At 40.5% G+C, this 273,364-nt stretch overlaps 9 protein-coding genes across 21 annotated transcripts; 4 read left to right on the top strand and 5 right to left on the bottom strand.

Moving 5' to 3' along the window:
• Positions 1-4,141: 4,141 nt before the first annotated feature.
• LOC134868539 (calcium/calmodulin-dependent protein kinase kinase 2) lies at positions 4,142-23,060 on the bottom strand. 5 transcript variants are annotated; one of them, XM_063889755.1, is made up of 18 exons: positions 22,724-23,060; positions 18,444-18,764; positions 17,990-18,331; positions 15,797-15,844; positions 14,813-14,866; positions 13,225-13,276; positions 12,955-13,088; positions 12,505-12,541; positions 12,314-12,335; positions 12,129-12,217; positions 11,119-11,318; positions 10,882-10,935; positions 10,739-10,812; positions 10,403-10,490; positions 9,803-9,934; positions 8,806-8,909; positions 7,993-8,046; positions 4,142-6,589 (listed from the first exon to the last, which is right to left on the bottom strand). In XM_063889755.1, exons 2-18 carry the CDS (start codon positions 18,711-18,713, stop codon positions 6,517-6,519), a joined length of 1,827 nt encoding a protein of 608 aa, XP_063745825.1. In that variant the 5' UTR covers positions 18,714-18,764; positions 22,724-23,060; the 3' UTR covers positions 4,142-6,516. The 5 variants fall into 5 exon arrangements, with proteins under 5 accessions (XP_063745825.1, XP_063745826.1, XP_063745829.1 ...); XM_063889756.1 differs by having other exon boundaries at positions 18,495-18,764; positions 22,724-23,058; XM_063889759.1 differs by lacking the exon at positions 7,993-8,046 and having other exon boundaries at positions 4,142-6,631; positions 22,724-23,059.
• A 560-nt stretch (positions 23,061-23,620) lies between these two features.
• Positions 23,621-26,136, bottom strand: snrpd3l (small nuclear ribonucleoprotein D3 polypeptide, like). The gene is made up of 4 exons (XM_063889001.1): positions 25,961-26,136; positions 25,155-25,295; positions 24,254-24,446; positions 23,621-23,836 (listed from the first exon to the last, which is right to left on the bottom strand). The coding sequence occupies exons 2-4, from the start codon at positions 25,278-25,280 to the stop codon at positions 23,772-23,774; spliced, it is 384 nt and encodes a 127-aa protein (XP_063745071.1). The 5' UTR covers positions 25,281-25,295; positions 25,961-26,136; the 3' UTR covers positions 23,621-23,771.
• A 2,419-nt stretch (positions 26,137-28,555) lies between these two features.
• adora2ab (adenosine A2a receptor b) lies at positions 28,556-36,444 on the bottom strand. 2 transcript variants are annotated; one of them, XM_063890236.1, is made up of 5 exons: positions 36,107-36,444; positions 32,720-33,262; positions 32,494-32,625; positions 30,696-30,799; positions 28,556-30,224 (listed from the first exon to the last, which is right to left on the bottom strand). In XM_063890236.1, the coding sequence occupies exons 2-5, from the start codon at positions 32,917-32,919 to the stop codon at positions 29,254-29,256; spliced, it is 1,407 nt and encodes a 468-aa protein (XP_063746306.1). In that variant the 5' UTR covers positions 32,920-33,262; positions 36,107-36,444; the 3' UTR covers positions 28,556-29,253. The 2 variants fall into 2 exon arrangements, with proteins under 2 accessions (XP_063746306.1, XP_063746307.1); XM_063890237.1 differs by lacking the exon at positions 36,107-36,444 and adding an exon at positions 35,321-36,083.
• Positions 36,445-37,340: 896 nt separating this feature from the next.
• bcr (BCR activator of RhoGEF and GTPase) lies at positions 37,341-114,614 on the bottom strand. Its single transcript, XM_063889926.1, has 23 exons — positions 112,213-114,614; positions 71,874-72,058; positions 65,887-65,991; positions 65,162-65,347; positions 59,634-59,741; positions 57,883-57,943; positions 57,709-57,761; positions 57,086-57,226; positions 50,660-50,781; positions 50,127-50,292; positions 49,848-49,967; positions 49,307-49,382; positions 49,033-49,137; positions 48,658-48,732; positions 48,268-48,365; positions 46,769-46,900; positions 43,734-43,793; positions 43,374-43,483; positions 42,786-42,925; positions 42,025-42,159; positions 41,815-41,920; positions 41,171-41,333; positions 37,341-41,065 (listed from the first exon to the last, which is right to left on the bottom strand). The coding sequence occupies exons 1-23, from the start codon at positions 113,816-113,818 to the stop codon at positions 40,976-40,978; spliced, it is 4,143 nt and encodes a 1,380-aa protein (XP_063745996.1). The 5' UTR covers positions 113,819-114,614; the 3' UTR covers positions 37,341-40,975.
• Positions 114,615-116,383: 1,769 nt separating this feature from the next.
• Positions 116,384-139,111, bottom strand: atp2a2b (ATPase sarcoplasmic/endoplasmic reticulum Ca2+ transporting 2b). 3 transcript variants are annotated; one of them, XR_010166268.1, is made up of 24 exons: positions 138,465-139,110; positions 138,122-138,139; positions 137,938-138,020; positions 135,335-135,439; positions 133,149-133,287; positions 128,337-128,417; positions 127,457-127,542; positions 126,834-126,989; positions 126,577-126,718; positions 126,188-126,354; positions 123,296-123,384; positions 123,023-123,125; positions 122,777-122,908; positions 122,573-122,692; positions 122,073-122,291; positions 121,840-121,963; positions 121,539-121,750; positions 121,189-121,409; positions 120,892-121,094; positions 120,577-120,662; positions 120,336-120,469; positions 119,959-120,076; positions 117,812-119,851; positions 116,384-117,405 (listed from the first exon to the last, which is right to left on the bottom strand). XR_010166268.1 is itself a non-coding variant. In XM_063889255.1 (24 exons), the coding sequence occupies exons 1-24, from the start codon at positions 138,580-138,582 to the stop codon at positions 117,392-117,394; spliced, it is 2,991 nt and encodes a 996-aa protein (XP_063745325.1). In that variant the 5' UTR covers positions 138,583-139,111; the 3' UTR covers positions 116,384-117,391. The 3 variants fall into 3 exon arrangements, 2 of the variants coding, with proteins under 2 accessions (XP_063745325.1, XP_063745324.1); XM_063889255.1 differs by having other exon boundaries at positions 119,731-119,851; positions 138,465-139,111; XM_063889254.1 differs by having other exon boundaries at positions 116,384-119,851.
• A 3,905-nt stretch (positions 139,112-143,016) lies between these two features.
• Positions 143,017-145,562, top strand: pus1 (pseudouridine synthase 1). 2 transcript variants are annotated; one of them, XM_063888794.1, is made up of 6 exons: positions 143,017-143,115; positions 143,605-143,822; positions 143,912-144,049; positions 144,375-144,477; positions 144,570-145,276; positions 145,383-145,562. In XM_063888794.1, the coding sequence occupies exons 1-6, from the start codon at positions 143,067-143,069 to the stop codon at positions 145,413-145,415; spliced, it is 1,248 nt and encodes a 415-aa protein (XP_063744864.1). In that variant the 5' UTR covers positions 143,017-143,066; the 3' UTR covers positions 145,416-145,562. The 2 variants fall into 2 exon arrangements, with proteins under 2 accessions (XP_063744864.1, XP_063744863.1); XM_063888793.1 differs by having other exon boundaries at positions 143,028-143,364.
• A 3,974-nt stretch (positions 145,563-149,536) lies between these two features.
• Positions 149,537-153,839, top strand: noc4l (nucleolar complex associated 4 homolog). Its single transcript, XM_063888923.1, has 15 exons — positions 149,537-149,719; positions 149,859-149,979; positions 150,274-150,380; positions 150,878-150,985; positions 151,158-151,307; positions 151,428-151,530; positions 151,640-151,674; positions 151,762-151,812; positions 151,902-152,013; positions 152,114-152,174; positions 152,303-152,413; positions 152,619-152,782; positions 152,950-153,032; positions 153,234-153,347; positions 153,501-153,839. The coding sequence occupies exons 1-15, from the start codon at positions 149,567-149,569 to the stop codon at positions 153,618-153,620; spliced, it is 1,593 nt and encodes a 530-aa protein (XP_063744993.1). The 5' UTR covers positions 149,537-149,566; the 3' UTR covers positions 153,621-153,839.
• Positions 153,840-154,558: 719 nt separating this feature from the next.
• On the top strand, positions 154,559-209,815 carry rimbp2a (RIMS binding protein 2a). Of its 5 annotated transcripts, XM_063888913.1 has the most exons (24): positions 154,559-154,846; positions 156,548-156,691; positions 162,435-162,578; positions 181,822-181,911; positions 183,525-183,647; positions 186,646-186,750; positions 189,744-189,939; positions 191,121-191,278; positions 191,478-191,557; positions 191,703-191,812; positions 193,477-194,295; positions 194,545-194,568; positions 195,731-195,882; positions 196,406-197,176; positions 197,640-197,795; positions 198,112-198,258; positions 199,818-199,914; positions 200,319-200,438; positions 201,831-202,006; positions 202,777-202,945; positions 203,073-203,173; positions 203,325-203,396; positions 204,300-204,464; positions 206,621-209,815. In XM_063888913.1, exons 2-24 carry the CDS (start codon positions 156,554-156,556, stop codon positions 206,852-206,854), a joined length of 4,347 nt encoding a protein of 1,448 aa, XP_063744983.1. In that variant the 5' UTR covers positions 154,559-154,846; positions 156,548-156,553; the 3' UTR covers positions 206,855-209,815. The 5 variants fall into 5 exon arrangements, with proteins under 5 accessions (XP_063744983.1, XP_063744985.1, XP_063744984.1 ...); XM_063888915.1 differs by lacking the exon at positions 198,112-198,258; XM_063888914.1 differs by lacking the exon at positions 200,319-200,438.
• A 6,805-nt stretch (positions 209,816-216,620) lies between these two features.
• On the top strand, positions 216,621-248,352 carry LOC134868100 (transmembrane protein 132D-like). Its single transcript, XM_063888989.1, is given in 11 exon segments — positions 216,621-216,987; positions 220,992-221,913; positions 227,361-227,507; positions 231,383-231,554; positions 233,343-233,486; positions 238,779-238,987; positions 241,066-241,246; positions 241,796-241,909; positions 242,002-242,193; positions 245,987-246,278; positions 246,281-248,352. Coding segments are annotated over 11 exon segments (3,648 nt in total). The 5' UTR covers positions 216,621-216,917; the 3' UTR covers positions 247,486-248,352.
• The last annotated feature ends 25,012 nt before the right edge of the window (positions 248,353-273,364 follow it).

Raw genomic sequence — 273,364 nt, 5'->3', positions numbered from 1 at the left:
GATATGCAAAAACAGAGTTTCCAAAAATCAGAGACAGTTTGTTAATATTCAAGTGCAATTCTATCAGCCTCGTCAAAACTCCTGATTTTAAGCCCACCATACGCCAACACAACACTTTACCATCTTCCCTGTCACCTCTTTCTTGGATGGGGCAGAAACAAAAATGACAGAGAAAAACTGATGATTGATAATGAATATGTGTGAGTGTAAAGACAGTAAAACATTATGTTAATGCAAACATCATTGAAGCATGAATCCCACAAAGTATTCAACTTAAAGCCGGTGTTATCTTAAGCTGTTCTCCTGAGTCCTTCAAGGTCAAAAAGCATTGAACCCCCGGAGGATACAAACTGCAGAGTGCATGAAAAGGCAGAGCCTGGTTTAACGTTGATGTATGTGGTACATTTGGTAGTAGGACTTGTTTTATTTAACCAGTTTTTTACTCCAAAAATAATTATTGTAAAAGTTATTTAGCACGCATTTACTTCATTAATTAGAGGAATAAAAAAACAAGGAAAAGTTAAGATTTCAAGGATCTGAGTTGTCACATAATAGCTACAGGTGATATTTTCCTTCTTGAGCGCTACAATAATATACTTCTTTGCAAAGCCAGCAGATAACCCGACAGCAGTTTATAGACTTTACTGTATGAGAACTGGAGTAGCTGAAAATATATGCAGCGTGCTAAGAAACAGATAATAAGGAATTTAAACACATTAAAATGACATGGAGACAATCTCTACCCATAGGAAATGATATGTAGTGTGCTAAGCAAAAGGGGACTATCAGTAGATACAATGAACACAAACCAGGAGATCAGCTATTATGGTATTCAAAATGGTATTGTGAAATATTGCTCTAATCCTCAACTGAATGCATCTGATTGCCAAGAATGACCATTGTTGAGTTCCCCTATAGTCCTGTGTAGTGTGTAGGAGAACTTGATCCTTATAATCAAACAGCCATGGTTGCCATGAAACCAGTTCAGCTGCATAACACCTAAACAATAATGATACTCAACGTGAGTATTAGAATTTCCTTACAGGTAAATCAGCAGCATGATTGCATAATAAGCCAAACAACCACTTTAAAAATCACTGAGCTCAGCCACTGCAATAAAAGAATCATATACAAATGCAGGAGCAAATCTTAGAGATAGTTGAAAAGACCATAAGACACACAAACAACAGCTGACTAGAGACATCATCTCAGATGTTAGTAAGAGCCGTATTTACCTCCACGAAGTTAGTTGTGGTTGCTATAACTGCAGGGTTAGTTTTCTGGCAGGTTGGTTCCACAGCAGGACTGGTGAACGCAAGTGGCAGGGAACAGGCTTTTTTTTTTTCACAGATACCTCCAGCAGTAACACAGTGCCGGTGTTTAAGGATGACTTTTAACGCAGCGAACTACTGTCTACATTCTTTGGTCAGCACCAATGTTTCCGGCAGCGCCATATTATCTAACGGAGAGCAGGCGTGGTTACAGCAACAGCTGACACACGGAAGTGTGAGTACCACGCCTCATTATGAAAGGTGCGTTTGACGTGTCGGATACAACCTCCGGAGGACACACCTATAAAATTGCAACTCCACCTTACTATGTAACAAGTCACCAATTGTGTTAGTAACTAAGTACATTTACTCAAGTACTGTACTTGGTACAGTTTTTAGATACCTTACCTGAGTATTTCCATTGTATGCTACTTTGTACTTTTACTACTATCGAGGTACATTTACTCCACTACATGTATTTAATACCTTTAGGTACTTTAAAGCTTTGGATTAATAATGTGAAATATAATCAACACATAAATAAGACTTTAGTTAAACCTCGAGTAAATTCACAAGCTACCCTTCAGTATCCAAAGTGATTCAAACTGGCTACACCAGCTTTGATAACACTTTAATGCTTCAATAATTATAATCAGAACATAACATATTATTCTGAAATGGCACAATCTGCAGATGACTACTTTTACTTGTGGTACTTTAAGTACATTTTGATGCTGATATATTTGTACTTTTAATTGAGTAACATAGGGAATGCAGGACTTTCATAATATTCCTACACTCTGGTACTTTCACTGAAGCAAAAGATTTGAGTGCTTTTTCCACCTCATCAAATCACCAAATGATATGAACAGTGTAAATGTACATAGGGACGTTAGTAAATTCCCCAATAAATACTTTGTCCCAGAGTTCTTATTATACTTTATATGTTTAAACAAATGGTTGATTTGTGAAATGACTTAAATAAAGTTCACATGTTGATCTAAAAATGTATTTTTCCTACAGAACTTCTTAATTAACATTAATATTTTATTATTCAAATGTGAAGTGAACAAAGTCTGACTGAGATCAGGCTCATTTCTATTCAGCAGCTACATCCACACTGGAAAAAGCTATCTTTAGTTAAATGCTTAATGTCAAGTGTCTCAATTGAGTTCTTTCTATCTTTAAAGCCTTTTTGAAGCATAACTCAAAACTGCAGCAATAGCAGTAAGTTAATTTATTTCGCTCTGCTACTAATTGAAAGGGTTTTTTATTCTTTATTCCACTGTTGTGTTAAACTTCTGACGTTATGATCTTCCCTTTTTGAAGCAGTCTGTTTTAATTGGACAGGCAGTATACTGAAGCAGGGTAAAGGGGGAAGGGGGAGTGTACTGTACCACTAAACTTACCTGCAGAATTAGGTCTTTTTTTTAAAAAAGGTGCAGTTTTACAAAACGCTGAGCATTTTATTTTTTTGTTTTACTGAATTTTGTTCCTTTCCTACCTCTGCAGCCTGCAGCAGGTAAACAATTAAAGGAGCATGAGGAGTGAAGGCTCAGATTCTGTCACACTCAGCACTTCTTAGTGCTGATGTGGGGATTTAAGATGCTTATGAACCCCAGTGGGGGGCATAACTGCACAGCCTAGGACCCAAAGATGCATTTACACTGCATCTTATGTGACCAACATTACGTTGTTCGGTCCAGCTGTGTTTATAATGCCGCAGTGACTTGATCGATTTCAAATTTGGCCTTTGGATTCCTTGTTGATGTTTTCATGTTTAGGCCTATGGCTGTTTGCTATCGATGCTCTGTCTGTTTTGCGCAGTTCTTCACACTCATGAGATTTATAACTTAATCAGACAGCAGTCCTTTGTTGGATTTTAGTATGTTAAAAAAAAACATTCCCAGAAGTCAATTTGTCCTGTATTTGAAAAAATTGTTTGTGTGTTTCATTTATATTAACCTAATATTCGTATTCAACAGAAAAAAACGATCAAACTCAAACTATAGTCTACTTTCTGCATTTATTTTTCTTCAAATAGACAGTCAAACAACAACAAAACTATGAAATTAGCACAAGACGTCCCAAGATGTATAAAAAGCCCTGAGTGTGAAGAGTGAAGGTCATACTCCTGCACGTCGACACCTTTTCACACTTACAACTGACAAGTGTAGTGTGAAAATCAGGCAGCACATAGGGACAAATAAAATCAACATCATGGTAATCATCTTTAATGAAAATGTAGTGGCACGTTAATTCTTGCCACTACATCTGCATTTGTTAAGTCTTGAGTAAACAATCATTACATTGAATCATTTTCTAAATGGAAAAATGCCTTTTAATATTTCAAACTAATGTAGTATTTCTAATTGTAATACATATTATATATATAATATATACTATTTCTAATGTAAACAGTATTTCTCTTCTATAAGGGAGACCAATATATTAAACCAAGTCTGATTAAGATGAAACGGTCAAACTTTTTTTTAAATTTTTTTAGACAACTTGATTAACAATAGCATCTAGTGGCAACCAGAGGTACTACAGCTTGGGTCATTTTCTACATTTAAATGCACGTGTCCTCGAGCTATCTCACCTTTTTACTAACTAGGTAATCCTGTAACAAACGGCACATTAAGTACGTACAGTGTTAATGCAGCAGATGTTTAAATACATTACCTTTAAAGCAAAATATGGCACATGTATGTCCTGTCGTCATATGCAAGGAAGGAACAAAATGTGATATTCAGGCTCTCAGGAGTCTCCTTCAGCCTGTGAAATATTACGGTACACAGCACCCACTAGTGGTGTATTTCAGGAACTGCTAACACAAAGCTCAAAAACACTCAACACCAAAAACATCAGAAAGGCAATAATATTTTATTCAAAGATGAACAAGATACAGTATGTATAGAATAATTAGTTTACAGGTCCCGTTTATGTTTTATCAAGGACCTCTCATGCTATGACAATACAGTGGTATGTGTGCAGTATGTTGGCATGCATTTAGTGGAGTAGAGCCCCCAAAGCTCAAATAAATGTACACTCAGAATGCAAAACCATGTGATTAATAAAGGTGAATCACTTAGCCTGGCCCTCTGAAAGAAACACGAATTGAAACCAACTCGAAGTTAAAATATTATATATATTAATCTTACAGCTTTATGTCACACCCAAACCGCTCTTGATCCTCATGAAGGGCAAAATAACTTCAAAAGTGGAATTGCCCGTCTTATTTTTCCCAACGTAACTTCATTTTATTTAACAACAGCAACTAATTCAGAAAAATGTCTTTGAATTTTTAAAAGAGGTGACATTTACAGTACAACACAAATTGAGTCATTTCTGCACTTATCTGTCCAAATAAAGGGCATTAAAACATAATTGTCTATCATTACTGAGCTTTATCATTAAGTTAAATTATCATTAAGTAAAGAACAATCTAATCTGGATTTGCAGCACTTTACTGTAAGGAGCAAGACCTAATTGCATCTTTTTGGAAACACATGGATAAACAAAAACAAAGTGGAATCACACCCAGCCACTGTGTGTGACACCCTGCCAGAGAGAACACGTCATATGCATAGTGCTAGTCTTAGAAAACAGACAGACGAGAGTGACATGTCAGTAGTAAGTAACAAAAAAATGGAGTCCCTTTCTCATACATTCAACACAAGCGTGCTGAATAATTAAAATGTGGAAGCATTACATGGTATATTTAATATTGTGTCAATATTCTATGTTGGAGATGCATCAATTGCCTTTATCTGCATTTACACTAACAAAATGAGAAGGTGGAAGAAAAGTTGAAGATGAATTTTTACTGCTTAAAACATCAATAAGTAAAAAAGTAACTTACAACTCATTTGAAATATTTTCAGGCCGGCCTTGATCAGAGATGACTATGTTTTTTTTTCTACAGATACATCATGCATAGATTTGTACAAAGAGTCTGCAGCGGCACTATGCATCTTTCTCAAGATGTACATTAGTAGCCAGGTCTAAGAACAAAACAGTTTAAAGGTTTGTTTTCTTTACTGTACTCTATTTTACAAAGTTAGACATAATTTGATGTTTTTGGTGTCCTGAAAATACAAAACAAATAAAACAAGGACATTCAAAATTTCAACTTGAGGTTCAATAGTTATGATTTTCTGTTTTCAGTCTACATTAAAAAACACATGACACAGTTGAAACTCAGCATCACAACACACAACCAAATAACTGGAAAAGTAAAAAACAACAACATTTGAACCATTGCAGACAGAATGATTTTGTACCAACACATTCTGTTTTTTTCTCATATGCATTTGGTAGATCAGTACCATTGTTACTCAATTCGTTGAAGCTGTATCACTTTAAAAAATATACAGCAAACATCTAAGAATCATATCAAAAGAACTTGCTTTGCAAAAGAAAAACTCTTTTTTTTAAGCTATCTTATATGCAGTATGCTCACAAAGCACTAAATATCAACTATTTTAAAGCTTTCTATTGATTGTAATAAAGTCATAAAGAGACGGTGAAAATTGTGTCAAACGTGTGGCTATGAGCGTGCAAATGTTTCATACATAGCTTATAGGGTGTTTGCATTGGTAATGTAAACACATGCATTCAATGAAGTAAACATTTCTTCACTCCCCTTTTTTCATTTTGGGAAAAACTGTACAGATTCCTCACTTTAAAATATGTTACAAAACTGGGCCCTGCTCCTCTGAAGCAGAAAGAACCAGACAATCATTGTCAAGAAAACCTGCTCCACAACAGAGGAAGTCGAGTTGATGATGAAGACAACCATCCCTCCTCATAACACCCACCACCATCGCCTGTTCCCGTGCCCTGTATACCTGAAAGAATTGTCGAGTAAAGACAAGGAGAACACAAGTGGCAAGACTACAAGGAAACACTGTACAGTTGAAGCCTGAGACAATGCATGCTGGGACTATAAACGCATGCGGGATGAAGAGGAGCAGAGTGGGTCAGGCAATAAACGATGAAGAGGATCCTCTCATGGAATTCTCCCATAGGACAGTCCCACAACCTGCAAGCTGAGCCTTTTTAAGAGGAGAGAAAATCTTCAAAATTGTTCATAGATCCTTAACTTCTTTTTTTTTCTGCACCCACCGTACGTCCACCTTCCAGGAAATGTACACAGGTGTGAGCTGCCAGTATAAAACTGTGAGTAAAGGGTGGTGTTTGCAGGCAGGAAGATAACACTGAACATCAGGAACCCTCTGCATCAGGAGAGAGCCTCGTCCTCTCCCACGTAGGGCAGCTCCAAAGTCCTCATGCCATCCCCGCTCTCCTGTTTCCTAAGACACCAACCGGAGACACAGCATGGTTATAGCACAGCACTGAAGGAAAAGAGAGATGAGCTACTGTTAGCTTAGCTACGTTAAGGAACTGAAGCCGACCGTTTAATTGTTACATAATGCGAGGCAGCGAGCACTGAGGAAACGCTGTTGGGCAAGTTTACTCATCGTACACATGGGGAAACTGAGGAAAATAAAGAAAAGGGGGAAAAAAACAGAGAAGTAAGGGGGTTGGGGGGGTGTTCTATTAAAGAAGTTAATCATTCATGTCCAGGAGAGACACAACAGCTATTAGTTTACAGCTCCTTTGGATAAGGGCTCCATGCAAAGGAACAACTCATCAAGGTAAATGGAGGCTGTGGGCTTTTGATGAATGAGCGAAAGCTGCTTAAAAAAGCTACTTTGTGTTTTGAATGCATCTGCCAGGCATCGATTCAACTGTAATTTAATTGTTTGGTTTTTTTAAATGAACTTTAAGCGATCATTTTGATGTTTTGAAGCCTACAGTAGATGGCGCTCAGCACATCCCCAGTTTTGGGAAATGGACAGGAGTTAAGTCGCTGGAGTTGAGCAGTGTACCGCTGTGGACAGAGAGCAGCAGAAAAACAGATTTAAGGCACCTAAAAAAACGATTTCTGAAAAAAATCAATATCTGTTCTTCAAGTAAATAATATATTTATATACTTTCACAGCTTTGTCTGGTGTACCGCTGCCTTGACTCTTCATTTTGTTTGTGTTATTGTTTGTGGTGTTTAAAGGTTAAGTTTTTATTTACCAAAGTCACACAATAATATAACAGTGATTAATTCAGTATGGAGGCTTGGAATGGGCTGTCCAATATCTAGTGAAGACATAGAAATATAAAAAAATAAGCTTGAACTGATATTCATTTTTTTGGGCCTTTCTTATAGGTGGCTCAAAGTTTTGCTGCGACACCCGCCCACTGCAGGACATTGGTTTGCTCCCAGCCCTATAATATTACGCATAACTCCACAGAACAGGTGAATAAAGAATAAAAAAGATTGAGCCACTTGTCATGGCTGGGTTTGTACAAAAAACTCAAATTAAGCTCTCATTGTGTAAATGAATGTATTTATTTTAGTTTGTTATTAAGTCAAATGGGATTGTCTGCACCTCACAGCACATGCTTCACCCAAAGCGTCCTCAGAAATAAAATATGAAGCAAATCATAATACAGAAACTGCTTGCTCTGAAACACAGCGCAACCTTCCCAAACATGGCTTGTCCAAACACCCGTAAAGAGAACAGGCTAGTTTACAAACTCGATGCACGAGAGCATTTCACTATTAAAGCCATCTTGAGGAATATAGATGCTTGAATCATGCTTGGGGTCTTAAAGTAAACCATCTGCAGCAGGCAGCGGTTCTCCTCACATTATTTACCTTGTTTGGTTACAATGAATGTAGCAGTATCTCACATTGCCTGCTCTGCCTTTCCTGCAGGCCAGGAGGGGGGGGGGGGGAGACATAATAACAGGGTTCTTAACTTACATTAGCTGGCTTTAATATAACAGTACAACAGGACCCAGCAGCTCTAAGTGAGATCATGCTGGTGATAGCACAAGCTATTTACTCTTTATAATAGTGTTGCACGGTGCACCGGTACTAGAAAGGTATCGCGATACCCTGCCGTTAAAAACGCAACGATTCCACCTTTTCATTAGTATCGGTACTTTAAGAATGACATTTGTTTAATAAGAGTCGTATTTCCTGTGTGTGTTAAGCGCTCTGCTTCCACTCCCTGCAGCCGTGCCTGCAGTGCCTCCCCTTTCTCATGCACGCCCTAGCTGTCATATCATGTGACAAAACGAGAGCATGGCTGCAAGTGCGAGTGGTATTGCCGATGCGCCTCGGCTTGGTGAAAAAAAAATGCAAGAAACCAAATTTGGAAATATTTTGGTCACATCTCTGCTGATGGAGAACAGCTCTACATGATCACCGCCGCAGCTCCGCCCGTTATGACGGGACCCGGTTCAAGGAGCAAAACACGCACTTCAAGTTTTTTCCAGGTTTGAAATAAAGCACAATAAAGACATTTAAGACGGTTTCTCCTTTTTTAAGAAAAGTATCGAAATCCCAATTCTTGACTTGGTATCGGTATTGAAACAAAAATGTTGGTATCGCGACAACACTACTTTATAATACTGCTAGAGACAAGTGTTCAGCATCTGCTGCGTGTCTGTAAACAACCCTTACGTGAGAGTTTGCCCCGGGGCACCGAGACTGCTGCGGTCCTCTTTACGAGCCCAGTCAAAGGGGTTCCCAAAGGAGCGCTTCCTCAGCATGGTTCTCACCAGTATCTGGAAAAGGAAAGTGAATAATAACACACATATTTGAAAGTATGCTAAGAAATGCAAAGTAGAAGGAGCTTCACTCCTATTTTAAAATGAGTTATACACTTCATAAAGATAATTCATTACCACTAGTTAAGTTAAGTTATATATTTAACTAAAATTCAAAGAGGTCCAGTTATTCAGTCACTGGACCTCTTCCTCCCAGTAAAGGTATTAACCCGAAAAGTATCTACATTGCATCATAAAGTCTAGTAAAACACATTTCCATTTCATTTCAACAGTGTTTATTTTCACAGTATTGTACTTTTAATTGGACTGCTCATGTTAAAAAAAAAAATAGCTACCTTCAAGTGAAATAGAACAACACAATATCTTCTGAATAAAATAAATAAAAAGTGTCTTTAGGAAAGAATCAGAGAAAAAAATGTATTTGTATGTAATGCACATACGGAGCAGAGGTCACTGTGCTGTGACAATACGTGGCAGCATGACAGCAGGTGTGATGATCTGGGTCTAATGACTTTCTATTTTCACTTTGTTAGGTGGCGGCAAGGTGTGTGTATAGTTTAAGTCCTTACAACTTAACTGTAAGTTAGAGGAAATCACACACTAAACAGCACTGACAGGCTTTCAATCCATCTGAGAGAGTTAAGTGTTTCGCAGCATTTGGCAGTAGTAAAAATAAATCTGAGAACTAAATGAGTCATACATCTGCTCTAACACAGAGTGAAGGCAAACCAGTAGGTGGCAGAGGTGTAGTGGAGCTGTTGAAATGTGAAAAATAGTAAGAGAATAAATGATAAAATGCCCTTGAGAAGCATTGTTTCTCGGATCAGACCTTGTATGCATCTCTCCGGGTAGCAGAAGTGTGTTCTGTGTTCATTGATGAGTCTACTCACCACTGTGGCCAGGCTGGGGATGTGTTTCACAGAATTCTCCACCTCCTCCTCCGTCACCTCAATCAGCATACAACAGTTGTCGTCCTCCGGAGGAAGAGGCTCAGCTCCGTGCCTCGTCACCCACGGGTGTACCTGGACGCGCAAACACGAGGAGAACAATGGCGTACGTCGGGTATTACATTACAAACACAGAATCTCTGAACGGAGGCACATCGAGACACATGTGTCTGAAGGTACTGCAAGTGAAGCTTTGCCAGAAACAAGTTATTGAGAGCTTTCATAAATGTCGTATGTGAGTTTACATAGAAAAAGAACATACAAAATGATCTTATGACTGTATTGCCAAGGATCTGAAGCTGACACAAATTTCATTTTGACATTACGGAACATCTTTTCTCCAATTATAACAAAAAAGGTTTGTATAACACCAAAGCAAACATAACTGAGGAATCATTCTGCACTGGTCTCTATTCATTTAAAGCCATTAACACATTCGGTGATTCCCCATTTGCTACAAGTAGTTTGCAGTTCTCTCTGCAATGTAAATGTGCTTGAATGCAATATAATGTGAAAATGCAGTTTACAGGAACGAGTGGTTACCTTAATCTGAGGGATTGATATTCTGGTCTCTGGATTCTTGTCCAGCATTTTCAGCAACAAATCTTTGAGATCATCTGAGATGTCAGCACTGATGAGGTAGGCAGAAATGTGATCTCCAGATTATATAATGCACATTTCAATCATAGTTTTGTAAATTAAAAGATGTAAAACTGCAATTTAATCAAATAAACCAGAGATTCTCTGTAGGACCCAGTACATTAATTGCACTCCTTGTGTCCTAGTTAAACACCACAAAACAATGTTATATGTTGAGCTATAACATATAATAACCTTTATATTTCATGGTAATTTATTAGAATGAATCTTTTCACCCACTTTTCAGGTAACTCCACAGGTTGCGTCTTGATTTTCTGATGCAGACTAACAATGCGCTCGTCCATAAAAGGACACTGTGAATGAAAGCAGAATCAGCTGACTGTCTTTCATCCATAATCCATTTTACCAAAGCACACACTCACCACTCCAAAGACGAAGCAGTAAAGCGTCACTCCCATGGCCCAAACATCCAAAGCCTACACGTAGAAAAACATGATATAAATATTATGTCAAGAAATAGTTTCCTCAGTGTATGATAGTTGAACTACACCACTGTACAAGAAAGGAGAACTGTGACTATGCATTGAGCAAAAAACAAGGATATGTGCATTTCTCCACATCGTCCCCAGAGAGCAGTAGTTAGTCAAATGTTCATCCACCTTTCCGGAGAAGTTCTTCCTGGTTTCAGAGAGCGCTTCAGGGGCGAGGAAGGCAGGCGTTCCCACTGTGCTGGTTAGCAGAGCATCAGCGCCCTCAAACTGGTTACTGACTCCAAAGTCTGCGATCTTGATGTGTCCATCTTCTCCCACCAACAGGTTAGAGGGTTTCACGTCTCTGTGGATGATCCTCTGATAATGCACTGTTGGAACAGAAACATCACAGACACATTTTACAGCAACAAGAGGAACTCTGCTTAAAACATGGAGAGAGCAGGCCATAAAATAGCATCTTCACCTATTCTGTATGTTTCATTGTAAACACATCAGTTGTTGGCTGGCGGTGTAAAATGAATAATGGCTCATGTAGAAATCAGTGGAAGTTGTCAGGAAGCCGGATTACCATATGGGCAATTAAAGATAATACAATGTATTTTTTCAACCTAACCACTTAGCCTTGTTCAGTTTCATTATAATAAGAGAGAATTGAGGTCCAGGGTTCCTGCTGCAGAGCCCTGCCTGTCCTCTTAGTGTTAGTCTCCTAGACGACACATTGAGCAAAAGCTTTTCTGCTGTGTTGAGATACATTAAGAGCCACTGAGCTGAGGTGAAATGAGCCTTGTGGTTGGCTTGAATCAAGAACGGCAAAAGATATGTGTAAATGGCATGGAAGAACTGAAGCATCAGGGTAGACCGAGATACGGAAACCGTTCATCTTGATACCACGAGTACAGTTCATTTTGGGATACTATTGTGCCTAATTACCAGTATTTGTCATTTTTATTTCACAAAGGTTATGGTATTAAGAATCAAGCACATGTTCAGAATAAAGGTTGGACAATTTAAAACGTACTGACTTTCCTTGATATATTTTATAAAGCAGTATCTTAGAAAATACAGCAGCTGTAGTAGTATTGAATCCGCTTAAATCAAAGAGTTTTCTGGATGCATAACAGCTCATTATTATTGCTACCATGCAGTCACAGATTGACGGAAGTTTTGAAAGGACTCACGATACTCGATTCCCCGGAGCAGATCTTGGAAGTAAAAGCGTGACTGGTCCTCACTGAAAGGCTTATCTGTCGGCACCTCCATGACAGCCCTGAATACATAAACGAACACACAATTAGCAATCACAACTAATGAGATTGAGCTCATTCCAGTGACACATTCATTTCCACAAAGAGGCTTAGCTTACCCTTGCTTGACCAGCTCGAACACTGAGACAGAGACACAGACGAGTTAGAGATGAAAGCTTAAAATACCTTTTTAAATGGTTTCAAATACATTTATTTCATGCTTGCTTTATGCATGACTGTTGGTGTATGTGTGTGTGTGCGTGCGTGTGTGTGTGTTGTTCTGAAGGCTAACTGTCTGGCCACAACTTACCCATGTACAGATGGTCCTCGCTGGGGTCATCCAAAACCTGGCAACAAATCACAGAGACATGGAAATGAGCGTAAACTTGCACACACACATGGATCATCATTTGTATGCACGCACATACAGTTCTGTTGTACGTGATGCTCCTAAAAGGGGCTGGGAGGTAAAAAAAAATGGATTGTTGCTTTGTTCTCTATTTTTCCTCTTTCTGTGACACTGCTGAGGCATCTCTCCAAATTGTTCCATTAGAGAGTTGGCAACATACCTTTGTAGTGCTTTACAGAGAAAGGCTTCATTTAAAAGACATTAGCATTAACTAAAACAAATGTTGTCACTTAAATATCATGTTTTTATTTCCTTATAACACCTGCATATAAACTTCTTCCTGAAATGAAGCCACTATGGATTATAAAATGTTGAGTTAAGATACTGTGATACACAATTCACAGCCCCTACCTCTACTAGCTTCACCACATTGGAATGGTCTAGCTTTTTCAGGATGGCAATCTCTTGATAGACCCGCTCCAGGGGTCCTTTGAGCTGAGGGGGTCCCTCAGGGCCTGCTTTGGCTCCACGAGGAGGAGGTCTCCCTGACAGAAGAGAGAGACAGGATAGGAGGACAGACAGGGTTTGGGTATTAACGCGCTGTGTTCATGTACCACTGAAGCATTAACAGAGACTGTGCTCTCTGCTGTTTAAACCATCTGCCCCTGGCTCTGGACTTACGTGGGAAACCTGCCTGCCTCATCAGCCTCTTCTTGGACAACACCTTCATCGCCTACGGGAGGGAACGGGAGATGGATTTGGACAGAGGGGGAGGATAAGAGTAAGAGGCAGAGGCGGAGTGGGAGAGCAAAGTGGGCAAGAGAGCCAGAGAAAATATGAACAGAAAGGCAGACAAAGAAACCGAGTAAGACATCTGACTCCCACTCACACACCTACAAATGAGTATCTCTACATCCCTCTCCTCGCCTTGAACATCCTTTGTGTACTTTTTGTGAGTAAAGACTTGAAAGCATCATCAGCACACTAGCTTATAAAAGCTAAACTGAGAAGAATCCAGGGGCAAAATTTGCAAAATACACACCTGCCTCATTAATCCTTCTTTAAGAAATACTTCTAAAATAGTAGTCCTTATAGCAGTGTTTGTCAGCTTTAATTCATACAATGAGCTTTAATTCATATAATATACGTGAAGCTGCTGTCTCACAGAACATGGGTTTTAACTCATATTATGTATTTAACAGTTTTAATAGCAACATTTCCTTTACAGTTGGTCTTTGCATCTTTTAATCGTTTAACCTTTATTATAATTATGGAGTTTTTTACATATATCTTTACTTAGATTTTATAGGCTTTTATATTTCTGCATTGATTCACTTAGTCTTGTGTTTTATTTTCAGACAGGAGTCAATATTTATTTTATTATCATTCCTTTTACCTGAATGTGTTTCTTAACCTGTAAAAATGTGGTTGTTTTTTATTGCTATGCTGCACGTATCTGAAAAGGTCTCCATCTGATCGGAGGGGAATTTCTTGTTGTTTATTTTTAACCTGTGATGTGTGCCATTTTGTAAAGCACTTTGAGGGGCACATGTTGTATGAAAAGTGCTATATAAATAAAGTTGTATTATTATTATTATTATTATTATTATTATTATTATTATTATTATTATTATTATTATTATTATTATTATTATTATAACAGTAAACAACAAGTGGATATACGCAACACATGCATGGTAAACAGAATTCAGGATTTTTGCTCAGTTTCTGACAAGACTCCTACATTTCTAATTCAAGAGTTGCTAAAAATCACAGCATTTCTCAGTTTTTCCCTTTTCAAAGTTATTAAATTGGATAAGTTGGAAAATAGGCACAAATTAAAGGTTGCTTATAGTGTGTGACAGCAGATAATTTCCCTGTTCAGGGGAAATAAGCCTCAACGCCCCTCAGTTATTATGGCAATGATATAATCACTCAGTGAAAGCGACATGTGGGCTTTGTCACTTGGGAGGAATATTAAAATAATCCTCATGTCATTGCCAGTCAACATCATGCAGCTTAATGAGAAGTGCAGGAATAAACGGGAACAGCAGAGAGAGAATCTGAACCGACGTGTTATTTCAGCACGCAGCCAGGCACAATTAACATGTCCAGATGTGGAGGACGAAGTCACACCAGTTAATGTGGCGAGGGGATTGGATAATTATGAGCTATATCTCTGTCTGTGTGACGAGTGATTAGGAATGAGAGAAATGGAGACAGTGCTAATAGATGGGGGAGAAAGCACATCTCTGTGTGGAGGACTCACATAGTATGTGTTGTCATCCTCATTGTAGGCCAGCTTTACAACGCCATAGGAGCCCTGGAACAGGAATAAGTGAAAAAAAAAAAAGAAGAAAGGAACAGAAACCAAAAAATGTGAGAATAAGCAGCTGCCATTTTTGATGTGAAAGAAAAACACATCACAGTTAATAAATAGAGATACACAGGATACACAAACATACACACGGGGGAAGTGTGTGGGCTGACAGTGTACACTGAAAGAGTACCAGCTGCTTCAAAGTGAGAACAGAGAAAGTCGAATCATCTCTCCCTCTCTCTTTCATTTTGGATTTCAGGCTTATTAAGGAAACTGGATCTGGTTTATGCTATCAAGCTCCTCTGCCCACACATACACACACACACATACACACACACACACACACACACACACACACACACACACACACACACACACACACACACACACACACACACACACACACACACAAAGGAAATACAGGATATAAACTAGGCCCAATTAGCAGCCTGTGTGCACAAATTCACGCCCAAAAAACAAACAAGAGATAAGAGGCAGGAGCAGAATGGAGAGGCAGCAGAGTGTCCCAGAGACAATCTGATAACAACCGTCTTGAAAGGCTCTATTTGTCTCAGCAAAACCACACAAATTAACACGTCTGCCCTCATGCAGAAATTCACAGCAGCCGTGCACATTCTGTCTTATGAAACCCACAATCTACGTCCTGCACACACACATACTGAGCTTAGTCTTGTGCAACCCTTAGAGAGCGCTATTTATACCAGCAGCCTCTCGCCCAAACTCTGCCATGGCCTGGGAGTCTACTCAGAGTTTGGAAAATGAGGACAGCTGGAAGAGAGCGGAGAGCAGAGGCTGTTAATGTGTGTCCTCGATGATACGCGCTACTTGACAGACATGCAGTAGGCGGGAGGGAGAGAGAAAAATGGGAGAGTCAGTGAAAGGGAGCAATCAGGGAGTTGTCTCTGACGGTACCTTTCCAATCTCATCCTTCAGCTTGTACTGGTTGAGCTGAACGCAGTCCTTGAAGAGAGAAAGAAGAGAGGACAAAAACGGTTTCTTTACAGATGAAATCACATCAGGTATTTAAGATATAGCAAAGTAAATCAAAAGCATTCTTAGAAATCTGCTCTCCCTAAGTATGCCATACTAAATCCCGTCCATTACAATTTCCTTCCACACAATTTTCTTTTTTACCTTTTCAATTTTCCAAATGCAGCATTTTGCACATCAGTATTTCTAAGTGTCTCTAAATCCGACTCGTCTGCTGTGCTTGTCAACTTGAAAGCCGTCCCTGTCTTTAAAATATCTACAAATCCATATTTGAGACTTGACAGGTAGCTACCCAGCTATCACAGCGTTCCAGTTTATCTTGAAGTCTTCAGAGGCAGTCTATCAGAGGTGTATTCAAATCAAGTGTGGATTTAAGACAAAGTGTGATTAAACACATTCAGTGCAGAGAACAAGCTGCAGCCAGCCCACAGAGAATGACTCATACAAACACCTGGGGATACACCTACTAACCAGCCTTTCATTGAAATAATACTTTGAAATGTAATTAATTAATTTAATTAATTTCACTGGTCATTGAACCAGATAATAAAAAAATCTGAGTGCCAAGAAAAATAGTAAGATTATTTGAAAACATACATTTAGAGAAGTAACAATGAACCACAGCATGATATGACCCGTAACTGAGTCAGGTCATTTACAGGATATTAATTAAACACCATAACAGGATTATTCAAACCTATTTTTAAATGATTTCAACTCGTTCAAATTTGCACTGCAATTTATGATATACTTCACATTTTGTATTTGTCAGTCATATTTATATTTTTGGGTATTTCTAGATTAAACATTTTTTAAATGTATTTAAATGTTATATCAACATTTTTAAATTCATTTTTAAAAGAGTTCTATATTTACAGATTTTTATTATTTTTGGGGGGGCCTTCATTACAGTTATAGATATGAAATGGGGAGACAGAGGGGATGACACACGGCAAATGGTCCAGAGCCGATTGGGGACTAAACCCCAGTACATGGGCTGCCAGATCTACCAACTGAGCTTTATGGCAGCCCATATTTTCTGATGTTGACAACTTAATTTGTCATTGTTTTTGTATGAACCGGTTCTCATCTCCTTTATGGATATCATGTTCTAAATATAATCCAGGAGCCCCTCTGCAGCCCACTAAGGGGGGTTCTACTTACATGTACAGGTATCTGCATCTACGTGAACTACAGCTATGATCTACCGAGACAGTAACACCTTACCTTTGCTTCCACAAAGTTCTCTCTTTATCAGTGTGCTGCTGCTCTGAAGACAAATGCACATGCAGGTCTGCTTACTTTCAGACGAGTATGAAGCTGATGTTCTGATATCTAACAGATGTTCAATAGGAGCACAAGTTAGTTTGTTCATTCATGTGTAGCACCGTATGCAATGTAGTCCTCAAGGGAGTTAACTGTTCAGATGGTGCAGCAGTGCAAATTATATAATCCCAATTATTATTACAGAGGCTGGGAGTAGCATCATTTTGGATAATTTCTTGGGATTTGTTCATTAAAATATTAAGGTCAGCCAGCGGTATAACAGTAAGTATACAATGTTTTGTGTTAGCAGTAGAGTGGTGGAGGAATGAGTCATAAACCCAGAAATAAGTTATCATTTTAGTTGCTCGTTTTATTTAAAGTGATGTTAGTTAGATGCTTCAAATAAGGTCTGTGGTTGAACACAGGCCTAAAAGTTTAGCAGGTTTTGTTGTCTACTAACATGTGACCAAATTAAACTACTGAAGGTCATCACGCCCGCATAAGTACGCTTTTAGCTGAGCGTTTGTGAGGTGAACTAATGTGACCGTCATGAAGACCGTTTTTAACATAATGTTAGCTTTTTACTTCTGCATTTACTTTCCAACTATTATTAAAAAGTGGTGTCAGTATGTGGAAATGATTCTGCTGTGTGAACATATCATAAATGTGTGTTTCCTACAGGATTAACTTCTGCAAAATATTCAATTCCAATGGAAAAATCCAGTTGGCTTTTATTTATGAAACCCTTGCGATTCTAATTTCAGGCTCTGCCTTCAGATACACTGCATCAAACTATTGACTTTGTTCCGTAATGGTTTTGTTTTCCAAAACCCCAAGGCGGGACCCTACCTGGAGGTCTGTGATGGAAACACTGTGGGACTCCACAGTGGGCCGGCGGGGCAAGCGTGGAGAGGAGTGAGGCGACGTGATGGGAGAGTAGGGTAAAGACGGGTAAATATGGCGCCCGGTGAGTCCCGGTGAGCTGGAGGGTGATGATGCCGTATGCGAGCGCTCCTGCAGGGATAGTTTCCGGTCCGACATGCTTAATCTCCCCCTTTGCTCTTGGCTCCCGGGCAGCAGAGCCGCCGACCGGCCCACCGTGTGGGACAACAGGTCGCAGGAAGGGGTCCGGAAAGAAGCCTTCACAGAGGAAGCCGGCTCAGGCGTCTCCGAACTGTCCATGGCTTCTACCTGAGACATGACACATATAAATCATGAATGAAATGATGAAATGGGGTGTGGTAAAGAAAATAAATGGCCATGTATCATCATATGTCAAAGAATTCATTCAGTAGAAACCCACATTTCCAATTATGCTCCATCTCTGGTGCATGTAGTGCGTGTTTGATCCTACCTCCTCCTCTCCGGGCGGTCTGCTGGATTCGTATTCCGTGACCACGATGAGGGACTCCATGGGGTCTGGGGAGGGCGTCTCGGAGTGGCTGTTCAAAGATGGAGCGGGACAGCTGCACAGCAAATCAGGCAGAGGTTTTGAGGCCTGTGATGGGGGCGCATGACCGCAGGAGGCCGGCGGCTCAGCGGTGGGCCAGGGCGTTACGTGACAAGGAAACATGGTACCTCTTCTTAGCAAAGACAGACAACCACTGCTCCATCAGATGGGAGCCTGGGGGGCAATTGGAGACACAAGAGAAAATTACTTAATAATATAAACATATGGAGAACAACTGTTGGCCTTTTAGACATCTTGAGCAGGTGGAGCTATTATAAAGGCAAAGTGTGCTGGGACAGGGAAACAAAAAAAGGGACAGAAAGAGTACCATCTGCTTTATTTGGACAGCGTCTGTCGTTGCCCTGAAAAAAGAATACTAAACATAAACAATAACAAAAGTAAAATTACAACACTGTTGATCCTTCTCTCTTGACTGACGACTCAATGCACAGAACCCTCCAATCACGGTGTATGTTTGGATACATGGATTGTTTCACAAGTAGCAAGTTTACAAGCACATTTTAAGACTTAAAAAAGCAACGTTATTGTCAGACAATAACCAATGGTTTCCGAGGTTGCATCTAGGCCAATCGATCGGCCTCATTTGCTCTCCACACGTAATATTTAGCTGCACACAATCAAAGCCCGCTCAAATGTCCTCGATCTATACAACTCCGAGTACAAACGGACTGCAGGCACTTACGATACACACCTGGTCAGCTGACAGAGCATACCGTAGGGCACGGTCACTATGAGATGAAGTTTCTACTTTATTTTGGGATTTTTTTGCTGAACAGCTTTTACGGAGTCCTCCACAAACAGGATGCAAGTGGCCAGACTGAAAAACAAATATCAGTCAACAAAAAGCTGGTCTAATCATATTAATTTTCCTTAACTGTCGCAATGCCTGCATTGAATTTCCCTCTGTTTTCAACTGTGGCCATGCAGGAGCAAATTAAAAGGGATAAATTAGAGTTAATATTCACTAGCGGTGAAACATAAGGATATACAGCTCCTACCATATGAAACATCAGCAACGTCTGGATTTTTTCCCCAACACATTTTGTTCGGTGATAATTCATTCATGATTACACGTCTAGTGCCACAAACTTCAGCTCTAAGTAGACAGACTAGATGCGACTATAAAAGCAACAATTCAGTCTGCTTTTATTGTCACTTATAAAACACATTATTTTATGTATGCAGCATCCAACCAAAGCCTTTCTTCTGCATAATTTCAAGAGGGCCATTTCGATCTCTCTCTCTGAGTCCACTCAGCTTATTATCTGCTCATTATCTCTGAGAAGGATGGAGATGGAGAGAGAAGGAAAAGGACGGATAGAAAGAGAAAGACAGAGAGGATCTCTTGGTTTCCAGCATGGTTTTTACAGGATTGTGGTTTGTCAGTGTGTGGGAGCTAAGCAAATCTCACAGACACAGGAAAAGCGAGGGAAGCCACGAGGAAAACAAGACAGTGGGAGCTCCAGCCAAGTTCAGAGAGAGGACCCTGTGTGGGAAGAGACACCCAGGTGGCCTCACTACCTCCATTGCCAGCCTATATATAGTGATATAACTCAGAAAAGCGAAGAAAGAATTGCAGCACATTCACTGAAGAAACTCGTATTGAGCTGTTTCATACTGGAATATACTCCCTTGTCTTCCCGGTAGTCTGTGTCTCTAGCTGCAAAATTGAATTAAACGTGAAATAATTATCAGACATTTACTCCGACAAAACAAAAACAAGGCTACGTTAAGGAGTGTTGATTGTCTCTGGATGAGAGACCTTATATTCTCATCCTAAAAAATCTGTAAAAGTTATTTGCCCTGCATGACCTCTAAGCATTCCTGACTTGTCGCCTTAACCACTAATTTTATAAGATCCTACATTCAAGTACCAGAAAAAAAGGAGACCTGCAAAGCAAGTTAGACCTATAAATACAGTATCACTGCCATACAGAAAAGCAATGTGGAAATGTGCTCAGATTAGTGGACTTGGCCTCAATGGACTAGCGAAAAATAGAGACCCATGACCCTGGATGAAACTGGCAGAGAACCAGCTACAGTATATTTCTTATTTCCACAGAAAAGAGACAACTTACCGAGTTTGACCTACGTTGGTTTCAGATGAATAGTATTCTCACATTCAGGGCAGTTTGCGTTCATGTTCAGAGGTTTTTGTGCAGTTTCTATATTGGTGAAAGTAAAGGTTGTTTCCTCATGCTAATGTATAGCGGTAAACACATTATCACTGTATTTCAGTTCTCCGCCCAACATGGTTTTGATAGGAAATCATCCCTTCAGATCCCTCAGGAAGTGGGTTATTATGTCATTGGTGTCTTAATGTCCAGCAGGATTTGCTGTAGTATGTGACTTCAACAAAAGGAGAAGAGATGCAAGCTGAGTTTCTAAACATGTTCGAATGTCAACAGCCACTATTTAAGACATGGGTTACTCGTCAAACCAGCCTGACACTCTTGACAATCCTTTACGTGCTGAGAAACATACCTAGACATGTATTTGACACAAGCCATGTTTACCCAACACTTAGGCCTACCTCTTATACCAAATTAGAGGGTTGGGGGGCTGGACACACTTTATCCTTGAGCAGAAAATGTCAAATATATAAAGGCTCCCACTACTGTTAAAAGAAGCCTGTGGACTTGGTGGTCTGTAACAGCGTAGCGTTCAGAATATATGTTGTTCCTAGACAATGAAACTGTATATAATAGATGACAAAAACTTCCCTGATCCCTGGTAATCACAGCAGCTAGTCGAAGAATAAGAACTTAGATGCTGCTTACACCAACAGATAATGCCTAGCTCCAGATGCCGTTCTGGACCTCTTATCATACCAAAAGTCATATGACCTTCACTATCTAGGCTGTAGGGGAGGGGGAGAGAGGACTTATCAAAGCTTGTAGGGGGTCCGAGCTTTGTGCAACATTAATAACAACACAGACAAGGCCCCGCAGATATACAATTACAACACGGGGCCATCTGGAGCAGAGGAGGATCCCGAGCTTCATTAAAAGATCAACAGGGCAACCCTGTCAGTGATCTGCGGAGCCGGGCAAGAGATAAGCTCCTGTAAATGGAGGGATGAGCGTCCCCGGGCCAGCTAAACTGCAGTGTTATCACACAAACACAGCTAAATTTGACCGAGTTTCTGAAATTGGCCGTCAAAAAAACTAGAAAATATACCCCAATTTGTCATTGTTGTGACATGAAAATGGTGAGAAATGTGCAACAAAATTGGTTAAATCCCACACAATGAGTCAAAGATATTAATCAACATATCTATTCACCTCTGGTTGATCTTTTTTCATCACATGTCTAAAACTGTAACATGTGTTTTCCAATAGGTTCAATACAAAATAGTATGTAAATACAGACATATTTATGTACAAAACTTTAAAAAACATTAATAGTCCATTTGATCAGAAGCAGAAATATGACATGGTTAATTTCAAGTATGATATGAAGTTTGTCATCCTTTGTTTAACCGAACTGTGTCCTTATAATTGGGCATTCGTTTTAATCACGAATGTTAAGACCTTTACAGTTAAATTAAAGATACAATGAAACATTAGTAATGGTGAACAATAACATTAAAGGAACCACATATAAGATTATCTTCAATAAAAGTCATGTTAATATAACTTTGGTTTCTTAAAGTGCTACACACAACCACAAAGACATCCGTTTACTATGCACAGCCACATCAACTTACTTTTAGCATACCATAAACGCAAACAAACAATAATTCCAAGACTCATTATCTTTTGTTTACTCTTAATTGAATATACTAACAACGGTTTAGCTTTTCTGGTGCACTGATGTATTTCTTATACTCACAACAGAGAACACAAAACATTAATACGGCTAATTGCGTTTTTTTTAATCGATGTTGTCACAAATTCACAGGCTAAAATGAGGGTTAGCTTCGTCTTAGGTCCAAAAAAGCTAACTTTAGCTCAGCTAACGCTAGCAGCTGGCTCATCTGTCAAGATACAGATGTTGTTGGGCAGGAGTCAAGGATGCTAGTGCGACTCAGTATCCTCTATAATACGCCCCAAGACAACGCTACAGAGGACAACAAAAAGCAAAGACTATTTTTTTAAAGTAAGCCTTACCTTAACGTGTTATTTAGGCAACAAGTCTGAATTTTAGGGTGTATTCTCTTCCTTCAGCAGCGGTTCAAGTAGCGTCTGTACCACGACAGACAGACAGCTAGCTAGCAGTGTGAGAGCCCGAGAGCAGATACCCGATGTTGTGATGGACCAATCCCGCCGTGCGCACAGGGTCCCGTGCTTCCTATGGAGGAAGTGTCGGAAATGGGCAGTGTGGTCTTTTAACGTGAATAGTTTCAGCAATATGCTTCATAGAGACCCACACCCGTGGTGGATGTGTAGGCTATCCTTTGTTCTTCTTTCTGTTTAATTCACGACCTCATAATATGAAACACTTCATGGTTCTCGGGGATTTCTGCTACCAGCACTCAATGGTGGATTGGCTCCCTCTTGTGGTGTTTTGGAGAGTTGTACGTTTAAAGCAGCTGTGTATGTTTTACACGTTCTAGTTTAAAATGCATTATTTTAAGATTAAAATGAATATGCAGAAGATTGAAAATAGTGCTGTAGATAAATATTGAACCGGTTACATTCTCCACGTTCGTAGCTTCTTAAATAGCCTAGTTATGTCTAAGGTGCGTTGTGGCTTATTTAAGTATGTGGAGAAGTTTTTCCTTTCAAAATATGCATTGTTCTGTAATTTCACTGACAAACCTGAGCAAACATATTATCTTAAGCAACTTTCACATATTTTGCATGGTGTAACTGAACAATACATACTCTAAATTGTTTGCTTCATTGTTTATGCATGCAAATATAAGACAAAATCCAACTGGAGGGAGGTAGGATGCTGAAAACTATTCATTTGGAACAAAGTAAATCTTTCCTTCAGTGTGAGTTTAAAAAGGTGTTTATGTTGTTGGCATGGAATTAGTAGTCGAGTAAACCAGAGGACAAGAATTATCAAATTGAAAAATGTTTATTTTCATTAAAAAAAATGAACATAAAAAGCAATGAACTCCAAATTACAGGATTGCTTTCCATTCAAAAGAAAACAAAATGAAACAACAAAAGACTATACAATGCAACAATGTTATCCAAGCTGGAGCAGTTATCGCCTCTTCTGGAAGATGTTGCCTCTTCCCATTCCACCACGTCCCCGACCCCTTGCAGCCACTGCAAATAAATTAATAAATGAGAAAATACATATTTAAAAAAAAAAAAATCAAGAATACAAATCCTGTATGGTTCACTCATTTAGCAAAGATAATCTAGGATTGAATCCAAACATCCAAGAGGTTGATAATATACACGTGAACTGTACAATGCATTTAATGATAACTTTGTGGAGCAAATACATTTTTTCCATCAGAGTTGTTAATTCAAGTCAAATTTGTTATCATTTGGTTACAACTTAAATATCATTTAAGTACATTGACCTTAAAAATAAGGGGATTCAAAAGCATGTGTGGAAAGCATTTTGTATACCAAAATGTTTGAGTTCTGCAGCATTAAAATATGGTTAAATGTGTAAACTGCTGGGAAAAAAGAGGAAAAGGTCAGGAGATACATGTGCAAGAACTTTCCACTCACCCTGTGCTTTGAGAATAGCTGCCTTGCCCCGCCCTGCACCAGATCCTTGATTCTTGTTCTTCATGCTCTTTAACATAGGGGCATTTTTTAACATGTCCGGTAAGATCAGGAAGCGGATCTTGCTGCCACGGATGTAGACTTGCTCCAACTGTGCCACCCGGCCATCACGATAAGTGACTGTTATATTGGACATCTGTTGTGATAGAAACATGAATAAGTCCTTAGATTAGGATCAAAGACACAATTATAAATACAACTCCAGACTACAGCTAAATATGGCACAGCTGGCATACATCATGCGACCAGAGCTTAGGTTTGTTGAGTAACCAGCTAGCAGGATGGGCACCATCGCTCTAGTAAAGATGACAGCTTGCACATTTAGGATCAACTAAAAAGTAAAGACACTAGAGTGTAGGACTTCAAAGCCAAACGCTACATCTTTATATGTCTTGTTGACCAAAATTCAAAATATTTCAGTTTACAGTAAAATACGATAAAGAAAAGCATCTCGGCAAAATAGACATTACTGGTTCTGATTGAAAAGGTATGAAAAACATTGATCATATAGTTGTTTTCTTATATTATATCATCTCAACTCAATTAGACTTTAAGGCAACACAATTTTTATTTATAGTCATTTGTCAATATTAATCAAATGTATGGGCGTTTGCTAAGAATCACATAAAAGATGAGATTAATTAAATCCACATAGCTCACAATGCAAGTTGAGTTGTTCATATTAAGATCAGATAAGTAAGTTATAAGTCGACTGAATCTACACTTTCTTATTTGAATGATGCAACAACGAGTAAATAAAGAAAATGCCTCATAACACGGTGGGGATATTAGGCTGCAAGAATGACCATTTTTTATTACTCAGCATTTCGTATCAAGAACCAACCTGGCAGTTCATGTTGTCCTCAGCCTCGATCAGCTTGCCTCTGTACACTTCTCCTGTGTTGGTCTCACAGGTCACAATGTGTCCCTCTGCCTCATGCAGGACTTTGATTGGTACTCCGATGGACATTTTTCAACGGTCTTCCTAAAAGAAGGAGGAAATGTTACAATGGCATATAATGTGTCACTATCAATATTCCAAAAACTATCTTTACTCCCAGATATTTTGAAACTAGTTATACTAGATTTGATGCAACTATGATACTGTAAAACTATCATTTGGGCCAGCCATGGTTTTTTGTGTGAATCCATTATTTGCATTAGCACTCGCTTTGTTGCACTGGTTCTGTTTGTACGTAACATCACCATATCAGTCTAAACAATGCAAATACTGCTTAAGATATTACAGTGAAATACCCCATAGTTATCAAAGGATGCAATGTTAGCTGGCTACCATTCCGGGCTGTTAACTATGACCAGTTTATTAGCAGAATAGACACTAAGCTTCTAGCTAAATTAGCCACATTAGCTAACTTTAGTGCCCAATGAACTATACATCGCTAACGTAGCCACACAACAGTTTAGCCCTGAATATATATTTTTGACGTATTAAGTAAAAAACAAGCCAAATCCTTTTGCATTTAATTGCTCATTGTAACATTAACAGTTTATTATTTATGGACAAACACTTGGGTGGGGAAGCGATGTTAGCTACCTGAATGAATGAGCTATTCTGAACAACACGGATAAACACTATTGTTGTTAAACTAAGCGCTAACGATATTCAGTCTTAAATGTTTAGTTGCTTACCTGTTTTATTTCTTGAAATTGGATTTCTTTGTCGTAGCTGTTTCTTCTTGGAGGATACTGCAACGTGCGCTCGTCGCTTTTGCGTAGCTTTTGGAGCCTTTTCCGCCTACCCAGAATGCAACAGTGGGTCAATGAAGTGCTTCCGGTTGGATTTCGCGGTGCATTGTGGGATTGTGTTTTTTTGCCTTTCTTTTTTTTAAAACCTGATTTGCACGCTTTTATTTATATAGCACATTTTCAGACACATCAACATTAACACACAATAGTTAAGAGAGAAAAAAATAAACACAATGATGGGATAATGTTATTTATCAACGCAAGATAAAAAAAGAGGAAATAATCGTTCCTTATATTTAATATTTGCATCTTTAATGTGTGTATTTATGTGCATTCTTGTGTTATTTTGTCCATCATTTCCTCCACTTTGTACTGTACCTGTATAATATATGTATAAATACAATCTATGGTATGAGTGCTTATACTTTTATTGTATATTATTACATGTACAAATACTTTCTTTACCTTTACTGTGTTCTCACTTGAAAATTCCCACATTTAGAGTATCTAACATCACATCTCTCCCCCCTTATGATCACTTTTTAAGCTTTGTGTATCATATTATTATGTTGGTTGTTTTTTAAATTAAAATCAAAAAGATCTTGTCTCTCACTGAAACAAAGTCCTTACTATTTACAGTGCACGGTCTTTCCACTAGACATTATATAAATGTTTCCTGTATTTCCAAGTCTATGTCTTCCTTCTATCATATTGAGCGATAACTTAAAGGTAATCCTAAAAAGCAACTGCCTCAAAGAAACTGCATATTATGTTTTAAAATCAGCTTGCATAGATTTTGCATGCCAATGTGATGCTTATGATGTATTTGTTTATTACGCAACGGCATACTATAAAGACGCATACAAGATTGTTTCCAGTCCCACCATCATGCCATACTGAACAGGCTAGACTAAGGAGCCTTGTTTGTGGACAAAAGCAAATGATTGAGTCTATGAGGTAGCTTTGGTGGCTGTTACGGCAAGTGGTTTACTTTTAACTGTGGCTTGTATGTTTATTTTGTTTTTTATTGTGTTCACTCATCACCCATAACCACATCCTTTTATAACCCTTATCTCGTTTATCAAAATAGAAACACAACTTCATCCATTTTAATACCCCTGTGCATGACAACAAAGTATACAACTGATTTGCAAAGTTTTTAAATAAACACACAGTACATGATCTAGATACATACCCATATGTTTATTCCTGGAGACATGTCTCCGGGCATGCTTTAAGTCATGCAAATGTAGCCCTATCCCACAATGGCTTTGTAATGAGGACTGAGAAAGCATAATGGCATAATAAAAGACATCATCAAATGAACCTTCATTTGATTTCCATTGCATTAGGCCCATTGACTGGCGTCAGCCGCTGGGCTACTCTGTAAACACTTCTTGCTGATTCGTTGAGTCATCTGCGGTCATGTGTATGTACTTTAAGCTAGTGTGTGTGTGTGTGTGTGTGTGTGTGTGTGTGTGTGTGTGTGTGTGTGTGTGTGTGTGTGTGTGTGTGTGTGTGTGTGTGTGTGTGTGTGTGTGTGTGTGTGTGTGTGTGTGTGTGTGTGTGTAGCCAAACTGCTGGCATATGGAGTGATAATTGAATAGATCAAACATGCTCTATGTTTTGGGTGGTCAGTTTAGATTGGGTGCCTTTGACGCATACTCTATGTCAAGAAGTTGAAGCAGCAACTTGTTGCCTGGCAGTTATCAAATCACTGATCAAACTAGCAACACCAAATGTTCTGTAGCTATCCAGCACATTGAGGAATGACTTTTTAACAGATCGTTAAACAAGAGATGATGCACACTTTCAAACAACCTCATTGTTTACCCCATGTTGTCTATGAGGACATGTTTTATGGTTCATTCAGACCATTACTAAATGCTGTTAGAAGGACATAGTATAGTCTGAAAGTGCTTCATCTTTAACAGTCTGTGGAACACATAGCCGGTACATTCTAGGGAAGAAACAACCTCAGCTTGTCATGATCCTTGTTTTGTGTTTGTTGTTTCCTGTTTTTATTTTGAAATGTTTTCCCCTCGTGTCATGTTTAGTTTCACTTCCTGTCTGAGTTTCCCTCCTGTGCCTGATTGTGTCATTGTGTTGCCCCTGTTTCTCCTCCCCTCTCCAGCTGTGTCTTGTCTTGTGATTACCCTTGTGTATTTAGTCTTGGTTCCCCTTTTGTCTCTTGTCCGGTCGTCGTCTTTCCCGAGAATCTGTTCCCTGTGGCATGTCCTGTTCTCCCTCCCTTCTCCTTCTGCGTCCCTTGGTTTGTCACAGTTTATTTGCTACTTTTCTGTTTTTCGTACCCTGCCTTTTTGTGTTTGGTCAACAGCTTTTATTTAATAAAGCTGGCTTTAAGTTCAAACCCCCATACCTGCCTCCCCTTGTTTCGCTGCATTTTGGTCCTTTATTACAATCCTGACACAGCTGACGAAACTGTGTGCTAATTAGTATTTAAGAGTCAGCTTTTTATTTCATATGAGTCAAACAATACAGATGAACATTACAAAAGGGAAAAAATCAAAAAAGCAGTTCAAGGTTTCAAATATTTAATGTCTAATAAACATATAAATGCAAGATACAGTACAGGTGAAAAAGCATGTATGTTATATGTTATGTATGTTATTGTACTGCATGTCCATACAATGCAAGTATAAGCTTACTTTAAACATCCACCTGCTATTGTCTGCTGTGAGTTTTCAGATTTGATCCAACTCCAAATTGGTTGATAAGAAAAAGTAAGTTGGCAACAAAAAGAGAGTACCAGATACTTACAGGATACAGTGGATTTATCAAGGCTATATTAATCCTTTTTCATATTGTCATGTTTTAGACTGGTATACGTTTTCTGGCAATATACAAATATTTAAAAGAGGACATATCATTAAACCATGTGCACATATTGGTTCCTGAAATGAATACACTCAAAAACTGGGAAATAATAGACCGTAGCAGGTGGCTGCCTCGATCAGAAAACATAGGATTCAAGAAGCCATTCAGATTCACTCCCCTTGCCACTTTACCTGCAGGTCAGTCAGAGGAGATTGGGCTCTTTCGGTGAAACAGAGCATTTCAGACAAAGGTTGGAAACAAGTATATTCACAAAGATAGTTGGGGGTATATTATGTGTTTTTGAACATTTAGGCATGTAAACATGTTCTATTAGAAAACCCAAAACACAAGTATGACATGAGCATAATATGTCCCCTTCAAATACCTAAATATCTTTGTCATGAGACTTTCGTGAGCTCTGTTGAATGTTTGCAGTCAGTCTGTTTAAGAGAGAAAGCCTGAACATTTACAAATGCAATGCAATTTTCATTGTCTTTCACCTCCAAAACATCTGTTGCTCCCTTCAGATATGAGACCGACTGGACTCCATCACGAGCAGCCAAGCCAGTGCATGGTTGCTGCATTTGTTGAAGGTGGCTACCTTTCATCTGCTGTCCGTTGGGTATGTAGCTCCCTGGTGCAGTGTCTAAATTTGATGTCCAATGGCAAGAGGCTCCATGAGCAGCTTTTGGCGAAGATCGCTCAGGACTGGAGTCCAGGACGTAACTGTTCACTACTGTACCACTCGATGAACCCTCTTTGCTGATACGAGAGGAAGTCCGTATGAAACTGCTGATCCCAACACCTCTGCCATCACCACAATTATCCCCAAACCAACGACCATCCCTCTGCCCAAGGATTTGCTGGTACAGAATCCTTCGAAAGGTCTGCCTGAACTCCCGAATGCGATAAGTGTAGATGAAGGGATTCACCACAGAGTTAGCATGGGAGAGGATGATGGCAATGTTCATCCCCCAGATATGTACACGCCCACAGTCCTGACACAGGTGGTTGAAACAGTTAATGATGTGCAGCGGAAGCCAACACAATGCGAACAAACCGACAATGATGGCCAGCGATTTGGCTGCGTGAACTTCCTTCTGCAGGGTGGAACGAGATGAGCTCGTTGATGAGGTTATTACTCCAGGAGCAGGCGTGTGTGCGACTTTGAGACTCATCAGCCGGAGTTGGCGTCGAGCGGCCATGAAGATATTGGCATAGATAACCAGCATGACCAACAAAGGCACCAGCAAACAGCCGAAGAAATTGAAATAGACCATGTAGTTCAGGGTTACCACTCCTTCAAACAGGCACTCGGTCAAACCTTCAGGGCAGATTCTGCTGCTGGTTGGGGCGGTTGTGTTCCAACCTGTAAAACAAACAGCAAAGGGGGTTATATGTCAGTTTTATCTTAAATAATGTCAAACAAATGAGTAAAATTGCGTTCTTTAGGTTTTGGATGACAAAAATGCCAGATGCATTTCTATTAATTGTTAGTACTGAATTTGAGCACTATATCACGAAATACAATTCAAATGCATCCTTCCATTTTCATTTTAACGTCTTCAACCTCAATTGAAAATCGTTGGTCCAGTAATTGGAAGTTGATGCTAAAAGTGGGGATTGTTGGGATATGTGTTTACTTTGACAAACTGTTTCCCATAATTCAGATTTTCTGGCTTTAAACAACTGACAAAGAAACAAAACGTAAACCAACCACACCAAGAAACCATTACACCTACTCTGAAACCATTTAACAATGTAACAGATGCCACATTTATGTTTTTTCTACAGGCTTGAGTAAGTCACGTTTACATTTAGAGAAAGAATAAAATCACACCTCTGTTCCAGCCCATCATTGGTGTCAGGCCGATGCCCACTGAGAGAACCCAGCACAGGGCGATGATGCCCTTTGCCCTCTGCCCTGTCACCAGGCTGTTGTACCTAAATGGTTGAGCAGAGCACAGTGACACATTAGTTGTTTTATCTAATCGCTTTGTGATAGTATCCCTGTGTGGCAAAGTCAATATTTGGTGATTTGAATGACCAGTGGCATCACTGGCTTTTAAATACACTGTAACCACTTACAGCAATCTAGCCAGTTCCTCTCCAGTACTTTTGTCTGCAGATTAAAGACATATCAAATTACTAAATCCATTTTGATTGAGGCTTTAATGCCAGTATCCTCTTATATATTCTCATTTCTCTCCATGCTAAGATGTGGTGAAGCAAAACATTGCTGAGTGTTGCTGCATGACTTTTGACACTTACTTTAAATCTAAAGTTATTGTGTAATAAAGGGGATTTCCTTCCTCAAATATGATTTACCGGCAGAAGCATTTCTCACTTAAGTTCAGACGTAAACACAAAGATGTTTTTCTTCAGTTAAGTCATATTCTGAAGAATGCATTGAAATACAAACATGACATAAATTAATATCACATGATTTACGATACAAACATGGCGAAATACTCCAAACATTTACTTTACTATGACGTCGCTGATAAGATTATGTCAACAAAACATACAATATTTTCATGTGATAATAATTAAGTTAGCCTTTTTCTACATACAACATAAACAGAATTTCTGATAAATAATTCAGATCTATGACATTTAAGCAGGCCGTTTGAGCTATTAATACCCAGAAACTGGACCTGCTTTTAAGAAAATCCAGCTTTTAAATATTTAATTTACTTTTTAAATAATTTTTGCTTCATCTTCAGGGTATCAAGTACTTTTGAAGACTGTGTTGGCAGCATTGATTCATTCAGACACAAGCTATGTGCACATTTGACTGGAAGAATGACAATAGGGAATCAACACAAATAACCACAGTATTCTTGGTAACAACATCCCCTCACCTACAGCCATTTTCCCAAGTGACTGAGATTTTTCATGGCCAGGATGGCGGCCAGCAGACTATATTAAGCCTCTAAAAACTCTGATGAATTATTAGCTCTCTGGTCGTTGGTTTCAGCCAGGGGTTGGGGCACCAGCCTGAGCAAACAAACACGCACAGAAGCCATTATGCAACTTACTGCTTATGTAAATGTGTCACCTGCTGTGGCTTAAACCATGAAATATCCTCTCATGGCACGAGTAAAGAATGCAGCTATGGCAAAACAACAACTTAATGGTATGTCAAAAAGCCAGAAATGCGTGAACATGGTGCTTTGTTCAAATAAAATAGATCTTTTTGAACACATACAATTTAAATGGTGTTGATTTACATGCAGGTGATCAAGGTCTTTAGAAAATGTTATCCCTTGAACAGCACACAAATAGTAACCTAATAAAGCCTGTGGAGGCATACATCTATGTCTGCACACACCCGGTCAGATTAGCCGTAATTTAATAATATCTTTCTATAATTTAATGTGCTTTGCTACAGTGCATTTGTAATTTGGATGCTTATCAAGTTTAATGGTTTACCCACACTCCTCTGACTTGTGTGTGAAAAGGGCATTGTGTTCAAAATGAAAATGAATACAGCTAAATCCAATTTTTCTAAACAAAAATCAGCTCTATCATTAAGTCCCAGAGATCTGAACAGTCCAAAGAGAGTTTTTGGTGAAAGCGACATCTTGGGAAGCCGTATTTGTTTCAGTTAATGTGAACTTTTTGTTTCCTCTCACCTGAGTGGGTTCTTGATAGCGATGTAGCGGTCGACGGCGATGGCCAGCAGACTGAAGATGGAGCTCTGGGTGAGTATGAGGACGAAGCAAGCGATGAACAGGCAGCCAAAGAAGTTGGCACAGAAGCCGGTACTGTGGAATAGAAAAAAAACATGGTAAAAAATAGCAAATTGGCACAATCTGATTTATGTCACAACTGTTATTTAAATGACACAGCAAGCAGTACCTTATAGTGATAGCAAAGGGTATTGCCAGCAGTCCCACAGCAATATCAGCCACTGCCAGTGAAACCACAAAGAAGTTGGTGATGCTCTGCAGATTGGAGTTAAGGCAGACAGCCCAGCAGACCAGCACATTTCCCGCCACAGACAAGATGGCAATAACCAGCTCCAGGCAGATATAGACCAGCTGGTCATTCTTCGGCATGGTTGTTTTTTCTTATTATTTGCTTTCTTTGCGCTTTCATCCCACAAACTCAGCTGCTTTGACTTGTTTTTAGACAAAATACCATTTGCCAAACCCCATGGTACGACTTGAGGAAAGAGTGATATTGTCAATTGAAGACATCCAAGACAGGAAGTTGCCACCACAATCATGACACCTGACATAATGTTTTACTGTAACTTAGTCAGTCTTCCTCTTTCTCACAGCAGCCGCCTTCTCCTCATTTGTTTTCGGTTTGGTAAACTTTGCCTGAGACAGCGGCAGAATGTTGAAGAGGTAGGGTCTGGGAGGTTGGTCCGATGACTGCCAAGTTAAAAGCAGTGGTCTGAAGAGTGAAAGAGAGAGAACACAATCTCAGTCATCTGGCCTGTACAAACAGATTGCAGCTTACCACACAGGTTCGAAAAGCAATCTATCTCTGGAAGACAGGCGTGCAGTTTGTTTCCATACAGGGCCAAAGCAGACAGTCCAACAATGCACCTTTTATTTCAGGAAAAGTTTCCCGAAACCCTGCCACACACTGACCATTCCTGTCACTGACATGCTTTCCTCCAGAATCACTGATAATAACACAGATTTAACCAGCTATAAATTTCAAAGTCATTGTACCAACACTGGAACACTTTGTCGAACTATCATCACTGCATTTATGTCAACCTAAGGGAGTCTGAGCGAAATGAAGCCAAGTTATTCACTTTTGAATAATGGGGTATAGCTCAGGGGGGAAGACAGACGGGTTTCCAGTTCACTTCAGATAATAACCAAGGCTGCATTGATACTACACTAGTGCAGTATTATGGATTTTCCCTATAGCAAATAATATATATTTTACATTTTTATTTCACTAAATACAAACAGTACAGGTTAGACTATAATACAAATAACACCATGTATACAATATGCTGCTGTACGTCAGGTCACTCAAGATTAAATGGCACAAGTTCATCTTACTGTATATGGCACGAGTTTCCTCCTTCTATGAAAACGTATGTAAAACCTGTAACTTCTCTGAAATGAGGCACAGAGCACAAATCAGACATGGCACATCCTGGCACAGTGAGTAACATTAGATTAGATAAGGTTCAACAGGAATGAATGCAAGACAAACAAAGGATTTTCTAACAACGGACGGATATTTTGTCACTATAGGGGAGATGCTGGGACCTGTTTTTCAGGGCCTTAAATTTCCATCTCTCTGACATAAGGAACTTCAAATCCAAGCATTAGATAGATAGAATTAGAGGATGAAACCCTCTTTATTAGTCACATACATGCAGACAGCAGAGCACACACAGTGAAATTGGTCCTCTGCATTTAACCCATCCTAGTACTAGGAGCAGTGGGCAGCTATTGTGCAGCGCCCGGGGAGCAATGGGGAGGGGGGATTGTTGGTGTCCGGTGCCTTGCTCAAGGGCACCACAGCAGGGCCTAGGACCTCTCCAAGTAGCAGTCCACTTTCCATATTTCATGTCTGTTTGGGGACTTGAACCGGCGACCCTACGATTCCCAGTCCAAGCCCCTACTGACTGAGCCACTGCTGGCAATATGAATAACACTCTTTCCCATCCTAGTTTTTCTGCAACTGTGTCTGAATGATGACCGTAATCTCATAACAGAATTACCAATCAAACCGACCAGCTTTAACCGTACGGTACTGTGAGATATTCTTGGATCCGATGGAGTTGCTCACTGAGCTTCACCCTATTATTCAACATCTAGTGGGTGTCAAAAAATGTCATCCACATCTTGGGCAAAATGGGCGTAGCTGTGAACAGCTCAGTTCAATTCAGTTATTGGGGAATTCCCAAATGAGTAATATTAATCTACAATAATGTAATGTATGGAAACCCCCATTTACATCACTGTTCTGCCAAAATGTGTGGGTTATTTCTTTAGATTCCATATTTAATCATCAATCTTCCTGTCTGTGGTGGCAGGATTGAACCTGATTAGAAAGATTTGTATTTATTGAATAAACTGGCCTCTATTGAAATGTAGGACAAAATATTGGTAAAAGACCTCACATGACCTCATAGTCCTTACATGGAAATATCAAGAAACGCGGCCAAACGAGTTGAAAATATAAAGGAAATTGAAAACAGGTGGATTTGCTTTCCTTCCTCACATTGTGCTTTCCTTAATCTTGCTTTGTTGGTTTCACATAGCTATGTATTAGCTCTACAACTATGATCCTGATTGGCAGTATGTGGGAACAAAGTTCTCCTTTTCTCTACTGTTTAAACCTTCTCCCAAGCCAAAGGAATTCAAAAAACAAGATATATCTAGCATGTTTAGAAAGCGTCAAAACCCAACCATTTAATACCTCATGCTGCTGCAAAACTTGCATAATAAAAGAAAGTGGGAAAATAAAACAAGAACTTACATAGCTTTTTTCCAATGCTGAAGATTATAGGCTACATCATAACCATTCACACCCCCAGCATTTTTGCTTAACCTTCTTCCAGTTGTCTGCTTTAGCAAAAAAATACTCTCCTTTATCATGATCGTGGCTAATGTGCATTAAGGCTTGGAGGAAGTGATAAGAAAAAATGTACATCCTGCTGGAGGGATGTCTCCATGCCATGTCAATCAATGCACCAGCTCCACCAAAGTCATGGGAAAACAAAATTAAAAGCTGCTGTATTATTATTGACAAAGGTTCTGTGGTTTTAACTAATGAGGGAGGAAAATACATCATGTTGTGGACTCTTGATAGCAAGAACATATAGGACAACAGAAACATTAGCTGAGCCAATAATGCACAATCATTGCAGGGAATGTGGGATGTTATACAGATGATGGCAATGGGGAAAATGCTGCAGCACTGATCAGATGTTCGTTAATTTATCAGCTTGACAAAGTGAGAAAAATACACACACTTGCATGATTAAAGCTATTCAGAAACTATAGTGGGCTGATGCAATATCAGGTAGGCTACATTGATTTTACTCGAACCATCTAATTCGTTAATTAATTGCCACGAAAAATCCACAACCCTGCCAAAGTGAAAACGTCCACGTTAGAATATCCAATATATTATTTTCAATCAATAAACATATCCTTCGGGCATGGGTTACGGGAAAAAAAACACCTGTTACATTTGTCTTCATAGACATCATCTGACAACACATTTAAAACATAGCCTGAACAAGCAGAACAAATGTCTTACCTGTAAGTGTGGAAATAAGAAGTATTTCCTCCTAATCGACGTGATGCAGCGAAATAGAAAGTATAAGAACACAACAGGTGGATAAGTTTACCCCAGAAACCTAAATGTAAAGTGAAAGACACGGAATAAAATACGTTGTAAATCCTCTGATATGTCACCGCTGCTGATGATCGGTTGTTCAGGGGAAGTTTTGAAGGTAAGCTGCACACACTCTGCAATACAATAGAAGCGCCTCTGCCTCTTTCTTTGTCCTGTGTGCGTGTGTGTGTATCGACGTGTGTGAGTTTAGGGTGGTCTTGTGGTAAACAGTGACGTATGAACCACTGGAACAAACGATGACAATAGGTTTAAAAGTGAAAGAAGCCGAGAAAATACAATCAAAATTAAAATACTGTCAAAATATGTGGAATAAAAGTGCATACATAGTAAGACACGCTAAGTTTCACATTATACAACGCGAAATAACCCAGATGAAGCCAATTCGGAGTCCACGTGCACAACTTCCAAAACCACGCCCATCTTTGGTTTGGTGTAAATAATGCTGTGCGTAAAGGTCAAATACGCAGTCAAATGTGAGGACTGTCAACTGTTTCAAGATCATGTGCTTTTATGGTACAGTATTGTGTATCCAGAGACCTCAATTATACTTTATTTTTATTTACAATGTAAAATACCTCTGCCACGTTTGATGATATGAGTGGCCTGTTGGAACTAACAGCTATTGCGTTATTCAAGTTAAAATCACAATTGAACATCTCTCATCCTTATATCTCTGTATTAGTTGCTATATTTATTTGTCTTTCTCTCTCTCTGAAATATCTTTGCCATTAACACTATCAGTCTAATTTAAATCACATTTCAAATGGCACAGTCAACTCTTCAAATTCTTATTTATTTATATAACCCATTTTTTTAGAATTGCATTGTTATTACAACTAGTTTTCCTTCTCATCGGTCAGATCCATGATTCACTTCTAAATGAGACTCTCCAATGGCAAGCGCATATTTTTTAATGGGGATTTCAAAACCCAGAATAGGTTTCTTGCTGATACACATGGCTAATGGTAACATCAGGGAGAATTACACAAACCTGTTAACATTTTATTCTTTTACTGCTGTTTTTGTCTACCATGTCATAATCGTTCTCATGTTGTTTAGTGCAATCACTTCCCCCTGAAAAGCGACCAAGCTGGGGAATTATTCTGAAGTTTATAAAAAGGAAACCAGAAAATCATTCAATGTAGATACAAGGAGATTTTATTTAACATTTTTGTGTACAAACATAGGCTGCAAATGCCTTCCAAACATGTTTGCCCTCAGAACACAGTATTCCTTTTTACAGTTCTACAAGCAGAACACTGAATATTGAACAAGAAAAAGTATTTGTGGTTTGTCAGCAAGTCTCATTCTCAGCTTAATATTGTGTGCCAAATAAAACAAAAACTGGTATATTTCCAAAGAGTCAGGTAGTCTAACTTAATGTAAGTCTGGTGTCGTAGAAATGGCAGCAGAGGGTCATTTGACAGTATTATGGGAATGTGATAATTACCATGTAAAATAAATGCAGGAGAACTTTCATATAGAGCAATATGTTCCACATCTTCAGGCTATTCCACAGATAAATTAAACCTTTTTTGTTGTATTTACTTGTTCATGTACAGAGGGACTGAGGTTATGGAGGGTACATGCAGTTACACTGACAATCAACAGACCAAAAACAATGCAGATTTTAGAGCAATATAACACTCTTATCTCCTCTACCATACACTGACAGCTTGTCTTTTGAAAAAGACTGGAGGCGTACCGGCTCAACCCTTGACGATCACGTCAGGGGACGCCACAATAAATAAGAACAGAAACCAGATAATGTACTCTCTAGTATAATACATATTATACAACTTCGTGGAAAATGAGAGAAGTTTAAATTGTGTGAACTCACAAAATCTACCCTTTTCGATTGACAAGAACCTGCATCTGCTATTCAGTTACTCACTCAGATAGCTAAACACTCACAGTGGCCAGTCTGTACAACAAGTTGTACAACACATCAAACTACAGAGATGATAAATGGGCTTTTGTAGGTGTTTGGAGGGGTTGTGATTCTGGGACAAAATAGCAACAAACAAACTGTAAAATAAGACATACGTTTTCCCAAAGAAAGTACACCATACACATTAATATAGCTTCAGATGATATTATATCATAAATAAATAGAATTAAGAGACCTTCTTATACCAAACAGGGACAAAACATAAATAAATTAGAATAAAAGGAGCTGAAAGTTTAAGAGCCAAAACAAGGACAAAAATGTTTTAAGACTGACTTTTTAAATTACAGCATCACAGAACGATGACGGTGACAGTAGAGCATGTACAGTATGAGCTAAGACCGTGCTTAAGGTTAAGGTCCTGTCTTAGTCTTTAAGAGATGGAAGGTGTGTGGCTGTCCTCAGCAAAGGCAACAGGAGACTGAACAATGTTTCAGAGTACCACAGGCGCTTAACAAAAAAAAAAAAAAGTGTCGAGGCACGATAGGGTAGAGTAGTGTAGGCAATTGGGACTTGTTTTAAAGGGTGGCAGACGAATGAATGAGTGGTGGATTCATCCGGTGTCTCACATCCTTACTTATAGATGATGAAAATATGTGGGCATGCTACAGTAGGCCAAAACTTGTGGAAGTACATCAAAAGTGGGACAGAAGGCATGAAGACTTTAAGAATAAAAGCTCAAGATAATTTGGGCTGATGTAATGATGGTTTTGTGTATTTTATCATTAAGTTTAGAGAGTTGATATGCATCTAACTATGAATTCTCTTGCCTTAAAAAGTCCAAGACATTTATGTTAACAACTTAAAATGTGTTATTAATAACATTGACTCCCCTACGTCATCTTAAACATGGACACAAGCACACAAGCCCTTATCAGACCCACTTAACTGGTCAATTGGTTTTATATCTAAGATGTAGGGAAACAACTGTGATATTTACCCTTGGCATGAGAAGGATATGCTGCGATAATGTAAACCAGATACTCACGAGTTACAAACATCCCACATGATGACACAACTGTGAAAAAGACAGCAATAACATAAACATTTGAAAAACAATAAAACATGCCTGCATGTTAAATCTAGGAAACTGAACTTAAAATGAGAAATATGTACTTTTTAGAATAAAAAAAAACATCTTAAGAGCTTTCTTTTAAAATGGCCATTGTGTTGGACACCTCCATCATTAACCGTATGAAGAACATTTAAAAAGGGACAAAGAATTATAAGGACATTTCACTGTTCAGGAGAAGATGAAACAAAGTAATATTCCTTCATAAAAACCAACAGATATGCTCTTCATTGGACATAAATGCAGAGTGCTCAGGTCACTTAAATTGTAATACAGTAGTTCTAACATTGCGTGAGTGCACATCTGCAGCCAATGATTAAATGGTACAAAATGAGACAATGTCATATATGTGGGAGTGTGTGTGCTCTATTATGACATTGCATATTGTCTACACTAGACAGGCGACGGTCTCTGGATGTGAGACATTTCTTGCAGAGGAACACCCAGCAGTTAAAGAGCTTGTGCCTTTTCCACAGCAGCATACAGTATGTAACTACAATGTGTTTGTTACCTTCAATAATAATATCTAAATGAATAATCAAGAGGCTGGACAGAACAGCTGAGTAGTTTCTATAAGAACAAGGCAAGACTTAAAGTCAAGGCTAAGACCTACCACTTTCAGAATCAAAACAGAAAAAGAGCTCACATGGAAAAACAAACCAACCCCCCCCCCCATCCCAAAATAAATTACAATAATAGCATCAATGATTATACTGTTAAACAAAAAGAAAGAACTAAAATATTTAAGATTATGTACACACTGTATCTGTAAATACAACCGCCTCATATTTTTTCGTCAAACAATGAAACATATGACTTTTGGCAAGATGTCCTATGTTACAGTAGGAAGGACTTTTCATCCGCAATGATATGAACACAGACAATTCCTATGTTAGAAAATATATTGCTTCCTCGGTATTCAAGCTGAAGACTACCTTGAGACACAAACCACACAAATAGAGGACATTTGCTTTTATGGCCTTGAAAACCGCAGGCAGTCAGATTGCAGTGTATTACTAATCATCGGGTTCCTTTTTTTTTTGTTCTTCTTCAAGCTGTAGCGTTTGTCTCTGACTCCCATCAGGATTTGTTTACGTTGTAAACACTAAAACATAGAGTTGGCCTCCTCACCCAAAGAACAAAAGCCAGTATCCTGCCGATGTTCATTTATATCTCTCACAAATGTGTCCTCTTGTCTTCTCAGAAACAATGGGCTGAGATTATATAAAACACAGTTAAGATTTACCTCATCAGGACATGAAGCAATGTTTGAGATGGATAATGCAAAAGTCTTGAGTAGATGATTGTCCAAAATAAACACAGATAGAGAACAATGCGCAACACGCACTAACATGGAAATTCAGATTTGATGGCAAACTAATTCAAGGATCACGAAAGAGGTGTTTTGTTCTTGATTTTTGAACCACAGTTGCATTAAAGCTGTTAAGACCAACAAGAGCATGGTGGAGAAATGTAGATGGTGAATGTATTCAATGAAGGAATCTTACTAAATATCATGTAATGAGAGATATCAACACCAAGGCCCTTGCATCCTCAGAGCTTTGGAGGTCCAATGGCGCCCTCTTGTGTTTGAGGAGGGCAGGCAATCACCAGAGACAATCTTTTCCATCTGCAAGAGTCTGGTCAGTCAATTCAAAAACATCCTACTATAGGCTCACTTTGAGCCACGGTCCATCTCATTTCACTCCTCCATGGTCAAAGTGTCAGGGCGGAAGAGTCAATATTAGCTCTATACTTCAGTGGAGAAGAGGATGCTCTGTCTTTTACTGTCCGGGGTGGGGATCGTCTCCAGTTGGAGGAAGTACAGCAACACCTGGACCTGCGAGGCAATAAAAAACAGAAGAGAGACAAATAAGGTTATGGTTGGATGAGCTTTTAGTTAGAAGCCAATAGATTGAAGATGAAATGCCAGTACAAGACCAACCTGGGCCATGACTTCCAGGGACCAGCTGTCTCCCATGCTGATGGGCTGGGTGGGGTTCGCGGGGATCTTGCTGTCCTTCTCGGAAGGCCTCAGCAAAGTCGGCCCGAAAACTGTCGCCAGGTTGTGGAGAGACATCTTGTTGATGCTTTCCTTATCTGCCACCCTGGAGAAAAGAGGAATGAAGTCTGTTAGTGGCACAGAGAGATGACAAGAGACCATGCATGTGATGTGCTAGTATGTAAACATCAGAGAATTAAAAGTCACAAGGTTTTATATATGTGCATCATTATATCTGAATATTTATGAATACTTCTTCACTATTGTATATATTGTTTTACATATTTTGTTATATATTGTAGTACAATTTGCACTTTTTTACCTAACGTCTTATGTTAATACACATTTTTTTCTCCTCTTATTGCCCAATTTCAAATGAACTTGTGTTTAGATTCATATTTTATTTTATTTGTATTTTTGCAACTGTCAAAAAACCTGATTTCCACCAGGGGACAAATACATTATTCTGATGTACACTTGAGTCAGTGATCGCAGTTGAATGCACGACCTGTGTGGCTTGTTGTTTTTCTCTGCATATGTTAGCTTTCCTGTCTACATCATTATAAAGGATGTGTGTGTTTCCTCACCTCTTCATGTGATCCAACAGGAAAAGGAATGTGACCAGGTTGGGTTCCGGCAGTGACAGCAGTAAGTTCAACATGCAGCTCTCTTTGGCAACACTATCAGACAGGGCTGCACAGAAAGAAAGGGATTTTTATTTCTTTACATCCTGCCAATCAATTTGCAACTACCAATAATTACATATGTTAGAGAATGTCAATATCCCTGAGACTTACTGATGCCGCCTGCAAAGTTAGGGTAGAGATCATCAGTGAAGAGCGGCTCTGGCAACTCTCTGAAGTACAGCTTCAAGGTCCCAGCGATGGCGTTTACATCCATCTCACTCATCATCACTGACACGTCTTTATGATCTGCAGGAGAGATGTGAAACCACATGAAGAAAGGAGGGTCCAAAAGGGAGACGATAAGATTGGAAAACACCTCAAAACAAGCAGCAGTTGCAATCCGCCCATTCTGAAATCCCAATATACACACAATCCATGCAAGAGACAGATACGATTTGCTCCCACACAAATGCTGATTTAAGTTAATAAATCTGGTTAATCTTATCACATTAGAGAAACCACTTCCACATGTTAGCTCCTAGTTAGCCACACAGCTAGACTAATGATCACCTGATCAACAGAAATATAAATATTTACTCATATTTTCAGCGGTATTTCCTAGAAATGCAGGGGCGTTACAGGATTCATTTCACAAAAGGGGATTTAAAGACAATCTATATGTTTGGCATGGTTAATATTGTACATATTAAAATAAATTATAATCTTTGTGATCCAATTTATTTGACTTATATGAAGATGGGAGGAATATAATGCTTTGTTTAAGTCCTTTATCTTTCAATAATTCCACTCAACAACATTGGATTTGACCAGAAATATGGTCATATTGATTGGTGTCAACAGTACAAATTACACATTTTTACCTCATAATTTAAACAAAGCATACACTGTCTGTAGATGAAGGAAAAACTCACTGGTGTCAAATGCGGTCTTCAAGGCCTGAATGTCAGTGGCCACTCCTGATACTCGGTAGATGCCCACCTCCTCCATCCCCCTCCTCTCAATCTCCTCCAGACACTGCCGGACAATGTAGGGCACCTTGGAGCGCTCTCGCCTGGATGGAGAAAGACATTATTGATTAACAAGCAGTTTATATTGGTAAATCTCTTACCGGCAGGAATACAGAAAGCAATTTATGTTTTGTTTAATGAGACAAACGGAAATGAAGAAGGCTAAAAAACTGAAAGCTGTATTTTCCATTGTTAGAATTACTGCTTCTGGCTCTGCAGCAGTGATTTGTTTTTGCTGCTAAATCTAGTTAGCCACTCATTATCTCTAATCCTAATTTATGTCACCCATTAGGGACAACAATGGCCACAAACACACTAAGGCTTCCAGTACATGCTCTCTTCTCCTTTTCCTCTGAACTTCATTTTACCAAAGAAGTTATTTAGAAATTCATAGTTTTATATTTCGTATAATATGGCCCCCCAGAAAACAGGCAAGAAAAAGTAGAACTGGAGCCAAACAGTAGAGGCCTGTGTGTTGAAATGTGAACTCACTTGGTCACGGTGGAGATCTTGACTCCGAACACGCCCATTGGTTTCCGTGAGGGCATCCTCTGCAGGCTGAACTCTCGGGTGGTGAACTTTATTGAAAGTTTAACCTCGATCTGACACAGGAAAAAAGAGCTCAACGTTAAAACAGGTTGTTACGAGCCATCTGCAACGGCTTTCCATGATCTTGAGGAAATCCTGCCATGTTAAAAGCCAGATGTAGACTCAAATTAACTGCTGAGCCACGTCCTTAATGCTGTGTGCTACTATAACATAAATGTAAGGCTGTATTGGAGCTAGAGTTACACCTGAGTACAACTGATGTTTTAATACAGGAAAGCAATTACAACAATGTGACATACTCACCCCGTTCATTGGAATAACCGTTCTCTGCCAGTCTTTGCCTTGGAGAGATGCAGGGTCAAGCTAGAAGAGGCGACACAACAACAATACAAATAAGCATTAATGATATTTCATTTGAAGTTAGAAAATATTCAAGCAGATCCACACAATTGATTCTTTGAGATAATCATTACTAAGCTGTTATTGTATCATTTCAAATGGTCGGGGATCATGCTGGGTGATCAGTGTGGTTCACCTTCCATTTGTGGTGGTTAGAATAACCCATGTACCCAATCAGTATGTACACTTAATCCAGTGATGGCCTTAAGGAAAATATACAGTTCCTTCTTCTATTCAACTACATTTTAGAGGCAACATTCACTCCTTAAGTCCACTACACTTATCGACAGCTATAGTTAATACTTGATTCTAATATTGAGATGTACTACTTCTACTTGAAGTACATTAAATAATATGTGATATAAAGTATTCTCTTCCTCATCCGGTGGGAAATGCAAAATGGTTTAACATTTGGAGTTTGTGCTGTATCTATGTTTTGTAAGATAATGTACATTTTAACACTTATTTATTATGTATATGCAAGGTACCATTGTGAAAGAGAGTCTTGATCTCAATCAGTTTTCCCATGATTAAATAAAGGCTACCTAACTATCTGTTGTAATTTACTTTTAACTGTAGTTATTAAGCCAAAGAGGGTTAGAAAGAAATAACATACTGTACATATTTGTATAGGCAATGGATGACTATTTTCTCATGAACCACAGCTACATGCATTTTTTATGTTTACTTACTTTGTGAATATTATATTATCTTTACATACTGTTGTCCTACTTATGTACGGCTCAATTATGTCAACAGCAGTGCCTTAAGGTTTATTTACAACAGCAGTACAAATCTTCTCTCCAGTGGAATGTTTTCTAAGACGGTTTTGTTGTAACTCCCTTTACTGTGGTTTCATAAAGATGATAAATCTCTTTTGTGTGAACAGAGTATAAATTCCCATCCAAACACACATTGATTGTATGGAGACCATATGCCATGCCATATCTGAGTACTTAAACACACATCTGACACAACATACACACACACACACACACACACAGTATACAGTATGTTTACCTGGGCTAAGCCCCATCTGGTTGCGTGCGAGGCTGGATCATGTTTCTCATAACTCTCTCTCATTTGGTGAGAGCCGTTTACCGACACAGAATAACAGCAAAGCCCATTTTGCTTTCTGATAAAACGTTAAAAAACCTGAAGTTTTTGCCCCCCACAAATATGAATATATCTTTCATAGTCTTTATCAGTCGAAAGATTAGCAGACCCTGCGCTGTGTTAAGACATTTTTGGATAAATCACAGCTTTAAACATAAATGGTGCAACCGTAGTTAAGGAACGCTAAATAAAAAGTTAATTTCTACAGTAAATATAAATGGAAACATGTAAATATTTCCTGAATGTATAATATAATGTAGATTAAGATGTATTTGAATTTTGGAGAAAGGAAAGATTTGAACAAACATAAAATAATAAATGTATTTTCCGTTAGTAATTGGTAATAGTGAACAACTACATTAATGTTCCCCTTCTCTCTGTATTTGTGTAACTACGTACAAAATAGATACCAATTTTAAATTACCAGACAATATAAATCTTTATAACTATATAGGACTGAACATTTTTAGGTATGAAGGATGGATTTAAGTGTAATAACATGTTATTTGATTGCAAATGAGCTACCAAAAGGGTAAACAGAAATAGAGTCACAGATGCATAAGGCAATAAAGAGTACAAAAACATACGGATGAGAACAAAGAGAAATTACCATTCAAAATCTATTATCCTTACATGTGTGGGAAACGCATTTAGGGCAGGTGAATGATAGTTTAATATCACCTGGATATGCATGTGCTATGTGTTTATTATATTATGTTGTTCTACTGAAGACGTGAGCGGTATTTTTCCTGCCCTGGATTTATGAAAATCCTGCAGAGCAACTTTCTCACCACCCTGGGTGTTTTGTTTGGAATGACATCATCTGTCAGAAAGCAATCATGCCACAGGATTACCAGAGGAGCCACCAGGTGGAGCATGAGACTGTAACTGCAGAGAACTAGTGTAGTCGTAGTGAAGACGGCTACTGCAATTTAAACAAAGTGTTCAGGATACAGGCTGCTGTGATTATGACATTTCAATTGTCTCATAAAAAAGTTCGCTGAATGGTTTTGTATTTTACCATTATCCTAGATTTTTGTTTCAACGTTTGTTGACAAACAACACAAAACAAGTCATTACACCTCTTCCAGACACCGAAAGAGATCCTTTTGTGTGTGTCAGCAGTGTATGATCGCACACACTCGAACAAACCCACACACACCTATCATGCTGTTTGAGGGGGAGCAAGGGATGGATGTTTTTCCATGAAGTGCAACAAAGAACAGACTGTTTTTTACGACTAGATCTTTCTGTATCTTTGCTTTCTCTTTGTTGATCTCCTGAGTGACACTTGGCATTGTCCTGCAGACTGCCGTCGTCTTGGCAACACAATCACCTGCTATCTAGATGTTCTATCCGCCTGCGATCAGCCAGTCTGCAGAGGACAGCGTCTGGGTTTTCTTCACGGATTCATCAGGATTTTCGGACTTTACAGACAAAGCATCCTATAGTTTTGATACAATTTGTGCGGGATGGCATTGCTTACTCAATAATCAGTGTAAACCCTGGCCTGTGAGTGAGTCATATTTTAAACATCTAAACCTGGCAGCATGACAAAAAAAGCTTGTGTCATTGTACACATCCTAAGACATTTCTTTCAATTCAACCAATCACCACCCATCCATTACATTATGGGTTATTCATCTAATCAGCTGCTTTTTTAAACATCATGCTCAGTTTAAGTTGTTCATTGAGCAATAATATGGATTTCATGCTTTGTGGCAGCTGTGGTGACATAACAGCCTATCAGTAATGAGTCATGGTTGGTCTGCTGAAAGGATGGGGGTGAGGTGGTGAGGTGGGGGTTTGACGTCATGACATACTTGGATCTGTCCTTTCCCCATGATGCGGTCTGTGCTCTCTCCATCCTCTTTGTTCTGCTTGGTCTTGTTGTAACACTTCTCGTAGCAGAGCAGCCTCAGGGTCTGAGAGCCCTCCAGGTCGATCTCAAACTCCTTAGGGGAAGAAAAAAAAACATTTGTAAGAATATGCTACAAAAATGTTCAAGGATTAAGTACAATGACACCAATAGAGACAGGAATAACAACAAGAATGGCAATATACCTCAAAAAGAAAAATCCGCATACACCCTGCATTTTAGTTCATACATCCCACCACACAGCCGACCATAGTTCCCTGTAATTATGTTCGGGAGCGCTCTGCATATGTTTTGAACATCGTTCTGGGGCCCTAACTGTGTTGGTTCACTTAACATTTGGACAGATGTGAGTCATCACCAGCAGCCCCTCATTAGCTGATATTATTTCCACTTTGCTGAGCAAAGAATCTTTGGGTCCACGATGGAAAAAAAAAAAAACTGTGCCGAAGATGAACAGATTCACTGATTGTGTCTCAAAGCTCTCCTCTGTTAGGTTGACCTCTAACATGCAGCTGTGTCGTTAATGCATTCATGTGGGTGTATTTGTGCTTGCTTGCATACATCTGCAGTATACATACATGTATGTTTTTGCTATACGTTTGCAGGGGTTACTAAGAGATGTACAGCTAACTGATTACAAGACCAGATGTCTGATGCGTGACGAGCAGCAGATGTGCATATATATGTTTGTATGTATGTATGTATGTCTATGTTGGTTTGAACATGTTTTGAAATGTTTTTCCAATAAAAGATATATGACATTGAACCAATCTGTGTAGGAACCAATTACATTTTTATATCTAAAGGATTTGAAACTGACAAAAGGTAAAAAGGCAGTGGGCGGAAAATATTTGGACTAAACTGAAGTTGAAGATTTTTACAAAGAACTTAATACAACAGAGAGTTATTTTATCATTTGTGTGCTCAGTTAAGATCTGGTATTTGAACTGTGGAAACTAGACGGCATATTATTCTAGAAGAAGGAAAGCAGATCTGTCAGATGCATTGTCTAAAAAGTATAGATTTCACCTTTGTCTTCTACTGTCCTTTTTTGTGGCGACTACACAATGTAAGTAAGTTGTTTTTGTTAAAATGGATGCTCCACAAACACTGAGATGAGTGTGAAATATGAAAAAAGTCAATTATCTGAAAAAAACCCGCTCTTTACAAAGAACATTTGTAGCTATTATTTCATATTTATATTGTTTTTTTATGTGATCAACTCTTGGGGATACTGATTTCATAAATTATTTTTGTTTGCAATTGTATTACTTTGACCTTTTCCACATTCTTTGTATAATGCAGAGATCAAGATTGATTAATTAAGTTTTTCACCATTGACTTTGATAATTGATCCTTGTATCATCTAGAGAGACTCTGCCGTGACATTACAAACAGTAAATCTACAGAGTCACATATTTATAATGTGCTATTCTCTCATACCTCGTTCCATTTGGGTTCAGTAGTGTATCGATACACTCTCGTCTTGGCTTTATTTGAAAAGAAGCCAAAGGAATCCACCTCCATTGTGCAGTAGAGATCTGAAAGAGAGGGTTGAAAAGATAGGGACGCTATAGAAGTGTACTGTAGTTTGTGAATGTATTTCAGTAGCAGAACTGACTTAATGTTGGATGTTATCCCCAGAATGCCAAATAGGAATGAATCACATTGAAGTGTCACAATGTTTCATACAGATGTTAAAGCAGATGTACATTTCAAAAGATAAAACACTAACTCCCAAACATGTCCAGAAACTAAAAATAAAGCACTGTTCTCTAGTTTTCATTTTGTCTGATTATCTGTGTGCATGAATGCTAAAGGGGAGTGACTCACTCAAGCTCTGTTTGAGGCCGGAGGCCGAGTGGACGATTACATTCAGGAACCCGTGGAGACCGGGGGATTCATCCTCTGGAAAAACAGTCAGCGGGCAGAGAGAGAACGAAAAAAAAGTCAGCGAGAGGGGATTAGAAAAGCATGCAGATCCATGTTTGTTTTGGAACCAAATCATACACGGAAGGAAGGGATAAAAATGGCCCTGTACAGAAAAAAAAAAACACTGCCTAAACCTCTGCCTACTTTCTACCCTCATTTAAATCACAGTTATTAATCATAATCATTTTTATCAGGACATTAATAAGAAATACAGAATCATCTACTCTTTTTCAGTAAGCCACATTTGAGTGTTGAAAACAAATGTAAAAACCTTACCTTCTTTATTGATGCTAAGTGGGATGTGATGTACAGTCTGCAGTTTGACACAGGAGCTGGTCAGCATTTGCAGCTCCATGGAGGTCAAGGAGGACGTTTTCAAACCTTAAGGGAAGACAGTAAACGTTGCTTGTAAATGATACTGTGTGTCTGTCTTGCTTTCTTAATCTCAAGGCTCTCGGATTAGTAGTGGCCACATTTAGCTTTATAACTTTCAAGTGCCTAGGATGTTCTTAACAAACAAAATAAAAAATGACATTTCTAGGACACTTACATTTCTTCTGCTGTTCCTTCATTATCTCCCTCCACTCTGCGCGCTCATAGTCGGACGAAATCAGGAAACTGTAACTCTGAAAATAAACACGAACATACTGTTATTTCATCCTCAATTAATATGAGGAGAGGCAGGCATGCGTCATCTGTGCACATATACAATATAACAATTAAATGTCTGTACTCATGCATTCTTTTCCAGCTAACTTCCACATATATAACATTTCATACAGCACATTTCTCATACTAACAAAACAAATGGAAATCATACACACATCTTATTTTTCCTTTATATTAAATTATATTGCATGATATTAGAATAGCAGAAAGACTATGAATGCACTTATTGTAAATCACTTTGGATACAATCCTTGGCTAAATACAATGCAATGTAATGTAATGGATATTGTCCTGGGAATAAAGCAGATGATGACCAAAATGAGAAGGACAGAAAGATTACAGAGAAGAGGAGCGTACAGGGGAGCAGTAGGAGGAGGGTGATGGGGTTAAGAAACAATGATGAAGGTGGAGAATGTCCTCACCTTGCCGTTCTTGTTGTAGACTCTAATGGGCAAGCTCGGAGACGTTAGGAGGAGCATTGACTCCTGCTCGGACAGCTTCTTTCTCAGACGGTCGATGACTTTTGAGCCCTTGTTTGCTCTCTGAAAACACAGAGGTGAAAATGACCTGTGTGACCTTGTGTACGTTTGTGATCTGAAACCTGATCATCATATGTTTACATTTGTATCCTAAGGTAATTCAATCATTTCTACCATGGTGACAACAGAAAAGTAGACATATGTTGATAAAGCAGTGTCTACCTTCTCTCTCTGAATCTCACTGCGGAGGTGTGAGATCTTGACCTTCATGGCATCCAGCTCTTCATCGGGGACCTGTGGGATAGTGAGTGGCTCTGCTTCCTCGGGCCCCTGGAAGGTCAGCTCGGTCAGGGGGATGTACCACTTACTGTCATACTGTTGGTTTTTACTGCAGTGGAGGAAAAAAGAGAGGGGATGGAGGTATGAAAATATGAGCGGATTGATAAAGGTGGTTCAAAGGTTAACTGTTTATGAAGAAAAAACAAGTATTCTTTTGCAAACTCTAAATTAAAGTGCTGGTTTTATGTTGGAAATAAAAAGCATGAGGCTTAAAATAACTGATACTAACATGAATATTCTATAAACATTTAGATGGTTGATAAGCAAAGAGGTTTCTATTTAACTCTCTGAACATTTTCAAAAACCTTCTGAAACTCAGTTAACAATGGGATCTTAAAATAAATATTAAACTATAATGACAGAACATTTCATAATATGGTAATATATGTTTTTTAGTGTATTCCCCCATCCCTTACCCTCCGATCTGTTTCTTCAACTTGGCGCAGAGCAGCAGATCTGAGAAGAGGAAGACGTGCCGCAGCTTCCTGGCTCCCTCCACCAGCTCCACCATGAAGCTGTCCTTCAGAAGCTGCCGGTTCTAAAGCAACCACACACACAACACCGGTGATCAGTAAAGCCTAATGGACCTACCCCAGGGAAACTGTACTGTCACTGTTCAAAATTCAAGAAAGTAAAAGACAAATATTAAAACACTCAAAATGTTGTACAGATTAGCATGATTCCTTTTTAACTCGTACATGATCCATCGTGGATAATTGCACCTAAAAAGGTAATATACATAGTTTTTTTTGCACAAAATAATTAGCATAGATTAAAACTGTAGAGGGTCAGTAACTATTTCACAATATGTGGATGTACGGAGCTTTTGTATTGTTGCTGCATCACAAATCTTTATTCCTTGTCTTCTCTGCCCACCAAACGAGTCCTCAAAAACACGACAAGAGAAGACAAGCAAAAAAACGATTGAAGGTGTGAGGAGGGTGACAGGATTTTGGTTTTATTTTGTGCTTCATCCCAAAAAATGTCCGCTTTACTTAATCATCACTGACGATGCTCATGTGTAACCTATTAATGTTTATTGAATAATAACCCAATTATAACCCTCACAATGTTTGGAGGAATGTGCATATTGCATGGACTAAACTAATCGCCTGACAATGCTTTTGTCTTTTACCAGCATAATCATCAATGCCCAGGTTCTAGAGGAATGAATGAGGTAATGGCAGCCTGGGAATCGCTGATGTCAGACTACATAATGAGATGTGTACTACTGTCATTTGCCAAAAGGGGGCAGTAATGTCATTTTCCAAATAAGAACACACATTTACAAGAATGGACTTAGAACAATAACTGAGCAAAGACATACCAAACCACCACTGAGTAGTAAACCATCCACCTTTACACGCTAATAACACCAGTTTTACTTTTTGCCTGAGCGTAAAATAAATTGTGATTGTTTAATTTAGCTTTTTAACTCACCGGGCAAAGAGAAAAATAGGATACAGCATTGAAAAGACTTTATTAATATCCTTCTTTCATGTACTAATTGATTTAAAAACATTTTAAAAACATTCCTGGGGACAAATCAATTTGAATGTTTCTGTTCAAAGTTACAAAAAATTAAAGAGTAGGCACAGATAGTTAAAAAAAAACCACTTGAGGTGCAAAGAACATTGACTTATTGAGAACCAAATTGCATCCCTATTGTCACCACCAGAGCACACGGGAGTGGAACTGATGGTCAGGTAGAATCGTTTTTTTGTGCTTAAAAAACCTGACCAGACATCTGCTGGCAAAGACGAGGATCATGCTGTGTCACTCGGTATTAACGCTACTTTGTGATGGAGAGGGAGACAAAGTCAGACAGAGCCTAAGAGTATATCACAAGGAAACTAAAAGGCTTAAAGAGAAGACGCAGGAAAAAAGGGATCCTGATGTCATGCCGCAGTTTCAGACTGTAGATACCAAACCATGTGACACAGCTCCACTGCAGTCATCTGTTGTTAAGGTGCTTCTTTATGCATATGCACATGCAAGCACACATGAAGATCCCTCAGCAGATTACAAATAGGTTCTTATCCCCGCAATAAGGATCTAATAAAAATCTATTTCCCAGCAGGGAATACAACTATTCATTACTAGCTAGATAATGAGGCCTGCAATGATGACGACCTGTGATAGATAACTTCCAGATGAGTGGCTTTCTGTGTATATGGCATATTTCTCTCGTGGATTCTGAGGTGCTACAGCTGTCAGGCAACAACTCGTCTCATTTCCTGGTAGGCTACAGTTTTGGATGTTTGACAGTCTGAGATTTGATGAAATTGCTGGAAAGTATTTACTATAAATTCCATCTCCATCCTTGTGTTACTTTTGGAGTTCGATGCCACAAGAACAGAACATCTATGAAAAGACTCCACATGTACTATAGTACCCCTGAGGATATTCTTTAGCTAGAATAGAAAACAAGGCCCCATCTTGCGTTACTCCCATCAGTCTGCATGCTGTCATGTTGGTCTATAAATATAACAAGTACTGTACAAAAGTAGAATAAGATATTGGTCACAGTGCTTCGCTTTGTTTAGTTCCTCATATACAACATTAAACTGAAGGAATGAGTAGGAGCTTAAGCTATATTGCCATGTATATTAAAAGCACAGATGCACCATCAGTGTGATCCAATTGGGCGCAGTAACATCATCACAGATTTGAGGTTAAAAGGGCATTTAATCTGTTGCCAATTACATATAGTATACATCATGTAGGGATTAAACTTTCATATGAAATGTATAAACAGATATGGTGAAAAAACTATGACTCCAAAGCCTGGCTAGCACAGCAGCGCTTTCAACCAAAAGCTAACAGCAGCAAGCTAACAGGCTTAGGATGTCAGTGTTAACGTGTTGATATTTAACAATCGTCATGTTACCATTGTCACCATCTGGCTGTTAGCATTAAACACTTAATAAATAACACTGAAAACCAAATACAGTTGAGGTTGAAGGGGCATGTCATCAGTTTAGCAGATGTTTTGTCATAAACCAAATCATATTTGGCACAAATGAAACTAGAAAAATGTAAGATATCTCAACAGAGAAGTGGCAAAATGTAAACCTAATGGAGGCTATGAAGAACAGAATGGTTTCTCCTAGATTTAAACTACTGTTGGACCTAAACTAAACTTCTATAATTACTAGTATTCTCCTCTTTCATCTTTGGCTTTGTAATCCTGGCAGTCCAACTAGTGGTGGCAACATAATTTTCCCACAGCCTGTGCAGCACTGATGTAGCATGGCACCATGGTACCACCCTACATCACCAGTTGGCTGTGGTCACATTACGAGGGACCACACCTGACCACACCTAGCTGTGATGTTGGGTGTGTAGCATTCAGCCCACAGAGGCCTGTGCAGCTGTGTTTCTCCTCTTTCCAAAATCTAGCGTCAAGATACTTTTTAATTATAATTTCTTTCTACGGATTGTATAAAGAGAACACTGCAAACTAAGAATTGTATCCCCTTAATATGGAACAGAAAGTATATATTGTTGGATTACTATGGACTAAAAAACAAACTACTTATGCTAATGTTTGTATTGGATTAGACTTAATATTCAGGTAAGTAAACTGGACTTCTAATGACCAACTAGGAAACTACGCTGACCATCAAGCTTCTGTGATAATCCTCCTCATTGATCCTATGATAAAAAGAGATAACATAAAGGGAGGGATAACAGCTAGATTAAGGATTTACAGGATTCGTACTGTGTGGGAGTGAATGTGAATTTATTTGAAGGGATAAAGCAAGACTGGCCACTAAATTGCTGCGACACAAAGGCATTTATATAACCTGCACATCCAATTCTGCCAATAAAAAGCCCTTAACAAAGGGTTTTGGCTCCATTAAATCTGAGTTAAAAAAAACTCATTTGTAACAGGACAGAAAAAAGAATAGCCTTAATAATGCTGATCTCAACAGACGTGTTATTTAAACGCTGAATAAAAGGTTTAACACACTCGTTGAATGCCTGCAGACACTTTTTTTTCTCTCATTTAATCAATGTTCATTGTTTTTATCTTTGGTTGCAGACACATATTCCAGTTAATGATCATTCCTATATCAGGAATCTGATGCATTTAAAAATGTGCTTACACTGCTGCTTTGCTCTGCAACTGGGGGAAAATACGAGCTGTCTCAGCGCATCAGATGACATTTTCACAATATTTAACAGCCAGTAGGAGAAATGTGACTTTCTCCATTCTCATAATAGCTGACCGGAGCATCAGCAGCACCAACATGGAAGCAGAGGCGATGTGAAGCAGAGTGCGCTGACTGCACAGAACACAGATTAAATATTGACCACCTCCTGGAGGAGCCTTCTGAAAGCGTGTGCGCGAGTAATGGCATGAATTTACAAAAGATATGTGTTTATTTTTAGAACGCCCACTTGAAGGGGCTTCTCTGCGCTGCGCCTGTGCGTTTTCTGTGTGCGTGTGTGTTTGAAACAACGTGTGTATAAGGGGACCAGTTTGTGTCAAGGAAGATAGACAGAGAATGAAAATACACACACAAACAGTCACATCAGGAGCACATGTCTCCCACAGGCAAACAGAACAGAGCGAGGAGGGGAATTGAGATTTAGGCAGCGCAGTCATTTGCATTTTAATCAAGCAGCTTCTGTTTGTCCCCTCCCCTCGTCTCATGGCCTCTCAGGGCCTCTCAAAAGCCACTTGTGCTGCTGCATTCCTCCACTGAACCGACCACAGGTTACTCACTAGTGTGTACACATGGAGTGACACTTCAGTGCTCCCTCAACACAATTTCAGGTCAGATCTTTAATGAGCACGTGGCCTTTTTCCTATACTATCACATCTATCTGAATATTTTTGGCTATAATCAGCCTTGGCGTTGCAAAAGTGTTAACGACGCACCCATACAGTCAGTGTTGTTCTTACTTAGACAGCAATAGATCAACACCATGCTAATGTTTATAGACTTACTGTTCCTTTGACATTTATGATTGTTGTAGCAGCTGCTACAGGGCGCAATGAGTAGAATTATCCTACAAACTATTGCAACTTATACAAAGTATGAAGTGTTTTGCGGTTACTCGATCTGCTCTCCGCCTGTACTGTTTCGTTTCTATTTTTGCCATGTTGCGGATGCTTATGCGTGTCAAACTCTATGAAATTGCAGCTAACTGGTGCCAGATCGCAAGTGGCCATCCGAGATGTAGCCACGGAAATGGCTGATACAGCAATGTTGCAAATATACTGAGGCAAAGCTTTTTACAAATCAGTTACATTCAAAAGAAGATCAGAAATAACAATCATTCATTGTGTAAAACTGATTGATTTAATTAAATCAATGTCAGTTCACCTAATCCTGCACTCATCAAATTTGTTTTGGCATCACATGAACAAAGGATAATACGGGTAACTCCTTTACTAAGTTAAACAATCAACCCGATCAAAGACCTGAGTTCCTTTTTGGACATCTGAAGGCTCAGAAACAGGACTGTAATGATGTTAATGTGTACAGACATCGTGTTGAGGTCAGAGAAACAGAATCAGTAGAGTGGGTGAGGGTGTAATGAATCCTATAAACACATATGAAAGCAGCATAAAAAACACACCCTCTCTAAGTTTTATTCTTGGCTGAAGTGATCTCTCCGTCTAAAAGCATCGTCCTACACATTGTATAACCAGATGTATGTTTGTCAACAGTTAACAGGAATAAATGTTAGATACATGTTGCAGCTCAGGTGATGAAATGTGGATAAAAACCTCAGGCATGCTATATACGCCAAGGTAAGATATACAGTAATGAGCCCCATTGATTTCAATGTGCAGCTTTCATGTATCCACAATAAATATTTGATGGCTGGTGTGAAGGTCTAGATGGACTTAGGTGGAACTGGGGCCTGCGGGTACATATAGGAGGGTAAATGTGTGTGTCCGGGTGTGTGCGCATGTTCAAAGGCACACAAGAGAAAGAGAGCGAGTGAATGGAACAGAGAGTGTGTTTGTGTGTGGAAAGGGGTGCAGTAATGACCCCCCTGTGAGCAGAGGGAGGAGCCCGCACAGTTTTTTTTTTGCTCGTTCTCTCCAAACCCTTCATTTATGAATAATTAACTTGGTATCTGCCAGTTAGAGAGGACCGGTGGCTCATTACAAGGCATTATGTATGGCAGTGTCACGCAAGCTATAAATCAAGAGGCGTCCATTCATGTGCGTCAAGTCATCTCCGGGGATGACAAGAGACTGTGGGGGGTGGGTTATGTGTGTGTGTTTGTGTTAGGGGAGATGGGAGGCCACAAGAGAGACACCGAGCAAACAGAGAAGCAGCCTCAGCTAGGCAACCCTGTATGACCATATAAGGGCATGGGCTCTGCTTTAGGCTGCAGATTGGCGGCTCCTGTTCACTCAATTGGCAGCAAATCCATGGTCATTTTGGGGGCGGGGTTATGACATCATCATGCTCAACATTAGGGCAGGAAAGGGTTAAAATTATGAAAAAATAACTGCTAACACCTCTCTGTGGAGAAAAGAGGATTGAGTCTTATTTCAGTGAATGTCAAATTTAGTAAAGGGACAGACGGTATGAATCAGATTTTGATATGCTGTTATTTGCTCTAAGGGATGTTGTTAGATATACTATAAAATGACAACCTTAAAAGATACAACACAATGTGCAATAAACACGCTGCAACCCACAACTAACCAGTAAAAAAACCCCAGTCTATTTGATTTGGTGCACTAACAGAGTACACCCAAAGTAATATACCATTTTTCACATCAACTAATTGAAGAAGAGCATGCTGATTAAAAGGCTGAGTGCCAGAATGAGGACCACCTGGTTGGTGTTGAGTAAAACTCTCACCTCTCCCTTCTTGACAGTCATGGACTGCCGTCGGGGCGTCGACTCCTCGTTGATGCTGGACAGGAAGTTCTGGGAGATCCGCAGGGCGTCCTGCAGGAGCGGGTGATCCGGGTGGCTGGTGGGCGTGTGTTTGAGCAAGTCCTGTTGAACAGTGGAGAAGGAAAAATATTGACTTAGTGCAGGTTAAAGACCACGTATTCAGTATACACTGTATGTATTACTATACACGTGCAGTCTAAATGACACCTCTGCTGAAAACAGTATGGTAAAGGGGTATTAGTTTTTCATCAATACAACAAACTAAGACCTGAATACTAACAGTAAATGGTAAAATTAACAGTCAGATAGTATGTGTCTTATTTGTCACATATCTAATACAAATGACCATTACAAATGTATTTACAGTATTTCTGTATAGAGACTTGGGTTGGGTATTAATGGAGAAAATGTTTTATAGTTTCTGAAAAAGGTAATTTGAGACCGGAAGTAAAAAAAACAAAACATAATGGTATATTCTTACAATGTTGGGGTTTATTTGTAGGAGGCCACTACTAAAATATTACAGCTCCTCAATGTGTGATGAGACACTATTGAGATGTATTGCTGCTTTAGCTCTTACTTACATGAAGTACCAAAGTGCTGCGAGTCACTCTGTCCACTGGTTTATAAAGCAGCGCTGAACATGAGAAAGAAGATACATTGTCACTGAATTGTTACTTTCATTTTCTATAATTATGCATTCAAACAAGCTGTTGTTATAAATGCAATTAATAAAACACCAGCATGATATGACTGACCTTCTAGAGAGTTCTTGGCCGTCTGGTCCTTAGAGTCCTTTGGGCTCCTCACCTTCAGGTTCTGTTTGGAGACACAGGTTTTAAAAAACCATGTTTGGTATGTCTCCGCCATATGAACACATATTGAGGTTACCATCCTTGCTGTGGCACTGAGGTCATCCACTTGCAAATTAATTATGCCATCCTCAGCAGCTTTTCCCCCCACCATCTTGCTCAGATGGCTGAGAGTCATGCATCATTACGCAGGCCATTAACAACCCTCCATGATGAATTCCCCATCCTGCATGCAGACACCAGCTCAACGCTAACTGGTAGACCTCATAAAACATTGACGAAGACTGATGGTGTCCCGGAGACTGCTTGAAACATTTTAAAATAATGTATACGAAAAAGAGCTCAACCGGTTTGCTGTAGGTGCACGTTTGTTATATATAGTAGTTTAAATAAGCCCCCCGCCATGTGCAACTTTCATAGTGTTGAAAACTATTTTTTAAAAGCTGCATCTTTAACTATTTTTGTAGCTGTTGGACAACTAGAAACATCCCCACATGTATGAAAACAGCTGTAATGTTGTTTGAACTCTCACAATTTAATATAACACTGCTGGGAATGTGGATCAGTTTAAAACCAGGGTCAATGTTGTTACATCAGCCTCCAAAACTACCTTAGAGGCATGAGAAACCAAAATCTAGTTTGTGTTTGATAAAAGAAATTGTTCTGAGCCCATGAAAGCTGTTGGCAACTTGTGTTTGGGGAAAAGATAAATGACCAGATTTGTTACGCTGTCAAGGCTCATCTCCGCTCTGTGTAGGTGAGTTAGCTCAGATTTTCAAGGAGAAAAAGACCAAGCAACCATCCTCAAGCATTTCCCCTCATTTAATTCATACACACTGAATAATGACACACAAATATCTGCCTCTGGTAGCATTTGTATAAAAATATTCAGGAAAACATGCAAATTTGAATGCAGGGAAATGCTAAAAGATGCGTGGGGGTATAATGAGAGTCAGTTATATATTCGTTGTCATTTTATTGTGACCAGGTAAGATTGCCTTTATATGTTCGGTTCAGTGTTCAGCTGCAGCAGGATGGTTATAGTTTAGATTTTCTTGTTAAAATATGTATACAGCTACAAAAGACCAACTGTCTCATGGTAACATAAACGTAACTGTATTAGAAACACTATATCTACTATCTGCTATCATACTGATTTCCAGTATCACAACATGCTAAATTATATTACACGAGTCAATGATTTTAAGCTAAATGTGCTGTAGTAGTGGTGAACAGCATTAGTCAATGCCTCTTATATGATTATATGAAAGAAAATGTGCATATAAACTAAAACGTGTGCAGGAAGAGGATGCAATAGGCATGGATTATGGGACTTCAACACACTTTTTTGTGTAATGTGATGGTGAATATCACTCCTGTGACCAAAGCCCAACCTAACGTTCACTAACTTTCATCTAAATTAGATACAGCTTTGCTCCAAACATCATAAAAAGAACAAACAATTGGATAATTTGCTGGTATGTAGGGGCTTAAGAGTCTGACTGACTGATTTTACACGGTGGTAAAAGGATCCCATAACTGAGCAGCTTTAACTCCTGCAACAGCTTTGAGGTTGTCGCTAGAACAGTAACTTATCCCCCCAATTCTTCTCCCCACATCTATGGTATAGCTTTCAAAAAATATTTATGTTTCGGTTTGGTGTTGTTAACCGTTTTTTCCTTTCTTCTTCTTCTTACCTCAGAGATTTCAGCAAACTGTGTGTTGGCCTGGCAGCACTTCTCCGCCGTCTCAACAGCCAGCTCATAGTTGTCCACAAACGCTCGGTAAACTCCAAGCTGGCTGGCCTGATGTAGGGAGAGAAACAGAGGAGGGATGTTTTAAATACCATTAATTAAACATATTCAAAGTAAAAGAGATGCTTGTCAGGGACTGTCATTTGTATAGAGATTGTTCTGCCTGCACTTAAAAAAATAAAATAAAAATGACAGTGACAGTAAACCCTGTGTGAGCTCCTAAAAATAGCTTGTGTACAGCATAGCCTACTCTCAGACAGAGCAGTTCATTGTAAAGAAAGTAAGAGCAATGAAACCCATAAAAACAGTTTTACACACAAACTCAATAGTCCTCTTCACTACTTCCTTATCCTAATTGTCACCACTTCATTTCCTAACTCCATACAAACTGCAGCCCTTATGTTACTTTACACATACTTGAACATCAGTCACAGGGAGTAACAGCGCATGCCTAGCTGTCTTATATCTGTTTAGTTTCTCTGATGCAAAACAATATTTGACAAACTTAGTATAAGCTAAGGTATTTACTTTCAACAGGCTTAAAGTAATGTGATTTATTCTGTGTTACTTCTGGATTATCTAAATAACAAAAAAGGAAAAGGAAAATGCAAGAACTTTGGCATTATTTTGTGCGTAAAGAACAAAAGAGAAGGAACATCACAGAACAGTTACTATCACTAAGCAGGATTATTTTCTCACTTTCCAGTTTATAAGGATTATGCTTTTTTACCTGCATGAGAAGACTGCTTATAGCAAATGTGTAAAACGCTTCAAATTTCTGGTCCAGCAAACGGAGCGAATGGGAAATTGTCATCAAGGTTAATTTCATTTACATGTGTACTACTGATGCGGAAGAATGAAATCTGGCAACACTAATGATGATGAACACAGCTGGAACTTCATTTCCTTCAGATAAGTTTACTTGTTTGAAAAATAAAACCTCTAGAAATCGACAAATCTTTGCAATAGACAATATAAAGTCCAACTTAACCTTCTCAGTGTGACTTTGAGAATGCTACATTACAGCAGAGCAATGTATAATCTGTGAAAGTTCATCGGAGATTCAACCCATTCAGCTGCTTTTGACAGTGTACAGGACTTGCAGACAATCCAGCAACACAACCAGCAAAGGAAAGACGTAGATCACGGTCCCAACAACAGCACGTTACCACGGTGCACCTCGCAGCCGGGCCCGTTGTCCTGGCAACTGGCGGGACTTACACTGTGCCGGGGTGAGTAATTATTGGCTGGTGTAACGGAGGCTATGACAGCACGTTTAGGAAACTGGATGGCTGAATAAAACTCCACCAAATGCTGCCTGCCAGCGCTGCGATCCATCTCAACGGCGAACAAAAGGACAATCAATTCTCCTGAACAAAAGCCAGCGGAGGACAGTGGAGATGGGCTTTGTGTGTTATGTCGATAGCCATGCATGCACACAAAGACTTCACGAAATAACACACAACACCTCAGAAAATCTTTCCTGAGGTGTTGTTTATCACCTTTAGAACTCTTTATGAAATCATATTGTTATATCTTAGCTCCATAAGAGCCTGGGTGGATTTGAAGTAATTTGGGCAGATGACTGTCCTTTTCAAGGAGTCAAAGTTTAAAGGTGAATCTAGGTTTAACAACTTGGGTTATTCAAGTACGTTGTACTAGAAGTACTTGGCAGTTCTATCTGTTATGAAAGTAATTTACTCATCTCTGAGATCATGGATCCCAGCTCTGATGGAAGTAGACAGGGTGAGAAACGAGCGGTCTCATGGTCAGACAGCTTGTAAACAAGCCAACAGTTAAGACAGATTATCCATCCACTTTATTTGGAGGTTGAACCAAAAATGAGTTTTTAGTACACTTAACAGTACGGTCCAGTCCGTTAACTATAATGGATGCATTTAATTGACAGTTAGTGTAAAAGGTTTAACATATTTTTCTTTGTTCTCTTATCATGGAGGTTAGTTTACCAACCTGTCTAAATTTCTGCCTGTTATAACTTGCTATGTTTCCAGCTTGGTTTGTCTGTTTGGTAGAAACAATTAGCTTGTTTTTCATGAAACTTGGTTAAAGGGTTCCTCATTGGCCAAGGATGAACCTAAACAATTTTGGATACTAAACATGGGGTAAATAAACAATAGTCTTTCTCTTTCTTTAACATTGGGAGATGGGAAATCTGTGTGGTTTTGGAATTACCTGAAGCTGACAACAACTTCGTAAACAGCCATCAAGTCTGAAGAATGTTACTAGATACTGATAGGGAAACGAGACCCACGTCGCAACAAATCAGACTTGGACTGAGGCTAAGTTAGTGATTTTATTGTTGTATTTTAATTGTTGCCTTGTGGGAAGCACTTTATAACTTGATTAGAAGTGGTCTACAAGTTAAGGACTTTAACGCATATACAAGTCACGGTTATTCTGGTCTCAAACTGACCTCATTCATCCCTGTTTAGGCATGACCTTCCTAATATGCCCTGATCTTCACTATCATGGGGAGGTGTGAGATTCAATTCTGCCAGGAATGTGAAGTCACAAGTTTTCTGAACGTTGTTGACACTTGATGATGGTGATGTTGTTGCGGTCATCTACAGTGTGTGTACGGTAGACCTTTACAGAAGCCCAGAAAACATACGTGAATGAAAGTAGTGCCTCATGTCATAATTTGTGTTTTTTTATACACTCCGTCCTGAATTTCAGGCAGCAAAATAACTCCATAATGGATATACAGTGCTTTTTTACAACTATCCACACACCAGAACTTGAGTAAATAAGGAGGAAGGCGAGGAGAAAAGCAATTTTCACAATCCTGCAATCCTGTGCCGTGCCCTGGGCCACACAATCTGTAGCGCAGTGGAGGCCATTCAGAGCGTGACAGTTTGACTGTGGAGAGAACAGAAAGCCCGGATGTCTGCCAGCCACATCCACAGAGCCGCACACAACGCCGTGAAGGCTTACTGAGTGTGCGTCTGCAGCTCCAGTATCATGGTAGAAAGTGGCTTTGGGTGATGAAAGAAAATGCTTGGGTGTTTGGATTTCTCAGTTCGGGATTTGTCCTGTGAGAGAGTATGTGTGTAATCCTCAGCGGAAAACAACATTAAGAAAACAGCCTCGTGACAGACTACGGCCATTATACGAGAAGGCTGGATTTAGCCACTTTTTTTAAAAAGGGAGTTTTACCAGACTGGGATATTTTGTGACAGGGAAAAAAGGCTGTTTAGTCTACAATGATATAATGATATGAATGGACAGAAATTGAAAGGTTAAGCCCCTTTCATTGGAGGCAACAGTTTTGATGGCAGCCCTGTGAGGCTGTACAGTGATGCTGTGAGCTAACATCCACATGCTAGTATGCTTGCAATGAAGATGTTAAGATACTGATGTTTAGTAGGGATAATATTTACCCTGTTCATTGAAATGTAGCGTATTAGCATGCTAATATGAATTTAGCATATCAGCATGCTAATATGAATTTAGCATATCAGCATGCTAAGATAATATTAGCATATGAGCATGCTAAGATGTGCTGAGGCTAATGGACATGGGACATTGTCAAAGCAACATTTGGTGCTGACCTGTCTAGCATATGTTAAGAAATTTCACAGGATGAAGTGTACTCCAAGTAATTGATTGTTTTAGAGATAATTCAGTTAATTAACTGTCAAATTGTGGACAAAAAAAAAAAAAAAAAGCCAGACATTTCCAGCCAAGCAATGCAGCTAGCATTGCTAAAACAATTTTGGTAGATGGTTGTGATTCAATTTGATAAACAACCAGGGGGACATCAAGGCTGTTTGGAGAGTAGTAGTCATTCAGTCAATGAAATGTTGTTCAATGGTATAGACCTTAAAGAAACGTGGTCATTCAACAGAGCAAAGATCATTTTGTGGATTGTGGAGTTTGGACTAGCGAAGGATCATTCTTCTATAAATTCACAAAGTCAGGTTTTTCTTGGTCCTCCATCTCTGAAGAGCAACCTCCAAAGCAAGTTTATCAGTTTGCCTGTCTGTCCTCATGATGTAAAACCTTCACTTTTCCACTTTGTATGAAGTGTGATGGTATGAAAAGCGAAAGTGTGATTTAGCCCTATTTCCAGCCTTCAAACACTTCTCTCTGACACTCATGCTCATAACCTGTCAGCGACGCTTTGCCTCTTCCTCTTTTCTCCCTGTCTCTCGCCGTCCTTGTTCTGATGTTTTATGATTTCTAAACCCGTCTGCACTCCTAGCAGATATTAGAGTCATGGTGAGACAGCTCTATCAGAGTAGCAGCAGCCTAAAAATCCACTCTCATCCTCCCTCCCCCAGTCCCTCGCCTGTATCACCTCCTCTACTCTCATCTAATCTCTCCCTACCCCTCCCAACTGTCATGTAGTATTTCTCTTTTTCCCCCCTTTCTGTGGACTAAGCGTCTTCTCCTGCTGACTTCCATTAACTAATGTCTGGAGAGAGGGGGGAGATGGAGCAGAAATGGTGTGCAGGTATGTGTGGGAACATTGTACGATCACTCTGCTTAATATTTAATTTTTATCCATGACCAGCAGTTTTAATCACCTCTTCAGGGGGGAGTTCTGTAAAATGTAATAGTTTCAAGTAGGAACAGAACTCTAGAGAAGCTTTTAAAGAAAATATTTGATCTGAGTCCGCCTCCTTGACATTGAGAGATACAATATAAATCCTAATATTGTAGCAAAGCCTCAAGTTGAGTCTCCTGAGTTAGTAAATGTGTGTGTGTGTGTGTGTGTGTGTGTGTGTGTGTGTGTGTGTGTGTGTGTGTGTGTGTGTGTGTGTGTGTGTGTGTGTGTGTGTGTGTGTGTGTGTGTGTGTGTGTGTGTGTGTGTGTGTGTGTGTGAGAGAGAGAGAGGGGTTCGTATTTATAGCAGCTTCTTCGAGACACAAAGCACACAGTACAGTGATGGCCTCAGCTGCCTGGGGCAGAAAGGAGGCATTGTGAAACATGGCCGCACCTCCCTCTGTGTGTGTGTGTGTGTGTTCAAGCATAAGTTTGAGAGAGGGGGAGAGAGAGAAACACTAGTGGGAGAGGAGTCGTATATTGTAGAGAAATAACAAATGAGTCATTGTGGGTTAATTGACCCATTGTGAAAATGATTAAACAGACTCAGTGTCAATTGGCCTTGACATCCTCCTCGGCATAAACTACTGGAGGGAAAAAAAGTAAGCAAGTGGCTGTTGAGGAGGAAACAGGAAGAAAGGGAGGATTCAGATTCAATTTGTCTAAATATAAATTGCTAAAGAAGAGCATCAGTATGAAATCAAATCTACATTTCTAGTATTGGTTTATTGAATTATGCTGATAGCTTCTGCTTCTGAAATTATTACTGCCACAGGTCTCTTCAAATATGCTTTTTTGAGTGCACAATGTCATCCCTTCTATTAAGAGCAAGGTTACACCTGCCATCAAGGGTAAAGACACTTCAACTACAAGGCTTCGATCTATCTTTCTTTTTTGCTCACCAGTTTCTGGAAGAGGTCCCCGACTCTCTGGTGGTGGCTCCACTGCTGGACGCGGGGCAGAAGTCCATCGTAGAACTCCCGGTGGATCTCGTAGAGCTCAGGCACTTTGAAGAAGATGGTTTCTATCTGAGCCACAGTGAGCACAGGCTGCGACGTCGTAGCTGCGGCCTTCAGAGGCTTCATCGGCTGAGAGGAACAAACAGTGGAGATGACAAAGTGGCATTTGAAGGGCATCTGAGCTTTAATCAGACATTAAAGCATTTGTTGGTCAACTTTAAGACTCGTTTTTACTTGTGCAGCAGTTCTAGCTGGTCAGATTAACAACTGAAATGGCTTCGTTGTATAAGTAACAAGAAGTTGAGTTCTTATGGTAAATAGTTTTATATTTACACATCCAAAAGACACTGAGAATATAAGGATTCATTTGGTAGTTTCTGGCCACCTGATAAATCAAGTGCGTGTACAATTTCAAATTGATTAGTGTGGTTTTTAATCTACAGCAAGCCAGTCAGCAAATAACAAACGATCTTGTTACTATGTTCCATTTACATTTTGCAGATGCATCTAAAAGGCAGTAAATTAAATTAAGTGTGAGGAGTCTGTAATTAAATCCCATACTTACTGTTCAATTTGCCAAGTCAATCGGCCTACTGCTAATTACTTTACACCATACATTGTGGCTATACATAGTGTGTATGTATGTATGTATGTTTGTGTGTTCTCACAAGCAGTAGTGCCTCCAGATGACTGAGGTATGTTTCCTCGGTGGCCAAGATCCCAGACAGGACCCACTTCCTCATCTCCAAGCCCTTTTCCAGGTCACATTCAGTCTGTAACACACATACAGACACAGTAAATATAAAAAACAATTAAGATTCACTCTTTTCCAAAAGAAATTTGCACGTTTTTTCACACTGAATGCCAAAGAAATTAGATATTTTGTCTTCGGCATGAAACAAAGCATAATTTCAGTCCTTACATGAGCTGGTAAAAGGACCTCCAGTTTCCCTTGTTCTTAAATCTTGAATTGAGTGATTCCCAGTTTTAAGTGTCCTGGTACTTCTTCATGTTTGCCGTTTGTGAGCGCCAAAGTCTAAGAAATCAAACGGCAACATTTGCACCGCTAAGAAATCCTCCCTGGTTACCTCCCTCATCCCCTTCAGCCCAGTCAAAGCTCACGGAGGAGCACTGACATGAAAGAAAACAGAGAGACAGAGAGATTCCTCAGGCTGTCCTCTTTAAACATAAACTCTGAAATAACTCAAACAGGCAGGGTCTCCCATGGGAGCAAGGTCGGCATAAAAATATGTGTGTGTGAGGGAATGCGCAAGTGCAGAGAACGCGCGCCTACACGGTGAGCTCAGGTTGGGACGTGGAAACTTCCTGTTCCTCAGGCTATGAGGAGGGAAAAAAGTGAGGAAACACAGAGCAAGCGTGAGAGAAAATGTCAAAAAAAGAAGAAAGGAAAAGATGGGGAAGGAGATCAAGACCAGACCGAGTTTGTGAAAATAAGAGGAAAGAGGGAGAAGACAAAATATCTGACATGATGAAAGGGAGACAAAGATGGAGGATACATTAAGGAGAAAAGAGGAGACATAATGAAGACCAGAGGAAGAGAGAGGGCAGCAGAAGGCAGGATTCCTGTTTCTCTAGTTGGGATGCAAAGAGAGTCAAGAGGATTTATGAAAGATGTGTGACCGTTGTGAGAGGAGGAAATGACTGGCCATAGGAAGTAGAACATCTTCTAAAGAGATAGATATTGGTGCCATAGTTTATGTGCAGGAAAGGTCGATCTTGACATGCTTCTTCTGATTCAAATTCCTAGGATTCATAGCCAGTGTAAACAAAGCCATAAGATTCCCGCAAGGAGAACAACTTCCATAAATTCCATCTTTAATGCAGACCGGCCTCTCAAGAGCTGTCATGTCCAGTGTGTAAACATTCTGCAAGGAAGTCTTATACACACTAATGCTTCTGTGAAAGAGGCCAAAGAAGGTCAAGAGTGAGAGCACGAGTTGGGAAAATGAATGTGAGATAAACTGGTTCAGAAATAGATTTTTCGCCAGATCTGAAATGAGGATTCAAGATAGTTTGAGATCCTTTATTGTATATATTTGTCTGTTTATAAAATGTCAGAAGGAATGAACTTGTCCATCAAAATCTCCTTAAACTCAAGAATGTGACCCAAAGTTGCCTGTTTTGAAAACTAACACATTAAAAGCCAAATATTAAAGTTACATCATGAACCTGAGAAAAGCAGCATAATCATGCATTAGTGTTTAGCATTTCTGATGATAAAACAACTTGAACAATACGTTTCTATAATTGGTTCCTCAGTTAATGTCTGCACATGTTAAGCCACTTGTAACCCCACAAGTACATATCTACAGGGCAGGATCCAGGTACTGTATAAATATGCATGCTCATATAATTTACAGTATTCCGGTGAGCTGCATTTGCGCATTGCACTGTCTGTGGGTGTACATGTTTATTTAAATGAGGGGGTAAATAGGCCTGAAGCCTGTTTCCATGGCCACTGCCTATGCAAAAATAAAAATAACACATTTACATGTTACTGTACTGCGTGTGGTTACAGTTCTACTTACAACCAATAAACGCAGCTTTAAACAAACCACATCTTTACACAGTTTTCACATAAAAGCTTTAAATTAAGAAAATATTATCTACTTTTTGGCTGCAAAAAAAGATTATTTGCATTAGATATTGACCTGCTAAATACTTTCTCAATTAATTGAATATTTGGTCTGAAAATGGTTACCACATTTCTTAAATCAGTCATTCTGTCTTCTAAGACAGTTTTTGTGAAACCAGGAATCATAAAAACACAAAAAAAATGCAACAATTCCTTTAAAAACCCCATAAAACTGACAGTTTTTCTGTGTGTTTTATGCCAAACAACTTATCAATTCATCCTTGGAACCCTTCTTTGTTTATTGATATAGTTAACAGCAAACAGGCACAGACTACAAGTAGAACAGGACAGTGTTTAAATTAAAAGCACATCGTCCTCCTCCTCATCATCTTACATTTTATTACATTTTCTGGTTAACACTTCAGTCTCTCGTTCTTTGTCTCTGTTTCTCAGGTGAAGCATAAAGGATATTATTGTGACAGACAGACATGTATTATGCATCACACAGAGCTGTCTGGGAGTCTGTGCTAGCTTTAAATTGCTCATTATGTGGAGACTAAGACAAATAAAAGCAGAAAAGTTTCCTCATTTCACATTAGGAGTGCAAATAAACTGGACTTGAAAGTAAATAAGTTATGTAATAAGTAGTTATGATTGCTCTTAAATGTGTGTTATTGCATTGCTGCGGCTTTGAATCTGTCCGACTTAAAAGAAAAAGCCTGGGGCGGCAACGGAGCCCCCTGAATGTTTGTGAATCAATGAAAAATGAATGAGTCCTTGCTGATTTACAAGTATCGGCATGAGCTGTCTGACTTTACCCTCACGGGATTACCCCCGCTGGCATGAGGAACACAAGGGTCCGTTCGCAGCATCAAGAAAAATGTGAAATCACAAGGAGGCAACTTTAACATCGTGCCACATGTTAGTGAAGAAGCAGAGGGGGAGACCAAAGTGTTTATTCATGGTTTCAGACCCCAGACGACTCCCCCAGGAAGTACCCTCATCTCTAGACATATCATCTTTTATTCATCGCCGTGGCAACTAATGAGCCAATCTCTGGGCTCAGACTAAAAGGGGTGTCTTGCTGCCTTTTTTGGGCATAAAACAAGACACATCTCCCTCTTCTTGGGGTATATTTGGATTGCGCTGTCTATTTTTTCACATCCAGTGTCTGAAAAGAGATAACAATTCACATTTGAACCCATGCTAAATCCAGCTCGTTCAACACCCTGCAGTGCTCGCCCTGATTCCTGATTTGCTTCTGACTTGTTTATCTACGGGTGATGTTCGCAGGAGATACATGAGAATCAATGCAAACTGTGTTTATTTGTCAAGTGCGTAGCTCAGGAGGCGCAGATAGAAACGGAGCAGCAGCGACTGTAATAACATTATTCCCAAATCTCTCCATCTCTTACCCGTGGAGTGCAGGAGACTGTCAGCTCATATAAACATTTGGAGTTAGAGAGGAGAGAACTTTATTAACCATTTTCATTTTTCATTTTCTAATCTCTTTAGCATCCTGCTCGGCCATCCCTCGCTTTCTGAAAGACCTAATGTGATTGCTTCCTATCTCCACATGTCTGCTAAGTAATGGAGACGTCTGAGAATTACCCTGTGTAGCGGGAGAAATATTATTAAATATTTTTAAATGCAGCATTACTTCTGGTTATTTAAACTGCACCTCAGGCAGACGTGATGGACGTTGACAGAGTTGGTGTCTGCAGGGTTGCTGTTGTTTATAAGGATGTTCACAGTGCTGAATCACCCCATGCCTTTAATTGCAAGGAAACACAAATTCCTTTCACATGGCTCCTCACAAAAGAGATTTGAATGTTTCTTATCCTCCTAATCTGATGAAGTAGCCTCAATGTCTGAAGTCAGAAAAGACAATAGGGCAAAGAAAACAAGGAGGATTTAGATTTATAATGATGAGAAGTCCACACAAACAGAGGAAATGATTCACGACTTAAGAGGAATTTGGGAGGTGCCATACTGACTATAAAATTTAACATCCCGGATTTGATTCTGGCCAAATAAATGTTACATGATATTCCCAATGTCGTTAAAGATCAATCAAATAATTAATTACCCAATAAATAATCGGATAGGGGGGAAAAATGTGCTCTTTCTGTCCTTGATGGACCTCCAAGTATGTGTCGAACTAGGATGACAAGGATTTTTAATATTATACATTGTTTTAAAAAAAGCACAGTTCTCCTTTTTGCTAAGTGCCCCCCCCACTCCCCCATATTTCCTTCTGGGTGCTGGGAAGAGTCAGATCATAAGAGTAAATTAAATCAGCAGTATTTGTGACGGTGATGACTCGTCACGGTGACATCGTGAAACCATTAGCCAATAGGAGCTCGTCCGGGCTGTGACTCATCATTTAGAAAGGCAGACTGGGATGAAGCTTGAAGACTGGCTGTCCAAGGGCAAGTCAAGGACGGTGGATGGTAACTCCATTTCCATGGCAGTTATTGAGAGAGTGTGTCTGGCTGCTTGGGGATTTTGTTGGTGGATAATTGGTGTTTGGCTGTGTATTTAACTGGCCATCAGATGGTACTTCTACCAACACTAAACACACACAGCGTCAGGTTTTCTCCAAGATTCTGCCTCGAAACATGAGAGTCCCTCCTGAAAATTGTCTTTAAATCTCTCTGAGATCATTCTGCTTTGCGCATGTGTCTAGTTAAAAGAAAGCATTTGCTCGAGCTCACTAGGAGACATTATATGCGTGTATAAATTGTGTCAGGGAGAGTTCCAGGATCATAGGTCGAAGGTTAGATGCAGTCAAGGGACTCATCATTTATTGGCAGATACTACCATCAATCAGATTGACGGGTGCTTGCTCAGACTGAGGAGGCGTGGTTACTGATACTGCTTCATGGACACTGATGCAATTACTTCCTCCAAGGGCACAGTAGATAGATGCGGTATTAGCCTATTGCATTCTCCCACAATACCTCTCCATCTTTAACAGACATATGGCTCTAGTATGTTCATCTGTTACTCTTAAATTCACTGGTGCAAGAAATAATGTGTAAATGCTCAAATAGATTCTGGCTCTGGAATCCATTCTCATCTTTGCTGACACTATGGTTTTGTCTGAGTGCATGTGTGCATGTGTGTGCATGCGTGTGTGTGCGTGTGTGTGTATCCTCTCCATGGCAACCTTTAATAGCACCAGACGTCATAGATCACTGGTTTTCTCTTCGCAGACAAGAAAGAGTAAAAGAGAGAGGGTAAGAGGATGAAGGCAGTGATGGGGCGATGTAGGTGATAGGTAATTCTGCCTAATACCCTGGATGAGAGAAGAGCCAGACTCTAAAGGGGGATGAGTTTCTCCACTGGGTGACTGCCTCTGGGTTTATAAGGCAGGCCATATCGTCATATATCAATCCCCTTAAGTGGCTGATTTGATTTCTCATCAATCGACATATTTCTGACGGCTCTGGACTGCTCTAAGAATAGATTAGCCCACTTCCTGCGCTGCATTGAGGTCAATTTACGCAACTATTGTTGATTGAAAGAGTGATTACAGCTATGTTTGCTGGAATATACCTACTGTATATATTCATATGATATAGGCCTAGCGTGATGCAGGAATGAGTTCCAAAACCTGGAAATGAATTAGCACTTCTGTTCCTTATCCTGATGTCAATGGTTTTCTGAATGGGTTTTGGTTAGATGGATGAAATAAGGTCTGTGGTTGACACAACCAAATGTTTCAGTGTTTTGTTCTACGACAAAGAAAAGTAATATACTGTATACCCCACCCCAATTTGACTACAAACATCATAGAGGTGTTGATATTAGATCATTTGACTGAGAGCGTTTCTTTGCCAGAGAGTTTATTTTCTGCAATATTCCAAATTCAGGAATTTCTTTGTAAGACTCTGGTGTAATGCTTATTTTTGGGTTGGCCCTGCATTGAGCTATTATGCTACTAAAAGGAATATCCTAATATAAAGTAGCTCTCAGCTAATGCTAGGCATTATATCAGCAAAATGTTGCTAATACATTGCCTAGCAGTAGGAAATGTCAGGATGGCGTACTGACCGACTTGGAGGACTCTAGCGATCCGGAGGAGAGTGTGTCCCGGCTGCTGCGACTTTTGGAGCTGAGGTGCGGTGAAGACGACGGCGAGTCATCGATGTACGGCAGGATCTCGTGGTGCCTTCGCTGTTCCTCTGCGCGATCTGCATCGTAACCGTAAGACGGAGGGGTCCCGGTGAAATGACCATCTGTGAAAGGAGACACCAAAACCATAAGTTGGTTCTTTTTACAATTTATCTAGACATGTTTATGGAAAGCTATTACACAATGCTTATTCACCATTTGATATCACTCTTTTAGAACATTTTAGCCTTAATTTCCACAGACATTCAAACAGGGTGTCTACATACATCCACACACACTCCACACCATGAAATCGAGAGGAATTTGGGGTTCAGTATCTTGCCCAAGGACACTTTGATATGTTGACCGCAGAGGCCTGAGGGATTGAACCATCATCTCTTTGACTGGGCAAAGACCACCCTATCTCTCCCCCCAAATTGACTTATTTTGCAAATCCCCAGTCATGATAACTGTAAAGCTTTCTGAAGTGCACTCCACTGACATAGTGAGGCATAACATTGTCATTATGGTTATGCAAAACAGTAGTTTAAATACTCTCATATCTCAAAGAACTTAAGAAAGGTTCAATCTCACCAAAGATCCTTTGTCTAGATTCATGTCTTACATTTGCTGGTTGGCCTGATACTCACAGAAGGTTGTCTTGTGCAGCGCAAAGTTAATTTTCTAACACTAATTAATGCGGCTCTACAAAACTGGGGCACACAAAATGAGTTCCCCCTTCATCTTTGTTCATGCCCTTATACAAAACATACAGCTCTGAGAGGAGGCAATTTAAGAGGCCGTCAACTACAAACTGGGTCAAGGTTCAAATAATTTGAAGCATCTCTGGGGAAATTCTTCTTTAACCTGCCTTTGACCAACTTCTGCAATGATTTTCTTGGTTGGAAAATAACAAATTAAAGGGATTTTGCATATGATTATGTGGGATGTTCTTTACAGGGAGAATTAGAAGAGAGAAAAAAACTAAAAACTAAAAGGTCAAGCTGGACTCAAACAAACTACAAATTAGACTTAAAACAACTTGTTTTACAGTGTGTCACTCCATGTAATGCATCCCATTCCCAAGTTACAGTTGTAGTTTTCACTAAACATGTTGTAGTGTAAGTTGTTCGGCTTCCAGGAGGACAGAGTACAGTCAGCGGTTCGGGGAATCTGGTGTGTAAGAGCGGAAGGGAAGACATCATGCATCTTTGAATGTCAAAGAAGACCTTTAGCTCATCTCCTCCCACTCCTACATTAGACACAGCCGCTGTTCTCAGAGAGCAGGCCAGGCCTCCTCTGTGCTGACTCAGACTAATAACATGCCACGGTCAACACACAAACATGCAGAATACACTCCAGTACATACTATTTAAAAAGCAGCTTTAGAACACATACAGCTACCAGAGTATGTTGTGCCTCCATTGTTTCTACGCCGCTCTTTCTTTGAGATATTTTAGAATACACCCGCAGATACACAGACTTATGTTCCGCAGGTCAAAGTGTGAAGAAAAAAAACCAGAATAGAAAGAACAATGGCAGTGTGTTCAGGGCCCGTCTGACCTTCAGCCCACCCACCGCTCGCTCCTCGTACTAGCTGCTGCCTGTGGGCGGCCGCTGCCCACTGCGCCTGCTTCGACCAACGGCCGCCTGCCAGGAAAACACCGATATAGAGGCCCTGTGTGTGTGTGTGTGTGTGTGGTTGTGTATGTTTGTGTGAAATTGCAAACACTCTCTTCCCACATTGCCAAATCTTGCAAACCAAACTGAGTAGTTTTCTACACATTCTTCCACATTTTTAGACTTTGTTTTGGTATTTTTAGTATTACTTTGCAACTTCTGCACATATGCTGTTTTAGAATATTTGTTCAGAGTTTGATAAGACTCGTGTTTAAAATGCGTTTGTCTTCATCGACATTCATTTTCTGCTTTATAAAAAGTCAGCCTGTAGCAAGTGCAGCGTCCTGTCTTTCTGCCTATTATGAATACTGATCTACCAAATCTAACTTTAAAGGTTACTTACTAACAAAAGACAATATGCATTTTTAAATCTGATTCACAGACCGTTCAAACATAAGGTTTGTGGATGCTAAAAACACCATGTATTTTTCCAAACCTCACCTCTGGATATCCATGTTAGAGAGCACAGCTGACTGATTTTGATCTTCCTACCACCTTGGTGTGGATAAAGGCTGTCACTAAAAACAAAGTGTGTATGTGTGTGTGTGTGTGTGTGTGTGTGTGTGTGTGTGTGTGTGTGTGTGTGTGTGTGTGTGTGTGTGTGTGTGTGTGTATAATGCATTTAGTGGCCACACAACCCTGGGGCCAGAAATATTGAGGATCCAAACTGCATTTTTTAGGCTGTAAATACCCCTTAGTTAAAATTAACAGTCACAGACCTAAAACCACAGTCATGAATAATAATGATAAACTGTAGATAGAATTCCCAGTGAATCACTGCAGCCCTGACTCTGACTCAACAGTGCCTTCTGGAGAATGTATAAGTACAAAAACAAACAAAAGTTACAAGGTAAAAAGCTCCAGTTTTGCAAAATGTAATGAATAAATCTAGACATCAGGTTTTGTTTGAGGAATTGCTGGGTTACAAAATACTTAGGACTATTACTAGCCTGCCATTATAATTAAGGGTTCAAACCAGCAGTTTCCAATGGGAGAGGGACTACGTTTGACAAGTCTGTTAATGGCTCACTATAGCCTGTGGACTTCAAACACTGGGCTTTAGTCTGTCCACGTCTGACCTCATCTTGGCTCAGACGCTGCTTCTAATGCTGCCTTGAGTCAGTTTCTGTCCGTCTGTCTTTCACGCACTATGTTTATATGCCCCTAGAACTCCGCATATATCTAACTGCCTCTCCCTTTTTCTTTCGCTGTCTCTTCTCTCCATCCTTGTAGTGAACACATCACTTCTGTTTCAGCTGATTTGTTGCTACTACCACAGCTGGTCTCATCATGCTGCTCACAGATCAGCACGTTCCCATATCTTGTTTCATATGACTCCCCTGAGGAAAAGAATAAACTGCAAATATTACAGAAAAGCTAACCGATTGCACACACACACACACACACTCACACACTTTTTGATTCTCCAAAAAACTGTGCACCCATTGATTTCTTCCAGGAGCTATTGGCAAAACAACTAAAGTCTGCTTCAAACACCACACACACACACACACACACACACACACACACACACACACACACACACACACACACACACACACACACACACACACACACACACACACACACACACACACACACACACACACACACACACACACACACACACACACACACACACACACACACACACACACACACACACACACACACACACACACACACACACACACACACACACACACACACACACACACACACACACACACACACACACACACACACACACACACACACAAAATGTTTACATGGAAACAGCGTTTGTGAGGGAGGTCTTTTTCCTGCTGCAGGTGGAAAACTACAATCGTACTGGGGATAGCCAGTGCTACGCTGCCATGGCAACACATGGGTTTTTCCAAAACAATATCACGGGCAGGGTATCATGGTTTCACGGTGCCATGTGATGTTGACCGGTTGACGGGACATCCTATATAATAGATCACTTCAGGCTTCAAAGACTGTACGTCGGAGCTGTAAGCAACTAAATCATTACTACAACTAATACAATTTGAAAGGAATGGGCTGTACATGTTAAGACTATGGTTTTGTGCCCAACCTCAATACATTTTTTGTACAGACTGAAATGAGCCCGAAGTACAACTTTACAAAACCTTACCACTGTGTGTCTCTGAATATCTGATCAGAATCGTTATGTTGTTCTCTTTTATTTGATCAGATCGCAGTTGCTTTTTGAGAAGATCAATATCACTGAAATATCTGACACTGAAGATAATTAGCTTAGCTTAGCATAAAGCTATTTTCTTGAGAATCGACTAAATATCTGTATGGAAATGATGGAGGTAGACCTTGGAGATAATTAGTTTAGGTTAGTTTAAAGCTAACACTTTGGGAGTACAGAGCCCCACCAGATGTTTCCCTTGCGTCCCATCTTTATGCTAAGCTAAGCTAATCCTCTGTAGCTCTAAATTAGCATATACACAAGAGGTGTCCATCTCTTTGTTTTTCCAAATAAAAACAAATAGGCAAATTCCTCAAAATTTCAAACCCAAGAAAAACATGTAAATATTCCTCAAAGTCAGTTAAGAACATTAATATATAAAATAACAGCAAAATGAGACCTCTCTCTTTTGTGTTAGTGCCTCCTAAACGGTTTCAAGTGTACAATAGTTTTAAGCGCTACCAGGTGTCATCATTTTGAGAGGCCACTCAGCAGACTCTCTGCCATTGTTAATTCTTTGTCCCGTGCCACCTCCTCTCTGCCCTTTTTCTTTGACTGTGTCTCAGTCTTTCCTGCTTTACATAATGGATACAACATATATGAATGAGCTGCCCTCACTCTCTCATTCTCACAAACATAAAATTGTCTGACAAAGGAAACAACTGATACCTAAAGCCCTGCTCTGCTCTTGCAAAAGAGGGATGAGAGTAAAGAAAAAGGAAATGAGCCATCATTAAGGCAGATATAAGGAAAACTACAACAATAAGTAAGAAAACGATGACAAGCAATAAAGAGAAAGAAGACAAAGACAATGCATTAGACAGAGCGATGAAATTGGAGAGACGGGGGAGTGACTCTCAGAGGAGGCATAAGATATCCTCAAAGTAAGAACTGCCTCTCCATCCCCCCCCTCATGCTTTCCACAGAGCATGGCCATCATAAATCTGCCTCTACTTCTGAGGCATTTATAGGAGGACGACTGTCATCCAAACAATATGACCCCACCCCTCACACACACACAAGTCACACCAACCCCACCCAGCCCCATAGGATCCTAATGTTACGCTACAACACACTCTCTTAAGCCGGCTGTTTGATGAGAGGAGTCTGTAATCAGAGATCGAATGGTGTGTTTTAATGGCTTCCCCCTCATTAAATCTAATTCATAAACACTGTGTTGGATTTGGGAGGTTTAAGCTTTTTAAAGAAGCCATGTCTGGATACATGAGATAAATAAGCCCCCCATCTCCAAAATATCGTTGGATTTTTCATTACTGCACCTAAAACATGGTGTAAATTACATAGGCAAGGCTGTACTGTAAACCATGACGGAAAGGGAAGTGGGGAGCTGCAAGGAGAGGGAACGATTTAGAGAAAGCGCCCCTTCCCCTGAGTTCCTACTTCCCCTTAAATATCCAATTTAGAGACAATTTAGCTCGAAAGAGAGGGGGCTGGTAGGCGAGTGCAAGTGGGAGGCTGTGGAAATTAAAGTGAAGGCTCAGCTACAGCGTAGCTGGGGGGGACAGACATGCCGTCAAATGAACAGCGTTTCAATCATAATCCTCCTGTGAATGCACTGGCAGTTGACAGCAGTTAATTTGATAAATGCCACCATCTTTTCATTAGAGGGCATAAGATGCAAAGTGTGTCAAATTAAACTGGTGACCGTATTCTTGAAAGTCCTCAATATCTGCAAGTTAGGCAGTAAAATCTGGAGGTGAGGCTCGGGAGATGTGACCATCTGGGGACAGTTTAAAGAAGAATCTTCACTTTTACTCGAGGTCACCATTGGCTCTTTGCATGCCTCATATAAACCATTAAATGTAACGAAGTGGGGACTCTCAGAAGATAAATATCAATCCAAAAGTTTGGTATTTGGCTACATAAATCACCGCTCCTGCAGAGGCGGTGCGTCCCTGAAAGCTTTTATTATTTCATGAATTTAATTTTGTATTTCTACCGGTCCTTTGAGAGGACCACACATCCCCTATGTAACGCAACATCTCTTCTCATCTTATTTACAATTGAAGTCCCTTTATCATAAATAGTTGCTATGCCAGCAATCATATTCGCCTGACATCTATCTGCTGGTGAATTCCTTGTTCCCAGTTGAATTATCAACATAACTCGAGTTGAGAAATCATAATAAACCAATTTGTTTCTTGGAGGAAATCTCATCGTTGATAATCTCTGGGGAAACAACCCAGCAGCAGAAGCAGACGGTTTCGGTTACGAAGCTGGGACGATCGCCAAATTGGGAAAAAATGCTACTGCTTTAAAAAACGAACATCGCCCCCTGCAGTGATGTAATCGTCCTTTTTTCTCAGGATGTAGGAATGAGAGGCAGAACGCAGATGACAGAAAAAGGATAAAAGACATAGCATGAAGTCGCAGTTCAGAAGGAAGATATGAGCAGAAGTGTGTGTGTGTATGGCATGTAGTGGTGCTTTGTTTACCGTGCGGATTCACAATGCTACGGTTCGTGATACAAGCCTTTTTATACGTTTGAATGTGTGGTTGTCTACGACAGATGCTTGCCCATGTTTCTCTTTGTCATAAATATCTGCCAAAGAGAAAGAAACAGTGGCAGATGTGAGAGCTAGAGTGCGAGCGCTGATGAGTTACATTAACCTGCAATATCGCCTGTAGCTGCTCAGTATGCTGCTTACTTGGATAAAAAAAAAAGATGTAAGTTGTAGTACACATGTAAAAGTGTACATGCCTTGGCATATTGCATCACTGTCACAAGTCAAGTGTGATATATAGGAAAGTAGAAATACATGGAGACATGGAAAAGCACAGAAAATGATTTGATAAAAAGAAAGAAGGATAAGAAGAGACAGAGAGAACAAGACACAAGTTGACAGGCAGGCAGCAGATTCATACAGAAGAAAATGACCCAAACACAAAAATAAACTTAATTACAATAGAACTGAAGACGTGGACACAAAAAACACACGGCTTCGTCGTTTCTTGTACATTGTGTCAACTTCCCTCTGCGCTGTGTGTTTTACATCCTCCTCTGTACCCACCACTTCTCTACTTCCTTGTCTCCGTCTACATCTCTTCTATTTTCTCTATTCTTCCTGCCACCGCTGCCTTTGATCACACTAGACTTCCAAGAGAGTGCTCTACCGTCTCGGTGGACACATGCTCAACCACACACATAACTCTCCCCTCATTCTGCCAGACAAACCTTTGATTCGTAAAGCGCCTGTCGTGTCTTTTCTGTCAACTGGTAAAGTCATTAGGAAAGAGACTCATTACCTCGTCCCCCGAAGCATTATGGGGGAAATAAGCGTTCAAATTGCTGCAAAATCACACAGAGAGTCTGATTAATAATACAGCGTGCTAAATTAGCAGCTCAGCCCTCATTAGACTGCGCTTTTCTACAGGCAAAGATGGTTATGTGTGATGAAAAATAGACTAGTCTTTTAGGGTGGTACACAACGTGAATACAACATTTAGGGTCTTTAATGGTATTTACAGTATGTGTAAACCCTGTGGTCTTCAGGGTGAAAACAATAATAACACATTTATATCCATTCTTTCATTTCCATTCAGCTTTAACGGGAGCTTTCTTCTGCTTTTGTGTTTTTTCTAAATACTACCTTTCCTTTCTGCTTTCCTCTTTCACGTTTGCCTTTCCAGGAGCCAGTTTGCGATCTCACCGCAGCGGTAAATCTTGAGGGCAGATCTAAGGCCTCTGACACTCTCCTTAATGCATCATGAACACCGCAGCAATTGCGTGTGTTTCAGCGTGGGCGGAGAGCAGACTCATTAATTTATCTGCTCTGAAGCTGGCACTTAAACCTCCATTGCTATCTGCAAAACACTTTGCGGACAATCCTAAGTAATGTGTGGGTTTTAAATGCTCTAATGTGCTTGATTAAAATAGAATGAATGGGACTGATAGGAATGCTATTTCTTTTTGTTTGACACGGTTGTTGGACTTTGGTTAAAGACAGCAGAAAAAAAATGTGACTGATACAGCTCATTAAGATGTGGTTTGTAGAATGAAAAACAAACAAAAAAGAACACATCAACAACTCTTTTGACATTTGGTCATGAATCTACTCGTAAAAGAAGCAAAAAATGTGTGACTAAACAATTTAAACATGACGGGTCGACCACAGTTTGTCAGACTGCAGGACTGTGTGTCTGACACTGTGGTCAGCAGCACAGGGGCTCCGAAGGGAACCGTTCTGTCTCCCTTCCTGTTCACCCTGTACACCTCAGACGTTCAGTTCCACTCGGAGTCCTGCCATCTGCAGAAGTTTTCAGACGATTCTGCAGTTGTTGGTTGTGTCAGCGAGGGAAATGATGAGGAGTACAGGGGCGTCGTGGACTCCTTCGTTGAGTGGTGTGAGCTCAACCACCTGCAGCTCAACACCGCCAAGACAAAGGAGTTGGTGGTGGATTTCTGCAGGAGGAAATCTACCCCCACACCCATTTCCATCAAGGGGGTGACTGCCGACATTGTTCAGGACTACAAATACCTGGGTGTTCACCTGGACAATAAACTGGACTGGGCCAAGAACACTGAGGCTGTGTATAAGAAGGGCCAGAGCCGACTCTACTTCCTGCGGAGGCTCCGGTCCTTCAACGTCTGTAACACCATGCTGAAGATGTTCTACCAGTCGGTGGTAGCCAGTGCCATCTTCTTTGGTGTTGCGTGCTGGGGAAGCAGGTTGAGGTCAGCAGACGTCAACAAGATCAGCAGGATCGTCAGGAAGGCTGGCTCCGTCCCGGGGGTCCAGCTGGACTCTTTGCTGGTGGTGTCTGAGAGGGGGATGCTGCGCAAGCTGCGTAGTATCATGGACAACAACGCTCACCCTCTCCACCAGGTGCTGACCTCATACAGAAGCACCTTCAGCAATAGACTCATTCCACCCCGCCACAGGAAGTCCTTTCTTCCTGTGGCCATCGGACTCTTTAACTCATCCACCTCAGGTCGTTAGAGGAACATTGGAGACTCAGTGACACTTATTTCATCGCAATGCTGTCATTTCACTTTACTTTCACATGTCACTTTATTCACATGTCACTTTATTTAGTATTTAGTATTCAGCTTAGTTTTATTAGTTATCTTATTACTGTACTGCCATTTGCACTATACGTATTGTTGTATATTGTATATACCTACGTAGTTATTGTAACTATTTCACTATTTCATATTTGCAAAGCTGCTCTTATTGTTGATACATTTAGTTTATATTTAGTTATACTTAGTTTATACTTAGTTATTTTAGTTTATATTTAGTAATATTTGATGTATATTTAGTAGTTTAGTTATATTGAGTGTATATTTCTCCTTCCTTCTTTGTATTGAACTGTTGCACCTCAATTTCCCTCGGGATAAATAAAGCTTCTTGAATCTTGAATCTTTAAACACCGGTTAAAACTGTCTAGAAATTGAGCTCATGAAGAACTAAAGAACTAAGATCTGAGACATCCAATATTTTGTATTTTTTGTAATGCAAGTATTACTTGGATGTTAAAGGCTATAAGCTAATATTGGAGAACAAAATAAGCTGGCAAATCAACTTAGTTTGAAGTAATATTTACAACAATTCCAGATGTACTCATTTCCCTCACTTTGAAACTGCAAAATTGTACTGTTTGAGTAGTCTAAAAGCAATGTTTCTGTATAACTGGTAGCTATTGGATGCTTGTTTTATCATAGACAACAACACCTGACTTATAAGACCTGTTTGTTTTTTTTTGTGCAAATGATGTAACATGACTTAATTTGGGCAGCTTTGAGCTAAATGCTAATGTGAGAATGCTAACATGCTTAAAATACCCTACTGTTAACATTGTGATAACATTATACAGTTTGACAAATATAATGTTCACAAGCACACAAGTACTGCTCAGCTACAGTACTGATTGTGGCACTTTAGGAAAAGATGAGGACAATAAAAGCCATTCAGGTTCATCCTATGGGGACAACACATAGACTGACTGTACACAAAATGCCGTCCACAGACCCATGCCGCCCTGCCTGGCCACTAAAGAGACAACATATGAATATCCCTTTCAACCAACTATTCCTCACACAATCACGGGTGTTAAGTGTTTTCATGTGTCTGTTGCTGGAGGCCAGAGGCACTCAATGCCCCGAGCAGAGCAAAGGTTGGAGGTTAGAGGTTAACACATTGGAGGAGTGGGGACAAAGGTCACATGGGTTTTGTGTTACCATGTGTTCATATGTAGGTGTTTGTGTATCCATGTATGCCCCAAGCGGGGGAGCTGAAATCCAATTAACTAAAAGTATTACTGCTTCAATCAATAAAATCACTAGCTTGGGAATGGACACTGGCCCTTATCAGCTATTGACAACACACACCTGCCTTTAAACATAATGTAATGTTTTGAAAGCATGAGAGCATCTCCACGGACACAACTGGTCCAAATTGGCTTAAAACAACTGAATAACCAACCAATCAGTTATAAAATGATATAGAAATTGATTGAAATGTATAGCTCAATCCATAAATGTCTGTTTCAGTTCATTAATGTGGATAGAGTGATAGGAAAAGTGGGTGTCATTCTGCAAAAGCGAACTTGGGGATTATTCGTTTTCCGTAAGTTCTTCCAGACAACCAAACTGAAAGTCAGTTACTCTTATTACTGTACTTATAGTAGTAAGTAGTAGCATTACATTTTTTCCAATTTCAATCTATTGATCTAAATCAGTGAAACCATTCTCTACTTTTCATTTGGCTCCGTTTCAGCTGAGCATTGAGAGAAATGACAATTCAATTCTGGTCCTGTTTCACTTCATCCAGTCTGACAGTGCCTCATGAAAACAGAAAAAGTTCTGAGTGATTATTCTACAATGACTGACGTGTGATAGAAGATTTGACACTTTAAAGTTGTCATTGATGAATGATGGGTGCACCACAACTCCTTTAATTGGAGACTCAATGCTGACAGTTGTCAAAGAAGAATGATTGAGTAATAATCTATGACAGGCCATGATATCCCCCAAATAAAAAAAGGTAAATTATCTCTCTGAAAGCCACAGATATTCAACAGGGGTCTAGTTACTATTGACATGTCTTTTTAGTTAAGTTTAACAACATCTTTTCAGATCCACACACACACATAATACTTCTTTCAGGCCTATTACTCACCTGAAAGCGCTACTTGCACTTCTATTTGGTATATTAGATTACTGTACTTAGAATTGCACTATACTCCACAACATTTCACAACCACTAGCTACTCCTACTTAAGCGAAAGATCAGAGTACACATTCCACCATGTAGAAGAAGAAACTCTGTTCTGAGCTGTGTTGGTTATGTGTGCTCAAGCATAACCCTAACCCTTTCTTTTACTAACTGCACTTAACTGCAGCGGTTGTGAGTTTTATGGTTATGGGATTCTGTTATATGTACTGCTAAAATGGTGCAAAGCGGATAATGGGAATACAGTCTGGCAAGATATAAAACGCCAAACTAGCATCAGCTAGGTGGAGGGTGTGGCTACCTCCACATACTGTGAGAAGCTTGGGGACTGTCTAAGTGTAAAGCCAAGTCAATGTTTTAATCACTTGTTTCATTTTTAGGAGTTTGCTACCGTAGCATGTGCGGAGTTTTAAAATGGTGTAAAGCTCCACCAATGATGTGCCACTGCCTTGTCTCCAGACTGGGACAAAGCTATAAAATCCTTGGTGAAGACGTAGTGAAGGAAAGTGCAAATGGCTAATGTGTTCTTCCAAGCATGCTGCTAGAAACCACATCCAATTATTTTATGTACTTCATACAGTACGTCGACCTTCAAGTTCCATTACTCCGTCTCCAAGGCACATCACATCATCCCCATTACAATCCCACAGGTCCTGTAACGCAGGTAATGTTGCACTCCTGCTGCTGCTGTTGCTGAGAGGGTCTCTTAGAAACCAAGTCGAACCATCAGGAATACTGCTAAAGCTTTCTGCCAACAACACAACATTTGCCTCTTGACGATATAGTTCATATACATTGATATGGACAATACAAAGAGCTTTTAAAGCCTTTTTAATATTTAAATATCATATCCAACCATTATTATGTCAAGCAAAATGTGACAAACAGTAAGATGATGATTTAATGTGCTTGTTTGAGACGCAGCAGGATATCATTAAATCGTAATTAGTATTTAAACACTTATTTAGACAGTGTATTTTGTATCTGATGGGAGGGGTGGGATTGCTCAAACTCAATCATGTTGATTTTAGTTTCTGTATTTCCCTTTGTCAAATTAACGGCACTGGTACAATATGAAATACCTTTTAAATAAACGTTATTTTCTTGCCCAAAAATGCAGAAGTAAAATCAGCAAACAACCTGAAAAGGTCATTTCTGATTTCCCTGCCAGACGACTGAATGTGTAACATCCCCGTAATTTAGAGAGACTTTTATCATCAATCAATGACATTTCCCAATCCAACCTGAAAAACGCTTCACTCACAGCTACTGTGTACCTCACCCGTCCCCTCTCCCACGGCTCCCGGCTCAGACGTGACTGCCTGCGGCGGCGCTTATCATCGGCAGACAGCAGAACGAGCACAAAGGCCCCGATCAGGCTAATCTCTGGTCAAACACAAGCTGCTGCATCATCGCTGCTCAGGGCAATAAACTGCTGCTTTATGCCGTAGCTGTTCAGGGGACACGCGTTAGAACTTTGCTAAACGGACCGAAGAAATTTGCCAAAGCACATCTCCAGGGGAACCGTTGCCTTGGTTACCACCGCCAACAGGAAGAGCATTTCAATTCTGATTAGGTAACCTGTCAAGATGTAGAGGAGGCTTTTATTCATGCTACTTAGGATATAGAAGGAATTAAAAGTCCCAAGTGAATATGAAATGATTTGTTAGTTTTACTTCAAATTAGGACAAGTATAACCCCAAAGAAAGACAGATGTTTGTCCCATAGACACTTTAAAAACACTTCTCTTTGCACTCAAGGATCTAACCGGCATCTGCTGCCCTTTTACTTTTATTCATGATATCAAACCAAGCATTTATATTAAGAGTAAAATACAGATGCAACCGACTCAAGAGTGTTAAGATAAGAAAGCAACCTGCAACATAGAAAATAGAAGGAAAACAAATTATACGATCAATTTTATTATCAATTCAATGCATTTCTTACCCGATACCATGTTTACCATAGAATGTCTGTGGCCTCCATCTTTTCTTCTCCAATATTTTCCTCCCTCATCTTTCCTTCCCCCTCTTTAAACTGGCATTGGGCCAATTGGACTGTCTGCTACTTTCAAAGGTCCCAGCAGCATCAATTACCTGAACCCAGCACTCACAATATTCCCATAATGGCTCTAAAACCTACCCATACACACACACACACACACACACTTACAAAATACATGCCTCGACCCCACAAGGTATAGGATCAAAAACACACTTGTCAGATACTATTGAAAAACCTAGACTCTCAGCCTTTCTTAATGCGTATGCACGCGCATTTTCATAAAATGAGGACACTGAATAATTAGCCAGATGAAAAAAAAAGAACCAACACAGAGACAGTCATTTCAATTATCTCTATTCCTCTGGCTGTCTGGTTGCTGTCTCTTGAAGGTTATGGGCTCAGCTCACCACAGTCTCCTCTGGGAGCTAGTCATGAGGAACCAGTTTGCTATTTGACTCCCCTCCACACAGGACCCCGTGCTCCATCTCATCACTGTGATGAAAAAGCGTCTCCATCCCACCTTGCCTGTCTGGACCGGGGGAAACCATTCCTATTACGGTGGTTTTATGAATTATTTTTGACGGATTCCATAGATGATGAAACCAACAATGGCCTGCAGCCAAACCAACTGCCTGGCATTTCTTCTCTCTTTACGGCTGCATGGTGATTTGATAAAGAGGGATGTGAAACGGAAGCAAACCCTGTCTACACTCCTCACTCCCACTACTAAACCCTCCCAGGTATTTATTGGATGCGTTCAGCCCAGGCCTGGTCTCCTTGGCAACAGGACGTAGCAGGGAGACACAGGAAGCTGTGGGTAGACCTGTGCATATATATGTGTGTGTTTGTGTTCTTTATCTGCTTTCCTCAGGAAACAAATGCAAGCACAACATCCTCCATGGCTCTGCTACAAGGACACGACTCATAATAACCCAATGCCACTCTGACCGTCAACACCTACATATAAACACAAGCTGATATGGAAAATATGTTGAAAACAGGAAAACAAACAGAGCACAAATAGATAGATGCAATGATATACACATGGATAAGTACATAGACCTTGCCGCTACCGATAACAGCAAAGCGCATGTGCCCTTTTTATGGCAGGCTTATACATTTATGCAGAGTACATTAAATATGTGTTATGCAATATATGCGTGGATACAACATGCTACCTACAATAAAAACTGTAGGAGATTGTTTTAAGAGAGGACCACCAGTTTCCATTATTCCAACTGTCCATAAACTATCCACTCATCCATGTTATTATCACTAAATCAGTACGGACATGAATTAATTACTACACAAAATAAAGATAAATAGCCCCACTGGCAGTGAATTTTGTGAAACCACAGTAGAAATGTCTTTATGAACAGATAAATAAATAATGATATGTAAGTAAATGCACGTTGCCAAAATAAATCTGCTTCTGCTGAGCTTTTGTGCAATTACCTCCTCAATCGGAAATAGCAGTGAGTAGGAGAGGGCATGACCCTTAGCCAGGCATGGGGTGACTATGTCATTTTCTTTTACACACACCTCTCAGCAAACATAGCTTTTGCTACACTTTGAACACCCTTTGTCCACAGAGACAGCTCAGAGAGATAGTGTCAGTGTTAAAAGGTTAGAAACTGGAGAAGAGGGGTGAAAGTTTAATTTATCTGATCTTTTTCACCAAAGAGTGTTGCGTGTTGTACGGGAGGGGAAGGAAACGGTTTCCGTAGAAAAAAATGAAGATTTGCTCGTGTTATCTGCTTCTTTCTAAATCGTGAGTACAACTCAAGACAGGAAAAGTGACAGAAAAAACAAGGATTGGGGGGTAGACAGTAAGTTAGTGAGAGAGAAGCAGAGAGATGAGATAGCAGCCTCTCACAAGAATTAAGTACTTAGAGAGAGACGGGGAGGGAGGCAGAGTGAATTGGAGTCTTTCTTCTCTGGCGCCTCCAGGGAGGAATGATATATTCAATTTGGGTTAAAAGAACGCGTTTAGAAACACTACGGCAGCCCGGAGTGTATGAGAGACACACATTGGAGGATTAACGCCTTTTCTGTGTTTCTCTGCGTGATGGTAATTGAGAGATTCAGGAGAGGAGCTTTTATTGAGTCAGATCAAGGCTACAAGCTGTCAAAGGGAACTACAAACATGGCCATGATGGCAGCTATCTGTCACTCAAAAACTGCTAAAAAAGAGAACATCAAGAGGCCATGTTCCATCTATGGCTAAGTATTTATTTCTTCATCTTCAGTTCTGATTCTTTCTTTCTTTTACCTTTTCATTCACCTATCTGCGTTTCTCAAACCTCCTCTCATCTTCTCCTCCAGTCATTTCATTGCACTCCTCCTCCTCTTTCGTTTCTCCCTCTTTCTCTCCTGGGTGCTGACTGACTCTGGGGTGCCAGTTACATGGCTAGCTTAGGTAACATAAGCCTGCTTATGTAACAAGACACTACACACAGGAGAGGGCATGGCACCGCAGGTTGTAGGGATGCTTATATGTATGCATGGGTGTACGCCCACGGGTGTACCTTTAGTACATTAAGAGAGAGCAGCAGAGCACAAAATAACTTTTAGAGCTCCGATTCCAACAGGAATCAAAAAGCTAATATTGGTTTCACTCAACTGTAACAAATGTTTTCACTCAAAATTGAAAAACAAACACTCACTAGTTGATAAGCTGTAACTTGATTCTGTGTAACTAAATAGAGATAAAGTCAAACCAAAGCTTCCTGGTTCTCTTACAGAGGTTAGCTGTGAACTTTGAAAATGCAATGGCCCAAAAATATATGTTTTCCTGAACAACATGCCAAGCATAGTAATCAATATATATAGCCAGGATTGGTTATTCGAATAGCGAAGATGTTGATCAGTTTGTTTTTCAGCAGCATTCAAGCTCCACCACATGTTAGATATAGAAGAATAGTGGGAAAGGAATGTAGAGAATTACTATACAGAATAAAAGAAAGTATGATTGGATCAATGATTAGGGTTCATTGCTTATCAATGAACTGTTCAAATTTTAACTTAAATTACTAAATAATTCTAAGAATATGGTTTATTTTTATAATACACTGATTAAAGAAAAAATCTGAAGTAAATTGTTCAAATCTGGCTTTATCTACATAACATGATTTGTCAAGCCTGTCATTTTAAAGGCTGCTACCAACACTGAGCTGAGCTAATAATACATACATCATGACTGTATGACACAATAAGCGGAAACGTGATGAAAGCACAGCAGGTCCTAGCAAAGGATTCAGGAAGATTTCCCCATGGAGTGTGGGTGTCCTAAAACTGTGGAAACAACCTCCTTTAGTGTATATGTGTGAGTGTGTGTGTGTGTGTGTGTGTGTGTGTGTGTGTGTGTGTGTGTGTGTGTGTGTGTGTGTGTGTGTGTGTGTGTGTGTGTAAAAAGTGGCTGGGAGGGCAGAGCAGGTGGGGGGTGGGGCAGCTTCTGGTGGAAATGGTGCACAGCAGCAGCACTGCGCAGTTTGTCGACCACCAGACAGATGTGTAAAGAGCCGCAGTCCCACATGCTTATTACCTACCAAGGACATGACATAGGCGCCACACACACACACACGACCTCATATAGCAAAACGCACCACAAGGACACTTGAATACCATCCATCAACGCTGAGCAACTGTACTCCACACACTCTCCAGATGTGCATGTTTTGAACCAGCTTAACAACAATTTTAAATGGAGACTTCTTCATCAACGCGCAGACATTAAACTCTATATGACCTAAAAAAGAACACAGCCAGAGACAAACAGAGCGTGTGGAACTACAGCGGAGGAACAAAGGAGTCATTTTTGTCATCATCCCTCAGAGGCGTATGTGTGACAATGAATCAGCCCTGTCTCACCAGCCAGTGTGTGTATGTGAGTGTGATCTAATTCTGTACACAGAGAATAAAAACTGCTCACACTGCTTCTTTAACTTAATGTCCTGCTGCCCTTGATCCAAAGTCCTCCGGTCTGAAACACTTGTTTCAGCTTTTCTCCAAAAAGTGCCAGATTACGACAAAATACAGACTTAGACTCAGGTGCAAAGTATGAAAAGTTAACCTTTCAGGGGGCAGAATTTAGTGCCAGTCTGATGAATTAGACTCCATTAATTTATGCACGGTGTGATGCAAAAAAACCACCTCTCATATCAACAAACGTTTATTTCTGGATGAATTGAATCCCAATATGACCTAGACAGTCTCTGAAAGTGGTCTGGCACATCTGATCACATTCAAGGTGTGAAATTACACATTGCTCCTTTCCCAGATACAAATCACAACAGCTTCTTTCTCTAAATGCATTCAGATTTTGTAATTATAATATGAACTATGTTTTTTGTCGAAGTCCATGTGAGTTTCCTGAAAAAGCTTTTACTTATCTGCCATTACAACTTTTGATCACCACTGAACCATCTGTTCCCTGTAAATTATAAAAGCACAACCTTAGAAAATGACAGAATTAGGGTAACAGAGAGAAAGCCAACAAGCTTTCTGACTGTCCTTCATGTCTGCTGTGTGAGTATGCGCCTGAATCCACAGTAAGAGTAAATGATGACACTGATAATAAAGATGATGATGATGATGGAAATCATTACGCAACAGCATCACATCACTTTGATTAGACTAGCCAGCTGTTAATTAAAGAGAAGCTGGACTCAGTGCCATCCCATGTGGTTTTCAGTGGCACTGAGCGAGGGGACAATTACTGTTTTATGGATGGGTGAACAGATGCACCAATGGGTGGTATAAATAAAAACAAGGTTAATTGCTGGGGCGATTACAATGTGTGTTCTTAGGGTCAAGTCGGAAAGTAGCACATGGGATTGATCCGCAAATTTTAACAACACTTGGTAAAGTAGGTAAACAATAGCTCTCAGCTTTTTTCCATCCTCTCTGCACTGGACTATTGACTTGTACCATCTTCAATGCCTTCAGCTTCACTTAGCATCTCTGCATATGATTTTACATTTTCACAGGATTTTATGATGATCAGTTTTATGCTAAAGAACTTCAGGTCATTGCCCTTTGACTGTATTTCACTTACTAAAACACAGCTTATAGATGATTGCCAAACAGAGAACAAAACTCATTGCATTAAGATATGATGAGATCAAAACACAGATCAGGCACAGATTTAAAAATACATGCGTGACACAGAGAAAAACATTTAACAGTCACACATCAACACAGGCTGATGCACAAAGGCAAACAAACAAGATCACACAGGGGATCAGTGCCGAGGAGAGAAGAGCACACAACAGCATTAGTGTATTTTTAGCTTCACCTCAAAGCTACAAGGTCTATGATTTTTTAGAATTTCATTTTTGCCCGATGCAGAATTGATTCCTCAAATCCAACAAAATATCTTTTCACGGCAACAAAGCCAGAGTACCTTTTTTTGTTTACTGCATTCAACCCTTTGCTTGTTTTTATGCTTAAAAAGGGGCACATTTTCAGGTTCATATTTGTATTTTGCACCTCTTTTCACCCTCTGTCTGAAACCAGAGCCCAGTCTGCTCTGATTGGTTAGCTGACTGGCTCTGTTGTGAATAGTTAACCGCTAAAATGTGTTGGAGCACTAGCCAAAAGAAGCGTGAGTCTTACATATTGATGTCACTACGGAAATAAACAAATAAGTACAATCGAGGCGTTTCAGGCAGAGGTTGAGTTTGTTGGAGAGAAACTCCCTTTGGCCTGAACTTTGGGATTTAAGCCTTTGCAAACCATTTATATGCACAAAGACCAATATAACACAGTACAGGAAAGGGAAAACCCAAGAAAGCATAATAGGGCCCAACTTTATCCTTTTAACCCTTTCTGACTAAACCTGCTCTCACAGGTCACTCAGAAGGAAGAATGACGTAAAACAGGCACAGCAAGTCTCAAAATAGTAGTAGCTGCTCTTAAAACCAAAACAGAGTTACAGCGTGCAGCCATGTTGTTATCATTGTCAAATAAGATTGTTTAATAGTTAAGCAGGCACATAAGTTTGAAAGTCAAGAGACAACAGAGACAGAGTCCATTGAGTCCATTAAAGTAAAACAGGCTAGAAATAGAGATGAAACAAAACTCAAATAAAAGTGAGAGTCTCCAAAAGGTTCTCAGTTTGACTCCACAGGGACGCAAATGCAATTATTCCCCTGTGGGCGTTGTGCGCTCCACTAATCTGCCCGCCAGTCTGAATGATGGAGGGAGGAAGGAGAAGAAGAGTGTGTGCACGACTATCTTCGTGTTGTTGCTACATTCATATGAAGCCGTAATCCGGGTATGTTCATCCAGATTATTTATGTAATTGTTAATATGGAATCCGTCATATTGTCAGCCTTGTCACTTTGTCCAAATGAGCGTTCACATAACCATGCTGCTGAAATAAACACACACAATGCACAGACACACAGATGAGGCTTGCTGGGTGGTAAGCAGGGCAGCAGAATTTAGACAACATTACGCTGAATGCATGATGTTATGAATAGCACTATACTGACTAAACCTAAAATATTTATCCATTGTTGTATATATATATATATATATATATATATATAAGAGCTTACTGAACAGTGGATTTCTCACCATGTGCTTTAATGATATAAATACAGGACAGGTTACACATGAGAGTCACATAAAACTTGCTTTGCCAAAAAGATTCATTCGTAGGTATAATCAGTTTCTTAAAAAGTAAAAGAAAAATAAGAACAGACGTGCCGTTTTCCTGACATTTAGCTACCACTAAATACAAGTCAGAGTGACTACTAATAATTCAAAGAAAATGTAAAAAACAAAGAGGATTTGTCCTTTACAATAGGATAAATTACTGCTTACATCTTTAGCTGGGTATAACATGTTGTTAACCTTTTTAGGAAAACCTAAGATAAACATTGAGCAGACACAATGAGTCATAAGATGTGTCTGAGATAATATTACTCCTCCACATACACATGCGGCAAACTTAAACCACTATTAAAGCCACAAAAACAGCTTGGATAAGACACCGTCTGCTTTAAAGATATTTTAAACTTTCACAAAGCTTTTTGTCCACTTAGTGTGTGCTTCCAGGATATCTTCCCTACTATCACATACAAAGGGAGCACTTGTGACCTGGTATTAGAATCTGTAATTACATTTCAAAGTATGCATCACAGAACACTGAACCACCAGTATGCTCCCACACACACACACACACACACACACACACACGTCAGAGTAAGAAAGGAGGTGTCATCAGACATGTCAGGCAGGCTGTGTAAGGAACATTTCAGGGGAGCACCGGTTCAACTATGCACATGGAAACAATTAACCCAAATTAGTGACAGAAGTTTAAGGACATGCACTATTTATACTTGTGGTTTTGTGAGTAACACTTCTGTCTCAGAGCACTACAAAGATCAGCAAAGCACATTTTACAACACTACTACACAGGCAAAGATGAGGAAAAAGGTGAAACACATTAGAAATGATCATCATCAGACCAGTTCCCCACACCGGCATGTTCTATTAACTTAACATATGATGGAAGAAACAATGTTCATATTATTGTTATCAAGTCCTGCATTCAAATGTTTACTTATGATAGAGTAAAGGACTACTATCTAATTAAATGTAACTCACTTGTAATGGATAAAAGGGTTCCTGTCCAAGGTCTACACATTACATGATTGAACCACTATTATTACTGATGCATTTTATTGCAGGAAGCATTGTAATGTTGCAGCATGTGGATCTAATCATTGCCTACGCCAAGGAGGTTATGTTTTCGGCTCAGTTTGTAGATTTGCTTGTTCATGAACCTTCCTGGACCCATTACATTTTGTAAAGCAGTCTTCTTCTACTTCAAGCTACATTATGCACAGTTAAATATAGGTAGTTAAATCTATTGTGGAAATAATAAATTAAGCTCAAGTACCTGAAAACTGACCTGAAGTGCAATTATTAAGTCTTCCATCCTTCTCACAACCACTTTTAGGCACTAAAATTGGCTATAATTCGACAGGCATACAGAAACTGACACACAGTCGTCAGTGCACTCAGCAAAACATTTGAGTGATCACACACCCTGTTCGGCTACGCTGGCCAAAGTAAGTAACCTTTTTAGCACGGAGTCGCGAGTCCTTGGCAATGAGCCCGCAGGCAATACTGAGTCAACCAGTGGTCAAGGACGGACATAGAGAAAGGCAGGGGGGTGGAGCAGAGAGGGAGCGAAACCATGAGCCATTGAGAAGTGAGACAAAGGACGCAGGGGCCTCGTCACACTTGAGTGAGGACAAATAATAGCTCCCAAAAAAATAGGACAAGACCCTTGAGTGACCCACTTTTTCTCTGTTAGAAAACTGCACACCAAAATGATCAACAAGTCACCCATAACAAGTGATGATGTAGTGTGTGTGTGTGTGTGTGTGTGTGTGTGTGTGTGTGTGTGTGTGTGTGTGTGTGTGTGTGTGTGTGTGTGTGTGTGTGTGTGTGTGTGTGTGTGTGAGAAAGAGTAGGATGTGTGTATGCAAAGATAGGGAGGGGCGTGGGAAAGCAGCAGAGCTTCAGTTCATCTTCACCTCTCTCTTGATTTCTATCAGCGTTGTTTTTCCCCAAATTTCTTCAACGTCAGTTGGAAATGATGCTGCTGCAACCATTGTTTCTTTTCAACATTGGATAACCAGTTTTATATATTATAAATCATCAGGTCATTGTATAATCTATAAAATGACCTAAAAATGGGAGGGGAAAAAAACGGTCCCTTTAAAACGATCCATTCAGCCAATTCCAGTGGGGTTTGGGTTTGTGCCTCCTCAGCAACATTTATTACATTTAGCTGTGCACTCTGAGCAACCTGAGAGCTACATTACCCAGGAGAAAAAGATGGTGTGGAGAAATAATAAACAGGTAAGGCATGGTGTGAGTGCCTTCACGAGGGGATTCAGTCGTAATTGAAGCTATCAATAACACTGCACACAGGTGTCACTGTGAAATCAGGGGAGTCTGATAAGCTATATGCAGTGCACAAATTCTCTTTAACCCACCAATACACACTCTCTGAGGTCTGTAACATGTACGACTTGGTCTACTCTTTGATAACCTTGTTGTCGTCTGAGGGTGGGTATTATCAGCTGCCCCTTATCAGTCCATTTAGCACAGAGAGGTATGCACTTAGCTTTAGATGTATTATTTGGACATAATCTTTTTGTAAATCTTTGAGGACCTTTTTTTTCCTTTATCAAGTGACCTTTTCTTGTTTTGACAAGTAAACGTTTAATTCTTAAGATCTTTACCTTCATTTTGTTTTCTGATATCTTGACAACACAGTCCCTGTCCTCAACCTCTTTCATTTAAATAGGAATATAAAAAGGTGCACCGTTGCAGTCCTAAAGATGTGGCTGACATTCAAATTAGTACCTGCATTATCCACTTTCACAGGCTTTGCCTCCAGAGAAAAATGAACTCTATTCTGTTGTGTCCTGGTTTGAAAATACTATAAACACATGTTCTTGTGGCGGCCGCTCTTATGACTGTGAGCCTTTTATATCCCCTTTCTTCATTACTCATCCGATGAGTTTATTTAAAAATCAGTTTCCCCCTGTTCCACGCCTTTAAAATAACCCCACCAGATCAAAAATAGACTCATTCTCATCCATGCGACCACGTAGAAGACATGCATGTACACACACATCTACTTAACACACTCATATGTGATGTCCCACCCTGTTGTCCCCTTAGTCAGATGTTCCGTCTGAGATTTATTAACCAGCCTCGAAACAGACAAGACGAGTGACTGTGACATCAGTGTCAAAATATAGCAATCCGACTTAAAAGCATTAGCAGAAACGTTCTTCTGACATCCCATGTTAGAAACACCCATGTTAGAAATATGCATATTAAAGCACAAAGTGAACATTGGCCGGACAGGAGCTACTGCCCCAGTAAAAATAATTAAGACCTCCAATGCTCATGTTTTGTGTTAGCACTCTTAGCATCAGTTTAAAAGAACAAAAACACAACAAGATGCCTGCCATATTAGGTATTGTTGCTAACTGGATAGGGAACTTCTTATGAGGAAACTACACGGCTAACCTAGCTAGTTTTTTGGTTAGCCAACTACAAAACTAACTCTACAATAAATAAAAGAGATGTCCTTTAATCCTGGTGGTGTGAGAGCATTAATGAGGAAAGTAAACATACATACTACACAAAAAGAAACAGACAACTAGCTGTTGTAGCTAAGTGCATACCTGCAAGGTAACGACATGGCTAACCAGGCTAACTGTTTGATTAGCCAACTAGAACACTACCACTTCATAATATAAGAGAGTGCCCTTTAATGTTGTTAGACAAAGTGTGAAATGGTCCAGGAGTTGGAGATCAAAACAAAGCTAACAAAAAACTGATGCTAACAAGCTTGCCATATCCTTTCCCTCATTTCGCTCAATGTAAAGCACTTCCCTTTCAGAGTTGAAGAGGTTTGTAATCCCTTATACTCACCAAAACTCTTTTCTCACCAGGGGTGCAGTTTACAATTCCTGCTTATCGTGTCCCTTTAAATTCTGCCTTTCCACCACTTTAAAGTGAGTTAAAAATAAGTTGAAGAAATGAGATGGCACTTTTTTTGGCTTTTGCAGAGGGAAAAGGAGATAATGGCTTTTTACTGGAAGATAGCTACTTTTTCTCAAGAGGTCTGGCCTTGAGACTAAAACGGCAACAGAAAATGGCCCACTGTCAATACCAATCCATACACCTGAATAGGACCAACCTTTTAACCTGGATTCAGCCACTATTAACGTAACCTCTGATGTTCTAATACACTGGTTGTTAAGGTCTGATGGATTCATGTTTTTCAACGGCAACAATCTGTCTCCTCTGTCCAGCAGTGGCTCAGTCAGTAGGGGCTTGGACTGGGAATCGTAGGGTCGCCGGTTCAAGTCCCCGAACAGACTTGAAAAATGGAAAGTGGACTGCTACTTGGAGAGGTCCCAGTTCACCTCCTAGGCCCTGCTGTGGTGCCCTTGAGCAAGGCACCGGACACCTCCAATCCCCCCCCCTCCCCATTGCTCCCCGGGCGCTGCACGATAGCTGCCCACTGCTCCTAGTACTAGGATGGGTTAAATGCAGAGGACTAATTTCACTGTGTGTGCTCTGCTGTCTGCATGTATGTGACTAATAAAGAGGGTTTCATCCTCCGATTCTATCTATCTATCTGAGAAGTGCTGAGCCTTTTTCTTTCTGCAATAACTTTAACGTTAATGTCTTTTTGAATGCATGAGCGCACATTGACTGAATTACAGTATGCATGCATTAGCGCTGTGAATGGGAAAACAACATCACTCCTTGCTTAAAGCTTAATATTGATATTTACCATAGAGACGTGATAGTACTTGGAGAATTACCACAGGGGAAACACAAAAGAAAAGCCTACCAAAGATATATTTCAATCTTTTTGAAGACTCCTATTTCTAAACACTGAACTGCAGCTATAGATTACTGTGAGCAATTTCAACTTAAATACATTATCTTGCTAAATGTTTGTGGAGAACACTCATATGCAATCGTTGTACATAATAAGGTTGGTAAGAAATAGAGCGTAAAATAGGAGCAATGCAAGTAAGAAGGCAAAATCAGACGCATTAGTCTTCATGTTTAAATCTTTCTCCTCAGCTTGAGGGAGATGACATAAGCCAGCTAGTCTCTGTTCGCCAGCTCAGCACATGAAAAATGAAACGCTACATTGCCAGCACATTCTCTTACATAAGAGCCTCAACTAAGATTTGAATTTATAAGTACAGTGAGAGAAATACGAAGGGCAAACACAGAGGAGCATCTAGGCAGGAGGCAAAAGCAAGACAACATGCTCATATTTTATTCTCTATTGCAGGCCCATCTGTTATATTTCATCCAAAATAACACAGAACATTAGCAGGACATAAAACATAATTTGACTGCAATTATTCTAATATATACCTCAAGCTTTGGGCTGTCATATCACAGTGGGTTTCTCAGACACCCTTTGAAGATTTCTTGTCCCGCAAATCATCTTTCAGTCTCTAACACACACAGACACACTCACAGGCGTCAGAGATTTAGTAACTATGATCAGCACTCTGGCTGACAGAAAAGGGATGTATTTGTCCTGCAGTATTTCTGGAAACATGCCACTTTAGTTTTGGTCAAGACAGATTCTGTCTGTTTTGCGCTTCCTCTTCACAAACATTACAAATGTTTCCAGCTTGTGAGTCAGTGTGTGTGTTTGTCCTGAATGACATTGGAAAGCTGCAGAACCACAAATGCATTAATCTCTCTTTAAGTCTCTCTGGTTCACCTGATTCAAAGTTAATGCACTAGCGTTGCTTTACTGTGACTAGCCTATTATCGAACTGACTGACAGGCCAAATAGCATTGACTGGATAAGGACACATGCTAATTAAAGCTAACAAGACTCTACCCTTTTCCCCTGAGTGGTTGTTCCAGTGGCTGACCAGACTCCCCTATAACATGTTTACACTGTATTTGCTGAGCTTGTTTGTTTCAGAAAACCCTGATCCAGGAGGGGTTAGAATTATTGATCGGTAAACACAAGTAACTTCATCATTGTCCAACAATCTTTAGTTAAGATCTTTACTTCGGCCATTATATATCCTGCAATGGTATGTTTTTGACACACTCCCTATATTTACATTTAAGGTCGTACAATGTGAAAAACAAACTCACCAATGGTGCAGATTTGTAGCTAGTGTTATTGCCTATAAAATCAAGGAAAAAAACACACACAAAAAGGACGCAAAACCACTTTAGGCGACAACTAATTAAGCAGATATAAAACAAAGTGTTGAAAATGTTTCAACTTTTCAAACTTTTTACACTGACCAAGTTATTAGGGGCTCTATTCTATGACTATACAAATGGATCTGGGATGCAAACAACAAAAAGTTGATAAAGTCTCAATTGTCACACAAACGCACGCACAGCTAATGTATGTAAAGTTGGAATTGGTTGAGTTCATTGGTCCAATTTGAAATAATTAAATCAATCCATTGTTCTATGCTAAATATAAAGTCTCAAATATCTCTAAATGTGACTACAATACGTCTTCAAGCTAATTCGAGCCTCTTGGAAAGACTGGAGACGGTTTGAGACCTCTGTTCTGGACTTTATGTACAGTATGTAACCATGGTAATAATGAAGCTCTATGTGGCAAACTATATAATTATCCGTCACAAGGCTCTTGTGTTCAGACACAAGAGCGCTCAGACTTGAGTGAGACAGGGAGACACCTCTGTACATCCACAACAGCTGAATGTCCTAGCTTTTACACACACACACACACACACACACACACACACACACACACACATACACACACACACACACACACACGAGCCTCACCCAAACACACTTCCATAAAACTAACACATCTGTTTCTCCCTGTGAAAGAACAGAGGCCTTGAAGCGAAATGCCACGACAAGAATCTGATTCTCTCTGTGTTATGTTTTCACTGAAGCCATCCCTAGCTTGGCAGGCTAATTCAATTCATTACAGATAATTGCGTCAGTGTAAAACACTGGAAGTTTCCACCGTGTGGAGCACTGCGTCTCATCAAGCAGTCCAGCCATCTGTTTGGTTTTCTGGAAGCCTTCTTTCTTTAGGAGACAAGAGGAAATATTGCAGGTAGATGAGCTTTTGCTTAGCAACCAGACAAGTAAACCAACAAGCAAAACAAAAGAACATTAGATGTGAAACTGTTGAGCTTGTTCAGCTGCAGAAAATCACAGCTTGAGGATGAGACTTCAGCATGGTGAAAGCTTGCTTGAGAATGAAGGGTAGTTTCAGCCTGACACAGATTCAAAGCTGGAAGGTTTATTGAGGATTTCTGATGGCCGCCCTTACCATTGATTCACTTAAATAATCGATGGAGTTATGAATATCTCTCAGCGTGGTACAACAGTAATACAATTATTCCACTTTGCTCTGGCCCAGAGAGCAGGCTGCGGCACCATGTATAGATCACTTTTCTTTTTTCAATACAAGGTCATAATCAAGGCAGTCTGACGGAAGCACACACACAAGAAACATAACAGCACACTGGTGCCCACACACAGCAGGGAGTGGCATCCCTCAGTGGGTCTTACACGGTGAACACAACAGAAGTTATCTGCAGTGTGTTTTATCTTTGCGTGTTTCTGTGTGTGCCAAAGCTTCTCTGGTGACACAGGGATTCCTTGAGACACCTTGTCCTCTGGCCACTGTCCAATCCACTGCAGGGAGGTGGGCGGGGACAACTCCACGTCAGTCACTTGTCACGTGGGCTTTCTGTGGATGTCCCATCAGACATATGACTTTTTACTAGATGTTTAATCAGAATTATACGCTGTGGTCCAATCAGAAATCCAGCTGGTTTTCCAATAAGAAATGGGATCATAAACTATCCTCCAATACCAAAAAAGGTTATTACATTTTTGCACAGATCCAAATACAACTAGTACTTTAGCTCAAATTAAAAAAAGGGTCAAATTGACAATATTGAACTCCTTTGGATTTAATACTATTCGAGTTTGTGCAAAATTTACACAAACCTCCATTTTCGATCGTCTATTCAATTAGATATTTGCCCTCTGTTTAACATGATGGGTGACTAACTTAAATGTGTTCTGACAGATGGAGCCACATATAGCGAGGCCTGCTGTGGTTTTGTTTACAAGGCTCTGTATGCTGTTATCTGCTTGTAAAAATGAATAGTATAAGCTACAGAGTATTTCCAGATTTAAGAAAAAGCATTCGGTGGAGGGAAAGAAGTCATGTTGCACAATATTTTTCTTTAGTATCAGGTAATATTAGTGATTATGTGACTCATCGTAGCGGCAGCAGTATTTCTAAGCTCGTCTTTTGCTGTGTTAGGAGCCAAAGCTCACCTGCCGCAGTTTGCCTTGATCTCCAGTTGTGAATGTCATGTTTTAAAGACGACACTTGATGAAACAGGATCCCTTGTTTGCATCCCGTTTTATAACCTGTTAATAAATTGTAAATATCAGTACATGTGTGGCTTTCGGCTATATCAAATACAAAAAATGGTGCCTCCTTGAGTAAATGGAAAAACGTCTTTCTTTATTTGAAGTTTGCTCAGGAATTATGGTCTGTGTCAACACTCAAGTGTTGTTACAGAAACTCAGAGATGGACAGCCACAATGCATACTCAACATTGCTTTTCTAATGTTCAGAACAGATAGTGAATTTGAAAAAAATATTAGAATACAATCATAAGTTTATTTTCTGTAAAGCTAAAGTTATTAAGTGTAACTTGTTCTACATTTGGGACTACTTTGGGACGGTTATGGGATATATGTGGGAATGGGAAGTACGGTTTCAACACTATTCTGCAACAAAATGCTGTTAGAAAGAAATTAAATCAGCTATAATATACATTAAATATGCCAAAGTGTGCTTCTAAAAGGCGACAATTTGCCACTTTGGACAATAAATGGAATATATGTTGGGCTGTTTATCAAAGAAATCAACAATTTTTAGATAATAATCTGCTCAAAGATCAGAATATGCCCTTCCTGAGCTCTGGGAAAACCAGCATTTGTTACCTTACTACTAACATTTCCTTTATACTGTGTGCGTGGATATGAGGGTGTGTCGATGTGGTAGGCTGGCTGCTGGGTGGGGTGAGGGGAATACGACACCCTGCTGTGTCATGTCAGTTATCTCACTTTGCAACAAGTGGGCTACAGCATCAATAATGGATGACAGAGAAAATGATTGGGCGGGGGAGGCAGAACGGCGCATACATGCAAGCTTTTATCTGAATGCAGCAGTCGATTATTCTGCTCTACATTTGAACGAGGTGTACAGAATTAGCATTTTTTGTGTATTCATACATTGGGTTTAGGCGAAGAGCAAAACTACTATAGTTTAAAAATAACCTTCCTCCGGCTTGATACTGTTGGATAGAAGACACACACCTTCAAAAAAGCATCTTCCAAGAAACTATATGTCCTCCTTACAGACGTGACAGAGAAAATTCTTCTGGAGATGTCACTCCGAGCCAATCAAAAGCGCTCTGCCCTGAGCACGCTCTGCCATTTATAGGTCTATAAAGTGGGACAAATTAGAGGGAGCTGCAGTTACAATGACACAGGAAGATATGTTTTGTTTTTTAAACTGGAGCACTTGAAGGGACAAACAAAGAGAAAGAAAGAGCTGTAAAGAAATGAGAGGAGAAGAAGAAAACTGAAAAAAGTAATTGCTGTTTTGCCCATGTGGACAACATGTGGACACTACAGAGGAAGCTCTAAATCCCACAACAAAGCATCACACGAGGAATCACTTCGTATTCTCTCCCTCTACATTCACAAGCAGCTCAGTCACTCCATTTTTCTTCATTTATCGAACACAGACACATATTTGAGTCAATTGAGTAAACCAAATTCCCAGCTGCTGGTGAGTTGTTCTTTTTACATCTTACACACTACGGTGTGAAAGGTTTTTTCTTTCAGTCTCATTTCTTTGATGTATTGATAACATGAGTGCTTATGTTTAACTGAAATTGCCTATTTGGCTTTTGGCCACCTCATCCCAGAGCAAACCTCACACGCCTTCAGAGCAGCCTTGTTATCTCACAGTCAGGGCTATTTGCACAAGGTTTCTCTCAAAGACTTACACATTGCATAACTCGGAGAGAAACTCTCTAGAGTGGCTGTTAAGCTGCGTTGAGCCTCTGCATCACTTTAAAGTTATGTAGATTATATTTAACTTAAAAATATGGGTTTTGAGTGCTCCGCTGGGGGATAGGTTGAGCAGGAAAGCCAGAGAGTTTACTAGTCTCCATATTGCTACTGCAGAATCAGTCCGAGAGCTGCTAGCTTTTACTCTGCCGTGGAAAAAGAGGTCTAACAATGGATTGAAACAGAAAGACCGAAAGGGATAATACAACAGCGGCGAGAAGGCTTTTACAAAGTGACCGTCAATGAAAAGACTAGGATTCACACATTCAACCACGCACTGTTGCAAGTTATTTCCATTCGAATTTCTGTCTACCTGCTCAGGATCACATTTATCTCAAACTAAGTTATTATTACAATCGAACACGTTATCAGGGCTGCTTCTGAAAAGAGCAGCAATACATTTAAACCCGCCAAATAACGTTTGCCAACTGCTAATGCATTCTACAATTTTGCAGACAAGCGCAGTCTCTCCGCAAACTTGAAAATCAGTTGTCAAGGCTAAATTGGGCTTAAAATCGTCCTTTATGTTGTATAGTGCGCTCCAGGCTGAATAACACTGAGTGAAAGAGGCAGAGAGGCAGAGAGAGAGAGAGAGAGAGAGAGAGAGAGAGAGAGAGAGAAATGGTCAGGGGATAGAGAACGGGATATTAAGTGACATAAAAGGGAGATATCACAGAAGGAGCGATGTTACCGAAGGGCATTCAGGGAAAAGATGGAGGAAGAGGAGGGAGGCAGATCGCAACATGAAATCTGATCTTCCCCAGGAGCCTCTACTTATCCAGTCCCTCTGCAACTAGCGGCTCAACAAACAACACACAATAAAAAAAGGAGCCAGAGTCGGAGAGAGCATAACATTTAAATCAAACTTCTTTTCACATCTGGTAAAATGTTTTGTTTTTCTCGTGTTTTTGACATTTAGCGAATGTCTGTTCAGACGGCGCAGATTGTCCTTGTCTATTAAACGTATCGCACTACAGCAGAGTCAGTTTCTTCCTCTTCTGCTTCTCCCTCCATCTGTGCACATCAAGTATCTATTCTGAACCGATATGAAGGCATCGGTGCACTTATGTGGAGTCGTACTTATCATGCCTACATCACTGTATTCTCATTCCTGCTATGACACTGAAATTTAAATAAACACTGAATTATTTACCATTTTAAACAGAACATCATCAGGCAACATTTGTTTACATGACCTAGCAAAATGAAAAGTAAACAGATTGTATACTTGTCTTTTCTCCATCACAATCACTTTGACTGAACCTTACTTTCATTCACACTCTTACAAAAAATGTCATACGTCAACCGATCTGTGCTTCAAATGTGCAAGACAATGCATGTACCAAGTACACAAGAGATATGACTACTGATCAGTTGAGGAGAAACAAAGATGCATTGTGCCCTTCAGAAACAAATGGTTGAACTCATTGGTTACATCATTTGTTTTTACAGTGCGGTTCTTCTTCACAACTCCAGCAGTTTCCACTGGCTCAGGTCCACAGCACTCACACTCACCAGACACCAGTAGCCAGCTGCAACTCTGATCAACAGCAGACACTTAACTCATTTATTTGATAATGTGTTTTTTTTATAGCACAGCTACTTGATTTTGCAGTCTCTCTTGCAACTTGTCTGTCTCCCTGCATCTTTCACTATTTCACTTAAACAGCAAGTTAAACCACACACACAAAGGCAAACACACAGCTCCTTCTTTAATAGCCCAGCACCTCGAAACAAGTGCAATTTATTGAGAACACCCATCTACCTGCCCAGTGCAAACAGTCCAATAACAAAGAGCCTGTGGTCACACACACACACACACACACACACACACACACACACACACACACACACACACACACACACACACACACACACACACACACACACACACACACACACACACACACACACACACACACACACACACACACACACACACACACACACACACACACACACACACACACACACACACACACACACACACACACACACACACACACAAAAGTGAAGGTAGACGAAGGACAAGCCGGCTGAAACAAATTCTTTGTTTAGTTGTGTGTGTGTGTGTGTGTGTTTGCGAGCTATGTGTTGGGTTTGAAACTAATCAATTTTTTAACTGGTTTCACGTAGGTATACAAACCTTAATCTAGTAGGTTTCAAGGCAAATTAAACTCTTGTAGACTGTTGTGTCTCCTCATCCTTTATTTATTGACAATTTAGTGGCAATTTGTTTTGGAACTGTCTGTTACGCACCATTTATTCTGCTGCTTTTAAATGGTGAAAGTAAAGTGTTTGAGATACAGGATATGAAAGGATTCAGGTTTAAAAGTGGATTCCATATTGTATCCAGATGGCACTGAACCCAAACCGTGGTTCAAGCAAAATCTAATATGCAGAAAGACGGAAATGGTTCTATCCTTGCTTCTGTTATTGAGTAAGAGAAGTAGACAGAGTACTAGAGGAGTAGGTGTGTGCATGTGTCCTGTCTGGCATAGGGGAAAGGGACAAGGTGCTCTTCATCATCATCTGAAGCTACATAAAGCTAATAAGGTCTGAAGAGCTTCCTCCCTCTTCCCCGGCCTTTCAGCTTCACTGTGGAAACAACTTCAGGGGGTTTTCTGGCCCTGCAGACCATGAGTGCACTGATCATTCCTGTATTTACTGTACTAGCAAAGGAAAAAGACATGAAGTCCTCACACTTGATATAACAAGCTCCCAAGTATTTAATGAGCTGATGTTTTGACAATGGAGGGCTTCGTCACTACACTGCCTATCTACCTGTCTGATCTGCTTCTCCTGTAGAAGCCATGATAGATTGAGATGCTAAATAAAATAATAATCAAGTTTCTTTCACTCACTATAACCATGTATGTGTAAAGGAAAGATTCAGGATGCTTTTTGTTGTTTGCATCCATGACGGTATCGATATCAAGGATTTCTAGGACCTTCAAGAAGCGAAGGACAGAGAATGCTGTATGCTACATATAGCCTAACCTTCAGTGATCCACAATCCTTACTACCAACAGTAAGGTTAACTCCATTAAAGTCGTATAAACCCATTTAACGAAGACTCATAAGCTCTTAACTGTCTGTCCACACACTTAATTGAACATATGTGGACAGACAGACAGACAGACAGACAGAAGAACACTGAGAAAAGCTGTAGAGATCCCCGCACAGGAGTGAACTCTGTGGTCTATACTGTTCTGTAACTGGAAGGCCGGTTGCTGACATTTGGCATTGATTGTGCTGTTTTATAGGCATTCGTCAGTTAAACCCCTATTGGACAATTACAGAGAGAGCCTGCTTGCTCCTGCAGGGGGGGGGGGGGGGGGGTCGTGACTTTGATCTCTCTCTGCTTTTCCCCCCTTGCTACGTGGAAAACCCGCGGAAACAAAGACGGAAAGGTGATGCACCTCTAATTGGCTCCAAGCAAAAGGAAACTGGAAGCAGCTGGTTGAATGGAGCGTAAATGGAGAGAAAAGACGAGGAAATGATGAAGACGTAGGAAGGGACGGAGAGAAGAGGATATAATAAAGTGAAAGAGAAGAGGTTTAGGGAAGAAACGAGGTGGAAAATAACAGCAAGAATGCCTCATTAAATTTAAGAGAAGCTCTTCATTTCCTAAAAGCCTGGAATATAAAATGCAGTGCAGGAGTAATCCGTGTAAATGTCTAAACAGACCACTGATCACACATTAAAATAATCCTGTGAGGAAATGTGCATTTTGGGCAACTATTATTTATTTCTTTATAACCCGTTACGCTTAGATGGCAGCAATGGTTCGTGAGTGATGATAATCTAATCTGCAATATATAGGACATCATGCATTAGTGCTGTAATGAGTGCAGCGTGGTGTCAGCTGTATGATACGAGGGGAAATGGTTAATCTGATTGTATGCCAGTTTCTAATTCCCGGACTAAAGAGTGGAGATTAAGGTTTACATGTTTCCATGACTAGACAGGTTTTTGTTGCCCTCTAATCCAGGGTCAGATTACTTGGCTTTCAATGTAAACTGTGTTGATTGTGTCCAACATATCTATATATTACTTGGGTTTTTTTTGTATACCCCTTTTTAGCCCCCTTTTTTTTTCTATGCTCTTATCTTTTTATGTTATATGTTCTTGTTTATATTTGCACTGTGGGACTGCCAGAAACGGTATTTCAATGTTCTGTATGTATAACACATATGGAAACTTTGACAATAAAGTGGACTTTGACTTTGGCTGACTTAAATGTGTGTGAAGAATTCAGAGGGGTTTAGCTGCAGAGATCCAGACTTGGACCTTAACAAATAACTCTGAGGTAAACAACACAACCCAAGAATATAGGTAACGGGAATAAGGCAAGATATCACTTGTACCAACCATATGATTCTGCCAACGTTAGCTAATGCAGACTAACAGCTAAAATTCCCTTTTTTTTTGCAGTTAGATATATGACTGTAATGCTCAATATTGTGTGTTGAGAACAGAAGTGATAAAGAATCTACAGCAGAAATTCCTGAGCTTTATTTGCTAACAGTAACATAACAATAACCAAAACTATTGACCTGTAAAATAAGTGGAAAGCTCCTTTAATGTCTACACTTGAGCACCAGTAAATCTGGAATATTTCTTCCTGAGGGCTTTTTGGGTAATCCAGATATTATCCTTGATGGAAGCCACATAGATCTGTGGTCTGCCAGAAGCCATAAACTGGCTTTTCTTTCGATCCCACCCCCAAACCTTGACCGGGTCCCTCAGATTGCTAGCTGTGATTAACGGCCCATGCAGCTAATCTAGGATATATGTAGAAAACTTCTAAAAAACACACCAGCATTGCACACACACTACAATGCCTGTGGTGAGTGGTTAGTGGTGGACGCTACTAGCACAGTTTCCCTTCACTGCGGCCAATCTAGATGACCATGTTACAGAGAGCCAAGATGGCCGATGTTCAAAAGCGCATGCAGCTAAACATGGGGAGAGTCACCAGAACTTATGTAAGGGATTTTCCACAGTTTTCTTTTTTACAAGAGCTGTTGGTTACCAGAGCAAAGATTGTGGCTAGATGCTTGACATGGAAGTATACAAGCACACACAAAAAAGAAGAAGAAATAAACAGAAGCAGGGAAAGTAATTATCCTCTGGAGGGATGTGAGGTTATGTTTATGCGTGTTTGTATTTGCTTGTCTGTCTGCAGAGTCCAGTTATGATCACCCAATCTGCTTTCGTTCACAGGAAGGTTAGTCTAAATGTCCGATGAAGCCTTCTCGGGCCTCAATACTTTGGATGGAGGACACACAAGCGTTTCCTTTCGTTTGATCCATTTTTCCACAGGCGGTTAGCAGAAACAGGCTGAAACTGGTGGATCCAGCCCCAAAAACCAAGCCAGGCAGTTTGACTCTCCCCGGGTAGCTGCTGGAGCAACTCCACCCTAGTGCCCACTGCCAACAAAGCAACGCCACGCCAGCCTCGGTGCCAGGCTGAACTCTTAATGCAGGAACATAGGAGTCTGTTGATACATACTGTTTGGATCTTATGTTTCTACTATCAATATAATCCACATTCTGGCATATCTGAAATATCACAGACAAGTTGTATTAATCTTGAATGAGTTCTCATGCTTTTTCTCAGAAAGTACGTTTTTTTTCTCCATACGTTTTCCCTTCAAAGTGAACAAAGGGGTCATTTTGGGCCCTCATGCTTTGCCTGAGCAGGTTGCACTGGCCCAATGAAAGCCTGAGCGGAGCACCCAGCTGGCAAGAAAGGCATATCCGCTCTCCCCCCCGCTTCACACTACATCCACTTCTTCTCCTCCTTCTCTCCTCGTCTTTCCACTACTCAGGGACCGACTGTGAGCCTGCAGCTCCTGTGTGCCGGCTGAGGTAACTGAGGCTTTCACTGCCAAGCACACTCAACAGCACAGAATGAACAAGCCCTTTTTTCAAAAGCTACAGTCAACCCCCTCCTCTCTCTCAGTGTGAAAAGGGGGTCACTGTGCCACACTGGACTACTGTTAAACATGTGGGCTCAGCCGGAGGTACCACTGACAAAATCTTTCTCACTGTCTCCCGAGCGAGCTCTACCCATCATTCCTTCTCTTTTTCTGCCCTCCATGCCTGCTGGATCACATGGTGCAAAAACTGCACACAAACACAGAGACACAAACACAGAGACACACATACAGAGACACACATACAGAGACACACACACAGAGACATAAACACAGAGACACACACACACACACAACACACACACGGCTCAGAGAGGAAGAAACATACACAGCCTCAGATCCTATCTGCCACCGCTGCTAAAGACAGTAATCTCCACTGCTTGTTGCTGAGATGGAAAAAATACATTGACAAGAAACACGCTCAAATCTGATTGTCGAGGAGGAAATGTGAATGTATCACTTTATGATGCTAAGTGACAAGATTTATAAAAGGCCAAATACCCGAAAAACAGAGCAGCCCGGATGACACCATTGCACTACAATAAGTGTTATGAACCATAAAGATACAAACTCAGAACAAACAAAAAATGCTCTGGCTTCAAATAAGACAAGTCAGTGCTGGTGCATTAGCTACAAATGATAAGCTCTTTAAGTGCCATGTGATTTAATGGACAAAACAGGTGGGTTTTCAAATTGTGTTGGATGATATATTGACTTTCTGCTGTCCTGACATCAATGGGGAGCTCAACCCACCATTTTGTAGCCAGGAAAGCAAACATAGTCACATTTAATCAGAAAAAAGCAGATACCACCAAGCCCCTTTTTGCCCTAAGTGACTATTTTCTGTCCTTTCCAATACTCTCCGTTTGTTAATACATACAATGACTACGTAAAGTACTTTTACTGTCTCACTCAAATATGAACTAAATTCAATAATTGGCGCTCTGTGTAACATTAAACTGCTTCGTACAGCTCTTTTGAAAATGTATCACTTATGCATACACTGAGTATTCTGTTTCAGAGCTAGTAGGAAATATCAGATTATGCTCACTTAACTGTACAAGCATACATTTTTGTTATTTGTTTTGCCAGTTCCAATACTTTTTAACCAGCCTTTATGCAGGTGAGATTGTGGATCCATATTCCATTTCCTTTTTACTGTTCACCCTAAGAAGCTCATGTATTAGTAAGCTAAGATTTTGCCTAATTCATTTTGCTCTACAATTTCTACTTCAAGTTGACTTGTCAATGAAAAATGCTTCACTGAGTTGAACTTTCCCCCCTTAAACATAGTTCACCCCAATGACTACTATAATAATCAATAACCTCTAATGGTATCAATAGGTCCATCCAGATAGTTTGGGATGGGGGGAGTTTAATTAAGTGATAAATAACCTAGCCTCTAGAGAAGTTGAAAAAAGAGAGCGAGAGGTTGTGCCTGCCCAAAAATATAGCCGCTGACAGGACCTAGCTGAGGGAGGTGGAGGTTGAGGACAATACAGCCATTGAAGGGTTCTCCGTTCTGTCCTGCTCTGGCATCCCCGCCCTCCGAGACACAAACCCACAGGTATTCCCTGGTTTAAAAGGAAGAGTTCCCCTCTAATGAATTCATGGAAACAGAAAAATGTCATTTTTGGTTACCACTCATTTCCTTACAGAAGGTGGTGAAAGGTTCCTTTCTTCAATAAACTGACCAAACTAAACTGTCAGCAGGTAACACGTGATGGGTTTGGTTTTGATCCTAATCCACCTTTCCACATGTTTGCTTTTACTTTCACCTTACGTGTGATCACGTTTAACTTGATCTGTTGGTTTACTTTTTCCTGTAATTCATTTAAATGAGTATTTTCTTCCCTTTCGCACCACTTACTTGCAGGAAAGGTGAAAAATGTATTCATTCAACTAAAAAGAGACTCTTCTTCCAACTAGACACCTATTCTTGAAATAACATCAACGCGCTCATGTTTGTTCAGTTCAAAAATGAAACGTTGGCAGTTTTGCCTCCAAACATGTATTGCCATTTTTTCATTAGCCTAGATTAAACTTGCCAAGCATTTCTGCTTTCTCGCTGAATGACCGCCGAGGGAGACATCTCTATTTTAATCTTTCACTCATTTTGACATGTTCTGTTGTCGAGAAGATTTGCTCATCTCTGTTCAGCACAGACACTTTTCATCCTTAAAAAAAACCCAAACATTGAATAAACAAAACACACCATGAGGAAATTACTACTGGTATTCGCATGAAGAGAAGAAAACGAATCACAATGGATCAGTTCGGGCAGATTGTGGAAGATTGGCTTCTTTATGACAGTTGCAGGAAACATCCTTCCTCTGCCACCCAGTCTGAATACATGCACACCGATTGATGCGCTCTAAGCGGCCTCACGGTTGAAGAGTAAACATGAAGCGCGTGTGTCTTTGTGTGTGAGCCTGAGTCTGTGTGTTTCTGTTACGCAACGGGAGAGTTCTTCCCATCTGTGCTTCTCTGCAGCCCCCGCATCCCTGACCAATGAAGCGAGAAACGACAGCTCTGCCTTGCACTCTGCCTCCTCTCAGTTTCCTCATAACACCGTCCCACTCTCCATTATTATCATCAGCCGCCCACCAAAAATACACTCTTTCCTTACTATACCTGTCTCTGATCTGTTTGGCTGAAATAAGCCACTGCTGGGTCACAACCCAATGTAATATTGATCATTTATGTCACCTTTGCTGTCAACATCACAGCCCTCAGCTTAAACAAAACCCCTCTGCAGGGTGTCTAACAAATATTTGTAACTTCTAATGCTCAAATTCCAGATTATCCCACTAAATGCATCGCTGTCTGGAACACACCCCCGATCCTCCATCCTCCATCCCTGCCCTTCCGGCTGGCCTTACTCCCCACAGGGCTCACTGTTGTGGAAAAGATGTTAAAACAAAGAGAGCAGACAGTGCTGCGATAATCCTAAACACAGCAGCTGGGGAATTAGCTAGCCATTTGCTAAGGACTTGCTTACTGCAAACTATGCACAATCCTAATCACTATTTGAGCTACTAATAGTAGCATGGTACTTAACTGTTGATGCCTATCACTTAAGATCAGGGGGGAAGATATCTTTTACTTTCACTGCAAATGTCGTCCCGTCTGGAAAAAACATTTGAGTTGATTCCACCCGGGCCAATGTGTTAGTGGTTCTATACAAATAACTGAATTATAGATGCACAGAGACCTATTCTCTGTTCAGGATATTTATGCACTGAGCAGCATCAGGTTTCAGACAGTAACACTACCCCAAATGATGACAGTAATGCCTTTAGTATTGATTCCCATATAACAATAGCATACATTAAAGATATTCAGCCTTCAAATAATAGTCAGTGAACAATTGAATCAACTGCCGCTTCTGTCACATCTTTTCTGCTTGCAAACTTTCTATTCCAGTGTTTTCATTCCCCAATTGTATACTTCCTGTCTCTTCTTCTTTAATATCTCTCCGACTACCTCCTCCCATGTAGTTAAAGCTGGCAAGGAGTGAATGTGTGATGCCTGCACCCTACATCCTGTCTGGTCCAGCAGGGCTCCAGTCCCAAATCTGTTAGAGTGGGCGCTGAAACACTACTCCCAGAAAACCAGAGAGGAACAACAAGCAAAGTGTGTAAAACTGCACTAAACCGCACCTCGGTAAACAACACTCGATGACTAAAAATGATGTCAAATATTTGAACTACCCAAACTGTTTGGTTTCACTTCTTGAGAGCTGGCACAGCTTCTGCAATGGAAACTCTACTGAGGAATTACAAAAAGCTAAGTGCTACTAATCTAAGCTTCTTGGAGCAACACACTCCACTGTTTTGGGGCTTAGGCCTGACAGCCAAGTTAGCTATTTCCCAGGCAGCTCCAGGCTGCACATCTATCTGCTAGCTGCCGTTTTATTACAGGTGCTATGGTCAAAGGCAGCAATTAAGTGGTTAGGGATACTGCACATAATCGTTTGGAGAGTGGATTTCTTTTGTCCTGCTCTGTGCTAAAAGCTGGTTAAGAGTCTCAGCTTGAGGTTCAGAGAATTGTTTCCTACTCTGTCAAGTTTCAGGCAGGCAGACAGACAGACATATGTGATTGGAATTCCATACTCCGAGCCGCAGGAGGAGTCGCCTGAGAAAGGCTAGACCTGCACTTTCAACCCAGACTGACCACATTTATTGTTCACCCACCCCACTGACATTCCAGGAATAAGCAGAGGTGGATCTTTCATCCGTCTCCCACGCAAGGCCATCCAAAGACCACGGAGTCGTGCGTGTAAACTTAGGTGCACACACAGACACATAATCACAAGCATAGTATTAATTATGTCAACATTTGGCTGCTCTGTGGTTTCAAGAGGAAATATGTGAGGAAGAGGATATGCAAAATAATATATGCCAAAACATGACTACATTGCACTCATTCACTCAGGCTTTCATTCAGTTATTTCTCAACACACAGGCATACGCAGTTTTTATGATGGGTCTGAACCATCTGCTCTAACCACAACAAAGATTAGAGACAGCAGCTTCCACTCACCTAGATGGTCTCCATGGAAACTGTTGTCATGGGATGTTCTACCGTGGGGCACGAGGTCATGATGGGCAGCAGGTGGCCAGATTTGACCGGTCTTGCGAACGCTCACAATAGTGGCTTCAGACATGACCACATGGCCTCCCTGCTGCCGGTGGTGTCGTTTCTGGGACTGCGGCGTCGGCGGGCTGCTGCTGTCGAACGAATGCTGGGAGTTCTGGGAGTTTTGGGAAGGAGAGCGGCTCTTCTCTCTAAAAGGCCGGCGGAAGGCCGTGGTGGGACTGGGTGAGACGTGGCTGGATTGACCTGAGGAGAAGTCCTCCTCACTGGAAGTCAGGTTCTCGTTAGAGCTGCAGTCAGGCGTGTAGCCGCCTCCTCCTCCGACATCCTCGAAGCTCCCTGGGGAGTATGAACGGCGTGGCCAGGTCAGCAGGTGGTCATCACCTCCCCCAAGATCCCTCATAGCGACTCCACTACCACTTCCTCCAACACCTCCAACGCCTCCTTCACCCATCATCACTCCGCCGACATAGACACTAGAGTAAGCCTGGAACTCCGAGGGCTGCCAAGGAGGAGGTGGAGGTTTGCCACCATTGGCCCTCCCTGAATGTCGCTGGTTCGGTTCCCCATCTTCATATTCTGCGTCATAGCCACAGGTGCTTTCAGTGGAGCGGCCTCTGTACACCGGCCTGGCACGGAGCTCCCCTGCTACCGTTGCCAGGTTACCTGGGAGGGAATGAAGAGATCTCTTTCGCTCCATCTGCATGGCCTGGCTGCCCAGGGAGCTGATCTTGTCCGAGACTTCACGGTCGTTGACCCTGATCAGACCCCGGTCTTGGTGGAATTCCATGTTAGAGTAGAATGGCGGTGGAGGTGGCGGCAACTGCTTCTCCTGGCCCTTTGCTGCCTCCCCAGCAGTGTGAGAGTTGGCCCGTTTGATCCTTTCGAAGTTGGACCTAAGAGCTGCCACTCCAAGTCCCATCCCCAGCTTGTCCTTGGGGTCAGAGGGCAGGTCCTTCTCTGTAGGCGGAACGTTGATCCTGCGGGGAGAGACTGAGATGCCACCTCTCTGCTTTGAGGGCGAGAGGCCATCTAGGTTGTCACAAGATGTGGACTCCACCTGCGGGTGAACCTCGAAGGCTGACTCCAGGCCATCTCCGTGCGAGGCCGACTTCCTGGCTGGTGGAGGCCTGGGTTTGGACCTTCCAGTTCCATCTCCAGTAGCCTGATAACGGATCCTATCAACACTGCCACAACCATACACTCCACCAACCACTCCTACTCCAACTCCACCAGTCTCCTGCATGTGTGGCTGCTGGGACTGGCACTCAGCGCCCTGTGTGGCCGCGGGGTCCATTCCCTCGCCCAGCGGCGTCTTTCTGAAGCCCCACCGCTGCTTGTCATAGCTCTTCCTCTCTTTAGCCAGGAGGGTCTGCAGGTAGATCATGCGGAAACGCTCCTTGTTCACCTCCTGCTCCAGGCGCCTGATGGACGCTTTGCACCTCTCCAGCTCATGCTCGATACCTCCGACTGATCGCAGCTCCATTTTGGGGGGGTCGGACTCTGGGAATTGCGCTTTCCACGCTTCGGTGAATCCCACCGGCTCCACCATATTGTGCCTGATTTATTCCTGTGATCGACCCCGGTTCACACACGCCGAGGTATTCAAGCAAAGGCAGCCCTTGTTCTTTTCTTTAGTCCAGTTCGCCACTGACTCCTTATCGACAACAATGGCCACTTAAAGTGACGGTGTTTAAAACAGGCCTTTAGGTAACCCGTGCAGAAACACACTGTCTAATTGCTGACACTTGTCGTGTGCTGCGCAGATACAATCAATCCCATTCTGAACAAGAGAAACCGGCTGTTCAGCCAGAGCAATAGCTGGGAATGTGTGAGGCATAAAAATGAACAAAAAGCTGCAATAACGCGCGTCTTTCTCATGCATTATTACGGGAAAAGACACTTTTAGAAGATTTTTTTTTTGTTCAATCTCAGCCTCGACACAATGACAGCATCTGTCCTCGCGGGGTGACACTGGGATCTGGCTCCCAGGGAGATAGGAAAACAGAAGAAAGTGATTTAATCCTGCGTGGTTTACTCACTGGCTACTATTCTGGGTTTGTTCGTGATAGTAGGTCCGTTTACTCTCACTCCATTCATACGGCAGTGATCTCAGGTGCTGCTGTTGCTCCACACCAAGCGCCTTTGTACCAGCAGCGCGCAAGGAGAAAGGATAAAAAGCGCAAAACACAAGCGACGACAACATCTGAGTTTCTCACGGGACTCGATCAAGCGGCGTGGTCCTATTTATGGACTGGTTCGTTATGCCATTGTTTAAACACGGTGCCTATGTGGTGTCGTTGTTTTTTCACCCCAGTTCTTTTCAGGTTTATCCCGTTTCTTCGGCAGTGATGGTGCCCCTGTGTGTGCGCTCGCATCTCAGGCCAGCAGCACTGTGGGGCTGCAGGAATGGGAGGGACCAGAGAAAGAGCTGCTGGTTAAAGAGACAGAGCAGGGCCAGTCTAGCCTTCAGCTCATTATTAGTTTATTTTATGAATATTTTATTCAATATGTACAAAAAAGCAACCTACACCTTGAAAACAGTTTGCATTCTGTGTTAAAGGAAAAAAAGCTGGGATTATACAAAAGCGCAAGCAAACAAGGGATGGTCATCTCTGTAAAATAGACATTGCTATTGCTATACAGGCAGCTTTATAAAGTCATATTTAATCACATCTCCTTCCAACGTGTCACTAACCATTAAGCTTTACCTCTCCCAATATTTAAATCTCACAGGTTTTATTAGCAATTAATAATAAGAATAATTAGCAACATATGACTCCTTCTGGGCTCCTTTAAGATAGTGGCAGTAGCCTACCTGTAAAGCAGGCGTTACAGAGCACATATAGGAGGGCTGTTGTGTTATGTTTGACTTAACACTGCCACCTAGTGGAGATATATCAGACATGCAGGGTGAAGTCAGATCCAAGAAGTTAGAAACTAAAAAATAACATTGGATTTTTCTTTTTTTACGTAAATCAATCTATAAATAATAATGAGACATTGGATTAAATATGGACACTTTGGGGTTACTTTATCAGATATTGTAAACACTGATACTTTGAGTAAATACCACATAACATGTTAAATGCAAGTTGAAAGAGTTTTGCATATTCAGCATTCCCAGTTGGTAAATTCAAATTCCACTTACAAAACAGTTGTTGCACAAGCTAGAGGTGCACTGTGTGTTTTTAAATCAAAGGACTCAGGGGCAGAGGTGTAAAGTAACTAATGACATTTACTCAAGGACTGCAGTTAAGTACCATTTCACAGTATACAAAGTATTTGGAACTAGCTGCACCTTTACCAGCTTAGATAATACTTCAATGCAGGCGTGTCCAAACTTTTTTCACTGAGGGCCACATATAGAAAAACATACGAAGGGCTGAGCCCCTCACTAGAGGTGAGGTGTATTGCCTCATAAGTTAAGTTAGCAAAATCACTCAAATGTTGGTAAATGATACTTGATACTTGAATATGCTTTAAGACAGCCTACATCACAGCTCTCTAGACTTCTTATGCAAATAAGTCTTTTTTTTTTATCAACTTATATTTGTTAGCAAGTGCTTTCAACTTAAATTTACTGAATGTATTTGAAAAGTGGGCTTATTAACACATGAATACTGTGTAGTATATTTTTACATATTTAAGATATACAATATAAGACAAGTATAAGTTTCAGGTGTGGGCCATACTCCATTATACTTTTAGAATCTGCTGAGGGCCAATTAAAAATGGACCACGGGCCGCATTTGGCCCCTGGGCCGTAGTTTGGACACCCCTGCTTTAATGTATCAATAATTATAATCAAAACATATCATAAATATTATTCTGAAACAGACCAAGCTGCACAATGACTACTTTTACTTTTGGTACATTTGGATGCTTATACTTTAGTACTTTAAAAGTAAGAAAAGAGTCAAATAAAACATTGCAGGACTTTTACTTTTAACAGTATTCCTACACTCTGGTACTTCTAATTATACTCAAGTACAAGTTTCGAGTACTTCTTTTACCCCTGCTCATGGGTACATTTGCTCGTTAAACCCAGTCATTATTTTATTATATACAACTGTGGAAAAAACACATAGACCATGCAATAAATAAGAAATGACAATTCAAATACTATACTTTTATTTACCTGAAACCACAACCTCAGTAATGCATGTACAACCATTATTAGTCATCAATAACGATCGTCTTTTTACATATGGTTAATGTTGTTCGTTGACTAGGTGTCACTGAGGGGAAAGCCCCCTCGCAATAGATCACAGTTTTACAGCAGTTGATAAAGATACATGATAATAATAGTTCTAACGCAGAGGCATAAGAAAACAGGAGAACACTGTTGTATTGCAGGATTACCAATGAATCAAAGTGTTTAGTCTGTTCTCATGGCAAAGGATCACTTCATTACAAAATAAATGGGTCAGTAATTGGCCTTTAGTAGTTGTCAGAAGGGAAATTCAGCAAAAAAAAAAGAACTCAAGTAGAGCACAGTCAAGTTCATGAGTCATTTCTCCATTTCTAGTGTTGTGCAAATTAACCAAACCGTTACAATAAAAACAGTGATTTACATATCTAGGATATATCCATCTTAAAACCTTCTTAATGTCTTTATTTGTATATAATACATTAAATTCTATAAATACAAATTGCAAAGCCAACATACAGCTGAAACGCATGCATGGATGTTTTTTTACACTGATGTAAGACTGTTGAACCCAGTGTTTTAAAGATTCTCTACGTGACAAGCTACCATGGAGGTTGGAAATGAGTTTGTCATGCAAGAAGGAACGCTGAGAGTGTTGAAGACTTCCCTGGAAACAAATGGAATAGTGTCGTGTTTATATAGCGACTGCACACAGAGGTATACGAATGTTAGGAAGTGTGTGTGGTCATGTGTTGTGCTGCTTGCGGCAAAGGGAATTCTGTTTCCAACCACTTTTATGTTTACCTTTATGGATTTGGTCTTATTACTGTGGAAAACATGTCCTTTTTGTCAGTGCAAGGGTACACACACTGCTGGTCATCATGGGGTGTGTGAAGGTAAGAGTGAGCACACATGCTGGAAAGGAGGACGACTCCAGCCTCTGAGCCCACTCTTTAAAAATGATCCAAGATTTTATGAGAGCCAACCTAAAAAGGGAGAGAAAATTACATTAGTACAAAGCAATTCAAAATTCCATGACCCGTTTACAATCACACTATGAATAGTAGGTATTGGGTTTGTGAATATGGACAAGTGACAGAGCGGTGACAAGTACAGAACACAGCAACATTTCTTAAAGTGGCATGTGGTCAACGTCTGATCACTTTGTAATTGTTTCAATATGCCGTAATCGCTCTCTTGTGTACTTTTAATAACGGTAGAATCACTTTTTAAAACTCCTTTAAGAGAACTACAAAAAAAACATTTCCCAGGATTCTTCTTAATTCAATGGTGCTTTTACTCGGGGAAAAAGGTCTCTGTTGCCCTATTGTTTCATTAGATTGAAGTGAATGTGTATTTAGTAGAGTGTGAAGAAAGCAAATGGATACTCACTCTAGTGACAGGGGAGCCAATGGAAGGCATTGAGGAACAAAAGCACACAGTTGTTAAGTGGAACACAAACACACACACGGTGCGGACAAACCCAGGCTTCTACCTTGTAAAACATGCTTTAGATGAGGCAAAACAAAAAAGTGGTCTAAAGATTAGTGCAGTTGACTGAATAGGCTCTGACACACTACAACAGAGAGCGGCGAGCCAGCACAAACTAAAACCTCCAGATATTAAAGCCTTTAAGAGTCAAATATTAAAGATCTGCTTCTCCGCATTGTCTCCTGCTGGTCATGTTGTGCCAGGGACACTGAAGCCTTCTTAAGTCTGAAATGGTTTGTATTCAAGTATTAAATGCACATACACAAAAAAAGAAACACTGGATATGAAAACCATGAAGTCGATCGATTAAATAAAGACAGAGCACACTTTGATTCAAAGGGTTTATGAGTGTATTTTCCTCAAAGTAAAAAAACAACATTTTGGGTTCTTGCATTCCAAGTTCATTGGAGTACTTTCTGCATTAGTATTTTTTCATCTTAGGATTTGAACATTACTGTCCTTTGAATCAAACGCCATGGAGATGCTAAATAACATCATCCCCCTCAGTTCTGTCTCCGAAGCAAAACACAAATAAAGTTAATGAAAGTCAGAAATCAGTACAAACAAAAAATATCCTCAGGAATGTTAAAGGGGAAGGAAACGTTTTGTTCTTTGTTTTCTGCACAAGCAAATAGGGGCACACCTCAGATGTTACGCTTTAGCATGACCGTGTAGGGAAAAGCATCTAGAGATGAGCAAAAAAAAGAATCTTTTTATCACATTGAGGTAGCTGTGCTCTGCCCAGTGCAGAAAAACTGGCTTATCAAATCATTATCGTAAAAAAAAAGTACATCCATGAGGTTAATTTATACTCTAACATGGGGGGGGGGGGGGGGGGGGACATTCACAATTAAATTAGAAATGAGAAACCACATACAGTTCATGCTTGGTCACAAGACATGCAGCGTTTTTGTTTTCAAATGTGTTTTTTGTATTTTTTCTTTTCTTAAAGCAGAGCATTCGAACGTTTACTCCCAAACCTTTTCCCCGTCCTCGCCGGCCACACGGAGCTTGTCCTCTCTGAAAGAGTTCTGAGTTTATATACTGAAGACACAATGGTAAACGTGAAAGTAAATGAAGGCGGTAAGTCAAAGCCACAGTGGTCGATGAATTGACGAAGCCATAAAAAAAGTTGCATAAAATTCTATCTCTGTACAGATGATGGATTTCTTAACTTTTCTATTCAAGAAGAGGGAAGCTTAACACAACTGCTGTTCCTGTAGTGACATGAGACAACCGATTCTCCCAGAATAGTAAATATAAACCTTAAAGGCAATATTGAAAAATAATAATAATAAAATAACTGTCAACAGTATATTTTTCTTACAGACAAGCAACAAAGTCCACAGCTACGGGAGGGATGATTTTCTTACACTCGCATTTAAAGCCTCACTCGTTCAAAAATCCTATCCTAACGAACACCAGGTGTCTTCCGTGTTCACATCTTAAATTATCCCTTCGGTTTTATGTGTTAAAGTTGGTCCTTCTCGCACACACGTGGTAGGTAGGCACACACTAGTACACACGCTAACTCTACAAACACTCTCACACGCAAGCTATGCACACGTAGGAAGGCAGAGAGGGGAGAGGGAGAGGACAGAGGGGAGGTGATGGCGGTGAGGGGCGGGGGAGGAAAATGGGAAAAAGTCGAGATTGTGCTCAAGTCAGTCAGGACCAGAACATGTCGGCCATGTTAGTGTCGGTGCTGTAGATCCAGAGGACCAGGGGGAGGGCGAGGGCCACAAAGGGCCAGGAGATGCCCTCCATGCATGCGAACAGGCAGCAGCCTTTGGAGCCGGCCGGCTTCTCCAGCTCTTTACCGGGATCCAGGTAGTTCCTGGCAGCGAACTTGAGGAACTCGTCAAGTAGAATGACAGGCAGGGAGATCTTGAGCACCATCAGCCATTGGGTCAAATTCAGAGGGGTGATCTGGAAGATCATCTGAAAAGAAGAAGGGGACAAAGGTCAATGTGTGCTTCACTATTCTATAGAATTAGATCACGCAAGCGCTACTTCATCGGCAAGTGTTCAATGAAAAGATTTCTCACTGGAAGAGGCTCCACGTGGAGGATGAGGAAGTGAAGGGACATGGAGAGGCAGATGGCTCCCAGCAGCCACACATTCTCCCAAGGAGGCATCCTCACCAGGGACTGGTTCTCTGACACGCTGAGAACAAAAAAGTCAAGGGAGCATGTTGTTAGAACCCAATCTGACTTCAGAGCCAGTACATGTAGGATATTGTGCGTTTACACATAGCTGTGATAAAGGGGTGGACATTGAAAAATACTAGTAAAACAAATGGTCAGCACTTTATACAAATGGAACAATTATTATTTGGATTACTTCAAGAACAGTCATTCTGAACATGTATATCTTGCTTATTTGTCAGTAGTAAATGCTGGGAGGATGCCTTGCTCAAACTAACCTGTTCAGGGCATTGCACATCTCTATGGTGACCAGCACAGACAGGGCCATGGTCATGGGGTATGGGGACTCGAACACCTTACAGTCCAGATCAGTGAATTCTGGATTCTCCGGGCCACACTGCAGGAAGTGGCTCTATAGGAAGGCAAACATAGATTAAAGCTAGCAGCACATTACTGGAGGTCGGTGTGTGGAAGCGTGCGTTACTAGCGTGATCGTAGCAGTTTGGCTGTTATTCTTACCAGCTGGTAAAAGGTGATCCTCGGTCCGTCCTCAGCAGCAACAAACCACCAGGCGGCAGCACCCACAGTGCCAGCACCCACATAACCTGGAGATCAGAGAGAGGTCATTCACACACACAAGGACACAAATACTGGTGCCTTAAATACGAGAGGAAGGCGAACTGCGATTAGATGTGACCGATTCTGTGACTACCTGCATAAACTCTACTTTCACAGTGTGATGTAGCGGCAGATTTTCACCGAGTTAATAACCGGCTGTTCTGGTGTATCACTGGCTGGTGATGGTTAACCACTACAAATATGCCAAGCACTTACATCCGATGGCTAGGTATCTGAAGAAGAGCCATCCTGAGATGAGGGGCTCGCGGGCGTTGCGGGGGGGCTTGCTCATGATGTCCAGGTCCGGTGGGTTGAATCCTAGAGCGGTGGCGGGCAAACCGTCAGTCACCAGGTTGACCCAGAGCAGCTGCACCGGGATGAGGGCTTCAGGGAATCCCAGCGCCGCGGTCAGGAAGATGCTACACACAACAGAAGCAGGATTGAAGAAGATTAAACAGGTGTAAAGGTTGTGTGTAAAATATATAAAGTTACCGGTAAATGAGTTATCCTCACCAGACCACTTCGCCCACATTGGAAGAAATGAGGTATCTGATGAACTGCTTCATGTTGTTGTAAATGGCTCTGCCTTCCTCCACTGCGGCGACGATGGTGGAGAAGTTGTCGTCAGCCAGGACCATCTCAGAAGCGGACTTAGCCACAGCCGTGCCTGAACCCATGGCGATACCGATCTCAGCCTTTTTCAGAGCCGGGGCGTCGTTCACTCCGTCACCAGTCTGAAGGGAGAGTGAAACAAAGTGTGAAGGACTAGCTTACAGTGCATCATCATGGATTCCTCCTGGTTTTATTTGAAGATGTTTTAGAGGAACAGGGAGTAAACTAACATGTTAGATAAGAAGGCTTACCATAGCTGTAATCTCATCATACGACTGCAGGTACTCCACAATCTTGGATTTATGTGAAGGCTCCACACGGGCGTAGCAGCGCGCCTTCACCACAGCTTCCCTCTGTGCATCGGGCGACAGATCGTCAAACTCTCGGCCAGTGAACGCCATGCTGGAAACATCGTCGTCCTCTCCGAAAATACCAATACGTCTGCAGATCGCCACAGCCGTCCCTGAGGTACATGAGAGCACATTAACTCCTCAGGGATGCATGGACACAGGGAGTTTTCAGAACTAGATGTGACGATGTTTCTCTACGTACCCTTGTTGTCTCCAGTGATCATAATTACTCGGATGCCCGCGAGGCGACAGAGTCTGATGGAGGCTGCTACCTCCGCCCTGGGTGGATCCAGCATGCCCACACAGCCAACAAAGGTCAGGTCAGTCTGCATGATCAGAGAAAAAGAAAACAATGTCACTCCTGAAAAAGAACCCAGAAACCAAAAAGGACACAAAAGCTTTGGGAGAGTTCTATCCATCCGTCTTGGCTCTCACCTCATATTCAACAAAGCGGGTAGAGTCCTCCAACTTCAGCTCCTCTTTGACCATGCGGTGGTCTCGGGTGGCGAGAGCCAGACAGCGCAGAGTGTCTCTGCCGCTTCCGTACTCCCTGATCACTGACAGTACCTTCTCCTTGATGCCAGGGGTCAAGGGCACCTTGTTAATGCCCACACGGATGTGCGTGCACCTGTCAATCACTCCCTCAGGGGCACCCTATGAGCGGGGAAGGACAGGAGGAGTAACAAAGGAAATAAGTGTACAAGAGAAACACTTTCGCTAAAAGGTGAACAAATACTGTAAATGTTTTTATAGTCTTCTGAGAAAGATTCACTAACATCACCATCACTTTGCCATCAAGTTAACAAAAAGTATATAATTGCATAGCATTGATTATCGTATCAACGGTATCTAGGACAACAGTAATATAAGCCATGTGTTGCATACAATTTCAAATCCTAAAGTAGTAGTATAGTTCAAATGTTACTTTATCTTACCTTTACAAACATCTTGCCAACAGAGGACCGGACCTTATTTGCAGTGCAGTACACAGACATGGACTTCCTGTCTCTGGAGAATTCCAGTGTAAACTCTTTCTTCATCAGCTGCTTGATCACCTAAAGATTTGATAAAGCATTTAGTTTGTTACCATTTGAATAAAGTACAGTTACATCATGCGGTAAGAGCAGAGGGGAACGTACAGAGTTACAGGCGTTGGCTCTTTCGATCTTTGACAGGCCTTTGACATCCGTATCGAACACGTTCATCTTCTCCACCAGGCATGTGAGCGCCGTCTCTGTGGCCTCGCCCACCTTCTCAAACACTCCTTTGGTCTGAAAACGCAAAGAAAAGGAAATAAAATCATACGGTTGACCAGAGAAAGTCACAGAAAATATCTCAGGCACCAAAGTCACATTGGATCTGAAGAATAAAGTGCCAGAACCAACCTCATTATAGTCCAGTGAGGAATCGTTACAGAGAGCACAGATAGAGGCCAGCTCTACCAAGGCATCATACTGGGAGCACTTGACTGGTTTGCCATCGGTGAAACTAAACAGAACCCAATCAGAGACAACAAGTGAGACAACTGTGCAGATTTCATTCAAAACAAGCAGTTTGTAGTTTAAGTATGAAACAATACATAATGATGCCCTTAGCTTCTATGAATCCATTCCCAGTTGGATTTATTTTTGGGGATTTTCATGCATTACTATACTCACACTTCTCCCTCTGGGGCATATGTGGAGCCAGTGACAGTGAATTCCTTTAGCGAACAGTTATCTCCCGCTGCCTGATCGACGATGAACATCTACAAACACAAACGGGGTAGAGACATACAATTAGTACTTGGTATTCCCACAGTGTTCTTGTGGGTAAATGTCCATGTCAGGGTAGTAACGTATCTTTTTGCCACACTTTAGCTGCTGTATACACCATCTTGTAAATTATTTTTGTAGTTATATATACAGCTCCGGAATAAATTGAGAGAGCACAGCAGCATTATCAGTTTCTCCGGTTTCACTATTTATAGGTATGTCTTTGAGTTTTTTTGCATTGTATTCTATAAACTACTGACAACCTGTCTCTCTGCTGGAGTTCATCAGACACTGGAAGGGCTGCCATACATGTAGAGATAAAGATTAGAGAAAAATCTAGAGTGGTCTCTTAATTTATTCCGGGGTTGTATGTGACATGACAATAGACCTTTGAATCTTGATTCAGAAAAATAAGATCTGGGATTCTGACTCTGCATCCAGCAGGTGGCAGCGTACTACCATCCACAGGAAATAGGACTCATATCATGAGATGCTTGAACTAGAGCAGAGTAAAATAATAAAATGCTGAGCCAAAGCAGACACTGAGCTCCCTGGTGGGACGGCTCCATAAATGTCATCTTACAGCGAGACAGACACAGGATCCCTCTGTGCGCACACACACAACAGTAACAGTACGAAGGGAATCATCATTCCTGGGCGGAAATCATTTGACCTTGAGGATCCAATCCTGGGTAAGAAGACCGGCAATCGGTTGATTCAGGATCTTCCACTGATATCTTTAGTCTTTCTTTAAATTGAAATAGCATGTGAGAACAGCATCATCCACCAGGAAAAGAAAAAAGCCGCAGCACGTTAATATTGTGTTCCATATCCAAATCTAAGGTTGTTTTGATGCAACTGATGATGTAAACAAACACACAATAGAGGTTTGGAGTCAGACATCACTCCAGCTCTTAATATAGTTGCACACGGAGAGAAAACACATTCTTTCACTCAAAGCAGCCCAAAATTCAGAGGTGCAGGACAGAAACACATAATGAGGGATGGAAATAGAAATACGTGAATACAATTATGAGCTCACATGGTGTGTGCACTTAGGCACCGTCGATACAACAAAGCAGTGACGTCAATGGCGATCTGACGCTTAACAAAGAAAGGAATTGAACTTGAAGGAGGAACATTGAGTCACTGAGGGCACTACATTTTAGTTCAGCTCTATTAGGACAAGAGTGGTTTGCATGCGTCAAGCTTCTCGTTCAGCGACTATCAAATAGCCAAGAATAGCATCCTTTAGTTTCAAAATGAGGCCTCGCAGATTTGCTTAACATGATGTCGAATATGAGGAAAGTGTGCAGGATGAGCAAGGGAAGAGGAAATCTACCAACACAAGGTCACTTATGCAACTCTACTGCTGGTTCTGCTGCAAGTGACTAACTACTGCATACTGATCAGCATGCCGCCTGAAAGAGGAGGGTGGAGGGAAACAGAAGACCGGCGAGATAAAGGGCTGAGGGAAGAGCACTGAGGAAGATGGAGACGCAGGGCAGGAGGAAATACAAAGTCACACAGTGAGCTGGTGAAAGAACACTAAAGGGGGAGATGAACACACTTATTAATGTAAAACGCTGCCTGTGTGTAAAACCCTAACTAAATCATGTTTTCCCATTATTAGCCACTTATCATTAGCAATGCTTGGAGCTCAATAAATCCCTACAGTAGGCAAAAGGCCGTCAGGGTTGCTTTATTTCTCAGTAAAAGGTTTATAGCTTAACTAACCATTGTTCTGTCCATGTAAGGCAACTGTTTAAACAAAATCTACTTATCTTTGGCCTTTTTCCCCCCCATTTCCTATGAATGGCAGACGTTGTCCCCATACTGTTGCCGTGGTGAAGATGTACACAGACATCAGCAGCAGTGATCTATCTTTATGCCATACCAAGACGCGCTAAACATCTTGAATAATTATTGGTGTTTAAAGAGATTCTTGGTACATAAATCAGAAATCATTTAAAAATTGGTTCTTAAATTATAGAAGACAAAGCCTTTAGAGACAGATAACATTATTTAATCCCTGCCAGCTCCAACTCCAAAGGGTACACTGCGACTGCAGAGTCACTTAAATATTCTCCCTGATGCAATCTTTTTCTAATTTCACTTTCTCCAACCACAGGTAAATTCCAGTAAACCTATCCAGTGAGACATACTGAGCCTGTCCTGAGTGCTTATTAAACATCATTTACTGGCAGGGATTTTAGCCAGGAAGTTTCAGCATGGAGGGATTATATTGACACTGTACAATTATTGCCGTCTGATAATTGGTCTTTTTTTTTTTAAAGATATTTTTGGGGGGCTTTTTGCCTATAATCGGATAGGACAGTGGAGAGTGACAGGAAAGTGGGAGAGCGAGTCGGGGTGGGATCCGGAAAGGACCACGGGTCGGGAATCGAACCCAGGTCGCCGGCGTATGGTGCAGGTGCCCCAGCCAGTTGCGCCACGGCCGGGGCCGATAATTAGTCATTTAATGATAAAAGCCCATTGCTGTGCTTCTATCGTGTGAGCTAATTAGTATCCTAGTCGGCACTCTAACCTGTTGCAAGTGCATGGTTACACTGGTTACTATGAAACCAGTGCAAATGTTGAAAGATAAGCTAACAATGTCAACATTTCCAGTGAACTGAGCCGACAGTTGAAGGTTAATGAGCCGATTGACATGAGAGCTTTCATAGCAACAAACATCCTGTGAGGTGGAAATGGGAAATAATGGAGTAAATGTAAGACTTACAATTCAGAGTCAAACCAACCATTTCTCCTCTCTGGACCCATTCACTCTCTTACCCTGCACACGGACATCTGATTGGTGGTCAGCGTGCCGGTCTTGTCAGAGCAGATGACAGATGTACAGCCGAGGGTCTCCACAGACGGCAAGCTGCGGACAATGGCATTCTTCTTGGCCATGCGCCGGGTTCCCAAAGCCAGGCAAGTAGTGATGACAGCAGGCAGACCTGAAGAGGAACAGCAGCAGAACCACGGACAAAATGAGGATTAAGACACACACGAGAAGAGATATCTGTTAGAGAAATACATCCTGTATCAAATAGAAGCATTTAAAGTAGGATTTTTGAACAAAAGGTTCCTGAAGTCTGAATAATGGCACATCATTGGAGGCTCTCAAAGCAACAAGCATGTCAAGGGCAAGGCTGCGTGCGTGCGTGCGTCCAGCTTACCCTCTGGGATTGCAGCAACTGCCAGAGCAACAGCGATCTTGAAGTAGTAGACAGCACCTCGGATCCACGAGCCCCCATGGACCGGGTCATTGAAGTGGCCAATATTAATCATCCACACAGCGATGCAGATCAGCGTAATGACCTGGGAAGACACGTCATTAGTTCACATTAATAGCGAACAATTAGCCATAACTGAAATGAACATTGTACAGGAATAGCAGAGGGTTGCTTGAGAGGCCATAAAGTAACTTAATTACCTTGGATAGCTGCTGTCCGAACTCGTCCAGTTTCTGCTGCAGCGGTGTGCGCTCCTGCTCCGTCGCCGCCATCTCATCTCGGATTTTGCCGATCTCAGTGCTGCCCCCGGTGGCCACCACCACACCCACAGCCTTACCAGCTGCGATGTTGGTGCCCTGTGGAGGAAGCGGCAGATAAACAAAACATATTATTACATGGAAAAGCGTTTGGGTGCAGGGGGGGTTAAACTGGTCAGACGGGTGCTCAGAGCCATGTGTCACAAAGAGACAGAAAGGAGGTTCAGGCAGCAGCAAGCATCAACATGTCCATACATTTCACTCGGAAACAAATGTGGGAGCTGCCATGGAAGTAAATTTGTTTATTTTGTAGATGAATGGAAACTTTAGCTGTTTGGACTGGCACGTTTGTTATGTTCTCACATGTAAGAGACAGAAAAAGCTACAATATTAAGGGTTAATTCAATATGTTCCCAAAAAGAACACTCTAGAATAGATAAATGGATGTGAAGAGGCATAAAAAACTTTAAAGAGGATGAGTAGGAGGATGACAGCAGGACAATGTTCCATTTTATAGGTGTAGTAACAATACTCGGCAGACTGAAATGGTCTTGTGAGTCACTCACAGAGAAGAGCATGTTCTTCTTGTCCTGGTTGACGGCACGCGGGTCTGGCACAGGGTCGGTGTGTTTGATCACAGACACAGACTCTCCTGCAGGAAGTGGAAACAAAGCGTGTGAGTGAGGAGAGCGGGTGAGGAAGTTTCTACACGGGAGGGAAAAGTGATGCTTGGTCAACACATTGGGCAGATATGTGTGGAAAAGGCTCTGCAGCAGACTGAGCGCGGCTGACAATTATCAAACGCTGCGACGCCACTGCCCCTCCCAGTGTGTGTGTGTGTGTGTGTGTGTGTGTGTGTGTGTGTGTGTGTGTGTGTGTGTGTGTGTGTGTGTGTGTGTGTGTGTGTGTGTGTGTGTGTGTGTGTGTGTGTGTGTGTGTGTGTGTGTGTGTGCGTGTGTGTAAATAACCGTGCTGCACTTTTTCTGATGCCGTAAGTAAGGGAGCATTTGACAAGCTGTAAAGCCATGAATGGGGAAGGAAGGAGGGGGGAAAAATAGCTGAAACACTAAAATATCCAGTGGAATTTGCTACCAATTAAGGCAGCATAGGAGGACGAGCCACTTACGGACTTCTAATCCTTCATTTATTTCATTTTCCTCTCATCCATGTAACACTCCCTTCCTCTTAGTTGTGTCATTGCCTGAGCAGCCATGACAACAGGGGGTAATGAGGCCATGCGCATCAAAAGGCGGAGGAAATTGCTTATTCTTGTTTGGTGTCTGGGTTGATCAGAAGAGGCGAGGCGGTGGCAGAGGAGAAATGACGGGGAGGGAATGCATGTTTTTATATTTTCAAGCTAGATGGGTCACATGTGAGATGTTTCAATATGTGTAATCCTGTGAGAGTCACAGGAAGAACATATGAACACAAAGGAAATGGCCTTACCTGTGAGAATTGATTGGTCCACCCTGAGTGTTGTAGACTTGATGGAGCAGAGCCTGATGTCTGCAGGCACTTTATCCCCGACTGTGGACAGAAACAACAAAGCAAAGGAGACACTTAAGGACCTCTTTACAGGTTAAAGGGATCTGTAAATGGTAAGACGACAGGTGGACGAGTACTTTGTAAAATACAAGCCATAAAAGCAGATGTGTTGTTGAGATTTGATCAAATACTGTATCCAAACAGAGTAAATGTTCTACATGTAAAAAGACACCCTCTAAATCAGAGCATGTTCTCATGAGAGAGAAAACACTTTGAAATAAACAAACAAACGTCGCCACACACAGACACTAAAGACACTAAAGACACTGCTGTGTTGTTCGAACTTATCCTTCTTGCGAGAGAAAAGTAATCAAACTCAAAGTTATGTGTGTAACAGAATGAGGGAAAGTCATGCGTTATTAATGTTCCACTCGTCTCATGAACAGGACGCAAATAGATCGCTGCTCCTTCTTTCCTCTTACACATCGCTTTTCAATCTCTAGTTAAACCAATGTCAAATGTAAATATACACCCGAGTCCAAACAAGTGTTTCCTCTCTAGAGGGCAGATAAGTGCTTTAAAGCCACTGACCAGTATTTGCTTTGCTTGAAAGCAGTACCAAACAGCTTTAATTCCTCTTTAATTCGTTTGGGTCTGATCCGGCAGAAGTGTGTTGAGAAGTGTTGATAATTAACTTTTAGGCTTTGATTGTAGAAAAAAAGTATTTAAATGTTAGCCATTTGGATGCCCATGTGCTTCCAAGGGAGAGTTTAAGATTCAAAGCCTTCTATGGGATGGGGATGGAAATATTAACACGCAATTCATTATCTCTTAAGAGGTCAGGTCTTTGATGAAGAAGCAAACAATACAAGCAGAGAAGATGTTCTTAGAAGTACATTAAAGTCCCAGATGAATATGTTCCGGTATACAACTGTTCTGTTACACTAAACTATGGGCCAATTAAGGTGGCAGTACCAAATCAAGCCGTTCGTAGAATTCCCGCAGTTTTGGGGGCGGTAATTAGCCAAAATGTCAGGTGTCACGCTGTGAACTTGTGTTTTTATGATCTCATTGAATGCAACTACATCTATTTCACAGCAGCTAGACAAGAATATATGTTGGGACTGTGCCTTTAGCTGGAGCTTGTTGCAGAAAAACGCCATCAATTCCCCAATAATTGGTTTAATGAGCATCAGTGTAGCCAGCTACTACACACAGCGGGAGGTAGGTGCCTGCGTTTTGTTTGTACACTTACTTTTGTGAAACAAAAGGAAAGTTTCAAAGTCTTTTTTTCCCTATTCAGGAGCCCGCTGCGGCATATTCGCCACTGCCTGATTTGGCTTGCATAATGCAGCTGGAGGGTTCCCATAGCACCCAATAAGAAATGTAAAAAATCATCGCTGACGTTTTATAAAAAATCCAAAGGCACATTGAAGTACGCCGCTGCTGCCCCAAGGGGAAATACTATTTTGAGATTACAGCGTGACAACACAGCGTGAAAGGGTGGAAAAGTAAGAGCCATATAAAAACAAATAACCCAGAGGCTCTTGAGGGACCGCTGTGTGGACAGCAGAGAGCGGTGACAGACATGTAAAGCAACCCTCGGGCCTCTGCAGTGCCCTTCTGAGTGGAGAGGAAAAGAGGGGGGGGAGGAGAGAATGGGAAGGGGGATTAGATGAGTCCTGCAAAACACACGTCCAAAAATGGGAAAACTATTTTGATCAGTTTGCGAACATGTGCTGCTGGATTTGGGGGGGAGGGGAAATGATAAGAACGTCTGCTTTCAGCGAGGAAAACCCGCTCCCCGTCATACATCTTTAAAAAGAAACCGTGTTTGTGTTTGCTTCCTAACAAACAGTTTGTTCATTCACAACACACATCAGTTCAAGGCAGATTAAAGCAACTAAGCATAATTCAGAGATATCCAAGTAACCAACGGGACAAACATCTCTGTTTGTTTTCTCATGTTTACTCTATACCATGGTGTTGCTGTAGATGCAGCGGAACCTGTGGGAATACAGAGGTTTAATGCTCCTGTACTGAACCAGCTGCACTACCAAATTTGGTCCTTCACTTGACTAGAGGCCTGAAGATTTCACCTACTCTTCTTCAAACTAGACCACCCCCCCATACAGGAGATAGTAAAAGCATAAGGAAGGACAGAAAGGAGACGAGGACCTGTAGTCACTGGAAATATTTCAGACTCAAAGTCCTGTGGGAAGATTTCTACAAAAAAGTCACTAATTAGAAACACCTCCTACATCAAAGTACAGTTGTGACCCTATTTACCACTCACAGCGCTGGGGATATGGTCACAGCTAGAAAAACAATCCACCTTCAAACAGGAAGCGAGAAGACACAAGACCTAGTTATGTTTTCACTTAAAACCTTATCATCAACCATATGATATTTTTCACATGATTATGCCCTCTGACTTCATTGTCATTCAGAAATGTGCCGTTTTTTCCCCAAAATGTGCAGCTGTCTCAAACTGAGTGATCTTTCCCTGCATCTTACATCCCATGCTCTCTTTTGCTCTGTGAAAAGCCTCTGGGAAAGAGAGACCTTTTTCCCCCTTGTGAACCAAAGATTTGATCATGTTGTCCCTAGAGTGAGGGACAAATGTCAGTCTGCATACACAAACACAGAAGCTTGTCTTTGTCCCCACCTTTCCTCCCTTGAACCAACAGTGGCCCTACTTCAATCAAACGAATAGAACATAGAAGTGTGGGTTTGAGTTGTAGTGCAGAGTACATCATGTGGGGTCCAGTGAAACTTTATTGGCCTTAAGGGGGTTGTATATTTTAGTTTCTCACTGTGATTGGGTTCCCTGATGAGCTAGCACGTATTCTGCAGCCTTTTTAGACCTTTCATGAGTTCATCCAGCCCTCAGGGGACTCAACGTCTCTTATGAATGGAAACATTGAGATCAAACCTTCAAAATACATGACACTGTGTGTTCCATACCATTGCTTTGTGGAATAATGGAGCAATAACATCTGCAGGGATAGAGCACCGAGCGTGGACATGTGGAAGTGACAACGGAGGACGGGCTGAGACAAATAGCGTTGGTGAGGAAGATTTACAAGACTATCCTACAATCGTAAACACAGGAGAGGTAATCTGGCCATGCGGCCATCTGGAGCACAAATTATTTATCGAAACTGAGTCTGTACCCTTTCTAAATGTTACATCCTGTCGTGTTGTCTTCTCCCCCCTCATGGCATACAAACATTAATGCTGAGCACTGCCCACAGCCTGTGGTTTGGAAGGAGGACAGGGGTGACAAGTCCCACATAATACACATTCAAGTTACATACAGCCAGAAAGAGTGAATCAGGGAAGAGAAGTAAAGTGCGAGGGAAAGGGCACTCTTATTTCCTCTGCACAGGATGTTGTAGCTACAAGGGTCAAGGCCATCACTTTGGCAACACATTAAGAAACTCTCGTCCAGTGAGGAATTGCACAGTGAAAGAAAAGCAAACAAAAAGAAGCAAAGAAAGCTAAAGCGCTGCTAGTAATAAAACCAGAAGGCTCACTTGTGATTTTTAATGAAGCCTTGCCATGCTCTGGAGACCAAACAATGTGTGGATGGCTCAAACTCAGAACAAAAAAACTGTGTCCTACATGTCCAGTTACGTAAAGCAACCCTTTGTGACATTCAGTGCTCAGAAACGTTTGAATCTAAATTAGTGCTGCTGCCCAATGCTACTGGTGCCAATAAAAGTGTATTTGTGTTAACAAAGCAACCTCTAATTCAGCAGCGGCCAACATCCACTATAAGAACCTAAAGGAAACAACGCTGGCAGTCCGTGCTCTCAAGACAACACTTTTATCAGCAGGATCTCAGCTATTGCTGTAACAGACAGCGGATTTGATAATAGAGCTGCAGTTAAAGCAACATGACATTTTAATAGAAAATACTATTTGAATGCACCAAAACCCACCTTATATCAATTGGCCAATGAAACAGCTTGTTTAAAAGTGCCAATCAGACTGCTTTTTTAATTGCCCAATAGGATGGTTCATTTCAAACACCGGATCTGATTGCTTGTTAAAGTCGACCAATCAGAGTGCTCTCAAATCGGCCGATGAAATGGCTCGTCTTAAATGGCCAATCAAAAAGCCCAAAACTGTTAACTTCAATTCTGGCCTCTAACTTAAAATGTAGGTAAAACAAAAGAAAATTAAACACAAAAACGCATGAAAGATGACTCGTGCAGCAGCTGCCGTTAAAAGCCAGCAACTAGAAGCCATGTCAGGTACTTATTAAGATGCAGTATATGGATACAAAACACAGTGATGTTAAATGTGGCCCTATTCAAGTTAAGGTTAGCCAGGAGAAGACATATTGTGGAACAGTGTGGGCCCCTGCCCTGTGTTGCATAACTGCTTTACTACCTCAGCACTACCATTACTTCAGAGTCTGTCAGGATCAGGGATCAGCTGTGTGTGTATTTAAAACTGTGCAAAGTGTACGTCATAACACTGGAGATAATGTTTAGAGAACTGATGAGCAATGTTCTCCTTACATATCCTGCAGTCACTAAAAGCATCCGAGTGTGGAGACAGACATTTATTCATCCTTCTTTATAGTTTACATTAAAAGCATGTCAGCGACTCATCAGATGAAATAAATGGAACAAATGTAAATAATAAAAATGAAGGTGCAAGAGCTTGCACGCTCGGAGCGAGAGGCGTAATGAAGTTACTGCCGCCACATGCACACTCAAAGTCTTATGAATAAACAAAGCGTAATGCTTTCAACCTTACCTGCCACCTCCACGATGTCCCCAGGCATAATGTCCCTGGCTTTGATTCTCTGGACACTCTTTCTGTCCTGCCGGTACACCTTCCCCATCTCCGGCTCATACTCCTTAAGGGCTTCAATGGCATTTTCTGCATTTCGCTCCTGAAGAGAGGAAATAGGAGGGGACAAAAGTTAACAAGTTCAATTTCACACAAACACCAAGCATCTTCCGGGATCTGGAATAGAAACGACGTGACGTCTCAGACATGCCGTTTCAGTCAGAGCAGCATTATTCAAATGGACTGCCAAATATCTAATCTTTACAAAAGCAAAGTCACACAAAAAAACTAACTAACAGCACATGACGTGTTGTCTAGGATGGATGGCGGGGAGAATAATGAAGACACTGGGACATGTTGTAAGCGTTTGTCTTCACATGGTTATCTTTTCAACTGTGACACAATACATCCCAGAGTAACCCTATCAATGGAATGGTTTAAACATAAAATACACATTATATACAGGTGCCCCGAATACCACAGTGACATCTTGCCTCTGTTTTGTCGTAATGCTCCCTTATTGCTTATTCAGTTCATTCTCGATCATTCTTCACTTGCACTTTTCTGTGAGTGCTGACTTCACCGTGTCTGACAGATAACTCTCAGAGTGGACAGTTTTAGTGGCAGCCCCCAGCCACGCTGGCAGGAAGGCAGGCAGCACTCAACGAGACACGGCAAGACAAGCACACAACGTCGGGACATGACGTTTTTTTTATTGAATAGCAACAGGGACACGCAGTCAATAAAATGGCTGCTGGTAAAGGTTAGGGGTCTACAAAGTAAAAAGAAAAGAAGGGGAATCACAAGACACCCACTGCTTTGAATAGGTAGAGCCATAATAATAGCAGCAGATGACGCCTCGTCCACTTCTACATCATTTACAAAGGCTTTGCTTTACAATAACAAAGTCAAATAACCAGCCACTTACTGCAACAGCTCACCATTTACTAAAGCCTCAGGAGGACCTTCGACGAGCCATTCATTTACAAGACAATCCAGCAGAAACCCACCCAACCTGCCAGCTATCTGCTTTTATCTGGTGTGCTGGAATTAGCACACAGGGTGATTGATCTTGGTACATTTTTTAATCAAAAAAATATTTATATGGGAGAAAAAAGCTCTTTATTAACTGTATTACACTAATATTTATACGTAACAAGCAAGAATCTAGAGAATAATAGGACGTATTTTGAATTATACGTGTTCATTTAAGGATGTAGGATACATCCATCACCTGATATTGTGATTAATAAATGGCTACTAAAGAGATATCATTTAATAATTGTAATAGTTAGCTTGACAAACATGTTCATGAATGCCTGATTAAAACGCATGCCATTAAATATTTCCTGAACTGTTTTTGGGCTGCATCCACAGGCAGGTGGAAGGTGTTTGTTTACATTGTAACTGACTTGGGGGAAATAAGACATATTCTGAGCAATTCTGACTTTGATTGTAAAGGCGTCATGAAAAAGAAAGGACAAATGATTTGCTTCTCTGTGTGTTGTGATGAATGCCTCCCTACAATTTGTTGCTGGGTTTGCTTCCTGCCTATAATTAAGGTGTATTTTGAAAAATCAATACTGCTTCTCATAGAAACCGACACCGTAAATCCTGGGGGAAAGCTAAGACTGCCCAGAGACGGAATAAACAGAGGCATTAAAATAACCACTTACAAGCACAAATGAAAAACAATCACTTTGGTTGTCTTGCTTCAACCTAAACTAAATGTGACCCTGCTTATTCAAAGGGCATGAGCTCCTGTTTCCCTAAAAGGATAGGTTAATGAACCTGGACGAGAATATACCAAGTGAGGAGGAAGTGGAGCAGGCCAGGTTTTCAGTGAGACAAGAGGAAGTGTTTCGGATTAGAGTGTTCTTACACTGAGGGATGTGTGCTGTATCCTTGGCCTGATGTCTTTATTAAAGCCGTATGATATCCTTTTCTATTCCATGTCTCTCTCTATGACATGGGTTTCATCTCAAGATGATGATTTAGGGAATTATTTCAACATTTTAAAAAATATAGTTTTTGTCAGATTTTTTGAGGCATATATTTCTGAGTATTCATCAAAATACATAAACATTTGGCTCTAGAAAGAGACGGTTTGAAAGAACCCAAATGAGGATTTGTAATGGTAACATGTTTACCTGCCAGACTCCTACGATGGCATTTGCTATTAGAATAAGCAGGATAACAAAAGGCTCCACGAAGGCTGTAATGGTTTCTTCTCCCTCTTCGAACCAGGCCAGCACCTACACACAGAAGAGAGAAAATATAATGAACATTGTTGGCATACATTCAATAACAAATAAAACTCAAGTGTGAGTTACTGAGCCCATCGAAATCATGACGGGACACGATCAGCTGCACCCCCAAAGAACACAACTGAATAAATACTCATTCTGGAACTTCTTCCTTCTAATGTCTTATTCACGCACCTTCCTAGTAGTCAAAGGTGCGCCAAGATAAAAACGTTGACATTTAGGGTCATTGTTTTTTAATTATCCAACAATCATTTATTAATTCATAATAAATACAGAGCCAGTTTCTGCCAGTATTGTAGGAACTGGGCCAAGTGTGTTAGAAAGTCGTGGGAGAGAAAGAGAGAGTGTAGTAACCACTTTGTCCTCTTTTAGAATCTGTGCCAGGAAGTGAAGTGTGTCAAACCAAATGCCAATGCCCCCCCCCCCCCCCCTTTCCTACTCCAAGGTATTTAAGCATGGCCAATCAAATGTCAAATTCAATTCAATAAAATTAAATTACAAAGGTGCACATATGTGCTTCGTATACGTCTTGGTAGTCTACACTCTGTCATGCTGATAGAAATGTTCATGTGTCTGCAGGCTGCGTGCTGCTGTGATTGAGAGCTACTACAACCGCTGGTGATTTATGAGCTCTGAAACCGTTGCTGGCTGTCACCGCCATGCCTTTGTGAGTGATGTTCTTAGCCAATACGCAAGTAGCAAATGCTAATAGAAACAGCACCACGGGATACTGAACTGTGTCACACATAAACAACATTAGGGATTGCAAATCACAAGTTAGGTAGTATTTAAGAAAATTATTCATTTAAAAATCCATTTTAAAAATGGACATCAAAGTGTCCGGTTTTAATATCAGGGGCATTAAAGGTGCCATAGAATTTATCTATCTGGTATTTTAAATTGTTCTCTGATGTCTACAAAGAAGGTATATACCTTTGGTTGACCCAAAAAATGTCCAGATGTTTTTTTACAGACCCATTTATAACTCCTAGGTCCTAGAATGAAACAAGCTGAATTGCCTTATTTGGGGGCTCATTTAAATAATTATGACGAGCTCTGCTCTGATTGGCTGGTTTACAAGGAGCAATCCATGGCTGCCTCAGAGCCCACAGAAGTAAGTGAAGCTCGCGAAGCTGTGAGAGATGAACCATGGAGGCTATTGGCATCCAACCTTACCTTTTGGAGCCTTTATCGGAGGAGGAAACCAATGAATTGAAGAACAGCCAGTTGGTCGGAGATTGGAGAGCAACGTTACAGAGTGTTGAGTGTCAGTGTTAGTGTTTCCAGCAGCTGGTGTATGCAAATGTTGGGGCTGGACTACCGTGTGTGACGTCACACACAGGGATTGTTGTAATTCACCCGTTTTACCGCTGTGACATAGTTATTCATGATTTGCACGTGAAGGTGGAAACAATGGTGTTTAACGTTCACGGTATGTCAGTTCAATGTACCGAACTCTCCTTATTCACCTATGCCAAGGTAAATACAATGTTCCATTCTATGGCACCTTTAAGAGTCTGCCACGTTTGCTATTTAACAGCCCAACAATGGGACACATAATAAAGTGAAAATAGCCATCATTGCTATACTTTTATTTTGGTGTATTTTGCTATTGAGTGATTCTTGTATATATTTTTTTAGTATCTTGGGTGCAACATTAAGCTGTCTTTGGCTCTTTCTACTGTAACGATGTACATTTCCCCTCTGTGGGGCGATTAAAGGTATTCTGATTCTGACCTGATTTGCCAGACTAACATGTCAGCATTTCTTTTTAACTATTAACCATGTGGCTATTGACGTTTTAACCGAATCTGTTTGAAACGAAGACTCAAAGAGAATCTAATGAATCATGATTTACTTTGAGACCAAAAGCAGAGCTAACAAACTGTATCATTGTAGAAGACAGAATCATCATGAAAAGAAATGGTCATCTGGGTAGTGTCCCTAGACAGATTCTGGGCACCTTGCCTCTCCACTTTGAACAGCATTCTGGCTTTACTGAGACCTGCACTGAATCAGAAAAGGTCTATGTGCACACTTTGTAGGATGATAGAGCTGTGCTAAGAAAAAAAATCCCACTGACCTCATCACTAAAAGGGTAAAGAGAAGGATGGTGGTGGAGATGAACACAGACTATGTTCTACCAATTCATTTTCTCTCCTAAACATAAAATGTTCTGTTTTTTGCAGGAAAAGGAGGATGCTCTTGTTTATATAGGGATATCTGAACGTGCATTATCTAGTGACTACTCTAGTACATCTTTATCTCAAGTTGAGAGTGGATGAACGCACCTCTTTACAACGCATTACACAATCTGATCACAGACCTTTATTACTGCTTATCTTGATACTGAATAAGGCAGAGCACCTGGCTATGCAAAAGTGAAATGGGAGTTTTACAAAGTCAGATCCACCTGGTCCATACTGGTTTAATAAGCTCTCCACAAACCACCTCTACAACGAACAAAACATGCGTGTTGTACTTACAAATGATATGCAGGCAGCGAGTAAAAGGATCCTCACAAGCAAATCTTCAAACTGTTCAACCACTAGTTCCCAAAGGGATTTACCTAGAAGACAAAAATTTCATTGGAAAATAAATTAACCTTTCCATTTAATTGAACAATTAGGAATGATGGGCTGTGAACATAAACAGGCGACTTCCACTTACCCTCCTCCGCTGGTAATTCTGCAGATCATCCCATTCAGACCGCAGGCAAAAAAGATGGACAAAGAGTTATTTAAATATCAGATATTAATCCAAAACGATATACATTACCGTAGCAGTAGTACACAGATAGCTAGTATACGGAAGGACGATGAGTTGTTTATTAAGTGAGCCACATAATTGATGCTTGCCGGTATTACAACATACAGTGTGTGACGTCAACAACCTTCCGTTTCGTTCAACCGTTACACACAGAGAGAATACGGGCCATCATGACACCGGGATAAAAAAAAAAACCTAACGTTACTTGTTTTTTGAAAAAAACTGGTGTTTACAAGCTCCTTACCGTTTGGTCCATATCGTTCTCGTTGTTTCTTCACTTGCTCTGAACTCAGACCTGTGCTTTCATTCACGTTAAAAAAGCTGTAAACTTCTTCAACCGTCTTTGTGTGTGCGTTGTCCATGATGAACGGCCACTTGAGGACACGGCTTGTATTGCCCTTCTGGTCCCAGCCTCAACCTGTCACGGTTCTCTCCTACTTTAGTGTCAAATCGGGACTTAAAACAAAAAAATACTTGAGGAAAAAAGAACGAGGACCCCACGACGTGGACTGTAACGGACTATTTAGCTTCAACGAGGGACAGCTTGGCGTGCAGGTGTCAGGCGAGTGGACGAGATAGCGGCTCCTGAGCTAACGGATAGCTAACAGGCTAAAGCTAGCTAATGTTAACTGTTGGGCTCCGCTTGAATTCGCCGGCTTCAGTCCGCTATGTTTCCTGCAAATCCTTAAATGAACAATTCATATTAAACGTTGCCGCCTCAGTTGGATATTTAAATATATTCCTCTTCTTCTAAAACAGCGAATACCGGTATTATTCGGTCCAAATAGATGGCTTAAACATGTGGCTATGTTGCAGCTCGCTTTGCCTGTGTTGCGGAATCACCGACGTCGCTCTCGGCACCAATCGGGTTTGTCCGCTGCAGCTCTCGCGTTTGTCGAATGCGGTGTTCAGTGTCCGCATGTGGAATCAGCTGATTGGTTGGACACACCGGAAGTCCTACTCTCTCTCTTTCACTTTCAACGACGGCTGTGCTTTTTTATTAAAGGGCCCTTTCCCCAGAGCACACTAAAACTCATTCCAGCATATTTCATTAGATTTATCCAGTTGCAGAATACCTTGAACATTCCTTTAACAGACCCTGATTATTATATATATTTAAATGTTGCAAATAGTTGTGAAAAATGTACTGTAGTTAAATAGAAAGAACGGTTTTCAGGAAAATATCTGGTTTTATTGTTTTGATTAATAGGCTACCCCTTTCTTTGTTTTTCTTCATATTACACCCCTCGCCATGTAAATAGCTTTACTGCTTTGAATTACAGCTTCTTCTATACTCAATGTGCTGTTTAAGAGTAAAGATTATACTGTAATCAAATAGGGGATTTGTCTCACACGTGTACAATATCTCATGTGCTGTGTAAGAAATTAATACCCACTTTTCTATGCTAAAATGTTCTGTGTATCTAAGTGAGCTATTTCAAAATAAGATGCATGTCCCTACTGTGAAACACTCATCGATCTCATGTTCTGTTTTGAGTGTCAGTAGCGGGTAAATAAGGAAAAGGTTGGTTTAAGTGATACGTATGATTTCCCCTTGGAGAGGCTTCCAGCACCAACACAGTTAATACTGTAGACATTAGTTTTGCTATCTCATATTTGTCAGAGTTGACTGAGAAGAATCCCATTCTTTGTCAGACTGACAGAGCAGCAGTGTCAGTGATATAAACCAGTTGACGTTATCAATTCCTCTGTTGAATTTTATCATGTCAGAAAGAATGTATCTTTCAAAGTAACACATTTAACCATTTTGCATGGGACATGTCTATGTTTAAAAAAAATAGACAACCTATACATTGAAATCCATTATAGCCATTAGTTGGCTATCCTCACAAAAAAGGAAGAATCCTTTGACAGTTGAAATAAAAAATCCCTTAAGAAAAGGAGATAACTAAGATTGTGTCTTTCTTTTGCAGCCTATCTGCTTTTTCAGGAAGACAAGTTATTTTAAGACACTGGGATGAATGTGTGATGCCACAATCTGACTCCTGCTCAATGACAAGGAAAGAGTGAAACTGTGCAGCTATTGTGACAGTTGGGCTAGCCTGATAAAAACAAAACGTCTTCTGCAACTATTCAGACACATAGAGCCTGTGAATATAAAAAAGGAATCAATCAGATTCAGACTGTCAGAGATTGTTCAGCTAACATTACCTAAATACAGTTTATCTGTCTTTATATTCCATTGTTTTTTTCCAATAAATAATTACTTCCTCAAAAACAAATGCTGTCTTAAAAGACAATTTCCAGATATTTGTTTTTTGTGACTACCGTAATCAGTTATACTTTGATAACAAGAAACGTGTTCAATGTGAAAATTAAATATGACGAAACATAAGAATTTAGAACAATATATGACTTTCTTTCCAAACCTGAAATGTTGAAATACAGGTTGGTCATATTTCATATCTCAAATCGCATATTTCATATCTCAAAGCCTTGATATATTTTTGGAAGCACACAATGAAAATGTATAAATCTAATATTTTATAGATTAAATATTATAGGTTTATAGAATATTTTCTAAGAACGAATTGCTACATTCTGAAAAAATATTAAACAGGACAGTTATTACAAGGAATCTGATATCTCATTTCTAGTTTGTTGCATTATTACAATTAAAAAACAACATACACACATGCTGGAATAAGTTATTATTCTGCAGAGATGTAGATTTTGTGCTTGAGTCAAAATTAATCAGGATGTTTAACACCTTTAATTTAATTCAAAAAGAAATGTCAAAAGGGATTTTTTTTCTCCATACGACTTGATATGTAGCATATTCTATTATTTGCTAATCTGCAAATAAAGTCACACCGTTCCTTCTCAACATTTGGCAGATACATATTGAGTTGTTTTGTTGCACAGCTTATATACGTAACTCAGCCAACAGGGCAACAGCTTCTGCAGCTGTGGATTTCTTAGCTGACAGTGAGGATGGTTTTTAATTAATTATTTTTGTTATATGTGTGGGCAGTGCAGAGACAGTGAGTTACAGTCCAATCTGATAAAGGTTCTGCTGTGGCTGTTTACGTGATAGCAAAGTCTGTGGCCAAAAGGTTGTGCGGGAAGGTTCAGGTTTGTTTGGGCAGCTTGTTTAGTTGCTTACTGTGAAGCCAGTTCACTCTCTTTGGAGATCGGATGATCTTTCTTTGCATGTCAGGTTTCTTACTTTAGACGTCAGAGGAGAAACCTCAGGACAGAGAGGTTAAAAACAATGCAGGCTTTGTTTATGACTAGCTCTAGGCGGTAGATGCAAATTTCCACTATTTTGCTAAAGACACCACTGATCTTTTACCTAAGGTTTTCTAGGTCATCAACAAAATAGATATACTCTTTTAATTTGAACTTTACAAATCTGGGTTATTTTGGGACATTTGAGTGAAATAACATACATATACAATTTCCATTAGCCAACTGAAGAGATTCTTGCTTCGCTCAGTGGTTTCATGGCTTCTAAATTGGGCACTTATCATCCATACCACTGTTTGCTACTGTCATGGAAAGCTATTTAAAGCAATGCTAATTTCACTTAAATATCCTGAGCTCTTTTAATCCTGGAAAACTGTATCTTCTGAATTACTAGTCTTGATTAATAACTGTTTCATATTTGGGCAAATGTTGTGTCCCGTGTTTGGAAAATGGGGCACTTTTCAATCTCATGCCTATGTTTGGCTTTGGCTTTTCAGCACAAAATTACTTGATCACCTTATAAGGTGCCCTAAACTGTGCATGACATCCCAGAAATAAATTGTTAAAGGTTTAGTCTCTAGGTACCCTGCATCCCTTGTTGTTGTGGTGTCCTTGAGAAAAATATATAAACGCCTCTTTGCTCTGGAAGTGCGGTACCTCTAACTGCCACTGTAGACTTTGACTTTGGTGTTTGCTCACATGCATTAAGGTTACATGAGTCACAGCACACCATGATGAGCGGCTACTATAAATTAGCGAAGTATCGCTTTTCTTGGACTAAATTCGATGAAGATAGGCTTATGTTGTGTATCTTATAATATTCATATAATATTCATCATGACATATTCTTGTTTGAACTGCATGAAGATCTACTGTAGGTGAAGTCTTGTATAAGGTCATTGAGCAAAGTCAGGGAGAAGTCTCTGTAAACCAACATAAACAGGCAGTAAGCTTATTCAACATTAAGTATTATCCTTAAATACCATAATTTGCAGTTTACCTTGTATTCAAATAGAGATTATTAATAATAATGCTCAGTGTGTGTTCTGACTATTTAGTAGTCATTGAAAGCCACCTGAGGTAAAAATCTCATTCATTTTCATGTGCAAAACAACATGAAATGTATTATGACGTACGGATTAGATTGCAAACCACTACCCAAAGAACGTTAAGTACCATTATCCTTTGAAGATTTCCCAAAACAGAAGGATGACGCCTCCATTTATGTGAATTTGTCGCACTCAAGTGGTCAGATATATTACTACATGTTTTCCATACATTTTCTGTAAACTGTGTTTGGTGTAGTGTAGGGGGAAATATGGTGAATGTGGTGTAGGCCTTAAGTTATTTGCCTACTCAATGTTAACACATTAGACCATAAGTATCAGGCTAAACTGACTTCAAATAGCAGTTCTGTCATAGTTGGCTTTATGCTGAGTTTAAAATAAAACAAGCACAAGTCTACAATCAAAGGAGATGCATGTTTTCCTTTTTGCACAGGGAGGCTGCATTAAGGATGTATTATGACTTATTTTCATTGGTTTTACAAGTACTACTATGACGTATGCAAAGTGACAACAGGACAAGTCTCGCGATAATTACACGAGGGGTCAAAGTTGACGTTGGCCATGTGTGTATGTTGCCGCATCTACTACAGGACTGGTGGATACAGCTACAGTTCATGAGTAAATATTTTATGATTATAGGCATAACAGTTATAGCTAGACGGCTTATTTAGGTTTAAGAAGGCTGGTATTGTTCGTCAGCGGAAGTTATATCTGAATATTTTTGTCCGTGCTGATCGGTAGCTTCCGTAGTTTGGCTGAGATGCCAGTCTGCATCCTTTAGCTGCTTTAGAGTTTAGCAGGACATGTTCAAAATCCGACCACTATTAAGTGCCTTAGTAAATCATACACTGACGCTAGAGAAAAACGGTAAGTAAATTTAACAAAGTTAGTGAAGTTGTTGTGCCTGCAAGCCTAGTCCATGTGGTGTTTTTAAATAACCTTTTTTTGTTCGCAATAGTTACCCTTTTATTTCGTTCACAATTAATCGTTCGTCAGTTACATAAGCTTACAAGACTTAATCTAATGTTTTGCTCAATGTGCTTTTACTGAAGTGTTTTTATTGCTACACTTATTATTATCATGGAATATTTCGTGCTATCCTTACAGGTGGCCTTTGCAAGTTATTCTGCACGATGAGTGAAGCATCTAAAGATGAGCAGACAGCCAACCTGCTGAAAAGAGCCAATGAGGACTCTGCTGAGAAGGTGCAGGCTACGAAAAAATTAAAAGCTGAGGAGGATTCAACTGAAGATGAAAAGAAATATCCTAAAAAGAAAGTGGTCCTCCTCCTGGCATACTCCGGGAAGGGATACTATGGAATGCAGGTACATAGTGTAGTTTGTTTTGATCTCTTATCTCCAAGGCACATTTCTATGAACTTTTGCTAAATATGAATTGTTTTTCTGTGTTTCAGAGAAATCCGACAGCTACTCAGTTTAGGACCATTGAGGATGAGCTTGTCACCTCACTTGTTAAATCAGGTTGCATTCCTGAAAACCATGGCGATGACATGAAGAAAATGTCTTTCCAAAGATGTGCCAGAACAGATAAGGTAGTATCAAGGGATGAGTTAATTTAATGTTACTAGGCCACAAAGGCACATTTTATGAAAACATGTTAGATATCCATATCTCATTGTTGTTAGGTAAGACATCTTTTTGTTTGTGTTTTCAACCTTTCAATATTGGGGATTTCCTGCTTTTCTCAGTTTTATACCATATTTAACAATCAAATAATCAGCAAAGAAATGGCAAACTACAATAATCATGAGTTGCAGCACTAGTGTTATAATGTTTTAACAACCTACAATTGGGGTTTGCATACTTCACTGGTCTTTAATTATGAAACCTGAGTTTGTTTTTTTTGTTCTGTTTTAGGGTGTGTCTGCAGCTGGCCAAGTGGTGTCTCTTAAGCTGCGGTTGATGGAAGACATCATTGAAAAAATCAATGAGCATCTGCCACCGCAGATCAGAGTGCTTGGTGAGACGTTGGTTCTTATAACCCAGTTCTATTGATTGAGGCTAAAAGGAGGTGTTTTAATGTTTGTTTGTTTTTTACATTTGTTCCAACAGGTCTCAAACGGGTGACCCAGGGTTTCAACTCCAAAAACAACTGTGATGCTCGTACATATGCCTACATGCTTCCAACTGTGGCCTTTTCCCCAAAAGACAATGACACTGGCAACATAGCAGCGTTTCGGCTTGAGCCAGAGACACTTCAGAGGGTGAATCGTCTGTTTGCTTCCTACAAAGGCACCCATAACTTCCATAACTTCACCTCTCAGAAGGCTCCAAGTGACCCAAGTGCTCGTCGCTACATCATAGAGATGTCGTGCGGAGAGCCTTTTATCAACAACAATACTCAGTTTGCAGTGATCACTGTACGAGGCCAGAGCTTCATGCTGCACCAAATCCGAAAGATGATCGGCCTGGTGATAGCGGTGATAAAGGGTTATGCGAAGGAGGATGTGATTGAGAGGAGCTGGGGAGATGCTAAGGTGGATGTGCCCAAAGCCCCAGGGCTTGGGTTGGTCCTAGAAAAGGTTCACTTTGACCGCTACAACAAACGCTTCGGAGGGGACGGGCTGCACGAGCGTCTGGAGTGGGACCAGGAGGTGGAGGCCATCAAGGCCTTCAAGGAGGCTCACATCTACCCCAGCATTGTTGAAACGGAGTGTGATGAGGGCTCCATGGTCAGCTGGATGTCCACGCTTCCTATCCATGACTTTGAGGCTTCAGCCACAGCTACTGACGCTAAAAACAATAAGGACCCGAAACAGGTATTTGGAAGCAATAATAGAGTAGCTTTATTTATTTCAAACCCTAATTTTTGATAATAAGGTTTGTTTGTTGCATGTTAATATTCATTTTGCTCTCTTACCCCAGGACAATGCAGATGAAGGAAATGCTTCGGATTAGGTCCCTCGTACTGTGGAAAGAAGAAAACATTCTCATTTGTTTGAAATATGTTTTTGAGTGACTATTTTTGTGGGATTTAATTCTGCTTCTCTTTTACATATGTTATTAAACAAACGACACAATAAAGCCTCTGTATTTTTGATTGTACCCTGTCATTATCCTGATGTTAATTTCTACCTTTAATAAATGCAGATGCCCTCCTGTGTCTCAACCCCATTAGTGCAAGAACGTATTTTAAAGTTAAGCGGAAGCACTCGGTGTGAATAATTAGGCATATCAGGCCTATTTTTTATGCCATTTTAAAAAATATGTTCAAAAGGGAGCAAAATGTTCATGTCTTCCAATTTGTAAAGCTTGTTAATAGTTGTTATAGTAGTATAAAGTGGATCATGCTGGATATTTTAATTATTTTTCTTTTTGAAAATTACATGATAAACTTCAAGTGAACCTTAAATAATCAGTACATTTTCACTGCTACAGTGGGGCAAAAAAGAATTTAGTCAGCCACCAATTGTGCAAGTTCTCCCATTTAAAAAGATGAGAGAGGCCTGTCATTTTTATCATAGGTAAACCTCAACTATGAGAGACAAAATGAGAAAAAAAAAATCCAGAAAATCACATTGTCTGATTTTTAAAGAATTTATTTTCAAATGATTGTGGAAAATAAGTATTTGGTCAATAACAAAAGTTCATCTCAATACTTTGTTATATACCCTTTGTTGGCAATGACAGAGGTCGAATGTTTTCTGTAAGTCTTCACAAGGTCTTCACACACTTGCTGGTATTTTGGCCCATTCCTCCATGCAGATCTCCTCTAAAGCAGTGATGTTTTGGGGCTGTCGCTGGGCAACACGGACTTTCAACTCCCTCCAAAGATTTTCTATGGGGTTGCGATCTTACGAAGCCACTCCTTCGTTGCCCTGGCGGTGTGTTAGAGATCATTGTCATGCTGAAAGACCCAGCCACGCTTCATCTTCAGTGCCCTTGCTGATGGAAGGAGGTTTTCACTCAAAATCTCACGATACATGGCCCCATTCATTCTTTCCTTTACACGGATCAGTCGTCCTGGTCCCTTTGCAGAAAAACAGCCCCAAAGCATGATGTTTCCACCCCCATGCTTCACAGTAGGTATGGTGTTCTTTGGATGCAACTCTGCATTCTTTCTCCTCCAAACACGACGAGTTGAGTTTTTACCAAAAAGTTCTATTTTGGTTTCATCTGACCATATGACATTCTCCCAATCCTCTTCTGGATCATCCAAATGCCCTCTAGCAAACTTCAGACGGGCCTGGACATGTACTGGCTTAAGCAGGGGGACACGTCTGGAACTGCAGGATTTAAGTCCCTGGCGGCGTAGTGTGTTACTGATGGTAGCCTTTGTTACTTTGGTCCCAGCTCTCTGCAGGTCATTCACTAGGTCCCCCCGTGTGGTTCTGGGATTTTTGCTCACCGTTCTTGTGATCATTTTGACCCCACGGGGTGAGATCTTGCGTGGAGCCCCAGATCGAGGGAGATTAGCAGTGGTCTTGTATGTCTTCCATTTTCTAATAATTGCTCCCACAGTTGATTTCTTCGCACCAAGCTGCTTACCTATTGCAGATTCAGTTTTCCCAGCCTGGTGCAGGTCTACAATTGTGTCTCTGGTCTCCTTTGACAGCTCTTTGGTCTTGGCCATAGTGGAGTTTGCAGTATGACTGTTTGAGGTTGTGGACAGGTGTCTTTTATACTGATAACAAGTTCAAAAAGGTGCCATTAATACAGGTAACGAGTGGAGGACAGAGGAGCCTCTTAAAGAAGAAGTTACAGGTCTGCGAGAGCCAGAAATCTTGCTTGTTTGTAGGTGACCAAATACTTATTTTACCGAGGAATTGACCAATTAATTCATTAAAAATCCTACAATGTGATTTCTTGGATTGTTTCCCCCATTCTGTCTCTCATAGTTGAAGTGTACCTATGATGAAAATTACAGGCATCTCTCATCTTTTTAAATGGGAGTACTTGCACAATTGGTGGTTGACTAAATACTTTTTTGCCCCACTGTATACAGTAAAAAAAGTATTTAGTCAGCCACCAATTGTGCAAGTTCTCCCATTTAAAAAGATGAGAGAGGCCTGTAATTTTTATCATAGGTACACTTCAACTATGAGAGACAGAATGAGAAAAAAAAATCCAGGAAATCACATTGTCTGATTTTTAATGAATTAATTGGTAAATTCCTTGGTAAAATAAGTATTTGGTCACCTACAAACAAGCAAGATTTCTGGCTCTCACAGACCTGTAACTTCTTCTTTAAGAGGCTCCTCTGTCCTCCACTCGTTACCTGTATTAATGGCACCTTTTTGAAGTCGTTATCAGTATAAAAGACACCTGTCCACAACCTCAAACAGTCATACTCCAAACTCCACTATGGCCAAGACCAAAGAGCTGTCAAAGGAGACCAGAGACAACATTGTAGACCTGCACCAGGCTGGGAAAACTGAATCTGCAATAGGTAAGCAGCTTGGTGTGAAGAAATCAACTGTGGGAGCAATTATTAGAAAATGGAAGACATACAAGACCACTGCTAATCTCCCTCGATCTGGGGCTCCATGCAAGATCTCACCCCGTGGGGTCAAAATGATCACCAGAACGGTGAGCAAAAATCCCAGAACCACACGGGGGGACCTAGTGAATGACCTGCAGAGAGCTGGGACCAAAGTAACAGAGGCTACCATCAGTAACACACTACGCCGCCAGGGACTTAAATCCTGCAGTTCCAGACGTGTCCCCCTGCTTAAGCCAGTACATGTCCAGGCCCGTCTGAAGTTTGCTAGAGGGCATTTGGATGATCCAGAAGAGGATTGGGAGAATGTCATATGGTCAGATGAAACCAAAATAGAACTTTTTGGTAAAAACTCAACTCGTCGTGTTTGGAGGAGAAAGAATGCAGAGTTGCATCCAAAGAACACCATACCTACTGTGAAGCATGGGGGTGGAAACATCATGCTTTGGGGCTGTTTTTCTGCAAAGGGACCAGGACGACTGATCCGTGTAAAGGAAAGAATGAATGGGGCCATGTATCGTGAGATTTTGAGTGAAAACCTCCTTCCATCAGCAAGGGCACTGAAGATGAAGCATGGCTGGGTCTTTCAGCATGACCATGATCCCAAACACACCGCCAGGGCAACGAAGGAGTGGCTTCGTAAGAAGCATTTCAAGGTCCTGGAGTGGCCTAGCCAGTCTCCAGATCTCAACCCCATAGAAAATCTTTGGAGGGAGTTGAAAGTCTGTGTTGCCCAGCGACAGCCCCAAAACATCACTGCTTTGGAGGAGATCTGCATGGAGGAATGGGCCAAAATACCAGCAACAGTGTGTGAAAACCTTGTGAAGACTTACAGAAAACGTTTGACCTCTGTCATTGCCAACAAAGGGTATATAACAAAGTATTGAGATGAACTTTTGTTATTGACCAAATACTTATTTTCCACAATCATTTGAAAATAAATTCTTTAAAAATCCTACAATGTGATTTTCTGGATTTTTTTTTCTCATTCTGTCTCTCATAGTTGAGGTATACCTATGATAAAAATTTCAGGCCTCTCTCATCTTTTTAAATGGGAGAACTTGCATAATTGGTGGCTGACTAAATACTTTTTTGCCCCACTGTATGTAGTTTTTAACTATGAAAGTGGGCATCACTATTAAAACACTGATTTTTTTTTTTACAATATCAACAGTAATTGATAACTTTAATTCTATATTTTTTTACTAAAAGTATTGTGTTGACAAAATTCAGCTGAGAGGCACTTAATGTACTTTTTTAATTCAATGTATTTCACCTTCTTCTCCATGGATGTTATGTATAACCTTAGCCTCCATCCACTAGGTGGCAACATCACAGTTGTGTGCTTGGGATTAATGTTGCATTCAATAACCTTTGGGTTTTCAGTAAAGAAGACATACTGAGCTGCCGAACTTTACCAAACGCCCATAAAACATAACATTAAAAAACAACATATATTTTGTAACGCCTATTATGGCGGTGTTTGATGTCCATTATTCTAATTTTGTAAATTCTTCATCCACAACGATTCTAAGATGTTCTTTAATATTTGTCAAAAACGTTTTCCCATTGCTCAAATGTTGCATGAACGCAGCATCTCTAAATAATAATGGCGCCGGCCAAAAGATGCAACGTGAGTTTGGCAGCAACAGCAGAGAAAAGTGTGAAAAAAGCTAAAATTGACATAAATGCCCAAGTCGAAAGAATACTTGAGAGCAGAAAAAATGCCAACGACGTTTTTGACATCCTCGAGGCTCTTGAGGTAACTATAAGCATCACACTGCGCACCCCTGCTGAATACATGCTGGTTAGCTAGCTGTGTTTTCAACAAGCATGATGCTACTTCTCTAGGGTTAGTAACACAATACTCTGCATGTGGTTGTATTCCCCTGTATTTGCAGTCTGAAAAAGAGAAGGATGTTGTCAGTGCTGCCAATGCCTGCAGCAAATTGTTTTGCACCTTGTTGGAGAAGAAAGAGCTGTTTTTGGGAAAACTGCCTGGAGAAGAGGAGGCAGTAAGTGGTGAGTACATGGCTGAATATGCATTATAGTCAAAGCTAAAGCTAGTAATGATGTGGATATAACCACATTTCACTCTGTAGCTGCTGATCTTGAGACTCATTGCATTCAATACATTTCAGAAAATGAAATTACTATCTTACATTTCATAAAAGTCACATATTTCAGCCTTAATTATGTAATGTCCTTAAAAGATACTGTAAACACTCCTCTGGATCTGTACATAAGACAATAACATGATTACAAACTTTAACGACAGTTTCAAATAATTGTCTGTCGATCTGTTTCCTGGTTCAGGAGAGTGTAGTGCTGAAGAGAAGTACCAAATGTTCATGAGACACCGTTACAACAGCTGTGTAGAGCTGCTGCTGGAGCATCTTAGCCATGATCTTCACGGAGTTAAGGTGAGTTGATTAAGAGCTTGAATGGAAATGGTGACCCCACAGACTTAACAGACTCAACAGACTCATGTTGTTTTAAATCTTAAAATGAGTTGAACAGACACTGCAGTCCTTATTTTTGTTCATTTATTTGTATTTCATCTATTCAAATATTTACTCAAGACCAACACATAAGAGAGGGATCAGATTAAAGTGGCTATGCACCATGACATGTGTGTAGGAAGGTTTCCTCTTACAACCCCCAAGGTTGAGGATTTTCTTGTATTTGCCAGTTAGACAGTACAGGTAGATAATGTGCATAGGTTTAGACTTGAATATTGTGTACACTGGTATTACTGAAAATAACCTGGAGTCAACATCCTCATGACTTAAGCTAAGGCCTGCCAATGCCTTTAACGATTGACTTCTGTTTTTGCATTTACAGAAAAAAGCTTGTTAACAATCATGCTGTACTTTCAATCCTCAGAAATAAATCAAGTTGTCTGTTCCTCTGCGTACAGGAGAGTGCCCTGTGCTGCCTGATGAAGTTTGCTGCAGGAGAAGGAAAGTACCCTCTTGAGGACTTGGACTGGACTGAGCACTACAGCTTCCCAAGAGAACTCCTCCAGGTAAGATATTGTGTCACAAAATGTGATCATAGGTGGTGGGAGTAATAAAACCCATTAACTGTTCTTCCTTGTTATTAGCCAAGAATATAAGCAAAGCTGTTTCTTAAAAATGCTTTTTAAAACATCAACCTGTTTGTCATAAGCTTTCTGTTATTTGTGTTATTATTTTCAGGCAGTGGTGGACAGATTGCTGTCCAAAACTACAGACAACTCCATGCTGATCTCCAGATTCCAGGAGTTCCTGGAGATGGAGGATGTGCGCTATTATGTCATGAGCTCCATCCGCGAGAATGTGGGCAAAGTCATGGACAAAAACAAAGGGGTAAGAAAAAAGAACTTAGCCTATCTGCTGTAGACGTATTTGATTTTCCTTTCATTGTGACAATTTTTACTATGTTATCATTACTTAGTATGTTGAATGCTGGTGTCTCGTTCCTCTCAGGCATTGGTGCCCATATATCAGAACAATGTGTTCACCCTCATGTCCAACATCAGTATACCAAGCCAGGAGTCGGAGCTCACTAACTTCATGGTCAAACAAGAAGGTGAGAAATGGGGATGGTGTAGTAAGAGATTATTCTTTGCTGATGATTCACTGTTTGTTTTGTGTGAGGTTTTTTTTGTAAGTTGTTAAACAGGTGTATTTTTTTCCAGCCAAGCATGAGGACTGGAAAGCAGCTAAACTGAATGTAAGTAGTATAACTTTATAAGGACAGTCACATAAATAACCCTAATTATTTCTTGACTGTCACTTTAAATGTTCGACTTCATTACAGGAACACAAGCGTGTCTTTGAGAGGATGTGGCTGGGCTTTCTCAAGTATAAGGTATTGTTAAACTATTGCACACTCATGCATTTTTTTAATCATCAAAATGTATACATCTATGACATTGCCATCTCATCTCTCTGTTGTAGTTGCCAAGCAACATGTATAAAAAGATCTTGGTGATCCTCCATGACTCAATTTTGCCCCACATGAGTAAACCCACACTGATGATTGACTTCCTAACTGCTGCCTATGAAGTTGGTAAGTTGTCAATGCGGAGACTATAACTACTTTAATTGAACTATAATGGCATTTTTACATGTAGATAGTATTAACAATTTGATATTTCTATTTTGAACAGGTGGGGCTATCAGCCTGCTGGCCCTCAATGGCCTCTTTGTCCTCATACATCAACACAACCTGTGAGTATTACATGATATTGTATATGATTTGGCCAATTCACATTAATAACAGTAATTTGTAGAAGAAATGTGGGGTTTTTGAATTACATTAATACTGTACTATATGCTGTGTGGGTTTGTTTTTGCAGAGATTACCCAGATTTCTACAAGAATTTGTATAATCTGCTTGAGCCTTCTGTTTTCCACGTGAAGTACAGAGCACGCTTTTTCCACCTAGCTAACCTCTTCCTTAGCTCCAGGTAAGATCAGCTATCCACAACTAAACAATTTTTTTACTCCCATTTTAACCAGCTATGGTTGTATAGTTTTTTTTTTTGTGATTAACCGGTAGCTGGGATATTTAAACTGGTAAACTAATACTGTGCTACATACCGTTTAAGATCACCATAAAAACCCTAAAAGTACATACGGCATTAGTAATATTTATGCGTTTGTGATTTCCAGTCACTTGCCAGTGTACCTAGTGGCTGCGTTTGCCAAACGCTTGGCTCGTTTGGCTCTCACAGCACCGCCCACAGCCCTCCTCATCGTGCTGCCCTTTGTCTACAACCTTATCCGCCGCCACCCATCCTGCAGAGTCCTCCTTCACAAGCCCAGCACGGAAGGCGGTGAGTGTCACTGAAGCTTGTGGTTGAATTGCATTTGTTTATAACTAGTAAAAAAGTCAGGGGTTTTAGATTTGCAGTCCTATTCCTTACACTTAATACCAATTCAAAGAATTGTATTCTACAATACGAGGCCATATGTTGATGTATGTTTCCATTCATAATGACAGAGCTTTTGGAAGACCCATACCTGATGGATGAAGAGGATCCTGTTAAGTGTCGTGCCTTAGAGAGCAGCTTGTGGGAGATTAAGGTGTGTTCAGCAAGAGATGATTTTGGATTCACTAAGGAATAATGCATGACCTTGACTACCACTTAGCTATGACTAGGCGTCAGACAAGGTTCTTGCAATGTTGATAAAAGTACATACATATTATATACATTTAGAAAACCTAATAGAAGCTAACTTATTTTCAATAGGAAGTTTACATTATTTTCCTCTCTTTGTTTGCAGACACTGCAGAAGCATTACCATCCAGATGTTGCCAAAGCAGCTTTGGCAATCAACACACCTCTGTCAGGAAAAGAGGACGACATCAATGAGGTGCTGGAAATAACAACACATGAGGTGACGTGATAATTCCAAACTTAAGGATAACAATTACACAACCTTTATTAGTGCATAGGAACTCAACGGAAGTTTACTATGTTGCTAACACTCATTTTATACTCATCGTTATCTGAGTAGCATGAATAACGTGTCCCATGTTCTAATCCTCAGCTGATGGAGAGAGACCTGAAGAAGTCTCAGATCAAGAACATCCCACTGGAGTTTGAAATTGCCACACAGTTACTAAAAGGAGGGGGTGATGTGTTAGGACAACACTTTTGTCTGGATTAAAACAAATGTGATTTGTTTGATACAAATCAAAGGAGGAGCTGCAATCCATGAGACCATTTTCAGCAACAGCAGCAGCAAGAAGCAAGAAATGAACAGAAATGCATTTGATCTGGGGTTTTGTTTTTATGTTTCGTGGCCATGATCATTGATGTGTAACTTTTGTATGTCATTAAAAAAAGATCAAAGCTCATGGTGAATAAATATCTTTGTTTGATTAAATCACTTGGAAATGTATTTAATTTATTGTATATTAAATGTATGATCTGGTTGTAATCCCATTTCAATTTCTGGGTAAATTTGAGTGTTGTATGGCCAAGGTGGTCATTGATAATGGGGGTGGGTGGGGTCTGAGATTCCTTTACTATGTCAAGACGAGTCAATGGACAAAAGGTGTCTTAAACTGCAGCGATAATAAAGCCCCTTGAGGAAAATTTGGGATATTGAGCTTTAAAAATACAATTGACCAGACACTAACCATCAAACTGTGCAGCTTTTGGTGCTTGGTAACCTATTTAAGATACTTTTTTTGGTCCTTTTACGGTATATTTCATTTTCATGCTTTGGAGTGGCGGCACGTGGTGTGTCCGCGCGAGTCTTGAGAAAAGTTAATTAGGCGCTGTGAAAGCACCTGTGCAGATGGACCATGAACGTAAGATCAAATAAGATATACTTTATTGATCCGAAGTTGGTCAATTTGTTGTTTGTTTCAGTTTAACAAATACTTCCCTAGCCTACCGATAAGTGTATGCTAACGTTAATCAGACAGCGACATAAGGCCCCGTCGTGCGTGCAGGTAAGAGGTTAGCCTTATTTGCTCTTTTCCATCTCATGTTTATGTTCCACCATCTTGTGAAGTGGGCCATATGGACACACAGCAGGTAGCCTCTGGGACAAGAACATTGTGAGAGGAAACTGAATCATAACTGTTTGAAAAAAGCAAGTCATATCAGGGAAAGGCTGTCCAAAGCACGGAGCCTACTTTGGGAGGCTAAGGAACAAACACTTTTCAATGGTCATTTTGTGATCGCTGCATTTCCTGTAGGTTTGCGTTTAAGTGTTTCTATCAGATATTTTTATTTTCTTCGGAGGAGTGTTGTTTTAGAGGAATACAAGGCAAACAAATTGCATTAAACGCTTCCAAAGCCGGGAAACTTGGATGAAAAACCAGCAGAACAGAACATCACTGTGAAGAGGATGAGAGAAACCGACCAGCGTCACTTGAATGGGTAACAACATTTTAAAGTAATTTGTGTTAATTTACATTTGATGCACACACCAAAAGCTATCCCAGTATGCTGTGTGTATTAAGATTAGTTTTCAGGAGTCTCATCATAGCCCTAGTTTTACCTTTTTGACAATTGTAACTGATTTCAACTGCAGTTATTCTCCATTTGCTGCTGCTTCTCCACTGCAGACAAAGTGCATTCAACACATACAGAGCTTGGAGCACTCATCCAAAACAATTGTTTAAGCTACATTTCAGAAATATAATTTTTAAGGTAAGGTACATCATGTTACAAAAGTTCTGTATTTCCTTCTTTAGATGTAGATATCAGGAACTCAATCATCGTAATGGGCTGATGGAATAATTAATAGGAAACTGGCAAATGAAAAACCCCATCAGGCCTGGATAATGACGTACGCACTGCACCCTCCTCTCAACTTGATAAATCTGTGCAGGAGATGCTTATCACTGCAGGTTCATAGATGTTTTTGACAGGATGGGACATTTCTGCATACATCAACAGGACTCCTGAGCTTTGTGTTGTTGTGTGTGTCCTCCTCCTCTTGTCCCCTGCGAGGAAATAAAAGCTATCCAAGGTGAGTCAGCACGGAAAGCTGTTTGAGCAATTGGCTGGATCTCTGAGAGAGACAGGGAAGATGGATGCATTTGTTTATGTACGCTGCTGTATGAAAACAAACCACTTGTATTTCTTTGTGCATTAGTTATTGACACTTTTTTGATAGTATCGAGTGGTAAAAAGTTGTGTTTTATGTGATCTTGTTTTGAAGTTCCTTTTAAAAAAATTTCAATGCAATAGTCTGAAGATGATCACTGATGACCGAAATCAGTGGTTTGAGTGTTTTTATTATGATGCAGTATTGGACTCGGATAAGTCAAATCTCCTGAGGTACAAGCAGCATTAACCCTCCGGGGTCACTGCAAACTGGTCACTGAATGCTGTGTGCAAAGGTAGAAAATGTGACATGCATAGAAGGGGATTTAGCGGTGACTGATAAAATCTGATGCTTTTCCACGCTCCCCCTGTCATTGTGTTGCTCTGATACAGTAATCCTCTCTTATGTAACTTATAGGCTCTCTCACTGAAGACTCGTACACATGGACACAAACATGTATTTATCAATCAGACGGGGAAGCACCTACTAATGCATGGGGCAGCAATGTTGGATTGGAAAATATTGCTGTCAGGAATCAGCTGTAAACATACAGTAACTAAAGTAATTAAAAGGAGCTGAAGGAATTGTACACTAAGTGCAAAAAAGTAAATATTCCAATATTTTGTTTGTCCAGTCCAGTTTATGTTCATTCTTAAATTCAGTTTGAGAAGGTGGCATTTTTGGTGGACGAAAGCGTATATTGTTTTGAGGGCAAAAATATATAAATCACATTGAAAAATGGCAAAACGCATTATAAAACTAATACATATTTGAATAAGCTACTGTAATGCAAAGGATATTAAGTAAAATAATAGCTTTTTAGTGAGAAACCATATAAAATACGTGCTGAAGTCCAGCTGTTTTTACAAAAGTAAAAGTATGAATTTGAAACACATTAGGAAATTAAGATGGACGATATAAACGCTGAGAGTTTGTGCAAAACTGTTCAGTTCTGTTTGTGTGTGTGGAGATGTGAGGTTTGTGTGTGGCTTTAGGGTGTGTAATCTCTGGTTGTGTGTGTTTGGCAGGTGATAATGCGGGATCACACGTCTGCTGCGAACGTGGAGGAACGGCTGAGGCAGTCTCAGATGGAGTTGCAGTGGATCCAGAGACAGCTGGCTATCATCGGTGCCAGAAACAAACACAATCATCACCTACTCGCCAAGTGCAAGGTACTGTGCTATCACACACTGCAGGCCGCTGTTACTACTGCATGGGAAAACTTCAGGAGGGGAAATGTTCACTCTAATGATGGTCTTGTCTGTAAGAGATTATTTTTTTTGCCATGATTAAAATAGACCTGTTAACAATATAAACCATGGTTATTGATCCACTTGATAGGAGAAAATCTTAGAATAAACAATCGCATCTATGGATTGTCTATAGGAAAAAGGAACATCAGATTGCGTCACCATGACTTATTTAATCCTCTATTTAAAATTGATTTAAGCAGATAGAAAAACGGATAGCTCAGTCATGCATTACACATTTTCACAATTGAGAAAGGTATCTTTATAAATGCTTAAATAAACAATTATGTAGTTCTGCATATGAAGTAACAGTTTTAACTTCCCACGTCATTGCCTCTTAGTGTAGCAATCTTTACAAAAATAATTAAAAATGTTGGGAAAGCTAGGCTTGAGTTGAATATCTTTTATAACTGGAATGAGTTTTTTTTCAAATCATGCTTTTACAAGTGCATCATGTTAGATTTTCTCAAACATGATCCTCATTGTTATTCCTGAATGTTACTTAAGCTTAAATCCATCTCCTCCTGTCTTTATGTTTTTGTAGTGGACAGTTTTGGGTTTTTGACCACAAATCCGTTTTCAATAATCCTCATCCAACCCTAACAAAAGCACACCTGTCCCCTGTTGTACTTTTAAAGCTTTGTGTATTAGGTTTTTGGGAGTCTTATTGGCATCTGGCATGGCATTTTACGATTCAGATCTGCAACCCAAAATAAATGATTGTCAAATGCTTTCTATACTTGACTGTTCACATTAAAATTTTTCATGTACACACTTTTAGCAAAACAACACCCTTTTTTTTTCTTTTTGTAATGTTGCTGGAAAATGTGATTGTCATAAAAACAGTTTATCAAATAACACAATCCCTGGGTTTATCCCCCTCTCCATTTATTTCATATGGCCAAAAGAGGACAGCATACTTCTCAAACTGACGTCAATACATCCACCAAGTCAGGAAAGAGCTCAAGCTGTGGCAGCTTGTTTAAATAGTAAAACTCTTCCATCAGTTATTTGAATATTTGAAAGGGTGATTTCTGCCTAATCCAGTTTCCATCTACCCGAACCCTAGTTTCACATGGCTCCATGTCATGTTGAAAACCAGTTCACTACGAGAGTAATGCGTCTACAGTAAGCATGAGAACAGACAGTGAGCAAGTGTTGCTAGGCAACAGAGTGGAACAGAGTGTACGTTGTGCTTTCTCTTCTCACTCACGCACACTTAGTGTCTCTTTCTTTCTGTCCTCTTCACTGTCCTGTGCCCCCGTCCACAGTGTTAAAGATCCACTGAATACATCGAGTGCATCATGCTGATGCTGCCCCACTCAAACCACCACACTGATTCAATTTGAGACCTCTGATCAGGGATGCAGGGGAGGTGAATAGAGAAAAGAGATAGGTGTATCTGAAGGTCTCTCCAGGAACATGATAGTAAACATTTGATTGATGCTAGAGGTACGTTATGGCAGTATTAACAAGGAATGCCTTACGCATAGTGAACATATATGAGACAGTATAATATAATATCTGTATAACTGGAGGAAGGAGAGAAGTATGTATTATTGCTTCTCTCAGTAAAACAGAAAACCACTATCTTCTGTAAGTAAGATGCAGAGGAGATAACTTGATGCTATGATCTGCTTTGCTGAGTAAATGTATTCAGAGGAAAAAAACCCTCTATGATGTAATGATTTACACATCACTGCTCCACAGATTTGCTCAATCCATTCAAAGGAAAGCTCCCCTGCATGTATTCAGTTTTTTGCACGTGTGACGTTTTTGGTCAGTTGAACGGGGCATGCCCATGTCTGCGCATAAGCGAGACGGAGTGAAAAATAAGGGAGGGGAATTTTAAAGCCCGACTGGAGGAAGGAGCAGAGGGCGCAAGAGGAAGCGTTAACACATTCAGGGTGGGACTCGGGGACGGTTTTTTCTGTGAGGGTGCCGAGCTACTGGAGCTCTTTTTGCTTTCACTGTAAGACTTCCAGCCTGTTACCGTGACATACAGACCGGAGAGCTCTGAAAGCTGCAGATCAGAAAACGCTCATTGCAACTCCAGGCACCCCTACACCGGCATACACGTGCATACGCATGGATGCAGCACCTCCGCCTTCACTGCCAGTTTGTGATGTGACCGGAAGGGAAGAGATTCATTTTGGGACAAAAAGGGTATTGCCTATAAGGTAGGGGCATTGTCTCTCTTCAGCCAAAACATAACTGTCTCTTCACACTGCTGTCTACATCCCCTTTTTAAGACTGTATGATACTGTTGCTTTTCTTCTTCCAAAAACATAAACACAATGCTCTACATGCTGCTGCGTTTCCTAGAGATTTAACGCATTGTAAAACAAAAAGGGATGACAAGTATTCCTTTTTTTGTGAGTAGAATGATAGGGAGTTATTTTTCTCCTGTGTGGTTGACTCTACATGTTTAAGAATCTGTCTGAATCCACTAAAGAGTACCACATTTGTAACATCACTAATACTGAACAGGAGTAGTTTAATGAGCTTAACAAGGCAGATTTTTCCTTTTCATAAATCTGTTTATTAACAGGTCAATAGCTGCACATACATGGCTGACTGCTGCACTGATGCAGGTAAGTCACTCACACACCAGATGGCGGTATGGCAATCTATTTAAATCACGCCTAGTCAAAATAAGATTGCCTTGGGATGTCGAGTTGGGTCGGTTGGCTGAGCACACGCCACTTAACCACAGTGCCCTTGGGTCAAAGCCAGCCACCACATGCTGCTATCATTGTCCTTTCTCCTGTGGCTCCTCCACAATAAGTCCTCCAACAAAGCAGAAATGCCATGAAAATCTCAGGATATTATTGTGTCATTGAATAATAAACACATGTTTTTCTTGGTGAGTTGCTTTTATGTACTGCAAAAGTGGAGGAAAGCCTAACCCGACACAGCATCAAATACTAAAAAGCCCCTTATGTATAATTATATGCTGTAACTTGTGGCTAACAACCACCCACATTATCTAAACTGCTTAATAAAGTAACCCCCGCCTCCAAATCATCAGTTTTAAATGGATAATCCATTCACAGTGTATGCAACATGGTGGTGTCATCAGTAGTAGCACTGTGCTACTTGCTCAGCCACACTGGATTGAAAAGGCTGGCACTCAGAAAGTGTGAGACAACACGCCTTTGGGAGTGGATGCATGGATCAGAATATTTCTCTGAACCTTTAACTGTGTTCCTTTTGAATTCCTCCTCCCGACTCACATTAAGCAGAAGATGTTGTCAGTACTTCCTGTGGCCCCAGAGCGCATGAGTGCGTCATGATTCCCCACTCTGACAGAGCTCCTGTCGGAGCAGCTTTAGCAGCTCCCTTGGTATGGGGATGATGCTTCCCAAGTGGACGTCACAATTGGACCCTCCCCATCTCGCTACTGGTTATAGTCACAGCCTCTGCATGACTGACTAATTGGGGGCTCAACTTCTCATGTCACCATTAGATATCTCAACCTGGCATTGATGAGCGTTGATGTGTACCATTACCTGCCCAGAGTCCAGTCAACCACAAGTCATTGTTCTAATTTTCTAATAACCACATGTTGTCAGGTTACCATAGTGATAACGATTCATTTTTTGCCCTAGTGGTTTTCTGGTCTAAATCACTGAAATCACTTCTCTCATGGATGTCCATATGGCCTAATATCTCACTCTAAATAGGCGGACTGAATGTGTTAGTCTGCCTGTTTGTTTGGAAAACCCACAGTCCTGGTTGGCAGGTCTGTCTATCTCTCTGTCTGTTCATGGATAGTCCCCCACATCACACTGGTGGCTCTATCTGCATGCTTGTGTGCTTGGCAGGTCTGCTGCATTAGCAGGTGTATCTGGCTGTCTTTCTGTCTGCCTGGTAGGTCCATCATACTGGCTTCAGAAGCTTTGGCTGTCTGTGTTATCTGACATATTGCTTGCAACTTTGTCTTTTGGATTTTTTGGTGGAGTTTGAAAGTCTGGCTTGCAGTCAAGGGATCTGGTTGTTATTTATGTGTGTCCAAGTGCTTTGTGTGTGCCTGACAAGATACCAAACACTCTGCTAACATGCTAATTGATATATCAGAGTAATATAAACTGATATTAAAGCCATCTGTTGTTTGGTCTGTTAAGGGGTCCCTACAAGGAAAAAGAGCTCAAAATGAACAATGGGGTGATATTGTTACCCTTTTTTATTCTCCTAATGGGAAATAAGTCATTTTAATTTTAGAGGGATAGAGGAAAATCCTCTTTCAGGTTTTTGTCTGGGGTGTAATGTATTTGTTTTTATAGCTTTGGTAATATTGGAGTGGCTAGGCTGGCTGGACTGGGCACACACTTTTTCAGGAGACAAATGGGAAGACTACACCCCATTTGGGATTTCAGATGGTAACCAACATATTCCCATTTCATACATTTATATAACTAAAAGCAGAGCTTTTGGAGGAGAACATCAAATCAATTTTAGGATAAATTCATTAAAAAAAAACCCAGACCAAATGACAGCAGCACATCCTTGGAGGGTGTTTAATTTCAGGAGCCACAGGCAGAGTTTACACAGATTTATCCTAAATCGACTTCCCCCTTACCTCAGCAAAACAGCTGCTCAGTTCCTCTACTATCTGCAGCCCCTCTGGTGGCCTCAAAGTGATGGATTTTTTTTTTTTTTTACAAGATTGACAGCAGAGGACTTTTTTCCAAAACAAGACAATTGTACGCTAAACGGAAGTTCCTTCAAAATGTACTAATATTTGCCTGACTGGGGAAAACTGACAGGAAAACTGTTCACAGACCCCAATAGAAGCTTCCAGACTGCCTATTACAGATATGCAGTTTATTTCCATGGAGAGTTCAAGCGTCAGAGTGAAAATTCACTTTCAAAGGCCATTCTAACCCATCAAGAAAACTTCTAAGGAGAAAAACACTGACTGGCAAATCCTGCTGAGCCTCAAAACCTGTTGCAGTAGCAGCTTCATTTTCAGGCCTGGTAATCCTTTTCCTGTGACTGACCCCACGGGATGGAACTAAAGCCCGAGCACATCACTGTAAGCAAGATTGACAGTCACCCTATGTCCTCTTTCATAACTTTTATTAATCGAGTGCCCCTTTCCTCCTGATGGTACATTTTTGCCTGTGTGTTCGTTTTCCGTACCGTCCACCCCTTTGGTGTGGACTAAATAATGTCAACATCTATTGGATGGATTGCAGAGTGATTTTGGTACAGATATCCATGGTGCCCTGATAAGTTTTATTTGTCCAGTCAATTATGGAACACAGCTTATTGATACGTTGCCATGAAAATGATGTATAATAATCCCTTTGTTTTTAATTGTAGGTTCATATTTATGGTTTTAAATGAAATGGGTGGCCATGAAAATTGGTCTTACATTTATGTTCCACTGAGGATGCACTGTAAAACATTTCATTAAGCATCTAATATTTGGTCTTCTCCCGCAAAGGAATCCAGCTGTACTTTGATGTTATGCTATTTGACAAATGTTATAATGCTAACCCCGCTGATCCAACATAGTGAGAAGAGTCAGTGCTAAGTTTATCATCAGCATGTATGATGTTTTTAGGCACATCAGAGCTAAGCTTAATGCTAAGAACAGTGTTATACCCAAAAAGATTCTAATATAAGTAATTTTCCTCTTTTTTTTCCTTTCTTGCAGAGTAGATATGAGGTTACATCCCAGCAAGCTACGGGACACTTGGTCCACAATGTGAGCCGCTTCCGCCTGCTGGAGGAGAGAAACAGAGCTCTCAGGCTTGAGGTTGCCACGCTACGACAAGAGAAACAGCAGTATAGGAAACTGGTAAACGTTCCATTCCCACCACCGCACTTTTGTCTTTTTTTCTCAAGGACACACAATGTCGTTCTCACCCTCTTTTACTTTCACTATGTTAAATATCATGTATTTTGGCCCGCAAAATGATCGTGGCACTGATAGTATGCAGACAGTTCAGTGATTCAGTCCCTGTTTCAGCTTTTATCCCTCAAGGACGCAGCTGTATGTAGCTCGCATGGCCCTGTGTACATATGATCTGATTGGTCTTTGTGATGCAGACATGTGGGCATGTGTAATGTGGTGTAAAGTAGATGAGTGTGGCTTGGTGTGTGTTGTGCACGGGAGTGTTGTGTGTGCGTGTGGGGCCATGTGTGTTTTTCTTTGCACTATGTATGTTCATGCATGCATTTGTGTGGTTAGTCCTTTGGAGGCCTCCCCCAGGTGGTCTCCGATGGCAAGGTGTGCGAGTCGTTGTCTTGGCAACACGCCCATTTGCAGGAGTGTGGACAGACTGGCAAAGGGGAACTGACATTGCATAATGGCTGCTTCGGTTATAAGCCTCTATGGCTTGACATTAGTTTCAGTAAAATAAGGGAAACCTGCATGCTACTGTCTGCATTTTCAAACGGTTTAAAGATGTTATAGTTCAGTATAGCTCTCAGGCTTAAACAGTCAGTCATTTGGTTTGTGATTGAGTTGCCTTTTCTTCATTGATTTGGTACAGTATTGATACCCGAGTTCATATCTGAAAAACAAGTGTGGACCTAAACCAAAATAATTTGATAAAGTTGCCCATTATTTTGCCTCTATAAGTCAATGTATGATAACTACACAAAATGAATATTAGCCATATAGAAAAAACATTATGTATAAATCTTTCCTAGTAACCCTCGACACTCTCCTTCCACTTCATGGCCTGAAATCGCTTATTACCCAGCACAATGTTTTACATTTTTCAATTTCCCCTCTTTTATCTGATAACGTTTACATCTTGCTGTTTATAGAGGAATTTATGACAACCTGCACAGTGGGTGATTTTTGTCCATCTTCACAGCCAAGATCCTTGGCACAAAGCTCGTCTGTCACCAAAGCTAACATGCTGTAGTCAGCAACATAACTCAATAATGTTATGTAATTATGTATGTGTGTGTGCGTGTCTGTTTTTCGTATACGGGGATATACTGTTGGAGATGGTCCAGCTGGGTGCCTTGCAGTCTTTCTGCTGTCACTGCTGACAGCCACACTATCACAGACTGTATTATGGTCATTCATGCAAACACAGACTCAGCTATGGCTCAGTTAGACTCAGAGAAGCTCAGTCATGAGAGTGGGCTTGCTCATGCAGATATACTCCAGGCTAACACCTATTGGAAGTAAAAGGAAAAAAATATCCCTGAATCACATCTATACATTTTGACTTAACTGCTAACCTAGTTTGTTCCATTCAGTTACATTAGGTAAAGAAGAAGGTGGTAACAATAAATCTGTATTTATAAACAGCTCTTGAGGCTTCTTAAATGTGCAGCTGGGCTGAATGTAGTGGTCAAAAGAAGCTTTGTAGTAAAACCAGAAATAAAACACTCATTAGAAGGAAGGTATAAGATTGAGAGAGATGCTGTTACAACACACACACCAGATGGCTGATTAGCCAGCTATTTTGTTATGGTTTTAATGGAAGGCTTCCAGGCGCTTTAATGTCTACTCTATTCTATGCAATGCCCATGACTGCTAAACATATACGTTTTGATTATCACATCACATATCAGCAGCATGTTATGGCTATCCTTATCCCATCTTTCATGCTTTACTTCCTTGTATAAAAGCAGCTATAATCAGGATTTTTTCACCGGGTTGCCATTGGAGACATAAAATGAATGCTCTGTATGTTCTGGATGTGTAAATAGACCTCTGTTTGCAGTCATGTTCCCCATGTCAACACAAGAGGTGCTGAAATGTCAGTGAAGTGTCCACACCCAGATCAATGAAACTGTGGCTCCTCGTTCACGATATTCCTCCGTTTCAAAGTAATGGCGCTGGATTTTGCATCTGTCATTTAATCGTTGTTGTTTCGTTGAGAATGAATTTCATGGGCCACTTCGGCTAGATCCTCGTGTCTCTGTGTGTTTATCCAATTCATTTGTTGTTTAGGTCTCGAAATGGCAAGAAAAAATCACTGAGAGGGTGTACGGCGTCTTGGAAAAACAAACAAACAAAAAGCCTTGGACCGGTTGCCTGGAAACAATCTGTGACGGACAGTCGTAGAAGGGTACCTTAGGTGAAGAATGACCTTCTGTGTGTTGTGCGGCTGCTGCTAAAAGGCCACAGCTGTCTCCCTGGACACCGTCTCCATGGCAACGTTTGTGTACTGCTAGCAGCTGGCCCACTCAGATGATAGTCCTCATGATGATATGGGCTGTCCAACTGCGACAAGAACAACGTCTAATCAATAATCCCTAATAGCCGGGTTGTCTCAGCTGACCCAGTAATCGCATTTTTAACTCCCTCTAATCAAGGACGTAGCGAAAAACTGGGTTTAATAGTAGTCTAGTGTAATGTAACACAAATCAGCTGGAATAATTCCTGCACCGCCCACAGGATATTCAGAAAATTCAAATTGTTTTGACTCGCAGGGCTGCTTTAACAACTGGTATTAGACGGGGTGTGTTTGAGCTGAGTTTTCTATTCTTTTCTTAATTAAGTTTATCTTAAACGGTGTACTTTTCAGATGGGTTGAGCTGTCACTGTATTCTAGTAGAAAACCAGTTATAGTTCATGCAGCAAGCAGTGAAAACATGCTAGCAGATTAGCTTGCTAGTTGTAGTGTTTGCTTTGATCACGGGATCCTCAAAGTGCAAGTCGACGTAACCTCCCATCCATGAGCCTCTTTGTTTTTATCTCTTTTCCTTCCCTCACATCTCAATTCTCTCGTGTTGTACTCCAGAACTTCCACTTCTTTCCGTTCACTCCACTCTGCAAATACTTGTCCCCTCTGTCGTCTCCATCATTCCCACCCTCCCTCCTACTTCCTGTCCTAACTTCCTTAGTGCGTCCACCCACTGATCTGTGCAGCGTCATTGCTTGCAGTCATTTAAGCAGATTTGATGTATATCAGGGGGGGCCATGCCGGCATATTATCCCATTTCTGACATTTTCAGATCAATTATTTATGCTTTCCTTGTGAAATAATAATGATCAAACCAATATGATGTAAGTTTTCCATAGGATCATTATAAAATTCAAACCCACAACCACAATGTAAAGCTGCCACAGTCGGATCAATCCTGGTTTCCACTTATATAAAGGAACTACTTATAATGACCATGTAAAGTTATGTACTATATATATCTATATCTACATCAGAGCTATTATGACTCAGAATCAGCATAACCACAACTATAAATGTTCCTCACAGAGCTGCTTCCTTGGCAACTGCGGTTTACGTCCTATTTTGTCTTGGAGCTGGCTATAGAAATCACAGTTAAATAAATCTTGCCAATAATGGTTACAGAGATGCGTAGTTACATAAATGTCCAGCATTGGCTTGCTTTCACAGCATGCACTGATGTGAATTTTTTTGTTGCCGTCCATCCTGTAAGAGCACTGAATCATATTGGCTTTAAAACTGCAGAGGAAAATAAATTCTGTTGCATCAGAAGGAAAATGTGCTAAAAATATGGCACTGTCAAAATGTAGGGCCCTCCTGGATTAATTGAAAATCCCCTAACCGGATTAAATCATTTTTTTAGGGGCCAACTGTTGTGTACCCACACTCGCACATAAACACGCATGGACACGCATGAGCCCCCGACACATAAGCTGATGTCAATACGATATAATTACTCATTGTGACAAGGAAGTGTAGGCAGTGTGATAGCAAGTGTGTTCTGTGTTGTAGTTAAAGGCTAAAAGCTGTGAAACTGTGAGGATTACAGTTGGAACAGAGCAAAAATGGAATAATGAGTAGCATGGGGATAAAATTGAGCCTCACAATTATCGCATGAAGAATTTTAAGATTGCGTTGTGTTTTCAGAAAACTTTATATCAAAGCAGTATCTGAGAGGGTGTGGAGTAGAATAATAGAAATGATGCTGGTAGTTTCCCCCCTGTAGTTTTGAAAGGTTGCTGTGAAACTTTTCTAGGAAGAAACATGCCTGTGGTTACAATGGATTTATTTCAGCCTTTCAGCCTTTCCTGCCCTCTCCAGCACCCCGCTTTCGTCAAAAGCTGCTATTAACTCTGAGGTTAACCATCACATAAGTTTGCCAGACGCAACAGCATAGGTGGAAGGAAGCCAATACGTCCAGCATCACCACAACAACAACAACAACGCAGGACTAACTCTAACAGACCGGCTGTATCATTTGCATTTCCAACTAAAGAAACATCTAAAGCACAATATTGGGAACTTTTACAGATATTCCACATCACATTGAGCAACTGGGATAATGAAATGGAACTCGTGAGACAAAGCGACAGCAATGCAAGTACGGAGACCCAACTACCGATTGACTGTGTCCACACTGCACCAAATATGTGGTTTGCGATCTTCAGACACACAACATAAACGAGCCCTCTTCAATAGTCAAACTTGCCTCAAATAACAGATTTTATTTGTAATGATATTCAGACAAGGTAAAAAAAAGTTTTAAAATTGCGGCACTTCTGATTATAAAGTTAAAGAACAAAAATAATGTTACCCGTTTAATTGTGACTACTGCAATGCAACCAATATACCTTTTAATGCCCCTACATGGAATAAAAAATAACTTATTTAGCTGTATGTTGTATATACTTAACATACTATACAGCAGAGTATGCGGACATGTACCTTGTAATATACATTTAAAATAAACGAAGGGGCTGAGGACGTTAAAGCTCTAATGAGAAACACATCACAGTAAAATACACTTTCATCATTTACATTTTTTTTTCTTCAACATTTTACAGTTCAATGATCTGTCATCAAACCATTTTAAAATGATTGATATAAAACTTGCCCGCTAAAGCTTTAATTTATTTATGAATACCATCGACATCATTGTTTAATGTGTGTATGTTAGTAAATCAATAAAGACCCTGTTCAATTAGTGTCATGGGCTAAGACGGGAGGAGGGAGGGAGGATCTATCTGGCAGCATCTTGCAGGCTGCTGTCATTTCAGTCAATTTGGCAGACAAGCAGGAAGTATCCAGACTGTGGCTGCACAGGGACGCTTTCCAAAAAAAATCATCCCTATTCGTATCCCAGACTCCAAGATGTCTGTTTCCGGTTGCCAGCGATACCTCTTCTCCAAACAGTAGCTTGTGATGTAGCTGATGGTTGTAGCAGTGGAGCTGGCTGATTAATTCAACAGAGAGGATTTCTGCAGATCGCTGCACACGCGTACTGCTCGCAAGAGAAAGAGAGAGAGAGGGGGGGGGGGGAATTGAGCAAAGGAAGAGCGAGCGGTAGCGCGTAAGAGAAAAGGAGAAAATGATGGAGGAAGGGTGTTAAGGAGGAGGGTCTTCGGGGGTGGGGAGGATAGGATAGAGAGAGTATGTGGATAGGGGGCGGAGAAAAGAGGAAGAGAGAGAGAGAGAGACACGCAGGCCCCGGAGCTGCTACTGATGCTGCTGATGCTGCTGCAGCCGTTTGACAATTCCCCACCCAGAGAGAGCAGGGAAGAAGGGAGGAGATCAGAGCAAGAAGGAGTAAGCGACACCTCAGTCAAGATGCTCCTGTGCTAGCCAACACGCACGGTAATTACCAATCCTTCATCACCACTCTGCCTCCTCTCCACAGCCGCTGTATATCTCTGCATCATTGACTCGATTGTGTTTGTGTTTGATTTAGCTCTGGTGAGTCCTATATATAGTGCACAGGGTTAGCATAGCCAAGCAGCTGGGGAGAACCTGTGTGTGCAGCTGCAGCAGGAGGAGACAGACATCCACAGAGAGCTGGGAATGAGACAAGGATTTGTACATTTTTTGTCTTACGGGACTTAATGATGATACATCGACCTCCGGATCTCTGTTTCTTGACTGTAGCAGGGCCACCTGTTTGGAGATGTGTGGGTGTGTGCCGTGTGTGTCGAAGGGTGGGGGTGGGGTTACGACAAATGGGTCTAATGAGGCGTTTGTAGCTTGGAAAGGCTAGTAAGTGCATGTGAGAATGAGTGTGCACATGGATTATTTAGTAAAGTGTAAGAATGCTGTCAAAAGATGAGCGTAATCTTAACGCAGTACGTGGGCACATGCTAGCGGTCTATGTTAAACAGTATGTAGACACATGTTCACATGGGCGCTTAGACACACTGGGAGAGAGACAAATGTGTGGTGCTTTGTCAAACTAATTGATTTTGTGTGTGTGCTTTGACGTGGTCGGCCCCTTTTACCTGAGCTCTTCCTGGTTCCTGCTCAGGGGTTGCCAGGTGTCGGTGATGAATATTAACCCACTCATGGCGGCACTCTCTAGTTATTTGTCATCATGAGGCACATGTTATTGTGTTTATGTGCATGGCAAGGTGGTAAATTCTATACACTTATTAGCTGTATGTTACGTTGCTAAAAGTCATGCAGTATATTACATCCACACTTTAATTCTTAGCTGTAGCAAACTACATCCTGTATCCTGTTATGACAGAGGACGGGAAAGAAAATGGCAGGGATTGAAGCCATGACAATTTGGTGTGAACTGTAAACAATCAACAACCATTGTACTCAGGTAAGCAGTGTGTCTCATATGTGTGAAGGGTGGAGTGTATGTATATTTATCAGTAGTGAATGAATCTTCCCTAAATGCATAAAAACAGTTCCCCTTATGATGAATATACTAACATCACATTTTCAACAATAAGGTTTTTAGACTCTTCCATCATGTCGCTGCCCATACCTAAAACACATCACTTCCTGTGTGTTTAGTTGTATCAGGTGTGTTAAGCAGGTGCTTGGAGCTTCGAAGCCTTAAAGCCTTTACTTTTTGTATCAATAACCATTTCTATTGATGAAAAGTTTGGAAAGACATAGATAGCAAGTGAAACACTGGGCAAAGTTATGCTAAAACTTTGGTTGCAGTTCAGTATAAAACACCTCACTGAATGTAAACGGGAGAGAAATGATTAACAACTCGGTGTGTGTGTGTGTGTGTGTGTGTGTGTGTGTGTGTGTGTGTGTGTGTGTGTGTGTGTGTGTGTGTGTGTGTGTGTGTGTGTGTGTGTGTGTGTGTGTGTGTGTGTGTGTGTGTGTGTGTGTGTGTGTGTGTGTGTGTGTGTGTGTGTGTGTGTGTGTGTGTGTGTGTGTGTGTGTGTGTGTGTGTGTGTGTGTGTGTGTGTGTGTGTGTGTGTGTGTGTGTGTGTGTGTGTGTGTGTGTGTGTGTGTGAGATATACAGAGTGTATATGCTTATGTTTGGGTGTCTGGATGGGTGAGACCAAAGGGGAAATGCGAGGACTGCGAAGGAATTTATGCTTACTGGTATCTTATGCATCATCTTGCTTTGTATGTGCGGTGATCTCATGTCTCTCCTTTTCCTGGTTTTACCAAAGGTACTCAAATAGATTATTAGGATTGATAAGGAAAATCTTACTCCCCTAATCATGCTCCTCTTGCACCATCCTCCCATTTCTTCTTCCACTTTTTAATCTCCATGCGGCAGACTGGTTGCAGTGCCAGCTGTTGTTCAGTTGGAAGCCAGAGGGCGAGAAGGAGAGAGGGGAGGAAAAAAATGATAGAAATGAAACTTGTGTTTTCAGTCTCATGGCTGATTTCCTTGCAGCTCTCCTGAGATTATCAGTGAGTCTGGCAGTCAAAAGACTCCCTCCTTGACTAATCAGAAATGTTTCTTGAGACATGCAGGCACTGCAATAATCCCTGAAGCAGAAGCAGCCTCTCTGGGTGTGGCAGCACATAAACACACATGTACACATGCACTAACTTGTGGGAAAAAAAAGACGGTTAAAGATCAGCACACCTACCATGTGCTTTACACGCAGACAATGGTACGTTTACACATTTACTCTTTACCCTCTATTACATGCCTGCATACACACTCCCCCACATTCACTGTATTATTAACAGAGTGTATCCATGCATGCACTGTACTCTACTACACATCGTATAGAGTGGACTCCACAATGAGAGCTGATTTGTGAAGTCTTTATTGGTCAGTGGGCATCTTTGGTGTGCTGGCTGTTCATTCATCATGCCGGTTTCAATAGTAAATTGCAATACTTGTATGCTGGCTTGCGTTTAGATAATTCAAAGCGCATCAGATATGCTGCATGCGATACTTCATTGCTACTTTTTTTTTTTATCATCCTGACACTCCATACCTGAAAGAGAACAGTTTCTATAGCAACCCCCTCATCCCCTCCCCTCACACCCCACCCCTGTTGTGTGTAAGTGTGTGTGTGATTCTGTGTGCGCACGCAACATGTGTAGCTCCCGATGCGAGCACATGCCTGAATATGAGTGAGTGCTGTATTGATTGCTAGCATGCACGCCATAAGTGTTGATGTCATTTAGCCAGCGGGGGAAGCAGAGAGGGAAACGATAAAGGAACATTTCATCCGCACATTTCCTGGCAGCTTTTCAAGATACACAGAAGTTATATTAGAGAATAGACACAGAACACTGCAGAGGGAAAAAGCAAAAAGAGGAGGGTGGGGCACAGCAGGAAGGTGGAACAGAGGAAGTGTAGGTACTGAATGGATGTCTGATTGAAGTCTAAATCAAAATACAATTTAATATAACATATTTCAACATATTGTTCATATTTGAGCACTTTCTTACCTGGTGGATTTGTCATAATATATTATTCAATGTATACCAAATGTATTTTTAGATGTTTTCCCAGGCTTCACCCCATTTCTTCTTCTGCATCAACATCACTTAACCATTAAGTACCAATTAAGGACAAGTGTCCTCTGGATGACATTACTAAAAGCCTTTATATGACCCTGAACCAAGTTTTACAGTGTTAATAGTTTCGGCACGTGTAGGATAATAAAGCAGACCAATGTGCCCTTAAAAAACGTAAAATAATGTATACCATTTTGTTTTGTATCGCTACATTATTGCACCAGGGCACTGCAATGCTGAAAAAAGGATGTTAATTCTGCAGCACTTACTGCCTCCCATTGTCTCCTGTATCTTTTTTAGGATGTCTCTTCCCCTTCCTTTTCAACTCCTTTCTGTCGAGATTACACTTTTATTTCAGTCTCTGTCCCTCTTAACTTGATTGGATAAATGAGTCTGTCTTTAATTCTTTCCGCCCACAGTGTTTTGTGTCTGGAATGGCTCGAATGATTAAACATAGGACAGGGGCCTTTGGTGGACTGAACACCAAGGGCAACTGGATGGAGGGAGGCAGGAGGGAGGGCAGGAGAGAGTACACAATGTCAGACAGACCAGCCTGTTCGGGTACAGATGACATGACAGGACCTGTGCTCCTGTAACTGTCACTTATCGCTCTGAGCCACTGAGTCCTGCTCACTTGAGACTTCAAACGCACTCACATGTTTCCTATTACAGGAGCCATTGTACAATCTCTTTATTCTAACCACTAAATCCTGACCAGAAATTCAAGTAGAAAAATAAAGGAGAATCTTCTGATTTGTGGTTTTTATATACAGTCAAACCTTTTAAGAGTCTAGATGATGAGTTTAAGTTTTGGCCTCTGTAAATGACCAGAGGTCTCATTGTCAGAATCTTTCGTTGAAACAGAAGTCGGCAAAAGATTAAACTCTTTTGGTGCTGGACATGTTTTGTTCAAAGGCTAGTGATGTAGTCATCATGGCAGCATGTTGCACTGCAGCTGCACTGTTGCTCTGCTCACAGGAGGAAGCCTTGGATAGCTTGTGCAATGTATGTGAAAGAAATGGTTGTCAAATACCTAAAGCAGGCTATAATTTATTTATGTAGCCCTTTTCAAATCAAAGTTAAAAAGTGCTTCAAAATAAGAGTATTCAGTGGAAAAAGTAAAACAGGAAGGATAGTTACAAAGTCAGAATATATCCGTTGTATTGGAGTGACTAATACTCATGATCTAATTAAAGCAACAGTCTAGAAGCTATTGGTTTTCTGATGAGTCATTTAAGAAATGTACTCAGGACTTGAATGTCTAGTGCAAATAAATATTAACTCAAATATTATAATGAATTCTAAAATCTACTGGCAGTCATGGCATCAAACGAGACCAATACTTACATAACCCACTGCAAGGGTTTTGACTTTGTTAAAGGACGGTGTTCAGCAAGAATCTGCTGATTAGAATAAAATACAAGTTTTACTACCGCAGCATAAATGATTTAGTTTTCCCTTTTTTGTGATGAGACATCCATACAAAAGATATCTATCTATATATATTTATATATAAAGCAGTGGTGAGGAACCCTCTGCTGAGGCTCTGTCAGTATATTTCTAGCGTACTGTACATTTTAGCAACTGTGCAATGGGGTCAGATGTAAATTATTTAGTAGCTTGTGCAGTGTGTTTTGCTGTAGATTGGGGTCACGTGAATGTGTATTTGTGGGAATTGTGTGAGTGTGTATGCATATGGAATAGAATCATGTGGGAAATTTGTGTGCGTCTCTGACCCGGGTGGCGTTCGTGTGTGTACGTTTTTTTTTATGGATTTGCTTGTGCTTGAGTCTTTATATACAGGCATGTGTGTGTGTGTGTGTGTGTGTGTGTGTGTGTGTGTGTGTGTGTGTGTGTGTGTGCACGTGTGTACTTGTATTCTGAGCATTAAGTTCCATCCAAGCATTATGTGAGCATGAAGGTCCATCGAAGCACATGTAATTCCTAACCAGCTCTTAGGCTCCTCATTAGCATTGCACTGATCTTCCTACAAACTTATTTTCCAGCCCTCTGATATTCTCTGTGTGGCCTGAGGGAACAATAGGTCCTGTTCACATCAAATGTGTTATGTCATCAATGTGACTGCAAGCTTTGCTGCCCACGTCATGGGAGCCCTATTTCACTCTTGCTGCCTGCTCCCTCAGTATGTACATACAGCACACACACACAATTTGCACATTCCCATGCCCTAATATTCCCTGTGGGGCATGTGTATTCTCCAGAGAAGCCAGTGTTTCCCCCCCGAGGACCCTCCTTATAAAGTACAGCTGGAGCACCTCTACATATCAGTCACAGTTAATATGCTCACATGGGCTCTGTTTTTTCTCCATAGCCTTATTTAAGAGCACTTTCAAATCGGATTTGCATCCAGATGGAAGAGATTGCAGTTTCTCTGGCAACAAATGTAGCTTCAATTTGAAATGATGTCCCCTGAAAGTTGATAATCATGAAAGAACATGGTAGAATCTCTGGATGTCATTGAAATGGTGGTCTTGGATAATAATGCAAATTGCAATTGTAAAGAAAACTTGAGAAAGTAAAAATATAGCTATTGGATAACTTTCCCTTGATGTGGGACTAAATCTTTGCTTTGTTTGACAGATATATATGTTATCATGCATCCCTGACCACCTATGGAGACACACAAGCAAACACTGTATACACTCTATATATGCATACAACACACACACAGGCAGAAACATTACAGAGCACAGGCAGTGCTCGCATGAGTAACAGGAGAAGAGACAGGAGGTTGAAGAGTGAGGTGAATGAGGATGTGTGTTACGTGGAGGAGAAGTTAATCTCTCCTGGCGGTAGCGCCGGCCTCTCCCTGCCTCTCCTCTGTCGTCTCTCCTCGACATAAAACTCTGGATTGTCTCCTGCTCTGTGAGAGGCTGGCAGTGCACTTCACATGCACAGACACTGCAGGATGTAGAGAAACCAGGGCGTTTCACTACTACATATCGCAGAAGGCTCTTTATTTGTGCCCAGTCTTTGAAGACATAATTCTCAGCAAACTGTCGAGTGTGGTTTCCCTTAGCACAGGAGACTGTACGTGAAAACTGAATTTAAAAGAAGATTCTGAATGTGCCAAACAATTTTGCTGCCACATTGACCTGACATTGAATCTGCTGGACTGGAGATATTGTTCAAATTAAACGTCTGTGTCTGCGTAGGCTGGGTTTCCATTCAGTTTATCCGTATTCATTTAATCTGCAGGAGTGAGTCACATATTTTATATTCAGATATTTGTTTAGACCTCTATTTACATTTCCATCAACAGCAGGGGGTTTCATCAATTTCTAAGGTGTCAAATTGCCTGAGAACTTTTTAAGTTTTAACTTAAAGTGTCTGTGTGTGTTTTATGCTTCTTGCCACATGAACATTTTTAAGGGATTTTCAATCCTAGGGATTCAGATGGGAGGTCTGGAACATTGTGGATGCACAAGAGCTTAAGGCGGGTGTATGCCTGGAGATGCTAGTTATGCAACTCATTCATGCTTGCATGCACACAAACACTCATACACACACACACACACACACACACACACACACACACACACACACACACACACACTCCAACTCGTGCTTCACTATATCGATGTTACTCACTGCCATCTGGGTCCACGGTTTGTACTTATTCACCATTGCCTAGGTTTGGTTGGTGGGACGTGTGTGTGTGTGTGGTGTGTGTGTGTGTGTGTTTCTCACTCGCACACAAAAACAAGATTAGCCACACATTTATGTTTTATCAATGAGGCACCTGTAGAGACGCATTATATTCATAGGTTGAGAGGAACACATAGGGGAATATTTTGATGAATAATCTATTGGTGACATTATAGTAACACTCACTGTGCCCTTCATTATAAGCACAAAGAAAGATAAGTGATGCAAACGGTGGCAGTCTAAATCTGGCACACCTGAACACTACAAAGGACATCTCTGTTTGTGAGGGCTCTGTGCAGCTCTTGTAAAGCAGCTGCCCAGGTGTCATGCACTTGTTGTAAACCAGAGGTAATGCACAGTCCTAACAGCATTATAACAATTGATCTCAAAATGCTCTTGAGACTTGAAAATGTGCCAAAGAAGCTGATGTTTGGCAGAACATTAAGTGTGGTAGAAGTCGCACATTCTCTTATGAAAAGGTAAACACCTAGTAAGTCCTTCAGAGGACAAACTCCGTTATACATCACCCTTTCTGCTGCAGTGAAGACCTTGCTAAAGCTACTCAATAAATCTCTAAAATGTCCCTCATTTTCATAACCAATTCCTTAAGTGGGGATGTACATTGCCAATGTTGAACTACCTTAAAGTCAACCTTGAAAGCGTGTCCTCATTTGGATACGTTCTGTTGTTAACTGATTTTAAATCAGCATTTTCATATTGGTACTTTTATATGTTGTAGTCCATCAGTAATATTTTCATACTTCTTAAACTTCAGACTATTTTCTTGAAACTGTCTTGATATGATAGATAGATGATAGAGTGTGTCCCCCTCCGGCCAGTTATTGCTTTCTTTTCATTTCAGTTTGGCATGGGTATTGAATTATTCTTTAGGTAGGTGATCCATCATCGTGAAAATAAACTTGTGCTACTCCAGCTATAAGGAACTACAATTGCAGTCATTTTGAAAATGTTCCTTGAGTCAGCTTTTGTAAAAGGCAGCTGAAAACTCTATTAGAACAAGAAAAAAGGCAATGAGACACACAAGATTCTCTGAATATTTAGATACCCCATTGTCGCCAAAATCAGTGTTTGAGCTCTAACTGGAGATTTTGTGAACATTTTAAATGGTCTTCTATGTTTGTCATGACTCAGGTCTTCTTTGTTCCCTTTGCTTTGCTTTTTCTGACATTAGCACCACCATATGTTGCTAAAAAACCGTGAAACTATAGTGGCAAGGCTATAACTCATATTTCCAATCCAGTTGTTCGATCCTATAAAGGCTTTAAATAGGTTAACATGTATATTCTATAATCGCGCCCCAGCTTGTCATACAACATGCGAAATAAAAGGTGACGCATTGGCAGATCCTATAAACAGGTTTTTCTGGCATTGGTCATAATCTTTAGTACTTTTAAAAAGGCTGAGGAGCTGTCCATGGTCCTGACCTGCACATGCAGCTGATGTTGCCACAGCTATTAGTGGTGGGACAACATTGATGGCTATGACTCCATTTGCCTCTTCTCTTTCCACAGAAGTGCAGAACAATCTCTGACACACACACTCACAGTTGTGTGTATGACTGTAGTCCTACTAAACCACTCAGCACACATTTCAGTAGATAGCGGCGAAAGATGTTACCTGTTTGATATAGCAAACTATTCTGATACGGTAGCATGCAGCCTTTTGTTTAAGGATCAGTTGAAACATGCTGCCTATTCTGTTCTTAATATAACTTACACAGGAAACCAAGAGGAGATTATGCTTATCTTTGGGTTGAGAGTGAGGTGAGGTCTAATATGATCTCTTCTCCAAGTCCTGCACTGTAGTTTACATTCTAAACGGAAGTGCTGTTAGAAGAAAACACCGTATTAAATAGTATAATCAAATGCAGCAAACCTCAGAATGCGGCATATATATTTCCATACATTTTACATGAAGGTCATATCCCCATTTATTACATTTGATGGACACCCGGTACACCTCTGCTTGTCTCTGACTTCACGGAGCTCCCACTAAAGACGGCAGATTTTGTTGGTGTCTTTCCACCCACAGTTAAGTGGAACAAAGTGTTTCACTGTGACATCTGATTAATGACAATCACCCTGGGAGTTGATGGAAAGCAGGAGCAATCCTCTACCCACCGAAAAAAATCCCATTTAGGATCAGCGGAAGCGATGGTAAAAATCTCTCTAATGCACCAATTATTTCATCCTATTGTCTATCCTGTATTCTCACCGCCGACGCTACTGGCTTACTCAATTACTATTCTGCAATAAATAACTTTGCGAGTATGATCCATATATTTCTAATTTAAGATAATCCCACACGTTGTTCATGTCATTTTCTGTTGGTACATAAGGCAGGATTTTGCAATTAATTCCCATTTAATGTTGGTTTAATTCTTATGTCGCACATCTATTCCAAATAATTAACACTTCCTTAAATACGCATTAATACTTTGTCAAGACTTGTCATGATTAAAATCCTTAAATGCTTAAACAGCTAGGAGGACTGAAGTAAATCTAATCTCTGTAATGAAGAAGGGACTATCTTAAAATGAAAATAGCCCAATTTTGATCAGCATGAATCAGTTGATCAGGTGGGTAAAGTATGTTTAATAATTTAATTTACTGTCTGTACGACTCTTTATCATCAGGTTTTGAGGACCCAGTGGGAAATACCTGAAACATAATGAACATTTGAATAAACTGACCTCTTTCTGGAAATTCACAGTCACTTCCTGTTCTGGTTTGGACCGAAGCAAACGATTCCATTGATGGAAAACATTACGCTGCAGATTTTGCTTTTTTCAGTGATGCAGTGACACATGATATTACAATAACCAGAAGCACTACCTAAATCTAATATGTTGTAATTGTGTTATGTATGATACAGCTCGACCCCTTTTATCTTTATCAACATGGCCGGAGCAAAATATTGATTAAAGATTATCTCAACTGCAGCGATGCTCCACCAAACATGTATTTCTTGTGTATCAAACACTCAAAACTTTGAGTTGTAATGGATACACAGCAACCTTGATAATCCGATGAGCAGGTTCTGGTGTTGCTGCGCTTCTCTTTAGGAGAACTGCTGTGCTTCGTCAGCTGATCTGAGTAAATCCTCGTTTGTTTAGGCATCAGCATCTCATTGTGTGCCTCGCCTTACTTGCCTAGGTTTGCTCTCCAAGGCAACTTGATAAATGAGCTGACACAGTAAGGCTCACTGCTTACCTTTTTTATATATCTTGATAATTAAACACGCTCTTTGTATAAAATAAAAATATGTTTGAAGCTCCTGCTACCGTACGAGACATGAAGCATATTAGAGGAATCGGGGGAAATGACTTCCCTGTTCAAACGCAAACAAAATCAATCCTCCAGCGCCTCTCAAGTCACAATTTATTACATGATGTCTTGTTTGTGAAAAATGTGTGATTTGTGATATTGGGTTGTATAAATAACATTTTAATGATTGATCTTGGGATACTGCTTAGCTGGTTTGGATATTACCCGGGTGTCTCAGGCTAACAGACTACCTATTTCTGCCTGTTTCCAGTCGTTATGCTAAGCTAAGCTAACCATCTACTCGCTGTAGCTTTGAGTGCCAGTGGTATCAACTCTGCAAAGGAAACCAGATAGTATTTTGAAATGTCCTTAAAAGCTGTTATCTTAGTATACTTGAAACCGCTGTTGTTGTAAGGGTATTGATTTGCTCCCACAGAAAACAGTATAAACTTGTATAAAGGCTCTTGTTGAGCTTGAGGTATGGGATTGGCTTGAGGCACAGTTTATTCTGGGACTTTAGAAGCTCAGCGAGAGGCCACAGTGAGCAGAGCAGATTTAGGACCAGCAGCTTAAATAGTGGGTTTGGGGAGTGAATGATAATCATGGGGGTGATGGAAGAGAAAGTGCTCGCATCTGTTTGTCTGTTTGTTTGTTTGGTGTGTGCAGGGGGGGGGGGACAGAGATAGATGGAGAGAAAACACAGATGAGTGAGGAAGAAAGAAGTTGTCTGAGTGAATTAGTCATCAGTGATGTTGAGGTCTCTTCTCCAAGCCTGTCCATTTCTTTTCTGCACGCACATATGAATCTCAAATTACACACACACAGTTGTTTTCCCTAAGAGAGGGTGTCATTATTGTGTCCTTTTATATATTCAAACCAGATTTCGCTGTTTATCGGTGCATATTGAAGGTTACAATTGGCACAGAAATGTGAAATGTCTCGGCTTGGCTTTGCAGTATAGCACTGTGTTTACAAAATGTACCGAAGTGCGAGGCAGAGCTGTGAATGTGTGATTCACTGGAAGTGGGAGGAAGTGGAGATGCAGACATCATTCCAGAGGCCCATAAAAAGAAACCTTTAAAAGGTCATTCTTTATCCTTTTTTTTGTTACCATTGCAGCTACAAAAAAACCCCTCTACTCCCTTTTCACTCCACCTGTCTTCCTCTCAACCTTTCAGTCCGTTCTATCCAGTTATCTTTACCTTTCTTTCGACCCCAGCTGACCTTATGGCGTCTCCTCTGCTCCTTTTACTGGCTACCAGATCCGCTTTAGGACACTGGTACTGACCCGACGTGCTGTGATTGGATCTGGTCATTTCTACATCCAGTATATGGTCAAACTATACAGTCCACATCTGCAAATCAGGTCGCTAGTGCCTCACTGCCAGTTGGACCCAGTTAACCCTCAGCAAAAATGCGCCTGTTCGATTCCTTGGCTCCAAACGGTGAAATGAGCTACCCATTGTTATCAGGACAGCAGAAAGTCTACAGATCTTGCGCTGCAAGCTGAAAAAGCATCTGTTTAAACGGCATCGTGGCCAGAAATGTAAAAAAATATCTCACTTCTGTACGTAGCACTTACAAGTTTTGACTTAATCAATGAAATAGCACTAATATTAGTTTGGCTTATTGAGATCTGATGTACTTTTTGTAAGTTGCTTTGGATAAAAACGTCGGCTTAATGAAATGTAATGTGATCTAATATCTGCTACAAGGCCATGTCCTGCGGTGTCAGTGCAGAGGACAACTACAGCTGCCACCTCATGACGTGCCGAGTCCCAGCGAGAGGCAGGAGAACAGAATCCTTCGTGGATGCTACTGTAGCTAGGTGTGGTTTCGTGCACTAGCTGCTCTGTGGTCTGCAGTGATGTGATGCGGCGGCAGCGTTACACAATAAGAGCAGCCAGTGAACTCACTCACCAGTCTCTGTGTCTTCCCGTCCTTGTCTGTTCTCTATCTGTGTCTCCGTGTGATTGTGTCTACCTCCGACAGCCCTGCCTCCACACAAAGAGATGGATGAACCGGGCTGGCCCCTCACTTTGTCTGTTTTTCTCTCCTCGGCTCAGGTTTATTGAGTTCACTCGATTTGCACTGATAAATTTGATCATAAACCTCTGAGCCGCACTTCTCCTGTGCAGAAGCTGACATACAATGCTTGAACTCACGTCCTGCTCGAGTATATCATAGTAATCAGGAACATATTGCATGGATGTGTGGTGCATCGCAGTGTTTACATCAACCGCGTGGAGAAAAAAACAACACAGCTGTGCTTTATGGAGCTCGAATGTATTTGAAATTGGGTCTTTCACCAGTTTATGACGCATATTTATAGGGCAATTAGACTAAGTCCTTTGTAGGAGACGATGAATCTAGTTATTTTTATTTGGTGGCAATATTTTTAGATCAATAAGACATGTTGAAACAAACCCTACTAATCTTAAAGCCTTCAATTATATTCTGCTTTTACTTTCGGCGATAATAAAAACTGTGATCATCTCCTGTTGCTTTTTATTCAAAGCGAATCAAAGAGAAAAGGCTCAACTGCTATTATAAATGACTTATAAACATATTATAGTTCTTATTCTATAATCACAATCAGCAATATGAGCTTAGTGCACTAGCATGAAGGGGTATTATGAGCCAGGATATGACCAGTCGCAGTGAAATCACTCTTGAATGCTCAGAGCTGTGATAGGAGGAGAGCGTTGCCCTAGTTTGAGTCTGGCGTAATTATGTAATGCTTGAGTACCTGCAACACCAGCGGCATGACAACTTCAGGACGTGGATCTGGGCAGTGGCGAGGGAATCAGGAAGTGCACACCTCTTCTCAATCCTTTGTACGTGTTATGAAACTTAATCTCATATTGAGATGCGAGAGACAACCTGCACTTGTTAGCTTGTTTAGCATTCCACTGACTCTCCCTTATTCCATCCTTCAACTTCCTCGGTTCGTTCCTCTTTCCTGAATATTTCTCCTTCAAACCTTTTCCCAGTTCCTCTTCCACACCATCCCTCCATCCATCCCTCTCTTGTCTCATCCTTCCTGTGTGCCCCTCTTCTTTCAGCTTTTCCCCCTCCACTCCTAATGCCACACACCAAATGGAGGGTGACAGTATGCAGCTGTGGGTTTTGTCCTCCAGACAGCGTCTTGGAGAAAAGCTTAGACACACACACACACACACACACACACACACACACACACACACACACACACACACACACACACACACACACACACACACACACACACGCACACACACACACATGCACAGATACCCACATACACATGCGACAGACAGAGGGAGGGATCAGCACTAACCTGGCTCTTTCATCTGTCGCTTGTATAATAGTTTTAAGATGGAGTTGCAGTGTGTGGCTTGCATACATGATGCAGTCAGACAGGAACGTCTTTGCAATGAGGACGATCATGTCTCATAATGTAACAACACACTTAACTCTCTTTTGTTTTTCCTTCTTCAGAGAGCAAAGCTCCATGCTGCCTTGCAGGAGAAAAATCGTCTGAACCTCGAGCTGATCACACACCACCTGAAGACGTCCAAGTATGACCAGGTATGGCTCTCACACACGTGCCAGGAAACACACACTGATGATCAACGGTCCTCCAAGCCATGATCAATAGTAAAATCTATTGTATAATGCACTAGTCATTGGGGCTACATATCACATTCACACGTCTTATAAATATCTGTAACATTAGTCTTATGTTGTCGGCTGAGATTCATCAGATCAATACACCTGCAGCCTGGTTACCATCATTCCATATGTTATCATGTGTTGCTTCTTCACGCCAAAAATGTATACATGTCATTTTTTGCCATCTTATACACACACATCATTGTTTCTTTTCCCGTATCAGCCACACACACACACACACACACACACACACACGGGAGGTGCTCTGTGGCCATTAGCTTCTCTGGTGCTCATGGTGACTTTCACAATGGGGGCACATATGACACGTGTCCAGGGATTTTTTTGCTCCACTATGCCACACAAGAAGATGCCATCTGTGCATCGTCAAGGTAGGCACCAAGATGAAAAAGAAGTTGGGGAAAAAGCATCTCGTATGAATGAGAGCGATGGGCAGTACATAGTGGATGATGCATAGAGGGAGAATTTAGTAGGTAAAAGGGAAAAGAAAAGGAACAGAAATAGGAAGGTGGTGATGGCATGAAACCTTAATAATACATCTGACAGTTTGTCAGAGGTCAAGAGAATAACATATATTGACTCAAAATCGAAGTATTTATTGTAGGTCTTATATTGGACTCCAAATATAAGAAAATATTTCTAAAAAGGTATTTGAATTTCAGTACCAACAGCTCTTTACTGAATAATACAGAATATTTATTTAACAGATATTGGATTGAATTGTTTATTAATGGAACACACTAAAATACTAGCCTATGGTTTAATTACCATATCACTATTTGTTACATTTTATGTCTTGCTAACTTCTGCTCTTAAATGAAAAATGTTTTACTCATAAATGAAATGTATTTAGATTATAACTTAAAGCATTTTTGTGTATGTAGATAAATGCGTAATTAAGCTGCGTTTCTAACGTGACAAGGCTTAGGTGCTACTGGAGCACTAGTCCTACATTTCCCGATATGAATGAACTCATTGCCTTTGCAACAGTCAGAGAGTAGGCACTTTGAGTAAGCTTATCTTTTTGTCTGCTCATCTCTTTTGCCCGTTAATGAGATGATTGGTGAACGGCAGAGGGATGGTTCTGCCTGATCCTGCGAGGCCACCTTTAGAGGAACCAGCTTAGCTCAAGGCCTCTGACTGATGAAGGAACGAGACGCAGAACGCTCAAGTCAGCAGCTCTTTCTCATCAAGGCTAAATTGAAATGTGCTGATTAATTTCTCCTCCGACTGTGAACTCCCAATCAACCCTCCAGCTGAAAAAGAAAAGAAATGCCTCTATTCATGAATATAAAAAGTAGGTCTACTGCAAGGACAAACCTTTTAGAAGTTGCAAACCTCTTTTACCCTTAGTATGTGAGGCCATCATTCCCCCTCACTTTGTAATGTTTTTTCTGTCGCCTGTGTCTACCTTTTTATATTGTTTATAATCCTCTTAACCTCCTTGCTCTTTTTTGTCTTTTTCTTCTCCCTCCCTCACTTGAATCCGGACTTGTTTCCTGCTCACGTAGGTGCGATCAGACTGTGACCAGCTGAGACAGACCTTAGCTGCAGTGAGCCAGGAGAGAGACGTGGCCCAGCAGCAGAGGAGCCAACTCCAAGGCAGAGTGGAGAACCTGGAGCATGTTCTGAAGGTGAAATGTTGCTCAGCTTGTGTTGCTGTATCCTGTGATCTCATTTACATCCCATAAACACTCTCATGTATATATCAAGTATGTCTGCTCCCTCTGCCAGTATGCTTCTGTGCATTCATGATTTAACTCATGCATTTTAGATTTTTTAGACAAGCAATGTGATGGTATATCAGTTTTAGTTAAATCATCGCATATTAGCGTTAGCATCCTTTTACCTTTCACTTAAAGGGCACAGTTTGCTAATTTTACATGCTTTAAAGTCCAAAAAGACACATTATTCTATGAATATTTCATATCTTATACTGTTTCCCCTCTGATGCCTCATTTTTGCGCTTGTCTCTTTAAGTTCCCTAACTTTAAGAGACCTAGAGGCTTGCCAGAGAAATAACTTTGCAAAGGTAGTTCTCAAGCCGTATGTGCTACTAAAACTCGGATGAGCCTGAATGTAACATAGGAAGGGGAGCCACATCTGAATGGTTTGTGGAAACAATGTTTTTATGACTTTTGTTGTCTTATTTCCCAATGTGTCTGTAGACTCTAGATACCCACATATGTGCACAAGCAATGATAAGTACCTTTTGCATGATATGTCCCCTTAAACCTTCAACATTTTGGCAAATCCTGTACTTTACTTTGGGTTCTGAGTCCTCTTCACTACAGTGTGTTGGTAGTTTCAGTTATCTACAAGTACTCCTTAAAGAATTCCAATTTGCATTTTTTCATATAGACCCCATGAAACACATTTTCTTCTTTGCTCATATTTAATTATCTGCAGTTATGGATTAAATTATGTAAATCAATCTAACTAGTTCAAGCATCAAATCTATGAATGTGAAATTGTTTCTCCCTCATCCCTGCCGTTATTGGTTGTAGAAAATCCAAACGAGCTATATGTCTCTGAGGCAAACCCTACACATGTCTTTCTGCTGAGTAGGCAAAGCAAAGGAATCCAAACCCTTTATCACCACTGATTCTATCTGTGTGCTCTTTCTCTGACATACTGTATAACTCTCTACATTTCTCCAGCATTCCAATCTGCACTCATTCATCCCTCGTTCCCTACAGTGGTTCTGTTCGCCTCACACAATTCATCACATCTGGAGGTTTTTCAGACCCCCATTTTTTTTTTTTTTTTGCTGCTACTTTTGGGAAAATCTCCATCTCCCAGGTGTTGGTTCTCTGCAAAAACTTTAGAAGGAAGGGTGTTGCAACTCATGAGGTTAAGTGTCATTGCATTCATGGAGAAGCTCTTTTTTTCCCACCCTGTTATGGTCTGCCAATAGTAATCAGACACAGTCTCAGTGCGCCGTGAGAGGCACTTTCATTACAAATCCTCGGCTCCCTGCATCTCCTATCGATTGCCTGTATGTCAGGATATTTGAGAGAGAAATGTACCCATCTGAGAAAAACTGACCTGCACCCTAACACTGCAAAGGAAGGTTTGTCACTTTCTTATTATGTATTGATTATGAAGACAAAGAGACTATTTAGTGAAAATTACACAGGGCGATGTGGGAGGAGAGAGTAGGATGGAGGAGATGCAACATGAAAAAAAAACACAGACTTGATTTTTCTTTAGTCAAAGCTAATGAGACACAGAACCGTCAATCTTGACTTTAAAGTTATATAATCTGGTCACAAAGGATGTATTGTCAGATGTACAGCAGGGGAGAGAATACTGCGTGGCAGGCTTATACCTACAGTCTCGTGAGTCAGACTACATATACAGTCGTGCTTCCCAGGAACTGTAAATAGTCGAGTCCAAATCTCAGGTGTCAGGTTTACAGCTCATCCAGGCAGTAAATATCCCCCGTCTCAAGATCTTTGTCTTTAAAGTATTGTGTAACACACACATTCCCTCCTCATCTCTGTAGCTGCAGGCTGTTCAGGCGGCGGCGGCAGCAGCAGCAGCAGCATCCCAGTGTTTCTTTTTTGGGGTGATCCTCCTTTTAAATTGACTCTGTCATTTAAATGGCTTTATCCTCCTGAATTCCAGTGGCAATTCTCCCATTTGTAATTGTAATGCTATATATGTAGGAGTGGTTCTAATAGCAATTGAACAATGTCTCAATGTTGGTATTATTTCCCAACATTTTTAAAGAGATTTAAAGATGCCCCAACTATCACTTATGTTCTTATTTTGATCTTGTAGATCCTATGTAATAGGTTTTCAAGACTGTTTTCCACTACCTACCAGACATTTCATTATATTTAATACTTTCTGAACAGCACAGCCCATGTGTTGGAGCCAATTTAAATGAGTATATCTAAAAGATATCTTTTGAGTTCTGGCTTAGTAAGTGTGATTAGGAAGTCTGTTTCTGTTTTAGCATTACATCACAGGCTGTTTGCTGAAAATGTAGGTTAGTTCATCAAGCCTTCCCTAAATATCCAGAAGTTGAAAAAAGAGTGTTCACTAAGGCTCCAGTGACAGCCTCTCAGCCAGCCCAGTGCTCTGCAGCTTAAAACTTCTTCCTGATTATGCAAAGCAGTGGCTGCCTGCTCAGGACACCTCGAAGCCACTCCGGGAGGTAAAGAGGCTTTTCTTTCCTTTTTTCAAGGCAGAGTGAACACAGAGAGAAAATGATGAATGTCAGAGCCTTTTAAGCTGTCTTTTCTTTCTAAGCCCTCTGAAACATCTCATGGCCTTAACTCTGCTTCTGCTAGATGCGACAGCTGGTCGTGACTCCGCGGATAGATAGTGTATAGTCATGACTCGGCTAATTTGGGAAAGGGTAGATTAAGGAGCAGCGTGGGTGACCAGGCGTGACGGCTTCGGCTGAGTCACTTCGGAGTAGGTTATATCTGATAGATATACATTACAAATGATATAAAAATCCCATACTGTATCAATCCCTTTACTTTTGCAGTGAAATCCATCTTGATTTACAGATGGAAAACTGTTTTGGTTTCTCTTTCCCTTAAGTGGGATACTGTCAAACATCCTGGGTAAATAACATCCTTCAACAAAGCCACATCCTCTCTGTTTCTCCTGCAGCATATGCATGAGGCTGTGGAGCTGAAGCAGCAGCTGCAGATAGAGCATGAGCAAGCCTTGGTGGCCCTCCACATCAAGCAGAAGGAGATCAATCAACTGCAAAAGGTACGGCCATACGGATGAAGGCAAACATGTGAAAATGGTCATTGAAATCTTTTTATTTTCACATCCTTTGTTGCTGATTTGATGACAAACCGAAACTCCTCGATCAGTAGTTGATGTGTCAGTGACCAGTTTCTGCTGAATCATCGGCATTGAATTTCTGCTACCAAATCAGAATGATATAAAGACCTCTGAAAGCTGTCTAAAAAAATCTATCTCTGCTTAAAGTGTTGCCTCTCTTGCTGTCGATACGTCTGAACTCCTGGCGAACTTCTTAGGCTGTTCAAATTTCTAAAATGCTAATTATTTCTGTTTATCAAGTCTGGCCCAAATGCGTGGCTCTCATTAATGCAAGAATATTGTAATTTAAGTTTTAGCATGTCAAATTCACCCCGATTTACTCTTTTGGTCCCACATTATTAATTGTTAAATGAACAGTTTTACTTTGTATTTGCTGTATCTTTGTCCTGTTGCAGTGTCATTTCATCTTAATTATTTACACACCATAAATAGATCAAACAAAAAGCTAAAACAAACGCTTATTCAAATTCTCATTCTAATGATTGATATGTTAATATTCTCAAAATACCAACTGGATGAGACCACACGGGCTTTGATAAATATAGATCTGAACAGTGACTGAAGCTTAAGTAGTCTGTGAGGTCTTCCTGCTGGTTGTCTCCATGTATCTGCTTACTGTCCTGTCTTAGCATTGGTGTCTGTTCAAAGACAAAACAAACAGACAGAAAAATATCTGGGGCAAGGCCCAGTAATGTGTACGATTTTAAAATAAAATAAAATAAAATAAAAACATTTTTCATTGCCAGGAGCCAATTCTTAGACACTAACAGGCCTCACAATGCATCCTACTGCTCTTCAGAGCCGTGTCATCAGGAGTAGCATCTAGAATCTATTCAAGTACGAGTGCTGTGATCAGCCACTGAGTCTCTGCCAGTATATTGTGTTGACAGTGTGTCAGCTGTGTGCTGTCGTTCTTACCTCATGCACTGTGATCACAGTGTCAGCTGCCACTGTTTGTTTCTCTTTGCTCTCTGCAAGCTCAGGTTCAAGCTGACCGAGAGCATGAAGAAGCACTACACCTGTTAGAGGTTAAGTAACATAAACAAACAACGATCTTAACTCATCTTTTTATTTAATACAAAAAAAGGTAGGAACAAACTGCCCAGGGGTTGAGCTTGCTGTGAAGGAGGTTTTTAACTTAAATTGATGTAATTGGTCAGTTGTCCCACCACAACAGTGCAAGTGGGTGGCACACACTACATCCTAAATCACTCCCATTATACTTTATGCTGTTATAGTTTTTTATTTTGAAAGTATACTGTATGCCATGACTTGTTCTCTGATTACAAAAAACAACTTAAAACATAATTTATTTTCTCCGGCTTTACCAATTATTTTATATTTTTGACACATGATTTGAAATATCATTTTCTACCTATTTCCAAACTCTCCTTTTTAAATGTCTTCTCGTAAAGAAATGTGTATGAAAAACGCTTTATGTATCCCAAAACTCAATTTGCTGCTCACTAAAAACTAAACATTTAATAGTCATAAGTAGTTCATTTTGGACATTCCTGTTATGAAATGTCTAGGGTAGGAACAAGTGGTACATTTAATTCAAAAGTCAGTATACTGTATTATTTGTGGACAAACACTGTAATACTGTGTTGGTTATCCAATACTCTGCACCAATACATTTGAGATTTTAAAACAAACCGTGGCTCAGCTTTAGTGTTTGCTGTCTTATTCCTGCCTGCTCCTTCTGTACTCTTGTTTTGTAAAATATTCTTTCAAACTCAACAATATTTTCAGTCAGGCTGACCTTGCATACTATATTTCCCTCTGCTCAAACCTCCGACCTGCTGTTTTCATCACAGATGCTTTAAGATGCTTGTCACTGGATCATCTACTTAAATTATTTTCTCATTTCACTCTTAATCCTTTTTGTCACGACAATAGGTTGCCGACTCCTCTGAATGTAGTTCAAGTAAGGTCAGGTTCTTATCCATCTGAAGCACTTTAATACGATTTTGCTTAACAAGCAGCCTTAGTTTGGCTCCGACAAACATCAAGAGTTTGGGCAGAGAAATGGAACTCCATTGTAGAGGAGTTACTTTGTTCATTGAATAAATGTATTGTTCCTTTCAACACACACAGGTATAGAACTCAGCTGTGTGTAGGTTAAAAACCTCTCTCTGCTTCCTGTGAAATGTCCTTATTTCGTGCTTGGAAGGCACTGTTTAGTCCCTTCTTTTATTTTATTTGATCTTTTCCTCTTTTGCAACATTTTCATTTCTGTGTTTTGTATGTGGTTTTTTTTTCATTTCATTTTTCTTCTTTCTTGACTTTTTTTCTGTCTCCCTCCTTTTTGCCTGAGCAGAACAATAAGGACAGAATGTTACAGGTATTTATTTTGCTCCCTGAATAGTTTCATGTGTGAATTTTTCCACAAATCACTAAAGCGTCCAAAGCCTTTTCCTGGGTATTTTGTGCAAAACGAGAATCCATATGTGCACCGAATGAGTGCTGTTATATTCACCAATAATCCCATTCATCTTCGTTGACTGTGATATGATATCTATGATATGGCATCTTTAATTCCTATACTGTGAGTCTAATAATCCTCTTAAATCTTTCCAGTACTCGGGCTTTGTTATCAGAGTTGAACAGGGTTGTATATGAGAAGCTGCAGCAGTGCATGTGACTCCACACATCCTTTGATTAGACTGCAGTGGTTTCCAAATAACATGCTACTATATAATGAAACAGCCTCTGTAGGGATCTTCTTCTAATTGGTTCTGTGTTTGATCAGCATTCATAGATGAATCGTTGGCTGTTCTTCAGAGAATTCATATCTGAACATTACATGTGATGAAGTTCACTACATGCTGTGTGTGTGTTAAGTTCCCCTCATGAATCATTCTTTACCTTCCCCTCTCCTCCCCCCTCCCCCCCTCTCTTCTTCTCAATCAAAGGTCAAGGTTTGTGACCTGGAGCAGAGATGCAGGTCACAGAGTGAACACTTCCATCAGCTGTCCAACGAGCTGCTGAATTTCCGTTTGCAATCAGATACTGCGTACATCCCTAAAATAAACCCTGATTCCAGATTCCAGATCCCTCTGTCAGCAGAGAAAAAAGTCAGCCTTGGATTTGAAGCCCAGACAAAGACAGGTGGGTCTCAGCTCTGGACAAACTTTTTATATACAAAATGTTTTAAACTTTTTCTGCCTTTCATATTTTATATTTATACTTACAATGATAATGTGGCAACTTATGCTTTAAAGATCAATTTCACAAATATTTTAGGGAAATGATCATGATTGGATGACTACAGTGTTTATGGGGCTTTATTATCGGCCCAAAACCGAAAAAGACTCATCCTTTTGCATAAGATTAAGATGTTTGAGAAGATTTGGTGCATCCATGTTTGACTCCTCTTATTGTTCTCTTATTGCAGCATTTTGTCAATTTGGAAAGTAACAAACGTGACCCTGACAAAGCTATACAAGTGCAATGCTAAATTGCTGGAGTAATTTTCAATAGGAAAACGTCAGAAACACTACCAGGGTAAAATGTTTCCGTAGAGTTGTCCACACATTATTAAAAAGAAATGAATGCACTCTACACAATAGATCAAAGCATCAACCAAATCACATGTGATCAAAAGGCCTGTGATCAGACTGAATTGAGTCGGAGTGATCACAGCTGCATCAGCTCGCTCCTGTCCAGAGGTGGACACCATTAATGGCGATACTGTTTATTCATGATCAATATCTTTCCTAATGGATCACAGGCCTGATGTATGACATGAATGTGGTTTAACACATTAGCATTCAAACGCACATCGTGCAACCTGCAGTGGCAGCAGATAGAGCCGTATCAGCGATGTAGATTTATACAGTCTGGTACAGACCAGGGTCTTTGAAGTGCTGGAAATCCTGTTTCATCTTTTGCTTCACTTGAAACAGAAGGGGGGGGGGGATGCACTGGTGCGTTTGTGCTAATGCATAATATTACTCATTCACAAACCAGTAAAGCCACTGATACAGAGGAGCCATGTCGTTGACTTGCTTTAATATCCTCAAGGAATTCACCTTAGACCTCAGTTTTCTATTTCCTGCGTTTTTCAAGTGTGTGTGTTTCCCCCCCCCCCCCCGAGGACCTCAGTGGTATTTAAGGACAAACGCGTTGCAGATGTGTGGTGTTGACGGGGGTGGAAAAGCCTCTGACATGAAGAGTGTTTGCTGTAAACTCGCTTCAACAGGGGATCAATAGCTGTACAATGAGCAGCAAATGGGTGCAGAAGGAATGACAGTTGCTCTTTATTTGCTATGGAAATCAATGTCTCCCAGGCGATGAGAGCGCAGCAGACCCGCCGCTACTGATCTCCCAGTTCTTACCCCGCCAACCACAGACTGGAGACAGGAACAGACAGGACCTGCTGTCTGTCAAACCCAGCACCGTGACAACGGACCGCCCCAGCAGCCCTCGACAGCGGACCCCCTCCGAGGTGGGTCTGTGTGACGGCAACACATTAATGCTTGAGTTACACATCATGCTAGTTCTCAATGTTCTTAACATTAACCCAGTTCCATAGTCATCTAATCAAGCGTAATGGTTGCCATTGCTTGCTCTTAGGGTGAGTATAACCTATGAATAGTGTTTATGTGTGAATAATATCTATCTTTGGTTCTGGTTTCTATCTGTAGATGGAGGATGAGGCCAGCCCCTCACCCAGGTCTAAGCCTCGCTACACAGGCCAGGTCCGCCTTTGCACTGCCCGATACAGGTGAATGATCTGCTTTAGGATCTGCTTTTATTTAATTGCATATAATCTTAATATAATATTATATAGTCATTGACTGAATAAATGCTTCTTTATTTGTGAATGTTTTCAAAAAGCTGATGATGAAACTTTGAACTCCTCATTTCAGCTATAATCCTTATGATGGACCAAACGAGCACCCTGAAGCAGAACTCCCCCTTGTGGCTGGGAAGTATCTGTACGTGTACGGAAACATGGATGATGACGGCTTCTATCAAGGTGAGAAGTAAAACAATACTCCAAGATGACATGGAAAATATTTATCAGTTCTAACAGGAAAGTGAAGCCTAGACAGAAACGGCAAATGATTGCATCCTAAAGTTTAAAGATATCGAAGCGCAGGAGCTGTCCTTTGTTGTTTTTCAAGTCTATGATTTGCCTGAGTCCCTGTCTGCTGAAGAGAAAGCCTGACGGTCACAACAAGCGTGTGAATCAACACACATTAATTATCTAACAATGAAAATGAATACCAAGACCTTTGTCAGCTCAGTTATTCCACAGTCAATTTGTTCTGTCTACAGATTTGCATTTAGCGTCTTAATGCCCTCTAAACATCCTTTCCAAATAAGCAAGACAGCACTGCACTCTTCATTGTTGCTATGGGTGATGAGGTTTTAACTTCTCTTAGAACAAGGGATTTTTGCAGTTTGTGAAACCAATAAAGAAATGAAAATAACAAAATAAAAAAATGGATTTAAAGGAAAGAAGAGTTTCAGATTCTTGGGCCAATCTCTTCATAATTATGAAGGCTTCTCCATCAGAGGCAATCCTAATCCCCCTGACTAGCAATCGTGCAGACAGCGCATCCCGCTACAGACACAGTGGCAGTTATCTGCACTGATTCATCAGCTGTGGGCAGTGAGATTGCATGGCATCGTGGAGGAGCCACGCGGGAGGGAGACTCGGGCTTCGTACCAAGCTGTTGTCAAGATGAGACCTTGGTCCCTTTTAGCTTGATGACTAATCCAGCGGGGCTGAGCTTAATCATCAGTGCACACAAACAACACACTCGCCCGATTGCACACACATACACACACAGATGGTCTTAAGGTCTCACAGGCCACTGTGGAAAAAAGGATTGAAGACAAGATGATAGGGAGCTTTTTAAAACTTCTTCCCCATGGAAAAAAATACAAATCTAAGATGGGTTTTTTTCTGCATCGACCGCAGAATCCACACGCTCAGGGGTGTTCCTCGAAATGTCGAAAAGCGGCACACGAAAGTTCAAGATCTTTGAAATGTTGAAATGTTTTCTCAGTTGCGTGTTTACTGGAAAGGGTGCAAAAGATCAGAGAAGCTGTGGTAAATGTTACATCTTAGGGAAAAGTACATAGAGAATACCTACTGTATGTTTACATATCTCCCACGTCTCACTCGCTGACTCATTCCCAGCTGCAAGTACTCAGCTCTCACTGAAGATAAAGTGTATTCAAGTTACAGCTTTCTTTAGCCTTTATCTGGTAATAAACTACCAGTGAATACCTATTTTTACTTGATCTTTAATCTATCCAGTATGAAATCCTACCATCATGTGTATAAATCTTATCAGAAAACTCTTACTGATGCTTTAAGATGGAGCACATTTTACCTACATATTGTTTTATCAAATTTTATAAATTGATAGCATGCTTTGCTTGTAAATCTTATTCTAAAAAGTAATTAAAGCTGTTAGTTTTGAGTACAATATTTGTTTCTGGAATGTGGTGAAGTATAGGAATAAAGTAGCATAGAATTAAAATATACATTCTAATTTAGGTGCTTTACTGCAGAGTTAATACACTTTTCTAGCATTTTTTGTTTGTGAACATGGACCAGAAGAACAGGGAACAATGTTTAGTCATGTTTCTCCTACAGTTTCCTCTCTTTGTCTTCCTGCATCACAGGGGAGCTGCTCGATGGCCAGCGAGGACTTGTTCCTTCCAACTTTGTGGAGTTTGTCCAGGACAAGGAAAAACTAGCGATTCAGTCCGGTGATGGAGGGGAGGACCGGGTCTCACGGGACCATATGTCCCTGGCCTTGGTGGCAGTTGATGGAGGCTCCTCCCTAGATGGCCCTCTGGGCTCATCTAACGCCTTGGTTCCCTGTAGCAATGGGACAGGGGGGCCCCTGGACCCTGAGGACCTGGCGGAAGACGTTGTGCCTTATCCCCGAAAGATCAACCTGATCAAGCAGCTGGCACGGAGCGTCATTGTGGCTTGGGAGTCTCCACTCGTGCCTTTAGGCTGGGGGAACATCTCCGGTTACAACGTGTTGGTGGACGGGGAGCTCCGGGCCAGTGTGGCATACGGCGGCCGCACCAAGAGTCTGCTGGAGAAGCTGGACCTGGACGGCTGCGTGCACCGCGTGTCCGTGCAGAGCATCACGGACCGCGGCCTATCAGATGAGCTGCGCTGCACCCTGCTGGTGGGAGCCAACGTGGTGGTGGCGCCCTGTGGCCTCCGGGTGGACGACATCCAGCGCGACACCGCCGAGCTTTCCTGGTTGCCGAGCAACAGTAACTATGGCCACACCGTGTTCTTGGACGGGGCGGAGCATGCGGTGGTAAAGCCGGGAAGATATAGACTACGCTTCATCAATCTGAAGCCCCTGACAGTTTACAAAGTGTCGGTGGTGGCACAGCCACACCAGGTGCCATGGCAACTGCCGCTGGAGCAGAGAGAGAGGAAAGAAGCCGGCGTGGAGTTCTGCACTCAGGCGGCAGGTCAGCTCATTTCTGTTCATAGAGACACTCGATCAGTAATATATAACTCCAGAGCAGATGATTGTCAGTCGTGTTTTATGTTTGTTTTTTACATGTTTTAAATTATCTTTGAGACAGATGGAGATGACAGGCTCTGTTTATTTCACTTTTCTGTAATACCAGCCTGAAATGGTAATCTCTCTGTGCTGTAAAAGAGTACAGTACAGCAATGCCTCACTTTGCTGTTGATGTGTATTGTATTTTGTCTAGGTCCAACACCATATTGCAGAACAGGTCAGAATCAAACATCAGTCCTAGGCCGGGTTTCCCAAATATCTGAGCACTAACACATGTCCTTCCATTGCAAACTAATGGGCAGAGAGGACATTAGTGCAATGATACTTTTGGGAGACAGCTTTGATCATAATGCTGTGAATGATTTTGACATATTGGTCAATATGAGCAATCAATTAAGGGATCTGGGCAAAATTGCATTTATACAGGAAGGTTTTTTTATTTCCAACCCATGTCAATAATGCATCTATTCTAAATGTCAAAACACTTTCTGTTTTGAAACCAAATTCAAATGCAATTTTGCCCCAGTTTGCTTACTGCACTGAGCATATCAGTAATTAGAGAGCAGCCAGGCATCCCACGATATGATCAGCTATTATTCTGATGAGTCATTTCCTCAGCCTATAGCCTAGCCTGTAGTAACCAGTGCTATATAAAGCAGTTCCCCTCCGCTGCTCACTCAAATGACCATTTTGTATGAGTGTGCATTTGCCTCTGCTTGAATGCAGTTGTGCATGTTTTCTCCAGTGATCCAGGAGAGTGGAAGACAAAGAATGAGCTGTAGTAAGTCTCCCTGGATCGTGTCCTGCATGCGGAGAAGACAGCGCTTCTCTCCGGAGAACCACAAGCACACATTGTTTTATTTTACCTTCATTTTTTTTTACCGCATGAAGAGTAGTTTTAGGTACTACACAAGAGGTGTTCATATTTAATAGTGCAGAGTATGAGGATTTCACTCCACACCTCAGTTTAATAAAGCTGTGTCTTTGGTTGGACAGTGTTAGTGTATTGCTATAATAAAAAACAATTATCCAATACTTTAAATTACACTTATAAACACAGCACAAAACCACTTTTTAATATCCCTCACTAGCACATTATCACATGAGAGATGTTATCTACTTTCTTTCATAGAATTAAGAATGCGGGACAAATTATAAATGAACCCTGTTTGTTGATTCATGAATCCTCACCCCACCTCACCCCCTCACCCATGTATGTGGCATGATTGTGTGTCCCGACTTGTGCATTTGATGAATGCTTCACCCTATCCTCTTGTTTATATATATATATATATATGTGTGTGTGTGTGTGTGTGTGTGTGTGTGTGATTAAAACAGTTAACTATGATATCAATCGTAACTGTCCTCTCACCTCCCAGGCCCCCCCCAGCCTCCCCTTGATGTGCAGGTGCTTTGTGGGCAGGCTCCAGGGGTCCTACAGGTACGCTGGAAGCCCCCCATCCTCTCCCCAACTGGCACATCTAACGGGGCCAATGTGGTTGGTTACGCAGTGTGCACTAAAGGACAGAGGGTGAGTCTGGAAGGGTTTGTAATGTCGCCTTGGGGAGAGATTGTGGAGAGGCAATACTGTGTAGGTAGCATGCCCTGAGGTACACAGATACAGTATGTGATAAACTGTGTCCGGTGTAAAGCCATATTAGATAATGTAGAAACATGAGAACATACATTGGGTGGTTATTCCCTCTGATGTTGAGTTTAGCATCATGTCTTCAGAGCCCTCAATGCACGCCGCAGTGCCCCCTACCTGTGAGTGGTGTTCAGTGCATGGCTCTCAATCTGGGCCCTGCGAACGCCTCAGAAAGCTCTCCCACTCCCTCTGGTGACTGCCAAAGTAAATCATCACAGTATGGTTACATTTTAAAGACACACTCTCAAGCTGACTATGTGCTTTATATAGAAAAAACTATAAATGGTGAGAGGATTTTACTAAATCACAGAGAAAATGAATGTTGTAGTTCCTGAAGAAAGATGTAACTGTGTTGAAAAAAAACAACTGTTCATTTGGACATTTGATTTCCTCTTTTTGAACCCAGATCGCTGAGGTGTTGTTCCCCATGGCCGACTACGTCACTGTGGAGCTGACGAGGATCCAGTGCCTGGAGGCGAGGGAAGTCATCGTCAGGACGCTGTCCGTGCAGGGAGAATCCCAGGACTCCCAAGTTGCCGTCATTCCAAACAATCTCCTCGTGCCTCCACCTGCGATACCCCTGCCCCCGCCAATGCACCCCCACGCAGGCCCCCCGCCACACCCCCACCCTCAACCTCAACCCCACCTCCAATCCCCTCACCATCCTCACGCACCACACCAACTCCCCGGTCAACCCCAGGCACAAGGACAACAGCTCCCACCTCACCCTCAACCCCATCCCAGGCACCCCCACCCAGGCGGACCCCAGCAGCCCCAGCTTCGTCCGCCACATCCTCAGCCCCTACACCTTCAGCCCCGCCTCCCCCACCAAGGTCCCAGGCCCCAGCACCAACTGCCTCTGCTACCCCACCCTCATCACCACCCTATACCTCAGAGACCAGTATGTGCCAGAGACCTGGATGCCAAAGAGCACGCCGCCCACCAAGGGGGGGCCTTCCCACCGGGCCAGCCGGGCTGGGACCCCTCTCGCTCTCCCTCCTCCCAGCCTCCCGGGCCCATGCAAGGCCACACTCTTGAGGCCCCTCCCTCTGCTAATCTACGCTCCCCCTCCCCCCAGAGGATCCTCCCTCAGCCCAGAGGCACGCTCATCCCGGACACCGTGGCCAAAGCCATCGCACGAGAGGCAGCGCAGAGGGTGGCAGCAGAGAGCGGCAAGGTCTGATGAAAATAAAAAATACATCAAACAAACAAAAAAACACGACAATAACATTGAATTAAATTTGTAATCATCTCTGAATTAATGGCCGGAATTAGGTATATGTAATACATTTTTATTTATTGTAAACATAAAGGTAATCTGGCAAAAAAGTTATGTTCCTCACCGTTCTTCTTGTGCGTCTTATCGAATTTGCAAGATTCCAGTCTGCCACAATAAAACAAGTCTCGACGCCTCGATCACTACTCATAAACTCTGAATAAACGTTTGCTGCAGTGATTAAATATGGTTCCCAGATTCTGTTACATAGAACTAAAATGTTTTAGGAAATATATTTTAGTGTTCTGTTTGCTGTAAAATGAAAACATCCTTACAGGCCATGGGCGGTGATTTGTTTTGGCTCACCGTTGTATTTTTTTACCACTGGTGTCTGACTTACCTCACGTCTCATGCTTGTTTCCAGGGCGACAGGAGGCAGGTCAGATACGGAGAGCAGGGTCGTACGTTTCACCAGCATCACTCTGACGAGGAAGAGGAGGATGAGGAAGGGTTTGCACGTGGCCGCCGGAGAGGACCCTCAGTGGATGAGTTCCTCAGAGGCTCGGAGCTTGGGAGGCCGGTAAGAAGGACATGATAAGTGATGACTCTTCTACCTTCTTTTGTCCCAGTGTGTGTTTCAATGGACAAACCTCTTCCACGTGTGTGTGTGTGTGTGTGTGTGTATATGTGTGTGTGTGTGTGTGTTTGGACGTGTGTGCATGCATGTCTGGGTGGTTGCATGCTTACACTCCTTGGCCCGTGTCTCTGTTTGTTCTTGTGTGTGTGTGTTTGCTCTTCCATGTGTGTTCGGTGTGTGCATGTATGTATGTTTGTATGTATGTGGACTTAAACAATTGCGTCTGTGTGTTTGTGTTTGTGTGTGCGACTGCCTAAAGCCTCACTATAGTCACAATGAAGATTATCACAGCGAGAGCAGCCGGGGCTCTGACCTGTCTGACATCATGGAAGAGGATGAGGAGGAGCTGTACTCTGAGATGCAGCTGGAAGAGGGACGTCGACGCAACTCGCACAACACACCCAAGGTGCAGTTCTTTGCACTTATTCTAAACCCAAGAGTCATAACCACCCAAATTTAATCTAGTGAACTGCACAGGCACAGATGCTTCAATTGAGACTGCTGCCTTGACATGCATTTAGAATGTGTTGTTAGTGTGTGTGCTGAGTTTAATTCAAATTCAAAGGAAGGAAAAAAAATTGAGTTTCAGCACCATGGAGAGCGACAGACTGGGTTTTAATCCTGAACTGTGTAAATAGCCGGGTGACGCGTCTCCCCTTCATCCCCCTTTACAAAAGTGAAGCCGAAATATCCCAGATATGGGAGCTTCCATATTTAGCTTTTAACGTCATATGTACCCAGATTCTTTGCAGCAAGGTGGGCGGTTGGAGTCGTGGTAGCGAGGTCCCTATGCAAGAGCAACCTACCTGCTACTTTACCAACACAGCAGCTGATTGGCTAGAAAGACACAACCAACCAGTAATTCCTCATGAATAGGGATGTTCTTTTAGACACAGACCTGTGGTGGTTATGGAAAGGGAAAGTTGCATCGCCTTCTCCGAGAGCCTTCGGCTCAGTGACTGCTTCACTCAGAGCAGCTGTCAATCACAGCTGTCAGTCGTGACGTATCACTCTCTTATAGTATCACCGACTCATCAACACTCGAACATACATCAGCGTGGTAAGGACCCACTAAAACAAGTGAAATGTTTTTTTATGTTTGGTCAATGTCCCACCCGAGATGTTTTGGCTTCACTTTTGAGGAGCGCTCATGTTGTTCATCTTACATACAGCCTGTTGTTTAAATGCGTTTAGACAACATGATAAACATATCTTAAGAGAGAAATTGTACTGGAGCAGCATCTTCTGTGATGATACCGTCTGAACCGATGTTTGGGATATTAGTCAGCGAGTTGTGTTAGAATAGATTACTGTTATATTCTTAACTTCTTCATTCTAACTGTAGTCCTCTCTGATAGCTATGGAATGACATTATACTACGTAGAGAGCAGCCTATGGTGTATAATACTCGTTACTAGAATGATGGGAGGTAACGTGGTGCTTCTGCTGTGCTGTCACAAATTACCAATGAGAGCAGCTTTAATGTTTTAGCATCATAGAGACAGAAAAGAATACGAGCTTGAATGTTTCAGCTCCCTGGAAATAAAATAAGATACTATGAGTGTGAATGTGTTCAGCACACAGAGACTCGTGGAGCGACTGGGTTTGAGCGGTGTAGCGCTGTGAAGGGAGGCTTCACAGTAACACACGTAGACACTGCCAAACCATATCTTTTTACACCATTTTTTTTTTAAATTCAGTAATATGTTACTAGTAACTTCTTAATTTTGTATTGTTGGTATTTCCCGTGGGCTTGTGTGCGTCTGAGTGTGTGTCTTTGCGTCAGTGTTTCAGTGTGCCTGCCTGTGAGTGCTGCATGATTTTGTTTACATACAATTTGTACGAGTATGTCCGACGTGCGTTTTTCTCACACACTGCGAGTATGTCAAAGTGTGTGTGTGTGGGGGGGGCAGCTCATGAATGTTTAATGTTTGCGAATGTTGTCTGTGTTTATGTGCATTTCAGAACAACACTTCTGGAGGCCGCCATGACCGAGACGGGAGAAGAGTTCACCACGGTGGCTCGCAGCCTCAGAGACGACCTCTGATGGTCCCGTCCATTGGTCAGTAAGGATGGGAGCTAGAGAGAGCAGAGGGGAGCTTTCCTTTGATTGTATAATTGTAATATTTTCTGTGCCATAAAACGGAACCGTTTGTTGCCCTGCCAAAACCATCATGAGCTTTTCTGTGTCTCCAGATCACCCCTGTGTTTATAAACCATGCCCATGCCCTCCTCTCCCTCCACATTAGCAAGCTGACACTGATGCTGTAATCTACTCAGCGGACACAGTTTTGCATACATAATTTTTCTTAGTTTATAAGCTAGTTAATAATCTGTGTGTACTTGTCTAACCTTCTATCCAAGCAATAGCATGTAGCAACACAAATCTATAGTCAAGCTTCTGGGAGGGGAATGTGGAGCTTTGCATTGTAACCCCATCACACTCTTAATTGGTGTTTCCTGTAGAGGTAACCTCTGAGAATAACAGTGAGGGAAACCCCGTCACCGAGGATGTTTATGGCAGAGTAGCTCGGCACAAGACGCGGTCGTCCCGCAGGCAAACGGGCGGCACCAGGTCTCCCCATGGTATGTGCCTGCAGTCCTGTTCCTTACCACCAACAGCATGGCGACAGAAATGCCACTAAGCAACTGGCAAACCAGCGAAAAGTAGCTGTGGACACTTGCCTGTTTCTCTGTCTCAAATAATAATAGTTATTATTATGCTTACAGTTGAACAGCATGACTGCACTGCACTGAAATGGTGGACCCGTTGGAAATACCTGGGGTCTGGGGTGAATGTCTCCACAGTTTAAGATGATAAATGACTCATTGACTGCTCAGAGAATGCCTCACTCACTGCACTGAACAGATGCCTGCTAAACCCCTCCCCTCTGTGGTACAACCACACCTACTACACTCCTATTCAGAGCATTTATGCATGGGTGAATACATTTGACCATTCACTGCTTTCTTGTTTCCTTTAGACACGTTTAAGTTTGTAAATATCAGTTGTTGGAAATGCAGTCGTCCCTTACATTTCTTAGTACCCAATGAATACAACAACCAAACCTTTTGTAGGTTGGCATATCCCTGACTGGGAGCAATACATTTCATTTCATGCTTGTGTTTCCAATCACCACAGTAAAGCGTTGCCTCTACAGTATAACACTCAGCAAGCTGTTGCATTTTCCAAACTGCAATGGCAAATTCAAATAAATGACAGGCTTCCACTGTTGTCGAACTCTTGCTGCTGCGTTGACAATGTGTGGCAAGTTTTGGATTTTGCTTTAAATCTCAGAATTTCACTTGGTGTTTGGTCTTTAAATGAAGTGAAAATAGATTGTTATGTTTATCTTTAGGCGCCTTTTCTTATTAGGCTTCTTTTAGCGTGCATGTCAGAGTCTTGTGTGATTCCGGTGTCGTGTCATGTCCATGAATCACATTCTGTGCATTGCACCATGGTTTGTCTTGCTCCTAATTTGTCTCCCAATGCATATGCCAACATAGAAAATAGACAAAAATGTAATAGTACATTTAATGCGTGTGTGTTTGTGACTGGTTGCATGTGTGCTTTAGTAAATGATTTTTAATTGTTCACTGACCACAGGTTTCTTCCTTCATGCTTACAAGCACAGTTATGGTTATACAGGGAAATACAATATGTTAACAAATCATTAAGATGTTTTAAACAAAAAAATGCTCTCATTGACTTTCTTTAACTAAGAAATGAATGTGTAAACATATGGACTCCATCGTAGAGGTGGTATATGCTTACATTCAGAATAGGTTTTCTCACCAACTGATTTTAGTTTTGTTTCTGACCCCTTAAATCTGCTCCTTGTCTAACCAAACATCACAATTTGACAGAACACAAATACACAAACTATGTCTGCTGTTTTGTGTATTGATCACATTCATAGGTTGCTCTCTCTGGTGATGCAGGATGATGGAATTTTGTTTGTCTTTAATGTGTCAAAGATGGATACAGGGATCGGGATCGGGATCGCCGCTCCCCCACATACTACGATGAGTCGGAGCCGGAGGAGTCCTTCCGGATCTTCGTGGCCCTCTTTGACTACGACCCTCTGTCCATGTCCCCAAACCCAGACGCAGCTGACGAGGAGCTGCCCTTCAAAGAGGGGCAGATCATTAGGGTGGGAGCTTACAGATTCTCTAATGAACTGCTTCTGATTTCTGCATTTATTTTATCTAGAAAGTAAATTTAAACTGTGAGGAACTTGTTTGCTGCAGTTTGTCTTGCAACAAAAACATTCAATCCTGAAATATTGGGTAATAATATTATTGCATTTCAAAAAGTATATTCTATACAGTTTTATACGGCTCTCTAAAAATCCCTTCACCCTCAAAATGGTTAGCTTTTTAATTTGCAAGGGTATGGACAATCAAACCTTAGGCACTTCAGCTTTGCATCTTTTTTCTTTCTTTCATTTAATTTTAGTTTTTATCAGTACAACAATCAAAACACATTTGTTGGTTAATGTAGGTCAGTGTTTCAGCATAGTGCATAAAACCCTAAACGTCTTTTGTAGTAGGTACTGTTCCCCTGGCTGTAAACTAAATTATATTATTATACTGTAATGACACGCATCATTGCCTGTGTTGACTTTGAAATGTATTCAGCACGCCATCTGATGTTTTATATCGGGCAATGCTTACCTAAATTAGACCAGTTGGGACCTACGTCATGAAATATATACCCACAAAAAATTGTTTATGTCCTTTAATGACAGGAGGGCTTTTCAAAATTACGCATCGGACAGAGTTAGGCTCAGACGAAGGGGGAGTTACATTTTAAATCACTTAATTATAAATCGCTAACATCAACTACATCCACTTACCATAAAATAAGTACTATGTGTGTTTAGGGAGAGCTTAGCCTCACTCTGTGGCTCTTGTCTGGCAGGTGTACGGTGATAAAGACACAGATGGGTTCTACAGGGCAGAGGTGAGGGGCCGGATGGGGCTGATCCCCTGTAACATGGTGTCAGAGATCAGAGCTGAGGACGAGGAGACCATGGACCAGCTCATCAAACAGGGCTTCCTGCCCCTCAGCACCCCCGTGGACAGATTAGGTACAATGCAGGAACACTCCTCCAAACACGTATATATCTGTTGCTGTGATGGAACTGCTTCAGAGTCAGAGGGGTTAAACTGGGCATGACAACACGATATGAACTGTTGTTCCATTTTTGCTTCCAGAGCAACACAGAAGAGGCCTCCGTCGAGATCAGGCCTCCCGGAGGATGGTGGCTCTGTACGACTATGACCCCCGAGAAAGCTCCCCTAATGTTGATGTCGAGGTATCCCTCACTGCCACACACACACACACACACACACACACACACACACACACACAGATCCAAGAAGGGCTGCAAAAAAACAAAAATCAATTTGACTGTACTTGAATCTTCTTACTTGTATATCCCTCTCTGTTTCTCTGTCTCCTGATAGACTGAGCTGACCTTCTGTGCTGGTGACATCATGGCTGTGTTTGGAGATATTGATGAAGACGGATTCTATTATGTGAGTGCCGCTTGGTCATGTTTTCATTTCTGATCAACACTTAATATTTCGTTTATTTTAATGTTTACAAAATGGAATTGTCAGCATCTTTATTATTAGAGCGACCGGTAGGCAGAATATATTTGTTTCGCCCTAGCTATTTTCCGTTTCCAGTCACCATGTGAAGCTAAGCTAACTAGCTGCTTCCTAAGGCTTGATATGTACCATACAGACATGAAGGGGGTTTAATGTTTTAGTACTTTTTTTAATATATTGCTATATCAACATGAGTGATTGGAATTTGTCTTGATGAGCTTAGAATATTAAAAAACAAAAAGTATAAAGTGATATCCATGATCGTTAAAATTCATGAGAGCATAAAACCAACGTGTAAAATTAAATGAAGCAAATAGGAACACTACAGATAAAACACCTGTAGGAAAATTAACAGGAACACCAAGTGACCCTCAAGATAAACTGCTTCAAGTACATTTAAAAAGTCTGCACCATTATTTAACCTAACGATTGGCTTCAATTTATAATGTGACCTCAGGACACGTGTTGTTCTGGATCTCAGACGTCTTAAAGCCTCTTCGTTGTGGTCACTCCCAATGTTTAAACATTGATTGATTACAGGCAGGGTTATTAGTGTCAAGCAAACTTTTAATTTACCAAATGTAAAAGTTGGCAAGGACAACCTGAACCTGCAAATTTAAGTACTTTGGAATTAGGAATTAAATTATAAAAAGATGCCTATTATAAATTAGTTTTACATGCTTTTATTTTGGAGAACAAAAAGAAAGATCTTTTGGATGGCGATTTAAGTGAAACTAGAGGCCAGACTGTACATATTAAGTATGAGGCATGAAACGTATTTATGCATAGCCATGACATAACATGTCCTCTCCTCATGGCCGTCCCCAGGGTGAGATCAACGGCCACCGCGGTCTGGTTCCCTCTAACTTCCTGGAAGAAGTGCCTGATGACGTGGAAGTGTATCTGACCGACACCCCGTCCCACCACCCCCAGGAAGAGCCTGCCAACCGGCCCCCCGCCAACTCTGCGGCCAGTGTCTCAGAGGGCAAACGGGTACACCATCATCGCCGCTCTCAGCGCTAGGCCCTGTGTTCATCCATCCTCCGTCCTCTCTCTTGATTTCCGTCTCTCGCTTCCTCCACTTGCCGTCTGTGTGCTGTTCATTGTGTGTGTTCGTCCATGTGGTGACAGTGGTGACTCTATACAAACTAATCCCTCCTCCCCCTCCTCCTCCTCCTCTCCTCCTCACCCTTTGGAAAAGGGGACAAAAACCCAGTGCTTATACCTTTCTGAGTCTCAGAGAAAGGAAGAAGCAAAGCCTGACATGGACAGAGGGAGGATAGACTGTGGGAGCTCTGCGGGTGATTTATGCATGTAGCACTGGTTAAGGAGGACTTGAAAAAGGCTCGACTCATTCCTTACACAAGATAATTTGGTACCTCTTTGCACTGAAACACAAAATCAAATTGTGGTTATTGTGTATAATAAGAAGTGCTTTATTAAACACATAACAATGGCTACCCAATGACACTGAAATAAACGATTTGAGGGAATACTTTAAAGATGACAAAAGACAGAACAGCATGCCTTTTTCAAACTTGATACATTTTATAATAACTTTCTTGGCTCGATTGCTGTATTTCCTTAAAAGAGGCTTTGTTTCTTTATGTATATTGCACACACATCAAATCTATTTTTCAGCCGTGTTGACAGTGGATATGCCATGTTTGCTCTGAGCTCGAGAGACAAAACTAATCGCAGCACTGATACATCCATACTGTATTGTTACAATGGAACAATAAAAGAAGAAATTGGATATTAAAAGCATTATTTTTTGCGCTCTGTGTTCCTTTGTGTGGTGGTGTTGTTGTTTTCAGTTTTCATAGTGGTGTGGGTTTTAGCAACGGTGACTATGCTGCCACATCTGATTTATTTTTTGTTTTTCCTCACCCGCTTGGCAAAACTAAACAAACAAACAGAAGAAGATTGTTCATTTCACACCATAAATGGCTCTGTCTGCCTTGTACAGTAAGTCTGCAACTTGAGATACCAAACTCAGGGCTCTAATGCACACAGCTGGAGTAACACACAGAGGCTTTTGAAATGCCACTTTACATAATGGAAGCACTTGTCAAGTGTTTCTGTACTGCCTCTTTATTCACAGTGGCATGTCAAATCAGTGAAATATGTAATTCATACTGGTTTGAGTGTACATACAACATTTTTACATGTACATGTTTGTATTTCCTAATGTGAAAATATGAACAATTTTAGCCTCACAATACAGAAAAGCATCAGTTTGTCACCAAAAGTGTGTTTTTTGTGACACATCATCGACAATTTGGACCACAGTCTGAGTTATCTAGACTAAATCTGAACTTTTAAAATATAATACAATCTTCTCACCAATGATGCTGACAGACGCTAACAGTGCACAGCTGCTGCATTAGAGGGGAGCCTGGTATCTACAGTTGTCTCCCTGGGTGTTGTTCTGTATGATTGTACTGTATGTTCCCTCTTGGCCTTCTGACGGTGGACTCCTCTCCGGCTTTGTGCTGTCCTGATGTTGTGCCCAACGTTTGATGCCTCTTCCTCTTCCTCAGTGTTTCCTCTACTTCTACTTGTGTGTGTTTGAATTGAATATCAACAAGTGATTCATTCTGAAACTATGATTGATAGATTAAAAACTTTCATCCCAAAGGGTAAATCAGGGCAGTGACGCCAGCCAAATAAAACACAAGACTAATCAAAAATATAGACACTGAAATATATAAATATAAACTACAATGTGAACTATAAAAAACGTAACCAAAGCTAAAAGAAAAAATCTAATTCTAAATGTACTTCACTACATTGCTGGTAAATATTCTTATCACAAGTAATAGGTTAAGGGTGTACAATCCTCTCTTTGTTGTGTAGTTTTAGTTATAGAGCGCGTTAGTGGTGGACAGTCATGTGACACGTCTGCCATTACTAATATTAAGAGAGAGAATTAACCTTTCAGATAAAAAAATGATATTTGATCAATTCTAACAACCAACTAATAAGGCAGAATCGCTCCCCTTAATGGTTAGCCAATGGTAAAATGATTATTTCAAATGGTTTGATGAAAACAAAGATAGACAGATGTATGGATAGGTCTGCAGTGTGATTGTGTTGCTTCTCTTGTAAACTCGCCCCATGCCTCCACCCATCACCTCTCTCCTCAGGTCACCACAGAAACCACCGACACGGTCGACAACGGCGCCACGCCTGTCCGAGCACCGTCCCCCATCGCTCGGCCCCTCCTCCCAGGCACCATGAGACCCCTCAGCCCTGCGAGGGGCCCCCGCCTCCCTCTGGAGCCCCGGGACCCCCGGGATGAGGACATGGCGAACAAGAAGAAGAAAGGACTCCTCTCCAAGGGGAAAAAGCTCCTGAAGAGACTCTCTCCTGTGAAATAAGAAGGAAGAGCGAACACAAGCCGGGCTCTGTATATTGCATCCATGCAATCAACTCTGATCCAACAGCACATGACAGAGAGGATGGACTGTGAGCCTATTTTAATATAACAAGTGATACAATTATTCATGTACGGATACAAATCAAGTAAATTATGTACAGTGCAGTGCCAAAATCAAGAGAGGTCGCCTGCAGACACAAAAACATATTACTGTGATGTATTTTAAATCAACGGATGACTTAAAAAAACAAAAAAACTAGGATTTTCATGACATGTTTTTTCTTTATTGTAAACCAATTTCTTTCAAGCAGGGTAGCTGTGAAAACCAAGCATCTGGTTACATCTCAGTTTCTTTCTTTTCGAGGCAAACAAAAACATTTATGTGGAGTATTGATGTTGCCACTTCAAGGAAACAGAGACCATACTCCTCCAAGAAAAACAAAAAAAAGACTACACTGTTATCGAGGCATTCTGTGAAGTAATGCCGGCTGCTAACACAAAGGCTTTATTCAGTGCAATATCATAGAGAGGCGGTAGCATAATGTGGGAGGAATTGAATTGTTTCTACCTGTGGTTTCAGCAGAGGGGAGTTTTTCTGTGATGAAAGGCATTTTTTTCTAACAAGTATATCAGATTGGCAACAGGGCATTACACGTCAGAGACACCGGGTGGCTCAGTTGTCTCAGTGGCCTTTATGAAAACAATATGAGCGTGACATTCCTCGTTTGATTCACACCAGGGTTTTTTTTGTTTCATGACTTGTCTTCTCTGAGAGTTAAATAAGAGCAGAAGTGTTTGTTGTCCTCGCTGTCAAACTGTCATGAAACGCCTAGTTCTAAAGACTACATTTTGTGTCTGTCTTCCTATTGCACAAAGGTGGTTTTTGATTGGTTAAAGATGTGTTGTGTGCCTGTGTGTGCGAGTATGTGAGGCCGTTCATGTTTTGCACCGCTCATGTTTCATGTTCACTTTTCATTTATTTTCTGGAGAGGAGAGGTCATGCATTCATTGGTCCTGTGATTTAGTGATGTGCTGCTACCTCCATTGCCTGTGCACTGTTCAGTTTTGATGTCTCATGTTGATATAGCCGGCAAAGTTAAAGAGGAATCTAGAATGATTTAACATTTTGTATCTGGTAACCATTATTCTCTACATGACTTTTACTCACAGAACATAAGGAGTATATATTATAGGGATTGTGGTAAAGAACACATTTTATTCCTATGATCTTGGATAATTTACCTACTTATGAAATAAGCACATGCACTCAAACTCTGGAGACTGCCGAGTTTCATTTATTTAGAAAGAAGCAAACCTATTTGGATAATCCCACAAGATTTGCACCGAGAAATGTCATCAGGTCAGTCAAAAGCACTAAACATTCTGCAGACTGTCACACTGACTGCCTACCATTGCTGTTTCTCATATATTGTCAATTCAAAAAGCTCCAACATTTGTCTCAATTACAAGATAGATGACGCTGCATCAAGTGAGAACAATACTGACATTTTAATTAAGGTCGATTACTGAAACTGAGTGACAGCATTTATTATTAAATAGTTTTTGACTTGATTTGAATTCAACATTGCCAGACAAACAACTTTTTAATAGTTTTTGCTGGTTTTCACTAAATTGCAAAGCCTTCAGTTTGGAAATCAAATAAAGTTTTGATTAGTCGCTCCAAAATGCGACGAAAAACAACACTGAACTTTAATATCATTTAAACTATAATGCAAACATGATGGACACACTGATTTCATATCTAAGTCCCAGCAAATTATTCAAACATATTTATCTGGGACCTGAACACAACCCAAATCCCTCAGTTTGTTCTTACTTTAGAGGATTATTGTGTGTGTGTGTAAATTATACAAGATTATAGAAATAATGCAACTTGGATTACTGAAAGAATTCCAACATTATGTGTGTTGTGGTGCTCTAACTGGAGGGATAGTATGTCGTATAGCTTTAATAAATTGAAAACGTCTATCTCTGCTTAGTTTTTATAATATATCAGATTAATCTTCAGTTTTCCTCATGTCGAGTTGCTTCTTTCTCCTCATTATTTATTCATATTGTTGATTAAAGGCAATGACAAGTGAGGGTTTTGCCAAAATGGAATGTAAGAAAGGTTTGGCTGGTTGTGTTTATTTTCTCATCATAAAGTTACACACTTCGTCAACATGGTGTCCCAATACCAAAATCATTCACTCGTGAATGGGTGTAGTGACTCTGAACGCTGTAGCTCTTTTGTACTTTTAATCCATTTGTAGATAATTTCTTAATGTTTCTACTTGATTTTACGACAGCCTTTTTGTTAGTGCACTGAGAGTTCCTCTCCCTGTAACAGACTGCGAGCATTCTCCATAGTGCCCTTTTAATCAGATGTATCGGTCCACCGTATGTGCTTGCTTTGTGAATCAAAGGTTCAAAAAAGAAAAAAAAAAGGCTAAGAGAAATCATTGGACAGTATTTATGGTGATTCATTATGTGTGGGTGTGCATGTGAAAAAATTCAACTTTTATAACCAAATTAAATTTGATATTTTTTAGAAATGCCTTGTCCACATTCATTCGTGTGTGTCTTGTTTTCACTGGAGGGGACAGGCCAGACGATGTGTTTAAGACAGCAGGAAATATTGTGCGCTTCTGACCCTTTAAAAACAAATGTTAGTAGGCGACACGAATATCCATGTTCTCTGGGGACCTACTGGAGTTACACATCAGTCTTTTTATGGACTGGACAATTCTGAAAGTGAAAAGCAAAATTGTATTTGAATAACTTTGTCTATTTGGGTCTTTAGATATCTCCTTAGTTGACCAAAGAACGCATCAAATAATGCCTCACTCGCTTATTTGAACAAAAACATTTCCGAGAACTTGTAAAACAAATATTAATCATCTTCATGTCAGTCTTCAACTTTGTCTTATATTTGTTTACCCTGTATACAAATAAATACCAGAAACCCTTACTTCAGTTAAATACACAAATCGTTCCTGTTTCATTCCTATCTATGTATATTCTGAAGGTTTTTACAAGAGCTTTAAATAATATATACATCATATTCATGGCCTGATTTTTAATAGCATTTGATCCTGAATGAATATTGCGAAAATTCAGTTTTTTTTAAGGTTGTTTACAGTATGACTGATTTAAAAAGTGAAACAATACTGATTATTATATACCTACAAAATGACAATAGTTTGCTTTTTCCACAGTTTAATTATTTTTAAAGCAAATGATCAAATCCTAAAAATATAATGCATACATTGGAGACACAAAACATAACATTTCAGAAAAATTGTAGTGCAAAAATAATTGTCTTTATGTCTGTATCTACTGGGGAATTGTAATAGTGATATAAACAGTATTCGTGTCTTACTTTAAGAAACCATCGTAATATGACATTATCAATACTGTTAAAGCTTCATGATTAATTCACATTAAGACACAATATTTCATATCCTGGAAAGATAGACATGCACTTCAGCATCTGATATAATAAATGAAGCTGAAGTTACATCATCATATATGTGAATACATCCCCGAATGAGCATATTTTAGACACCTGTGTTTTTATATTAGAATCAATGTCAGACACCATTGCCAAGGTCTCATCTTTTCACAGCTAAACAATTGATCTTTTCTTTGGCTCTTCTAGGTAACTAGGCTTGTGAATAGTGTGCTAATGGATGCAGAAAAACATGTATTCCAGAGCTTTATATGTGCATATTCGAGTAATTACAGCACAGAGTACACTCAGAACAGCACAAAAATAGACCATATTTTCAGCAGCTTCACTTAGTATCGGTCGGTATAGGTGGCTTGATGGAGCACCCACTATTTGTCTGATTTAATCATGACAGCTGCAATAAGTGAAGTATGGAATATATCTAAATTATAGTTTAAAAAAAATCACTTTCATTAACAGATGACAAAAACACATGATAGTCTTCTGGGGATATTGATGAGGACAATGCAAATTATATGATTTGATATGCATATTGATCAAATGTTTCCCTGTACTCGATAAGATGTTTTTCCGAAGGTAATATTCTTTCTGTCTAGTAGCAGCCTCTCATTCACTAAATCAATCATATCATGTCTGTCATTACATCCGTGAGAAAAAACTGTCAGTAAAATTAGATTTATTTATTAATTATTTATTTTAAAAATGCATTTGACAACAATAAGAAATAAGTGTGGTTAAATTAGATCTGAAGTGACAGATTCAGACTCCCAGCCATGGCTTTAAAGTCTTCCTGAGTGAAAAGTGTGGAAAAACTGTGAAATAGACATTTCTATTAGAGTTTTTATAAAGTTCGATATGCAACTAAGATTCTTGGATTTCATTAATGTAAGTTTAGATCAGTAAAGATACATCCAACCAATCAATCATTATTTCTCTCACAGTAAGTGAATGAATATATTTATTTCTCCATTTCACCAAACTTCCTGTCCACCAAGGCAGTAAACACTTAAAACAAGGCCAACTGATTCTGAGAGAATTGTGCACAAAAACAAATAACCATCGCAAAGACAGCCATTATATAATACCACATATTTCATTTGATTTCCCACAGTCTTTTTATTCACATTTCTCGGTGCTGGTACACCAGAGTCCTCCGGAGGGCAGCAGTGCTTCTCTGTTTGAGTCTGTGATCGTGGGCACGGCATTCACACTGACGGATGTGATTCAGAAAGTGGCAAACCTAGTTCTCATCGATGTATATAATTGCCTAATTTCAACATTTGCTGATGTCAACAGTCACCACAGGCACAAAAACAAAAAATCCACATAATAAAAAGTCTGTAGGACTCAAAAGTGCATCTTTAATCTCAGCTTCCTGTTACTTTTTATACACTCCTATACTGTACATGCATATTTCTGTTTACCATTTGCTTATTTTAAATGTTAATTTAAGCAGGAGAGAAACAGAACACTGGGAGATCACTGAGAGAACACGGCAGTGTTTCAGGGGGGATTATGCTGAATCCCCTGTTGAGCTCTCAGGGAGGTGACAGAGAAAGGAGATTGAAATTGTGAATCAATGAATATTTGTTTTGTAGCTTCTAATATATTTGCCCTGCTTCCTCTCCATCCTCCCTCTCTCCTTCCCCTCTCCTTCCCCCCCCTCCCCTATCCACTATCTCCCCTCCCACTCCTCCTTGGCCTTATTTCCCCTCGCTATCCAACAGATCTATATTGAGCTGTAAGTCTGTGGAGTTCCCGAGGGCCATTGGGTGTTTAAAATTCTTGCCAGTTGTAACCTCTCTATCACTCTCTTTCGTCCCGCCCGTCGTGACACTGGAGGGGGGTGCATAAGGAGACATCCATCTTCTGCTGGCCTTTTTGAATATTTCACAAAACCCCAGAGTGCCAGTTAAACACTCAATATCCATTTGACCCTTCTGCCCCAGAATCACAGCAGGGATCTCTCAGGTAAAATATTTTAATTTGACTTTGATATACCGAGAGGCGAGTCGGACATTTCTTTTGAAGTCTCTGGGAACCGTTTTCAAAACTTCCCTAAGCTCGTACAGTAGCTAGGTGGTAGAGAAGGTAACAGGGTACGTGCATGGAACAGCAAAAGGCTTTGAATATTGTAACTGTCTGCTTTCATTTGATATGTTTTATATTCCTCTGTAGATGCTTACAGGGCCGGAACAACTAGCGTGAGGGGCCAGAAGGCAAAAATAACCTTTGGGCCTCTATTAACCCTCCCTTTTCTTTAAAGTAGATGACTTTATGTTTGTATTTTATTACCTTTTTGTTGTTTTCATTTGGACATAGACACATTTTTAGCTTGCAAATATTGATTTTTGTAACAGTATGGCCAGAGGTGACAAGTAACTAAGTAGATAGATAGAATTGGAGGAGGAAACCCTCTTTATTAGTCACATACATGCACACAGCAGAGCACACACAGGGAAATTAGTCCTCTGCATTTAACCCATGCTAGTACTAGGAGCAGTGGGCAGCTATCGTGCAGCGCCCGGGGAGCAATGGGGAGGGGGGATTGGAGGTGTCCGGTGCCTTGCTCAAGGGCACCACAGCAGGGGTGAACTGGGACCTCGCCAAGTAGCAGTCCACTTTCCATATTTCAAGTCTGTTTGGGGACTTGAACCGGCGACCCTACGATTCCCAGTCCAAGCCCCTACTGAGTGAGCCACTGCTGGACAAGATATACTCAAGTGCTGTACTTAAGTACAATTTTGAAGTACTTGTAGGCCTACTTTATTTGAGTATTTCCATGTTATGCAGCTTTCTCCTTAACTACAATTCAGAGGTCAATGGTGTACTTTTACTCCACTACATTAAATTGATACCTTTAGTGACTACGCAGATTTGGATTAATGATGTCGAATATTATCAACACATAAATCAGATTTTAGTTACACCTGGAGTAAAAGTATACCTACACTCTGGTACTTCTACTTTTACTTAAGAACAAGATCTGAGTATTTCTCCCAGCTCTGCAAATGGCATGAATCCAGCTGCTGTACATGAAAAGAATCCAGCCTTGAGTTAGTAAAATACAATAAAGGTATTTGCAAGCTGAAAAGGCGTGACACAAGCAAGATTTCTCAAAATGACCTGGAGCTGTGCACTGTTACATAATTCCTTTTTCCAGCATTTCCACAAAAAAAAAGGATCCCACTGAATACTTCACAAGTGTGTCCATACAGCCGCTCCAACAGTAATCTGTTTCCCAGCAGGAGGTCTGCAGCAAGCCTCTTACCTGTTCACCTTGCACTCTGAGGGCTGGCTGCCGGGGAGAGGATGTACCACCTGGCCGGTAACTCATTCGCAGCCCCCTGCCGGCGTGGAAAACTGATGTTTATCGTGGCGGAACTCAGAGGACAGCAGTCGTTCGTCACCAGCTGAGGAATGTAGCTTGACGTCAGCAAAGAGAAGAAGCCAGGGCATCCGCTTCACCTTGGTGATTCCTTTTGAGTTGCTCAAAAGTTGGAGACGCTCACATGGAACTTGGCTGGAGAGCCATCAGAGCTACAGCACCTCAGTGTTGCTGGCTGGCTGTCTGTAGTGCTGAGTGCTACACTGGCGTAACAGTATCTTTATGTTCAGAGACTGGACTCTATCACACCCTGGAGAGTAGAGAATACAGAAGCATTTATTATGTTACATTCAGAGGGCTTTTCAATGGTATTCTTCATTCACCTTTTCTTCTAATATTATATTCCTGTCCACACCTGCAGCGTCATGGGGATGGCATTGAGAAGTGTTGATTTAATCCTTGTGTGATTGATTGATGAAAGTTAAGACAATGGGATTATTAAGATGGAAAATTGCTGTAGCTCAATATCCATCACTGAGCTGGATTACTGTCAGTAAAGGTTAAAAGCTGTGATCGCCCAGGTGTGCAGTGCGGAGTCAGGTCATGGATAACCTAGCTGTCAACTTCCAGATGGAGGTATGATGTAACCTGTCCTGGTTTAAATGAACAAAAAGCAACTCTAATGTAATATGACTGTTTTATTATTGGACTCTCGCAGTCATATAATAATATCATTTACAATTCATCCTGAGGGGGACATGAACATCTGCACCAAATTCCATGGCAACCCATCTAATAGTTGTTGACATATTGCAGTCTGGGAGAGAGTGGCTGACATTGCCATCCCTAGTCACCCTGCAGGTGCCTAAAAAGACTACATGGTCTATTTTGTGAATTCTGACTCAGCTAATGCTTGAAACCGTTGTCACTGAGGTTATTTTCTACCTGTGCGAGCAGCTCAATGAACAACTGCTTCCTGTTTTAGATAAAAATTGAACATTTCTACATGGATTTAGATCTTGATCCATGTAGAAACACACATAATGACCTCCAAAAACCTTGGAGCCACATGCCGCCTGCTTTATATCGGGTATTGTAGTCACACATGGTGCATTGGGCTACCTCTCCGTCATCTCTAATAGCAGCTTCAGCAGCAGCAGCAGCAGCAGCAGCAGCAGGTTACGAATCTGGAACAACAACTGAGATCTGGAGGGGTTCCCAGACTCAATAGTCGGTGGCCTCTGCCACTGTCAGCTTTAATAATCTCATCCAGCCAAAACCGCAGACAAACCGCTCAAATTAAAGCTCAGAGGCTTCAAATGCAAGGCAAGTACTAACCCTGCACTGCAAACACTACAGCACTGTGTACAGTAAAATCAAGCCCCTTTCCTGCGATAATACCAGCTCCATTAGTTCTACAAAGTTTTCTTGGCATTTAGAGATCCCTGGATGTCTCTCTAAGGCACACATTTGTTTTAATCAGCCACTGCTGTCAGGAGAAAAATTGTATTTGCCAATGATACATGCATGCATAATGCTGTCACCTTGGAACTGGTGCCATCTTGCAATACAACAGGTATTGAGGCAGTGGGAAAAGTAGGTTATTTTGGCAAACATTTCCTGCTAGAGTAGCAAATTAGTTTCACTGAACAGGTATTTAGGGGGATGTTGGAGGGTGGAAAAGAGAAGACTAGTCTGACCAAACTCGTAAAACACTTTTAAAGTGTAAATTTGCTGCCAGCACGAACATGTACCCCAATGTCGCAGTGCAGAACCGCATGCTCAAACTACATAACCCCCCTCTGAGACACGAAACTGCTCATATTAAGTCTCCCTGGTGGTAGGGCACACTGCAACAAGACACCATACTATTCCAGTACAGGCTTTGAAGTCACACTAATGCTCAGTGTACCTCCTTGTAATGAGTGTGTGAGATATTAGGTCAAGGCAGATAAAGTGATAGACATAATAAAGAGAAACATCATTAACCAGTGGTGTTAAGATATTAAATGTGGCCCGAAGGCCTGATGTAGCCCAGAAACAGTTTTACTTTACTTTATTTGAACTGTGGACTCATAGTGAAGTGATCTCAAATTGTCCATAAACCTATGGAGGATTCATAAAAGACTAAAGTGGAATTAGCATGAGTGATGCTTATCTGTTGTTGCCAAACCATGAGTGTGCTGTGACACCAAGAGGCTTCAGTTATAGTGCCTTCCTCCATCTGCTCCATCCTACACAGCATGATCCACGTGACGCTGTGAACTGAGAATATGCAGCTGACAGCTGGCAAAACCTGCTTTAAACTTTGTTTTTTCACAAAAACTGGCTTATGTAAAGTCGCGATTAATACAAAGGCCTTCTGAGTTTATTATGAACATCTGTACATTTCTTAGAATACATTTAAAAATAGCATATAAATATATAAAAAGACAAAAGTGTATAAATGCAGGGAGGACATACGTCTTTTTTTCCAAATATCAAAACATAAATAACCTTTTTCTTATTTTTATATAAATAATAAAGAAAACAAAAAATGATATAAATACTAATGATGAAAAATACAAATACTACTTTTATTATTATTATTATTGTTGTTGTTGTTGTTGTTGTAATTATTACTATACATTTTATTTATGTTATTATTATGCATTTTATTTATATTATTATTATTGTTATTATTATTGTTATTATTGTTATTATTATTATTATTGTTATTATTATTATTATTGTTATTATTATTGTTATTATTATTATTATTATTATTATTATTATTATTATGTGTTGATGCAGAAACATCCGCCTTCAGCCCAGAATAATATGATTAATTTGTTAATTCAACATTTTTAATGACTGCTGGAGAAACCACTGATCCCCCTGACCTCATGTGCATTTAATTTGCTCGCAGCGCTTCCCTACCGGCGATTACCCACGTGGGTCTGCTTAATCTGACCGAGGCCACATGTTTACCGATTTCTGTCATGGGAATAGCCGTGCCTGTTGCTGTCATAGCGTGCCAGCTCGAGCAGTGCGCTCCCGGAGGAAAACCTCTCTCTCATCATTCAGAGGAAGCGAAAGGAGATTGCACACATTCCAAACCTATTCCGATTGAAGATTGATGTGGATAAGGAAGTAAACCGCCATTTTTGTTGTCGTCTTCAGTCAGGGGAAGTTACTTTAGGACATCAGACAATGTAGTGATTTGCTCTCATCACTTTATTTCACCCAACCGGAGGGAGCAGGACAACCTGCAACTCTGAAGAAATGATGCTCAACTTTCCCCTCCGATCATTGCTCCCTGTCGTCGCAGTGGCTGTGCTTACAGCTATTAAAGGTGAAACTCGTGTGTGTGTGTGTGTGTGTGTGTGTGTGTGTGTGTCTGTGTGTGTGTGTGTGTGTGTGTGTGTGTGTGTGTGTGTGTGTGTGTGTGTGTGTGTGTGTGTGTGTGTGTGTGTGTGTGTGTGTGTGTGTGTGTGTGTGTCTTCATATAAATTAAAATAACTGGGTTGGAAGTGCAAGGCTCCAGCTGTGTTTACAAGATAACATTACTGGAGATGCATGAGAATATACTCATATTTATGCTTTGGATTTTATTTAGTTAACAAGATGGACTTTATTGCTCCCCCTCATTGAGGTTCTCTGTAACCTCACAGTATGCACATAATAGGACAGTGTGCCACACCAACCTTTAGTGGGCCAAATAAAAGACTGCAGTTACTGTATACATTTGGGATGATGAAGTTTATGAGAAGTGAGCCTTAAAAAGGATAAAACCAGTTTATAAAATATTCACAATTTTTGTTGCAATGATGTGGTTTTTATTATAAGGATTTAGGGTTGTATTTTTCATTTATTTTAAGGTTGTGTGATTACTTCCCTGTCCATTTCCTTTTCCCTCTGTCTCGATAAACGTGACAGCAGGCTTGATGCACACTGATCTGTGGGATTAAAGAGGCCTGAAGCTGTGGTTGCACAGCTGTTTCTCTGGTTGTTTAAAGATAACCTGCATTGGGAGCTATGGAGTCACAGTATAAGCTGTCTGTCTCTCTGTGATAACGATATCATAGCAAAAGTCTACTTTCTGAGATTGCTTGAGTTTACATCTGCACGTGCACATATAAAGTACTGTAGGTAGGGTTGCTGTATTTCTGCTATAACGCACGACTCAGCTGTGCCCTTAATGCGTGTCTAAGTGATAGTGTTCAGCCTTTGATATCTTCTCGGCATGGGCTCCATGAATATGCATGGCGGCCTTATCTCTCAGTCCAGTCACAGATGTGTTGCCTGTTGTGTCAGCGAGCCCCTCTGAGGTTGAACTAACATTTACAATAGTAGTTAAAATATTTCAAATTGTTACAAGTCAAGATACCTCGGTGTCAGGACTCCCCGAAATGAATATTTGATTATTAAATAATTAGGTACTGCAGTGTATAACAGCACTGGACTCATTTTAAGTCGCAGATCAAAGGCTCCAACTCAAAATTCTGTGATCTTATCGCATGACTTCTACCAAAGGGTTTTGGGATGGCATCCTTCCGAACACTGATTTGGAATGTTTTTCTCCCAGACCAGTGTTTACTAGCAATGTGAGCATTACTTTTAATCATCATCTCAGTATGAACCATGTCCCCTCCCTGTCACTTCATGGTCAGACATATTGCAGACTTGTTTTGAGTCAGACTGAGGAATATTTTCCTCTTCGTGTTTTTCTTCCTCCTATATATTGACCTGCAGTATACACCTGCAGGATAAAGATATAATTTAACAAGATGGATCAACAACCTTAAGGTAGCACCGGTTGCTCTTTTACTGAGTATGGGCTCATAATGACAGTGAACAACTTTTAGTATTTCACATGAAAGCTGGAGGTACACAAACATCTTCCTCAAATTTGTGGGAGGAGAATATTGACGTTAAAATAAACTAGAGGGGCAAAACCTAAAAAAAAGTCTAATTCCCCATTTTCTGTCCAAAGTCAGCATTTAAAAACACTTAATTGATTTCTTGATCCTTAAAACGTGCTAGGATTTGGATTGAAGTCCCATGATATGATGTTTTAACTATTAATCCCTATTTCTGGCTAAAATCCAATAATCGTCTCAAAGTGGAAATTTCAGATCTGGATCATCACCAAAATCTAATTAGTTGTTTCTTGGCCTCGGGCCTATTTGAAAAGGTCTGTTCATAGATAAACTCCGTCTCCTTAGTGGAGAGGAAAAGGAGTACCATTTAAATCAAGTTTTATTAAACAAACAAGATTATTGCATTAAAGCAAATTTCAACATTGATGGATACCTTTGTTTGCCTTACTTTTTTAATTTTGACTTTTGAAATCATGCAAATGTGACATTTACCAGCCAATATCTACTTTTTTAATTAGCGGATTTGTTTAATCCATGCAAACTATATAACTTCCTATATGCTTTTATGAATACTACATGTTTAATATTATCTCTGATGTCAGTTTTTTCTTTAAATAGATTTTCCTATCCCTTCAGAATGAACATTGATTTATATTCATGAAATATTGTTAAAGGGGCCCTTTTATGCTCATATAGGTTTTCATATTTTATTGTGTGCTTCTCCTCTGACATGTTTACGTGCTTTAATGTTCAAAATGATTTTTATTTTTCTCATACTGCCTGTGCTGCAGCACCTCTTTCCACCCTTTGTCTGAAACCAGAGCCCATTCCGCTGGGATTGGTTAGCTGGCCGGCTCTGTTCTGATTGGTCAAAAAATATCCCGCCCCTTAGTTTATCACATACAAAATGTACAAGCGCTAGCCAATAGAAAGCTTTAGTGCATACATAGTGGTGTCACTATAGTACAGAAGGAATCTAAGGATTGTGTGAAAGAAACTCCCTCTGGAGGGAACTCTGGGATTTTAGCCTTTACAGACCATTTATATGCACAAAAACCCGTATAACACACTACAGTAAAGTGAAAACCCCGAAAGCATAATAGAGTCTCTTTTAAAAAATCAGAAAGGAATGACAAATCGCTTCTTAGATCTTTGGGGGGCTGTTAAATGAGGTTCAGCTTTTCCCTACGTCTGCTTTCGGATAAGGTACTTGTACTTGTGAGCTAGGGCAAGTCAAATTTGCTCATTAATTCTGGAGCACTTTAATACAGAGTGAGGATGCCAACACACCAAGTGTCTTTGGCAGGAGGAGGTGGGATCTGTCACATGTAGCATCCTTTTGGGACAAACAGTCATCTCATGGAAGTCAGAGAGAGGGAGGCTTTTTACCACTCAGACACAGCAATGCCATTCCCTTTATTGCATTACGTTGAAGGAGTACGTGGATTTATTTTATAATTACATTTTTCTAATTGCATAAAAGTAAACCTTGGTACACATCATACTGCATAAGAGTTATGCACATAGTATTTGTGTTTTTTAGTACTAGAAATGATAACTAAAATGGAGAATATAATGTGTTTAATTCCCTTTAATATGCTATTTGGCCGTAATGTGCCATTTGGCTGGACATTTAAGGAGCAACCTGTGAATTTACCATAAGTGTTACCATTTTGTTGGATTGTAGGCAACAGAAAAGACACTCTTGGTTATTTTCACATCAGTCCACCTACCACCTTAGACTGTTATATCTGCCTTTCACATATGGAAATCACTTTAGAGGAGTGTTGCATATCATGGGGTTTGTTAAGGTCATGTAAATACTCTCGTTAACCTTTTTAGAGACAGGAAAGGCAGAGTGAGCAAGAATGTGCCAAACATAAAACTGTTTAAAAATCCCTTAATTTCTTTTGTTACACATCGGTTATGATAGTCATAAAGAATAATCATGTTAATGTTGCTGTAATTACTTCCAGAGCTATTTTTCATATTAAAAAGGGTATAACTCCTGCCCTGTTTAACAAGTACTCATTTAATATTCAAAAGCCAATCCTTCATCTTAAGGCTAACATTCTTCTCTCCTGTTAGTCTCCATTTATACATTACTCCACCATAAACACTGTGTTTTCCTTCGCTCTCCTTTTTCAGTTCAGGAACTACATGGTGAAGTGAGTCACTGCCTTTACCCTGAGTCTCACCACCCTCGGCTTCTCGAGATGACCTACCTGCCCCCATCAATTTTTATCGATCCCTGTAGCACCCCAACTCATCCTGTCCTTGACCCTTTGCTCTGTTCCTCCGGCTGTGATCCCTTTGTCCACCCTTGGTCATCCTGCCATGCTCTAAAAATTGAAATCTCTGATCTTGTAAGTTGCAACTGTGCGTGTGTGTGTGTGTGTGTGTGTGTCTAATAGCAGAATTTAAACCTTCATGCAGTTATTGCACTAACCCGTCTTTTTTATTCTCCCCTTGCTAGTTGCTGAAAGTCAGAAGGCTGCTGTGGACATCGACACGTCCTCCACACCGTCACCAGTTTACCCCAGTGTCAACTTCAAGGTTCTCAATGTGGATCATGTGTTTCTGAGGCGGGACAGTCCAACCCCAGCACGGAACTCTAGCCAAAAGGCTCAGACTTTTCTCATCACAGGTAGAGGCGCAGGGCTCCTCCAGCCAGCTGTCAACGCCTCATTCGGCCCCCTGACTGTCGATGCCCCCGTTCCTCCAGACTTTCTGCTGAGTGGGCGCACCATCCTTCCATTCATTTTGGTCCGCCAGGTTCGATCATCATCCCCTGTCGTCAAGATCCTCTTCCACATGCCCATAGGCAGTGACATCACTGTTGGGCAAGAAAGGATGGGGTCAGGAGAGGATAATGTCAGTAAAAGCGCAAGAGCCAAAACAAAGGATGGAGGTCACTGTGTGACGGCCTACGCCTTTTGGGAGACGAAGGAGGTTCGTGGGGCATGTCTGGTATCTCCCAGTGGGTTCTGTGTGGCGCAGCTGAAGCCAGAACCCACCTGGTTTGGCTCAGGCAGCCGGTCAGGAAGCTCCAGCAGGGAAGCAGGAAAAACAGAAGGAGTAAAGGGGCTTCAGGGGAACGTTGTGGATGTCTACTTTCAGAGTCGGAGGGATCCGACAGGCCAGTGTGCCCCGCAGGATAGCTTGCAACGGGTCAGAGGTGGAAGAGGAGGAGGCTCTGGGGGTGCCGGGACACCGATGAGGCGCATAGGAAGTGTCAATCTCCTCAAAACTCCACCAGGGAACCCCACCTTTTTTCGACTGAGGCTAGGAGGCGCCGTGGTGGTCCAGACTTCTTCCAAGCCCCTAAAGGCCACGGACGTTGCAACTTTCTATGTGTTCCTGCCTAGCACATCTTCCCTGGAAACCTTCACACTCAGGTGAGGGATCTTCACCTTTTTTCTGTTTCAGGCTGTTCTTAAAGGACTTGTTTCAAAGTGAGGAAATATCCTTATTCAAGTTGGATGAGCAGTTGCACTTTCACAGCAGGTTTTGTGCCAGACAGTTTATGGCCTTAAGCAAAGACTTGCTGAGCCTCATGGTGACAGTTAAAAGTTTAAAGTACTTTGGATTCCTTGAGTTTAAACACTGTTTTGAACCGTGCACCACAGTTTGGTTACAGACCTGTCCTCTAATGTTAGATTTTACATTGCCTGCTGAAAGGGATAGTGCATTGCAGAGCTGTCAAAGTTAGCTCTATAGTCAGTGGTAGTACATCAATGTCTTAAGTCCTTTAGGGGGAGTCAAAGCCAAGTCAAGGTTCCTTTTTTTACATTTTTTATCTTGAAACATTTTGAATCAAAGTTGTGTTTAAAGTGTGTATTCTGTACAATGTCCTAACCAAGTAATTTAGTTGTAATGGACTATAAATTAACTACGCGCCTACAGAAGGCCTGCAGGGAGCTATCCTGGTTATTTTACGAGTAAAAACAATGAGACCCAATAGTCTTTAAGACATCAAATTAAATCTAGTCAAGTCTCTTGTCAAGATCAGTTCTGGGATGTATCTCTCATGTCTATCAGAATCAGAATATCTTTATTTGTTTCACAGAGGGAAATATACAATAGTTACAGCAAAGAGTCAAAGACAGCTTAATATCTCTCAAGAACTTTCCCAACGAAAAAAAAAAAAGTTGATACATACGGTGTATATATATATATATATATATAGTAGTATTGCACAGAAGGGTTTAGTCTTTGTTGTTATGTGTGTGGGGGTCTAGAGTTCTGAATCATTGCTTTTAACGTTTTAAAATGTAAAATCTGCTGGTTGTTTTGCTTGCATAGTGCTGATGACAAGATATCTCAATTACACACAATGCCAAGATTTTATTTTAGGCCTCCATAACTAAATAAAGCAAGAGGGTGTTAAGCTTCAAATGTCACTCCCAGAAAACACGATCATTATTAACTATGTTGCTGAGTCTGCAGGGGCCAAGAGTTTAGAAGGAGTGACATAAAAAATAATTGTCAATGAAACATATGAAGCGGAAAAAGAGACTGAAACCAAGTTGAATCGCAGTGATGAACAGTATATTTGAGCGTCTTCATGAAGGATAAGCTCCATGCATTTAAATGGTTACTTAAGGCACTTGAATACTGATAGGGCTTGCCACCAAGGCTATCCAGTAAAATGCTCCAGCGCCAACATGACTTGTGTTGTCTGCCAGTTTCTCAGGCTTCATAAATTACTGACATGTTATATCCTGTCTACTTCAACTTCTCAGTTAGTTGGGGAGTTATGGAGGGTACTCTTCCATAAACAGGGAAATAATTGGCAAATGATTCACTGGTTTCCATATCTCAATATCCCCCCCTAACAGTTCAACAAGGTTCTCTGGTTATTTGACTTCATAAATAATGCATCTATTTAATGGAGCAGGAAAACAAATAACTAACATCTCCCTCACTGCTGTGGGTAAAAGTGAAGTTAATATAAAAGCAGCCCTGTCGCATCGACACCCGCAGTTTAATCTGTTTTCAAAATTTCTGCTCGCTGCCTTTTGATGCAAATCTCTGATTGGAGGGAAACCTTTTTTTTATCAGAATGCTTCAGATCAGTAGTGTGTAAAGCCATCGCAGTGAAGTTTGCCAGTTTTAACTTGGCTTAATGGTTTTGTTTGAAACGCAAGACACATTTTCTCTAAACCCATGAGGAAGTGATATCATGCTGCAAACAACCAACCAACACTGCAGTAATGTGTGTTGGTATGCAGAGAAATTCAGAGATATTAAATGTGTGTATTAATCCTTAGAGCATATAGCTAAAACTGTGGCTGTATGTGAGTCGACCCCTCATGAAATGTCACTTAACATCCACAGACACAAACATGCCTCCCCACAGACCCATTGAACTGAATGTAGCATTGCTGCTAACACTGTTGACATTACGTGATTAAGATTTGTCAGAGAGACGCTGACCCTTTAACATCTGCTCTTGTTTGGAGTATTTGGAGGGATTTACAGCTTCCCCACATGAAATACTCCAAACACTGACTCACTGACCATGCCAAGTAAAGTTCCTACCCTCAGGTCAGTGATTTTGTATGTTTTTGACCTACTGCGTCATCCAGAATGAGATCGGACAAGAGGATGGGGCAGAGCCTGTGCGGTTAAGTCTGACTGAAGGCTAGCTCTGAGGAGCTTGGCAAAGTGATTGATTCCTCCTGGGAGAAATCCCTGCATTACTTCACTCTTTGCCCCAAGATTGAGTTCACTCCAACAGGGTTAGGCCAGATAATCTGTGGCCCTGATTGAAAATGAATCAAGCGGTTAACCCTTGAGTGTAGAGATGATCTTGGCAAAATGCCATGATTAACTATGTAGATCTGATTGCGTGCGAGTGTGATTGTTGTTTTCCATCATACAGCAGTGAAGAGTTGTTCACTTTACCGGTCGATATCCATTCTGCCCCCCCCCCCCCCCCAACCTGTGGTCATGAACTCTGGGTAGTGACTGACAAAGACAAAGAGCATGGACAGAAGTGGCTGAAATGAGGTTTCTCCATGGGGAGGCTTGTGTCTGCTAGTGGGCGAGAAACTCAGTGATCCAGGGAGATTCTGGCATTGAGTTACTGCTCCTCCACACTCAATAGGAGCCCGCTGAAGTGCTTTGTACCCCTGGGAAGGATGGCCATCAGGTGCTGCAGTCACTGTGATGCTTATCTAGACAAGCAGCAGAGAAAAGGACTTGATGGATGTAGGTAGCTTGGTAAGGGTGTGTTATGCAAAATACAGTGTAAAACCTTGAAAAAAACATTAATGTACGTTAAAATTCCCTCTAAAGAAATTTAAAAATTAGGTTTCTGTTCTAAAGAGGAAATATAATGCTCATTTTCAGGTTCATATATGTATTTTCTGCTCTTATTGTTCACATGTTTTAAAAAGGTCTTTTTTTTCCTCATACTGCCTGAGCTGCAGCACCTCTTTTCACCATCTGTCTGAAACCAGAGCCCAGTCTGCTATGATTGGTTAGATGGCCGGCTCTGTTGTGATTGGTCAACTACTTGGTAATGTCCCACCCATTAGTGTATCACGTACAATGTGTTGGAACGCCAGCCAAAAGAAGCATGTTACACAGTGATGTCATGCACAAAAACCTATGTAACACACAACAGGAAAGGTAAAATCCTCAAATGCATAATAGGGTCTCTTTAAAAACGAGAAAAAGAAATCTTGATTTGCCTGCTTGATATGTGTGTGTGTGTGTGTGTGTGTGTGTGTGTGTGTGTGTGTGTGTGTGTGTGTGTGTGTGTGTGTGTGTGTGTGTGTGTGTGTGTGTGTGTGTGTGTGTGTGTGTGTGTGTGTGTGTGTGTGTGTGTGTGTGTGTGTGTGTGTGTGTGTACGTGTTGTGTGTGATTGCCCGCTGTGTTTTGTCTGTCAAAACAACTCTGTCCTTGACCCTGTCTCAATGGTTATTGATCAGTGTGGTGCTGTTTGATTACTAATCAGTGTGTGTAAAATTGTGTGCTGAACATGAGTGCATGCATACTGACCCTCATTGTAACGTAGCAGGAATAGATTTTGTAGCTCCATCTGTTATTTCATTTAACATATACTTGATAACAATTGTGATTCTACAGCTCGTTACAAGAGACAGGTTGATTTCGGAAAACTTCAGGTTGCCTCTTGTCATGAAATCATTATTGAGATTCTATAAGTTAAAAAAAAACGAAGCCTTTCTACAATATTTTCGAAGTATATTATCTTCCTTTCTCTGCTTCACTTTTTGGTTCGTGCTATTGTCATTAAATGTATCACTACCTGACCATGAATTGGGTGGGGTACAGAGCTGCTGTTAGAAAGCAGAACATTGACACCCATAATAAATCATAAGTACTGATGGCAGGAACCAAATTTGTTGTAGATATAATGGATGTTTTAATGTCTCCTTCCTTGGATCAACATATGGGAAAAGTGAAAGTAGTTTAATGGTGTTTTGAATATGTTTATTTAAGCTTTCGTTTTGCTTTCTGTTTCGTTCCTCTCTTAGCTACAGTTTACTCATTAACACAGGGATGTTACACACCATTTCAAGAAAGTTTCAGCAAATTGAATCCAGAGGCTTTCACAGTTTCCAAACCAAATACAACACCTTATCGAGGTTGAGTTTTTTCTAATTATCCTGGCTGTGAATATCCTGCTGACAAACCGCAGGATACTCTTGAGTAAGCACTCGTTGAATTCTATCTGGAAGGTTTCCAGCACCTCGTTGAATTCCTACCACAAGGAAATTGGCCTCTTTTGGAAACACACCCCGTAGCTTTGTGTCTGTGTGAGTGCAGATTAGTGAATCATTGCATTTTAAACATTGATTAGAGGCAGTTTGTGTCTCATCACTTTGAACCTTAAATAACTGCTCTAAGACCCTGTCCTTTGACATTTGACGATATACAGTAGCAGAGAGACCTTTGCTTTGTAAAAACAAAGGCTTGGTGTTTGTTGAACCTCCAGGACTGTGTGGTCCATTCTCATTATTCATAATAAGTTGACTCTACCAGCAGACTGATGTGTGAGTCTGAATCAGACATATGATTAACTGATTCCTAGTTGTCCCCAGGGCTAATGGGAATAAATACCCCTGCTAATTCTCAGTCTGCCGGCAGCCTGCAACACATCAGTCTGTCTGTGACTCGGCTTGTTAGACACAACATGAAGGAATACATATATACCTTTTTGCATGGCTTTGTGAATACTTGATTCTGATTAGTCAATTTCGACAGGGTGCTTAGTGTTATGTCTTTAAAGCAGATCTTTCAGATGTGAGATTATCATGTTATTCTTGATGATGATTTCCAGGAACTTAAAACTGTCACTCTCTCGACCTCAGCTCTGTTGACTTAGAGCAGGGTTTGTTTCTTTGCCTCTGTTTTTGCTTAAATCAACAATCATCATCTTGGCTTTGCTTGTCTGAGCACCACTCTGCAAGATTGCTGATTTACTCTCTGATATGAAGTCTCTTGATTGTAACCCGGCTGAGTATGGTTGTGTCTCTTCAGACAAACACAGAAAATAATTTATCATGTTGGGGTTTGTGGTTATGGGCAAACTGCGTGAACAGGAGGGGGCTGAGCACATAGCCCTGGGGTACGCCAAAAACATTCAACAATAGAGTGGAGAAGTTATGACCCTATACCAGAGCTACCTGGGGTGTGTTTGCGAGGAATTCCAAACTCAAGCCACAGAAAAAACATATAAAATGTCTTGTACAGTCAAAAAGTTCACATACCACTTTAGTTAGTAAATGTTGCTAAAAGTATGGATAGTAGTCACTAAAACTCGCTCTTTGCACTGGCTTATTTATGTATTCTTTTATGTGTTTACTGCAGGACAACAGTGAAATCGGGCCTGTCATTCAGTGCGGCGCGGCCCAGTGACTCAGCACTTTGGGACATCATAGTGGAGCCTGGCAGAGGAGCGACTCCAAACACTGTCTCCGTTGTCTGCCAGAGGAAAGTTGCTGTTACCGCAAGGAGGTCAGTCATGTTCTTACTACTTAGAATAAAAAAACAATCTTCTTCTTTTCTGACTTCTTATTGTCTCTTGTCTTATTTATTTTCTAAGATTTCAATAAACCACTCTGCAACTATAAAAGAAAATCTATTTGTTTTCATGGAAATAACATATTCACTGTTTACCAGAAAATAATTCATTTGTGGCCTCAGACTGCATCATTAGAGGGAGCATTACAATTATTAGTTTCGCTGTGAAATGTAACATTGAAGATATATATATATATATATATATATATATATTTAAATGCAAATCAATTACACACAATTTTGCTATTGGGTTTTGTCTAAGTCTGTTTCAATGATGAAACACAAGTGTATAATTCAAAAAATATGCATTTGAACCAAAAATTCTAGAAAATGTATACCCTTTTCAACTTTTTACACACCATTTATGTGGTCCAATATTTTTCGATAAAATATAAAAATGATCCTGCAGAAATAACAACATTATGAAACAGCAATGAAAGGATTAAATCCAAAACAAAGTTTATACAGTTTTCATAAATGATTTGGTTTTGAATTCCTATTCGGGTTAAGCTTTCATTTATAAGAAAGAAAAACAAATTTCATTAAAAAAAGAAAAGCAAACGTGAATACAATGAAGGGGAAAATGCTTAATCTTCTAACTATAATCCAAGTCACTTGAAGCACCCTCCTTTTTTCTCTCTACATTCATATTCATATTGACTGTCTGTTATTATCTTACCTTACTTAAATTTACTTCATTAACCTCGAGAACTGAATTCTTGGTCATTTTTTTATTATGTTGAATCACCAGTTTTACTTTCCAAATGGCTTTGATGTGATTTGAAATGAAGTGTCAATGAGAATTGTAAACAGCCTAAACCGTAGCAGAAAATAAATCAGTTGAAGTGCTTTTACTTAAATGAATATTAATTTCACAGCCCTTTCACTGCCTGATTTACATGACATACACCATTTGATTACAGCAGTTTTGCCAGATGCTAGTGGTGACACACACCCTCAGTCACCTCTGCCCAGCAACCCTCCGCCCACAGATACACAGAGCACCCGCCGTCCGTCCGACCCACTTATCCATAATCGTCCATAATCACGGCTACGTTATCCGGGCTTAAGCGCTTGCACGTTCAGAAGGGGAGATTAGGAAGGAGAGATATTCCAAGTTGTGTGTCCTTAGTGCTGAGCTCTCCACAAGGACACACACAACACCCCCCCCACACACACACATACAGCTCATTCAACCACATGCACACACACATCCTTCCACCACTGTGCTTTGGAGTAATGATACATCCAGGGGTTTACACCCCCCTTTAAACATGGATATCCAGGAAATAGGGCCATTAACCCCTTCTATGTTTCTCTTCCTCGCTATTACGCACACTCTCGCAGAATTTTGTGATCCTTTTTAAAAAAATCTTTCTGGGTCAATTTCCAAGAATATGCAAGACTTTTTGGTGTGGAACAAGTTCATTTTGCATGCTTTAAGGTTCCACTCACATATGACCTCGTGTATTAGAGGAACACAGACTCACATAAGACATTAACATGGTTAAATTCCATTATCTCAAAATAATTACTTATTTTTAGTAATGTCCAACTGGACATTTGGCATATAGGTTATAACATTGATCCCTTTATGGAGGTTGTAAAAAAAAAAACAGTTTGACATTTTGTACAATACAATTATTTGTTTTCTTGGCAAAGAATAAGATGAGAAAAAATTAATACCATCTTAGCGTGGAAATCATGTATATAATGTTCTGTATGTTGATTTGAACCTATGGCCAACAGTCGGTTAGCTTAGCTTAGCATAAACAATGGAAACCGCTAGCCTGGCTTTTCTCTAAGGCAAAAGAAAACTGCGTACAAACGGACTATTTCTAGTGCTACAGTTCAAGCAGTTCCCGCCGTTTGTAGTCTTTATGCTAAGCTAACTCACAGTTGGTGGTAGCGTCATAATATCTCACTCAAACTTACGAAGATAGTATTAAGTTTGCTCTTGCTGGCAAAGCTATTAAACATAGTTTTTCAAAAGGTCCAACTTTCCTTTTTAGAACCAGGCTACTGGTCCTAACTGCTTTTCGTTTAATTTGGTAACTTCTTACACTGTATAATAAGCAAAAGACTTACTTCACCTCTGATGTGCTCCCTGGTTTCCCTTTCGTGCTAGTGGGGTCTTTGAAATGACTCAGCAGAAGTTTCTCTATGCCAAGCTTCAACATGGCATCACTTTCCCTCTGTCAGCAGCAGGAGATCATGGAAAAATCCCAATTGAATTGCGAGTCCACATGCCTGAGCAACATATATAATCAGCCCTAGTGTAAGACTCATAAATATTCTTGATTTGAAAATATCTTCTTTAAATCTTTAACCACATTCAAAAGCGTATGCATGCACACAAGCAAAAAGAAAATGTATTTCCTGAGTAACTTTTAACAGAGCGTGAATATTTCTATATGTTCATAGGTATGTTGTTGTGATTGCCTATAAATATATGTATTTTGTAATGTGAGTTTATGTACTAAAGGTTTATTGTTTTGCTTTATGCAAAGTTTTGCCTCACTTCAAAGTGCCACAGCTCCATTTACGTTGGGCTCCATTTTCCCTTTGATCTGTTTCGACTGGCAGGTATGCCTACACACTCTTTGCAGCATCAAATAACATCACATGTCATTTCTTTGACAGGCCTTTGACCAGAATACTTGGCTCAAGTCTTTGCCATCTCACTTAATCTTCCTTCCACAGTCTCACCTTATTCTTCCTTAAGCTGAATGAGTCCTCATGTGTATTGCACTCTCTCTTACTTTAAACTCCGAGTTTCTTTTACACAAATTTCAAAGTAATTTCTATCTTTTTCATTTTCATTGGCAGCGTCTTTATAGACATATTTACTTTCACTCCCTCATAGACCAAGAGAGCACACAGCTAATCTCATCTGCTTTTTGCATCGAAGCATCTTTGTCCCTTGACGCCAAGAAAAAAAAGTACAATATCACATAGATAGATAGAATCGGAGGATGAAACCCTCTTTATTAGTCACATACATGCAGACAGCAGAGCACACACAGTGAAATTGGTCCTCTGCATTTAACCCATCCTAGTGCTAGGAGCAGTGGGCAGCTATTGTGCAGCGCCCGGGGAGCAATGGGGAGGGGGGATTGGAGGTGTCCGGTGCCTTGCTCAAGGGCACCACAGCAGGGCCTAGGAGGTGAACTGGGACCTCTCCAAGTAGCAGTCCACTTTCCATATTTCAAGTCTGTTCGGGGACTTGAACCGGCGACCCTACGATTCCCAGTCCAAGCCCCTACTGACTGAGCCACTGCTGGACAACATCTTCCAGTAGTTTGATAACAAAATATCAGAGTGAAATTACTCCTGTTTGCTTTGGTTATTTACCTGCATCACTTCTAGTAATTTAGCAGTAGACTGAACCAAATAATCTAATTAAACTGTAGTACTTACAAACATAATGATTCAAATGAACACCAGTGGAACGTATTTAGTTGAGATTGTGATCAAACTGGAACTATCTCTCAATTAAACCCTGTAAAATCTCTTGAAATCCTATTTAGTGTCATTTGTATTCATTCATATGTATATAATATATACACTAGGACTGATTTATGGTACATTTTAACAGTGAACAGCATGGCCTATGTATACAATACATGCACAGAACAACAGGCAAACAGGTCTTCAAAAACAGGTGTTTTACTCTTACTCTATAATTCCACTAACTTAATGACTCTATTCTTAATTACATCTACAGTTGCATTGTATTTCCCATAGTGAGCCAAATACTTTTACTTGTCTAACCGTAAGGTGCTTTTTCAAATTTTGTCTCTAAACAGGGGTCTTCTGGAAGTTTTGCAACTGGACTTTGTGCCAAAAGATGTTTCAGAGCAGGCAGAGAGTCAGACCATCTCTTGGCGTCTTGAGATGCCAGGAAACGTAAAGGATGTGGGCATAATGCGCATCTTCACAACCCAGAGAGACTTTGTGGGGCTGGCACCTCTGGTCATGGTGAGGACAATATTTGTATCCATTTCTCTACTGTTTAAAATGTGTGTTAGTCATGCCCCACACCTAGTTACTTGGCTTTGCAATAGGTTGAACAGTATGGCATAGTATGAAAGTGATTCCCAATACCTCACTTTTAAGGAAATTGATATTAATTGCCCTATTAAAACACAGTTTCATGCATGAAAAATCCTGATGATTTCCTTTTAAATACAAACGATGAGTAGACTTCTTAAGGAGGCGGAAATGTGGCATGAATCTGAAGAGTTAGGTTATGTTTGTGTGTAACTGCATAATCACATGGATGCATGCAAATACTTCATTGCAGTTAGTGCAAATATCCTGTCAAATGATTATAGGTCTGCACTGCAGATTTTCATATGTCTCAGATCACCATATGGAAAAGGGAATTTTATTTTCTAAACCGAATTGCATTCTAACCATGCATTGATATAATTGTTTTAATATCCAAAACACACTGTCATACAACCACCATGACTAACTGAAGTGTGGCTTCAAAATAAAAACAGCACTACACAAGAAAAAGCACATTTATTACCATACTGTTAAATGCTGAAGGAAAGGCATGGGGGATGTTGCGTCACAGCAAAGAAGGTTGCGTGTTAGATTTTCTGTTTGAATGTTCTTCTCATGTCCATCTCATTGACATGTTGCCTTCTAAAGGACTTAGCACTTACAGTGACATGTAAATAAAATAAGTGTAAATATAAGACTGTGTTCCGAGAAGAGGCAGATTTAAAACGGAGCTGCACCACTTGAACTGAACTTGATCACTGCCAGACAGATTACTGCGGAAACATCCGAAGGGGAGCTCTCTCAGCGTGGTGCTGCCAGAACTGCAGAGTGATGATATTGCTTTCCGGGTTTGCGCTAACCTTGATCCAGTGGCTTTATGTATGGGTCAGTGTTGTGGTCTGAACTAGAACATGTCCCTTTTGAATTGCGGTCAGCAGCTGTCAGGCCGACAGAGTTCACGATGTGAAGCTGCCGGGGAACATCTGCCTACCGTTTTCTGATCCACAAGCATCAGGAGGGGAAAAAACCCACTTCCTTTGCCACCACCTATTATAGATTAAAAAGACCTTATCAGAGACCTTGTAAACTGTAAAGTAGTTGTTAATCCATGTTGAAGGAGGAGTGAAAATGAATCAGTCTTGATGTATCAAAAGCTAAGCAGTGGCTAAGCATTGACACAGATGTGCATAACAAGGTGGGCAAATGGGTATTTAAGGGGTGATTTGCTTTAATCCAGGTGTGTGAGTTTGAGAAAGAGGGAGCAACATATATTCTATTATATAATATCATCACTGAGAGATTTCTTTTTAGCACATCTGTCTAGTTTGTGCCTATGCGTTGCATCGGTGTGATTTAAATGAATCAAGTTTGTGAGCCTGCAAGTGTTTTAATCTCTGGTAGTCTTGCTAACACCCTCTGCCTAATATCCCTGTCCCCTTAGAAATAGTGATGATCGTCAGTGAAAAAGTATTTAGATCAATCTACTTCAGCATTAAAGGGAGCTGGCATTAACATTACGATCCAAGACTCCTTAAGGCTCTCGTCAATCAAGCTGCTGTGGTGTGAAGAAGACAAAGAGGAAGAAGTGGCCTAGATGTTTGATAAACTCAAATCCTTGTTATTTTAAAAGATGCTGTAGTAATAATAGCCATATATCTTTGTAAAAGTTGATCAATATTTTACCTTGCAGCGACCATTAAAACAATATAAACATTTTTACTTTACTCTCATAATTTTGTCCTCCTTTCTACACAGAAAACTGATATCTTGAATACTGCTAAGCTGATGGGTGTAACGGTGTCTGTACCTGTGAAAACTCTGGCAGTTGAGGCTGATGGCTCCGTCACAGATGTGACAAACTTCACCAGATGTAGGTCTACAGAGGAGGAGGTACTCAAGGTAGGCCGTTACAACAACAAGTTTATTTAACTTGGATTGAACTACTAATTGTTATCATGGATGTGTTGTCTTCCCTTTCTGTCCGCACTATATCTAAAATGCATTTTCCTGTATTCTGACACCACTGGCATGCAAATGCGCAAACTGTCAATGTTAATAAAAATTAAACTTTGTTTATATATCCGCCCTGTTTCAAGGTTTCAAGGTTTCAAGGTTTTATTTGTCATATGCACAGCAGATACAGCGTATATGTTGGCAATGAAAATCTTATGTCGCGTGCTCCTCCAACAACTCAACATACATGGTGCAAATAACATAAATAAAATAGTTCAAAAAGAGAGAAGAATATTTACAGTAACAACAATAAAGATTTGAGGATGTGAAATATATACATATGTGGAATACATTGAAAGTATTTAAACACTTTACACTGTTGAATGAGGAGGTATGGACAGATGCATATATTATGTATAGCAGATGTATATGGCAGATATGTACAATATATAGATATGTGTACTATAAACAGATATGTATGGCAGATGTGTATAATATACAGTGGGGCAAAAAAGTATTTAGTCAGCCACCAATTGTGCAAGTTCTCCCATTTAAAAAGATGAGAGAGGCCTGTAATTTTTATCATAGGTATACCTCAACTATGAGAGACAGAATGGGGGAAACAATCCAGGAAATCACATTGTAGGATTTTTAATGAATTAATTGGTAAATTCCTCGGTAAAATAAGTATTTGGTCACCTACAAACAAGCAAGATTTCTGGCTCTCACAGACCTGTAACTTCTTCTTTAAGAGGCTCCTCTGTCCTCCACTCGTTACCTGTATTAATGGCACCTTTTTGAACTCGTTATCAGTATAAAAGACACCTGTCCACAGCCTCAAACAGTCATACTCCAAACTCCACTATGGCCAAGACCAAAGAGCTGTCAAAGGAGACCAGAGACAACATTGTAGACCTGCACCAGGCTGGGAAAACTGAATCTGCAATAGGTAAGCAGCTTGGTGTGAAGAAATCAACTGTGGGAGCAATTATTAGAAAATGGAAGACATACAAGACCACTGCTAATCTCCCTCCATCTGGGGCTCCACGCAAGATCTCACCCCGTGGGGTCAAAATGATCACAAGAACGGTGAGCAAAAATCCCAGAACCACACGGGGGGACCTAGTGAATGACCTGCAGAGAGCTGGGACCAAAGTAACAGAGGCTACCATCAGTAACACACTAAGCCGCCAGGGACTTAAATCCTGCAGTTCCAGACGTGTCCCCCTGCTTAAGCCAGTACATGTCCAGGCCCGTCTGAAGTTTGCTAGAGGGCATTTGGATGATCCAGAAGAGGATTGGGAGAATGTCATATGGTCAGATGAAACCAAAATAGAACTTTTTGGTAAAAACTCAACTCGTCGTGTTTGGAGGAGAAAGAATGCAGAGTTGCATCCAAAGAACACCATACCTACTGTGAAGCATGGGGGTGGAAACATCATGCTTTGGGGCTGGTTTTCTGCAAAGGGACCAGGACGACTGATCCGTGTAAAGGAAAGAATGAATGGGGCCATGTATCGTGAGATTTTGAGTGAAAACCTCCTTCCATCAGCAAGGGCACTGAAGATGAAGCGTGGCTGGGTCTTTCAGCATGACCATGATCCCAAACACACCGCCAGGGCAACGAAGGAGTGGCTTCGTAAGAAGCATTTCAAGGTCCTGGAGTGGCCTAGCCAGTCTCCAGATCTCAACCCCATAGAAAATCTTTGGAAGGAGTTGAAAGTCCGTGTTGCCCAGCGACAGCCCCAAAACATCACTGCTTTAGAGGAGATCTGCATGGAGGAATGGGCCAAAATACCAGCAACAGTGTGTGGAAACCTTGTGAAGACTTACAGAAAACGTTTGACCTCTGTCATTGCCAACAAAGGGTATATAACAAAGTATTGAGATGAACTTTTGTTATTGACCAAATACTTATTTTCCACAATAATTTGAAAATAAATTCTTTAAAAATCCTACAATGTGATTTTCTGGATTTTATTTTCTCATTCTGTCTCTCATAGTTGAGGTATATCTATGATGAAAATTACAGGCCTCTCTCATCTTTTTAAATGGGAGAACTTGCACAATTGGTGGCTGACTAAATACTTTTTTGCCCCACTGTATATATATATGTATGTGTGTACTATAAACAGGTGTGAGTAGACATTCACACAGCTCAGGAGTTCAGTAGTCTTATAGCCTGTGGTATAAAACTGTCTCTGAGTCTGGTGGTCTTGGTCCGGATGCTGCGGTACCGTCTGCCAGACGGCAGCAGACAGAACAGATTGTTGCTGGGGTGATGGGGGTCCTTTAATATCCTACCGGCCTTCTTCCTACACCGCTGGGTGTAGAGGTCCTCCATGGATGGCAGCTCCGTCCTGGTGATGTGCTGAGCAGTTTTCACCACCCTCTGTAGAGTCTTACGGTTGAGGGCGGTGCAACTGCCATACCAGGCGGTGATGCAGCCAGTCAGGATACTCTCGATGGTGCACCTGTAGAAGTTGCAGAGTATCCTGGAGTCCATGTTGAACTTCCGCAGCCTGCATACTGTTGAGACCACTCAACAGTATGCATATATAGATTCTAACAAGCCTAAAATTCACTTTTTGAAGATGCAAAAATGTTTGAAGCCTCCTTTACCCTATAATTAAATTCCAGTTTAATTTGTATATAGAATTCAGGCCCTAATGCACATACAAAACAGTATTTATACAGGGGTCTAACTCCGAAACATCCCCTGTTACTCTGCCATCATTTTCAACAGGTAGGTGTGTGTGTGTGTGTGTGTGTGTGTGTGTGTGTGTGTGTGTGTGTGTGTGTGTGTGTGTGTGTGTGTGTGTGTGTGTGTGTGTGTGTGTGTGTGTGTGTGTGTGTGTGTGTGTGTGTGTGTGTGTGTGTGTGTGTGTGTGTGTGTGTGTGTGTGTGTGTGTGTGTGTGTGTGTATCAAAACATGGTGGATAACAGCAGCTTCTTCCATATGGCATTACAGACTGAGCTGCATGATCCCAGCACTCAGTCCCTAAGCACAGTGGTTTGACCTTTGTGTAATGGATCCATGTTACTGGGACAGTAGGAGCTAAAAGAGAGAATGGGAGAGAGACGGAGAACAGAATACCAAAGGAGAAGAAAAAAGGAGTAATGTTATTTTTCATTAGCCGACACGGAAGCCACTGGCTTTGTAAGTTTGAGTCGCCGTGCTTACAGTAAGTGTGTAAGCTTAGGAGAGTGAGAAAGAGCCAAAAGAGGGAGACTGCGTTTGTAATGATTTTCTGTATCAGTAGAGGAACTTAATCCAGTTATTACTGCGTCTCTGAATGGTCTCTCTTGCTTCCTGCTGTCTCTGACCCCTTTTTAAAGTACTGCCAGGTGAAGAGACAGCTTGAAAACAAAAACCTTATCCTTTTATATAACTTCTGAAAGGGGGAATCTGTATTCACACACAGCACAGACTGTTAGATTTAGCTCACATAAGATTGGTCGTATGTATGTAAAATGAACAAGTTAACAAAATGTTTTGTGGTTTCCAATTCTTGGCCTTTGAGGACAATGGAACATACATTCAAAAGGTGGCCATCTTTTGAATGTGCAAACAGGCGACTCTTTTTTATTATAAGTCTGAAATCCACCCTATTTTTAGCTCTGATTTGGTCTCCACCAACCCGGAATCTCTCGCTTTAGCAGCTAAATGTGTCACGCTGTCCAACGGCTAGCTAGTAATTATGTTTGATGGGTACTACCTTAGTTTTCTTCTTGGAAATATCCGCCCCAAAATGTTTTACCTATCAGCTCAAAGATGCTAAAAAGCTCATCGATAAAGGAATGGCAGAGTTGGGTCTGTTACTTTAACTATACTCTTTGTCAATTGACCCATATTTGATTATGAAATGGTGCACCTTTAACTGCAAATTATGCTTAATAATTTATTGACTTGAACATATTATACTTGAGCACTGAATACTCCTCGTTATGGATTAACCATGAGATTACTTCTTCAAATAAAAGATGAAAACTATAAATGCATATTATTTGAAAAGTCTCCACAGTGCTCCTACTCTCATATATATTAATGATTATGGATTAATAGTTAAAGGTTCACAAGTCTGCTCATGGATTTTATAATGAAGACAAATGAATAGAAACTATAGCTTGTAAAGTGAAACATTCAGAATTTTTGAAACAGGGCAGGATGATTTGCAAAATGTGTAGCTATATATTTACTTATTGGGCTATAACATGCAAACAAGTTCTGTTACTTTAAGATGCATCAATCTTAAACTGCAGTAGGCCTACAGCAGATCATGTGGACATTATAAAAAAATATAATACAAATTTCAAATTATAACCATCACCTTTAAAGTTTTTGATTGTGTTGATGTGCATCAACCTTCGTCATTATTTTGCAAAAATCCAACAAACACATGATTTAGGTGATTGTATAGTTTATTTTTTGTCCATTAACCCATCTACAGTACATGTAGTTGCATTGTAAAGCTCTAAAACACATTCAGTATTTTGTTTTGGACCAGTTGCATGATGGGAAAAGGACTTCACAGTCTGGTCCCCCTCAATATTTTCCCTGGAGTTCAAGTTGACTTACCTTGGACGTCATTCCTCCCTCCGCTTTTTCCTCACTTTTTCCTCCTCCCCGTTTTTACCACCCCCTCTCCAGTGCTATGCTCTGCTCTCTAGTCTGCTCTCTAGTCTAGTGCCCTCCAATTACCGCTGTGGAGCCACTGGTTTGCTAAGATAAGTGAGTCGGCAGTGGAGATAGGCCCCCAATCTTAAAACACACCAACTGCTGTGTTTCACCTCATTGCCCTCACTGGTGGGGAAATGCAACGGTCCCTCCTACCATACAGCACTACAGGAACAGTCGTAAGGTTGATCTAATTTATATTCAGTAACGGTTTCATCGAGACCAAGGTTGTGAGTTTACATGACATAAACAGAAACATTGTGTGGTTCCCTGGCCAGATTTTGGAAGGCGTTCGAAATTGATAATATGTGTGTGTTTGTGTGGTTTTAGCTTATTTGTATTGGTGCCTCACCTCTCTGTCAGGTTGTTGCTAAAACTTTTTTTTTCTTCCATCGGGCCACACATGGAAAAAAAACCTTGCTGGCGTTTGTCAAAAAGTTGAATCCAAATCACTAGAAAAAACTGCCCACTCCAGTGAATCTAAAGTAATTCTGAAATTTCGGCAAGATACAACTAAGCCCTATATTCACCTTTTTTCATTTCTTCTCTCCATTTTCCAGGTGTCAGAGCGATGTGATTACGTTTATGTAAATGGAAATGAGACACGAGGGAAGAGCAGGGTAGTACTGGACTTTACCTACAGTTTCTTGAGTGCCCAGCTGGAGATGAGTGTATGGATTCCCCGCCTGCCTTTGCTCATCGATGTGGCAGACCCAGAGCTCAGCCAGATCAAAGGTTGGAGAGTCCCTGTTACCTCTGGCAACAGGAGGTAAGGCCGATCACTTGCATTGCTATACACATGTGGTTGCTATATTCCCTTTGGCCTAATTCTCAGAGGGCCAGAACAGGAAAGATGAAGTACTTAGGGTGAAATTACTAAATGTATGAATTATCAGACACGAAATAAGGATAAATATGTTTGTGTATTGTTTTACTCTAGCACGAAACCCTATTGGGAATTTGTGAAGCTGATTCTAATCAGTGTTGTTGACTTGAGAATTCTGCTGTTTTCTAATTTTTGAGTCTGCAGTTGGTGGGGATGTTAAATTGGATTATGGCATACTGAGAGGTGTGTACCTAATCGGCCTGCCTATTGCAAATACAGGCCATCATAAAAGCATAACATTTTTGTAAGGTTCATTAGTGGGTAGGACACAGTAGATGATACACAGTTGCCCTAGAGACAAAGGTTAGTTGGTTTTTCACTCAATACTTACAGTAAAGTCATTACTTTTCACTCAATACTTATGATGATGGCTGGCTGATGGGCTGTGGATTCTCTTCAGGGTAAAAACCCTTTGAGGCTTTCACTTCCCAAAACATTCAATACCCACAAACAGATAGTAGGTCATACATGGTGATTCTATGGTGATTGTAATGACCAGTCTCAGCATGTCTTTGGAATAAAGAGTAGCTGTCCAATTTTAGCAACAGACTGGTAATAAACTTTGGGCTTCATAAACAAACTGGTAATACTTTAACTTGTTTAGAAAGCTTTGAATTCATGAAAAATTCTCACCCCTGATTTGTTCTGTCATTCTTTTCTTTATCAGAATAACAGAATGTGAAATAAACACACAATCAGTTAACATTCCATCTTTTAAATACTTGAATTAGTTTGTTATTTGTTGGTGTTGATTAGTTTACCTGGCAAGCCAATCGGAGGCATAATGATTAAAGGGTCCTCAAAGAACAAATCAATTCTAAAAATGTTTTAGAAATCAGTTAGTCAGTAAGTACAAAAAATAAATTAAATTAATTACTGATATTAGCAATATTAACATTTGAAAAGCCTTGAATTCAATATGAGGCAAAGTAAAGACTGACCTTTAAATAAGTACCTTTAATTCTCTGCAGGTGAAAGGCCAGAAGCATTTTTACCGGCTATAAGTTTAGACTCAATCATTTAGGGAAGATTAAGTTTGCCGTGTGGTGTTGAGTCACACTTATTTAATTCAAGCAGCATCTCCATCATATGTTAAGTTCTGCCCTAAGGCTATATAATAATGATGTTTATTTGGACTGTAGCTCCTGACACGAGCGCTGTGCCTGCAGTGTAAAAGCATAGCCACCAGCCCCGCAGCACACCTGTGGTGCAGTGCATGGCACACCAGCTGTGCTCACGATAATTATACAGAATGATCATTGCTGAGGGGGTTGAGGATAGTTCACAGCTTAACCTCTATCGCACACAAACAAACCAGTCAGCCGTGGGAAGCTGGTTAATTTAACTTAAATTAATTTAGAAGGAAAGGTCAGTCTGCAAATGTGTTGTCCCTTTTATGGCATCGACAAACACACTGCTGGTCTCCGGTATTTTGTTTATGAGCCTGTGGTCTCTCTGCTGGCTGGTAGAAAACAGCATTTAGGAGTTCACATCACAGATTCACTCCCACATAATTGAATGTCATGTTTATTACTAAGGTTAAATTCACCCTTGTAGGCCTACATTTTTTTTTTTTACGAAATGTCCGAATAACTTTCATGTAAATATGAAAAAACAGTCAGCAGACGGTTAGCTTAGCTTAGCATAAACACAGAGGAGGAGATAGCCCTTCTGAAAAATCATCTTGTTGTTTGTTTATACCTTGATGTTGTTGTTGTCTCTATATTTACATTTGTGAGCTTTAGAGGGCCTGACTGTAATAACCTGTTATCATGTTGCCCCCTTCTTGCAGTATTTATGCTAAGCTAACTGCTCTCAATGCCTACACATTTCAAATACAGTTCTGAACATAATTTAGATCTTTTTGACTTACTTTCTGAAACAAAGCTAAAGTTTCCTCAACAAATCTTTTAGAAATAAAGTCAGCGGCTAATTGTGTCTGATTCCCCTTTGTGTGTCAGGTCGACGTGGGACAGCGAGGAAGAGGAAGACATGAGGAAAGGCAGGGGTTGCATGCTGCAGTACCAGCACTCTAAGCTCACAGTACTAACACCATTTATAGCCCAGGCTGACGCTGACATGCCGCCTGACCCGCTAACTGGAGCGGAACCTGTGGAGTACTTCATGGGTCCTAACTGGCAGGTAAAAAATGTATATCAATTTGTATATCATGTACTAGCTGTAGAAATATTAACATAAGGTTTTACTTCAAATACCAATGCTGGTAATTAGACAGAATATCTTCTATCAGCATGATGTTATTTGATTGAACTTTGATTATTGATGCAATCATGTTTCTATTGCATCAATATTATCGATTATGGGTGTCTTGACTTAATTAAATATCTCATGAATCAATAAAGTCCTCTTAATATTTCAGAATGTCTATGTTAACTTAATTTATAATGATCAATAATCTGAATCTGGAGAGTAACTAGTAACTTACATTTTCATATAAATGTATTAGAGTGAAAAGTAAATCCTCTGAGATGTAGTGTAGTTTAAGAATTTAATTCTAATATTTAACGGAAAATGGGAATACTCAATTAAACTTTAAGTAATTCAGTTCAGTAATTGAGTCAATGTATTGAAAGATGTTTCATTTTTCCAAAAGTTGGAACAATATTAATCCTACATTATTGCAGTAGCTTTATAAGGATTTAATACAATCAACATGTTCTCTGTTTGTAGGTGGATGTGACCAATCTTGTGCGCTCATTTCTAAAAGTGTCAGATCCTGATGTAGCCAGGGTGCAGAATGGGGTGGTCCTCCAAGGACGGACTGTGGGCACTACTACTGTACAGGTAAGCCACTGCGTGTGTTTGTGTGTGTGTGTGGGTTTTAGCAGTTGCAGGGCATGTTGTTGTACGTCTGTCTGCAACTCTCCGTGTTGCAGGTGCTGTCCCCTCTGACCTCGTTGGTGCTGGCTGAGAGGAGCATCAGTGTGGTGGATGATAAAGTGAGTGTGACGGAGTTGGGGGTGCAGTTGGTTTCTGGACTCTCGCTTTCCCTGCAGCTCAGCCCAGGGAGCTATGGGGCCATCGTCGCCACGGCAACCACACGGGAGATGATCACACAGCTCGAACAGGTAAGAAACTGGAAAATTGTAACACAGAAAGCATAAAAAGGGTTTGGATTCGCGCAGCGCCTAGTGATTGTGCTTGTCTCTTTTTACACATACTAATTTCAGACTTTGAGTGGGAAAATCACAAGAAATAAATGAAAGGAGTGAATTATTTTACAAAATTATTTTAAAAACAAGGACACTCGCTGTAAAATGTATTTAAAAATATATGAGTCCTAATTTCTCTCACAAGGAAAGTACACTGAACAATGCCCACGTTCTTTTAATCACTCTCTCCTTTGTAACTCAGATCTTTTGAAACTGTCAGTGTCTCCCCCGTAGACAAGGTTTCATCAGAAGGCTTGCATAAGAGCAGAAACACAAATGCTGAATTCAGATTGCTAAAGGCTGCGATTAAATATCAAAGGTGAGACCTCATAATGTGTTTTTGTCTGCATTTACTCTCACCATGGAATTATTTATTGGCAGTGCAACAAGTAAGCTATTTTCTTCTTTGGCAGTGAGCTGCTAGAATTGCAGCTGTGCTTTTGCCGGTGTGTGCAAATTCTTAAAACATCCCTTTTTTTTTTTCTTCATTTAAAGTGTGGGCATTTAACGAGCAAAGCCGCTGGCATTCATTCCACTGACAATTTTCTCTTTTTATTAGCAGCGTGGAATCACTCACAGATGCATGTGCAATAAAGAAACATCATGAATCCTCACAGACCTGCGTTTAAAGACTAATATGTCCTTGCACTTGTGAACAGATTAGGAAAAAATTATTTGTTTTGATGCTCTTTGATTCTCTCATCTAAATCAAACCTTGTTCATAAGACTTTGATCTCAGTGCTTCGATTCAGGACTCAGCATTTGATGATAGTTGGGCTGATGCTAAGGAAATTGCCAACATTGCAGGTGTAGTTAACTTTGATTAACTGATTAAATGATTACCGTAATTTCCGGACTATAAGCCGCTACTTTTTGCACAAGCTTTGAACCCTGCGTCTTATAGTCCGGTGCGGCTTTTCTATGGATTTTTCATGATTTTTGTGATATCGTAAGAGGTTTTGTTTTGGTTTGTTCCGCTGTTGTACGGCACTACTTTGCCTGGTGGAAGGGCATGTGATCAGACACATGGGGGAAAAGAGTGGTATGTTGGTCACATGTCCGTCCACTAGGCAAAGTAGTGCCGTACGAATTAGCGCGAAAAAGAGACTAGGTTAGCAAGAGCAAGACGAGTACCGTAATTTCCGGACTATAAGCCGCTACTTTTTGCACAAGCTTTGAACCCTGCGGTTTATAGTCCGGTGCGGCTAATGTATGAACAAAACAGGATTTCCCCCTAATTTTAGCTTGTGCGGCTAATATTCAGGTGCGCCTTGTAGTCCGGAAAATACGGTAATTGATTTAATTTGATTTGATCATAAGTCTAGTTGGTTGTCTGCGTGTTAATAATTTATTGGAGTAGCTTTGACCAGATAGGAGACAATGTTTTTAGGCAGCAGTAATTTAACTACAACTACATCAAGTGTTTAGCAAGACACCTGTAGGCACATAGCTGTTGTGCAACATTTTATTTGATACATCAGGGTAATATAAAGTGATCATGTCATGGATGGAGTCATAAGGTTCTGAATAGAAACGAGATGCATTATGACTTTAGGAGGTACATTTTGGTATCTCATATATTGGTGTAGTACATTATTTAAAATGTCACTTATCTTAGTGGGGTGCTTAGATAGAGGATTCCTAACTTGAAACTTTACACAAAACCATGGTGATGATCATATGCATCCTCTAACAGTTAGTGCTATTTATCAATCGAAGTGGAACTGAAACGGTAGAAAACAAAATTGGTCTGTGGATTATCTTTAGTAAGTAGGTTAAGATTTCTGGAAAGAGACATTGCTGTTGAGTCTTAAAGAGGACATATTATGCTCAGTTTTAGGTTAACATTTGTATTTTGTGCCTCTACTGTGACATGTTTCTATGCTTTACTGTTCATTACTGTCTACATTTTTTCATACTGCCTGTCCTGCAGCATCTCTTTTCACCATCTGTCTGAAACCATAACCCAGCCTGCTCTGATTGGTTAGCTGGCCTGCTCTGTTGTGATTGGTCAACCGCTTAGAGATGTCACGCCTCTTAGCCTATCACGCACAAGGTGCTAAGGCGCTAGCCAATTGAAGCATGGGTGTCACATAGTGATGTCACAATGTTTCAAAAGGTAACAAAGGAATCCAATGGAGGTGTTTCAGGCAGGAGGGGGGAGGTTTGTGGGAGCAAAATTTCCTCATTAGCGAACTTCGGGGTTTTTGCTTTTGCAGACCATTTACATGCACAAAAAACATATGACACACTACAAGAAAGGGAAATCACAAAAGCGCCCTTTTTAAAAAGCCCCACATTCACATTGTTCCCTGTGGCATTGATTTAGAAATTATATTCAAAACAAGGCAGTCAGCTCTTAGGCTGATAATTCCAACAATGGGAAACTTGCATAATACAAATCTAGCTTGATAAATAGCACAAAAGGTAAAAATTATAACGTTTTTGATTCTGGTGGGAAAAGCTAGTGTTATTAAGTTTGGTCGACCATCAATATTTGAATATTTAACAATCCGTAGGTGAAATGTGGCACTTATTAGCATTGTTAGATAGCATATTGTGTAATTTAATTGTGAAAGCACCGCAGGATCAGAAAATGTTTTTCAAATGCTTTAACTCCACATCTGAAGGACTACAATCTGTTAAAAGAAGTCCTATTTTCAGGGAAAAAACTTTTCTCGAGGGAGGATATTGCTGAGGACCAAAAACAATATCATTCAAACAACTTGATTGTAAACCCAGGGGCGGCTTAAAATCACAATTTCTATGGTAAATAGTGTGCTATTTACGTATCTTAAATATATTTCTTTGCACCAAAGACACAATGGGCTCCTACAGATAAGACTTGAATTATATAAATTGCCACGACGGAATGGATTTACGCAACAATCACCTTAAGGGTGTAATATTATTTTAGTTTTCTCCGTGCCTCTCAGGATCTGAATTCATTGTGTTCACAGCACCGACCACCATCTGCAGTAACCATGCTGTGTGAGAGAGCGGAAGAGGCAGACAGGGTGCACAGATGATCATTTAAAAAGCTCACTCGCACATTTACCCATGGCATCCTGCCCACATTAAACCGGCTCCCCGACACAGGCACAAGGCAGCAATTAGCGGTTCCATATCTGTTGTAGCGACAGCTCAATTTACCTACAGCGCACTGTTGTTGCGGCTGGTCGGCCCATGTCAATAACAAACTGTTGGACCCATGCCAGTTCAGATGACAAGCTAATTGTGTCTGTGGTGGCAAGCTGTTAATGCTCTGCTCAGGGTGATTCATAATGCACTCCAACTCAAAATATAGGTTAGGCCTGTGGTAACCCAGTGGCTCACATCAGCCACAGGAAATAGGTCATTGTGTATTCATGTGATTGGATTGACTCTTAACATGACCCCTTGCCGTTGTTCTATTTTGTTCCTGTTCAAATTGCTTTCATTACTCTCTTTTTATCCACTTTGGTTAATTATATTCCATACTCTGACTTCATTAGAATATAATCTATGGAACAATAGCACCCCACTGAGTGTAATCATACATAGATTAGCATAAGCAATTTAGTGCTATTAACAATCATGTGAATATAGCACTCACTGAAAGCAGGGGGGAGAATATTGATTTGTTGACCTGATTTTTGTACATATGAACTCTCTATTGCTCAGCTCAACTCACAATCTCTCATTCTTTCTTTCTATTTTTCCATCTCAGGAAGCAGTGGTTAGATGTTGGGTTCAGTTCAGCGATGGTGCAGTCACACCACTGGAGCTGTTTGACCGGAGTATCTACTCTCTGACTGTCTCTACCCCAGATGAGAAGGTTGCCACGGTACGCCGCACCCATCAGTCCACATTCTTAGTAGCGCAAGGTGAAGGTAAAAGCCAGGGGGCGCTAGTGAGAGTGGAGCTGAGGATCTGCGAGGAATGCCAGAAGTCCAAGAGGAAGGGCAAGTTGGCGGTGGGCACGGGTCTACTCAGGATCAACCTCCAGAGTAACATCAGAGTCTCAGAGGAGAAGGGGGTGGTGGCAATGAGAGATTGAAAGATCTTGATGGTGGTGCATTGGAATTGGTAGGTGATCCCAAAACAACCAAGCGTGTGGTCGCAGACGTGGATAACTGGTTATACAGAAGCACACCCCCTGCCCAGAAAGAGTCCACCACAACAGAAACCACCACCTCAACCACAGTTTCAACAAGAGCTATGGTGCGACCTGTCTTGAGGGTTAGAACCACAACCAGAGCTACAAGAGGTACCACAACCACTGCCATTCCCACAACAACGGCAACTACAACTAGCAGCACAATGATTTTAAATAGATTGCTGAGCACTGCCATAACCCTAGATACAACAGTGGGGTTAGTAAGCAAAGGCGAAGAGCAGAAAAGAAGCTTTGGAAATATGATTGACAACCCCAATTCAACCCCTAACAAAGACATCCCCAAAGCAAAAGTGACGCCAAACAAGCAGCCACCCCAATCTCAAACTCCGAAGGTTATTGAGAGTGACCTCATTAAGACATTCAGAGCCTTGTCGGAGATTGAAATTGGCATGTATGCCTTGGTGGGGCTGGCCTGTGTAGCTATCTTGGCCTTTTTGGTCAACTGTGTTTCGTATAACCTTTGTTTCCGGAATAAAAAGACTGCAATACAGGCAGGCCCGGCACCCATTGGGGACCCAAAGGATCACAAGCATGACTGGGTGTGGCTGGGCAGTGGCAACGATGGCCAACCCCCCCCAGGTATCCCCGCTCAAGTGTCCACACTAAAACGCGACGCTCACCGCTCTCTGGAGTCCCGTCACTCAGTAGACTCCATCGGCCCCCATGGCCTTGAGGTCGCCCTGCCCACCGTGAGCGCCCCCGCCGTCCCCGAAAGAACTGCCACTCTGGGCCGCAGCAGGAACACCTCCCAGCAGCAGCATTTTCAGGGAATGGTAATTGACCCAATGGCGAACCGTTCAGCCACCTTGCTGGCCAGGCCACACCGTAGCGAGCCACTTCATTCCCCCACCAGTAAGCGGAACCAGGTCCAGTTCACCACCTTCACCACGCTGGACGTCAAGCACTTGGCTGCACTGAAGAAGAATGGTGTGGACTTAAACTGGGCTAACCAGCAGGCCCTGCAGCTACAGCAGGCCCATGCTGAGCCCCAGTCACCTTTACCTGACATGCCGTGGCCTGTGGTCAAACCTATAGGAGAGCCCCAATGAGTTTCTCTGGTGTTTTTATGTGTGTGTATGAGTGTGAAACAAGAAGAAATAATACTATTCATACACAGCAAGTTCTGTTGTAGAATGTTTTAAAGAAAAAAGAAGCTGGCTCTTGCTTTGATAAAAGATAAGTCCCTTTAAAGGATGTATTTATTGAGATTAGATGGAGGACATTTTATATGAAACTACATGCTGAGGGAAATCCTCTTAATACAGTGTGCAATGGTGAACCCATGAAGAAAATGCAACATTCTTGTATATGTAAATCGATGCGCTATGCAAATCTGATGTTGTAAATATATCTATACTATTTCTTATTTCTACTTTTCTAACTCATAACAAATGTATTTTAATCTCCTACTACTTTAGTACAATTCTGTTGCCGCTAGAAGCAGCTCCAGATATGGCAATTTGTTGGGGTGAATGCAGTAAGGGAGGGATTATTTCTTGTAATTCTATTCTTTTCCAGCCTTTGTACTTTTTTTGCAGATTCCTCAGGGGAATACCTGAAGAGTTTGTGCAATTTGTCAGAGAATATGCACCGTTTGTCAAGTTATTTTGAGAAATATGCACAGGACTCTTCACTGGATATTTATTCAAATCCAATGCATGCTATGCAAATATAGTCCATGCAGAGTTTAAATTGGACATTGTTTCAGATTTAGTTTCTCCTGGGGGTTGCTTTTACAATTTGTAAAAATCTCTAATCTTTGTGACTCGACACAGAGCAATACATATGCAACTGTGAGATTGTTCATGTGAATGAAAATGACGATGCCTTTTTCCATATGTAACATCCTCTTATTTTTAAACCAAAATGTGATGTATATTTCCTATGAGATCCTATCAATAAAGAACAAAAGGTTATAGTTGTGATTAAATGTCCTTCAATTGTGGTTTATGAAGCTTTAAACATAGTAAAGTATCATTCATGGAAAAGCACAGTGAATGGTTTGGATTATAGGCTAAAGCTCTGCTATGAATCACTGGGATTTGATTATTTTTAATCACCATTGAATTTGACTGATGTCATTCAGGGAAATTGTTGTATTTGATGTGCCTGCCAATGTTGGGATTCTTTGCTGCAGCAAAAAATAACAGTTACACAGAGAGCAAAAGATGGGAAAACAGAAAGTCACTCTCGTTTTGTGTATTGTGACGGTGTCCCCAAGGATTTACAGGTATTTTATCAATGGTGGAGGCTTCACATGATGGCTCATTTGTCTCTTTTTTTCTCCATCTTCCTTCCTGTGTCTCAGTGGTGCACAGATACACTTCTCAACATTGCATTCTCTGAGCTGTGAAGCATAAACAGAGTCTCCAGCTTAAAGAATAATCTGATGCCCTGCACCTCAGGAATAGGCAGTTGTGGATATGACAGCAAACGTTGTCTCTCCCTGCTGCACAACAGAATCGGGTGGATTTAAAGTGTTGATAAAAGCAATTTTAATAACTTCTCCCAAATGCTCTACCTACAGGCCCAGTCTCTTTGTATGTGTATAAACTCTCTTTGCTTTCCAGTCGATTTATCCGTCCAGCAGCGATAGGAAAAGTAAACAAACTCGCCTTTGAGATAAGCATTGATTCAAAGCCGTCTCTGCAAGGCATCGTGACCTGGCATCTTTGGTTTGACCTGCTGTATCGTACAAGATGAAAAATTCAAAACTCAAAGGTTTAGACACTAATTATAAGCATATAATAGCAACACAGATGGTATTACAACAACAGAGGAACAAAATATTTGCTTTAAATGATTTTCGGTTGCTTATTTGATTTCAAAGACCATCTTAATAACTCAGATTCATCCCTTGGTCTTCCATATGTAAACTAAACAACATTCAAATGATTCTCAGTGCTTGTGATATAGCATCATAGTCCCCTGTTGATATTGTTACATACAGTTGTGTAAAGACGTAGTGATATATTAACGTTGTTTTCCATAATAATAAAGAATGAGCCAGAGGAAGCATGTAGATGTTTAACAGAAGAGGCCCCAGAATAGAACAGAACAGAAATTCTGCCACCGTCAATATTTTAATGGATTCCATTGAAGAATTTAACAAGTCCTAAGTGCTGATGTGTGGTCGAAAAGACGTCAACACAATTGCTAAGTGCCAAGAAGTTATTCAGCTTTTGGAAAAGAAACAGCTATTTCATTGATTGTACAAAATGGGAGGTTCTGTAAGGGAAAATAATTATTCATTAGTTACGTGTCAAGATTGTTTCTTTATTGAGACAGACTTGATGACTGCAGTTTTCAGAGCCTGTGAGAAGACAGCTGACAGAGTGTTTACAATTTGTGGAAGTTCTGATTGCATGCAACTTTAAGCATTTTTACAGCCTGTTGGCAGTGTGTCAACTGTTGTATAAAGTCATGTCCGGTTTAAGTTTGATCGGACAAAATTGTGCCATGCTATTTGAATTGATTTTATTTGGACATGGGGACAACACATTTCCTCTAACAGATATGGAGGCACTGACTGTTTTTTCAGTGATGAACGAGGCAAGGCCCTGATGGATAGAAATTCAGTTGACCATACCAAACAAGGCACATTCTTTATTATTGTTTGCATAAAAATGATTTCCAGTTACAACCTTTTGCAAATTATGTACTGAGATGCAGATTGAAAAAACATAGCTGTAGGGGGTACTTTGTATATAATGAAGTGTGCAAATCATATCGTGTGTTTGTCTTGCAAACAACAAGACAGGAGTCCCACAGTATCATTACAGCAGCATCTCTAATCTGGAGCATCAGCTTCTCTATTGGCAGATTTAAGGGATTGGGGTCATTGTGTTGGAGGATTAAAGTGCATTAGTGGACCCTCTCCATGGCATACTCCTCATAATGTAGGCCGAAAGAGACAAGGTCACTTCTTGCATAAGGCAGCTTTCACACAGGTTGGACACTAACTGGTCACAGAGGTAGACCGGTGTGTGTGTGGGTAGGTGTAGCTGTAAATGGATAAACTCAGTTGTGAAAATGTGCCATAGTTGAGATGCTATATATAGTTATTGCATGGTCTATTAGTCTGAATGAATATAAAAGGGAACAAAAAAACAGATAGTCAAACAAAGATAGACAACAAAAGACTCAACAAGTTAGTCTCATGATGATTCAGGAGATGAGACAGGTTACTCTCATATCACAGGTGGAGGGGAACTCAGACTGTATGGCAGCTCATTAAGACAAAATACCTCGTGCTTCCCCGCTGTCATTGCTTGTCAGCATAGTGTCAGTGCTCGGTGAATCAAAAGATAATGTCACACATTTTTACAAAGAAGAGGAAAAAAGACAGTGGGAAAGTTATTTGTATTAATAAGACAAATTAAAGATAACAGCTCTATGAGAGAAGATGAAACCGCCTTAATTGATTAAAGAAGAATCTAAACACAGGGTGAAGGCAACAGGTAAAGATTGTTGCTGCAATAGTTGTGAGATTATTAATTTCTGTGCAAGTATGGTGAAACTACAAAATGGTAGGGGAGGAAGAGCCCCAGACTGGGTGAATAACAGAACAAGGGGGTGACTCATCGCTGCATGAATGAAATGATCCCAGTTAAGATCCTTGGTGAGGACTTAGCAATGCTTTTTTCAGTATGCTTTGAATAAGCCGGATCCTTGTGTTCTATGCCAATTTGATGCTTAAGGGGACTTAAAAAATGTCATGGCAATCACTCCGAAAAAAAAATTGTACTTCAATTCGGACCAAAGTGGTGAAATGACAGCCAAGATCACTCATATGCACTACCAAAGTAAATCATTTAACATGAACTGAAACAGCAATGTAAAAAGAAAGAGTGAGATGGGGAAGAGGCAAAGGAAAAACACACCAAGCAAGCTGCAAGGTCGACAGTGGTTCAGGTTTAGGGCTAAATTATTAACCATGACAACACTGCTTATTTTATATTAACTTTCCTGTTCATGGATATGTTCTACACCTGGTTGGCTGAGAGAAAGCATTTTTCTGTAGGTCCCAACTTAATTTTTCATGCTTTTATTACTGGAATACATGTAAAGAAAAATGACAACCAACATGAGTTAAGATCACGCCATAATATAATCATTTGTCCGTTTAAAAGAACATTTGTCTGGATGCAAAGTATGCCATGAATGTATTATTGAGAAATGTTTTGATTCTCCTTTCTTTCCTTATTATTATTATCATTACTAATCATCATCTGTGTGCAAACCACAACTGCAGCAGGCTCGATTCACAATGGGTAAGGTTGATTAAAAAACAAGAAAAAAACTGAGTGTTTAGAGGAATATAATTTGCAAAAAATAGAAATGAATCCCTGATAAAGTCTACCACAAACTTCACGTTAGATTACACATCTGTGACTCGAGGATTAAAATAGTCTACGGGAACTAAGAGTGTCGCATTTATAGTAATCCTGCCTCCACAGATGTCACAAGGCTTTCACACATCACAGCAAAGTTGCCTTCCTTCACCTCCAGCACCTTGTTTCTGTAATATGAATTTATTTGCCTCGGTTCTAATGTGTTGCACACAATAAAACCCAGTTTGGAAGAAGCCATGAATTACTTTTTATGCACTCTCATTAAGGACATATCGGTTTGGCTCCTTTTACAATTTGCATGCTGCAGAGCTTTAACCAGAAATAATAGTTCGGTTGGTTCCTTCAAGAAGAATTACATGATGGGACTGCATAGCAAGTGAGACACACCATGGCGATATTAAAATTGTTTGTAATGAAATAGTTGTATTCATCCCTGAGATAGCTGCAGGCTCCCGTCTGGCTTCGCAGTTACTTTTCCACCTCATTTCAGATCTGAAGAGTATGGTGTGTGTGTGTGTGTGTGTGTGTGTGTGTGTGTGTGTGTGTGTGTGTGTGTGTGTGTGTGTGTGTGTGTGTGTGTGTGTGTGTGTGTGTGTGTGTGTGTGTGTTGTGTGTCGTGTGTGTCTGTGTGTGTCTGTGTTTGTCAGAGAGAAATGCATACTCATACCTGTGTCTGTAGGTGTGGTTTAAGGATGAAGGTAAAGAAGACAGAGATGGTCTTTCAGACACAGCAGAAAGTAAGGAACACTTATAACAGGTTGGTATACGGTAGAGTTTTTTAGTGCTCACACAGATGTTTCAAATACATCTTCTTTTTAACTGACAGACATTTTGAAGCAACAGTAAGCATCAATGTTTCATCTGCAGTCTGCCCATTACTTTTGGAAATGTGGTCTTGTCTTGTACCCAGCAGACAGTTCTCTATATCCATTTAATCCTAGACCATAATTTTCCTCCCATTCGTTCTTTGCCTCTCTGCTTCCTTCTGCCTTGACTTGATTCCCCACTTGCTTCACACTTCATACACATGCTGCATTCATCTTGCCTACAGCCTTTAAACAAAGACTATCTGTTTTGCTATTTTTCCTCACTCCCTTCTCTCACACCTGCCACTTTCACTGTATCCACTTGATTTGTTTCCCCCCTCAAGTTTTTTTGCTGACACTGTGTTCTTTACCTTTGTGTGCGGAATATCAGTGTCAGACAAGGTGAAACTACAGACACCACAGGATTCAGGATCCATTCCCTTTAAATCGTTTATGCACAATGAGAAGGATTTTCTTAAATGACAAAAAACAATGTATAATCCCACGCAAAATCACAAAACAATCCCCCCCAATCGTATGAACCACGCAAAATGTGTGTCTGTATTTTTATACTCTTTTTTTTCTATTAATGTGCTGGATTGAAGGCATTTTCTTTTAATTTCAGGGAAATTCCAAAACCAAATAATAAGAAGGCAATCAAACTAAACGATGTGTCTGGTAAAAAGGCCTGTCTTGTTTTGAATTAGTATTTTATAACAAACTTTTACATTAATTACTTTTTAAATGTTTTAACTTTATTTATATGCGCCGTTTTGCAGGTATACACTGCTGCAAAACATATCAAACGCACCCTTTTCAAAATTGATGGCTCAAACTACCATAGACCCTGAAGGTATCAAGGCCATGCCATGCCCACTGTTAATGAAGGCTAGGTTTTGTTAGCAAGAAGGCTAGTTCTTTACAACTGTTCGGGACAGTTTTGGCTTACTTTGCTGACTCCCGTTTGTCACAATGTCATTTATTGCGGTCTTCATAATAAGCAAACCACGTTTGGACAGTCAGCTGTGGCGCCAAAGACTTGTCCAGCCTCAAGTATGGACTCCAGCTAACAGAGATGACAGCTAACTCCTACAAGCTAAGTCCTTGCTGTTTTGACTATTATATGAGATGTCTTGGCTCTGCTCAGTTGTTGTTTATGTGTTTTTTGTATCAGTTCTGTCGGTAATTGCTCTGCCATCTGTGTTTGTGTTGTATGTCTTTTGCATGCTGGCTGCTCTTCTCTGTCAATCATGCACCTCGGATACTGTATGTGGAGTGCTTGCATTGCTATATTTGTAGCCAAATACGAATCCAACTCGTGTATTGGTTCAGCTGATTTCCACTTCTTTTGTTTTGCAGTATGTGTTCTGCTTTCAGTGTGTTGCATTCATTCATGCTATGGCATATTTCCCTCTTTGCTGTTGCTATTGTTTGTTTATTTGCTATCGGGCTGTAAACATGACTGCAGTACATGGCTGAACTGTTTCCCTGTTATACAAACTAAATTTCAGTTTCAACAAGTTTCTCGAAGGATAATCACATTCAATTTATAGCCTACACTTAATATTTCAAGCTTGGTTGTATTTCCTCCCCTTGTCTATAGGAAATGTTTATTGGACAACTTGCTTTACTGTTTGTCAAATTTGGATATAAACGCTGATATCCTGCTGTGTTTCATGCTGAGCTGCACTCACAGCCAAATTTAAAAACAAACTGCCTGTTTATTGTGATATGTTGTTAATAATGTTCTGCTGCATAACTGATGCGCCTGCTGCTGCTGCTGCTGCTGCTGCTGCTGCTGCTGCTGCAGATGCATCGCTTTCAGATTCATCCATATCAGGCCGCTGGATAGCATGCTCCCTCTGTGGTCTGCGGTGCCTAGCAGGTGACTTGGCACACACAGAGGTTGGTTTCTAATGCTGTTTCAGATCAAATAATGTGTTGGGCTCTGTATATAATGCAGTTTGCAGGACAACATTTACCATTGTGCCGAGCTTGCTTGTGGGCGGTGATGAGGTCAAAGCCAAGACGCCAAATCATACTTGTGTTTATCATACTGCACTGTCTTTCCACACAGAACATCTTTTCCATGTAAGTTGGCTGTCTTAAATTAACTGTTGTGCAGAAAGAAAGCTAGGAATATATTTTATTCATATTTAAGCATTATGCATCTGATCTTATTGTGTGCTACTTACCAGGAGGCAGGAGCGCATAAAGTTGATTTGTAGGTTTATTGCTGCTCTGTCTCTCTCCTCTCTCATGCTTTATCTCTTACTTTCTCTGACATTCAGCTGCAGGCCACTATGTTAATTGTGACACGTGCTAAACTTGTCTTATCCAGGCCAAGAAGAGAAGGTGATTCTATTTAGATAACATTAATTTAGCAGTGGTGTTCTTACCGCAGCAGTCGTCTTGATTCGGTTTTTTCTGCTGCTTTGAGGTTTTCAGCACAGCTCTGTGGGGCAATAGCAAGTGTCCGACCACACCTGTGCACTGCAGCTCCATCACTTTAGCCCATGCTAATTATTTGCTTTAGGAGAGGGAAAGACCGAGGACTTCTTTTGCACCATTGTAATAGCAGACGTGCATCGCTGCTCCTGTATTGCCTGACATGCATCTTATGAATTTCTTATCGAAATTACAAGAGGAACATGCACACTATCTCCATATACTTTAACTACACAATAGATAATAAAATAAATCTGTCACTCAGACTCAGACATGTTCACTGGCTAAATAATATTTCTTTAGTAAGACTCTTTGGGTAACGCTGGGATCAGGGCTGTGTTGAACTTTCATTTTCCCACAAAGGGCTGATCTATGCGGATCTATTTTACAATAAACTCCCTGACCCTATCTTTCTCTGTGTCAAAACATTTACAAAACATGTGAGCTACTGTAAAAAGCTTTGAATCAGGCAGTTCATCATGTCGTTTGCCAGGTCAGTGGTCATACATCCAGTTAATTTCTCATGGTGCTGATATAGTGACCAGTGTTACACAGTGTGAGGGTTATACAGTAGGCGTTGAAACTCTCTCACATTGATGTTGGACTTGTTGGATGATGGGCACAATAGTGGATCCATGCTCCATACAGAATCCTAAGAGCATCATCTTTGGTAACATTTTGGGTTAGTAAAATATGTCCCCTTAATGTAAAAAATCCCTGCTTGTTTAATGTCATAAACACCAATAAAATGTTCTTTAAAAACGTACCTCTTTTAACTTGGTTATTAACTTTGTGTTTGGATTTAATAACTCCTAAAAAACAGATTAAGTAGAAGGTTGTATACATATTGATGTAGTGAAGTGGGATTCTCCATCTTTGCACCAGCTGTTGCTCAGATTGAGGTTCATATCTGTATAAAAAATAAATGGGTCTTTTTATGTCTTGATTACTTTTCTCTGTGCCTGAGAGGGGAAAAAACAATGTCAAATTTAATTGAAGAAGTAACAAGAAACATAAAGTTTAATAGGTTTGGAGTAGGATATAAAGACAAGGCCAAAAGTAATTCAGTTTATGGGTACATCAGATCTACAAAACCAAGGCAGGTACAACTCTTGGACTTGGTTATTGATGGGTTCTACAAAGCGAATATGATAGCCCAGAAATTGACTTTAAGGATGTCTTTGATAGCCAAGTGGTTACAACAAAGTCCCTGGTTTGACTCTAGCCTTGAGACTTTTGTTGAATTTCATACCTCTCTCCAGTTCTCTTTCTCTTCCACTTTATCCTGTCTGCCTCTACGCTGCCATCTGTCTAATAAAGGTGAAAAATGCCAACAAAATAGTTCAGCAGTTAACATTTAAACGCTTGTCAGTATGAAGTACAAACATGTTGAAGTCGTAAAAAGCTGCCATCACTTTAAATGCCTTTCCGTGCATTCATTAATGCCAATCATTTTGTTTATAACTAACTTCTATAACTCAATGCTGCTTGTAAAACAAAGAAAACATCCTCAGAAGAGTTTATTCAGAAGCCCTCAATTTCACCTCCTCAGGCTTCCATCTGGCAGTATCTGCATCAGTGCACTTGTCACCAGAACTGATGGGTGCGCCGTCCACGACAGCTTTAAGATCAAGACGGTGTCATTCCCAAACATGGGAGTTTGATTGTCAGTGTTACTACATATGTGAAATCGTTGCTTCTGCCGATCGAGCGGTGACGTGCGGGGGTGCGCCCAGCAGGTGGTTGGCTTCCACAGCCTTCTGATGTCTTGACACCCACAGGACGTCCGTGAGCCTGGTGTTTCAGTATCAAACGTTGCTACCCTGGATGCAGTGGCAGAGAGATGTAATTACATTGAGTTTGAAAGAAAGACAGGGAGGGAGAAAAGTCAAACTTATTACCTTTGTGGTGACAACTCAGTGGCAGAGATGGGGGTGCCTTTGATGGTGGGCCCAGTGTGTATCTTTGTGATGTCAAATTGGAGATCTGAGGATAATTTATTCATGAGTCTACATCTGTAATGCTTGCTGGTTGGCTAAGTTATTTATATTGCTCGCCTTAGGCTTGAATAGCGGTTGAATTCCTCCTAATATAATTGCTTTCATTTGCCATTGTTTCAGGTTTTCACAGCTACAGAGAAATAAGTCATCACATAAATTTGCTCCCTCTTCTCTGTGTCCCTTGTGTCTCATTGGTGTTTTGCAAAGGTTTAGCAAATGACTGCTTGGTCTCTTCTCAGATACACACACACACAAACACACACACTTGAAGATTTCGGAAAATTCAGTTAATTGTACATTAGCGAAAAATAGGAAGACAAAAAAAAGGAATTTATATTTTGCAATTTTCTTCCTCTACATGATCGCCTCCTATGTTTGATTTGACGGAATATCATTTGTATCGGGTTTTATATGGGGACCTCTTTTGTAAACAAGTAATAATTTTGTTGACAGCGTTCTATCTCAGGTAGGTGGCCACACTGTCTGACTGACAGACAGACAGGCAGACAGCAGCCTGCTTGTCAACACCAGAGCCACAGGGTTGGAACAGCAACCATTTCCTGCTTAAGTTTTCTCCTATCTGTCCATTTTCAAGGCAAAAGTTTGTTTACTTTGTGTATAGTTCCCCTGTTAGAGCTTAGCCTGCCAGCTGTTTTCAATCAAACTCCACATCGACATGCACCTTCAGCAGCTAGCTAACTTTCTTTCAATAATACAAACTTTTTAATACAAAATCTGCTTTTAAGACTGCCATATGTTTGCAGTTTCTGCTTCAGAAGACATCCACTTAAATTAAGTATTTGTTCTGTGCATGAATTACTGAAAACAACCTGCCTGTCATTTTTTTAAAACGACAGACTTGCATTCCTGTGTTTTAATTGTATTTTATGTTGGGTGGACGATTCTTTTATTCACGTATTTACATTTGAATCACATATTGTACCCCTTTTAAAAAAAATAATTGCTTATCATATATTGGTTTTAATTAGGAAAACAAATTCTACAATGCTGCCAAAGCCATTTATTTCTTCAGCTGTCAATTTCCTTCTCAAACACAGTTTTGTAAAAGCAAGAAGGGAACTGTGATTATCAGTGCTTGCATTTATGTTCTCTGATCAGCACATGAATGTAGCTGGCAGGTGTTATGAGATGCAAAATCACTCATGAATATTTTTGACTTCCCCCATCTGCTCATGTGTACTCATAAAGAGCTCCGTTTGTTCAGTTAATTGACTTTGTAGAAAAACTAACACTGTGAATGTTTGGAAACCTCCTGACTTAAAAGAGTCTGATGTCTGATGGCTTTAATAGAAATTACCTTGTAGAAACTGGAGGTGTATAATTCACAAATTCATTCAAGCTAAGAATGTGTCTTCCACTGAACCTGCATCCATTATGTTTGCTGGAAATTTGGGTAAAGGGAAGTTTGGAATTGGAACAGAAGTAAGTTGTGTAGCTGTAAACCTTGTTTGGCACATAATTAGCCAAAGAAACTATACCAAGGATATTTTCCTATGAAACAGTCTATGAAGTTTGGTGTCTCAGTATGAACTTTAATCCTTTGGGATTTGTAAGCGTGACAAGTGGGAGAAGCTAGTTTTTGTGATGAATGTCAGAAAAATCATGCCGACGTTAGTCATGTAACTGCTTTGCTTTCTTCAGTTGGAAGTGTTATTTTTCCCTAGCTGAAATTGGAGGTAGCGAGATCAAACAGTTGAGAACAGAAAAAACAGATAGCAATTGCTGCTTTTCTTCATAATGTTTTCCACATTTCTCTGCAGTCTTTTAATTCACCACGGCTGTCTGTGTGATAATTAAAAGCAACTGAATGCACATTTGATACAGATTTCAAAGGAGGAGGTGGGCTTCATGTCACACCAGCAGTGGTCTTGATTTCACAGCAGCCAGCTGTGTTTGTCCAAATTGTTCACTGTGGATCACAATGTCAGCCAAATGCCTAAAAGAAAAAATGTGTTCCTCTGGATTCTGATATTTCGTTACACATGAGGACACATTTACACCATATTCTCAACATGTGACATCAGAGTGGGTGTGAGGGCTGATATGTCTGAAAAGACACAGTTGTTCTTAATAGGAAGACAAGTCTTATGAAAGTATTGAATAATCATCTTAATTGCATCCTAGGAGCACAGAAAGTTGAGGCACAGCCAATTAACCTAGACTGTAATAAGTAGGGATGTGAAGATGACAGCAGTGTAGAAGTTAATTTTACCAGTGAAATTATACAATTGTTTTAGAGCTATAATTGAAGTTAAACACGTTATCATGACCTCTCTAGTCTATATTTTATACTGCTGTATAATGATGTATATAGTCCTCTTGATTGAAATATAGGCCTCACTCTCTTGTAGCACTTGCCTTTTAACATTTCTCCAACCACTTCATTGAGTTTAATGACTTCTTGACCGATTAGTTCTTCCAATTTCAACATGGCTGACCACACCTGTGTTCATGTGCACAGCCTTTTTAGAAACGTAATTCTAAACAAAAGCATATGCCAAGAAGCTACTGTAGTCATTTCACTTGAAAAAATAAATTGTGCATCAATTTTGTTCAGTATTTTGTATTTTATCACAGCCTTGTTTGCCTCATTTCTCTGAACCCTGGAGGATTTACCTCCTTGGTTCAGTTAACATTTCTGGTTTTTTTAAGCTTTCCTGGACGTCTTTTTTAGGGATATGTTCCTCACAGAAACATCGCACTGCATAGTTAACACAGACATCTTACAAGTTGGCAAATTAATGTTTTTATCTTTCCACTCACTATTTATATAATTTAAATTGTCCTTGTTTTGAAAGCCCAAAGAGACATTTTTTGTTTAGTTGCTAGGTAGCCACCAACATATCAGCGGAAACAACAGTATATTTAATTCCTTGTTAAAGCATACTGTGCAGTACATTGAAGAGCTTTTATTTGTGCCTGCACATGGCAAAATTGTTCACATAGGACTGTACTTGAAGGAAAATGTAAGTGCATCTTGAATTGGTTCAGCAGTTTTTTTTTTGGTCAGGCCTCGAATGAAGGAAAACAGTGTAGGCTTTCTTTTAAGCCAATATGTGTAACGCTGCAGTCATTTCTTATCTAGGACATACTTGTGTTTATGTTGTTATTTGCTAACTTTTATAGTTGTTCTATAGGTTAAGATAGGCACTCCACCAATTCTGCATTTGTTCAGTCAATGGTACATAATTGCAGACCAATTATGTACCATTTGTCTTTTTTGTGTTTTAAACAACTTGCTGGCATAGTCATACCACAGCGGGTTGATAAGTCTAGTAACTATTGTGCCCCGTTACTTTGAGTCCTCTACATTATATACACAATTTGTTCTAGTTAATAAGATCATGTTGCAAAAGCTCAGGAAATACTCATTGGATTTCAATAGACCGGGACAAATGGCACTGTCCTCGTTAGTTTTATAATAATGACGTTGTAAATGCTCAGAATGAATTGTTCGTGTATTAACTGCAAATCACATTTCGCAACCACAACTAGTAAATCACTACATCCTTCATATTTTCTTAAGACTTTCTTCAATCAGTTGTCTAAAGGACTTTTGCAAACCTCTGCTTGTTCCCAGACACTCACCATGGCGATTGGAGCAACAAGAGTATTAACATTTTTATATGGAAAACTGTAGGACCCCCCTACCCAAGAACAATCACAAAGTCGAAAAATAAACACCCCTGCAAACCCTTGTCCCTCTGCAGAGTCGGTTTTCATGCTTGCCAGCCCCATGGCCTGATCACACTGACTTCCTCCTCCAGCACAGCCTCCAAATGTCCTGCTGAGATCGCTGACCCACTCGTCTAGGGTTCTGAATTCCACCAGACTGTCAAAGGACCCATGGTGAGAGAATAAGACACTTTTGAAATAAGAAATGAGGGGTCCACACACCCGCAAACTCACCTTCTGTTACACTACAGATGCAGAGAGAACTCATATTCTACACCCAAAGTAACTTTTAAGTACCATATTTGAATTAAGACTACCACTGTGTATGTTTTATTGGTGCCATACAGTTACATTTCTTTGTGTACCACTTCAATGATGTCTCTGTCACCACCAGCTGGTTCTCTTTATCACACTTGCACTGAAAGTACCCGCCTTGTGTGGAGCACCGGCATCTAGATGGATGAAGGGACGAGAAGACTGAGAGGTAAAGGGAGACAATTTCCTCCTGTAACGGGTCTATTGTGTCCTCGCATGCTCTTTTCCCTCCTTCTTGTGACAAGAGGAGGCATGTGTTGCACCGGGAGACAGATGGTTTAAAGCAGATTTCTTTTGGAGCCAGGATGGAGATGGAGGGAGGTAGCGGGAAATGAATGAAAAAAGTGGGAGGGCAGTGGGAGAGGAATAGAAAAAAAGTGAAGAGATTATTTTCTGAATCCAGGGCTCGCTGTTTGAAATCCTTTAATTTAGGGAAACACAGCCGCAACGGTAAGCCTCATGAAAAAAGTAGAATCACTTTTGAATTGTTCAAGACGGAAGATATTTTTAATCATCCACAACTTTTTTATTTGTATTTCCTGTCAAACCTTAGAAATGACATCCACTGTATATTGGATAATACTGTAGCACATGATTGATGATAGTAGTTGGTGCAGTTTTTCTCCTTATGCTAAACTTGTGGACAAAGCAGACTAACTTATGTCTAACTTTGCTTTGCATTTACATCTAAGAAATGTTCCGTTATTTTACTTACTAAAAATCTTAGTTAAGTTCCATGTTTTGTTATGTGTAACCTACATCCATTTATTTTCCTGAAGTTTCAGATTTGTTACCCAGGTATCATTTCATATTGGAATGAGGATACTTCATTTGAGTATCATTTGAACTTTCTCTAATAATTGATCAAAACTGATTGCCCTATCAGTTTTAATCAACCCAAAAAAGTCAACAAGACAGCAAATCAATTTATTATGATAAATTATCTTGGAACCAAAGGGTATGTGTACTTAATATTGTGCCGATCCAGTGCCAGCTAGATGTCCAAATATACAGCTCCGGAAAAAGTTAAGTAACCACTCCAAATGTGTCTTTATCTCTACATGTATGGCAGCCATTCCAGTGTCTGTTGAATTCCAACACAGAGAAATGTTGTTAACTTAACTCAAAGTCATACCTATAAATAGTAAAACCAGAGAAACTGATAATGCTGAAGGGCTGTCTTAATTTTTTCCAGAGCTGTATCACTAAACAGTCAGAATCTGTTTTGTGAGTCTGGAGTTGATTCACTGCCAACATTCTGCCAATGGCAATACAGTTGTATCATTGGTTAAACATTCAGATAAGCAGTTCATTCGATGCTACAATTTGAGGCGCATTATCTTGTGCTGAAGCACTTTAGTACCCTCCAATACAGTGGCCGTGAAAGGAATATTAAGGTGGAAGTACAGAAATTGCCTGCAAGACCTTTCCTAGAATTAATACCCAGGCCTATACGGGCCATCAATAATACTAGTTCAACAGAAAGTTGCTGAATATTGCCAAGTTGAAAAAGTGCTTTATCTGAAAGCCACAACTGGCAAGTGTTGGGCACCTGATTCATTTTGCAAGCTATGCAGGGAGTTTTTTCGGCCTCTAGAGTCACTTAATCATGCTCTCATTTGCTGCATAAGTAAAATGACATTTCTCTGCTGCTGCTTCCTCCCAGGCGGCTGGTAAAATGGCACCCAGAATTATTTCCACATTTAACACTTTTAATTGAGCTGCCATGTGCTCCAGAAAGTGTTTCTCCCGTCTGCTGCGGAAGCTCCGTCTTGGTCATCCATCTGTAATCCAAGGCTGTCTGCAGCTTTGTAAGGCTTTCACTGGAAAGGCTAAACGTCTGGCTGTGATCTGAACTGCATCGTGTAATGGGGTTAATTGAATCAGTAATCTATTTACACTTTGCCCTCAATTACTGACTTAATCAAATGCTGAGTCACTGTGGAAGTCGGGCAGAAAGGTACCACTTATTGCTATCACACCTCAGTTACTCGCAATGGAATACCAAAAATGTGCTGCACATAAGACAATCTATTTCACACTTATAGGTATAATTAGCTTACATTTTCCAAACAGGCTAATGGACTGCATTTAGACAGCCCTTTTTCCAGTCTTTGCCCCCCCCCCCCCCCCCAAGCATTTTTACATACACAAGTTAGCATTCTCCCATTCACACACATTCATAGAGAGGAAAAGGCTGCCATACGAGGTGCCATTTGATCAGGGAGACTAACATTCACACCGTTGGCCATGCCATTGGGGGCAATTTGGGATTAGGTATCATGCCCAAGCATACATGACCATGTTGACTGCAGGGCTGAGGATTTGAACCACCTACCTTCTGATTGGTGGACGACACAAAACTCAAGGGCTTCTTGTGAAAAAAGTTATTTTGCAAGTGGAATAATTTAATATCTAAATTCTTATCTTGCGTAAATCTGTTAAATGTTGGGAGGAAAAGGCACTTTATTTTTGGAAAATGTTGCTAGAAAAAAGTTGAAATAGAAGTGCAGGTTGCCTTGAAGTTGCAGAGTTAGCATGCTCAGCTCACTAACAGAGAGGCAGAAGGGGCTTGACAGGGTATGTCAGGGTAGCAAACAAACTTTTGAATGGGAGAGTGGGTCCAAAGAAAGGAAGCGTGCACACAGGCAGACAGGCTGACACCAACGGGGTAATGGAGCTGCCAGAGCCTTTCCCATATTACATCTCACTTCACCAAAACACAATCACTAGAAAACACGTGGAAATGCAGAAACGCTCCTTTGCGTGAATGCACACATTCACATTCATACCCTCTTAAGATTTCTGTGGAAGCCTCAGAAAAAGACAGGAAGTTGGATCTGTGTGAGGAGAAGACGCTTCATTGATTAGAGGCTCAGGCATTATTGAAAAACACCAGTCCCTCTTCATGTACTGGTAATCTCCCCTGCCAGCTCTGTTATTTGATAAATCGCTGGTCTGAGATGAATGAGAGTAGGCTTGACAGTGCGGGGGCTTCCTATCCTCCAACAGCAATGATCTGATTCCTTTAAAAAGCACATTAAATATAGAGCCCCTTTCTCTCATGGCTTCATTTAAAAAATCACACTAACCATTTGTGTTGCCAGGAAAAGAGTGGGATTAAAAAAGCAAGAGGCCGTGGTTGTCACTACAGGATTATAGGAAAAGTGCATGCCTTTAGGCACAGGCTAGATTGGTCTGATATTATTGAGGGCATCCTTGACGAAGAGTTTACTCTTTTATTCACACGTCACTGTATACCTTTCATGTCAGTTTGTCCAACATAGGGCTGTAATTAACGATTATTTTCTAGATTCATCTATCAGATCTCTGGAAGTGGTTCAAATGTACATCCAGCTTTCGAACGAACTTAACCCTATACTAAAGGTTTTTAGTTTTAACAAATTATACGTTTATACCAAAGAAAAGCAGGGAATCAAAATATTTTAGAGGCTGCAGAACACGGCATTTCCTGCAATTTTTGCTTAAGATTAACTTCTGTGTTTAACCCTAACCCTATTTCTAAACTGTTCCTCTATTACTGTGCAAAATAGCATACAACACAACAGAAAGAGATATATACATGTATGTGGATTTTCTTTGACAGATTTTAAGGGAACATTGGGGGGAAATAAATGTCGAAAGCTTTACAAAAAAACAAGGCACCATTGTTGCAAAGGTATTGCATCGGATTGCATTGTATTGTACAGGTTTTCCAGTAACAATTGCGTCTTCCTGCCACATCTTTCTTATTGTCGGCACCTTATCAGATGGAGTTGGGACTGTGGTGTGTTTCTCCCTGTACACAGCATTAATATCTGAGGAGCTTCATGTATTTTCACAAAACAATATCTCAGTTGAAATATGTACAATGCAATTTCAGGCGCTGCAGTGGTCACAATCTAGGTTCAATCTCACAGAAACTGTTGCTGCTCTTCCCAAACTACCAAACTGTAGGTATGAAGTAAAAGAAAAAGTGTGTCTATTGCAGAATCCATGTGGGGTTATTAGAAAAAAGGTGACAAAGTGTTTAATCTCTGATTTTACACAGCATACAGCATGTTATTTGTGATACATCCTTGAAATGTGAGCTCTGTGTTAGGTGATACTATTGCCACTGAACACTGCATTCATCTCAAATAATAAACTATGAGGCAACAGACTTCGCCACTATGAGCAAACTGTTGAGTTTACTAACACAAATGTCAGTTTATTTCTTACGACAACATGGTTACATTTTCTTAAGTTGGAGGAAAGATATTTGTTTGCCACTGAAGCCTCTTGTTAAAAACACAGCGTAAAAGCATATGCTCTCCCAAGAGTGCTAATACCAACTGCGTGCGTGTGTGTCTTTTCTCCTGCTGGGATTGTTTGTTTTGTAGATCTTTTACTGTGGATGTGCTGGCCAAATAGTTTTTTTGTCCTGAAAAAAATCAAACGGGTGTGCTTACTACATCAACAATAGCAAAGGCATAAAAACAAAGCACACATTTGTAGCAGCCTTGTCTCATTATAGATAGATACCTGTTGGCAGTTTAGTTTCAGTACTTTAACCTTTTATTCATCTGGGAAACCTGACATTAAATTTGTATCAGGTTTAGAAATATGTGTCCACATTTAAATGGCAAATACTGAAAATAAATGTATGTTTTATTGGTATACCTTTTTTTTTGCCTTTGGTGCTACTATCCACAGAAAAATCACAAATTATGTTTAAAAAAACAACAACAATACATTTCTAGGCATCTGACAGAGCAACTGAATACATGAAACTGTGTTTTTCTTTAATTGATCTGACACATGTTTGACAGGTAGTGAAAAGAGAGTTAGTTTCTTACAATTTACAATAAAAAAACAGACGGGAATAGCAGTACTTATAACATCTGGTGCAAAATAGGATGACTTTGCGAAAACAGGGTTTAAAATATTGAAATCTGCGAGACCATTTGGAAGTTATATACTGTATTTAAAAAAAAGATTTTCACATGATAGATTAACACAAAGGCACTGAGCCCAATAATCTTCACTTTCTATGAAGTAACTGACAATAGTGTAAGAGAGAAAACAATGTGACGGACGGCAAATAAATGTAGGATGAAGACAGGTTTATAGCCATAAAGTAACTAAGTCAGTTATAAAATCTTATCTTAACCATTTGTCTGCTGCCTGTTAAAATGTAGCTTTGGAACACAAATGCAGCTTCTCTTGTGACTTCATTGGACTTAAGGGAGGCCATTTTATCTCTTATGTCAGTAATTCTGTTATTAAATCCTGAAATATTCTTAAAATGAATACCCTTTTTTTATTTAAAGAACAAAGGGAAACACACTTTTTCTTTTTCATTAACAAGTCACTTATTTTAAGCCTTTTTTCTTTGGTGGGCTTCCTTCATTGAGTTAAGTCACCTGTAATCCAAACAGCTAGGTGCAGTGTACTGTGTTGCCTAGGGCTTAGCTCTGACGGTTGCAGTAACTGGTTACACAAACACAAGTCTCTCCAAAGACACACTGACGAACAGACAGACGGACCCTATAAGCACAAAAACCTAAGAGCCTATTCCTGTGTTTTTTTCTAAGCAGGGGCAGACAAAAAAAAAGAAAATGGACAGGGGGGATGCTCTCTGAAAATCAATAATTAAGCAGGTGACTTTAATTTGAAGTAAAAGTTCACTCATCATACGATTGTGAAAATATTGTCATGTGCAGAAAGTGTCTGTAGGATTAACTGAGCCAAATACCAGGGCTCAGGCATCATGCCAAGAGTATCAGTGATGGAACTCAAGATGAACACAAAGCGGTCCGAGCTCATCAAGTGCGAGTACTCCAAGTTTTTGGCAGAATATTCATTCTTCTCCTATGGCTTCTGGTGGCAGAATGCTTCATTTCACCATGCTGTATTAGCAGGTGATGGTGTCACTTGTGCAAAGGCAGGCCATCTGGGGTTTGAACTTGGGTCAAGAAAGTTTAATACTCAACAATGCTACCTGGACTATAGCAGGTAGAGATTTGTATAACAATTCAAAATAAGGTTGCAACAGCATGCACAAATTTGAAGAGCTATGACACTAATTAGCAACCTTAATCAACGAGCAGTTTAAAAAAAACCATTCAAGTACAAAACAGTAAAGTAACAGCTTTTCATTTAAGCTGGTGTTTCCTTAACTCACCATTTTTTTCACTGGAAGTTTACATTAGCAGTTGATAATTAATTACATGAGAAAACACAAAAGGACAGAAACGATATTGGATATTTGTTCTCGCTGCAAGCTAATGTCTTTACTCGATATAAATCTTTTGTGATGGAAGAACCTCTACTCCGTAAAGCCACTTCATCTTTCCCAGTCTTTCTGTAGCCTCAACAAATCCAACAGAGTAATACTTTATATGTTCTCTCTACAGCACAGTCTATGTCGATTTCAGGAGTTGCATTCTCGATTTTTGTAATTTAAAGTTATTAAAGTAATGGCTTTGAACATAAACACTGATCAACTCAAGTATGCTGTTTAGCACTTCACAGCTTTTTTTTGTTATTTCACTTGATTCCTGAACTTTTTCTCTCTGCATGACTATTTCCAGCAGCCGTTCCCTTACCCTGGCCCTGTCAGTGTGGCATTGTGCTGCAGAACAAAGAAACCAGCAAGCAAGCCATCATTATCACTTCAGGGAACCAGAACACACATTCCCCCAAGGACGCTTGAAAACACAGACCTAAAAACAAAAATACCATCAGAGATAAAAAGAGCAAATATAAATTCTAGAAGAGGCTAGAAATAATGCTTTATGTTTGGTGGATGGGGGAATAATAACGGCTACAGCCCTGTGTATGCTTGGAGCTCATCTGGCCATGACCTCAGGGACTTCCAATGATCAGCCAGCTGACAATGCCTTGATTCTTTTTCCTTAATTAACTATTTGTTGTTTATCAGGGCTGCATCCCGCTGAATTGTTTAGATTTGTACACACAGCCAGGTCAAAGGCATCTTTTAAAAAGAAAAAGAAAAGATGTTTATCTGCTGTCTTCTTCTTCCTCACCAAAAGCAATGTTTCAATGTCAGCAGAATAAAGAAAACAATACCACATTCAAACCTCTTTTAATTGCAGCAGTCCAACCCATAAATCACATTCTCTCTCTCTCTCTCTCTCTCGCTCACACACACACACACACACACACACACACACACACACACACACACACACACACACACACACACACACACACACACACACACACACACACACACACACACACACACACACAAGGGGTAAGTCTTCAAAGGTATCTATACACACCTGATAGAAAAACAAGCATGCAGTATGCCAACGGGAATACACACTGTCCATTACTCACACACACACACACACACACACACACACACACACACACACACACCACACACCACACACCACACCACACACACAAACAAAAGCAAGTTAGTGGTCTTGTAAACCATTCTACTTTTTGTACCTTTGTACCTTTTTGGTGTAAAATAATGTAAAGAGCAATACTACACGGCCTGGCCAAAAAAAAAAGGTCACACTAATATTCGTTGGACCGCCTTTAGCTTTGAATCCGGCACGCATTCGCTGTGGCATCGCTTCCACAAGCAATATGCAATGTCACAACATTTATTTCTGTCCTGCCTTAATCTTTTGCCAAGATCTTGTATTGATGACGGGAGATTCGGACCACTGCGCAAAGTCTTCTCCAGCACGTCCCAAAGATTCTCAATCGGGTTCAGGTCTGGACTCTGTGGTGGCCAATCCATGTGGGAAAATGATGTCTCATGCTGCCTGAACCACTCTTCACAATTTCAGCCCGATGGATCCTGGCATTGTCATCTTGGAACATGCCCGTGCCATCAGGGAAGAAAAAATCCATTGATGGAATAACCTGGTCATTCAGTATATTCAAGTAGTCAGCTGACCTCATTCTTTGGGCACATAGTGTTGCTAAACGTAGACCAGACCAACAGCAGCAACCCTAGATCATAGCATTGCCCCCACAGGCTTGTGGCCTTTTTTTTGGCCGGACAGTGTATTTTGTAATGCACATGGATGCATACAGCTGACCTTAAATTGTTCTGGGAATTTAAAAAAGGACATGTTCGACTTGTGCCTTTTTTTCCTTTCTTCTTTTTGTTCATACTTTAGCGTTATGATAGAAACAGATTAGGCTGCTGAAAAAACAGACCATAATTCCAACACCTTCGCCTTAAGCACTCATTGTTAGACTATTTCAATACTGTATAGCCAATCAACTATTGAAAGCACAAAATATATTAAATAAATATGATGGATAAATATGTAACTATTCTGGTGGTTGGTTAATAATTTAAATACGAAAGTATTTGAAGGATTGCTATGAAAGTTGGAGCATTCATTCATGGTTGACTTACATTATGATGAATCTGTTAATATTATCTTACATATAATGTGTTTTATTCATTAGAGTTTGCAAGAAAAGGGGCTACCTGCTCCAAAACTATGTGTGTATACATTTGTGTTTTGTGTAAACTATACTTCAGAAACTTAGGAAGAGTCCTTTCTTGGCTACGGGAGAGTGACCTACACAGAAAGCTAAGAACACTCTTTTTTGAGTATGAGAAAAGGGACCTACACATCTGTAGCTGCAACAAGAAAGATGTATGAGACGTGAAATGACTGTTAGGATTGGAATGTGTTTTTGCCATCTGTAGGCGGTGTTTAATAAACCTTTACAAATCTTTCTGTCTTCGGAGAGCACTATTCGATTGACTGCTTGAGATCAAGGTAGGGTTTTGTGTTGCTGTACAGCAACATAATAATTAATCAACCATATGTGTTTGTGCTTTATTGATCTTTCTCTGTATATTCTTTCATACTGTGAGTGATTGAATCCATGACAAATCATACTGAATTTGATGATGCCCTAACTTTCCATCCAGTTTGAAGTTTGTTAGAGTGAAATGTCTTGCCCACTGTTGTATAAGACTGGCTTGCCTATTTTATATCTCTTTCACAGACTACAGACTGACATTGTTAAAACTATGTATTGTTATTGTTTATTGTTAAGTTGTAACCCTGTTGTAACCTCAATGATCTTTGAACATTTTATTTTTCTCTTAGACCCCCACACAAACAATCTGAATACAGATGTCTTTACAGCAAAATCTTTCATTGCATATTTTCAAACGTAAAGTCAAAACTGAACTGTAATTAACCTTTTCCCAGTTTGTCTTCGACATCCTGCTGTCGCTTCCACAGACTCTTCTTTGAGAATAATTTTTGTGGAGTGCAAACCCTTAGGGTAATGAGAGCAGTGTAAACCCTAGAAGAAGGGCAACTGTCAGGTGATAGGTGACATTGCAGTATAATTGGTGATGCTCGCCCAAACCTGTCAAAGGGAGAAATGGAGACAAGAAGTAAAGGGTGTGTTGAGTATTGATGGCATGGCAACGATATAGGAAATTTGTGAAATAGGATAACTAGTGATGTATTGGCATGGGGAACGTCAGTGGAGATGGCTTGTAATGGCTACAGGAATCCATTTCATTATACCCGACAGCAGCTGTCAGTTAGTTAGTGGGTACGAGTGCAGATCCAGAGATCCTCCTGTCTGCTAGACGAGTACCTGGCAGTTTGTAGTGTGTAGGACGCAGACACAAGTCTAATGGGTTAAGAATGATAAGTGAAGGGCAGCTGTAGCAGTTCGGAGTGCCTCAGTGGTAGGGAGAAAAATCTCAGTGGAGCAAAGTGGGCTGTGCGATAAGATTATCCACTGAGGTTGTGGTAAGATGTTAGGATTTAAGGAAAGGAATAAAAGAAGCCACACAAAGCTGAAGTTTAAGGAAGTCAAGTTTATTTTTTCAAGACGGTAATGTAGGTAACGAGTGGTTGATAGGTTGGAGTTTTCAGTCAGGGTGGAGTATATAAACGTAATTTGAGGTCCAGGGGAAGGCTAGTGTTGACCCCGTTGGAGGAAGGCAAGCTGTGGAACTTTATCTGGAGGGATTGGAAAGAACAATTTTTGCCACAGTCTGTGGAGTAACTACAAGATGTATCTAATAATGAGCGTTGGGCTAGCGATGCAATTGTAATTTTACACAGAATCCGACAGACTTAATCTGGGACATTCACTCCCTCAGCTTCAGCCTATTCTCTCAGACTCAGCAGGAATTCCACTTGAAATTAATAATATATACCAACAGAAAGCCTCAGAATATATTCAAGAATGCATGTAAAACTTCTTTCAGAGTTCTGTCCAATGATACTGTTTCCATGTAAATGCAGATGGATAATTCATTGTTTTGGCATGGCATGGGTTTTTAAAGTCTTAAAGCTTAAATATAGCTCATGGAATTTTTCAGTGGAAAGGAATTTTGATGCAAGCAAGGATGACCTGGACAAGGTTTCTCTGGTCTTCATATTTACTTATTCAAAAAGCCAATGGTGAGGTAAGTTTAATGTTTAGTTTTTAGCCGTCTGTGCGGGTAGGTACTGCAGACTTTACTTCAATCAACAGTCCCTCCATTAATCTCATTGATGTATTATTTTATAAAAGTTGTGCTCTTCTGTTGACTGGAGTATTGATGGGCAAATCAAATTTATCAAGGTCAGCTGACAAACATTTGAAATATTGCACCATCAGTGGTAAACATAGCAAGTATGTCCTTGATTAAATGGACAACACAAGCCTCATTCAATAAGTCTGCATTTCCATTTTCCTTTTCTCTGTCGGCAAATATAAGGCACAGATAAGGAGGGCCATTGCTAATTTACATTTCTTTTTTGTTATAGAACTAACATTGAGAAAAGCCAGTTTGGTGCATGTCGTTCACTCTACTACTGAAAATGTAGCACTGTATTTCCAAAAGCATCCTGTAGCATCTCATCCAGATCCAATGATCTCAACTCCTTGAAGAACTCACCAAGATGGGAGGTAAGGGACATGAGCAATCCTTTGGTGACTTTGCTGTCCTTATCAGGCTAACCAGAACGGGCGAGAGAGAGCTGTTTTCTCTTTCTGCTGTCTTATCACAAAGGTGGGTGTCACAGAATGTTCTTGGTTAGGTTAAGGGAAAACACACAGCAGGGCGGGGTGGGTTTAGGGCCAGCATTAACCAGCCCTTCTATTTTGTCAGCTAATCCCAAAAGGGCTGAGGCAGGGAAGAGTGTAGAGAAGAGGAATTGGTTATCAGCTTGTTGATGTAGAGGCTGTGATGTTCTGTCTTTGTTGTGCTGATGTGTGCCGCAGGGTGATACGTTATCAATGCATTTGATCACTTTCATTCCACATGCTTTGCTACATTTTTTCATAGCAGCATCACTCACTACCAAACTTACAGGTTGACACGTCTCCTTAGTTATTTCTTGACCATGACTCTATTCTAATCTGCTCAAACTCTTCATCCTTTTCTTTTGTCCATATTTATTAGAATCCATCCCAAATGAAAGGGTCGAAACTGTTTATTAGCTTTAGCTCACTAGTTTTTTTTCTAAGGTTAGGGTGGCCTGTGTTCATGTTCGCCCTTCAAACTGGTCGGTTGACTTTAGCTGAGCAAATCTGGCCCTCTTTAGGACAGTTTTAAATTCATCTTGGTTTTATATTATCCCAGCAGGTAGAACTCCCATTACCACACATGACTGTACTGTTTCAGTTTCAGCGACAACTCTGTGGAAAGTTATGGTGCCATTTAAGGTTGATAATTCATCTAAGTCATGTCAAGTTGAGCACTGCTGAGCACACTCTATGGCAGGAGGGATTGGGTAAGAGTCATGTAGTCCTCCTGTGCAAATATTCTAGTTTTGAGAAAGACTAGCTTTTGTAAGCCAGTAGTCCAGCAGTTTGTGCTATACATTGATGTGAATGAGCAGAGGCATGATAAGAACCATTGGAAGTTGTTTGCAACCCAGAGTGTCAGTCATTAGATAACGTCCAATCCTCCGAATGACTTAGTTATGATAGGGAACCAGATCATAAGCACTGTGATAAACTGAAAACTATAACAAAGCAGGAAACATATGCCCTTCTTCCTTTTTCAATCATAGGGAAAACACTGAAATTTGACACTTACATTATCACCAAAACCATGTTGAGATGCACAATTTAAATGCTGCTGTAAGATATGCTTTTATGTTGTACATCTACTGAGATGTATGGTATTGAACTAAACTACAAACAGACAGCTCTTCTGAGGAAGAAATGTAGATGAAAAAGCATCACCATCACCGTGCCCCTAGTCTTATATAAAATGTTTACAACGCTTAGACTTTCCTTGTAACCTGAGCACATCTCCAAAGCACAATTCTCTGGCTTTGCTTTAATTAGCTT

The sequence above is a fragment of the Eleginops maclovinus genome, chromosome 8 (assembly GCF_036324505.1).
Source record: "Eleginops maclovinus isolate JMC-PN-2008 ecotype Puerto Natales chromosome 8, JC_Emac_rtc_rv5, whole genome shotgun sequence".
Taxonomy (NCBI): Eukaryota; Metazoa; Chordata; class Actinopteri; order Perciformes; family Eleginopidae; genus Eleginops; species Eleginops maclovinus.
This window is presented reverse-complemented; position numbering and strand designations above follow the sequence as displayed.

Bases quoted from the DNA above. Each gene is read 5' to 3' on its own strand.
- LOC134868539 (XM_063889755.1), bottom strand. From the start codon at position 18,713: ATGTTTCCTTGTCACGTAACGCCCTGGCCCACCGCTGAGCCGCCGGCC. The intron at 9,935-10,402 runs GTAACCACTCGT...TTGCGCGTCCAG, and splicing joins TATCAATCCCTCAGATTAAG to GTACACCCGTGGGTGACGAG. The intron at 8,910-9,802 runs GTGAGTAGACTC...TTCCTTTTCCAG, and splicing joins TCCCCAGCCTGGCCACAGTG to ATACTGGTGAGAACCATGCT.
- snrpd3l (XM_063889001.1), bottom strand. From the start codon at position 25,280: ATGTCCATCGGAGTACCAATCAAAGTCCTGCATGAGGCAGAGGGACAC. The intron at 24,447-25,154 runs GTTGGTTCTTGA...CTATCACAACAG, and splicing joins AGGACAACATGAACTGCCAG to ATGTCCAATATAACAGTCAC. The intron at 23,837-24,253 runs GTGAGTGGAAAG...ATTTATTTGCAG, and splicing joins AGCTATTCTCAAAGCACAGG to TGGCTGCAAGGGGTCGGGGA.
- adora2ab (XM_063890236.1), bottom strand. From the start codon at position 32,919: ATGCCGAAGAATGACCAGCTGGTCTATATCTGCCTGGAGCTGGTTATT. The intron at 32,626-32,719 runs GTACTGCTTGCT...TCTATTCCACAG, and splicing joins CCCTTTGCTATCACTATAAG to TACCGGCTTCTGTGCCAACT. The intron at 30,225-30,695 runs GTGTGATTTTAT...TTTGTTTTACAG, and splicing joins AATGATGGGCTGGAACAGAG to GTTGGAACACAACCGCCCCA.
- bcr (XM_063889926.1), bottom strand. From the start codon at position 113,818: ATGGTGGAGCCGGTGGGATTCACCGAAGCGTGGAAAGCGCAATTCCCA. The intron at 50,782-57,085 runs GTGAGAGTTTTA...TGGTTGCTTTAG, and splicing joins TGACTGTCAAGAAGGGAGAG to AACCGGCAGCTTCTGAAGGA. The intron at 41,921-42,024 runs GTAAGTCTCAGG...CTTTCTGTGCAG, and splicing joins TAACTTTGCAGGCGGCATCA to CCCTGTCTGATAGTGTTGCC.
- atp2a2b (XM_063889254.1), bottom strand. From the start codon at position 138,582: ATGGACAACGCACACACAAAGACGGTTGAAGAAGTTTACAGCTTTTTT. The intron at 122,693-122,776 runs GTACGTTCCCCT...TCAAATCTTTAG, and splicing joins GAGCCAACGCCTGTAACTCT to GTGATCAAGCAGCTGATGAA. The intron at 120,663-120,891 runs GTAAGTGCTTGG...TCTGATCTCCAG, and splicing joins CAGATACCTAGCCATCGGAT to GTTATGTGGGTGCTGGCACT.
- pus1 (XM_063888793.1), top strand. From the start codon at position 143,301: ATGTTCAAAATCCGACCACTATTAAGTGCCTTAGTAAATCATACACTG. The intron at 143,365-143,604 runs GTAAGTAAATTT...CTATCCTTACAG, and splicing joins ACTGACGCTAGAGAAAAACG to GTGGCCTTTGCAAGTTATTC. The intron at 143,823-143,911 runs GTACATAGTGTA...TCTGTGTTTCAG, and splicing joins AGGGATACTATGGAATGCAG to AGAAATCCGACAGCTACTCA.
- noc4l (XM_063888923.1), top strand. From the start codon at position 149,567: ATGGCGCCGGCCAAAAGATGCAACGTGAGTTTGGCAGCAACAGCAGAG. The intron at 151,308-151,427 runs GTAAGAAAAAAG...CGTTCCTCTCAG, and splicing joins TCATGGACAAAAACAAAGGG to GCATTGGTGCCCATATATCA. The intron at 151,675-151,761 runs GTAAGTAGTATA...ACTTCATTACAG, and splicing joins GGAAAGCAGCTAAACTGAAT to GAACACAAGCGTGTCTTTGA.
- rimbp2a (XM_063888913.1), top strand. From the start codon at position 156,554: ATGCGGGATCACACGTCTGCTGCGAACGTGGAGGAACGGCTGAGGCAG. The intron at 156,692-162,434 runs GTACTGTGCTAT...CCTTTCTTGCAG, and splicing joins ACCTACTCGCCAAGTGCAAG to AGTAGATATGAGGTTACATC. The intron at 204,465-206,620 runs GTACACCATCAT...CTCTCTCCTCAG, and splicing joins GTGTCTCAGAGGGCAAACGG to GTCACCACAGAAACCACCGA.